Source organism: Onychostoma macrolepis, chromosome 24 (genome assembly GCF_012432095.1).
Source record: "Onychostoma macrolepis isolate SWU-2019 chromosome 24, ASM1243209v1, whole genome shotgun sequence".
In the NCBI taxonomy this organism is placed as follows: domain Eukaryota; kingdom Metazoa; phylum Chordata; class Actinopteri; order Cypriniformes; family Cyprinidae; genus Onychostoma; species Onychostoma macrolepis.
Genome location: NC_081178.1, coordinates 15,915,228 through 16,186,903, shown reverse-complemented (window position 1 = coordinate 16,186,903; position 271,676 = coordinate 15,915,228). Strand labels below are relative to the sequence as shown.

Here is a 271,676-nt window from a genome sequence, read left to right as displayed (position 1 = left end):
ACAAATTTTCATTTTGGTGTGAACTGTCCCTTTAAGATCTTTATCGCGCTAAGTTCTAAGTCATTATTCACTAAAGTATTTTTATCTTCCAGCTGATGATTTCTACTCTGCTGTGATGCCTCAGACAGTAACAGCTCTGACAGGCTCTTGTGTGCAGATTCCTTGCACATTCAGCATCTCTAATTTTGAGGACAAACGAAAAAGAACAAAATCTATTTATGGGATCTGGCTAAAAAACATATCACAGTATGCTAGCAAAGACAGTTTTATAGCTTTTAATAGCAGTGAATACATTATTAAAGGATTCAGTGACATACAGATGACTGGAAATCTCAATGAGAGGAACTGCACAACTGTCTTCTATAACATCATGAAGAATCATTCAGACCTCTATTACTTCAGACTGCAAATGGAGCCAAATGTGTTCAGAGCAACATTTAACCCCAGGTCAAATGTTTCAAGCAAGACTGTGAGGATCAATGTCACAGGTAAATGTCATCTAAACTGCCTTTTACATACAGGACAGGTTTCCATACTTTATGTCATTAAATGTAAGTAAATAAATAAATAAATACATTTAAATGTAAATATTATTTACATAATACTATATAACTAGCATTATTAAGTTTCTTTATGATGAACTATTTTTTTTTTTTAAATTTTATTATATTTTATTATTTCTTTCCTGTAGATTCAGCACAACCTCCTGAACTGAATCCCAGTGAGCTACAGTATGTGAAGGAGGGAACTACAGTCAATCTGAGCTGCTCTGCTGAAGCCCCCTGCCCCAAACAACCTCCTACAATATCCTGGTCTAACATCCCTGAATCTGCCCACATTACAACACAGTTACAGGAGAAACCTGATAAAACCCAGTCAGTGTTTTCATACGTGACCTTCAAAGCTTCATACAAAGATCACAGGAAGAACATCACCTGCACTGCTACATATCCAAGAAATACACCTGATGCCTCAACTGTGAAGAGCACCGTGATGCTACGAGTCCTGTGTAAGAGATGTGACTGCTTATTTCATTTAACAGAATCCTGTGCTTGTTTAAATGCACAAAGTGCTGCTTAAACATATATAATCTGATGTTTTGCTACCCAGAAATGTCTAATGCACAGGTGTTTGTGTTTCTGTCATAGTGCATCCAACAGAAACTCACATCAACATCAGTCCATCTACATCGGTCTCTTTTGGCACTAATGGGACTTCGACAGCACTGAATAAATCTAGCAGTCATTCAACAGCAGAGATCCAGCTCACAGCTGAAAGTGAGTTACACAGTTTTAAAAGTAAATAACAAGATCATTTACAGCAATGAAGATTATTTGAAATACATTCTGTTCCAGTTACAGGCATTTCACATGACACAGGACAAGATGGATACTCTATGTCTGTGATTGCTGGTTCTGTGGGAGGAATTGTGGCACTGATCACACTCTTTGCTATTGGATTTTGTGCAAGGTAAATTAAATTATATTTACAGTTACATCGCTGATGTAATTTTGAAACATGATTTTAAGAGACACAGCATTGTGCTTGTGTTAGTTTAAACATCAGGCACAGTTGGAAAAACACATGAATAACATATGAAATGGAGTTGCTAGTGTTTGACTTCATACAGTGATACTAGATTACCAGATTAGCTTTTACAAAGCACTTCAGTTATGCACAGTCAAGTTTTCAGTGGAGTTTTTTTTTTTTTTTTGCTTCCTCTCACAGGACAAGAATGAAGACCCGCAGAGGAGAAAAAGTTTCTGTAAATCAAGTATGTGCACTTTAATCTCATACATATTGTTTTAAACTCCCAGACAATTAGAAAAGCAAGACACTAGACTCAAAGACAACTAAACATTATCGCTTTTGCATCCTTATTGGCACGCAGACGGGTTCTATTACATTGGAAATCTATAAACCCACCTAAAGCATCGCATTGGCTTCAGGATCTGATGTTATACTTACACTTGGAAAAGATTAAATATTCAATCAGAGGTTCTCATAAATTTTCTTATGTCTGGCAACCATTACTATCATATTTCTCGGCCATAAATGTACTCCCTGGGGAGTAATGGGTTTTACATTGACACTGTAACCTTTCCTTTTTCACAAACCTCTTTACATGGTGGTCCCTTGGTGTCTGATGCTTGGTACTTTTACAAATGTAAATATGTAAGGTTTATGCCACTTATTATCATACCATTGTTACACTTTTGAATATGGTGTCCATTTTTTTATTTTATTTATTAGGGCCCGAGCACCGTTGGTGTGAGGACCCTCTTGGAATTGCTTTGTTTATTATTATTTATTTATTTTATTTTATTTTATTTTATTTTATTTTATTTTATTTTATTTTATTTATTTTTTTTATATGGGTGTATATACCTATACATATATTGACATTGTCTTAACTATTGCATTTTTATTACTATCTACTATTATCTATATTATCTATTATTTATTTTCATTATTGTTTATATTTTAACTTTAATTATCATCATCTAAGGCATCTAAGGTTTTTTCTGGGGTGGATGGAGAGGGGTTGAAAATGTTAAAAAAAAATAATCTCTGTACAAATAATAGCATTTATCTTTGGAAAAAATAAATAAATAAATAAAAAAGAAAATGACAATATAAACTCTTAAAAAGAGAAGACTTGCAAAAAAAAGAAAAAAAAGAAAAGCAAGACACTGGATACTTTTAAAAACTGAAATGTGTTCTCAAGTCAGCAAAAAACAAACCAATTTTCATTTCTGCTTTACATGCTATATAAAGTGGAGCATGTTTCCTCAAACATCAGTCATTTCACACCACTGACTGAACAACCAGAAAGTGTTTTTAAGTACACCACTATCAGGGTTGGGCAAAGATACATCAAAATGTATTTTATAATAAAATACCAAATACCTTCATTTTAAGTGTATCAAAATAAAGTACAAAATAGAGCAACCACACCATGTATCAAAATAAACTACTGTATTTTTGTATTTTAAAAACACTACAAAATACTTTTACAAGTTAACATGAAATTTCAGAAAGTAGCAACGGAACTTGTTAAAGGGATAGTTCACCCAAAAATGAAAATTAGCCAAAGATTTACTCACCCTCAGGGCATCCTAGGAGTGTCTGACATTCCTCTTTCAGACGAACACATTCGGAGTTATATTCGACATTGTCCTGTCTGTTCCAATCTGTATAACTGCAGTGAATGGTGCCCCTGTTTCTGAATCCGAAAAAAAGTATCCATCCATCATGAAACTATGAGGTGTTAATAAAGGCCTTCTGAAGCAAAGCGATGCGTTAGTTTAAGAAAAATATAGATTCTTACAACTTTATAAACTGAAATCCAGTCTTCCAGTCGCTCAAGCAGGCATGTTCACAACAAGGCGGTCGAGCGTATGACGTTGGAGTAACGAAAGGCGCAACGTAAGATCTGGAAAGCAGACTGTAGTCTCGCGAGAGTAAACTCCGGGGAGAAGCGTGTAATCTCGCGAGAACCAAGTTCTGTGTACAGCACATGGAAACCATGTGAACAAGTCAACTGTATCTGTTTTGATTAAAATGGTGCATTCGTGTCAATAATAAAAAATAAGTTTGTGACAGGTGTTTTTGCTTTTTTTGCAGGTTTTGCTTTCTCCTCTGTCCATCCGCATTCGTCATGCACGCTCTCCCCAGATCTTACGTTCGCCTTTCGTTACACCTACATCATACGCTGAACGTGCCTGCTTGAGAGACCGGAAGCTGGATATTTCAGTTTATAAAGTTTTAAGAATCAACATTTTTGTTAAACTAACGCATCGTTTCGCTTCAGAAGGCCTTTATTAACACCCCAGAGCCATGTGAAGTAGTTTTATGATGGATGGATACTTTTTCTTTGGATTCAGAAACAGGGGCACCATTCACTGCAATTATACAGATTGGAACAGACAGGACAATGTCGAATATAACTCCGAATGTGTTCGTCTGGAAGAGGAATGTCAGACACGCCTAGGATGCCCTGAGGGTGAGTTTATTTGGACTAATTTTTTTTTTTTGAGTGAACTATCCCTTTAAGGAATATTAACCCAACTCCAACCATATCTGAGTTATATCTGAAGTTTCATCTGTGTGTGATGATATTGCAGGGTGTTCCTAATGAGCATATTTCATCAAGTTAAGTGAACTTTTACAGATCATCTAAATCCCTTTATGAAGGGCCCTTACACAAGTCTGTTAGAGAAGGGTACATACAATGGTCACTTCTAGGAGGTAATTTTATAATTTATGGTCATCTGACCCAGGGTGGACTGGTCACTGTCCTAAACTGACTCACATGTGCAAAAGAACAATAAGATGGTAGACCACACACTGTCATATGAAAATAAACATGGAAATCACAGAAATTAGCATTTACAGATTGATTTGTAAGCTGATGTACCATGGAAGCCAGCAAATTTGAACACAGGATAAGGAAAGGGAGCAAAGTTTTTCATATTGTTTCCTAAAGTTTTGCATTTAATACATTAGCACATTTACATATGACAGTGTCAATTAAAAGCAAATGGCAAAGCATTTCTTTTTAAAAAAGCAATAATTACAGTGGATGGCCAGTGTGCATTATCTTAAACAGTCATCATGATTTTTCAAGAATTTTATACCAGGATATATATGTGGTGTAGTTATGAAACTTTAGATGTTGCAGGCTAATAGGTCCTTAACATGCAGTCTGCTAGCAATCACGTCATAATACATGGCACAAGCTGACAGGCCTCTGCAGATTCTTCAGTCAGTGATCTTGCCTGCTCAACTTTTAAACAGTCATTTTCAATGTTCGCAGTTCCTCTGAAACCCTCCACCTCCCCCAGCTCCACCAGTCTAGATCTGCTACAGGATTTATGTGTGCCTATTCATGCAGCAGCAGCACATCTTACACACTGACATCAGCATGTCTGTGTATCTATGGACTTGTGTGCATAGCAGATCTAGAACATCAAGGGTAGATTATTTTGGAAAGGCTAGCAATAGCAAGCTAGCTTTAAAAGCATAAGATTCCATCCTCTCTGCAAATCCCTCTACAAAGCCACACCTCCTCCAACAAACTTGAATGCGCATAGGCAGACAGGCTAACCAATGACATGATGAGAGATGGCATTGGTGGAGGGTTGAATGCAATGCTGTCAGATTGCCTCATGTCTCATTCACCAGTACAAAGTGCAAAATGTTATAATAATAACACCTTCCATTCTCGCTCGCTGTGACCACCTAATTTAGTGATTGCTATATTGATGTGAAGAGACTTTCAACCAGCATAACAAAAAGTGCTTTTTGAACTAAATGACCTGCCCTGCCTTTAAAGGTGTCATATGATGCTATTTCTATTTTTCCTTTGTAGCTGTTTGTGCATGTACTGTATAAGATCTGCAGAGTTACTCAAAGTCTCCCACAAAAGGATTTATTCTATCTAAAAGAGAAGGCTGATCCAGACTGGGCTAAAATGCCTAATTAAAACACACCCCCACATGTCTACATCACGATGTGGAAATATTTGCGTAATGCAAAATTTGGTTTCAGTAACCGCAGTAGTGTTGATGCAGCCATGTCAGGGAGACGCTGTGTGTTTCTATGTGAAAGCAAAAGCACTTTATTTGCCCTTCCGAAAGTAGATGCAATTAGGAATCATGGTTAAGATTATTTACAACAGAACAGCACAGCCCAAATGTTCGAATTTGTGCAACACATTTTATGGACGATAGTTTCGTGAACCTAGGAAGGCTGATCAGCTACAAAGGCTATTTCTTAAAAGAAAAAAGAAAAAGGGTCAATTCTGACTTGACAATCTAGCGCTTCTGAATCAGCGACTGTAAGTATGATTTAAGTATTTGGGTCAATGACGTGACACTAATTTTTTTGTGTCCATATTGTTTAATTAAATTGAAAAGGGTTACAATTTCAAAATAAATATGCAAATTAACTGCATACATTCTCTTTTTTGTGGACCAAGTATAAAATTTCTGGTTTTAATTAATTTTGAGAGAATATTTAGGGGATTATTGCAAAATAATCAAGAGCTGAGAAAATGTAAGAACTGTAACTTGAATGCAATGTAAGTCGCTTTGGATAAAAGCGTCTGCTAAATGCATAAATGTAAATGTAAATGTAAAAATGTCAATGTGGTGTAACCATAAAAACATTGTTCCAAAAATTAGTTTACAAAGGTTAGTAACTCTCTTTAAAATGTGAGATAATTTGACATTTTTAGGGTATGGTCAGGTATTCTTAGGTATACATGTCAAATGGTATGACCTCAGAAATACATTGATAATTCATCATTATTATGAAAATGAGTATTAACTTTAAAAATGACATCTGAAATATTCCCACCAAGGCCATGCACTTACACCGGTGTCCATGATAATGCACGTCAAATTTGATGTTAAACTGAAATGTCAAGTGGTGTAACCAGTTAAAAGCCTTTCTGTTAGGGGCCAATTTAGTCAAATATCACTAGTTTATGATGCTGATTAAAGATGTAATATAAACTAACCTACTATTTGAAACTATTTTCAAGTGTTAAACGTTATGTTGGTTGTCTTTATCTACAACTTTATTATTAAAGCTCTGTAAGTCTAGGATAAAACAATTATGTTGCACAACATAATAGCTTTAATTAGGGCTGAACGATTTTGTAAAATAATCTAATTGCGATTTTATTTTATTTTTACCAATATTGCGATTGCGATTTAATATGCATTTATTTTTTAAAGCTCTTTATGTTCTGTATTATTCAAAGAAGACAAGCAATAAATCATTGTATAGTATGACCAACACAATATTAGATAGATTAATATCATATAGGCCGGGCCTATATGTTATGATGAAATTAGGTGATGCATGAATTGATATGAATGAACTTCAATCAGTAGTATATTGACTGATTTGTTGAACTTCCAGCCTTGTAAGCATGTAATAATTATGTCAACATAAAGCACTGACAAATAAGCCTGGTATAAACATTAATATGAAAGTCAGTAACAAATCACACAAACTGAAGTGGATTGCAGAAATATAAAAACAAATCTGTTGCTTTACCACACTCAGTATTTAGGTAATTCAAAGTCACTGTAATAAACATATGTAAACATGTGGATTGCACTTTTTAAACACTGTCTATTAACTTTAGACAGACTTGAAATAAATAAATAAATAAATAAGAATATATATATATATATATAATAATAATTATTATTATTATATAGCCAAATTAATTATTAATTATTTATAATTTTGGCTATATTATTATATAGCCAAAATTATCTTAAGGTCGTAGTCTTCAGTAATGAAATGCACCGTAAAACTGTTACTGCTTGAGTAATTTTGCCGTTTTGAAGTACGTTCATATATGCTTTCTAACAATTCCGCGTGTAACGTTTCACAGCAAAACCCGCCCAATTGCTAATCAAAACTAGCCCAATCACGTTTCAAGGGGGGATCCACTGGTAAAAATCACATTCCAGGGGGTAAAATAGGCCTACACATTTTTTGGAGGGATACCCATGGTAAGATTCGCATTTCAGGGGCTAAATATCAAGTTTTTGGAGGCAAACAGTGAACTTGGCAACACTGTAGCGTGTCAACTTGATGCTTCCTCTGAAGACTGCTTAGATGTGTTCGACTTGAAGCAGTGCTGCTTAGACCTATCGGTGTTTGTCATCGAAGTACTGCGAGAGCAATAGAGAGTTGACGTCTCCTTATGCTTTCTCTAGCCGTACTTTGATGTCATACACCGATCGGTCTTCAAGTCGAACACACCTCTTTACTCTCGCGTGTCACGGAACAGAGTGTAATCGCAGCCTCTGCCATTGAAAAATCTCATTTCTTCATATTGCGATATTATCGCAAATGTAATTAATGGTTCAGCCCTAGCTTCAATGCATATTTCTATTCCATTCACTTAACATTTTAAAGGGATACTTCACCCAAGAATGAAAATTACCACCTGATTTACTCACCTTCAAGCCATCCAAGGTGCATATGACTTTCTTCTTTCAGACGAATACAATCAGCATTATATTAAAAAAAATGTCCTGGCTCTTCCAAGCATTATAATGGCAGTGAATGGGTGATATTTAATAGTCCAATAGAAGTCCAATAAACTGCATTTATCCATCATAATAAAAGTGCTCCAGATGGCTCCGGGGGTTAATAAAGGCCTCATGAAGTGAATCAGTGTGTTTTGTAAGCAAAATATCCATATTTAAAACTTTATAAACCGCAATTTCTAGCTTCCGGTAATTGTCATACACGTGTTCACGAGAGTGGCGTTCCAGGAGTTGACGTAGGATGTAGGCGTAGTGTAAGCTCTGGTGAGAAGTGACGAACATGGAATCGTAGAGGAGAGAGCAAAACAAAGCATTGGTCATGAATTAGAAGTACAAAATGAGGATTTGTAAAGAAGGATTGCAATGTATACCAAGAGGAGATTGGTTTTCCTTTGCTGTAAACAAAACTTGGTTCTCGCAAGACTAGCATATTCTTACTAGTGCTTACGCTACATCTACGTCCTACATCCTCCGCTGGAACGCCACTCTCTCGTGAACACAAGTACGACAGATAGCAGAAGCTATTACGGTTTATAAAGTTTTAAATATGGATATTTTTATTACAAAAGTACATTGATTCGCTTCAGGAGGCCTTTATTAACCCCCTGGAGCTGTCTGAAGCACTTTTTTATGATGGATGGATGGATCTTTAAAACAGCATCATATGACTTCTTTAACATGCTAAAACTGTTCAGGGAGTTGAAATGCTTGTATACACTAAATATTTTTGTTTTAATTTTTTAGGCACATGATGAAACCATTGACAGGAATTCCACATATGCTACTGTTCTCACCGTAACCAACCAGGAGAAGATCTCTGAAGATCAATATGTGCCTGACTGTAATACTGAGTTCAGTTCTCAGATCAAAGGTTCAATAGAAGAAGACAACAATGAAAAATGTTCAGATGTAGTATATGCGCAGGTGCATGTGTTAATCAAAAAACCAAAAGCCATCAGTGTTCTGCCTGGGGACATTTATGCTCAGGTGAAAAAGTAAAAACAATTATTTTTTACATCTCACAAAAAAAAAAAAAAAAGATTCTAAAAATAAAACGATACAATTGTCTTATTTTGCTTGCTGTCACTTTAAATAATTTTTCTTCCTTAAAACATTTCAAAATGCAGATGCAGACATTCCAGTCATGTATTTTGTCATTGAGGATTTTCTAAAAATACTGTGTAAAAATATCATCTCATTCTCATTTTGAAATCTTGTGTTGTAGACACATAGACTTGTAGACACATGTAGACACAATTTCCTTTCTGTAGATCTGACTATTGCATTAAGATTGCAAGCAGTATTGATAATGTCAAAATGTGACGTGCAGTCAAATGTCCCAGTGTGTTTTCTCTTTAAACAAATGTTCTAACTAATACACTTATTGTGCTTTGTGGAGTTTTGATATGCTTTATAGACTTAAATGTAGTGATAAAGAAACAATATCTAGAAACAAAATCAAGCTAATCAGTCAAAAGCTGTATGGCTTTTTTTTTTTGCTTTTTTTTTTTTATTGATTGATTTATATATGTAGATATTTTTGTAGTGATTTTAAAGTAATAAATGGAAAGCAAAGTTATGTTTGTATTGCTAAATTGTATTTCTCCATGGATCACCGATCTGATTTAGTGGTTCATGACAATTCATTAAATATCAATGGCTATAATGTAACTAGTACTCTGCGTAGTTTTTGAGAAGAGTGTACTTAATTACTTTTTTAACACCTGTACTTTTACTTGAAATTGAGTATTATTTCAGCAATGTAACAATGCTTGTAAATGAGTACAAATTTTCAGTACTCTTTCCACCACTGATTGTTTGGCAGTTCTCTTTGATTTCTTTAATGTTATTCTTTATTCATTAGCATTAATATTGTTCATTCATTATCCCAGTGATTCATCGCTGACAGCAGGCAAATACGCTGTATTAGAGACACTGGCCCCTTAAGAAATGGATCAGAAAACAGTGGATGTCCAAGCTAAGTAGTTTTAATAAGACCATCTCTGAATTTGATTCTGTATGATAGAAAGAACAGCTAGAAAACTTAGAGAAGAGACACATCATTCTTAGTGTATTGCATTTTATTAACATCATAAAGGCAACACAAACCTCTTTTTTATCAAATGGACATACATTATCAAAGGGACATACATAAATTCACAAACTGTAAAGCAATTTTGAGCAGGCCTATTTCACAGAGAGAAGGACTATTATTTTGACATGCTCTACATTCTCAGATGCAGATTAATATTTATTATTTTCATTTTAAAGAATTCTATGATGGTATGTCCTAAAGAGGTCGATAATGAACAATAGGCACACTTTGTATTCAAACAAATCAACATGTTGAAACACAACACAACATCACATTCACAAATCTTTTATGCAAATACCCCCAAAAAAGAAAGAAAGAAGGAAAGAAGAAAAAAACAACCAACTATGGATGGCCACAGGTTACCTAAAGAGTGAAGACAGAAGTGGCCTAGAAAAACAGAAGTGCTCTCACTGCAGTCATGCTCACAGCAATGACAAAAATGTGACTAAACCACCACATGATCCCAGCCGCCTCACCACCGCCATTCACACAGTGAGTGAGAGCAACTCTGTGGCCACCACTATTTTAAAAACAAAACCTACAAAAAAAAAAGAAAGAAAGAAAAGAAACAGCTTAATTAACGGTGGGTAATGCGAATTAAACAAACAACATATCAGCACCATGAAACAGTCACTATTAGCCCAGTTTCTTTGGGGCCTAAAGGTCATACTTTGGTTTTTATGTATACACGTACAGTGTGTGTGATGCAAATTTCGGCACCAGAATACTACGCACAGCGTGCGGATCCATCTGCAGAGCTTTTATTAACAGGCGTGGTCACAGTCATGCATGGGTCAGACAATGGCAAACAGGGATCAAAGTCAAAGTCAAAGTTTATTTATAAAGCACTTTTTTAGAAACAACAAGTGTTTACCAAAGTGCTGTACAGGCATGAAAAAGACAATATCACAAATAGAATAACAAAGTTAAAAAATATTGTAGAATAACATAAAACAAAATAGCAGCTCTCACACAGTGTTAAACACCAGACTATAAAGGTAGGTTTTTAAAGGGGTGGTTTACTGCGATTTCACTTTTTTCATTTTAAATAGTGTGTAATGTTGCTGTTGGCGCATGAACAGTATCTGCAAAGTTGCTGCACTGAAAGTTCAACGTAAGCGGAGATATCGTCTTTTAAAAATCAGGAAGTTTAATGCCTACAAAAACGACTCATATGGGACTACAACGAGATACTTCCCGGGTTGCATACGTAAAAAACCCATAAATTTGCATCAACCCCTCCCTCTGGAACATGCCAAAGAGGGGGCAAGGCCATGTTCTGCGGCTTTGTCGAAGAGGAAGAGTTATAGTGGAGAGTTGTAGCCATGCCGTCGAAACGGTGTTATTTTCACCCAGCTGTCAGGTCTTCTGTGTTCGGGCTTCCTACAGATGCTGTAGTTCGTCAACAATGGTTAAAATTTATGTTTGATTATGTTCCTGACAATTACAATCCTAATTTAGCTCTCTGTGCTGCGCATTTTACAGAAGACAGCTTCCAGAATCTACACGAGTTCAATGCCGGATTCACACAGAAACTATTACTAAAACATGGAGCAGTTACAACTTTAAAACCAGAGGCAGCAGTTGTTGGGCCACAACCTGTAAGTAAGATTTCATAATTTTAAATGTATTTGCATGTATAATTTCAGACGTAATGTTTTAGTTTTATCAAGGACGTAAACAAATGCCAACGCTGGCTTTAGTAGCCAGTTAGTTAAATGCTATTTCGTGTGTCTATGACAAATGCGTACAAACATTTTGGACCCGAATTTGTAATTATGTACTAATTTTGTAAATGTATTTTCCATGTATACTTTATGACGTAATTTTTCGATTTGATCAAGAACGTAAACACAAGCCAACGCTGTTTGGTTTTAGTAGCCAGTTAGTTCGATGCTATTTTGTGTGTATAAGACAAACGTGTACAAACTTTATTAAAAATTAAAACGTTAAAAATTATATGTAATCACAACAGCAAACTTCCATTCAGAAACGTTTTGTAAGAGCCGTGCTTGCGGAAGTTCTGCTTGACTCTCTTCATTACCGCTTTCTGGGTCTGATTCTGGCTCAAACTGATACGGCAATATTGACACCATTATTTACATTTGACCGGAGCACATGCGACTGTCGCCCGTGAAGGTAATGGGCGTGAAGTTTCCGGACAATGTGCAGTGGGAGAGTATAATTACTGTGTATAATTATACACAGTATACACAGTGCAGTTTAGCCAATTACAACACACCGGCCCAACTAACCAATCTGAGCCCATTGCCTGTTTCTGAGGGAGTGGTTTCATAGAATCAGGAAGTCAACCGGTCGTTCAAATGACAGAGGAGAAAGCGGCTTACAATAAAGGTGAAATATATGAAAAATTAGGCGTTTTTTAACAAACGAAACACGAAGACATGTTATATTGCACCCCATAAACGCAATCAAGCAAAGAAAAAAAGCAGTAAACCACCCCTTTAAGCTAGACATAAAAACAGAAAGTGTTTGGGCCTTTCTAACATGTAAAGGCAAATTATTCCAAAGTCTAGGGCCCGCCACTGCAAACGCACGGTCACCCCTGCTCTTCAGATTGACACGAGGGACAACTAACTGTGAATGATCAGCAGACCTAAGTCCCCTCAATGGAGCATATGGCTGTATTAAGTCTGAATGAACGAGGCATTTATATAGCGCTTTAATGTGCATTGCAATACACCCAAAGCGCTTTACAATCATGTGGGGGGTCTCTCCTCAACCACCACCAGTGTGCAGCATCCACTTGGATGATGCGACAGCAGCCACAGGACAACGGCACCAGTGCGCTCACCACACACCAGCTACAGGTGGAGACGAGAGAGTGTCATAGAGCCAATCAAGTGGATGGGGATTATTGGGAAGGCATGATAGACAAGGGCCAGTGGAGGGAATTTGGCCAGGACACCGGGGTTACACCCCTACTCTTTACGATGAGTGTCATGGGATTTTTAATGACCACAGAGAGTCAGGACCTCGGTTTAACATCTCATCCGAAAGACGGTGCTTTTTTTACAGTATAGTGTCCCCGTCACTATACTGGGGCATTAGGACCCACACAGACTGCAGGGTGAGCACCCCCTGCTGGCCTCACTAACACCTCTTCCAACAGCAACCTAGTTTTCCCAGGAGGTCTCCCATCCAGGTACTGACCAGGCTCAGCCCTGCTTAGCTTCCATGGGCAACCGGTCTTGGGCTGCAGGGTGATATGGCTGTGGCAGTAAGCATAAGTCTGAGAGATATGTCGGTTCCAGACCATTTAATAATTTAAAAACTAAGATTAAAATCTTAAAATCAATTCTAAAACAAACAGGAAGCCAATGAAGAGCAGCCAAAATGGGAGTAATGTGTTCCCGCTTTTGTGTTCCCGTTAACAAACGAGCTGCAGCATTCTGAACCATCTGCAGTCTGGTGAGGGAGGCCTGACTAATGCCTACATAAAGTCCATTACAGTACTCAAGACAGGATGATACAAAAATGTGTATAATTCTTTCAAGGACAGAAAAGATTTATCCTTAGAAAGTTGCCTCAGATGGAAAAAACTAGATTTAATTACCAAATTAATCTGTTTATCCAGTTTAAAATCACTATCCATTAAAACACCCAAGTTTTTTACAGATGGCTTCACAAATGGCTTTGAAACACCTAAATCCAGGTCAGGAGACCCACAGGCACCCCCTGGAGTAATCAATATAACTTCCGTCTTATCCTCATTAAATTTTAAAAAATGTACTGCCATCCAGGCTTTAATTTCCTCAAGGCAACACAAAAGTGGTGCTATAGAATTTGGATGTTTTTGTTTCAATGGCAGATATAATTGTGTATCATCTGCATAACAATGAAACAAAACATTATACTTCCTGAAAATGGATCCTAGAGGAAGTATATTTAGAGAAAATACAATAGGCCCCACAATGGAGCCCTGGGGGACCCCACACGAGAAACACGCAACAGAAAAGCTCCTACCAGACAAATATGATCGAAACCACTCCAACACAGTACCCTTAATGCCGACACAATGCTCCATACGAGAGATCAAGACGTTATGGTCAACATTGTCAAATGCAGCCGTGAGATCTAGGAGCATAAGGAAAGCATAGTCGCCCGAGTCTGTGGCAAGGAGCAGATCATTAAAAACCTTCTATAGGGCTGTCTCTGTGCTGTGTAGGGATTTAAAACCAGACTGAAATACCTCCATGGAGGCCATGTAAATTTAAAAAGGAGTACAGTTGTGTGAATACAACTTTCTCCAGCATCTTAGAGAGAAACGGGAGTTTTGAAATGGGCCTAAAATTTGCAAGGACCAATGAATCCAAATTATGTTTTTTAATCACTGGTTCCACAATTGCATGTTTAAACAACTCCCGTAGCAAGACTGCTATTTAAAATAGACTGAATTTTGGGTCCAATAGTTTCAAAAGCCTTTGAAGGATGTAGAAGACAAGACACAACAACAAGTAAACAAGCGAGGATCAATCGATGGCAAACGTAATCCAACAGGGCAAAACTAAGAGAGATAATCCAGGGACACGGTAATAGTTCAGGTGAGGTGCAAACACAATCCGAAACAGCAAGGCAAAGGGTTAATCCAAGATACTGTACATAGGCTAGAATCAAAACACGGGAAAAACAAGCAAGGCAAGACTATGACTGACTATGAAAACTAAGACAGGCTCCGTAAAGTAGCTATCACAGTGATGAAGGCTGAACAATACTTGGCAGTTTCAGAAGGATCTGAGTGGGCGTAATATAGTGAGTGTGTGATTGCCTACAGCTATGTTCAATCAGTGAAATGGATGATGGGAAATGCAGTCCAAGGTAACGTGAAACAGTCTGTGTGGTGTGAGAGTCAATATAATGAAAGGGCGACCTCTGATGGCAATCGGACAGAAGTCCACAGACCGGATTTGTGACAACCACCATCCACCACCATTTTTTGTTGCATGTGCGCATTGTTTTGCTTTTGCACTAAACAGTTCTCCCACAAGTTGGTAATCTGGCCTATAGGCCGTTGCTTGCGTATACCCTAAAAAACTAAGTATACTTGGGCCTTAAGCTCTCAGCCCTACAGTAGGGCATTGCTTTGATGCTTACATCCGAAAAAGATTTTTCTTTTGACTCAAGAGTCAAATGTCACCCTTAATGCTGGGGCTGATGTGGCTTGTAGCACCCCAATCGTGTGTCCCATTACATATAAATACTCAATAATTAAATCCAAACAGCCAAGTGTTTATAATAATGTACATCAAAATCAAGAAATATCATATTAAACAAATGTCTTATGTTTTCATGCTAATCAATTATCACAATAAGCTAACATACACAGCCAGTTACTTACAATCAATTTAATTCAGTATCTTAATATGTTGTGTTACCATATGAACTCTGATTGGACTGATTGGATTACACTTCTAAATTTGAATCTTTAGCATACCGCCACTTTTTCTTGCTTACCAGCACTCCAAGTAAAAGCGTCAGTATCTCTGCCTGAGCTAACTGCAAATGCTAACTAGCATAGCAAACGAGCAATCTGAAAAATCTTCAAGTATTTTTATATTTATTACTTTATATACTTTACCAAGATGTATTTATTATCTCCAGCTGGTAAACGTGTTTTGAATGTGTCTCCTCTGACCACTTGTGTTCGGATTTTGTCACATGCTAAGTGTGGTGCACAAATGCTAATGAATGAACCAACCCAGGTAACAGAGTTATGACCGAGCAACTGATTATGACTGCTTTTTTACTTGTCTTATGTTTGTTATGTTGGGAATCAATATAATAAAGAAGCAGAAAAACAAGCAGTATTGAACCACACTTTGTTTACTTAACTTCCCCTTTCCTTCTTCCTCTTTCACCCTCGAACAAGTACCTCAACAGTGCCATCTAGGGGAGGCCTTCAAAGTAGCACAATTATTCAGACACAACATCTTCCCCTTTTCAGAAAGAATGTAGCAGGCTTTAAACAACAGAAACATGTATAAGCCTATAATAAACAGGTACTGGGAATCACAATTAAATGAAGAAAATATTTTTAACTTTCTATCTTCTTGACTCAATTATTTTAACAGTTCAATCACTCTTCATTTCCTTACTCATGTAAAACATAGTCCTTAGTCCAGATAGGTTTCTGCCTTATTCTAGTACACCTGAATGGCACACTCGGAGGGTTAACCATTTGTGATGCAGATTGTTGCTTTTTGTAAGTGTCGGCACCACTCGTTTCTGGCACTCCAGCAAGACGTGAAGCATTCCATATTTTACCATCATCCAAGAGATAGGAATCCTCACCTCTCTTCTGCACAACAGATCTTGGTTGTGTGAACTTTTGGTCACCTTTCTTTACTTTCCAGGGTTTCTTAATCCGCACCAGGTCTCCAGGTTGGAGTCTAGAGGACTTTGCATTTCTCCTGGCATCAGTGTACTGTTTGACTTTGTCTTGTTTCCTTTTCACACGTTGTCGTAGTATGTTTTTGTCTGTGTATTTTACCGGATAGTCCATGATTTGTAGTTTTGTTCGCATGTATCGACCATGGAGCAACTCTGAGGGTGTAACACCCGTGGTAGCATGTGGGGTACTCCTGTAGTTCATAAGGAATGTTTGAGTGAATGATTTCCAAGGCTCTCCCTGAATTGAAGCAGTTTGCAAACAATCTTTTAGGACCCTGTTAAACCTCTCAACCTCTCCATTCGCCCGTGGATGATACACAGCAGATCTGAAATGGCGTATATCTCTCTCCCTGAGAAACTCAGAAAACTCAGAAGAAATAAACTGAGGTCCATTGTCAGAGACGAGTTCTTTTGGATTTCCTTCGCGGGCAAAGACTGAAGTCAGGAACTGTATGACAGCAGCTGTGTCAACTCTGGTTGAGAAAGCAACCTCCGGCCATTTACTGAAATAATCAACCAGCGTTATGGCATATCTGCAGTTTGCTGGTGCAGTCTCAAATGGTCCTACAATATCGATAGAAACTTTCTCCCATGCAAATGATGGCAACGCAACAGGTTTGAGCGGTGCAGCATGTGTAACAGCTGATTTATCATTCTGTTTGCATGTGGAACAGTCCCGTATCAGAGCTTCAGCCTGGCTATCCATTTTCGGCCACCAGTACAGTTGCCTAAGCCGCTGCTTGGTACGAACCATGCCTTGATGTGATTCATGCGCAAGGTCTATGAGTTTTTTCTGTAGTGACTCAGGGACCAAAAGACGATGTGTACCTCTGACCACGCATCCCTCCACTACAGCAAGCTCATGCCGGATTGGAAAGTAGGGTTGTACATGCAGGTCGACATCCTTCTTGTATTTTGGCCAGCCAGTCTGCTGATACGTAGAGAGTTTAGTCAACACTGGGCAGTTGTTGCATGCAGTCTGGAAATCACCCTTGGAGATTGCACTAGAAGCAAATGAGATCAAAGCAACGGATTCAATTGTTTCAGCATAGTTATGCTCAGTGTTAGGGAGTGGCATTCTTGACAAACAATCAGCAACACTGTTCATATGGCCAGGTCTGTACTCGACGTCATAATTAAACTCCAGTAAACGTGCAGACCATCTGGCAACACGCAAACCCGCACGGCTATTACCTTTACTGCTGAGTAGAGTAGTAAGAGCTTGATGGTCGGTGCGTAACATGAATTTCCTTCCCCACAGCCATGTACGCCATTTCTCTGCAGACCAGACACAAGCAAGAGCCTCCTTTTCTACGATGGAATATTTTCGTTCTGCATCAGATAAGGAGCGCGAAGCAAAAGCAATGGTTCTCTCTATTCCCTGGTCATCAAGCTGAGTCAAGACAGCACCAACACCATAATCTGAAGCATCACAGGAAAGTATTGTGCCGAGATTGGGGTTGAAGAGGGAAAGTGCAGGACTGTTCACTATATCCTTTTTTACCTGATCAAAGCTTTCCTGTGCTGCAACAGTCCACTGAAATTCACAGTCTTTGCGAAGTAAAGCTCTCATAGGTTCGACCAGAGTGGCATAGGCAGGTACAAACTTGCTGTACCAGGCGGTGAGGCCCAAAAACGACCGTAGTGTAGCTGCATCTGTAGGGCACGGTGCATTTGTAATTGCAGTGGTGTGGGTGTCATCAGGGTGCAGGCCAGCAGCTGAGAGTCTGTATCCGAGAAAGCTTAGTGAAGTTAGATTCAACTTGCATTTGTCCGGATTTAATTTCAAGCCAGCTTCACTGATCCTATGCAGAACAGCTTTGAGGTTTGCATTGTGAATGGCTTCAGACGCACCATGGACAATTACATCGTCCAAGTAACACTGTACACCTTCAAGGCCTTTTAGGATCATTGACATCATACGCTGAAAAGCAGATGGTGCTGAACACAGGCCATAGGGAACTCTACAGAACTGGTATAGGCCCTCGTGAGTGATGAAGGCAGTGAGTCCTCTGCTCTCCTCATGTAGTTTTAACTGGTAATATGCATTCTTGAGATCAAGCGAGGAGAACATTACTGATCCATGTAGTGCAGACAGTATATCTTCGATCAATGGTATGGGATGACTATCTGGTACTACAGCCTTATTGGGCTCCCGTAAGTCAACACACATGCGAATTGTGTCATTCTTTCTTTTTGTGACAACAATGGGTGACACCCACTCGGATGTGTCTACTTTCTCTATGATTCCGTTCTCCTCTAGTGTTTTCAGTTCCTCTGAGACTGCTGCTCGTACTGATAGTGGTAAGTGACGTACTTTTTGTTGTACAGGCTTAACTTCTGAGCGGACCTTCACTTTGTGTATGAAGTCTTTAGCACATCCAAACCCCTTAGAGGTTAATGCAGAAGTAGGAGTATCAGTACATGTAGGCAGACTGCAAGGCAGCTGAAGCATTGCACAGTGAGTGATAGGTTCAATCAAGCGACCACCTTTAATTTCAATGTCCAATGTTTTACATATGTCACGTCCAATTAGAGGTGTTCCTGATTTTACTATGTTAAACTCACCAACAACTGTTTTTCCACAGTATGTCACATTCAATGTCAAGGAGCCACAAACAGGTATTCTGTCCCTTGAATAGTTCAGAAGCTGCACTTTGGGTGGAGACAAGGCACATGAACTGAAGTGTTCTTTGTAAATGTTCTGAGGCAGAATTGATGCACCGAGCCTGTATCCACCATCATCTTAATGGTACAAGACTGTGCAGGGAGTATGGATGTAGCTACAGTAAAAGTTCCCATTGGGGCTCCATCATCTGTATTACAGTCATTTACACTGAGGACCGTCACTTCAGGTAAGCTTACTTCATTAACTGACTTTGATGACTTGCACACTTTTGAGAAATGTCCGATTTTTCCGCACATTCTACATTTGCAGTCTTTAGCCGGGCAAGACTTGTCATTTGCAAGGTGATACGTAGAACCACAGCGGTAACACTGCTGTTGACCCTTTATGCGTCTATCCTCTCTTGGCTTACTCTTTTGTTTACTTTTCTGCAGCCGCGTGTTAGTTTGTTTTTGGATGGCTGATACGTGTTTCGATTCCCCTTCAGCAATGACTTTGGCATCTGCAACCGCTGCTTCAATTTGTCGTGCAATAGTAAGTGTCTTTTCAAGGGTTAAATCTGGCTCTAATAACAGTCTTTCGCGAATTCTGGGCATGCACGTTTTCTCCACAATCTGATCGCGGACCATTTCATGCTCCATATCGCCGAAAGCACACGTTTTTACCAGTCCACGAAGCGCTGCAACGTAATGGTCTGTCGACTCACCCACGGCTTGAGCGCGTTGCCTGAAGCGATACCTCTCAGAAACAACATTCAGTTTTGGGGAGAAGAACTGTTTCAGAGCTTGTAAAGATCCATTATATGTATCAGCGGTAAGAGGCAGTGTATTGTAAATTCGCTGTCCTTCTGTTCCCAAACAGTGTATTAGTAGTGCTCTCTTCCTCTCGGCGGAAAACTCCTCACCACCGATAGCAAGCAGGTAGTTCTGAAATAACTTTTCCCATGTATCAAAGGGAATTTTCGGTTCACCTGGGCAGTCCAGAAACGCTACTGGGGGTTGCAGAGAGAGCAGAGACATCCTGGCATCCTCGTCGCCAATTGTTATGTTGGGAATCAATATAATAAAGAAGCAGAAAAACAAGCAGTATTGAACCACACTTTGTTTACTTAACTTCCCCTTTCCTTCTTCCTCTTTCACCCTCGAACAAGTACCTCAACAGTGCCATCTAGGGGAGGCCTTCAAAGTAGCACAATTATTCAGACACAACAATGTTATGACTAAAAATCTTAAATGTGTTACTAGCAGCAGTAGAATAGTTACTAGTCTCTATTGAAATCAAGTTCAAGTTCAAGTTCAAGTTGAGCTTTATTGTCATTCTGCTACATGTGTGGACATATAGTGGAACGAAATGTCGTGTCTCGCAGGACCACGGTGCTACATACTAGTTAGACATGAGATACACATACAGCAATGCAAATATGGGGGAAAAAAACAAAAAACACAATAGGGCTATACAACAGTTTAACCATCTGACTATACATATACTATAAATACTACTATACCTAGTTGACTACACATACACAAACTGAGACTGTACAAGAACTTTACATAAATACTGTACATGAAATAGTGCTAAAGAGATATGTGTACATGAAATTGTGCAGGAAATATATATTTTTTTACATTAAATTGTTCAGAAGAGAGATTTTGTGGGAAGCAGCGCATAGTGCAAAAGACTTAGTAGTGCAATGCTCCAGTAAACATTATTTTATAGTGCAATATTCAAGTAAACATATATTATCTTATTGAGTCTTTGTTGCAGGAGTGTTTATAGAAAGTGTCTAGTGTGCATATAGTGGGACGAGTGCGTTACTACAGGTGGTTTGTATAGCCCACTCACCTGTGTGTAGCACACCCAGAATTGCACTTAGGAGAAATTTGTCAATAGTTATTTATAGTTGGGGGGCTGAGGTGTTCATGGTTTCAGAGCGGGGACAGGGAGATTGGAGTTAAGAGCTCTCACAGCCTGGGGAAAGAAGCTGTTGAGCAATCTGACAGAACGAGCTTTGATACTCCGGTACCTTTTTCCTGATGGCAGGAGCTGGAAGAGGTTGTGGGAGGGTGGGTGGGGTCCTTCACGATGCTGGAGGCCTTGCTGGAGCATCGTGCAAGGAAAATGTCCAGGATGGAGGGAAGAGGGGCACCGATGATCTTTGCGGCAGTGTTCACTGTCCGTTGTAGGGTCTTGCGGTCAGCAGCATTGCAGTTCCCATACCAGACAGTGATGCAGCTGGTCAGCACACTCTCAATGGTGCCCCTGTAAAAGGTGGTGAGGATGGGTGGAGGAGACTTGCCCTTTTCAGCCGACGGAGAAAGTAGAGGCGCTGTTGTCCCTTCTTGTTGAGTGACGTGGCGTTGGTGGTCCAGGTGAGATCCTTTGTGATGTGCACCCCCAGGAATTTAGTGCTACCGACTCTCTCCACGGTTGAGCCGTCGATGGTCAGTGGGGGGTGGTCAACAGAGTTTCTCCTGAAGTCCATCACAACCTCTTTTGTCTTACTCACATTGAGGGACAGGTTGTTAGCACCACACCATTCAGCCAGCTGTGCCACTTCCTCTCTGTAGTGCGTTTCATCGTTGTTGCTGATGAGGCCTACCACAGTTGTGTCATCAGCAAACTTGATGATGTGGTTGGAGCTGGACTTGGCAGTGCAGTCGTGGGTCAGCAGCGTGAAGAGCAGCGGGCTGAGCACACAGCCTTGTGGGGCCCCTGTGCTCAGTGTGGTAGTGCTCGAGGTGTTGCGGCCGATACGGACTGACTGAGGTCTTGCAGTTAAAAAGTCCAGGATCCAGTTACAGAGGGAGGTGTTAATGCCCAGCAGGTTTAGTTTGTGGATGAGCTGTTGTGGGATTATTGTATTGAATGCTGAGCTGAAGTCGATGAACAGCATTCTTACATAGGAGTCTTTCTGTTCCAGGTGAGTAAGAGCTAGGTGGAGAGTGGTGGATATTGCATCGTCCGTGGAACAGTTTGGACGATATGCAAACTGGAATGGGTCCAGCGTGCTTGGGAGACTGGACTTGATGTGATGCATGACTAACCTCTCAAAGCACTTCATCATGATTGGGGTCAGTGCTATGGGACGATAGTCATTCAGACAGGACACATGTGACTTCTTTGGTACTGGGATTATGGAGGTGGATTTGAGACACGTGGGGACGACTGCCTGGCTCAGCGAGATGTTGAAGATGTCTGTTAAGACATTCGTCAGCTGTGCAGCACAGTCTCTCAGTACACGTCCAGGTATGTTGTCAGGGCCCGCAGCCTTCGTGGGTTAATCCTGGATAGGGTCTTCCTTACATCGGCTGGGGAGAGACAGAGTACCTGGTCGTTTGGAGATGTGGGTAGTTTCTGTGCAGGTGTGTCGTTCTGTATCTCAAATCGTGAGTAGAAGTGGTTGAGTGCCTCTGGTAGGGATGTGTCATCGTCACTGGCCTGTGGCGGGGCCTTGTAGTCAGTGATGGTCTGCATGGCTTGCCACAGGGTCCGAGTGTCTTTACTGTCGCTGAAGTTGTTGTTGATTTTTTTAGCATACTGATGTTTTGCCTTCTTGATGCCATGAGACAGATTGGCTCTTGCTGTTTTGAGGGCTGCTTTATCTCCTGATCTGAATGCTTCATCTCTGGTCTTTAGCAGCCCACGAACCTCTGCTGTCATCCATGGCTTCTGGTTGGCTCGTGTGGTGATGGTCTTGGTGACTGTCACATCATCTATGCACTTTTTGATGTAAGCAGTCACAGTTTCAGTGTACTCCTGTAGGTCTGTGTGGTTGTTGTAGGTGGCCGCCTCTTTAAACATGTTCCAGTCTGTGTCCTGGAAGCAGTCCTGCAGTGCTGAGGTGGCATTTTCTGGCCATACCGTGATTTGCTTTTGAACCGGTTTGGTGAGTTTCAGAAGTGGTCTGTATGCTGGGATTAGCATAACAGAGATGTGATCCAGTACCGAGGTGGGGGCGGGGTTCAGCTTTGTATGCATTTTTCTCTGTTGTATAAACAAAGTCCAGTGTGTTATTTCCCCTTGTTGCAAAGTTCACATGTTGGTAGAACTTTGGCAAAACTGTCTTTAAGTTTGCGTGGTTGAAGTCACCGGCTATGATGAAAAAGCCGTCGGGGTTATTTGTTTGTTGTTCGCTGATGGCGCTGTACAGCTCATGACGCGTCCTTTGCATTTGCACACGGGGGATGTAAACCGCGACAATAACAATGGCCGTGAACTCCCGCGGCAGATAGACTTCACAAACATAAACTCCACCAGCGATGAACAGTGTTTTGATACTAACGCAGCATTGTTACACCAATCTTTGTTGATATACACACACAAGCCACCGCCGCGAGTCTTACCAGACAGTGATGAATCTCTGTCCGCTCGGTAGCAGTTTAGCCCGTGCAGCTGAATGGCGGAGTCCGGGATGTTGTCCTTTAGCCATGTTTCAGTGAAAACAAACACACAACAATCCCTTGCCTCATGCTGTGTAGACAGACTGAGTTGAATTAAGTCCAGTTTGTTTTCCAGAGAGCGAACGTTTGAGAGCATGAGTGTTGGAAGAGCCGGTCTTGAGGGGTTAGCCCTTAGCCTGGCTCAGATACCTCCGCTTACCGCGCTTCCGTCTCTCTCACACCGCTATGGCGATGCCGCCTTGTGCGGGTAGCGTCAGTAGGCGAGGCCGCGGTCTCGAGGTCCGCTCCAGCAGTAAACAAAGGCCTCGTAGCTTCTCAGTAGCCGCGGCGAGTTTGTGTTTGTATGTGTTGTTGATATCCAAAAGGCTTTGGCGATCATAGATATATCCCGGAGTGATCTCGCGATGAATTAGCGGTAAATTGACATTGTTTGGAGACGAACAGACAACATTAAAAGACATAAAAGCACCGTCTTTGGGACCCGGAGAAGCCGCTGCGTCTGAGCGCGCCACCATCTTGGATTACATATATCTATGTAATAAGTACTACTATCTGAGTAGGCCTAAGTACTAGTATCTAATAACAAGTACCTAATGAATCTAAGGAATCTAGTATCTAATAAATGAATACCAGTATCTGTTAAATAAGAACTAGTATCTAATTAATAATTACTAAAATCTTTTAAAAATGTACTACCTAAAGAATAAGAACTAATACCTAAAGAATAAGCACTAGTAACTATGAATATGCACTTACTGTATATCTAATGGAATAGATACTAGTATATTAAAAACTAAGCACTAATAGCACAAAAATAGATACTAGTACATTTTCATTTTAAGCATTAACTGTTCAAACAGGCTTGCCATAATGCCTGTTGGTGTACATCATTGAGTGGGCGTAGGACATCATATAAACAGAAAATACTGGCTCTTACTTGTATCATCATAGATCATAGATTCATAAATTTGTGAAACTGAACGAGATTTAAAAACTAGGAAGACTTACACCCAGCACAGTCACTGCTCACAGTAATGAATTAAACTGACATACTGGTTCACAAGGTCTAATGGAAACATATCACAAGGTCAGGTTTGTGTAGATAATGACTGTAATTTCATTTTTGGGGTTGAATAGGGAACTATACAGTCCCATATGTCTGTTGTGTGTGTTCTGTTGTTGCATTTATTTAAGTAAATGGCAATACGTAGTGTGTCGCTAGGCCTATTTTAGCAGGGCTTTGTTTCTTTAACTGTTTAAATATATTAGTTAAATCAGTAAGTGAATCATAGTTAAATCACAATCAGTTGTTAAAGAAGACAAAATTGTAGCTAATCTTAGCTAAAAATGTTTAGTAAAAAGTTTAACTGCTTCTGTGGCTTGAGACTGTTAGCTAATAGTAAACAGACAAGAAACGCTCTGACAGGATAGATTCATGCAGACAAGCTTTGTGAATCTGTGGTTACAGAGAGAGTGAGTGTTCACTACTTTAGACTCTGGTCATAATCAAAGATTTGTAAATTAATAAATTTTTATGCGAGTCTGTAACAGATGTTGCAAGTTAGCAGTGTCTTATAAATTGAACACAAGTTATGGGATGATGGTATCTAATTAACAGATAGCGTAATGCAATGCACATATCTTTTTCTTTGTAAAACATGATTTAAAACACAAAAGAAATAGAAGAAGGAAGAATCTCTAGTGACGTCTATGGTTCCTACACATATCTTCCTGTGATTACATTACATTGGGGGTGTAGTGCAATGTCACAACATGAAGCATGTTAAAAAAAAAAGTCAGTTGCAACAAAGAGGACAATTTTAGGAACATCTACTTCTTTAGAAGTTAAACTACTTTTCTGAGGTAAGAAATGTAATTATTGCACTTTTCTTTATATATATATATATATATATAGGCTATAATGTGGGAGCTGTGAGTTGTTTATGGGTGAGAGTTTGCAGTATTTTCTCAGTTTACTGTGAGTTTCTGTGAGTTTTTCTGTGAATCAATTCTCAGTTCCATAAAACATTTATCTCCATAAATGTTTTAGCAATAAAGGTATTTAGTTTTTGCCACAATGCGAAAATAATTTGGTACAACCTGTATTCATGTAGGTTTTTTATGAATAGAAGAATATTTAGTGAATGAAAATAATTGATGTCGCTCAGATGAATCACTTTTACTGATGTAACTGTAAATGTGCTCAGCCTGATGAGTCAAGTCATACATTTTTACAGTGTATCTGCATGAGTGTAACAGTGGAAATGTGGCTCATCCTTATAGATCATTCTATTGCACTATAACAAATATAGTAATGAGCATGGTTGTTAAATGTCCGTGACAGATATGTATTTTGTGTTGTTTAGTGATAAAGTGTACTGTGATGGTGTTTTGGACTCTTTCGTTGCTATTGTAAAGTCAAATGTCATCCTCTCTACGAACCCTGATGGCAGGAAACCAGATTGCTTCCTATATTTTTATCAGCTCTGTGTTGGTATATACTCACTCGGGTTGGTCAATCTTTATTGTCATTATGAATTAGTATGAATATGATTATAATGTGTACTAATAGGAATTAAAAACCAAATGCTCATTTCTTCATGACTAATGTGTTTTTATTTTTCAGCTGATAATGATATCCACTCTGCTGTGATGCCTCAGACAGTAACAGCTCTGACAGGCTCTTGTGTGCAGATTCCTTGCACATTCAGCGTCTCTGGTTTTGAGGACAAACATAAGAGGGCAAAATCTATTTATGGTATCTGGCTAAAAAACATACCACAGTATGCTAACAAAGACAGTTTTATAGCATTTAATAGCAGTGAAAACATCATTAGAGGATTCAGTGACATACAGATGACTGGAGATCTCAATAAGAGGAACTGCACAACTGTCTTCTATAACATCATGAAGAATCATTCAGACACCTATTACTTCAGACTGCAAATGGAGCCAGATGTGTTCAGAGCAACATTTAACCCAAATACAGATGATTCAAGCAAGACTGTGAGGATCAATGTCAGAGGTAAATGTTATCTGTACAGACCATCTACGCACCAAAGTACAAAGACGAATTTGTCAGTCTTTAGAAAGAAATGAAAATATTAGTTAATTACATAATATATTGATAATAAGTCGGTTTTACACTATATATGTCAACAAACTGCATATTTGAAAAACAACATTATAAAACCATATCTTCTGTGTTGAGAGGTTGCATTTATTAGCTGAGACATAGTAATAATACAGATAAAAGATACAAGAATATATTGATTCAATAATATTTAAAATATTGGCAGCAGTGATTTTAACTTGTGAAACAAACAAGTGTAAGTGCAAATGTGCTAAACCTCACCACAAGTGTGACAACCTGACCTTCTAACATGACTGCAGTGTATGTTTTCTGTAACTCTTTCTGTCATCTTTTACCCTGCAGATTCACCACAACCTCCTGAACTGAATCCCAGTGAGCTACAGTATGTGATGGAGGGAACTACAGTCAATCTGAGCTGCTCTGCTGAAGCCCCCTGCCCCAAACAACCTCCTACAATATCCTGGTCTAACATCCCTGAATCTGCCCACATTACAGCACAGTTACAGGAGAAACCTGATAAAACCCAGTCAGTGTTTTCATACGTGACCTTCAAAGCTTCATACAAAGATCACAAAAAGAACATCACCTGCACTGCTACATATCCAAGAAATACACCTGATGCCTCAACTGTGAAGAGCACCGTGATGCTACGAGTCCAGTGTAAGAGATCTTTAGTTTCTCATGATCCTTGATGTGATGAAATGAAAAGGTATCAATTGTTTTTTTTTTTTTTTATGTTTTATTTATATATTTCAAAATACATTACAAAAACATAAAAAAAATTTTTTTTAAAAACAAGGACAAAGGACAACAACAACAAAAACACACTTAACTATGTAGCTGTAAACAAATACACTGAAAGGTAAAATAAATAGATAAATAATAAATATTAAAGAAAATAATAATAATAATAATAATAATAATAATTAACAACACTAGTGCAACCCCACATCCAGTAAATACAGTTCTAAAGTGCTGACCAAGCTATAAATAGATCCAAAATGGCTGGAAATTGGGGGTGGGGCCTCAATCACAAAGAGCAGGGTCAAGCTGGAGAGTTTGAACATGTTCACGAAGGGGTTCCCAAAAGCTTAATGAAAATAGTGCTAGGTCGGTGAAGAGAGTACCTAATTTTCTCTAATTTCATAAAATAAAGAACATCTCTAACCCAACGGGTGTGAGATGGAGGCTGAGGGCTCTTCCTGTTCAGAAGAATCAAACACCTAGCCAATAGGGTCAAAAAAGCTACAAAGTCTGAAAAATTAGAAGGTAAAGAGTGGCCAGGTGGGAGAACACCAAAAAAACCAGTAATTGGACAAGGAGGAATGTCAACAGTAGTAATAGCTGACAATGAGACAAAAATTAGCCTCCAAAAAGAAGACAGGGCAGGATCAGCATGACTGCTGATCTGACAGTTGTCCAGAAGACAATCATTGACACCCTTCACAAGGAGGGTAAGCCACAAACATTCATTGCCAAAGAAGCTGCCTGTTCACAGAGTGCTGTATCCAAGCATGTTAACTGAAAGTTGAGTGGAAGGAAAAAGTGTTGAAGAAAAAGATGCACAACCAACCAAGAGAAGCGCAGCCTTATGAGGATTGTCAAGCAAAATCGATTCAAGAATTTGGGTGAACTTCACAAGGAATCGACTGAGGCTGGGGTCAAGGCATCAAGAGCCACCACACACAGACGTGTCAAGGAATTTGGCTACAGTTGTCGTATTCCTCTGGTTAAGCCACTCCTGAACCACAAACAACGTCAGAGGCGTCTTACCTGGGCTAAGGAGAAGAAGAACTGGACTGTTGTCCAGTGGTCCAAAGTCCTCTTTTCAGATGAGAGCAAGTTTTGTATTTCATTTGGAAACCAAGGTCCTAGAGTCTGGAGGAAGGCTGGAGAAGCTCATAGTCCAAGTTGCTTGAAGTCCAGTGTTAAGTTTCCACAGTCTGTGATGATTTGGGGTGTAATGTCATCTGCTGGTGTTGGTCCATTGTGTTTTTTGAAAACCAAAGTCACTGCACCAGTTTACCAAGAAATTTTGGAGCACTTCATGCTTCCTTCTGCTGACCAGCTTTTTAAAGATGCTAATTTCATTTTCCAGCAGGATTTGGCACCTGCCCACACTGCCAAAAGCACCAAAAGTTGGTTAAATGACCATGGTGTTGGTGTGCTTGACTGGCCAGCAAACTTACCAGACCTGAACCCCATAGAGAATCTATTGGGTATTGTCAAGAGGAAAATGAGAAACAAGAGACCAACAAATGCAGATGAGCTGAAGGCCACTGTCAAAGAAACCTGGGCTTCCATACCACCTCAGCAGAGCCACAAACTGATCACCTCCATGCCACGCCGAACTGAAGCAGTAATTAAAGCAAAAGGAGCCCCTACCAAGTATTGAGTACATATACAGTAAATGAACATACTTTCCAGAAGGCCAACAATTCACTAAAAATGTTTTTTTTTATTGGTCTTATGAAGTATTCTAATTTGTTGAGATCGTGAATTGGTGGGTTTTTGTTAAATGTGAGCCAAAATCATCACAATTAAAAGAACCAAAGACTTAAACTACTTCAGTCTGTGTGCACTGAATTGATTTAATACACGAGTTTCACAATTTGAGTTGAATTACTGAAATAAATTAACTTTTCCATGACATTCTAATTTATTGAGATGCACCTGTATGTGCTTGTGTTTTTCTTAAAGTTCCTCCAAAAGAAACTCACGTCATCATTACTTCTGTTGGTACTAATGTGACTTTGACCTGCAAAAGCAAAGCCAGTCCATCAAGTAACTTGAACTACACCTGGTACAAACGTGGAGAGGAGACGCCTATAGCTTGGGGAAAGAAGATTCATTTAACCAAAATTCAGAATCAAACAGGATCATACTTTTGCATTGCACAAAATAAACATGGAAAACAGTCATCAGAAGAGGTCCAGCTCACAGATGAAGGTAAATAAAGCACTGTTTTTGAATTTTTATGTTCAGATGCATCATGGATTCATGAATTTTAACTTTTGCTTTTGTAATTTAGGACAGAGTGGATTCTCTCATCTGGTGATATATGGCTGTACAGGAGGACTTTTCCCTTTTGTTCTGTTGTCTGCAGTATTTTTCTACTGTATGAGGTAAATATATAATAACAGGAATGTAGCTCATGTCTGTAATGTTCTATTTATTAATTGCATGTATATATAATTTATTAAATGATTTTTCTTTTTAATTTACTTTTTTAATTGTATTATTTTTTTCTTTTCTTTTTTTGCAACAGAACAAAGGCTTCAAGACAGGCCCATGTCATAGGAAGTGATCAGGTACAAAGTTCAATAAACAAATGTTAACATTGAATAACTTAGTTAAATATTGCCAGTTGTTTTGTCCAGAACAACAAAAATTGTTTCAAATAAAGTCAAAGCAGAACTGACCATTGCACGTCTGTGTCTCAAACCATTCAAACCAATCAGTGTTTTTGAATAATTCAGTGGCATAACCATTAAAATAAAATTAAAAATTGTATCTGAATGGATCTGTGTAAATGAACAAATCGACTGAGAAAAGACAGCAACGGTCATACAGAACATTGTTGTAAAAAGTAAATTGTTTTCTGCTAATCTTCTAAAGACTAATTCACTTCACTCACTGTATGATCTCCTCAAACAACGCTTCTCTTACAGCAGAAAGAAAGTGATTTAAAAACAGTAATTTTAAAAATGTCTCTCTCTCAGGCTGAGGATAAAAACAGAGACATGGTGGCTACCTATGCTAACAACGCTATTGTGATCAGCAAGAATTGCGAGAAGAAAGAAACTGGTGATCTCCACTATGGTGAAATCGACTTCTCCAAACTCCAGACGGGCCACAAGACAAGGGAACACTCGAACAATGACCCAGAGACAGAGTATGCTGAGCTTCAAGTGACAGAGAGAAAGAGACAAATCAACGGTGCTCAGCAAATGGACAAACTTTATGCTCAGGTGCAGAATAAGTGATTTTCCCTCATGTTAAATCTTGCCCTTGTGCCGGAGGCCTGTGCCTCTTGTCAGCCATGGACAGTCACCAGTTTTCACAAATCCCAAAATAACATCTCTTTTGATTGGTGTAATATTGTCTAAATAATGAAATAATACTCTATACTCCAGCAGCTACAAGGAATATAACTAGAATAATATTAAATGCTCTTATAGTGCTCTTAAATATATTGATAATCTACATGCTGGTTACAGTTTTTTCTACAATGGAAGTCAATGTGCTCATCAACTGTTCGAATACCAACATTTTTCTAAATATCCTTCCAAAATATACAGATTTGGAACAAGTGGTGGGTGAGTAAATGATGAAAGAATATTCATTCTGGAAGTGAACCACCTCATTTAAATCATAGCTATTTTTACACACAATAACAGAAAATCGTTCTTGACACATAAATTAATACTGTAGTCAGTGCTTTAATTTTTAACTAAATAGAGATTCAAAACTCAAGCAAGTCAGTAAGCAGTATTTTTTATTTTCTTTTAGCATTATTACCCTTGATTGTTTTTTAATGTCTTCATAGACTGATCTACTAGGCTGCTCTCATTCTAATGCACAGATCTATTTTGAGTGTTTTGTGCCAACAGGCAATTCTGGTGTTTACTGTCAAAGTCTGTTTTTCTAGTTTTGCCTTTAATATTTGTATTGTGTGGTAACCTTTTTTTAAATTTTTTATAAATGTATCTTGTATGTGGCCTATAACTCTTCACAGATTCAGACCTATGTTAAATCTGTGCTGCAGCTCTCTTCATCGACTGATTATGTGAAATACCACAAAACTCACATTTAAATTCAAATTCACTCTGTATTATTCGATTGTATTTCAGGACAGGGTAGACCCATGAGTGTTGGCTCTGTGAGAGGAGTTGCTAACTTTCTTCAATTACATATTTAAGCATATTTCTTCAATTGCATCATAGCTTACATCTGGGGTTTTGCAGCACAAAATAAGCACAAGAGACTCTTTGTGTTGAGCACTATAAATTTTGCCATAGTAGCCTAAAGATCTATAGATGTGGTCAGTGCTATAATGTAGATTTGAATTGTTTCAGAATACACTCAGGAATATCTAAAATTACATTAAATGCCATTATATAAGTTATGTTTTCCATCATCTTTTCTATGCTCGCAGCTCTTATTTTCATTGTATTATTGACTAATGTTTAGATTCAAGACTCCAATGCATTCTGACTATATATATACTGTATATATATATATATATATATATATATATATATGTGTTATATCACCTGATTTAAATCAGAGGTTCGTGCCACGTCTCGCCAGAAGATGGCACCTGGAGCTGAATCATCCATCCACCCATCTATTCTCCAAACCGTTGGTCTAATATGTGTACAGCCAGTATAATATCATACAGGTATAAATTTATTTTTAATTTATTATTAATGGAAGTTTATACATGCTAGTTTCCATGAAAGAATTCAAGATTTTCATTACTACTGGAGCTGGCAGTTTGCTAAGTTTTCTGATGATTAAACAGAAAGCACAAACTATGCAAAGCGGGATAGTAATGTACCAGATAGCACACTTATGTCTGCAAGATGTCTGTTAAAGATCACTTGATCTGGAAAGCATCTGTTGTGTACAAACATCTGACAGACGTCTGTAAGATGTCAGTTTTACATACATTCTTCTAAATCACAAACATCCTAAAGACATCAAATATACGTCTTTTTGGCATCTGATTGGAAACGTCCTAGACATATTGCAGATGAGCAAACACACACACAAAATAATACATCTTCCAGATGTAAATACAGACGTCAAATAGACGCCTCCGTGATATACGTGTGCTATCAGGGTAGTGAATTAGGGTATCCTTTACCAAAAAGTAGTATACTTCAAGTTTATTTGATTAAGTATACTTAAGTAAAGTTCAAGTATGTTTTTAAGTATACTTTATGTAAGTATACAAATATCAGTGTACTCCTTTCTAGTATATAAAATATACTTTTAAGTATGCTTTAAGTATAACAGTAGTAAACTTTGAGTACACAACTAGTTTACATCAAAGTTTTTGGCTTGTACTGCAACTATACTAAAAGTGAACTTATAGGTATACTGATAGTTTACTAATTAAATACTTGTAGTAGCATTTTTAGTACACTGAAGTATAGTCTCAGAAACCACTAGTTTAGTAGTTTTATACTGCAAGCATACTCATAAGTTTTAAATCATACTTTAAGTATACTACTATGTCCCCATTTATTAATTTGTATTTTTGTTATATGAATACAAAACATCAAAAGAAAGAACAGGGTATCTGCTTGTAAACAAAAACTAAAAAAAAAAAATATATATATATTCTAGCTTCATGCTTTCTTTTTTTAACCCCTTAACTGTCACTCACAGTTTTGAACACAGACATTAAACATTTGAATGTGGTTAAGTTTCATAAATAAAAAATAAAGAAATAAACAGCATTTTGAACAAAAAGCTTAAAAAAGACTGAATTGGATTCAGAATGATAATCAAAACGTAGATGGAGTCGATCAACACCCCAAAGCTTGACAGTCATTATTACCTCTTCATTGGTCGACATTTTATTCCATAATGTTACACAGTTTTGATGCTGTTTTGTGTCTGATGATTGTGTTAGATTACACGTGGAAGCATCTGCTGTTTCTATTTCTTTTTCACTTATGTTTTTTTTTTTTTTTTTTGGAAATTCTATACAGAAGATGTGTACTAGCGCCTCTACCATATAACAATGAAAACATGGATTCTAGGAGCACTAATAGCTCAAATATATTTAGAATTTTTCTAAGTGTAAGTCAAGTATACGTAAATGCCATTTTAAGTATATTTCGGAGAAGTACATAAAGCCCATTTCTGAGAAGTAGACTAAAAGTATACTTTCCTATTTTTAAGTTTAAAAGAAGTATACTAAGAACACACATAAGTTCATAAGGGATACGTGGCGTTTTCGGACACAGCATTTGAGCGTTAGTATTTACATCAGGGACATTTAAACCAGCCCAAAATTTTCTCATACACATCATTTTCTTTCATTCACGAAATTAAGTGTTTGATCTAATATACAATAGCCTATGTATTGTATAACATCATATTGTTTTATAACATTATTTATCTGTTGTGTGTGCCTAAACGTTTCTCAAAAAACATTTTCTTTTAGCCTAGGCTACTCGTGATGCCAAACAGACACGGAGGCTTTTAATGAAACAACGGTAGTTAACTCAAAAATGAAAATCGAGGCCTACTCACAGTACTCACATACTGTTGTTCCAAACCTTCTGTTGAACATAAAGATTATATTTTGTAGAATGTTGGTGGTAACCAGAAAGTTTTGGTTACCACTTAGGCCTACAACGTCATATTGTTAAATCAGACAATTGTAAACTGCCAAAATCGAAAATGGCAATATCAGTCATTGGTTGTGACCAAATATCATAATTTCATTAAGCATGAATGGTGAGTTTTGATTATGTTGATTTGAGTCGCTCGAATTGGATTTGAGTGCTGGTTTCATTTAATTAATTTGAAAAGAACCATTTTCAAAATACTCAAACTCTACTGAGTGAGTGAAATTGTTAATCACTCAAAGTGATTTTGACACTTTATCATTTTTACTCATCATTTTTTTAATCTTTTTTAAGCATTGTGTTTTGTGTTCAGCAAAAGTGAGTAGTATGGGTTTTGGAATTAAATTTTTGAGTGAACTATTCCTTTAATATTGTTACAGATGGTTCATGCTGGCTTAACAGAAAAATCAAAAGGAGATGATGTGCTTGAAGAGTATTGTCATGTGCGATGAGAAGAGCTCTTGTTAACAACAGAGAGACATGGGTAAGCCACAATTCCATGTTTAAGATTATTGATTGTCATACTTAATGTTTTTGATTTTAAATTAAATGTCTGACCTCTTTCTAAATAAAATGTGTAATTTGTCAAATGTTTATGCTTGAACTGTTTATGTGCTGTCCCATACATTTAGAGATCATGCACTTGGATTTATTTCTGTCATTAAAAGACTATTTTCCAGTAAGATGTTTTTTTGTTTTACAAAATATATATTTACAGTGAATTAAATGTTTTCCTTAAACAAATTGTTCACCTGAATTATCCTTTACTTATACTCATGATGTTCCACAGACACCATGTATGAAGGCTCTTTTTTGGATTATTCAAAATATAATTTTTTTGTGTTCCTCAGAAGACAGAAGGTCATACTGAAACAACATGAGGGTAAATAAATGATGACTGTATTTTCAGCTTTGGATTAACTATCCTTGTATCCAAATTGGTACTTGACTCTGACATTTCACGTGTTAATAGTTTTGATATATGGATGTGAAAATATCCTGTTTTTAAAATTTTACAAATTTTTAATTTGTTTTTAGGAGTTATCAAATGAACATGGTTAGTTATTTAAATTTAAGATAGTGTTAATTTACTCTGAAGAGTTAGATTAACATTCATAAAAGATGTCAGATTAACTCCATGAGGGTTAAACGTTCAACTCTGAGGCTTTTATTAACACTTTCAAAAGTGTTCATTTTTAACTAAATAGAGGTTCAAAATATGCAGGCAAATATTCTGTAATAAAGAAGAAAACATTTCAAGCAGTAAACAAGGAGTGTCTTAAATATCGAGAACAATAGTGATTTTTCTCTTAGCATTATTATTACTCTTTGATTATTTTTAATGTCATCATAAACAGCACCAGATCTAAAAGGCTGTGTTCAATCTAATGCACAGATCTGTTTTGAGTGTTTTTACCATCTGTTTATATTCAGACAGAACTTACTGTGTATTGTTGTATTTTCTGCATGATTTTTTTGTGAGTATTTTGGACAATAAATGAATACATTGCACAAATAGTTTTTGCATATTACATATTTTATTGCACTATAGAGATTTTTTAAAGGATTATATTTTGCACCTGGAACATTAGATTTTTTCCAGTGGCGTGTTAGATCTGCATTCCTTGTCCTTTGCTAGGCCCATAATAATTATGTGTAGGGCCAAAAAAGAGCTCCCTATTATTATTATTATTTATTTATTTTGCACCACAGATAAATTACATTTAGATTTTTAGCAGGAAAATAGCTTAAATGGTTATTACTGTATTGCAGTGAGCTCTGTGCACGGCTAGGGCAAAAAGGCTGATACCAAGCCAGGTTCCTGGGTCGCTCAACGATGTTGTGAAAAAACTTTTAACAGCATTAGCAAGCCATCTTCCCCGTGACTTCCCCGTTTCATCAGCATAATTTAAAAAAAAAAAAAATTTATTATTATTATTATTATTATTATTAGAACTACAACAAAGAAAAATATACAATTATATCAAGACATCCAAATAAAAAAATTAAATAAAATAAAAAATAAATATTTGTATACAAAGTACAAAGTATCGGATAAGATACAAATAATAAGACATATAATTCTCGTGTTTTATTTACGATAAAGTTCGGCTATAATGACCGAGCAAATATGTGTATCACTGTGCAACACCATTAGCAACCATCCGTAGCAACATAAACATGTTTTTTTTTTTATTATTATTATTATTATTATTGATATATTGTTATTATTGTTAAATGCGCATGCATATCAAAAAATATTCCACATAATATATATTTCAGCAAAATTACCGGTGTATTAATCATTTAATTGGGTATGAGTGACCCCTGCTGGCAAAGAACGTCTGTAGTCACCGTTGCCGAAGTGCTGAATTTTTATTATTTAACGTTAAATGTTTTTGTGATTCAGGTATGATACTGTATGTTCATATACTTGTAATGTTTAATTTTAGGCTGACTCGCGAAAACCGGTCTAGTTTAAACTGAAAGGAAGGAAGCGACCATTTTCTCAGAGATAAGCAGATGAAATATCATGTGTTTAAAAATAACACGGAGCGTAAAGAAAGTTCCTAGTCTGTTTTATTTTAGGTTCATCAGGATATCTATCATATTTGTTCTCCTTTTAAGATTGCTATTTTATACTTTATACCAGGGGTCACCAAGTTCGGTCCTGGAGGGCCGGTGTCCTGCAGGTTTAGCTTCAACCCTAATCAAACACACCTGAAGCAGCTAATCAAGGTCTTAGGTATACTAGAAACTTCCAGGCAGGTGTGTTGAGGTAAATTGGAGCTAAACTCTGCAGGACACCGGCCCTCCAGGATCAAGTTTGGTAACCCCTGCTTTATGCAATATGGTATATAATATAAATAAATAAATGTTAATGTTATGTTGAAGTTCATATTAAGCATATTATAGACTCAGTATGGTCAATATTTGCTCTATTTCGCCAACCATTGCGTTCACGTTGGTGTTTCCTTCCTGACCTGAATGATTAATCACTTTTGTAAAAAAAAAAAAAAATGGAGTGATGATTTAATAAGCCATTCATAAAGATGCTAGCTAAATTTAAAGTTGTGTACTAGTATTAGCTTTATCTTTTGAATGACTGAAATGGTAAGAGTGCTATGCTTGTAGACTGTTCCGAAATCAAAAAAATCACTCACTTCATTATAGAATTTATATGAATTATGACATATTCTTTACTATGGTTAGAAAATTTGACCTTAAGTAAAAAAGGGCTCCTGGAAATCTTTATTGGAAAAGTTATTTTCTGTCACTGTCAAGGACTATTTTTTTCTAATTAGCATTAAATGGTTTTTTTATTACAAAAAAAGTAAAATATGAATACATACTTTTGCTTTTGATATTTGTATTTTGTGTTAACCATTCTATGTATGTTGTGATGGTATCATGCATAGGCTATGTAACTCAGGAAGTCTCTTCATTGATTCAGACCTAAAGTATTTGTGCGTGTTGCTAACAATCAGTTACTGATCTAATGATGTGAAATGCCACAAAACTCACATTTAAATTCAAATTCACTCTTTTATTATTTAGAATTTTTCGGACAGGGTGGACCCATGATTGCTGGCTGTGTGGGAGGACATTGTTTTAGTATGAGGTAAATTTAGCTTTCTTTTGCATCATAGTGTACATGGGGGGTTTTGTAGCACACTAGATACAGAAAATTAAGCACAAAGTGTTTCTTTGTGGTGAGTGATGTAGAAGACCTATAGATGCAGTCACTGTTATAATGCAGATTTGAATATTTTAAGAATACACTCAGGAATAGTAAAAATTACATTAAATGCCATTGTATGAGAGATGTTTTCCATCATCATTTCTATGCTCAACTCACTGTATAACTGATTAAAGTTCAGATTCAAAACATTATGCAAAGTTTATATTCACACTGAATCTTATTTGATAATGTCTTGTTCAAAACAGAATGGATGCTGTAAACATGAGATTTATGGCATATCGTGTGAAGTAAAGCGATAACTGCAGTATCAGTTCAATCTTTATGAATGATAGTTTATTACATCTGATGTTATGTTAGAAAACTGAGTGACGCACATAACAACGTTTGGTTTAGAGTTGTATTTATTCAGTCAGCTCATGTAAAAACATGTACACATTCAATGGCTGAGACTTGTCTGTGTTCTTTGGTCCGGATCGTTCAACCCTAGCTCAACCTGATTCATGTCAATCATATTCCACTGATTAAAGGCAAAATCCTTGGAAATAAAAATTCAGCTTTCATTAGGTAACCAGTAAAATGACGATAAAAAAAATGATGGTATTGGTGCTCTCCTTAAAGACATGTCTAATATATTTGCTCAAAATAAACAGATATTAGGTAGTGTACTCATAAACTATATATATTGAAGATGCTGTGGTTTCAATTCATAATGTGGTCTTGTTTAAACGGTAAAATAATCTAAAAGGCATTTTGAGACATAGTTTGTAAACATTAAATAGAGTTTTTAGCTTCTATTGTAAGATAAAATAAGGCACCTGGGTATTGATACCACTGATGGCATCTAGTGAACTTTTTGGTTTTGTGTTTCTCAGGTGCAGCATCTACTGCAGTGCAACAGTCACATTAAAACAGTTACCACCACCTCAACCCATCCTACTCTTCACATCTGCTCAACATCAATGTAATGTAGCGTCTGTTCAATCCCTCACTCTCTCCTCCAGCGCCCTCAGCTCTCCTTCCACTTGTGCAGGTAGATCAGCTCCAACCTGCTGGGTGAAGTAGGTCCGAAGCTCCTGTGTTTCCTTCTGCCAGAAGGGTTTGGGCAGGTTAAAGAGGGCACCCATATCGATATTCCCACCCAGGCCTTCTGTGTTTATGGCACCGTTTTGTGGAATCCATCCCACAATACTTTTGGTGGCAGCCTCGTCTTCACTGGTACGGCCACATCGTTTGAAGATCCACTCGAGGACGCGGGCGTTCTCTCCAAACCCTGGCCACAAGAAAGAGCCGGTCTTCTGATCTTTCCGGAACCAGTTGACGTGGAAGATCTTGGGGAGTTGGGTCTGGCCCTTGCGCGTCTCCATACTCAACCAGTGGGCCAGGTAGTCACCGAAGTTGTAACCGAAGAAAGGACGCATGGCGAAGGGGTCATGCATGATTACTTTACCTAAAGAAAATGAGCCATATATATTATAATTTTTTGTTCAGTTTGTCAGTAAGTGCTTAAATGTACTTTTTATCATATGGAGAAATTAAAATTTGTACCTTTATGTTCAGCAGCAGCTGTGGATTCAGATCTCATGGCTGCACCCACAAACACACCGTGACGCCAGTTAAATGACTCGTACACCAAAGGCACACCTGGGAAAAAAGACAGGTACATTTTAAGATATAATGTTGTAAAGGATGGGTTGTTTTGTGCGCTCAACGGATAAACAGCGTGGGAATGGAATTTAAGGGGGATACTTTCAAGGTCGCAATTAATGCAAATCAGCATCACTATCTCTTGGGAAAGTATAAGGGAGTCTATTGCATTTAAAGTGATTTTTGTGCAAGGCAGAGAAGGTCTCAAGGGTGTTTTGAAGGTATACTGATGCAATGTTTCGTAAGAAAGTGAAGTAGCCCGAGCCTGATGTGCTTTCCGAGTGGGATGACACTTTGTATGAGTCAGTTGCAAGAGAACTCAGAAAGGGCGGAGGGTTACCTCAGTGCTGGTCTGGTGCACTGAGGGACGCAGACCCGCATCAAGTAGAATCATGCTTGAAAAAGGTTGCAGTCTCGGAAAAGGATCCATTGAAGGGCTTACAGGGTCACTTGTGGATCGTGTTAACTGCTTACAGAAAGCAGATCAGAAAGGTAGAGAAAATGATGAAAGAAATGACGGAAGCCTTAGGGTGCGACTCATTAGCGCAAGGTCAAGCAGAAATTTTGCGCCAGTGCCTTAATCAGATGACTGGCATGGCAGAAAAAGCTGCTCTTCAGGTAGTCAAAGTTAATGCTAAAAAGAAGCGAAAACCAAATGTACGTAAAGTACGGGCGTTTGTAGCTACTGCAAATGCAGATGGGTGGGACCCGTCCGCTTGGGATGGGAATATTTGGGATTCTGATGATTATGATACTGCATCGGACGAAGGTGTCGGTCCAGATGAGGGATCTGAAATAGATCCCCCATCTGTTCAGGTAAAACCAATTCAGAGGAGGAGATTAGTGCAGGGAGCATTGGGTAATAACAGGCAAGATGTAATGGAAGATTATACTCATCATGAAATTTCAGACATCAGAGAGCGAATGAAACAAAAATCGGGAGAGCCTCTTGATCGTTGGTTAGTGCGTCTTTATGATCAGGGAGCAAGTCAGATCAGAGTGGATGCTGTTGATAGTATGCACTTCTTAGATCTGTGTAATGATCCGGTTGTCCGAGCTGGAATGAAAACTGAGGCAGAAGCTTTTGATGGAAATGACAGTAGCTTGTTAACCCTTATTGCTACTGCAGTGTATCGACGCTTCCCAAATGAGGGAAGTTGTTCCTTTAAGGAGGGACAATGGCACACTTTGAATGAGGCTGTCTCACGTTTAAGAGAATTAGCTATGAGGGCAGCTGCCACAGGGCATACAGGAGAGTTGGATGACACCCCACTGACTTTATCCATGAGAAATGCCATTATAAAGAATGCCCCTTCCCAGTACAAAGGACCAGTAATGGCTGTCCTTTTGGGGGCAGAGGATTGGACGATAGGAGGTACAGTTACCAAATTACGGGAGTTAGGTGACTTGGAGGAATGGGACAAGATCGAGAAACCACGATTTACTCCCAATAATGGTAATACATCAGGAAATACTGGGGGAGGCATTCAGGAGGGGGTTTCCAGAAAACAGTTATGGGCTCTGTTGCGGCAGGCAGGGGTTAATAGAGAAGACATGGATGGAAAACCCACTAGTGAGTTAATCAAATTGACTCACAAGAAAGGAGTGGTTAAGGGAGATCCGCCGCAACCGGTGAAACAGATAAGCATGGTGCAGTGTTGTGAGCGTATGTCCTTCAATGAACCAACTTGCAAATGTAATCACTCTATGTACAAGTCAAAGAATAAAAAGAAAGATGTCGTCTTCTTCCTCGGAGTCATCCCCCTCGGAGGATGACTCAGAGGAAGAACCAGAAGAAAAGGCAAAGGCCTTTGAAAACAGATCGGGGACGAAGGGGAAGAAGAAATTTAAGAAGGGGAAGAATAAGAAAAAGAGTCTTTACCCGTGTAAAGAATTGGATGAAATGGCCCAACAACATCACTACTAGGAATCAGGTCGAGCCCCCGCAATTCGTGCAACTTCTTCGTCGCATGAGGATATTAGGATATTAGACCCTATGGTACAGCTGTACGCTGGAAATTTATTGGAAAACCAAAAACGTTCAAAATGTCAGGGCCTTAATCGATACGGGGGCAGAGGGCACCCTTATATACGGCAATCCAGTAAAATTTAAGGGAAGTAAAATGGCTCAAATTCTAATTAAGCCAGTACATATGGGAAATGTAGAAGACATACCTAAACCCTCAGTGAGAACAGCAAGGGGGAGGGTGGATTTGGGTCAACTGACAAAAGTGATTTGTGGGAATGGAATTTAAGGGGGATACTTTCAAGGTCGCAATTAATGCAAATCAACATCACTATCTCTTGGGAAAGTATAAGGGAGTCTATTGCATTGACCTTCAAGATAAGGTTGGAAACTGTTGTCGTTTGAACAATATTAGGTGCAGGATCCTGGCACCATGTTGATTACGAAACCTCAGAGATATTGCCAATTAAGAACTCATCTTTTTCTGTAATTAAAACGAAGTGCACCCAATTGGGAGGGGGAGCGAGCCTGGCCAGTTTGCTTTCTCTCTCACCTGGAGGGTTGTTCTTAAACCACACTTAATTTTAAAGTATAAAAAAGGGGTTTCTTTCAGAAACCGTGGAAAGCTCAGTCGTGGGATAAGCGCGCGTTGCCCGGCATTCTCAGACTGGTCTTCTACTGTGACTGAAACGGGCTCCCCAGTCTTTTGAATAATGAAGATGATGGCACGGTTTTGAGGTTGTATATTTGTTCTAATACTTGGCTCTGGGGTTTAGTTTTAGTGTATGCTCACTCATTATTATTATTATTATTATTATCTTTTATCCATTTACTCATGATCATTCTTATATTATGCACTGGTTTGTGATTATTCTGCTTTAAACTGTTTATTTTTTATTATCATTATTATTTTATGCATTTATCTATTATCATTATCACACAATCATTATTGTGTATCAACAATAAACAGTTGTATTGCTTCATTAGTATGGTGTACGGACCTTTTATTGGCACCTCCTCTTGCTGATTAGCACCACACTTGTCTCACATCAGTTTTGAAAACAAAAACCATACTGAAAAAAATGTATAGCAAATGTCTATGTATGTATACAGCACCGTTAGAAAGTGTGACGCTTTTTTTAAATGTTTTCGAAGTCTCTTATGTTCACCAAGGCTGCATTTATTTGATTAAAAATGCTGTAATAATGGCATTATTGTAAAATATTATTACAATTTAAAAATTACTGCTTTGTTTTAATATATTAAAAATGTAATTCATTCCTGTGAAGGCAAAGCACAGCATTTATTTGAATTTTTTGTTAATTTATATCAAATTAATGCATCCTTACTGTTTACACCAGGCATGATAACAATAACTAGCAATACATAACGATAAATAGCATCCACACCAATATATACAGAATTAATGCTCTGCAGTTTGTCATCTGCCACTTTAAATGATTGAGCTCTTTAAAGCAGGATGGATTCTGATAGGCTGTCAATGCTATCATTCATCAGCTGGAAAACTATATCTTTTTATCATTATTGTTATAGTTATTGTCCTTATTTTAGTAGCAAGATACTATTTTAGTTTTTATAAATATTTTGAATTTTTTTAATATATATTTTGTATTTCCCACTTGTTGTGCATTTATTTTATTTCAGGTAACAAATTCACTTTTTTTTTTTTCATGGTTTTAGTTAATTGTGACACGGCCTTAAAAGTATTGATTTCTTACATAATATGTGCATTTTATATATGCAGTTTTGATTCAGTGATACCACCCACCTTCTGGTCTTCTTCCACCAAATACAATGGCATCAATGGGGACGCCCTCATCACTTTCCCAGAGTGGGTCTATGATGGGGCACTGACCAGCTGGGGCACAAAACCTGGAGTTCGGGTGAGCACACAGTGTAGAATCACCTGAGAAACACACAAAGAGATAAACCAACACCATTATAACACCATGCCACAGATGCTGAAGTTTTTGTCCATTATAAATGCTTCTAAGAATTGAAATATTCTGTAACAATGAGTTTCCTAAACAATGATCTTACCATACTTCCAGGATTTTCCATGCCAGTCTGTGAGTTTGATCCCAGGTGCAGGTGGTTCTAGACCCTCCCACCAAACTCCCCCATCGCTGGTCTCGCCCACATTAGTGAACACTGTGTTCCTGGAGATGGTTGTCATGGCATGAGGGTTTGTCTTCAGGGACGTCCCGGGGGCAACTCCAAAGAAACCATTCTCTGGATTAATGGCTCTGAGTTTACCTGGTGAAGAAAGTCAAAATACACCACCATCTCTGTTGAAAACCTCTATTTATAACCATAAACAACAGTATTTCAATCAACACTATACAGCAAAACTGTTTCTCAGCAACTGGGTGTTTTGTTTACTGTGAGCCATGTACTTATTTCTATTTTAATTAGTTCTCTTTCTGCTGCCCAATAAAAATGCTAAAATAAAAGTTACGGTGTCATTTCCTGGCTGTCCATAAACCCACACTTGTCATGCTGTGTCAACAGATGCATATGTTGTCTAGGACAAGTCATATTTCTCACCCTGACTGTCAAATTTCATCCAGGCAATGTCATCGCCCACACACTCGACCTTCCAGCCTGGCAGCGATGGTTTCATCATGGCCAGGTTAGTTTTCCCACAAGCACTCGGGAACGCTGCTGCAATGTACCGTTTTACACCCTGAGGATTTGTGATTCCCAGAATCTGGTGGAGAAAGAAACACATGTTTTACAAATGATGACTCCAGCTAAAAGAGTAGTACATAAGTACAATGCACTGTTACTTGATCGATATGGCTAATATATAAACTTTCATTAAACTCAAAGGTCTTATAGGGGATAAGCAAGACGAATCTTGGATCCCATACCAGCATGTGTTCAGCCAACCAGCCTTCGTCTTTCGCAATACGTGAGGCAATACGAAGAGCAAAACATTTCTTTCCAAGGAGCGAGTTTCCACCATAACCGCTGCCGAAGGACAGGATCTGTCTGGTGTCAGGAAGATGTGAGATCAACACCTTGTCCGGGTTACAAGGCCAGCTGTTTACTAGAGGAGCTGTGCGGGAATAACAGGGAAAGATAAGATATTGACAAGAAAATAAAAATATATACAGTACAGTTTAAAAGTTTGGGGGCAGGTTTTTTTCTTTTTATAAATTAATACTTTTCAGCAAGGACACAATAAATTGATCAGACGTAAAGTCATTTATAATGTTACAAAAGATTTCTAGTTCAAATAAATACTGTTCTTTTAAACTCGAAAGAATCCTGACGAAATGCATTACGGTTTCCACAAAAAATATTGAGCAGCACAACGATTTTTAACATTGGTAATAATAAGAAATGTTCCTTGAGCAGCAAATCAGCATATTTAGAATGATTTCTGAAGGATCATGTGACACTGAAGACTGAAAATTAAGTTTTTTTTCATCACAGGAATAAATTACTTTTCAAAAAAAATTACTTTTTTAAAATTATAGTAATATTTCACAATAGAGCTGTGTTTATTGTATTTTTAATCAAATAAATGCAGCCTTGGAGACTTCTTTCGAATACATAAAAGCTTACTGACCCCAAACTTTTGAAAGGTAATGTAATTAGCCAAATAATATTGTAAATAATAAATAATATGTGGCAAATAAAGTGACACAATCGATCATTTGAAGGAACTGGTGAAATTTAGAGTTTCATTTGATCGAATGAGTCACATTTACATTTAATCTGACATTAAAATAAAGCAGTAAGGTACCTTTGAGTGGTAAAGGTCGGCCCAAAGAGTGCTGGCAGCGCACAAACTCAGCACCCTCGGCTAGTTTCTCCAGCACAGGTGTCCCCATGCGTGTCATGATGCCCATGCTGGCCACCACATATGGAGAATCTGTCACCTGAACACCAAACTTAGCAAGAGAAGAGTTCACAGGGCCCATACTGAAGGGGATCACATACATAGTGCGTCCTATAGAGGGACAGAAAGACACAAATATTGAAGAGATTCATTCCGAAGGTTTCCTTTCAGTGTCCCAGACTATCCTACATGAGTGTGTGGACTAATGAACAATTTTATGGATATTCAGATTTTAAAGGAATATGTCAGGTTAAATACAACTTAAGCTCTAATGACAGGATTCTGTGGAAAGTAATTATTTTCAGCGCACACATGACTCTTTTCTATGCAAGTCAGAACTGTATATAATATTTCTATTTGCTTGACACAGTTAACATTGCACTATTGCTGTCCATGGAAGGCAGGTGCCACAGCAAACTGAATTTGATTTAAGAGAGCTCTGGTTTGTGTACATTTACTATTGATCATGGCAGCAGTTATTTATCAAATGATGATCAAATAATGAAGAAAAGCATTATAACCGGGCATATATCCAGCAGCACAATATAGATGAGTGCTCTTTCAGCATTTTAAAGAGCTGATTCAGATCCCTGGATTTGTCATTATTATTGAACATATTCATTGATATACTGTTATATTTTATATGTTTAAAAATTCAATAATGTTTTATATAATTCTAAATAACATTTAGTAGTATATAAAATAATATTTAATATATTTATATAACAAATAATATTTATGATATTATTTAATATTATTATTTTAATATTTATTTTTATTTAAGACATATTTTCCACAACATTTTTTTGGTGGTTAAAGGAACTATTTGACAGGTTTCAGTTATTGTTCAGTGGTTTAAGTAACACACACCTGCCATGCAGCCAGGAAAGCGGTCCTGTCTGGCTTTCTGAAAGTCTTGCTCACTCATCCAGCTGCCCAGCTGGGACTTGGCCCCTCCGGTGGGAATGGGAATAGTGTCTCTTTGGTCCTTAGTGACAATCACAGTTTTACTCTCGACGCGAGCCACATCTTTAGGGTCAGTACGTGCCAACCAGCTGCGATGCAAAATCATTCACATTATCATCAGTATTGGTTTAAAAACTAATGATGAGACTAGAAAAAAAGTACTTACCAGTTTTCATATTTGGCGAGTTTCTTCACCATGCCCTCTTTCTCCAGGTTGGCCAGGATGTCTGCCGTCTCCTCTGGAGTGCCTGTGACCACGTGCACTTTAGCAGGTTTACATTCAGCCACTGCGCCCGACACAAACTCCGCCACTGACGGGGGCAGAGAGGGGATGGAGGCGAGGGACCGCACACCCACTGAAGCTGTACTGATGGCATTTCGCCTGCATGGACAGACACAAACATTAGTACAACATCATACAGATATGGTCTGTAAATATCATGCATCTAGTGCTGTCAAACGATTAATCACAATTAATCGCATCCAAAATAAAAGTTTTTGTTTACATAATATATGTATGTGTACTGTGTATATTTATTATGTATATATAAATACACACACAGTATTTATTTTGAAAATGTTTACATGTATATGATTTATATTACAGATAAATATATTTAATATATAAACATAACATATTTTTCTTAAATATATGCATGTATGTGTGTATTTATATAGACATAATAAATATACACAGTACACACACACAGTGGGGAAAAAATTGTTTGATCCCCTGCTGATTTTGTACGTTTGCCCAATGACAAAGAAATGATCAGTCTATAATTTTAATGGTAGGTTTATTTGAAAAGTGAGAGACAGAATAACAACAAAAAAATCCAGAAAAACGCATTTCAAAAAGTTATAAATTGATTTTCATTTTAATGAATGAAATAAGTATTTGACCCCTTCGCAAAACATGACTTAATACTTGGTGGCAAAACCCTTGTTGGCAATCACAGAGGTCAGACGTTTCTTATAGTTGGCCACCAGGTTTGCACACACCTCAGGAGGGATTTTGTCCCACTCCTCTTTGCAGATCCTCTCCAAGTCATTAAGGTTTCGAGGCTGATGTTTGGCAACTCGAACCCTCAGCTGCCTCCACAGATTTTCTATGGGATTAAGGTCTGGAGACTGGCTAGACCACTCCAGGACCTTAATGTGCTTCTTCTTGAGCCTCTCCTTTGTTGCCTTGGCCGTGTGTTTTGGGTCATTCTCATGCTGGAATAACCATCCACGACCATTTTCAATGCCCTGGCTGGCTTCAATGCCCTGGCCCTGATGGTACATGGCCCCGTCCATCGTCCCTTTGATGCGGTGCAGTTGTCCTTTCCCCTAAGCAAAAAAACACCCCCAAAGGATAATGTTTCCACCTCCATTTTTGACGGTGGGGATGGTGTTCTTGGGGTCATAGGCAGCATTCCTGCTCCTCCAAACACGGCGAGTTGAGTTGATGCCAAAAGCTCGATTTTGGTCTCATCTGACCACAACACCTTCACCCAGTTCTCCTCTGAATCATTGGCGAACTTGGTCTCAGACGGGCCTGTACATGTGCTTTCTTGAGCAGGGGGACCTTGCGGGCGCAGCAGGATTTCAGTCCTTCACAGCGTAGTGTGTTACCAATTATTTTCTTGGTGACTATGGTCCCAGCTGCCTTGAGATCATTGACAAGTTCCTCCCGTGTAGTTCTGGGCTGATTCCTCACCGTTTTCATGATCATTGAAACTCCACGAGGTCAGATCTTGCATGGAGCCCCAGACCGAGGGAGATTGACAGTTATTTTGTGTTTCTTCCATTTGCAAATAATCGCATCAACTGTTGTCACCTTCTCACCAAGCTGCTTGGCGATAGTCTTGTAGCCCATTCCAGCCTTGTGTCGGTCTACAATCTTGTCCCTGACATCCTTGGACAGCTCTTTGGTCTTGGCCATGGTGGACAGTTTGGAATCTGATTGATTGATTGCTTCTGTGGACATGTTGACTTTTATACCAGCACTCCCTTTTAGAGAGTGCTCCTAATCTCAGCTCCTTACCTGTATAAAAGACACCTGGGAGCCAGAAATCTTGCTGATTTATAGGGGATCAAATACTTATTTAACTCATTAAAATGCAAATCAATTTATAACTTTTTTTAAATGTGTTTTTCTGGATTTTTTTGTTGTTATTCTGTCTCTCACAGTTCAAATAAACCTACCATTAAAATTATATCTGATCATTTCTTTGTCAGTGTGCAAACGTACAAAATCAGCAGGGGATCAAACTATTTTTTCCCCCACTGTATTATGTAAACAAAAACTTTTATTTTGGATGTAATTAATCGCGATACATTTGAGGTTTTAGTTATTTTTTTTACAAAAATTCACAGACCATACAAAGTTTATCTTATTAATAGTTAGTGTGTTGATATACAGTCCAACAACACAGTGACTTCTCGCCGTTTGTATCATTCTGTGTAGGCTATTAGTGGTGGGGAATTATTCATCGATCTCTGCAAGTAACATCAATACACCAGCAGGAGGTGACAAGTCACTGTCTTTATGACTCATTTGAATCATTCACTCAGAAGATTGGTTCCAAATATTGATTCACACTGGAACGAAACGACTGAATTCGTTCAAAAACACCCATTCACACAGGAACGAAACACTGCTACCATGCATTGCTCGTAGATGCGCAACTGTTATTCTCCTGTAACGTTCTTTGGACCTATTTCCATTAACTGACCATACAGCGTCTGAAATGTACGTTACTCAATATTACCTACCAATTTATTGAACTAAGCTTCAATTATAAACAATAATTGTCTAACATTTATTAAAGAGAGTGTGTGTCCTCACAACGGCCTAATCTAATTTGGAATCCACCTTGTATTTCAACAAGAAAGTAAGCTATTTGCAGTGAATGTGTTAGCCTTCCAAGCTGCTCTAAGGATAAAGGTCAAACGGCAAATTTATTTGCACTACAAACCAGTGTGCTTATGATTACTATAATTAATATAATATGATAGCAATTAACAGTTTGCAATATCAAGCAAAACAATGGATTGTTTTTGTACAGCTAAAATAACTAGAAGCTGATGACACCGGATGTCTTGCACATTCTAGCAAAAATGTGAGCTCTCTTATGGTAAGAAATAAGGTGGATAATATAAAGCCAACTCAGTTTAAAGTCTAAGCTAAAGACTGTAGATAATGTATCTATGTAATCCATCACATTACATTAATGAATGAACATATATTTGAGCTGGCAGCATGTCATTATGAATGTTGCGCCATAACCACTAAATGTACTTTAACACAGATCTTTGACCGGAACTAAAAGATAAATGATTAAGAATCTGCAAGACTAATTTGTGTCCTTTGGAATGAAATGCACTACATGTACTGTATACACTGAAGAACTAGTATAGAACAAATATTCAATCAGAAATTGCTAGTTAATTTCACAAACAATTACAAGAAAACACATTAAATAAAAACTGATATTTTTAAATAGAAAAACCTATACAGTTTTCTTGTACAACATGCTCCAATAACTTCAAAAAATGTTTTAACAGTTAAAGGTTTGCAGCCCAGTTCAGACTTTAAGTCGCCTTTTTTCCCCCGCAAAATATTGTTTTATAAGTGACTGAAAAAAAATAAAAAATAAAAAATAAAAATAAAATAATAATATATATATATATTTTTACATTTACAGCAAGTAATTTTTTTGTGTTTTTAATTTACAATATTAAGCTAAAGGTATGGCTTTGATTCCCAGGGAATGCACAAACTGATAGAATGCATACCCCCTCAATAAACTGAATAAAATGCATGATAAAGACAAAAAAAGGAAGAATGAGGAGGAGAAGAGGATACTCTCTATCAGTATTTCTCACATGAAAGCAGAAAAATGAGGGAGAGAAACAGAGAAAGCTAAAGAAAGGAAAAACCACAAGTTCGGTGAGCAAACAAAAAAGCAAAAACAGAACAAAGGTTTCATGCTAGACGAGAGACCTTTTTATTCTTGCCATTCAATCCTCTGCTTTCTGAGCTAAAATATAGGTCAAAAATCATCTGAGACCAGATTGTCATTCTATAACAGTGTTTGTGAGCTGAGCATGGTCAGCATAATCAATTAACAAGACAGCTTGTGACTGCAAGGCCTGTTGGCTATAATGAAGAGAATATTTGAAGGATAGCAAGAGAAGTTCCTTGCCTTTACCCTTAGATTCAGTTCAGCATAAACACCCACCCCAATTGCCACACTCCCCTCTATTGTTTTCCAAAGCCATCAAACGTATACGAACTTAACTAGAACAAAGTCTTTGAGTCTATCACGATTTTGACCCCCGTGATCCCTGACTTTCATCAATAACCACTGAGCTTTAAGCCATCAATTGTCGTAGGCAGTTAAACACCCCCCCCACATGAACCAACCAATCAGATGGCCTCCTTGGCATTCACTCCCCTCCCCTCCCCTCAGAGTCTGGTTAAACAGGGTATGGCCACTTCAGGCACACAACACTGAGACATTAACAATTTGAGAAATGTGTGAAATAATAAAACTCAGCCAAAAGGGTGCTTTTCTTTTTAAACCTCATGCATGCTTTAGAGCTATACCTCAAGGGCGTTTAAGTACAAAAAATAACCTGTTAAACAAGTTAGTAGACCCTTTCACTCAAAACACACACATATACGTCAGATTAACAATCAGTTCCTGGTATCATGCATCTTGTTGGGTAAAGTTTAGTAGAGACTTTCACACTGTGCATATTTACTTGAAGTCCTGTGCTGATGTAATCACTCATTCTGGCGAGAGATTGACAGAGCAGATATAGATACAATAAAATGGGTTTTAGCTGGGATCTGCATGGATATCTTTTGTTCAACACCATTATTCTCACTTTGCTGTTGATCTCTAAATATATTCCACATTCCGGTTTAACAAATGACTCAGACATGCTTGCTGTGACTTTGCTTTTGTGGTCAAAGGTGATGGTAATTTGTTCATTCATAACCTGTTTTTCAGACTCTGTATACATAGTGAGTCTCTAAACATTTCTCTGTGTGACTTACGTTGCTGCATTCCTGTACGTGACTGGTTTCACTCTAATAGTGACATGTAATATGTGGCAAATGTCATTAGTTGCCAATACCAGACTGAAGGACTCTGGACTGGAGTATTATAATTTACTCTGTATTTTTTTTTTTTTTTAATATATATATATATATATATATAACTCTATCAAAGATCATTCTTCATTATTACAGACTATTGTACTTTAGTACCCCCACTAAAACAAGGGAGGTGATACTGTAATTGTACAGGGTGTTGACAAATGTTTTTATAGAACAGTTTAAGTCTGTTTAAATATCTGATCTCACAAGAAACTATATAACAAGGATGTTTACCCAAGAAAGATAGGGGTGTGATACTGTATATTGGATAGACTGCAGGAAGATAATAAACCTAGACCTTTAATTCTCTGTTTTTAGCTACAACCAGAAAATAAATGTAATGATCTGAATAATATATGAGAATAATAGCAACTTGCATTAAATATTATATGTGTAAATATATATATAATTACATAACATATATAACATTTAATTTAAATATGTCTAAAAGACACTCACCTCCTAAGTACTCCAAGCAACAGGCAGGACATCTTTGGTGCAATTGAAAATGGTGGAGTAAACAACCGAAATTATGACTAAAAATAAAAATAAAGCAATATGAGAGGGGTGGCTTGTTCCTCTTCAGTCCTGTGCACCTCTCATATCAGACTGATGAGTATGATAGTCCAGCTCTTGAGGTAGACTAGAGTAAAGTAAGACCCTTGCACTGTAACACGTGTAACTTATCATCAGCTGATCCCACCCTCAGCTCAGATCCTGCACTAATAACGACGCTCTTCTCCCTGCGAACCAGCCTGAGGTGTTTCGATAATAAATAAAGCTTTATACTGATAAACTTCCTAGTCGATGAACAACATATTTTAAAAGTTCAATATTTTCCTATTATATGCGTGCGCTTCCAATAAAACACGACAAAGTGGGAAAACTAGCTGTTGCATTTCAGTCAAAAGGCTCTAGATTGACGCTCCTGAGTCATTGAAGTCAATCAAACACAGAGAATCACGAGGATTCAGATCAGTTCGCGGTCCGCCGGCTGACTCAAGCGCTTCGGGTCCTGTATCCGAGAGGACTCGCTGTGCTCCGTCCCGCTTTCCTGCTCGACGCCGGCTGCAGAGCACAGTTGTGTAGAAGTGAATCTTATTTTTAAAGCTTCTTTAGCGAGCTCTGAGGTCACGTGAGCGTCGTTGCCTTTCAGCAGATGTTGATAAAGTTGAGTGTGGACTCAATGGTGTGGACGCTGTAAGGCGGAAGCTTACTGGGTCTCTGTGACGTCGCTCCATTCATCATCACAGCTGCCGAGAGTGTAGGGCTCGAGAGACATTTACAGTAACTGGCATTCATAAATGTAAATATGAGGGAAGTAAGCCTTTGTTTTCTGAGTGTAGAAATTCAACAGCACCCGCCCTTACGAAAACAAACCATGGTTTTACTACAGATTGAACCAAAAACCATGGTTACTATAGTTAAACCATGGTAACCACAAATTAACCATGGTTTTGCAACACTAACCATAGTTTAAAAAAACCATGTGGTTATACAAATGTAATCAATATGCCAAAAAACTATGGTTACTACAATTTTACTACAATAAGACCATGGTTAATTTTCGTAAGGGCTGTTCAGCAGTAGGCTACCTAAAACTATTAATTTTGAAAGAAATAAGAAAGCTGTGTTGTCTGTAAACATTTAGTTTTTATTTCATTTATTTTATTCTTTAAATCAAAAGACACATTAAAATGGTCATGGAGATTAATGAACTGGCAATTATTTGAAATAATATAGATATAATAATGTGTCTGATTATTTTGCATTTGCATTATTAAAATTAAAAGATTTAAACATTTTCTTTTTGCTATTTGAAGGTCACTTTAAAAGTTACAAAGTTAAATAGTTAAAAGTTACAAAGAGTGTATTAATCAGTTATCATCAGTTATTTCTATATTCAGTAGTTTATTTCGGTAGCCTATTTCAGTAGTATAAGCCAAACTTTGCGGTCTGTAAGAATTTTAAAAATGTTTTTTAAAGAAGTCTTTTATGCTCATTAAAAAATAAAAAAAAATACAGTATAAAAATACTGTATAAAAAATACAGTAAAAACAGTAATATTGTGAAACATTATTACAGTTTAATAATAACTGTACAAATACATTTTAAAATGTAATTTATTTCCTGTGATTGCAAAGCTGAATTTAAATGTCAAATGTCACATGATCCTTCAGAAATCATTCTAATATGCTGATTTGGTGCTCATGAAACATTTTACCAAATTGCAGATGATTACTGAAAATTAAGCTTTGCCGTCACAAGAATAAAATACACTTTAAAGTATATTAAAATAGAAAACAGTTATTTTAAATTGTTTAAAATATTTGTCTTTGTGACAATAGAGAACCACAGAATGCTAGTAGACACAATAAGAAAACTAAGAAGAATGTAAAAAAAAATAATAATAATCTGACACATCCACTAAAATGACCTTGAACAGCTATAGCAAAAATGGCTGAAGTTAGTTTAGAGAAAAGCTTTAGCATTGCTTGTTTTACGGACTGTCTCTTGGTTAGATATGTAAGGAATAATTGACGACTGGCCATTGGATTATTAGAAAAATAATGCACACCTGAGGTGTAACGGCCACTCCGCATCACCACCTCGGGTGTGCATTATTTTTCTAATAATTCAAAGGACCAGAAGTCAATTATTCCGTTTATACTACGGTTGCCACACCTCAAAACATCGATCAGATTATATATTTCAAGGCATTCGTCCAAAATCGCTATTGTGAGTAGGATTATTTCTCATTTATTTCGCATTTTATCCAAGGCCTCTGTTGCTAATTCCAAAACGTCATTTTAAACCTAGTAACAGAGGCTTGAGCCGTTGATAACAGACTACAGTTAATACAGTTAATAACTAAGTTATGAGAGAGAGAGAGAGATTACCTCTGTGCATCTCTCAATAGTGTTCGGCAGCAATGTCTCTAGTTATAGTGAAACTTAGTTCCTTTTGTTCACGAACAGCGCCCTTGTTGTTACTTCGCTTGTGAGAAATCATGTAGTTTTTAAGTTGTTTACTGATAAAATCATCAGAGTAGCGCTAACAACATTAGCGCGATGTATGTACAGTTAGTGTGTGCAAACTGTAACTTTTATGTATGTGCAGTCTGTGAGGGAGAGAGAGCGGGAGAGATAGAGTATGTGCTTTCCGTACATAATATATGGACATGATCTGTCGTTTTTATCATTTTATTTACAATATTTATTTGTTTGGCCAGTGTCGTTGTGGGTCTTGGTTATTTTGCTGTTGTAAAACCTTTGAAATAACAGAAATCATTTGGCGAAGTGATATGGTCATGTAATGCGGTCAAGAGCTGCCTGGAACTATGTTCGCCGTGCGTTTCCCTGAAAATAATTGCACACCTTAGAACCTTCCTCAGCCAATCAGATTCAAGCATTCAATGGCCCCGTAGTATAATTTGTTATATATACAACAATAACATTTAGACATTTTTAAAGTGGCCTAAGTGTCTAAAGGCTTTTTGGACCCACTGTAATGTTGATTTGTCTGTGCACACACAAACCAGAGCTACTGTATTTGCTTCATGGTAAACAGCATGCAAAGTCTCAGTGCACTGACTGTGACCACTGAGAACGTGAGCGAGGACAGGAACACTGAACAGGCTAAAGATCACAGTGTTTGTGTGAGAGAGAGGTAGATTAGAGGAGAGTGGATAAAGATAAGACGAAAAGTCATTGTAGACTTTAATCTGTGTGAAGTAACAGATCAACAAAAGCCCAATGCCCCACTATACTCGTTATCCCATTGTAAACACATCTAGAGTTAAGATAATAATAATAAAAACATATTTCTTGTGAAAGCTCATCCAGGGTTCTTGTATAGTTAATGGGGGTTCAAATCTTATATACAGGTGCATCTCAATAAATTAGAATGTCATGGAAAAGTTCATTTATTTCAGTAATTCAACTCAAATTGTGAAACTCGTGTATTAAATAAATTCAATGCACACAGACTGAAGTAGATTAAGTCTTTGGTTCTTTTAATTTTGATGATTTTGGCTCACATTTAACAAAAAATGCAAAAACCCAGGTTTCTTTGACAGTGGCCTTCCATCTGCATTTGTTGGTCTCTTGTTCCTCATTTTCCTCTTGACAATACTCTTTTGATTCTCTATGGGGTTCAGGTCTGGTGAGTTTGATGGCCAGTCAAGCACACCAACACCATGGTCATTTAACCAACTTTTGGTGCTTTTGGCAGTGTGGGCAGGTGCCAAATCCTGCTGGAAAATGAAATCAGCATCTTTAAAAAGCTGGTCAGCAGAAGGAAGCATGAAGTGCTCCAAAATTTCTTGTTAAACGGGTGCAGTGACTTTTTCAAAAAACACAATGGACCAACACCAGCAGATGACATTGCACCCCAAATCATCACAGACTGTGGAAACTTAACACTGGACTTCAAGCAACTTGGGCTATGAGCTTCTCTACCCTTCCTCCAGACTCTAGGACCTTGGTTTCCAAATGAAATACAAAACTTGCTCTCATCTGAAAAGAGGACTTTGGACCACTGGGCAACAGTCCAGTTCTTCTTCTCCTTAGCCCAGGTAAGACGCCTCTGACGTTGTCTGTGGTTCAGGAGTGGCTTAACAAGAGGAATATGACAACTGTAGCCAAATTCCTTGACACGTCTGTGTGTGGTGGCTCTTGATGCCTTGACCCCAGCCTCAGTCCATTCCTTGTGAAGTTCACCCAAATTCTTGAATCGATTTTGCTTGACAATCCTCATAAGGCTGCGGTTCTCTCGGTTGGTTGTGCATCTTTTTCTTCAACACTTTTTCCTTCGAGTCAACTTTCTGTTAACATGCTTGGATACAGCACTCTGTGAACAGCCAGCTTCTTTGGCAATGAATGTTTGTGGCTTACCCTCCTTGTGAAGGGATTGTCAATGATTGTCTTCTGGACAACTGTCAGATCAGCAGTCTTCCCCATGATTGTGTAGCCTAGTGAACCAAACTGAGAGACCATTTTGAAGGCTCAGGAAACCTTTGCAGGTGTTTTGAGTTGATTAGCTGATTGGCATGTCACATATTCTAATTTGTTGAGATAGTGAATTGGTGGGTTTTTGTTAAATGTGAGCCAAAATCATCACAATTAAAAGAACCAAAGACTTAAACTACTGTCTGTGTGCACTGAATTGATTTAATACATGAGTTTCACAACTTTTCCACGGCATTCTAATTTATTGAGATGCACCTGTATATTGAGGGTGGTGAACTGTTGAAACGTATTCTTATTAGTTACATTTTTACACTTTAAAATGATTTTTTGAAGTTGTAAATAAAACAAACATTATTGGAGTGTGTTTTACCCAATTTTTTATTTATTTATTTTTTTAAATTTACTAAATTTACTAGAATGTCTGAGTTTGGTAATGAAAATTAAATGCTAATGAATAATGAATTTGTTAAATGACTGTACTTTTGATAGCAAGGATCATTCTTACGTTCATTCAATAACACACACACTCTCTGTTTGATGAGAAAAAAGAACTTTGCCCTTTGGACTGTGCAAAAACATGCATCGCATGGGTCATTCCTGGGAAGGTTCACCACTGTTCCAAGTTTTCTCCATTTGTGGATAATTGCTCTAACCGTGGTTCGCTGGAGTCCCAAAGCCTTAGAAATGGCTTTATAACCCTTTCCAGACTGATACATGTCAACTCTTTTGTTTCCAATCTGTTCTTGAATTTCTTTAGATCACGGCATGATGTGTTGCTCTTTAAGCATGCTTTACTTTGACAGACAGGTTCTATTTAAGTGATTTCTTGATTCAACAGGTCTGGCAGTAATCAGGCCTGGGCGTGGCTAGTGAAATTTAACTCAACTTTCTAAAATAATGTGGTTAATCACGTTTCCACGTAGGGCCAGGTAGGTTTGACCAGCTTTTTTCCTTAATAAATGAAATCATCATTTAAAACTGCATTTTGTATTTACTTGCATTATATTTGTGTAATATAAAAATTTGTTTGATGATCTGAATCTTTTAAGTGTGACAAATATGCAGAAAATTTAAAAAACAGGCAGGGGGCAAAAATCTTTTCACGGTACTGTATATAGAAGTATTGTATATATACTTGAACAGTATTTTACTGTATTATGTACAGTAAGATACTGTAAAATGTATATACAGTATTTTACTGTAAACTGCAAAGGATTATGGGGAAAATATATGGCCACTACAGTAAACTACTGTAAATTTACAGTAGTGAACTTGCCTGAGAAAAATTGACCAATGGCAAGGAGATTTATATTTATTTTGATATATTTTAAACAGTATTTTCAAGTACTTCTTTTGTTTGTTCTTTTCAAGTTTCTAGTCTAGATTTCACGACAACGCCGGAGGTGTATTTTGGAGCCTCTACTTGTGAATGCCAGTGTTTCACTGCAGTCACGCCATCTACGTCGAAAATTTTGTTGCGTCTACAGGGCGTTGCGTGGTAGTGATAGCAGTTAAGCTTCCAAACATTTGCAAATCATTTTTTTTTTTTTTTTCTAAAGAGTATCAAACTGAAGCCCAGTCTGGATAATAATAAGCTGATTAAAAACACATTATACAGGCACTTCTTATTTAATGGTATTTTATTTTTATTGTTTAATTGTATTCATAATGTATTAAATGTTCAATAAAACATTGCAAATGGGTTTGTAAAATGTTTTTGTTTTGAGAAAATTCATAAAGAAAAAATAAAATAAAATAGTTTTCTGCAAATTCTTGTTATGCATCTTCCAAGTACCACAGTGGTAATTTTTTAATCATTTTTTAAAAATTGCATACCAAAGTCATGGCAAATGCTATTTACACTGCTATATAGACCTATTGTAAAAATCATAAAAAGATCAAATCAAATTGTTTTCTGCAAACTCCACCAGATTCTTGTTCTACATCTCCCCAAGTACCACTGTTGTGATTTTCATGTTGCTTCATTTTTTAATAATTGCATAGGCCTACTAAACTCATGACCAATGCTATTTACTACCTCACTGTAATATATTTTAAAAAGGAATAAAAGGATAAAATCAAATTGTTTTCCACCAATATGCAATTATTAAAAAAATGATACTGTAAAGCAACATGTGATACAGTGATACTTGGGGAGATGCAGAACAATAATCTGGTGGAGTTTATAGAAAACAATTTGATCTTATCTTTTATGAATTTTAAAATGTCTATATAGCAATGTAAATAGCATTTGTTTTGAGTTGATTAGCTGATTGGCATGTCACATATTCTAATTTGTTGAGATAGTGAATTGGTGGGTTTTTGTTAAATGTGAGCCAAAATCATCACAATTAAAAGAACCAAAGACTTAAACTACTGTCTGTGTGCACTGAATTGATTTAATACATGAGTTTCACAACTTTTCCACGGCATTCTAATTTATTGAGATGCACCTGTATATTGAGGGTGGTGAACTGTTGAAACGTATTCTTATTAGTTACATTTTTACACTTTAAAATGATTTTTTGAAGTTGTAAATAAAACAAACATTATTGGAGTGTGTTTTACCCAATTTTTTATTTATTTATTTTTTAAATTTACTAAATTTACTAGAATGTCTGAGTTTGGTAATGAAAATTAAATGCTAATGAATAATGAATTTGTTAAATGACTGTACTTTTGATAGCAAGGATCATTCTTACGTTCATTCAATAACACACACACTCTCTGTTTGATGAGAAAAAAGAACTTTGCCCTTTGGACTGTGCAAAAACATGCATCGCATGGGTCATTTCAACCAATAATTACTAAAACCATGAACTTAAAAAGAGTTTTGACCCAATCAAAAATAACATATGCACATTGAATATGTTCTTTAAAAAATGGTTCATCCAAAAATGAAAATTTGATGAAAACCTACTTATAAACAGCTGATAAAAACATCACAATAATCCACAAGTGAACACAGTCCAAAACAGTTCTAAACAAATATGTCAGTGTATTTTGATGTGAGAAGACAGCAGGGGATGGTCTTTTTCACTGGAGGAAGCATTGTTATGGATTATAGACTCATATTTTGACCAGAAGCAATAAGTTAAAATGCCTTAATGGTGGATTTGTTTCTCACAGACATGCAGATTTTCACTTCACAAGATGTTGTTCGATGGACTAGAGTCTTGTGGATTATTGTGATGTTTTTATCTGCTGTTTGGAAGCTCAATCTGACGGCATTCACTGCAGAGGATCAATTTATGAGCAAGTGATGTAATGCTAAACTTCTCCAAATCTGTTCTGATGAAGAAACAAACTCATCTATATCTTAGATGGCCTTTCAGCAAATTTGGTGAACTATTCCTTTAATTCGGTTTGACAAGATCAAGGAGACATGTTCAGTCCTTTGATATGCAAACAACCCATGTAAACAGTGTTATTCTGATTCATCAGTGGATATCTATGATGGAATGAGCGGAAAGTCAATGGATAAACAGTGTTTCAGTGATTAGATCTAGTGGTCTGCACATAATTGCAGTGTACTTTGGTATTTGTATTATGGGAAACAGCATGCAGTGTTATTTTTCTCTTTCCTTAGGTGTTGACTCTGTCTTTTGTTTTTACCATTGAAAGCAACCTTTAGGAATAAATTAGGCAGTCTCTTGCATAACAAAGTACTGAACAGACTACTGTTTTTCTCTGTCGGTTATAAATGCAATGGTGCTCATGTCTTCTAGGCCTTTGAATGACAGATGTGACTGATCAGAACGTGATACATGTGGTAAGCCTTTGCTTTGGCAGCATATGAATGTGTTCATGAGAACATTTTGAGAGCAAGAACAATAAAGATATTTAGGGGTGGACTAATAATTGGTTAACAATATGGCAAAATTATTTTTTGACAGGGAGTTCAAATAAATGTTCCAAATTTTGTTTAAACTTTCATTTTCAAAAATGTATTACAAAATTTTATTTAGTTGCAAACAAATAAGCAACACTAAGGCCACAGGTTCAATTCCCAAGTAACACACAAACTTGAATCTAATTTGAAGTTGGTTGTGTATAAATGAAATGTGTAATATATATAAATGTGAAAATTGCAAAGAAAATGATATAAATTGCAAAGCTGAATTTAAATGTCACATGATCCTTCAGAAATCGGTCTAATATGTTGATTTGGTGCTCATGAAACATTTTACCAAATAGCATTTAGATGATTTCTGAAAATTAAGCTTTGCCATCATGGGAATAAATACACTTTAAAATATATTAAAATAGAAAACAGTTGTTTTAAATATATATATATATATATATATATACAGTGCCGTAAAAAGGTTTTTGCCCCCTTCCTGTTATATATTATATATATTTTTTTTGCATTTGTCACACTTAAAAGATTCAAACAAATTTTAATATTACACAAAGATAACCCGAGTAAATACAAAATGCAGTTTTGAAATAATGATTTCATTTATTAAGGGAAAAAATCTGTCCAAACCTGCCTGGCCCTATATGAAAAAGTAATTGCCCCCCAAATCTAATAACTGGTTGTGCCAAACTTTGCAGCAACAACTGCAATCAAGCGTTTGCGATATCTAGCAAGGCGTCGCTGTGGAGGAATTTTGGCCCACTCTTCTTTGCAGAATTGTTTTAATTCAGCCACATTGGAGGCTTTTCAAGCATGAATGGACTGTTTAAGGTCATGCCACAGCATCTCAATTGGATTTAAGTCCAGACTTTGATTTGGCCACTCCAAAACCTTCATTTTGTTTTTCTTGAGACATTCAGAGGTGGACTTGCTGCTGTGTTTGGAATCATTGTCCTGCTACATAACCCAAGTGCACTTGAGCTTGAGGTCACAAACTGACGGCTGGACATTCGCCTTCAGGATTTTCTGATAGAGTGCAGAATTCATGGTTCCTTCAATTATGGCAAGTCATCCAGGTTCTGAAGCTGCAAAGCAGCCCCAGACCATCACACTACCACCACCATGTTTGACTGTTGGTATGATGCTCTTTTATGAAATGCTGTGTTGGTTTTACGCCAAATGTAACGGGACACGCACCTTCCAAAAAGTTCAACCTTTGTCTCATCAGTCCACAGAATATTTGCCCAAAAGTCTTGGGGATAATCAAGATATTCTTTGGCAAATGTGAGACGAGCCTTTGTGTTTTTTTGGTCAGCAGTGGCTTTTGCCTTGGAACTCTCCCATGGATGCTGTTTTTGCCCAGCCTCTTTCTTATTGTTGAATCATGAACACTGACCTTAATTGAGGCAAGTGAGGCCTGCAGTTCTTTAAATGTTGTTCTGGGCTCTTTTATGACCTCCTGGATGAGTCATCATTGCGCTCTTGGAGTAATTTTGGTAGGCCGGCCACTCCTGGGAAGGTTCACCACTGTTCCAAGTTTTCTCCATTTGTGGATAATTGCTCTAACCGTGGTTCGCTGGAGTCCCAAAGCCTTAGAAATGGCTTTATAACCCTTTCCAGACTGATACATGTCAACTCTTTTGTTTCCAATCTGTTCTTGAATTTCTTTAGATCACGGCATGATGTGTTGCTCTTTAAGCATGCTTTACTTTGTCAGACAGGTTCTATTTAAGTGATTTCTTGATTCAACAGGTCTGGCAGTAATCAGGCCTGGGCGTGGCTAGTGAAATTTAACTCAACTTTCTAAAATAATGTGGTTAATCACGTTTCCACGTAGGGCGAGGTAGGTTTGACCAGCTTTTTTTCCTTAATAAATGAAATCATCATTTAAAAACTGCATTTTGTATTTACTTGCATTATATTTGTGTAATATAAAAATTTGTTTGATGATCTGAATCTTTTAAGTGTGACAAATATGCAGAAAATTAAAAAAACAGGCAGGGGGCAAAAATCTTTTCACGGTACTGTATATAGAAGTATTGTATATATACTTGAACAGTATTTTACTGTATTATGTACAGTAAGATACTGTAAAATGTATATACAGTATTTTACTGTAAACTGCAAAGGATTATGGGGAAAATATATGGCCACTACAGTAAACTACTGTAAATTTACAGTAGTGAACTTGCCTGAGAAAAATTGACCAATGGCAAGGGAGATTTATATTTATTTTGATATATTTTAAACAGTATTTTCAAGTACTTCTTTTGTTTGTTCTTTTCAAGTTTCTAGTCTAGATTTCGTCGACAACGTCGGAGGTGTATTTTGGAGCCTCTACTTGTGAATGTCAGTGTTTCACTGCAGTCACGCCATCTACGTCGAAAATTTTGTTGCGCGTCTACAGGGCGTTGCGTGGTAGTGATAGCAGTTAAGCTTCCAAACATTTGCAAATCATTTTTTTTTTTTTTTCTAAAGAGTATCAAACTGAAGCCCAGTCTGGATAATAATAAGCTGATTAAAAACACATTATACAGGCACTTCTTATTTAATGGTATTTTATTTTTATTGTTTAATTGTATTCATAATGTATTAAATGTTCAATAAAACATTGCAAATGGGTTTGTAAAATGTTTTTGTTTTGAGAAAATTCATAAAGAAAAAATAAAATAAAATAGTTTTCTGCAAATTCTTGTTATGCATCTTCCAAGTACCACAGTGGTAATTTTTTAATCATTTTTTAAAAGTTGCATACCAAAGTCATGGCAAATGCTATTTACACTGCTATATAGACCTATTGTAAAAATCATAAAAAGATCAAATCAAATTGTTTTCTGCAAACTCCACCAGATTCTTGTTCTACATCTCCCCAAGTACCACTGTTGTGATTTTCATGTTGCTTCATTTTTTAATAATTGCATAGGCCTACTAAACTCATGACCAATGCTATTTACTACCTCACTGTAATATATTTTAAAAAGGAATAAAAGGATAAAATCAAATTGTTTTCCACCAATATGCAATTATTAAAAAATGATACTGTAAAGCAACATGTGATACAGTGATACTTGGGAGATGCAGAACAATAATCTGGTGGAGTTTATAGAAAACAATTTGATCTTATCTTTTTATGAATTTTTAAAATGTCTATATAGCAATGTAAATAGCATTTGTCATGACTTTGGTATGGAATTATTAAAAAATTATACAGTAAAACAACATGAAAATCACCACAGTGGTACTTGGAAGATGCATAACAAGAATTTGCAGAAAACTATTTTATTTAATTTTTTCTTTATGAATTTTTTCAAAACAAAAACATTTTACAAACCCATTTGAAATGTTTTATTGAACATTTAATACATTATGAATACAATTAAACAATAAAATACCATTAAATAAGAAGTGCCTGTATAATGTGTTGTTAATCAGCTTATTATTATCCAGACTGGGCTTCAGTTTGATACCTGATCCTACCCACTCTTTAAAAAAAAAAAAAAAAAAAAAAAGATTTGCTATCATTACCACGCAACGCCATGTAGACGCGCAACAAAAGTTTCGGCGCAGAAGGCGTGACTGCAGTAGTGAGAGACGTAAAATAAAACCGCGAGCTAACATGAAATACTGAGGAAAGCTGAGTTAAGAAATACTACTGTAAAGTACATATTTTGTATTTTATTTTCAAGTTTGTGGTCTTGTGGTCGTGTCGTCTGCATCGGAGGAGTAGGGGGAGAGCGGGGACGGTTGCAACAGGGGACAGTTGCAACATGACTTATTCCTCCGATCAGGAATGAGGTAGAGTGATGATACTCATACTGCACATGCTTAGTTAGCCCCTCCCCCGATCTGAAAGAAGTCAGCCATTTGTGACCATTCCTTCAGGGAAAAGCTAATTTTGAGGTAAAAAAGTATTTTTTTTAATGTTCAGAATATTTCTCATACTGCCTAAACTGTTTTTGTGAAGCATTATTCATTCATATAATTTAAATCAGTGTTTTTTTTAGCTTCTAATAGGCATAGCTATCAAGTGTTAAAACTATTGTATCTAGCTAGTATAGTAAGTTTCATCATGGCTGACAGAGTGGGGACAGTTGCAACAGCATGCTGTTGCAACTGTCCCTTATCACAACATTGATGTAAAAGCTTGTCATATTAACATAATACAATTATAATTTCATGGATTAATAAATAACCCGTTCAATACCCAGGTATCCCTCCTTTTTTAAGTACATACTCTCAAACTAGGCCACAGTGTAGTCTGTAATTTTTCTTTGTTTACAGTATGCCACGAGCCACGAGAGAGGAAACACACAACAGATAGGGGTGTCCCTCTACCTGTTCTGAAGTCAGCAGCAAATATAGTGAAGGATGAACTCATTTATTTCTCTCTAAACCTCTCTCTGTTACACATGCATACACTATCTTACACACAGACACACACACACACACACACACACACACAGACAGACAGACAGTTCATTTCAGGAGTTCACAGAAGTAGTTCAGTAAATTTTCAGTCTAGATTTTCATTAAAAATATTTTGTTGGTCAATTTTTTTTTAGGCCTAATAATTAACCAAAACATGATTGTTACTTGTTCTTTTACTAGTCTTTGTATTTTTATGGCCAATTTAACAAATTCAACAATTTAACCAATATACATTTTGTATGTTCACAAATAAAATAAAGAAATTGCAATATAATGTTATATAATGTTTCTTTATTATTACATTTTAATAAGTGTTGCAACTGTCCCTGTGGACTGTTGCAACCGTCCCCTGCTAGGGGTCAGTTGCAACGTTTCACTTTGTCTGTTCAAGTTTAAATTGTACATATATTATCATATGTATGCATGTAACAGCACTGTGGTTGGGTATCTGACAGATGTGGGTTTAATATATAAAGATTTTGGCTTTCCACAAAAAACTGTCTCTGAGAAACTGAAGGAAATACAAAAAGTGTTGCAACCGTCCCCACTCTCCCCTACTGGAGTCTTTTCCTGTGATTGCCGTCGTAACAACAGGTGAGCTTTCATCAACTTAACTAATGTTACTAAAGTAGTCAAATTAGCCACGGACTGCTGTTCTCCACTAACTTAAGGAACGGGCTAGCAATATATTAATATAGTAAGTTTTGCTTATAAATATAAAAAAATGTGGTAACACTTTGCAATAAGGTTCATTAGTTAACATTAACGTCAGTTAAAAACATTAATGAACAATACTAATACAGCATTTATTAAGCTTAGTTAATGTTAATTTCAGCATTTACCAATGCATTATAAAAATCACAAGTTGTGTTTGTTAACATTAGTTAATGCACTGTGAATTTACATGGAATAAACAACAACTGTATTGTCATTAACTAACATTAACAAAGATTAATAAATAGTGTAATAAATGCATTGTTCATTGTTTATTCATGTTAGTTAATACATTAACCAATGTTAACAAATGACAGCTTATTGTAAAGTGTTGCCAAAAATGTTTATTTTATTCAAAATGTTTGTATTACTGTATGGTAGTTTTTTTCTGATCATAAACTATAGTAAAACTAAAAGTGTGTTGTGACTCTGTCTGTTACAGGAGATTTCTCCAAGCAAAAACAGGATCCTGAATATGAGGGCAGAATCGTCATACAGCCAGCTGTCCGTTTTACAGAAATGCAGAATTAGGTAACCCAAAATACATTTTGTTTTACATTGCATTTACATTCATGCATTTGCCAGATGCTTTTAGCCAAAGCAAGTTATATTGTATTTAATGTAGGGGAGCACGAGACACAACCTAATACTGACTTTCTTAGCATGTGTAAATCCACGTGGGGTTCAGAGTATAATTTCTTTATACACTTTAATTTCACACTTGTCTAGTACAAATATGTTGCGTTGTTTCATAATTACAGTGTATATGCTTTTCGTTATTTTTCGTGACAGCATGCCCCGTAGGTGGGGTACATTGTAACATGTGAGGGGCACGTTGTAACATAACCATATGACAGCTTAAAATATTATCTGATCTAATGAAAAAATATACAAGACAAACTAAAATATTTTGTCAATAAAATAAAATCATTAACTTTTTCAAATGCTTTACATTTCTTGAAATAACAATTTCTGAACATTAAACATCGATTCTCAGTCTTTATTCACCTGCTTCTTGTGGCTTCTCATTGAAACTCATAAAAGTAAATGGTGTAAATTGCATCGCTAATGTCATAGAATAGCATAGTTTAATAATAGCGGGGCACATTGTAACACAGTGTTATAACGTTCCCCATCTGTGCAACTGGAATTTAAAACTGGTTAGTGTCTTCTGCTAGTTAGCAAAGCATTATAAAACTATCTAAACTGATACCAGATTGGAGATTAAAATAATAGCAGATTTTAAATGAATACTAAAAACTGAGATGACAATTTACTTCAGCCAGAAATGTACTTCTGCTTTGGTAGAATTAATATTCAGCGACATCTTCAAAAGATTTTTGAATTTTGGTGCACTTTATTCTCTATATAGTGTTGATATGGCAGTAGTAAATACTGTAAATTTGGTTATGCTAGCATGTGTGGAAATATTTAAACCATGTGTGTTACAACTTACCCCGTGTTAGTTTGTGCCCTGCGCTCCCCTACACATTTTATGAAGTTATTCAGTCCCTGGGAATCAAACAGAGGCGGCGCTAGGGGTGTGTGCGCATCAAGATTGAGTTTTCATGCGCATTCAAATTATTTCTATTGAACTTAAACAGCAAAATGCAGCTGCTTCAGGTATCTTTAACTTACTGTAGCCTATAAATTCATAATACCGATATCCTCATCTGACAAAATTAGATTACTGTTACTGTATAGCAACAAATATAGATTTTTAATCATGGTATTATAAGCACAGATTTTCTAGGACACACACACACATTTAGAAATGACTAGATTATTTGAACAGATTGGTTAGCATTTAGCATGGTCTGTGGCAGACTTTACTAAGTGTCAGGGCAACAAAATTCAATAAACAAGAAGTTAATATTAAGTGATTTAAATCGAAAAGAAAATATTGTCTTTTTTCGCAAAAACGGTTCTAAACAAAGCCATGTTGTGCGTCTCTGCATACAACAGTGTTTCATTACTGAAAGAATTTACCTTTTTAGAATGCCTTGAATCAGTGATTCACTCATCCATTCATAAAAACAGTTTCTTTGTTCCTGAAAGAATCAGCAGTTTTTAATGAATAGATTGAATAAATGACTCAGTGGCTCAGTCATTAAGACAGTGGCTTGCTGCCACCTACTGGTAATTTTAGTCTCATTTTTAAAAGTATCATTATATATTTTTTTCTATCATTTTATATTTATATGTTTATATTTAAAACATTAATTTCATAATATTATTTATGCAATTTGTAAGTGCAAATTATAATTAATTACACTTGTCACTTTAAAAAAAAAAATTAAGCCACTTAGCCAATGTAACTTTTCAGCATAGCCTGTTTTATTTGACTTGTATCCCGTGTATTCTGATACATAAATGAATGTCTCTGGGCTAAGCCCCGGATATCCACTCACCCTGGAACCGCCCCTGGAATCAAACCCATTAATTCAGCATTCTAGCACTTTGCTCTACTGACTGAGAATGCATTGTAATGGATGCTTTAATAATTTGAATGTGATGAATTATCAACTAATTATGTACCTTCCTTTGTGGGTGCATTCAGATGTAGTATATAAGGTTTTATTAACATCAAAGTACATACAGCACCAAGTTTGACAGTTGAGGCAAATTCTGTAAACGCTACTTTGAAAAATAATGATTTTTTTTTTTTCTTGTGCTTGCAGGTTCATTCAGATCTTTGTGGCACCAAATGCATTGAAAGTCACAGGTCAGCTGGAATTCTGGAAAGAGGGTGCAAAGAAAAAGGATCTGCCTGAATCCCATCCTGCTCTTTCTCATCGGAGAGCTTGTCAACTTTGTCAAAATTACTGAAATTTAACACAACACAAACTCATTTTTACTGTATTACTTGATTTTATTAACACTACCAGTCAAAAGTTTTTGAACAGTAAGATTTTTATTGTTTTTAAAGAAGCCTCTTCTGCTCACCAAGCCTGCATTTATTTGATCCAAAGTACAGCAAAAACAGTACAATTTTGAAATATTTTTACTATTTAAAATAAATGTTTTCTATTTGAATATATTTTAAAATGTAAAATGTATTCCTGTCATCAAAGCTGAATTTTTAACATTATTACTCCAGTCTTCAGTGTCACATGATCCTTCAGAAATCATTCTAATATTCTGATTTGCTGCTCAAAAAAACTATTATTATTATTATTGTGTTGAAAACAGCTGAGTCAAATTTTTTCAGGTTTCCTTGATGAATAGAAAGTTCAGAACAGCATTTATCTTAAATAGAAAAATTTTATAACATTATAAATGTCTTTATCTTGAATTGAAACCATCCTTGTTAAATAAAAGTAGTAATTTCTATAATCCCCCAATGTTACAAAATCTTTTTATTTCAGATAAATGTTGATCTTTGGATCTTTCTATTCATCAAAGAATCCTGAAAAAATTTACTCAACTGTTATGATGATGATGATGATGATGATAATAATAAATGTTTATCAGTATACTAGAATGATTTCTGAAGGATCATGTGACACTGAAGACTGGAATAATGATGCTGAAAATTTAGCTTTGATCACAGGAATAAATTACATTTTAAAATATATTCAAATGAAAGCTGTTATTTTAAATAGTAATAATATTTCACAGTATTACTGATTTTGCAGTAAATAAATGTAGGCTTGGTGAGCAGAAGAGAATTCTTTAAAAATATCAAAAATCTTACCGTTCAAAAACTTTTGACTGTTAGTGTACTTACTTGGTTTTGCTTTTCAGTATGTGTATGTTTTGCCATGATACAAAGTGCCCAGGGGGCTGTTGTGATGCCCTTTTTTCAGCTAGTTCATCCTAGAGATCAAGACTTGTAATTTGTACATTACTAAAAAGAAAATGTTCAACAATTAAAAAGAATATTATCAGAGCTAATGCTCATTGTTATTGTGATTTCTATGGGGTTGGGGTGGTAAAAATCATGGATTACAGTGCTGTATTGTAAACAATTTGATTGTTTTTTACAGGTAAAAAATGTTTAAACTACATGAAAATAAACACTACAGCACTGATACTATAAATGAAAATACTGTAAATGAAAATACAGTAATACTGTAAATGAAAATACAGTAAAGCCATTATTATACTGTAAATGCAATTACAGTAACCATTTTTATAGTAAATTACTGGCATCCAGCTGCCAGTAAATTACTGTAAAATTTACAGCAACCTTTTTACAGTGTAGAAGATACAAGATACGCAAAGAAGATACAAGAAACACTGTATAGGACAAGGCGCCATCAGTCCCGTTCAGTGATTTTAGTTTTGGGTAAAACCAAAAATCGCAGGGTGCCAAATCTGGGCTGTGGAGGGCTGAGTCACCTGGGGGATTTGATTGATGTTTCACCAAAAGACGCATCTCAGACATATTGCATCTCAGAATCAGAAAGAGCTTTACTGCTAAGTATGTTTACACATACAAGGAATTTGTCTTGGTGACAGAAGCTTTCACAGTACAGACATAATGACAGTGACAAGACAGATATTAAAAAAATTAAATTAAAATGGAATAAGTAAATAAAACACAATATACAAAGTAGACAATATACTGTATGTATGTATGTACATATATGCAAATGCAGGGTTATGTAAATAAGAGGTATGGTGTGCTAAATAAATAAGTATAAATAGTGCCATTTAATGAAGTCCACTATCATCTCCACTGTTTTGAACATGTTCAGCTTTAGGTTGTTGTGACCGCACAACAGGAAACTGGTGATCCGCTGACGGATGGAGACGGGCACAGAGAGCTGGGTTCATTTGTAGAGGAGGAGGTTAGGGATGATAGTGAAACAGGATCCTCACATAAGTATCTGCTTTGTCCAGATGTTGCAGGATGTTGCATCATCCACAGACCTGTTTGCTCGGACTTAAACTGAAACGCTGACTGTTTTCTATTGTCCTCTTGCATTATCAACACACCTTTTTCCTGTTTAACAATGTAAATCTGCTTTGACACAATCTGTATTGTATAAAGCACTATATAAATAAAATAAATCAATACATTTAGATATTTTAATAGCCTATATATAGCAAGTAACTTAAATGTATCTCAGATACATTTAATTTGTTAACTATTTTTTTAACTAAATTTTTTTTTAAATTAATTAGCAATATTCTGGACATTTTTGTGTATTTTAAAATACATGAATAATCGTATATATTTAGATAAAGTCACCTTAAAATGAATTATATTAATTTTCTATAATTTGTTAATTCCTCATTCACACAATTGCTCAATCCAGTTTTTACCAAAAGTGTACCAATGTGATCTAACCACTGGTACCATCGCCCCCCCAAGTAAGGAAAAAAAAAAAAGAAGTAGGACTTTTATTCTAGTTGGCAAAACAAGTCCCGTTTCCGTAACTCGCTGAATGTTTTTTGTTGTCGCCCCCCTCCGGTCACATCAAGAATGATTTATTTGACGCTTAATTCACTTTCATTTTCATTCTTTGTGCTGACTAACTGTGACTTCTCGTCGTTTCGTCGATAACAACTGAATCCCATCTTCTCTTTTCAACTAAAATCCCACGGTATCCAGTGGGATAAGATATTAAACGCGTGTTTTTCCTGCAAACAGCTTTAATAAAGTTTTGCAAGACAAATCGAAACGATAATTCTGCAACGATGACTTCCTTAGACATGAGCCCTGCGTCTAAGAAACAGGTAGGGCGCCTATTTTAGGCCCGAAACTTGATTTAAACTTATTTACGACTGTATATTGGGCAGAAATTATGCATTTTGAGTCTAACCTGCTTATAAATATAAGCCTATATATTGAACCTGTGTTTGTGTGGCAAGTTTGACAAACACTTCCTGTGTAACTTTGCAGGTGGATGGATTCTCCAAAAAAATCACCAAGGAGGTAATTATACATTTATTCAGTCACGCTCTTTCATTACTTTTAAAAATGTACCACAGTAATTGTAGTTTATGCCAAAAATACCACAGTTAGTCACTGCAATAAAACTGAGCATTATGCTCTATTATAAATATAAAAGGAAATACATGACCGATAGATTCAGCTGTAATGAAAGTTTGTTAAATTGTCAAATGCTTGATTGTTTTAATCAGGCCGAACAGTTGATCTCAAACTTCTTCCCTGAGAAGATTGCAGAGATGGACAACATCTTACAGGTATGAAGTCCTTTATCATATGAATATAGAAGGTGCGTTCATCAGCATTCACATTTGTTGAGTATAGTTTGTGCTGTGGTTAAGAAATGTTGAATTTTTATTATTGTGTTATTTAGGGTTCCTGTAGTCTGAAGGATCTGTCAGTCCTCAAGGCTCCTCTGGATATCCCAATCCCAGACCCTGCCAAAGAGGAGCTCAAGAGGAAGAAGAAAGAGGAGGTAATCATAACACATCATTTATTATTAACAAGCATAATTGTTCACATTTATTTCTTTTTAAATTAATAGATTTTCTGATTGCAAGCCAGTCTGTGGTTTGGTTTAAGTAATTGATTAGGCTGGTCATTTTATTCACACAGAAAGAGGCCAAAGAGGGAAAGAAGGATGGAGATAAAGAAGAGGATGAAGGTAAATGTTTAGAAGCTATTTGGAAAATGGAACTGAAAATGTTACTTGTTCGGTTTGCTTTTCCCTAGACCTGAATTCCCCCACATCTGTTTAATTCTCAGCATGAACACAGGGTGGCACTGAGTCACTGTTAATATCATAGAAATTATACAGAGAAAGTATTGCATGTCTTCATCCATCTCTGTGCTTACAAGCTAGTGATTGGTTCCAAAGTGGTGATTTGAAGAGCACAAAATTAAACTAATGATGTTAATTGTGATCTGAAAGGTCCTCCCTGTGGTCCCATCGCCTGCAATGAGACAGTAGAGAAACTCCTCAAACAGATCAAGCCTGAGATTCAGACTCTGAAGGAGTGTCTTAACACGGTGAGGAAGTGTTGTCATATATTATATATCATATATAATTATGCAGGTCTCAAAAGTTAAAATGACGTATGTTGAAAAGTCAAAACCATCAAAAAAATGTGTTGTTTTTTGATGGGTTTGACTTTTTAAAAAGTTTTTTTGATATTGTAATTAATCAACTGTTTTATGATCTATAATAAAAGTTTAATTCGTAGTTCATTATATACTCCTTGTAGACATTTCATACTGTATGCTGGCTCTGATAAATTGAATACATTGTGTAATATTTGTGTTGTGCACCTGTGCAGGTGTCAATGTGGATACAGCTACAGATTCCCAGGATTGAAGATGGGAACAACTTTGGAGTTGCTGTACAGGTCAGTTAACCTATCTTTTGTCACGCTTACTTGAGACAGAATGAAATAACATTTGTCAAGTGATTAATTCTTATGTTTAGCTTAGATTTAAAAAAGAAAAAAAAGAAAGAAACCTTCAGAAATAGTTAATAGGTTAACTTAACCAATAATTAATATGTAGTTTATCTCAATTACTCAAAATGTGTAATTCATGCGAGTTTTATAAATTTGTGTGGATGACATTTTTAGCAAAATATATATGATTTTATATATATATATTTTAATATATATATATATATATATATATATATTCACCTATGCACGTGCATTGCTTTTACTTTAATAATATAAATTACAGTGTTAAATTACATGATTATTGAAAAGTTTGGGGTCAGTAATTTTTTTTTTTTCCAACAAGGACACACACTACATTGATCAAAAGAGGCAGTAAATATCTATCAAATATCTTGCAAAAGTATTCATGCCCATTCATTTTTTTTTTCACGCTTTATGTTTCTGCCTAAACTGCTTTAAATTACTTTTTTTCCACATCAATCTACACTCCATACACCATAATGGTAAATCAATGTATTTAAAGCAGTTTAACATAAGGCAGCAACATAAAAAATTAAGGGTATGAATACTATAGGCACTGAATATATATATATATATATATATATATATATATATATATATATATATATATATTTCAATTGCAGTTTTCTCAAAAATATTAAGCAGCACATCTAATTTCAACATTAGCAGTAAGAAATGTTTTTGGAGCTCCAAATCAGCATATTAGAAAGATTTCTGTAGGATCATGGAGTAATGAGCTTTGCATCACAGGAATAAATTACATTTTAAAATATACTGTAATAATATGACTGGGTGAGTATAAGGGACTTCTTTCAAAAACCCAAAAAAATCTCACTGACCCCAAATTTTTGAACGGTGGTATATTTCTGTATAATTCAGTTTGTGTGAATTTTATTTGAATAAAAGCAAAAATGTTCCTACAGGAAAAGTTTTTGAACTGCTTACCAACACCCGCACCAAGATCGAGGGATTCCAGACACAAATTTCCAAGTAAGTGACCAGACTGCATTACAAACACAAACACCTTTATTATAAATACTTTTGTAGTCATTTTTTTAGACATGAATTTGCAGTTGTGACTTGATTCTGTTTCCTCAGGTACTACAGTGAGAGAGGAGATGCTGTAGCCAAGGCTTCCAAACAGCCACATGTGGTCAGTTTATTTAATGTTAGATTTAGCTAAATTAAACATGATTTCAAAAGTCTTTGAGCTTCTGATAATGTGATTTTGTTGCTTGGCAACAGGGAGATTTCAGACAGCTTGTCCATGAACTGGATCAGCACCAGTATTGCGAGTTGCGCATCATAGTCCTGGAGATTCGCAACACTTATGTAAGTTCAGTCTCAACTTACCCTAAACAAAACATCATGTGATTATGTGTCTGGTAAGACGGCTGTGACTGATTTCATCCATTCCTTCAACTCTAGGCTGTGCTGTATGATGTCATCACCAAGAACTGTGACAAGATTAAGAAGCCCAGAGGAGACTTATCTTCAAAAGCACTTATCTACTGAGTACCGCAGCCGATCTGCACTGACAAGACACACAAACACACATTTCCCGTGTCATATTGAGTTTCACATCCACAGTCACACTGCATTGACTTAAGCTTCAGTTACATCAACAGAACCTACTGTAGTACAGTTTCTACTCAATAAAGACTATCTAAATGTGCTATCTCTCATGTTTTTATTCAAAATGTCATAAAACTGTTTTATTACGCTTCTAATTATTAACGTAGAATTTTGCTATTTATTTTTTCATATATGCCACCGTTTAACATGATCAGTACAATTTTACATCAGAAATGAATACTTTTATTCAAAACATTTTTATTTATAATGTTACAAAAGATTTCTGTTTTAAATAAATGGTTTCCAAAAAATATGAAATTATGAATATAATATGAAATTATGAATATAAAGTGTTAAAAATGAGAGTCTAAATAAGAGTTTTATACACGTGTAGCAGAATATACACCCATGAATATTTATTTATTTTACTTTAATAATGTTAATTATAATGTTAAATTACATTGTTTTTTAAAAGAAATTAATACTTTTATTTGACAAAGACACAAAAAATTGTCGTAATGGGGTAATGAAAATTCAGCTTTGACATCACGGCAATAAATTATATTTTAAAACAGATTAAAATAGAAAACCGTTATTTTAAATTGTAATAATAATCCACAATATTACTGTTTTGCAGTATTTTTTATCAAATAATTGTAGCCTTGGTGAGCATACGAGACCTCTTTCAAAAATGTAGAGAAAAAAAAAATCCTGTTGACCCCGTACTTATAGATCTAAAGAAAGGTATGTATATTTTTTGACTTTGACACCCCTTTATAAAAGTTGTACATTTTTATATATTCTGTTTGTCATTTTCTTAACATTCATGTTGTCCCATTTGATGCAGTATTACATGTGTTATCTGAAAGCAAAGCTTTTGGTCTTCCAACACAGCACCAGGCAGGCTTTAAAACATACCGGCCCTTATAATAAAGGCCCTTCCATCCCAGATACCCAAGAGCTCCTCCAACCAGCTGGGAGGGGAACAGCGGAAAGTGTGCTAGCAAGCAAACGATCAGGAAGATCCAGAGACTCATCAACAACACACACAACAAGAAAAGTATCCTCAGCGGCGTCCCTACAGGCTTTCCTAGAGCCATGCAGGGCCTAAAAACCCCTATTTCTTCAGCGAGAATCAAACAACATAAACTCAGAATGAGGATGTCATCAGACACCTCACATCCCTGCCACTGTAGGCCGGCCGCGTTACCCTTTTCCTCTCTCAGTAGTAAAAAGGGGCCTGTAGACTCCAGGAGCTCTCTGGGGTTCCTGTGGATTTCTGTGGGGCTTTGAAGTGCCTCAAAACAGCTTCCAGAGGCGTCCACTAGGAAGGAGAGGAGATGGCGGAACAGTGTCCACAGCGTCCCGGCCACAGCGAGTCGAGAGAGGTGACGGACTGAGTGAATGAACGAGTTACTGATGCAGTATGAGAGAAGAAAGATGAAAGAGCCACATAATACACAGGTCCAGCCCCAGCATGAATGCAGGAACAGCCTGTGAGATCACAACCACAATAGCTTATAAAACAAACAAGACAAAGGAAATACAAAATGGTAAATGAACTAGAAATGCATTTATTATAATAAATAAACAACCTAAAATACAGTACATCAATAATAGCAGTACACATTTAAATACGCACTAAAACGAATGAAGTTCTTTAATTCTAAGTTCATTCTCTTCATTATGTAAATGATTTTTGAAATGTATGGAAAGAGACTGATGTACAGTAATAATCTTTCAAAAACACTCCCAATATATATATATATATATATATACACATACATACACACACACATATTTTTATTTATATTAAAATATTAAGATTTACAAAAAAATCTCAAAATTCAGTGACGTTTATACTTATAAAAGGGAACGTCTGGAAATAAAACAAACGATTTTCAGCACTGCAATTGAAATATATGACCATATAAAAATTCTTCATAATATTTAATATTATACATATATATATATATATATATATATAATGTAATACTTTAGTATAGGGACCAGTTCGCATTATTAACTAGTTGTTTATTAGCATGCCTATTATTAACATGTTGGCTGTTTATTAGTACTTATAAAGCACATATTCTGCATGACCATATTTTGCATCCCTAATCCCACCCAATACATAAACTTAGCGACTACCTTACTAACTATTAATAAGCAGAAAATTAGGAGTTTATTGAGGCAAAAGTCGCAGTGTAATGGGTTATTAATGGCGAGAATTGAACCTTAAAATAAAGTCTGTTCAAATAAGTTCAATTTGTTAACACTGAACTACTGTGACCATTTTTCCAGCAATTCAGTTGTTTTTTCTTTATATATTGATAAGAGTTAAACAATATATTTATAAAATGAACATTACCTAAAATAATTTTATTTATTATTTTAAAATTATTTAATATTATAAACACACACACATATAAATATACAGGTGCATCTCAAAAAATTAGAATATCGTGAAAACTTATTTCATATAATGTAGATTCATTACATGTAAAGTAAAACTATATATATGTGACCCTGGACCACAAAATCGGTCTTAAGTCACGGGTATATTTGTAGCAATAGCCATAAATACACTGTATGGGTCAAAATTATAGATTTTTCTTTTATGCCAAAAATCATTAGTATATTAAGTAAAGATCATATTCCATGAAGAGTTTTTGTAAATTTACTACTGTAAATATATCAAAACATCGTATTTGATTAGTAATAGGCATTGCTAAGAATTCATTTGGACAACTTTAAAGTCGATTTTCTCAATATTTAGATTTTTTTTCCATCCTCAGATTCCAGATTTTCAAATAGTTGTATCTCGGCCAAATATTGCCCGATCCTAACAAACCATACATCAATGGAAAGCTTATTTATTCAGCTTTCAGATGATTTATACATCTCAATTTAAAAAAATTGACACTTAAGACTGGTTTTGTGGTCCAGGGTCACATATGTAAAATAAGATCAGCTTCACAATCAAAAACTGTTAAGGTAATTCTAGTAATTCTAGAGTTAACCAGAATAAGATCTTGCCTGTACAGGTAGTGATTCTTGTTGCCAAATATGCTGTATTTGGAGACCCAGAGACTCAGAACAGGTCCAAACATCACCAGCACAGAGAGGAGGAAGTGAAAATGTCTCCTGAATAAGAAATGAGCCAGTAGTCCAGCTGTGAGATCAGTGAAGTGCACCAGAGCCCAGTGCAGAAGCTTGTTGACAGAGTTATGGATCTTATAAAGTATCTCCTTTAGTCCACAAAAATCCATCTTGGTTTGCTGAGGGCAGAACTTCCACTGCATGTTCAACAGATGGACTAACTGAGGGAAGGAGAGAAATGAGATTGTTCTACCATCTGTCAGCAGGGCTATTAACTACCCTTTTGTTTTCTCAGCTGAGTTCAACCTGCTGGTTTATGTCACACTTCCATCATTTACCCTTTCACTCACAGTCCTGACAACATTTTACTCCCTAACAGCTCCAAACATTCCCATCTTATCAGCTTGCTCTGTGTGTGTGTGTGTGTGTGTGTGTGTGTGTGTGTGATATAAAGCAGTACAGCAACATTCCCTGTGTGGTTTCAACCGTATTTAGCATCTGTATCTGTGATATGGATTAAAATAAACTTTGGCTTTGGAAAAAAAATAATAAATCATACTAAACACACACACAAAACAAACACACATAAAAAAACAAACAAATATAAAACATACCATCTAATCTAGTGCATGTATTGTGTTTCTTCTAAACCTTTTTGGTCACTTTATTTTAAGGCTCAATTCTCACTATTAACAAACCATTAACTATGACTTTTGCCTCCATAAACTCCTAATTTTGTGCTTATTAATGGTTAGTAAGGAAGTTGTTAAGTTTGGGTATTGGGTAAGATCGGGGATGTAGAATACGGTCATGCAGAATATGTGCTTTATAAGTGCCAATAAACAGTCAATATGTTAATAATAGGCATGCTAATAAGCAACTAGTTAATAGTGAGAATGGCTCCCTATACTAAAATGTAACCACCTTTTTGTTATTGTAAGATCAACATTTGCTATAAACAAATATAAACAGATGACTGGTGGATGGACTATTTGATTATTGTAATAAATGTGCTCATTCAAGGTGTTTTCCCACCATTTATTTTTATTTACACTACTGTTCAAAAGTTTGGCAGCAAGGTTTAAAAAAAAAAAAAAAGTCTCTTATGCTCATCAAGGCTGCATTTCAGTAACATTATTAAATACATATATATATATATATATATATATATATATATATTAATTAAATAGGCTGTTTTCTATTTTAATATATTTTAAATGTAATTTATTCCTGTGATGGAAAAGCTGAATTTTTAGCAATTTTTAACATGGTCCCTCAGAAATCATTCTAATATACTGATTTGGAGAAACATTTCGTACCATCATAAGAAGAAAAAAAACAACAACTTTAAATCTTTATAACATGATAAATATCTTCACTGTCACTTCTGATCAATGCAATGCATCCTTGCTGAACAGAGGTATTCATTTCTTTAAAAAAATTAAAAATAAAACTCTTACTGAGCCCACATTTTCAGGCTAGAAAAGACCATGTTCTCCTCTTTAGCTTCACCTTCTGTTATTACAATATAGCAAATATACAACACTAAATATACAGACACTGTCACTGTCAATGCGAGTACCTAAATTCTGACCTTGTTTGAAAATAATTTTATAAATGCATGTAGCACATGAAAAATTGGCTTGCAATGCAAACTAACTGTATTGCTTGCAGCTGGCTGAAATATCTGAGATGTGATTTATAGTCCAAACAAAGAAAGTTGTGTGCATAAGTTTAATTATTCTTGTAAAACAATTTTGTGAGTGTTCCAATAAATTCTAAATGCACTTAAATCAGACACAAATCAAACCTCTGCGTCAACAGAAACATATCTGCACACACACACACACACACACACACACACACACACACACACACACACACACACATACGCATAAAGAAACTCACTCCCGTACCCGTAAACTCACAGCTATGTCTCCACACACGCACTTTTAACACACATTCAGAGTTTTGACAAAGAAAATATTTTTTTTACATTGAACTACAAAATCAAATCCTGAACATTAATAGCAATAAAATATCTTACAATATTTAGAATTATTCCCAGAATTCGAAAACATGTCCATTAGGTGTAAAATATTTTGCTATATTTCATTATGCAAGTATTGCTTTTTTTGGGGTAAAAGCAATACAGTCACCATACAGTAATTTGTCAAGCGAAGCAGTTGTGTTTGTGCCTGTCTGAAATCATGCGTTCTTTATATTGGTGAAATTCACTCAAAGTCTTTCACTTAAGCGGTCATCTCCGAGCTGAAAGAAAGGCGTAAAAAAGAAATTACAGCACGCCCCATGTCCATTAACTAAATGATCCTTTTACTTTAAACATATTTGTATCATCTTTTTGTGCCGGTAATGTGAAATAAAAAAAAACACCTGAAGAGCCTGCCTAACACTACATCAATATATGATTTCACAAAATTCTCTGTACCAAATTTGTTCTCTTTTCTGATTTGTTTTTTCTTTATTCCTCCTTCATTCCATTCCTGCAATGATGGCACCATCTACCTCTGACGTCATCAATAGCGTTTGGTTTTCATGTCCACCATATCCACGTTCATCCTCTCTCGATCTTTGTCCAGAGGGTGGTTCTGCGTGTGTTCCCACAGACGGATGGCACCATCCCACTGAGCAAACGTGATGAGAAGGAAAAAGGACAGCCAATGAGTTAAAAAAAAGTCTCATGGTCTTACAAAGGTATACTGTATTACATAGTATATATATTTTTTTTTTCTTAGTCTTAGTCCTGTGTCAAATGTCCTTTTTAGTTTTTATGAAGTATAAGTTTTAGTTGACTAAACGGGTGGGAATTTTAAATCGTGTGAACTTAAACTTCTGTTCATATTTCAGTCATGCCACATAACAGAGCTGGGTAGCAACTGATTACATGACAAATGGATTATGTAATCAGATTCCAAAGATTAAGTACTTAGATTAAATTACATTTTAAAATACTCGTAATCAGATTGCAGTTACTTTTTATGGATTACATATTATTTACACAATAGGAATAATTAAATTTTCCTTTCTAAAATAGCCTGCCGGATATAGACATTCAGAAATTCATTACATTGATTATAATTTTTATTTGAATGATCACTCAGTTGGTTATTTTACCATGCATTCATTTGGAAGGCATTTGTCTTTCACACAGTTCACAAATTCACCAACTTTTTTGTCATCTGAGCTTCTCTCACCAAATATATTTTTTATTTGAAGTACCCCTGAGATTTTAAAATGAATATTTTAATAATGAAGTATTACATTTGCATGTTCACAGTTCTCTGACATTGGTTATGGTCACATTACATAAAGGTAAACAAATAAAATATTTCATTTTTTCCGTAAGTGTTTTATTTTGATTCATTTTAAAATTATTTCTTTTAATTTAACATTTTTATGATTTAATTAATTATTAGTTTTTCATTAAACTCACAAACCCAGTTTGGGAAACATTGATGTAATATAATGTTTAATGCACTTCATGTTGTTGATAACAACAAATGGAATATATTTTCTTATTCTGTGTGTTTTTATATCAATATGGTCCAAGATTATCCTATTTAAATCAATGTGAAAAACGAGAAATCTAAAAGCAGTCTGATTATATTACCTAAAATGTGTAATGTAATGGATTACGTTACTAACTACAATTTTTGTCTTGTAATTTGGAATCAGTAACAGATTACAATTTGTAAGTAATCTACCCAGCTTGGCTGCATAATGGTTGAACCAATAATCACAAAATTATAATCGTGATTGCTATGACTGTTCTCATTTGAGAAATTTCATCAGAATTATAGCACTTTCAGCACAAATCAAGGAAATGTCATATCATATACAGGGTTTATTTTACCTATCCTATTACTATTAACCATCTTGTTTCCTGATTTATTATATTAGCCCATCATTAGCCCTACATTATGAAAACTGGTAAACTCAAAAGTTTCTCTCAAAAGCTAAAACTAAGCTGAATTTCCTATTATTCATTTCAATAATTCCAAATTATATTCATGTTTTTCTATTGAAACGACAAAAAGACTTTGTATTACGGCAAAGAGTTTGCGTAAGTGCATTTCTTAAGCAACTACAATTGCAAACATTATTGTTGAGTTACATGTGGATTTATAAATTCACCACTGAAGTGGTTTCATTGCAGATTTAGTTGGAGCAAACCGCACAAACGTCCATGTGAAGGAACACAAACTGGCCGTATTGTTTTCAGATTATCAGTGCGGTTTTCTTAGACCGGAAAGTACACGGTTGCCGGGTTTAAGTACAAGATTAAGTAAAACATAGGGGAAAATGTATCCTTCCAGGAGAAAAGCTCTGATTGGTGGCTCTTGATATCTGGCAACTGCAAGAACAAAAACTTCTGGAGGTCTACATTTTTCCTCTTCTTTTTTTGTTTAAAAATATAGAGATTTTGAATGTATAGTTTTTATTATAATTTTTTATATTACTGTAGTCTCATCTTTTGTTGTCAATGATGTTGACCATAGATATAGTCACAGTGTTTAATGATGTTGTGTCGCCTTGCCTAGTCTTAGTCGTGAAAAAAAAGGTTGTCAACAAATACTTTTCATCGTTGTTTTCATTAACAAACTAAACACTAGTATTAAACAATGGTTTTACTTACAGAGCTGCTGACCATGTTGTTGTGATACGGGTGCCAGCTGACGTCCCTCACACATGCGTCATGATTAGACAATTTGGACACAATGGCTCCTGTCAACACATCGTAGACTACAAAAAAGATGGGAGGAGGTAAAATATTGCAGATTTGGATAACAATAAAAAGTCAGTTTTGAAAAACTATTTCACACTTGCTATTATTCTCCACTTACTGACGATTTTGCCTGTTGAACAGCCTGTGTAAATAAACTTCTGTCCAGTGCTGAATTCAGGGGAAAAGCGGCAACGAATTAGCGTGTGCAGAACCCCATGACCCCTGTAGGTCATCACAGAGGTGTCGCCAGTCAGCTTATGCCTCTTTAGTGCTGCAGGCCAACAAAATGAGTCAAAACAGGTGCTTTGTGTTCATGTATAAAATGAATGTTGACAATAAACAAGCAGGTCTTTTAAAGTTACTCAAACATAGTAACGCACCTCTCTGTGGAACCTGCTGCCAGCGGTAGTCCCAGTTCTGTTGTGTGACAGCGAGCCGTGAAGCTGCGAGCCCCTCTTTGGGTGAAAACTTCCTCACGTCCCACAGCTTAATAGTCTGATCTTTGGAGTTGCTGATCAAGTACCGAGCGTCGCCCTTTAGGACAACATACATGCATATATTTGAACAGTCCAAATCTTTAACTGTTTGACTACCTTCATCTTGTTCGCTGTGACATACAATACATGGCCAAAAGTATGTGGACACCCACAGTTTGCTTTTATGCACCTGGATGCAGCTGGAATAGACAAACCCATTAATTAAAAGGGACTGGCATGTAGTTTAAATAAATACTTAATATAAGTATTTACACAAAAGGCTGCTCTGCATTCGAGTGTATATTTTTATGGAGGAATAAGAATATCACTTAAAAATAAAATAAAGAAATCAATAATGTATTCCTTAAAAAAATAAAATTTAAATAATGTTATATTATTAATAATAGCAATAATAAATCATTTATTTGAGTTTAAATGAATGCATTATTTTTTTTCATTCTTTTAAAAATGAATTAAATCTATATACATTTGTAAATTTTTAAGCATCAATAGTTTTAAGTATCTTCTAGTATTTATTTGCCAGTTTGTTTTGATTCTTTTACATAAATTGATAAATGATTCCTCTATGTACACTCCTGTTTAAAGTTTGGAGTCAGTAAGATTTTTAAAAAAGAAATTAATACTTATATTCAGCAAGCATGCATTAAATTGATCTAAGGTGACTTTCACATTGTTACAAAAGATTTCTATTACAACTAAATGCTGATCTTTTGAACTTTCTATTCATCAAAGAATTCTGAAAAATGTATCATGGTTTCCACAAAAATATTAAGCAACTGTTTTCAGCATTGATATTAACAAGTAATGTTTCTTAAGCACCAAATCAGAATATTAGGTTGATTTCTGAAGGATCGTGTGACACTGAAGGCTAGAGTAATGGCTGCTAAAAATTCAGCTTTGCATCACAGGAATAAATTACATTTTAAAATAGAAAACAGTCATTTTAAATAGTAATGTTTACTGTATTTTTGATCAAATAAACGCAGCCTTACTGACCCCAAACTTTTGAACTGAAGTGTTTATTGTACCATGCTCACAATCATCTGGTTTATGATCACATATTATTATGTAAAAGGTTTGTGCAGTGTGTTGTAACTGCAGTATAAAACACAGTATCTTGACAATAAGACCATCAAAAATGACTGTGTGAATTGTGCTTTTATACCTTGCTGTGTATGAAGGTGATTCCATCTCTGTGTCCAGCCAGATGACCCACAGGCTGTGGTCTGTCTTCTCTGAGGGTGCGTCTGTCCCATACCTTACACAGAGCATCATCACTGCCTGAGAACAGCAGCTGTGATGAACTGTCGGCAAACGCTACGGCATTCACATCATCCTCGTGAGCGTCGATCTGAAAGATGGTGAGATAAACAACCGAGTTCACATGAGTCATGCTACAGAGGGCAATGTCTGGATAATGTTCTCAGTAAATCTAACTTGCATATCAATGACCACATTCAATTCAGAACGTTAGACCTTTGATGCACTGAGACCGAGGAGCTGTAAAGATTACGCAAGGCTTAAAGTCACAGAACAGCTGAGAAATTTGAGAGGCTGACAGTAGAGTTAACTGATATTGATCCAATAAAAGGTAAAAACCATGCACCATTAATTCAACATTTTCTACTAACATTTTTCAGAAAGACATTAACTGTATTTAGAAGTGTAGCAGATGAAAACTGACCAAACATTTTTGGGTTACAGATAATGGGGTATTTGTGACTTTCTCTTCCACTAGCCTCTGAATAAATATTTTTCTTTGAATTTTGTCCCTGGATTAAGAATGTAATCGTATGCCCTTCTATTCCTTTACTAATGTGTGAATCATACCTTTAGAGTTCTCTTGTTTTGTTCACGATCAAACACATACAGGCAGCCATCATTTGCACTATTTGATAGAGACAAAAAGCATCTCAGTAAAAATAAAGGAACACTTTAGATTTCTGTGTATGGTAGGTGGTTATTCTGCAATGCAATGCAATGCAATAAAATAGTGGAAATCAGAAAAGCAAAACAAATTTTAACATGTTTAAAAAAATATATATCCAGATTTAAAAACTAATAATGAGTTATTAAAGGATTGCTTTCTGGGGTTAGTTTTCTTAGACCATAGTATGTTACTAACCCGCCTAAAATTTCTTTTCCATCTGTGGATGCTGCCAGTGAGAAAACACAGAACCTCCTTTCATCAGGACTGAAAGAAGAAAAGACACCTGTCAGCATCAGCAACACTAACAAATACAGTCATTTCTATGGTGATTACATTCAATATACCACACAGGCTATACTAAAACATAAATAAATATAAATCTTTAAACATCTAAACTAATTTCCATTCACACAGCTCTACCTTCCTTGGAGATGAACAGAGCAAGACCAAACCTCTAAAAGCATAATATTAGTTTATTATCACAGGATGGTCACTAAATATTATGTAATGCAGAGAAGACGTCAACATGATCATGTGAATTTAATGGAAGAGGCAGAAAGACACGCTGGCACAGTCGACTATTGGCATTGTTAGCATATCTGAAGGTGTTATGGCACTTTAATTATAATTTCAATATGAGGGGTTACTGTTCTTACATACCGTATTATGAGAATAAACACATGATTATATATAAAAATAATAAAACAATGAACCAATTAGTAAATAATTAAGAATTGTCCTTAAAATATACAAAAGCAACCACATTGGGACATTACTTTGAAAACAAACTTCCTTCAGATTACACTTTGCCAGCGTGTTCAGTTTTGGTTAGCTCACAGTCACATGATGGCTGTAGTGATAAATGATTATGGAAATCTGTTCTACTGTCTGTCATCCACATGAAGAGGAAGCGTACAGGTGATTACCTGAGTTTTAATGCTAAAATGTACTATGAGGAAACACTAACTTGAGGTCCAGAGCGGTGTGCGTTTCATTGTCCCCATCTACACTGCACACATGGACTAAAGTGAGGGAGCACAGACAGATATGCATTACTGGAATAAATGACAGTAGTGCCAACAAAGCAATTTAAGTGACCTGGCCCTGTCTTACTGTAGTCAGACCAACTGGAGTACAGCACACAACTTGCATCAGGGGTGAAACACACATCCAGAATGCTCCAGCCCACGTCTCTGGCCTTCACTGTTTTCTTTAGTGTAAAACGGCCCCTGCTAGTATCATATAACCTGATATTCTGATCTATAAAAACAAAGACAGAAAAAGGAGAGTGTAAGATACTGTTTGCGCTACACAGTTTAATGATTTTCGCATGTTTGCTTTTGAAATAAATCGTTTATGCTCATGGAGTCTGTTTTTATTTGATCAAAATACAGTAATATTGTGAAATATTATTACTATTTAAAATGCCAATTTTCTATTTTTCAATACTTAAATGTAATTTATTTTTGTGATGGCAAAGCTGATTGTTCAGCAGCGATTACGCCAGACTTCAGTGTCACATGATCCTTCAGAAATCATACTAATATGCTAATTTAGAGCTCAAGAAACGTTTCTTATTATTATCAATGTTGAAAACAGCCGTTGCATCATATTTTTGTAACAACAACAAGCATTTTTTTCATTTGAACTAGAAATCTTTGTAACATTATAAATGTCTTTAGTGTCACTTTATCAGTCTGATGCATTTTTGCATTTCTTAGAAAAAAATAAACCTTACTGACCTCAAACTTTCGAACAGTAGTTTATGTACTTAAATTAAAGCCAAAAAAGATTGAAACAATTACAATATTGGACTTTTGTAGAACTTTGTTATGCATTTGAACATATCTGAGACATGACTGACATTTGGAAAGTCTTGAATTACAATTTCACCTTGACATGCAGACAGGAACATGTTTCCCTCATCGCTGTAGACTCCACAAAAGACTTTCTGCTGGTAGGTGTCCTTGTATACCACATGATTAGGCAGGAAACTATGAGGAAATGTATATGATTTACTATACGTATGCAAAGACTGATCAGTTTTAGAAAAAAAAAAAATCTGTATTTCAAATGTAATATGTGACTCTGTTTCAGCATGAAATATACATTATTATTGTTGTTGCATAACATTTATGTTGCTCTTACTGTGAACGGATTCGGCTGCACTCTCCATGAGAGAAACTTGACCCGCGACACCGTCCCTGTTCCCGCTTCAGAACGAAATACACAGATTATAGAAAGTTGCAGATTTGTGAACACTACTCTATTTGGCTGTATAGAGATTTCCTGATTTCTTAATTACAAATCAGAAGAGCTGCAAAGTAAAACAGCTGAGCTGCTCATTCAGACTCATTGTATTGTTACTATACATGCCCAGCACATTAAGATATACATCCATAGACCCATCTTACCTCTGCTATCATATGTGTGAAACTGTGTCTGCCCTTTATGCCTGAGGAAGCAGTGGCAAGCAGGATCTGAGTGTGGATCTCACTGCGGTCAACTTCCTGTGTGTCTGGTTGGGCATCCACTGAGTGAGAAATAACAAGGCATAGTAAATGACCACAGAATTGTGTTTAATTCAATGGCATTTCTGGCACCACTACTCACTTTTATAGACTGAAAATGATGCCATATAGTCCATAATTCTCACCTGGAGGGTCATATCGATGTCCAAGCCGCCCATCCCAGGCCCCATCGCTGTCCTCATCCGAGTCTGAATATGACTGCACGAGCTGTAGGCCCGTCGCTCCACTTCCATGGACCAGGCGGACCTGGCCCCTATAATAGAGAAAAGGGAAGAACACTTTTCAATACCCATAAGACAAAAGAGGAAGCAGCAGAGTTCCAAAACATGTTTAAAGTGCAGCCCCAGACAAAGGGATCGCCAAATAAATGTTTTGTAGGTTATGCATATACTGTAATTACCTTCGCAGTAGGTACGCCAGAACTTGTGCTAAATCAACGTCCTCTTCAGATCCTGACTGCCTCTCAGCCTGTGTGTGACCCGTCTGGTTGGAATTCTGGTTGGATTCTGGTTCTGACTGGTCTGGGTTGTTGCCAGAGCCCCGACCGGACATCCCAGAACTGGACTGAGAGCCCATAGACTGATTGTCTGCCAAATAATTTATTCAGAAATTAGCAATGCAAGCAATTACATTCAAGTCATTATAAAAAAGCAAGATATATTATAAATAATGCTAACATTTCTTACAGTTTTTTTTCAGCTGCTTACACACATTTTCAAAACTTTGCCTTTTTTTCCAGAACTTTACACACAAATCCAAGAATTGCACACACAACATGCAAAATGCCTCACATCTCTTGCAAAATGAAACACTGCATTCAAAATATCACAAACACATCTCAAAAGCAAACACCTTTGCCATAACATTAATTCCTGTTACATTTGTGTGTGTGAATTGTGTGTTGTGTTTTGCAAAAAGTGTTTTATGAGTCAAAGGCCAAGAATTAGTGTATGGTTTTGCAGATTTGTAGTAAAGACAAGTAAAGATTTTGAGTGTAAGCAGTTGAAAAAAAAAAAAAAAACAAACTGTAAAAGACACTGAACACCATCTTTTAGTAATTAGGTCAAAAATATCACATAGACCCAAGTAATATACCTGTGATGGCAAAACTGAATATTCAGCAGCCATTACTCCAATTTTCAGTGTCCTGTGATCTTTCAGAAATATGCTGATTTTGTTTTGACATTTCTTCTTATTATTATCAATACTGAAAACCGTTGTGATGCCTAAAATTTTGTAGAAACAAACATTTTTTTCAGGATATTTTGGTGACTAGAAAGTTTGAAAGAGCATAATTTATTAGAAATAGAAATCTTCTGTAACACTATAAATGTCTTTATTGAAACTTTTGATCAATTTAATGCATTGCTGAATAAAAACATGAACTTAAAAAAAAAAAAAAGAAGACAAGATTTACACATTTTCACTACAGGACTTTATTAAGGCTTTTTATGCATTTTAACATGTTTGAGAAATACTAAGGAGAGAAAATTATTATTATTACTTTAAAAAGCAAGACAAACAATTCTAGGTTAATATTAAAGACATTTGACAATAGTTTTAGTAAAACTATAAATAATAGGACATACACCCAAATAATAAGAAATACTCTTGTCTGATCATAAATTTGTGATGGACATGTCAGAATGCATAAATGTGGATTACGCCAAAATTAACGCTGATGTAGAGCATTAATTGTGTGGTATGTCAGTGTTATTAACATCCGAATGTTTGCTTGTCTTGAGAAATTATGATATTAGACAGGTGATTTAAATTAATGTTGACATACAGCTGACAAAAGGCTGTGATGTAACTGACAAGCTAGAATTGAAAAGAGCAAATGTCATGGGACGAACACTTCATATAATGGTTTCATATTTACAAACTAAGAGTTTGAAAAAGCAAAATACATAAAAACCCAATTATTACGTTAAATATACAGCCAAAACAACCGTTTGTTTATAAGTTAGCGCTCACGCTAGCAGACTGTAAGCGACCTACAAAAGAGAGACACCTACCAGTTAAATGGTAACAGCGCTTTGACAGCTCTTTTGCTCCGTTGGTTTCTTCCTGCAGACTTCGGTAGATAACCACAAAACAGTGTTATCAAAAATTAAGCTTGTAAACGTGAGAGTTCAGTATGCTAAACGCTTCTATCTCCCTGAGTAGGTTTTAAGACTCTCCAGGTTCGTGACGCGCCATGTTGTTTACGGTCTCGAGACTCGCCTTCCTCTGGTCACGTGACACACAGAAGCTCTCCCACAGAGCAAACATTTATCAAATAGAAACAGTGTATTTACATAATTGAATATAGGACAACGAAGCCGTCTATATTGAAAATATTTATTTTTTGGCCACCAACTTTTAACACTATACTGCTGTGAAGTCATTGCAGTGTTTTGTACAAAGTTGTTTTATTATTATAGGCCTAATTATTAGTATTAATTTATTGCAAAAAACAAACAAACAAGTAAGTAAGTAAATTAAAGTCTTGTAACCTGGGTTGGCATCGTCTTTTGGCCCTAGCATTGATAACACGACCAGAAACACAGGGAAAATAGACATTCCCATACGGTCTAGTCTAGAGACCTGCGGTCCCGCAGAAACATATCTTATCTTGTCCAGCTCGCGCCCGCATAAAAGTAATCTATATAGATTTTTTTTGCAGTACATCTTAGAAATTTACATGAAATGGTTCTGTAACATCTCCTCAGCTCCACAACATCCCAGCATAAACACCCCCGATAAATGATTTGTTATTTAGGCTAAGCATCAACATTCACAAACCGCTGTTAATTTTTAACAGAAAAGCAAGCACTGCACGGGCTGCTGCGTGCATGGTTTGGCATGGCAGAAAACGACCAGCGCTTCCTTTTTTATCACTAAAAGCTTACATCTCAGTTCATTGCGATCTCATAAAGCTCTGTTATATATATATATATATATATATATAACATATGCACAATGAATCTTTCACAATGTCTACACTTCGTGTGTTAAAATGAGAGGATTCGTGAGGCGAGCACGCAAATTTCAGCGCTGCTGTGAGTGGATTCTAACTTCTTCACCTCTGATTGGCCACTGCGTTCCAGAAATCAACAGCTGAGTCTGTGATTGGCTACATTGCGCAACCCTTTAAACACGTGTTATAAATAGAAACTCTGCCTAGCTTGCGCATGTTAATCATTTTAATGTTAATATTAGTTGTTCTTTTTGCTTTTGTGCAACAGATAAATAACAATTTATATGTTTATGTTTAGATCATTTCTATTTTGCTGGAGTCTATTTTGCGCCGCACCCTGTTGCATTGGGTCCCGCGGGAGTGCAGGTCTCTAGTCCATGCGGGGAAAACTTAAATTCACCGTGGCAGTGCAAATCTGAGGATCTACGTATGAAAAATCTTACTTACCCCCATACTCAGTGCAAATATAAACAAATAAATACATTTTGCGTGCAACTATTTGTACTTCTATTTCATTATATTTCATTATAACCAACAAAGTGTAAACATGATGCAAATGACAGCTTCATTTAGCAGTGTAGTCAGCAAATAAAGATGTAAGAGTTTGAAAGATTGGTCTAAATTCTGTAATCAAGTAATAACATGACAGGAGAAACCGTTTCTAAATTGTTTATAGTTAAAATTATATTTATAGAAATCATTTAAGTTTCTCATTCTGTTTCTAACAGGGACAATTTGCACCATCTGCCGGACAGTTTTGCTAAAGGCTACTAGATGTACGTATAATTAACAACATCCTATAATGTAAATATCTGTTTTATTTGGATATTATTGTTGTTTTTATATATATGTTTATGTATATTTAATACTTTGTGTTTTTAATTGTCTTCGAGTTATAGAGTTCCTCAAGATACGTACATACATATACACACACACACACACACACACACACACACTAATTAAATCACCAATCAGTGTGTTTGGACTTTTCTGAGCTTCTTCAACCTTGGTGTGTAATGTAAAAATGAAATTATTTATTTAGCTAAGTGCTGGTTGGATGTTAGAGCCACAGATACATATCTATGGTTAGAGCGGGGACTTTTAATTACGAGCCACATTTTTGAACCGGAAGTACTCAGTTGTATCACTGTCTGCGTTCCTCAAGAAACTTGTTTTGTTATTTTAATTCGCGGTAAGTGTGACAGTTGAACATTTATTATCCACAATATATATTTGGTTATATGATTAATAGATGTACTTAGAGAAGATAAGATAATGCGATTTATCGATTTCAAAATTGTGTGTAAAATCTGTCATTTACTGTTGTGATCGTGACAATGTGCTTTTATGAGACGGTTTATATAAAAATGAGAACATGTAAATACCAAGTACAGCAAAATATAATAAACACAAAAACGAGTCTGAAAGGGTTTTGTTAACTGTTTGCCTCTCGAGTCAGTCTGTCATTATTATTTCACAGTTTTGTGTTTTTTTTCTAAGTTTTCTTACTGTTTCTCTCTCACAGTAATTTGTCTTTTTTTTCTCTCTGTGCAATACACTACCATAAGCCTGATATTTTGTTCTGTTGTTTGCAGGAGTAATACAGCGCCTATAAAACAATGGGTTTGTATTTGCTATTCATCCTTATTCCTAGTAAATTTTACTCTTATGCATGTGTCTGTTTAGCTTCCATTGCATGTTTCTTTTTTTCCCTTTAAGTGTTCAAATAACATTTTCCAGCAGATGTTGAAGACAGGACTTATGGTGGTTGTGAAGGCCCTGATGCCATGTATGTAAAGCTGATCTCTTCAGATGGCCATGAGTTTATTGTGAAGAGAGAGCATGCTTTAACCTCTGGCACTATCAAGGCTATGCTGAGTGGACCTGGTGAGTATGAAACATGGTCAAAGTTTAGCGGTTATGAAACAGCATTTTTTTATTGTGGAATTCTTCCATCAATTATTTAGTTTTAAAAAACATTTTAGCAATATCTTACCAGTAAGCGGAAGCGCTAACTAACATTTACATATTTTGTTCTAGGTCAGTTTGCTGAAAATGAAACCAATGAGGTGAACTTCCGGGAGATCCCGTCTCATGTTCTCTCCAAAGTTTGCATGTATTTTACCTATAAAGTGCGCTACACTAACAGCTCGACAGAAATCCCAGAGTTCCCCATTGCTCCTGAGATTGCCCTGGAATTGCTTATGGCTGCGAACTTTCTAGACTGTTAGATAGGAATGGAGAATGTGTTATACAGTGACCGACTTACTGGCCATTTGTTTGCCATCATATATGTTCCTATGATTTATGAGTGTGTATTTATGAATGTTTTGCATTTTTTGATCCATTGAGGTTTTTTTTTTTTTTGGTATGTTGTCATTTGAAATGGCTAGATAATGTGTTTTGTATGCAGTGTTTTAAATGTCTTACAATCATTTTGTATTTGCAAGTCTTTTGCAATTGTCCTAGTGCCATTTGCACTAGGGGAAAAAAATGGATGAACCAAATATGTAATTGTCACACTTCTATGTTTTTTTTTTGTTTGTTTTTTTGACTGGTTTAATATTTACAGCACAGAGAATAAACAAAATGGCTTGCATTTCTTGTAAGACACAAGTGAACACAAAGTGAAGGAAAGCTCTACGTATTTTCAAAACACTGAAGAAAAGAGAATTGAGGGTAGTGCATGTTAAATTACAGTAAGTTACGTATTATTGTACAATAAAAAGGATAGTGATAAAAAGATGTCACCCAAAAAAAATCTGTATGTTGTACCAACCTAGGTGACTGACTTTCAGAATTGAAAGATAGAATTAATTACAAAGATTAGATTGTTAAATTATTAAGTAACTATTAATAATGATAATACATAATTAAAAATGTAAAAGAATTCCTGACCCAAAAATAAAACATCTGTCTTTATAGTCATTCCAAACCCATTTCACTTACTTTCTTCTGAAAAAAAAAAAAAATATATATATATAAAGAAGTATCGATATTTATTGATTATTATAACTATTAGTAATAATAATAATAAGGAAGATTGTTCACCTGAAAATAAAACAAAATCTTGAATTTGTTATAAACCCATCTGACGTTAATCATCTGTAATAGAATAATACAATAATAGGCATTTATTAAAAAGAAAAGATATGTATTAATTATAACTACTATTATTAATAATTATTGCTTAATAATTATAAAGGATTGTTCACAAAAAGTTTCAAACCTTTTCTTTCCTCTGTGACAGAACAGTTAATTAATAGACATTTATATTTATACAAAAATACATATGTGTCAGTCATTAAAATGATTAACAATAATAATAATTTAAAGTTAATCATTTAAAAGGATACTTCACTCGAAAAATAAATAAATACATTTTGAAAGTCATTCCAAATGTGGTATAATAATAAATTGAAATACATTTATATATATTACAAATATGTATGAATGATTATAATGTAAACACACAAACAAACAGCTAAAGAAATAAATAAACAAACCTGAAAAAAAAAAATCTTGAAAGTCGTTCCAACAAAATAATGAAATAACACTTATATTTATTAAAAGGAACCGATATTTATTAGTTATTATAACTTTAATTAATTAACAGTTAACTAGTATTAATTAATTAAAAAAAGTGAGTACCGGACCTTTCAGAGCACGTTATCAGAACACAGAGGTGTGTCACGTGACGGTGACGTCAGCCGCGCTGCGTTACTGTGCGCCACTGATGCAGGGGGATCCATCATGGCGTCGATGCAGGTAAGATCATAGCTGACATCTAGCTCTGTTTAATCTATCAATCACTCCTTGATCAGGTGTCGAGTGTGTCGTTTCTGATACTGTAAATGGTGTTTTTATTTGGATACGCCTAATTAAGGGATCGAATATTGCTGTGTTATTTCTGAAATCATAACTTGTCCTCCTCGCTGCTCCTGAGCTGTCAGGGTGAGAATTATCGGTGCTTTAAAAGCAACAGCTGGCGAGCAGGACTCACATAAACTACTGATTTACCGCAAACACAGGCAACGGAATGAGTAGAATTAACGTGTTGTTACTAGAAGTATCACGAGTTTGCTGTGTGGATAGCTTGAAATCACGATACCAGCGTGCTTACTTGTTTTTATCCAGCTTTGCAAGGTTATTCGTGACATTTGATAGGAAATGTGAAGTTAATCGACTTAAGTTAAATCTCTGTTTTGTGTTGAATAAGAATATTAGAAATGACAAAATATAGGCTATACTTTTTTGCCACACAGCTCTTAGTGGTATAAATATTCAAATGAATAATAGTCAGAGAATGTGTATAGATTTAAATATGTAAGTAATAACAGTATTTTGAATACTGTACTGAATTTCAGTTCTCGGATGTATCTCATACGACTTAATTTGAATAATTAAACATTTGAAGTACTAATTCTGATTTATATAATCCTGCTATATTCTTTACATTAAGTGGTTTTCTGTTTTTTTTTAATGCCAAGTACCCCACATCCTTTTATCCTCTGCATATTACTATATTAAGATATTAATATAAGAGGAGACTATGTATGTACGTATGTGTGTGTGTGTGTGTGTGTGTGTATATATGTATATGTATGTGTATATATATAATATATTTATATTTGTCCAAAACTAAATGCTTACTTGGACGTTATTTATTATTTAATTAAGTATTGTTTATTTATTATTATTGGAAAAATAATAATTTAACAGTGTATCTTTTTCTTCTTCCTAATATTAGAACATTAAGTTGCTGTTTAATATCTATCTATCTATCTATCTATCTATCTATCTATCTATCTATCTATGTGTTTGTGTATGTACACACACACACACTCTAAATATAAGATCTTATCGAATCTTTTCTTTTCTTTGTTTAATACTTTGTCTATTTCTCAACAGAAAAGGTTACAGAAGGAACTGCTAGCCTTGCAGAATGATCCGCCTCCTGGAATGACCCTAAATGAGAAGAGCGTACAGAACACCATCACACAGTAAGACTGTCATTTCCCGACTCTTCGTTTAATCTTATACCCGTGTGTGTAATCACGGTGTACTTATTAACAGGCTAGCTTTCTCAGGCCATCCTGTATCGGGACTGTCACAGGGGAAACATTTAAAAGCACACTGACTCATTGTTTTTTTTTTTTTTTTACTTATTACGTGTTATTCATTGTTGTCATGTCAAACCTGGAACACTCTCGCCATAGTGGGCACTATTTATTTATTTTTTTTAAATGTTATCAATTTTAAAAATGTTCTCATTTGGTGTCATTTGTAAGGCTTCTCTGCCCGACGTATAGAATGTCTGCTCAGACTAATCAAAAATTAAAGTTGCCAGCTCGAGAGGGTAGTATTGCCGTAACAAACCTCACTGACCTCTTTTTGGCCCATGCATGTGTTTGTATCCATTTCTGGAAATATCTAGCAGTCTTTTATGGGAAAAAGCTGTCACAAGACAAAAAAGTATTGCCTAACTGAATCTGAGTATAACCAATCTTGTGCTCAGTGGTGTGTGGAGTTACATCAGAAATTGGAAAAGAGCTGTCTTTACACGTGTTTATGTCTTTCTGTGTAGCATTAATGAAAATAAATGATTGATATAATTACTCATTTTCAGAGAGCTAAACTTTGACAGCCACGGTTTATAAAAATAACATTTATTTTATGTAACTCTGGTTGGTATTGTGGGAACATCATGTAAGTTAGTTTACTATTTTTATTCAGGAGTAGCTTTGTAGCTTTGTCTTGGTACATATACCTGACATTTCTTTGACGAAATGTGTTACCAGTTTAGCAGCTTGCCAAACGTGTTTGTCCTGAACTAATTGGTCTTTGTGTTCGTTGTAGTCCATCAAGTTTTTTTGAAGGAGATTTGTCAGGTATGTTAGATAGGAGGGCCTAAATATGAACTATTATTCTAGACTTTCTCTTAGTGTCTTCTCTCACGTGAAGTAATATACTACAGATCATAAGTTTGGAATAATTAAGATTTTTATTATTTATTTTTTTTATGATGTTCACAATAGCTGCTTTTTTATTATTTATGTATGTATTTATTTATTTATTTAATTTTTAAATTAAGATACAATAAAACAGTAATATTGTGAAATATTATTTCAGTTTAAAAGAACTGTTTTCTATTTTAATATATTTTAATTTATTTTAATTTATTCCTGTCTCGACAAAGCTGAATTTTCAGCAGCCATTACTCCAAGCTTCAGTGTCACAGAAATCATTCTAATACGCAGTTTTTGGTGGAAATCATGACACATGTATTTTCTTTGCCGAATAGAACATTTAAAACAGGATTAATTTGAAATTCTATCAAAAAAAATTAAAAACTTACTTACCCCAAACTTTTGAATGGTAGTGTATCACAATAGTAGTTTCCATAATGTTTACATACATTTTTTTTATTCATCAAACAATCCTGAAAAAGAAAATGAATCACGGTTTCCACAAAAATATTAAGTAGCACAACTGCTTTCAACATTTATAGTAAGAAATGTTTCTTGCGCACCAAATCATCATATTAGAATGATTTCTGATTCTGAAGACTGGAGTAATGCACATAAATTCTTTTACATTTTAATAATATTTGACAATGCAATATTTGATAATTACTTCTAACACTGACTGGTAGAGTAATAGAAACTAAAGGGCAGAAATATGAGCTCCTTTGACGACGCAGCACTGATGGTCCAGCAATATTTCCGCTCCATCTCTGGAACGTTCTCTCTCTTCTGAAAACAAACGGCTGCTGTAGACATGATAATACTTTGGCAAGAAAATGACATTGTTGATGGCATTTTATCTGACTCTGGTATATTGCAAGAATTTTCTGTTAGCAGATGGTCTGACATTGATATTCCAAATGAAAATGTGTGTTTGTACTAGGGATGCCAAAATTAACACATTAACGTGATGAATTAATTAAATATGGTTGCAGCTGTTAATATATTTTATGCATTTATCTGATTTGACATGATATCTTTTTCAGTGTACTCATTTTGATTTGTTTTGATGTCATTTAAAATTATTGTCGGACATTATGTATAGTAATAACTTTAAAGATAAAGCATTTTAAATAGTTGAGCTAGAATATAAGCAAATTCAGTTTTATTTTAGGCTACATTGTCGACATGAGAAATTACCATTTTATATGAAAGAATGCATTTCTGTTCCCAAAAATTGAAGTTCATTAATCTAACTGAATTTATATCACCCTCTATGCCAGATGTTTCCTCCAGTGATATCAGGCATTGTATTTTAGGAATCTCAGTGCAGAAGGTTTTGAGTTAGTGAAGGACACACATGAGCACATAGTGACACATCCCAGTGAGTCTGAGTGTTTGTGTTGAGTCAGGAAAATCACTTCACCCTTTAGTTCACTGTTCGTTCACACTCACCTGAATAGCTTTCTTGTCAAGTTGCTCTCTATCAGTTTGCTGTAGTCAAAATCACAAAAAATTGGGCGGATTATTCCGTAGCGCTTGGGTCAGGGATTTTCTTGCCGGAAAGAGCTGTCATCTGTTTGACCCCTGACATAGCTTTACTGTTTAGTTCTGTATACTTCATGGCTATCGCCTTGTTTTTTATTGCTCATAATCTTGCTACTTTCTGTATCTCTCCTCGTGTTTAATTCTTGGCTGAAGTGAAACACGCTGCTGGCTGGCAGTAGAGTAGTTCTATTTTTTTTTTTTTCCTCAGTGGTTTATGCTGTTGCTAGTATTCAACTTTTGCATAGTTTAAGAGATCAAAATGCTTCATTATTGATGTCTGTCTGTTTCTTTTTACAGATGGATTGTGGATATGGAAGGAGCCTCTGGTACTCTTTATGAGGGGGAGAAATTTCAGCTTCTTTTTAAATTCAGTAGTCGTTATCCCTTTGACTCACCTCAGGTAGGCCTAAATATTACATGTGAACTCTATATTTCATGATAAATCGAAAAATTTATTTATTTTATATTGTTTTTTGAATATATATTTATTGGCAATATTAGAGTGAATATATATATTTTTTTACTTACTCTGAATTAAACATTTGTGCCCAGTATAATTTTAGTATTGTTTATACACTATTACAATTTTTATATATATTCTTTTGTATTAATATTTTGGTATTTATTGTTATATTTTCATTAATTTTGTATTAATGTATTAATTTTAATTTGTTTAATATTTTATAATTTTATTATGTGCTTTTGTCATTTGTATTTATTAGTTTTTGTTTTAAAAATATTTCTGACCAGTGTTATTTTAGTATTATACACTATTATAGTTTTTATTAATATTTATTATTTTTGTATTAATATTGTGGCTATTATTTTTATATTTTTAGTTTTATTAATTGTTTTGTAATTTTATTATGTGCTTTTGTCATTTGTATTAGTTTTTGTTTTGAAAATGTTTCTAAATAATTTTCATGTATTTTTATTTTAGTTTTATTTATTTTAGTTAATATAATAATTTGTATGTCACTTTGGATAAAAGCATCTGCTAAATTATTAAATGTAAATATTTCAACTTTATATTTTATTGTATTGCTGCTTTTATTTCAATTAACTTTTTTTTTTTTAGTTTTAGATTACAATAACACTATTTCTGACATGGTTTTCCATGTATCATTTTATTAAATCTCTGAACGTAGGCAGAGACAAATCATATAAACAAGTGTGATTGTTCACGATAACGTTAAATTCTCCATCTTACTTATACTCAGCTACAGTATCTCACATGTGGCAGATCACATTCACCCCTGTCTGTGCTACTCTCGGTAGTTGTCACACCGCATTGCTTCCCGTTTGCATAAAATGAAACTTAGAGAATTGCTGGACATCCTTTATTGTACATTTGTAGCAGCCAGATGAATATTTAAGGCTCAACTAAACTCTGTTTTGCACCTAAACAGTAAAATAATAGGATCAATCCGGACAAGGGCATTTTCAGCTTGTAGACTGCAGATTTAATGGCCACATATTTAGGGGATTAACTCTGATCTTATTTTACATATCAGTCCCATTATAAATAGCAGAGCGGTATAGACCAAATTAGCTAAACAAGCTCACACACCCACTAAGGCTTTTAGGGATAAGAACAGCATGAGTATATGCATACTGTTATAGTTGAAAACCATGTCATAGCAAGTGACAGAAATGCTGTTGATGGTTTAGAGCTGATACAAAGTGTAAATGGAGCAAAAGTAAGTCTTAGTCAGAAGAGCTTTAAAAGCGAGGGGCAGCACTTGAGATTAAAAGTGACTGATAAATAACCTTTTTTGTTTGTGAAGTGGCCCTGGAAGAGTTTGTGCGCATTAAGTGCATTTAATTTGGAGTGAAGCAGTGGCTATTTTTTTTTTTCTGTCTGACCGTGAGTGCTCTATGCTTTTTCTTATGTAAGTCCAGATCTGGCGCCGGCTTCTCATTCAGCCGGCTGTCTCTGTCTTTACCTCCTAATCTAGCGGCCTCATGCCAATTGTGAGGACTAAGCACCGGCTTATGATTTAAAGGGATAGTTCACCCCAAAATTTCTGTCATCATTTACTCACCCTCATGTTGTTCCAAATCCATGTGACTTTCTTTGTTCTGTGGAACACAAAAGGAGATTCTGAAGAAATTCTGCTCTTTTCCATACAATGAAAGTGGGTGGGGACTGGAGCTCAAAATAGGTCAAAGAGCACTATAAAAGATCATTAAAATAAGTCAGCTCATTAAATATATATGTCAAGTCCTTTGAATTTTATGATAGCTTTGTTTAGAACAGGCCAAAAATTGAGTTGTTTTTCATGGAAAATTTAGCTTGACCATTTATTTCCACCACGAAATGGGAAACTTTTATAACACAATTCCTGACTTTTTCTCAGAATTGTGAAAAATTGCAAAGAATTGAGAAAAAAAACAAACAAACTTGCAATTCAGAGAAACTCTGAATTGTGAGAAATTTTGAATTTTCATTTCTCAATTCTCATAATTTTGTCTAAATTCTCATAAACGTTTTTCTTGCAATTGTGAGTTTACGTGTCGCAATTCTAAATTCTGAGAAGTCCAAAGAAAATGTTTCCTTTTGTTACCTTTGGTGAAAACAAGCTTGTCACAGTTCTCTCTTTTTTTTTTTCTTGCAATTGCGAGATTTCTTGCAATCCTGAGTTTATATCTCGCAATTCTGAGAAAAAAAGTCTGAATTGTAAGATAAAATTGCAATTTCCATTTTTGTTTTGTTTTGTTCTGTTCTGCTTTGTGGAATTAAGCTTCCAGAATGTTCCCTTTCACTGAATGGAAAAGAACAGCTTGAAGCAAGCATACATGGTCATCTATTGTACTATATTTGTCAGAAACAGCTGAAAATAAATGTCTTTATGTTGTGTTTTGACAGGTAATGTTCACAGGAGACAATATACCTGTCCATCCCCACGTTTATAGCAATGGCCACATCTGCCTGTCCATCTTAACGGAGGACTGGTCACCAGCTCTTTCGGTGCAGTCTGTTTGTCTTAGCATTATTAGCATGCTGTCTAGCTGCAAAGAGAAGGTAAGTGTCTCATGCAACAATGCAATGGTTTGCTTGATATGTTCTGTTTTGTAACTTAGTTATTGTATCTCTTTGGATTTTAAAGTTATAGTGCGGATCAATATGTAAAGATAGCACATTTAGGTTCTAATATGGGACACATTAGACAGATATGTTTGTTCATTAGTTACAATAGTAAGACATTAACCGCCATATCTGCTGTCTCTCAAGTCTAGATCAATGGCTTACTAATTCTAGTCCTTGCTTAAAGATGTCTTAACGCTGATGTTTTATAATTGACAGTTTATACGACCTTCGGGACAGGAACAGAAAACAGAGTTGTCAATCAAACCCTAAGCATTTATTTTCAGTTAATACACACTCACCAGCCTCTTTATTAGGTAGACCTGTACAAGTGCTCATTAATGCAAATATCTAATCAGCCAAGCACATGGCGGCAACTCAATGCATTTAGGCATGTAGACATGGTCAATAAGATCTGCTGAAGTTCAGATCGAGCATCAGAATGGGGAAGGAACATGGCATAGATGTTGATCACAGATGGGCTGGTCTGAGAATTTCAGAAACTGCTGATGTACTGGGATTTTCACGCACATTCATCTCTAGGGTTTACAGAGAATGTTCTGAAAAAGATATGAGAAGCAGATCTGTGGGTGAAAATGCCTTGTTCATGTCAGTGGAGAATGGCCAGACTGATTTGAGCTGATAGAAAGGAAACCATAACTCGAATAACCACTCGTTCCAACTGAGGTATGCAGAAGAGAACTTCTGAACGCACAACGTGTCAAAACAAAAGGCTACAGCAGCAGAAGACCATAGAAGATTGGAAAAAGCTTGCCTGGGCTGATGAATCTTGATTTCTGCTGTGACATTTGGATGGCAGAATTTGACGTCAACAACATGAAGCCATGGATCCATCCTGCTTTGTAATAGTGGTTCAGGCTTGTGGTGGTGTAATGGTGTGGGGGATATTTTCTTGTTGCGCTTAGGGACCCTTAGTACCAACTGGACATCGTTTAAACTCCACAGCCTGCCTGACTGTTCTAACTGACCATGCCCATTCCTTTGTTCAATGTTCACTTTATTTATAAAGCACATATTAATACAACAAATGTTGACCACAGTGCTGTACATGAAAGAATAACAGTAAAATCACTTTCAAATTCTATATTATAACAGCACACACATACAAATAAAACCTCAGATTCAGTGAGGCAATTTGTAAAAACCAATTTCACCACTAACACCGCACTCATGTATGCTCAAACGCCACAGTAAAAAATAAAAATAAAAAGTTTTTAGATGTCATTTAAACTCTCTAAGAGTGGAGCAATGCCAGATATAATGAGGTAGACCATTCCACAGTCAAGGAGCAGCGGCCGCAAAGGAGTGGTCTCCTCTAAGAGACTCAGTGACTCAGAATGTAAAATTCTCTTTGATTTCTTAGCCTGGATCAGATCAGCTATTTATGATGGAGCTGTACCATGTAAGGCTTTAAAAACAAATAATAGTATCTTAAAATCAGTCCTATAAGAAACCGGCAGCCAGTGTAGCTCCCTTAAAACAGGACTGATATGCTCATTTTTCCGAGTACCTGTCAAAAGTCTTGTAGCTGCATTTTGGACCAGCTGTAGTCTGTCCAAATTTTTGTTTTGAACACCATAGTACAGTGAGTTACAATAATCTAATTTTGAGAAAATAAAAGCATGGATAACCTTTTCCAAGTCCTTTTGAGATAAAAAAGGCTTAATTTTAGATATTAGTCTCAATTGAAAAAATTTTTTGACAACTTCATTTATTTGTTTATCAAATTTCAGCATACTATCACACACTATACCTACGTTTTTTACTTAATGTGTCCGAAAAGGGGATAGTATACCCAACTCAATTTTGGTTGTGTCAACAGACTCAGAGGGGCCAAATAAAATCAATTCGGTTTTTTTATTCATTTAAACATAGCAAATTAGCAGACATCCACACCTTAATCTCCCCAAAACATTCCACCAATCTTTCCATAGAAATGGAGGCAGTAGGCTTCACAGGTAGATAGAACTGGGTGTCATCTGCATAACAGTGAAATGACACACCATATTTACTCAAGATCTCACCTAACGAGAGCATATACAATGAAAAAAAGACTGGTGCTAAAACAGACCCTTGTGGAATACCACAAGATAAAGGCGCTGAGGTCGACATGCATACTCCCATCTGAACTGAGAAACTTCTGTTTTGAAGATAAGACTTAATCCAATTCAAGGCATTACCTCGAATACCTACACAAGTTTCTAAACGTGAGATCAAAATCTGATGGTTGATCGTATCAAACACCGCTGTAAGATCTAAAAGCAAAAGTCTCTGAGGTATGTTTCCAGCACCTTGTCACAAAGAATTAAAGCAGTTCTAAAGGCAAAAGAATGTCCAAGCCAGTAGCCAACAGTGTGTTCCTAATAAATTGGCCAGTGGATGTAAAAATATGCAGTGCTGGCTAGATTACTTACAAGTTGTAGTCCATTACTGATTACTGATTACATGATGAAAACTGTAATTAGTAACATAGATTAGGTTACTCTTTTTAGGTAATGTATTCTGACTACTTTTTAGATTACTATTAGATTACTTTTTTTAATCTAAATTCTTTTAAACTTACCATTAAACATAACATATTGATACCAAAAAAAAAAAAAACAAAGAGAGAGAAAATATATTAATTTGTTTTTATTAACAGTATAAAATGCATTAAACATTACATTACACTAGGGTTTCCCAAACTATGCTTAATGTAAGAACTGCAGTGGGTTTGTGAGTTGATGAAAATCTAATAATGAATTAAATCATAAAAAATGTAAAAATAAAAATAATCGAAACACTTGAACACTAAAAATAGAAATATTTCATTTGTTTACCTGAACGTCAATGTGACTATTAACTGATATCAGAGAACTGTAAACATGTGAATGTGTTATTAAATAATTAAAATATTATCTAAACTGTTTTATTTTAAGGAGTTTGCCTGGTAAAAACATTTGGGAATCACAGCATCAAAAAATTATGAAGAATTTATGGCCATTGTGTGAATATGTAATCATGGGTTACACTTTATTTTAAGGTGTTGTTTGTTACAGTGTAATTATACATTTAGGTACTGAGTAATATTAACTAACTACATGTACTTATATGGTGAGGGTTAAGAATAGGGTTTGGTTTAGGGTTACTTGCATGTAAATTATTGTTATTGTAATAGTAAGTACATGTAACGTGTAACAAGGACACCTTAAAATAAAGTGTTATCTAATCATGTAATCCATAAAAAAGTAACTTTAATCTGATTATGAGCATTTTAAAATGTAATATACTCTAATTACAAGTACTTAATATTTGGAATCTGATTACGTAATCTAGACTACATGTAATCAGTTAGTGCTCAGCCCTGAAAATATGTATATTTTTATTTCTATTTATGAATTTATTTCTTTTATATATTTTACAGAGGCGGCCTCCTGATAACTCCTTTTATGTACGGACGTGTAATAAAAATCCAAAGAAGACAAAATGGTGGTATCATGGTAAGAACTGATGTTTTAGTCAATAATATCATTTTTAGTGGAAATGCATTTGAAATGTATTTAAAATCTGCATTTTTTTCACAGATGATACCTGTTAATATGAACTCACAGAGGGAAGAAGTCCTACTGACCTATAAAAGCACTTTTTGAAATCATATGGTCTCTGAACTTTAACCTTGGACTCAAACTTAAGCATGGACTCAGACCACAAACATGGGTGTCAGATGATGTCAACTGTGTTACCGGTGGCCAGTTGGATGCATGTTTGGGAAAACTATAAAACACAGTCGAAGAATGGAAATACATTTTTAAAGTGGATGGGAACGGACCTGTCAAGGGTTGGTGTGGAAAAATTTAGATAAATCCAGGAAAAAGGATTTTTTTTTTTTTTTTTTGGTAGTGAGATTATTTCTATCTTGGACCATACATATTCCTGTTCATTTTTTGTCATTGGTATGTTTTAAGGTCCATGTGTCTTGTGCAATAACAAGGATAGGTGCATTGCAGGGCCAATAATGAGAAATCCAAATCATATTATAGAAATCCATCTGGAAACGATTGTAGTGTCCTTCACTTTTTCTCTTTCCTTATATTCCTACTGAAATGATATGCACTGTGATGAAAGACCAGTTCATTCTGACAAAGATATGATGCACCTCTTCAGAGAGTTTCTGATGTTCCACTGTAAATAGTTTAATTTAAGAAAGGTACTGTTTTCTCAATCATCTCAATTTCTGCTATCACTGCAAATGTTGGTGTCACTTAGGACTATAATTGGTCCATTTGTGCATCAAACCAACCTTGACCATCCATGAACTCATATTTACCTCTAACAAGTCATATGGGATGGAACCACTGTTGTGTGTAGGTTTGCCATTAAAGCAGAGCTATAGGTAACCCAGTATATTGAATGTTAGCAAGAAAGTTCTGTCTTGTGTTCTATCTTATTTGTATAATTTTTTTTTGTTGTTGTTGTTATGAGACGTAAGCTCAAATCTATTTTAAACTATTCCATTTTAAAAATGTGCTTCACCTTTGTTTTTGGTGCAAGTAATGAAAAAGTTGAAGAATGGCAGTATGTTCAAGAGTGTACGTCTTATTTAATATTGGGTACTTGATTTATTCTCTGTAACCTCAGATGGTTTGGAAGTTATTGTGGTTTATATATTCTCAAGATGTTGATTATCCTGGGCATACTTGCCTGGCTCAGGTAATTTTTTCAAGGACGAAAAAATCACAAATATTCCTAAATATTTTCCATTTGATTATATTTTCTCCTAAAGGACTGTTACGTAAAAACAAAAGAAACAAAAATGATCCATATAACTCCTAAAAGTGAAATGAATTAACCTGGCAGCATGGTCTACATGTAGATAGACAAATGATGTTATTGCAGAGCACATATTTGATAATGTTTAGATCCTGCACTTTTTCATAAAATGATTTTAATTATCCAAAAATGAGTGTTATTATGATCAAAGATTATCAGGTAGTTTGGCTTTTGTGTTTTCTGGGATTTAAAAAAAATACACTTTCTGTCCCTGACAATTGTATACGTTTGATGTACAGTATCTGATCAGTAATGTGAGATCTCACACTGTTTATTAACTTCATACACTCCAAAGATGTATTTTTAGCCATCCGTTCAGAAATACTTGAATATATATATTCCAAACCTGGTTGGCTTGTCTTCTTTTCCATTGTCTGTGGTACAGTGTACTTCGACTTCCAAGTGAATGTGTTGGTGTAGAAAAAATGGAGATGGCCATGACTCTTCCCTCTGCACACAATATCAGGATACTTTATTTTGTGTTACAAATGTAATTGTCCTTACTACTGAAAGAAATGTATGGATTGACAACAGGGCTAAACTTGAATGTGTGTTTGCTGGCTGAGAAAAATATTGACATCTGTCAGCATTTGAAAGGAAGTCAATAAGTACGCACTTATGTTTAAGTAGACTTGGGTATCTAAAAAGTTTTCTTTTTTGCTAAAGAAGGGTTCTATTTAAATCTGTTTGCCAGTTGTAGGAGGTGATCGGAGTTATTGTTTTTCTAACTCTTTCTTTGAGATATTTTTTTTTTTTGGTATGTACAAATTATGTAAGTTGTGCCTGTTAATTTAAAGAATAAAAATACAGGTTTTGAGTGAGTCTTCTCATTAACACGTTGCATAACCACAGTTATCCACTTTATTAAGTAAAGCAATAAAGACAGGTTAAGTAATAATCATATTTCTAGTTTACAAAGTAATATTTTAGAATTCTTAATATGCTGTACTATTATTATAACTGATAACTAATAATAATTATACTAATAAAAATGCAGATTATACATGTATTTAAGATGTATTTAATATTCATTGTAGGTAATGTTTATTATACTTGTCATTAATGCATAAATTATAACGGATGTACATTAAGTAATAATTACATTAGTAGTTATTTACAAAGTGATATTTTAGAATGCTTAATATTCATTAATAATCGTGTAGTTGTTTATAAAGTAACATTTTGAAATGCTTAACATTATCTATTATTAATTATTGTAGTAATTCATATAGTAATAGTTTATAATGCTTATTATCTATTAATAATATTTGTAGTTGTTTATAAAGTATTATTTTGAAAAGCTTAATATTATGTATTATTATTAATAATAATAATAGAAATGCATATTATACATTGGATGTAAATAATAATAATAATTATTACCTAGAGTAATTATTTACATCCAATGTATAATATGCATTCTATTATTATTATTAATAATAATAATACATAATATTAATGTATTATTAATAATAATATAAATGCATATTATACATTGGATGTAAATAATAATTACTCTAGGTACACACATTAAGTAATAATTGTATTTACAGTTATTTATAAAGCTATATTTTAGAATGCTTAATATTATCTATTATTAATAATAAAATGCACATATATTATACATTAAATATATTTAATATTCATTGAATAGTCAAAGCTATATAAACTGTTAATGCATGTATGTATATATATATATATATATATATATATATATATATATATATATATATATATATATATATATATATATATAATCATATTGTATATTACATGTATTATACATATATTTATTACCAGAGTGTATACTCTGTAAATAAATAATAAAAATAGGTGTTAAATACGTTTTAAAAAGTCGTGTAGTAGCCAATGGGATTTGTATCAGGAAGCCGAACTGTACCATCTGTGCGACAGAGGAGGGGTGCACGCTTTTAGCCATCCTTTAAAAACTAAGTACAAAATTGACAAAAACTGTAGTAAATGTAAATTTAAAACACAAAAAACATGTAGCAGCGCTGTGCCGTCGTCGAAGTAGGCTAATTTTAGAAAAGCACATGTTGTTCTTATGTTGGTTTGGTCCTGGTACCATCAGTTCTCTTTAGTGTTTGCCAATGTTGGAGGTGTAACTGGGGTCTGGCCCTGGACGAAGGTAAACTATTATTATTAAATGCGTTGTGGTTTGACGTAGCGATGAATTCAGGACCGCACTAGAGACTGCGCTCTGTCGCTTGGTTGTTTGGTGGGAGCACAGGCAGCGTGCATCGATGAGATGTGAGGGGTATTTAGTCGTTCAGCCATGATGTCTGCACATTCCCAGCTGAGTTCAGACCGGTGGCCTGTGTGCTGGAGAGGAAGGTTGTGTTCCTAAACCCCGATTAGGGTTCGAGTTGATTTGAATGTTTAAAGGACTACAATAAATCCCAGCATCGCGTCTTGATAATCTAAGAAAATGACAACATCAATGAGTGCATAGACATAGAAACAACTGGGAAGAGAGTGTCCTCACTTTTGAGAGTCAGGTTCACAAAGAAAGCTGTCTTTTCATCCACTGCACTAATAAACTCCATGATGGATCCTAGTGGTCAAATGTCACTCCATTGGCTTGATGCTGACTTGCTTCCCAGTCCATCATTTGTCACACTGGGTTTAATTATTGATGTCATGCATTGCATTTTATGAAGATTTATGGTACAGGAATTATGGGAATATGTTTATGATTTTAAAAGGGTGAGTGTCCATGGATGTGATTAAAATCTTTACGATTATTGTAAAAGTCAAGGAAGTTTGTTTAATAAATTTATGGTTTTCCTTTAGGTGACTATAGGAAAACAAAAATACTAATAATGTATGTTTTTCTTTAGTCACTTGTAGAGTGTTTCATTGGCTGTTTCTTTTCATTCATTTGGTTTTTAACAACCGTATACTGGGACTATAAAAACCCTGAAAAAGTTATTGATTTCTCTGGTCAGAATTTAAGAAATTATGTTCTCAGTTGGCAAACACTGACACGGACATATAAAATCAAACATGAACATATCAAAACCTTTTATTAAACAATTTCTGAATTGTCACCAGATTAAGAGCTGGTAGAATATTCATCACATTTCTCACAAATACAGAAGTATTATTTGTATAATATTATAGGATTAATTAATATTTCTTTGAATTAGCTTGTATTTTCAGTTTGTATATTAATTTTAGTTCTATTATTTTTATTGTTTTTATTTTCATTTTTTTATATTTATTTTTATATTTTCATATTTTATTTTTATTTCAGTTTTATTTTTGTAACTTTTTTTTAGTTTTAAGAATTATTTCAACTTTAAAACTTGTTTTGTTTTGGTTGCCAAGTTTTTATGTTAAAGTTTTAGGTTTGTATGGTTATTTCAGCTTTATTTGAATAATGAAAACTATTAGTTGTTTTAGTTTTGGGTTTAGTTAACAAAACAGTCATATTTTACTATGATTGTATCCATTTAAGTGGTTGTTGAGTTTGAATACACCTACCTTATTGTTATGAAAGTAATGCTTTCTTTTGTTTTGCAGTTTGTCACAGCAGTGTTTTTGTTTGACTTCTGTTTAGACAAAATACTGATATGACATCCTGCCAACAATAGCCTATATGTTATTATTGTCTGACAAATTGTTGAGTCAAACTTTGAGTTACAAAAAAACGATACAGCCTTGTCTGTTTTAAAAATAATGTGCAGCTTGGCTTATCCAGGCCATGACCATGTCTGTCCTGTAATGCACTGGAAAAGACATTTTGCATGTAGTCTGCAATCCTACAGCTTAAATAGTTGATGTTGAGAAAGATTGTTTCATGTTAAATCATGTTGTTTTAACAGCGATAGAGCATGGCTCAAGTGAAAGTGCAGACATCAGCCCCCTTGTCTGGACCTGGCCTGACCGCCGTTGCGCCCGCTGTGGCCATGCCCAGCCCAGGAGCTCTGGGTCTGCAGCCCACCATCAATGGCACAGTGCCAGCCACAACGCCCACCTGCCCCAGCCCTGCCTCTGGCTTTGTGGACTCCACTGTACCAGCCAGCCCATCAGGTACACTGTGTGGACATGCAAGTCTGATGCATTTTGCCAGTGTAGTTTATAACGTTTATAGTGGTATTGCTCGTTTTTTAACCGCTAACACAAGCTGCCGTGGATGTCCTGTGCCCATTAAAGCCAGCTGCGAAACCGTTTTGGTTACTAAGCAAATTTTGTTTGGGAAAAACAAAGAAAAACAGTGTACGTTGTATTATGTCAGAGGGATTCTGTTTTTCACTTAATCTAAACAAACTAAATTAAATAATCCAGTGTAATGTAAACATCTGATCATAATATACATCGGTCATAACGGTTAACATTTATTAGTCAGTTCGGTGGAATGCCATTGTTTTAGGTTGATTTTTAATATGATTAAATGACAGAATGAATAATTACAGTGGGACCAAAGCATTTGTACCATTAAAAATGTTTTAATGTGAGTTGTTAGACAGCAAAATATGAAACCAGGTGCCATTGTTTTAAAGATAAACAGCACAAACACACTTTTCAAGCAAGGTATTTGACAAAAAGATGTTGTTTTGTTTTAAATGGAAACATACACTTGCATCAAAGGTTTGTGGTTCTTTTTATAAGAAGTCTCTTAAGCTTACCTAGGCTTTTTTATTTGATCAAAATGCTGTAGAAAAACAGTAATAAATAGAAAAATATTATTACTTTTGTTTAAAATATCTGTTTTGTTCATATATTTTAAAATGCAATTTATTTCTGTGAATTTTCAACATCGTTACTACAGTCTTCAGTGTCACATGATCCTTCAGAAATCATTCTGATATGCTGATTTGCTGCTCGAGAATTTTTTATTTTATTATTATTTTATTTTTTATCAATGTTGAAAAGGATTGTTTAATATCTTTTGTGGAAACTGTGAAACATTTTTTTCAGGATTCTTTGATGAATCGAAAGTTCAAAAGAACACTTTTTGTTTAAATTAATTTTTTTGTAACATTATAAAGGTCTTGGTAACACTTTAGAATAGGTAACACTTATTCACTAGTAACTACGACTTTTCCCTCAATAAATTCCTAATTTGCTATTTATTAAGGTAGTTGTTAAGTTTAGGTATTGGGTAGGATTAGGGATGTAGAATAAGGCATTAATATGTGCTTAATTAGTGCTAATAAATGGCTAATATTCTAGTAATATGCATGCTAATAAGCAACTAGTTAAGAGACCCTAAAATAAAGTGTTACCAAGGTCTTTACTGTCAAGGAATAGTTCACCCGAATATAAAGATTGTCATCATTTACTCACCCTCCACTTGTTCCAAACCTACACTCTCAGAAATAAAGGTACAAAAGCTGTCACTGGGGCGGTACCTTTTCAAAAGGTACATTTTTGTACTTATTAAGTTCAAATATGTACACTTTAAGTACTAATATGCATCTTTAAGGTACCAAAATGGACCTTTTAGGTACAAACATGTACCTTTTGAAAAGGTACCGCCCCAGTGACAGCTTTGTACCTTTATTTCTGAGAGTGTATATGAGTTTATTTCTACTGTTCAACACAAAAAGAAAATATTTTGAAGAATGTTGGTAACCAAGCTTTCCTCTTTTTTTTTTTCTCCATGTTATGGAAGTCAGTGGCTTCCATTAACTGATTAACAACATTCTTCAGAATATCTTAATTTATGCTCAACAGAAGAAAGAAACAGGTTATACAGGTTTGGAACAACTTGAGTAAATGCTGACAGAATTGAATGCATCTTTGTGGAATGAAAGTTTTAACTTCTTGAAAAATCCGTAAATCTTACTAACTCCAAACTTTTGTGCATTTGAGTCAGCTGTTTTGGATTCATATCTATAATACAGTGAAAAACCTGACATGCATTTGTTCATTCTTGCGTGTGTTTAAAAGCTGTGTTTCTTTCTGACAGGCCCTCCTCAAGAAAACATGGCAAACCCTAAAGAGAAAACTCCCATGTGTTTGGTGAATGAGTTAGCCCGTTTCAACAGGATTCAACCTCAATACAAGTTGCTGAATGAGAAAGGGCCAGCACATGCTAAGGTATTGTTAATGAAGAACTGTGATAAAGGCTATTGTAGTTTTTTGATTAAAAATGTATTGACTTGAGCTAATGGAAAAATACATCCTATTTATAACTTCATGAAACATTAAACATTCTGAAAGAAATACCAGTGCTTACAAGACAACAAAGTATAACATTTTTTGTGAGCTTAGGCTTGCTAACTGACATGCTTTGCTCTTGTCATGAAACTGAGCACACGATAATTAACATATGGGGTAAATGTGGTTATAATTGGTTAAATAAATGAGAGAAAGATAAAGTATGTTCAATCACATTTCAGTATGCAAATTATGCCATCATCACTGTCACTACATTTTGAATGCTAAACGTTGCCTAGAGGGTACTGGAAATTTAATAATAATGTTCTTAAAGATGATAACTTTAATGCTTGTGTTAAAAATATTGCCAAAGATATTTTTGGAGGATTAAATGAAGGATTTAAAAATAAATGGGAATTTTTCAGATATAATGTCAGAAAGATTGCAGTTAAACGCAGTAAAGAATAAAAAAAAAAAAAAAAAAAATAAAATCAGTAAACAAAAGGAAATAGAATTACTTGATAATTTATGTATATTAGAACAGAAGGAAATTCTTACTAAAGAAGATGAAATTCAATCTAAACTAGATTTGATCTACCTTGATCTAGCTACAGGTGCTTTTATACGTTCAAGGGCAAAATGGCTAGAAGAGGGTGAAAAAAAAAATACTAAAATAAAGCTATTTTTTCACCCTAGAGAAAATAAATCTTAAAAGAAATACTTTATCAGCTTTAGATATTAATGGAAGCCCTTGTACAGACCCTAAAAAAAATTCTGATTCAGTTTTTTCCTTTTATAGTAATTTATATAACTCTAAATTTGATTCGAGATTAAATTTCATTAAAATAATTAATCAGAACATTCCTACTATTGCTAAAGAATTTCATGATTTATGGGATTCACACATAACCCGTCTTGAGGTTAAAGATGCTCTTCTTTAGGAAAGCACCTATAGATGGGCTGACAGTAGAATTTTATTTACATTTTTGAGAACAAATTGAAAATCCTCTTTATAATATGTTCATTGAATGTATAGATAGTGGTGAAATGTCTACTACCATGAAACAGGGAGTCATTTCGTTAATTGCTAAACCTGATAAAGACCCACATCTTTTAGAAAATTGGATCTCGATCTCCCTTCTAACAATTGATTATAAACTAATTACTTTGGTATTTGCCAACAGATTACGGAAAGGGTTAAATAACATAATCAGTGAATATCAAACAGACTTTCTAAGAGGTCGTCACATAACTAATAATATTAGGCTATGCTTTTGGACTATGCTGAGAATGTAGAAGATGGTGCGATGATTCTTTTTTGGGGGATTTTTTAAGGCGTTTGACACAGTTGAACATGAATTCTTGTTTAAAACTATAGCACTTTTTGGTTTTGGGAATCATTTTTTTAATATTGTTAAGATGTTTTACACTGATATTAGTAGCTCTGTGATTCTTAATACCTCCACCGCTAAAAGATTCAATATTAATCGCGGAGTGCATCAAGGTTGCCCAATTTCCCCTTTTTTGTTGAATTATTATCAGTCGGTATTGTCAATAATGATGAAATCCAAGGTCTTAAAATTTTTGATAATGTACTTAAATATCCCAATTCTAACCCGTGGATCTTTTATTCCCAATGCTATTTCCTTCATCAATAATTTTTCAAGGGCTTCTGGCTTAACTTTAAATTTCTCTAAACGTGAATTTCTCCCTTTACACACTTTACACACTTTACATGATAAATATATAATGAACATTCCAGTAAAATCCTCTGTCAAATACTTAGGAATTTTTGTTAAAAAAAAAACATTTTTCCTCTAGATTAAAGAAGACAAAAGCAGTGTTAAATTGCTGGTTACAACGTGATCTTTCCATTTATGGTTGTGCCTTATTATGCTCGGTTTGTTTATCCTGCTTTATCACTGCATGTTAAAGATTCTAGCTGCAAGGATATTAATAATTTGTTCTTCTCTTTTATTTGGAAAAATAAATTCCAAAGACTTTTAAAACAAAAAAGGGTTCTCACTAATAAGAAGGCTGAAGGACGTCTGGAGATGCTTTATTTTGAGGACGTAAATAAGACCTTTAAGATTAACTGGCTTAAGTGATAATTCTCTTTGGAACCATATTCCTCATAGTCTCTTTAATCAAATCGGTGGCTTGAAATTTCTGTTAACGTGTGATTATAATATTTCTAAAATCCCCCTCAAATTATCCAAATTTCATCAGCAAGCACTTCTCGCTTGGAAAATTTATCACTGTCACAATTTCTCTTCCCACACCTCTTTCATTTGGAATAATGGAAATATAACTGCTTCAAATAAATCTTTATTTTTAAGAAATTGGTTCAACAGAGACATTAATCATCTTATAAAAATGTTTGACAATTCTGGGAATCTTTTAACTTACGAACAATTCATGTCAACTTACAGCTTTCCAGAACAGTTTAGAGAATTTAATTAAAACTATTCCTGTAACACTTCGTCAACTTGTCTCAAGTCATATTTGTTATAATTCTTTATCTGTGACAAACCCAAAATTAATTTTAGAAGGCGTTGAGCTAACTGAGAAAAAATGCAATAACAAACATATTTGTTATTTCCCAGAGGGAAATGTTTTTGGAACTCTAAAATTGAGAATATTGACTAGAGAAGAGCTTGGTTAATTCCTTTTAAATATTGTATTAATAATAAAATAAAAGAAATGCACTTCAAAATTCTACATACTATTTACCCTTCTAAATCTTTAATATCAAGATTCTCCGATATTGATGAGATATGCTGTTTTTGTAATAATGAGAAAGAGATACTGACTGTTATGTCGTAAACAAGTTTTGGATTGATTTGGCAGATTTTATATTTAGTTTAATGAATATTAATTATTGCTTTACTTTAAAGGATGTTATCTTGTATTATGAAAATAAAAGCAATAAGGATCTAGAATTTATTGTTAACCTTTTTATTTTATCAGCAAAATTTCACATACATAAACAGAAATTTCTTAATTCATCTCCTATGTTAAATTAGTTTTTTTCTGACTGACTTTTATATTTCTTCAATAAGACTTTTAAAAAACAAAAAGTCTGTGAAATGTTTAAAATACAATGATACACTCTTCAATCCCTCTGGTACTTCGTAATATCCTTATTCGTTAAAATTGAATGTGAGCTATGCTTTTTATTTATTTATTTTTCTTTTGTCTTATTTGTTTATATTTTGTATTGTTATTATTTGAATGTTACCCTTTTCTGCAATAAAAAAGAAAAAAAAAAGCTAAACGTTGCCAGTCAGTAGGATTTTAACCTTAAACTGCAGATTAAACTCTGCAGTTTAAATTTAAGCAAAAATGTAACTGCAGAGATTACATTTAATGTAATTTATTACATTATTAATATAAATATTTAAAAAGGAATATTTATCATATTTGTTTTGAAAGCACTCAAATCTTGTCTATCAGTTGACCCTTTTAGATCTTCTTGGAAAAGTAGGTCTATTGCTGCCAAAAGCCTAAATCTGTTAAAAAAGCTTAGTAAGTAAGGGGTAATGTACAGTAATTATTGCAAAGTAAACCCTGACAGTGCGATCAGGATCTTGTATCATCATGCTGACTATACATTATTACACTTATTGCATGGGTACTTAGCAAATAAATAAATACATGGACATGAAATATTGATTTGAGTTGAAGGTATTTGCTGAAAACTTTCACTGTTATAGTCTAGAAAGCAATCAGCTTAGCTGTCCTGCTGGATTGTGTGTGCAGATCTTCACGGTGCAGCTGTGCTTGGGTAACCAGTTATGGGAGTCAGAAGGCAGCAGCATCAAAAAGGCTCAGCACTCTGCAGCTACCAAGGCCCTGACAGAGAGCGTTCTCCCCCGGCCTCCTCCCCGCTCACCTAAAGATGACAGCAACAGCAACCCAGGTACCGACGTTGCACAGGGACACACTACGACCAGGAGTATGCTGTAAAGTACAGCAGCTTCTTTCAACGGGGGTCCAGGGTGGTATTATAGGTCCACCACCTGAAACCACTATGGCTTGGTTTCACAGACAGGGCTTAAACTAAACCAGGATTAGGCCATAGTTCAATTAGGACATTTAAGTAATGTAATTTTTATAAAAAAAAAAACATTACTGGTGCAATGAGACAAAACAAAGACACTGACATGTTTTAGGATTAATCAGTGCAAGCTTCTATCAGTTGAAACAGCTCAGACTTACATTTTAGTCTTGGACTAGGCTTAAGCCTTGTCTGTGAAACCGGGGGTATAAATATTTAACCAAATTCTAAATAGAATAAAATAAATAAAATGAAATATTAAATGAAATGAATTAAAATTAGCTGAATCAGTAGCCAGTACAGGACCAAAAAGTACAAACTTTATAGCCTAATTATAATTATAAACAGAATTCCTCAAATAAAAGTTAGTTAAAGTGCCCCTATTATGGATTTTTGAAAATGACCTTTCATGCAGTGTGTAACACAGCTCTAAATGAATGAAAACATCCTACAAAGTTTTAAATCTGAAAGTGCGCCGTGTATAATGTTTTTGTCTCTCTCGACTCTGAATCATTGAAACGAGTCGTCTTTAAAACGAATCCCAAGCCGTTTTATGTTGGTGTCAACATGAAACAGTAGCATATTGCCCGCCCACTTGCTGGTCTTTTCGTGTTGGTCTGAATGAAAAGGCAAATTGACCATATGCACAATTACTTCCTGGTTTTAGATAAGCCAGTTCAGTCATTTCCGGTCAACTGTACTGTGCTGTAAGGGGAACGCCCTTTGCTCGGTTTCTCTACATAATCAATTCACAATTTGGAGAAAAATTTTGTTTGTCTAAGAGGACCAAACTTCCACGTATACCGTTTCAGGAATGACAAACACGAATGTTAAATTCACACGAGGGAATGTGGTAAATCATGCCACAAGTCATTGTTGTGATTGACAGTGGCAACGGAATGAATCATCTGACGAGCCGATGTCAAAATAGAGCTGTGCATTAAGTGATTCAGACTAACAAAACTACAGCAGCAGCAAGTCTGTGTTGGATAAAACTTAAATGATGTAGTTATTAAAATTAAATCTAAACATTTCAAAATATTGAATGCATTATTTAATTGTTGTACCAACTTATCTGGGAAGTCGTGGCCTAATGCTTAGAGAGTCGGACTCGTAATCCAAAGGTTGCGGGTTCGAGTCTCAGGTCTGGCAGGAATTGTAGGTGGGGGGAGTGAATGTCCAGCGCTCTCTCCACCTTCAATACCACGACTGATACCTTGAGCAAGGCACCGAACCCACAACTGCTCCTCGGGTGCCGCAGCATAAATGGCTTCCCACTGCTCCGGGTGTGTGTTCACGGTGTGTGTGTGTGTTCACTGCTGTGTGTGTGCACTTTGGATGGGTTAAATGCAGAGCACAAATTCCAAGTATGGGTCACCATACTTGGCCACATGTCACTTCACTTTCAATTTAATTTGTATTTGACTATAGGTATAATTCAGCATTAGGCTATAGGCTGTTGTCTGGCCTTATTTATTTCTTTAAATGACAAGTGACTTTGTGACTTCCTTGGGCACTTTCGGGCACTTGCTTATATACTAAATTTGTTATATTTATTATAAAGCCAAAGTGATGGCAGCTGCAGCCAATGAGTGATCGTCTACTCCCATCTCCTGGTTATAACGGTAATTTCTGTAATTTCTTTTTTTTTTTTTTAATATAACGTCGCTCTGTGTGGTCTGTTTTATTGTTTTTATTTGTATGTTTTATCAGCACTAATCACTCTCTTTGGACTTATGATTGCAAAACCTTACTTCACATTTGTGCAGTGATGGTTGAAAATGTTGTTTTTATCTGCGATTCATGCCATGTATGCCCGTGGAACCTTGGACGGGTTTAGATTGTGGGTACCGGCGGACTCGGAGAAATCGCTGGCGGAAGCGTGGCAGATGAGCGGGAACCGCTGTGAAAGCGAGAGCGTCATGGACCTCGGATAGACTTGACTTCGGGAGATATGTGGCTCGAAAGACTCCTGTTTGCGTCCGATATTGCCGGCCTCCTGGATGCCATCTTCGCGGATTGTTGTTCAGCGTCAACGACAAGTTTCGAGAGGAGTAAACTGGAACAATCTGCGTTGTTGCAAGACGGCAGCGGTTTGGATGGAGCGTTACCACTCCCATTGGAGTCTGCTACAGTAAAAATGGCATAGGTTAATGCAATATCGTTTTTAAATAAAACATTTATTTTAAATGACTTTTTTATAAAACTCGATTTGGATATTCTGCTTATTTCTGAAACCTGGCTTAATGTTGGCGAGATGAGTCCCCTGATTGAACTTTCTCCACATGTTTGTTCCTTTTTTAGCACCCCTAGAGCTACTGGTCGGGGTGGTGGACTTGCTTGCGTTTTTAGAAATAAATTTAAATGCCGTCTTCTGTCAACAGTGAATTATCAGAATTTTGAGGCGCAAGTAATGACGTATGATGGTTGGAAAACTGTTTTGTGTGTTCTGATATATAGACCACCAAGATACAATAAGGATTTTATACAGCAGTTTTCAGAGCTTTTATCACATATTGTGCCAATTTGTGACAATATTTTAATCCTTGTTGACTTAAATGTCCATGTGTGTTGCCCGAATAAGCCTATGGTTTTTACAATTAGTGGACTCTTTTAATTTGATACAGTTTGTTACTAGTCCAACCCATGAGCAAGGCCATATTTTGGACTTGGTCTTGTCTTTGGGACTTCCTATTAGCAACATTGATGTATACAATTATGGTTTGTCTGATCATATGCCTGTTATTTATAATTCTTCCTCATTTGTGAATTTGATTGTTTCTTTCTCCTGCTGTTGGCCCAGATGACCTGTTGATATTGTTTAATTCTGTTCAGATATTTTGAATGAGGTTGCTCCATATAAAGTTCAGAAATCTAAGTTTAATTCAGCACCATGGCTTAATAATCATACTCGTGCGATTAGGCAGGAATGCAGGAAGGCCGAAAGGAAATGGAATAAGGATAAGTTACAGGTTTCTCTTCAAATTTTGAGGCAACGGTTTTCAGAATATCAGGCTGCTGTGAGAACTGCGAGGCAAAATTATTTTTCCAATGTCATTGCACAGTAATGCCCCTACAGCCCTCTTCTCAACTATTAATAGACTTCTTAATCCCATCCAATGTTTTGGTTTGATTCCTTCGTTAGAAACAAGTGAAATGTTTTGGACAATTTTTGTAGAAAAAATTGAGATGATTAGATCTAGTTTTCCTACACCGTTTGTTGAGCCTGTGGTGACGTCGACTTGTGTCAGGAGTTTCGACCTATTTGAGCAGGTATCATTGGCACAAGTGAAGGACATCATTATTCGCTTAAAGCCAACTTCTGGTGGTTGTGATGTGGTTCCTTTACGTCTTCACAAGGAGATGGCGTATGTCGTTGGGCCAAGTATTACTTCCATTATTAATTGTAGCCTTTATAATGGGGTTGTTCCAATGGGCCTTAAGCAAGCGGTTGTTCAGCCGCTTCTTAAAAAGCCTAACTTACAGGTGCATCTCAATAAATTAGAATGTCATGGAAAAGTTCATTTATTTCAGTAATTCAACTCAAATTGTGAAACTCGTGTATTAAATAAATTCAATGCACACAGACTGAAGTAGTTTAAGTCTTTGGTTCTTTTAATTGTGATGATTTTGGCTAACATTTAACAAAAACCCACCAATTCACTATCTCAACAAATTAGAATACTTCATAAGACCAATAAAAAAAACATTTTTAGTGAATTGTTGGCCTTCTGGAAAGTATGTTCATTTACTGTATATGTACTCAATACTTGGTAGGGGCTCCTTTTGCTTTAATTACTGCTTCAGTTCGGCGTGGCATGGAGGTGATCAGTTTGTGGCACTGCTGAGGTGGTATGGAAGCCCAGGTTTCTTTGACAGTGGCCTTCAACTCATCTGCACTTTTTGGTCTCTTGTTTCTCATTTTCCTCTTGACAATACCTCATAGATTCTCTATGGGGTTCAGGTCTGGTGAGTTTACTGGCCAGTCAAGCACACCAACACCATGGTCATTTAACCAACTTTTGGTGCTTTTGGCATTGTGGGCAGGTGCCAAATCTTGCTGGAAAATGAAATCAACATCTTTAAAAAGCTGGTCGGCAGAAGGAAGCATGAAGTGCTCCAAAATTACTTGGTAAACGTGTTCAGTGACTTTGGTTTTCAAAAAACACAATGGACCAACACCAGCAGATGACATTGCACCCCAAATCATCACAGACTGTGGAAACTTAACACCGGACTTCAAGCAACTTGGGCTATGAGCTTCTCCACCCTTCCTCCAGACTCTAGGACCTTGGTTTCCAAATGAAATTCAAAACTTGCTCTCATCTGAAAAGAGGACTTTGGACCACTGGGCAACAGTCCAGTTCTTCTTCTCCTTAGCCCAGGTAAGACGCCTCTGACGTTGTCTGTGGTTCAGGAGAGGACAACTGTAGCCAAATTCCTTGACACATCTGTGTGTGGTGGCTCTTGACCCCAGCCTCAGTCCATTCCTTGTGAAGTTCACCCAAATTCTTGAATCGATTTTGCTTGACAATCCTCATAAGGCTGCGGTTCTCTCGGTTGGTTGTGCATCTTTTTCTTCCACACTTTTTCTTTCCACTCAACTTTCTGTTAACATGCTTGGATACAGTACACTGTGAACAGCCAGCTTCTTTGGCAATGAATGTTTGTGGCTTACCCTCCTTGTGAAGGGTGTCAATGATTGTCTTCTGGACAACTGTCAGATCAGCAGTCTTCCCCATGATTGTGTAGCCTAGTGAACCAAACTGAGAGACCATTTTGAAGGCTCAGGAAACCTTTGCAGGTGTTTTGAGTTGATTAGCTGATTGGCATGTCACCATATTCTAATTTGTTGAGATAGTGAATTGGTGGGTTTTTGTTAAATGTGAGCCAAAATCATCACAATTAAAAGAACCAAAGACTTACACTACTTCAGTCTGTGTGCATTGAATTGATTTAATACACAAGTTTCACAATTTGAGTTGAATTACTGAAATAAATGAACTTTTCCACGACATTCTAATTTATTGAGATGCACCTGTAGATCCACTATATTTGAAGAATTATCGGCCTATCTCAAAATTACCATGCATCTCAAAGATTTTAGAAAAAATAGTTTGTTCACAGTAAATGTCTTTTTTAGAGAAGAATGAGGTCTTAGACAAGTTTCAGTCAGGTTTTAGGATGGGTCACAGCACAGAGTCTGCACTTTTAAGAGTTGTAAATGATCTTCGTATAATCAGAGATTCAGGTAATTCTGCAGCTCTGATTTTATTGGACTTGAGTGCAGCCTTTGGTACAATAGATCATGGGATTCTCCTAAAGCGTTTATCACATTTAGTTGGGATCCGTGGGACTGTTTTAAAGTGGTTCAAGTCTTATCTTGCGAATAGAGTATTCTCTGTGAAGTATGGTGACTTTGTTTCATCTACAGCTTCTATTACCTGTGGGGTTCCTCAGGGTTCTGTTATTGGCCCTGTATTGTTTTCCCTGTATATTTTGCCTCTAGGCTCGATTTTTAGGAAATACGATTGGTCTTACCATTTGTATGCCGATGATACACAACTTTATCTACCTTTGAAACATAGAGAGAATTGTGGTTCAAATTTACTTTTGGCATGTCTGGAAGAGGTGAAGAGCTGGGTGACTCACAATTTGTTTCAGTTAAACCAAAGTAAAACAGATATTATGATTTTTGGCCCCACCAGAGGATGCTCAGACATGGCCACTTATTTAGGTCCTTGGTCAGCCTACTGTCATGCCCAAATAAGGAATTTAGGAGTTGTGTTCGATCCAGATTTGAAATTCGACAAGCAGGTTAATGCTGTGGTTAAGAGGTGTTTCTTCCACAATAGGTCTCTTGCTCGATTAAAACCTATTTTGTCGATGAAAGATTTAGAAAAGGTTATTAATGCCTTTATATTGTCTCGTCTGGACTATTGTAATGTTTTGTATGTTGGGTCCTGTCAGACCTCTATTTCACGCTTACAACTAGTTCAGAACGCAGCAGCTAGGCTGCTTGTGAGTGCTAAGAAAGGTCAACACATCTCTCCTATCTTGGCCACACTCAGATGGCTACCAGTGGGTTTTATGATAAAATATAAGGTTCTGTTTTATGTGTTCAAGGCAGTGCATGGAATGGTTCCTGCTTATGTGTTTGAGCTGATTACTTTCCGACAGTCATCTAGGTCTTTAAGATCAACAAACAAGTTGTTTCTTACTGTACCACGGACTCATTTAAAGCTGAAAGGGGATCAGGCCTTTGCTGCTGCAGGTCCAAGGCTTTGGAATAGCCTACCATCTGAGATTAGAGAGATTACATCCATAAATGTTTTCAAAGCTGGGGTTAAAATATATTTCTTGTCATTAGCTTTCAAGGAGTAGGGCTAGTATCTGTGTTTTTATTGGATTTTTGTATTCTGTGTATTGTATGTACTTGTATGTTGATTGTACAGCACTTTGGTCTGCAGGTGCAGTTATAAAGTGCTTTATAAATAAAAGGAATGAAAGTAATGAATTTAATTTTCATCTTAAAAAGTCTTTATTTTGCTACATTTCTTCATGTCATCTTCATGAATGAAAAGTGAACCTTTAATAATGTGGATTTTACTGCACAGAGTTGAGAAATAATAAAGGCTTTAAAATTGTATAAGATTTTAAAAATGTGTTCATGGCTATGAAGGTAAGATATTGATTATCGAGATTACCATTACGATGTCGTTTAAGAGATTAGCCTAACTGCCTAAACAGTTACGATAGTGTTTATTTGTCAGCATTTAAATGTACAGTTAGCCTTGGTGTCTGGGTACTTTCCTGGGATTACCAGACTCGGCATATAAAATTATGTTCTTTAATAACATGAAACTGTATGTTAATTCCACTATCATTATTTACGGTAATTATTGGAATTATTTTGTTTCTCAGTTCCTGATAAGAATGAGGCAGGAGAGGTTTCTGTGAGAGTCTCTACTTGTATATAGAGCACATAAAATGAGCTTCACCGGAAGAGTATGAGCTGGCTTATCTTTAACCGGAAGTTATAAATAGCTCTCCATGCATATGGTCAATTCATTCTTTGCCACTAGGTGCCGCTTTTTTGGAGCGGTAAAATAGCGGTTTCCCCGGTAAGGCTGTACACAAAGCAGCACTGCGCTCACAAACGCTGCTTTATCAGGCAATTACAGGCATGATGAAATGGAAATGAGACCGATCGGACCAATCACCGCAGATTAGCGTCATGCAAAGGAGGGGCTTGGAAAAAATGAATCGTTGAGCGAATCGTTTGGGAGTCCTTGAGCAAGTAAGGTAAAAATAAACGCATATTATAAGACAATGAAAGTGTTTTTTGACCTTGCATGCATGTCAGCCTGTTTTTGGGTACTTCCAAAACCAAAATATGAACCTTTCATTACCCATAATAGGGGCACTTTAACATAAATCGGCACGATAATCTGCTCAATTAGGCTGATCCAGGTTTAAAGGCACTTTAAAGTTTTGAAGTTTTTGTTGTGCGATATATTGCCCCAGAAATAATTTTGATAAGCGATTTTATTGTAATTTTAAGACCATTTTATGCCACTTAATATATAATCATAATATAACAGCATAATAATGCAAGAAGGCCTACACACTTTCAAATTACAACAAACTTTTAATTCTTAAGAATATTTATATCATGGAAATTAAGGATCAAAATATTAGATACTTTAAAAAACTTGAATAAATAGTAAAAAAAAAACATTTTCTATAGTGCTGTCAAACGATTAATCACATCCAAAATAAAAGTTTTTATTTACATAATATATATGTGTATAGTGTATACTGTGTATATTTATGTATATATAAATACAAACACATGCATGCATATATTTAAGAAAAATTTGTTTATATATTAAATATATTTATATATAATATAAGATACAATTATATAAATGTATATACGTGAATATTTTCTATATATATATATATATACTGTATGTGTGTGTATTTATATATACATAATAAATATACACAGTGCACATACATACAGGTGCATCTCAATAAATTAGAATGTCGTGGAAAAGTTCATTTATTTCAGTAATTCAACTCAAATTGTGAAACTCGTGTATTAAATCAATTCAATGCACACAGACTGAAGTAGTTTAAGTCTTTGGTTCTTTTAATTGTGATGATTTTGGCTCACATTTAACAAAAACCCACCAATTCACTATCTCAACAAATTAGAATACTTCATATGACCAATAAAAAAACATTTTTAGTGAATTGTTGGCCTTCTGGAAAGTATGTTCATTTACTGTATATGTACTCAATACTTGGTAGGGGCTCCTTTTGCTTTAATTACTGCTTCAGTTCGGCGTGGCATGGAGGTGATCAGTTTGTGGCACTGCTGAGGTGATATGAAAGCCCAGGTTTCTTTGACAGTGGCCTTCAGCTCATCTGCATTTGTTGGTCTCTTGTTTCTCATTTTCCTCTTGACAATACCCCATAGATTCTCTATGAGGTTCAGGTCTGGTGAGTTTGCTGGCCAGTCAAGCACACCAACACCATGGTCATTTAACCAACTTTTGGTGCTTTTGGCAGTGTGGGCAGGTGCCAAATCTTGCTGGAAAATGAAATCAGCATCTTTAAAAAGCTGGTCAGCAGAAGGAAGCATAAAGTGCTCCAAAATTTCTTGGTAAACGGGTGCAGTGACTTTGGTTTTCAAAAAACACAATGGACCAACACCAGCAGATGACATTGCACCCCAAATCATCACAGACTGTGGAAACTTAACACTGGACTTCAAGCAACTTGGGCTATGAGCTTCTCCACCCTTCCTCCAGACTCTAGGACCTTGGTTTCCAAATGAAATACAAAACTTACTCTCATCTGAAAAGAGGACTTTGGACCACTGGGCAACAGTCCAGTTCTACCTTGACCCCAGCCTCAGTCCATTCCTTGTGAAGTTCACCCAAATTCTTGAATCGATTTTGCTTGACAATCCTCATAAGGCTGCGCTTCTCTCGGTTGGTTGTGCATCTTTTTCTTCCACACCTTTTCCTTCCACTCAACTTTCTGTTAACATGCTTGGATACAGCACTCTGTGAACAGTCAGCTTCTTTGGCAATGAATGTTTGTGGCTTACCCTCCTTGTGAAGGGTGTCAATGATTGTCTTCTGGACAACTGTCAGATCAGCAGTCTTCCCCATGATTGTGTAGCCTAGTGAACCAAACTGAGAGACCATTTTGAAGGCTCAGGAAACCTTTGCAGGTGTTTTGAGTTGATTAGCTGATTGGCATGTCACCATATTCTAATTTGTTGAGATAGTGAATTGGTGGGTTTTTGTTAAATGTGAGCCAAAATCATCACAATCAAAAGAACCAAAGACTTAAACTACTTCAGTCTGTGTGCATTGAATTGATTTAATACACGTGTTTCACAATTTGAGTTGAATTATTGAAATAAATGAACATTTCCACGACATTCTAATTTATTGAGATGCACCTGTATATTATGTAAACAAAAACTTTTATTTTGTATGCGATTAATCATGATTAATCGTTTGACAGAACTAATTTTCTAACAAAAAGTGCAAAGTAGCAAGTAGAAAAAATAAGATGGAGATTTTTGCATTTACGTTTATGCATTTGACAGACACTTTTATCCAAAGTGACTTACAAAGGAGGAACCAAGCAATTTGTGAGAGATCACTCAATGTATGCGTAGAAATGGGTAAAAAACTGAAAAAAGGTTTTTAATGCTAAAAGGAAATTAATGCTAAAAATGATGGAAACTGAAAAGAATATACAATAGATTTTTACATTTCTGACGAAAATCTGAAAACTTGACACGTACCGGGAAGCTTTACTTAAAGGTATTTTGTTTGTTAGGATATTGATATAGGGTCTGTTTTTGTCAAGTAAGTTAAATTCATAATATTTTCCCTTTAATCCGGTATAAAAAAATGTTATACTGTATTGTCCCTCATAACCGGTAATATAACAAGCTTATAAGCAAGCTTAATTGTTATAAGCTAGTTTGACATGATATGCAAAATCAATACATTTTCTTCAAAGTCAAAATACTCCCTCACCTTGCTCATCTTCTGTGTGGACATATCTCTGAACCTGTTACCTAGTTGACTAGTCTTGCACATCGTTAATTTTATTATGTAGGCCTATGCTTTAATCAGAAAATCATACATTCAGCGGGGGTCCAGGGTGGAATTGTAAGCCAGCCAATTATAGTTTGATCATTTGTTTGCAAAAAAAAAAAAGAAAGTTTAGGCACTATAAATATTATAGTCAAATGGAGGATGATCAAATATTTTACATTTTATACAAGATGATCCATCTATTTCCTTTTTCCAGGCAGCATCACTCCTACAGTGGAGTTGAATGGCTTGGCCATGAAGCGAGGGGAGCCAGCTATCTACAGACCCCTGGACCCCAAACCCATTCCCAACTACAGAGCCAATTACAACTTTAGAGGAATGTTCAACCAGAGGTACGTCCTTCAGCCTGTGCATATGTGATTTTTCTTAGGACTTCAGTGTCTCTGAAGCGTTTCGGTGCTGAAAGTTGATATAATGTTTCTTTAAAATTCCTACCTGGAACTGTTATTGTTGTGAATGAATGTTATAATTCTAGTATGGTTCTGGTAGATGCATTATTATTGGAGTGCATTTAAGTGAACTATTGGCTTTCTGATTTTAGAGATTGACTACTGTATTCAATATTTTAATAATGCCTGATATGTGATTTTGTACTAAGCTTTGATTGTTGGCCAAGAGGACAATTTATGGGAACATAAAAATAAGTTCTGCTCATTACCATTAGGTGGCACTATTGCCTTATTTTTTCTCAGCCCTTATGACTTCAGACTTTTGCTTCACTTACCCACCATAGTTTACACTGGATGGACATCGAAAGGCAATCCAGCACACTAACAGAAACCTAAAAGTAAACACAACTGCTCTTAATATGAAATATTGAAAAGGATTAATATTGCCATGTGTTTGGATGATGCTATGATGTGCTCAGATCCCACAGCTTTCTTTTGGAAAAACTGACTCGTCTTCATAGTTTGAGTGTTTCGTTTCTAAATACAGTATATTTAGAATTTTGAAGGTTTCGTGTTCTTGACAGCCAATAATTCACAGCACACATTGTGGTCACTATGGATTGCAAGTGAACTCGTGTTTAATATAGCCTGGGTTGTATTTTGTTGTACCTTGCAAAGTTTTGCTCATGGTTTTTGAAGCTGAACGCAAGTCACATGACCTGTCCACGTTAGCATCCGTCCCATTGGAATATCAAATTAAATACTTATTTTTCAATCTTTCATACGTCTAGCATTTGAGGGCACATTTAGCTCAGAATCTACAATTTTGCAAACTTGGATTTGCTATTTGTCAGTCAGGTTTTTTCCAGATAAACCGGCGAGGATGAAAAGAAACACGCCAACACTGACGTGTTCATCAGCTAAAAGGAATGATCGGCGAGAAGCAACGTTGACGTTAATCGGAAAACTACACTACATTACAAAAAGCACATTACACCTTAATCCTGCTGTCATTTGAAGCTTATATTTAGACATTTGCTTTCGACTGAAGCTCAATGGACACTGAGAACAAAGACGAGGTGAGAAACCTGAGTCTTGTAATGCTAAGATCTCAACCTGATATCAAAAAGCGTTAAAGGGCCTGCGTGTAGTGATTTTATGGAAGAAAATGTATATATGTTTCTCCGCTGCGCATCTAGAATTTCTATGATGTAGTCTTTGAAATAGTAATACAACAAGGAGCCAAAGTAAATCGGATCCTCTGTGCGATTACATCATTTTGGTGCAGAGCCTGGCCGGAGACCACCGTGGGGGACTGTTGTAGATATTAAGGGTGTTGCATATGAATTATAGCCTGCTCTTAAGTCTTTTGCACTCTCCACTTTCAACACAGATCCTCTCAGAGGTGTTACAGGCCTCACATAATTTAAACATGGAGTCGCTTAATTACAGCTCTCTAATTTATGGTTTTATTAAAATATCGATGTTGTGTCTGTACTGTTCATTATGGAGAAGACTAATGGCATGGCTGCAGTGAATTGAGGGATTATGAGATTGAGAGCATTGACAGAATATGTGTGCTTTAATCAGAAATGGTATTGATTAGCAAAAATGTATTTTGATTTATGCAGTGGTACTTAAAGGGATCATATCATGAGGAATCTTTTAAGATACAGTATATACTGAGTTCTGAAATCAGAGTAAGCTTGATGTGTGCTTCTGTAGACAGATTAATATATTGGAATACACCATGACTTGACAGGCCGAGTTAATAAAGTAACATTTTGTGCTGTTCTTAGCTTGGTGTAGCACCTACGGCTCTGCATATCCCTCTGAGGGATTTGTCTGGTCATGAAAACTAAGCGAAAGCTTTTTTTGTTTGTATTATTTAAGTAAATAAATAAACAAAACAAAAAACTTTACTAACTTTATATAAGCGGACCACAGAGAAATATTAATCAAATATATTCAAATATGTTAAAAACTGCTTTTCCCCCTTCAGTAAGTGCATTAAATATCATGTAAATGCTCCATTCCAACTCAATTTGTGCTGGTATTTTTTGCATATTCGGACTAACAGGCTTAGATAACGTTATACATTATATATGTACATTTATGCCATGGTCTGTCTGAATACTCGATTCTGATTGGCTGGCAGGTGTTGATTAAATTAATTGAACTGCATAGGTAGTTCCAGGTCAGTTTAATCATGTTCTATATTAATGCGCTTCCTATAAACATTGGTAACCATAGTAACATACAGTTACAGTTGAATAGTAATACAGACGAAAATAACCGTCATTTTTATCGTTTCGGTCAAATATTGCAGCGCAAATATTATTAACAAATTGAATATGTAAATGCTGGAAAATGACCATGGCATAAACGGGATAATCAACATTGATTATCCCTTGTGTCGTATGCTCTACAATATAAAAGTTTGTGGTTGGTTTTCATGATGCTCACCGTGCCTGCATTTATTTGATCAAAAATACAGTAAAACAGTAATATTGTAAAATATAAGTACAATACCTGTTTTCTGTTTTAATATATTTTAAATCATTCTGATATGCTGATTTGGTGCTCAAGAAACATTTTTATTATTAATGTTGAAAACAGTTGTGCTGCTTAATATTTTTGTGAAAATCATACATTTTCCCCCCTAGGATTCTTTGATGAATAAAAAGTTGAAAAGAACACAATTTATTTGGAATATAAATATTTTGTAATATTATAAATGTCTTTAACATCACTTGCAATCAATTTAATGCATCCATGCTGGATAAAATAATTAATTTCTGTAAAGAAAAATGTACTGACCCCAAATTTTTGAAAGGTTGTGTATACTTGGACTTGGTTGTGATGTAAACAAATGCACATACTCTCATTACAGTCCTGGCTAACTGACTTTAATCTGTATCAGCTCACTGTTAGTGTCCTCTCTCAGTCCATCGAGACTGCAGTGATGCAGATTAACAAAAGCATCCTTTCTGAGAACCAAATCATGTACCCAAGAGTTGTAACTCCTCATTATCACAGCTTAGTTACACTAAAGACCAAATCTGGACTCCCATCCTTTCTCAGCTTATCCAATCACGTGTGGCTCTGAGTGGGAACTGAGCTGCAGTCAGGTAGCATCGCACAATTACTTCATTTATCCAGGCCTTTGCTCTTTGTGACTAACATCAGGCTTTGTGCTCCTAACAACATCTTCTTTGGGGAGCTCCTGCATTCTTTCAGAGTCGAAATTTGGATGGGTCTTTTCCGGGACGACCTCACCTTCTCTCATTTGGGCATGACAGTAACATTGCGTCGGTGTTTAACTGTAACAATAATGAGGATAATTGCTGTCGATCCTCTCCAGTGATATTTCCTGGTCTGATATTGAGCTGTGGCTGAAAAGACTGGAAGCTCAGAGGAAGAGAGTTTGCTAGGTGAGCCGGCGTAGTGGAGGTGGAAATGCGTCACTGTCTAGGCCAAATCAGCACCTTGGTTTGTTTTGATTGCAATAAAGATAACGTGCCTCTGGGGCACGGTTGGATCAATACCAGATTTTGCCGTCATTATGATATCTCCGTATCCATAGTAAATACATACCTCCATACAAACAGACGATAGGTAGTCCATTAAATATGCATGCTAGATTTGCATATCAAATAAACAACTGGAATATTTACTAAACTATAAGTCAGGCCAACTCTATCTCATGACCAATTTGTTTGTATTTTACGAGTTGGATAGTTCGTATGAATTTATGTGAGGGGTAGGTTTAGGGGTAGTCATTTGTAGGAATTCCTACGAATTTTCCACCTCGTAAATACATATGATTTTTCACAAAATGTATGAATTGAGCCAGGTCATACGAATTTGTATGAATTAGCCATCTTGTAAAATATGTACAAATTGCTGTGAGATGGGGTTTTTTTTTCAGGCAGGGTCATGGGATGAACAATTATCCCTTAATAGCGTATAATATTTATTAAAAATATTTTTTCAAACATTTTGAGCATATTTTCAAATTGCATTTATCATAACTGAGCAAGAAAATATCAACCATTAACTTGCTTTACTGAAATGGAAACACTTGAATATGAATGACACAAATTTACCTTTCTTAATTTCATCTGTGACCTTTTTTCCTTATTTTTACATACTCTGAGATGGTCTTTGTATGGGTATTATTATTATTATTATTATAGTAGGGCTGTCAAATGATTAATTGCAATTAATCGCATTCAAAATATGTTAATATGTGTTAATATTAATCGCATCCAAAATAAAAGTTTATTTTTACACACACACACTTACATATACATGCATACATACACACAATAAATATACACGTATGCATGTATATGTAAGTGTGTGTGTGTAAAAATAAACTTTTATTTTGGATGCGATTAATCGTTTGACGGCCCTATAAGTTTTATTACAGCCACCTTTTAAATGTTTATATTTTTAACCTTGTTTTAAAACTAGCTTATGTGTAATTTAATATATACAACTCAGTTTTGAGTGTTGATTATTAAATAAATTTGATCAATTGGTTATTAAATATTTTGCATTTTCGGTTTGGGTTTACAGCTAAATAAAAACTGTAATTTCAGTTTCAGTGTTTCTGAATAGAATTAATTTCGGTGCATTTTTAATCGTTATAAAAATATATGATTAATTGTCAGAATCAACACAGTTTTCATTGTCAAATCATGCAATGCATTTTCACACCCTTTAATTGATAGGGTTTGAATATTGTTAAACTTTAACATTTACTTTTTTCAACTATGCACCACACAACCCTACATCTAAGAGCAGAGATAGAGAGAAAGAAATGTCATTTTGAAACCTGTTATGGTATGACCTTCAGAGTTTCATTTTTAGTCAAGAGGCTTTTCTCAGCTCAGTTTTGGCACTTTCGTCTCCTTTTTTTAGATTATCTGAGGGTACTGGGAAATCAAGTGATGATTTATGTTTGTGGCATGGCTGTTGGCAAGATAAGATGGTAAAAGTATGGTGCTTTTCTCAACACCCACTCCCTCAACCAACCACACTTTTGCTACAAAAAATACATTTAGTCAGTACACTATCTTTCCGTTTTCAGTATTTCATGGTTTCTCATCAAACTGAATTGTGGTCAAAGGGGAAATCTTTGTTCACTGGAATTGATTTATCTTTCCATTTGAGTCAAAGATAAAGCCGGTGACCATGACTGACATTAAGATAGACATAAATGGACTCTTATGGCCAAAATAGAGCTCTGCATAATGAAATTTGTAGAAGAAATCTTCAGGCCTCACAGGAATTCATAAAACACTGAGAAAACAGTTAGGTATCATTTTAAACACCCTTCACCAAAGAGTGTTTTGTGAATTACTGTTTGCATCTGTCTATTTAACACTTACTTAGGTTGACTGCTCCTCAAGTTGCCAAGCCAGGCACATGCTGTTAAGCCTCAATGCAAAGGTTCTGAAAATGTTTCCCTTTTCTGCACTTTCTCACTATTTAAAAAAAAAAAAAAATGGCAACACATTTTTGGAATTAAAAAATTGTTTTTTTTTTTTTTTTTTAATTAACCAATAATGTGGTAATTATAACCCACTCTTTCTTTTTGTTTCCAATAAGTTCAGAATTTCTGAACCTTTTTATATCAAGATTTTGGTTAAATAGTTTAAAAACAGTAAATAGTTGGTTTAATGTCAACTTTGTCTAACATTGTTCTACGGTAAATTGATTAAAAGAAAAAAACTTGATTGGCATCAAATATTATATTTGAATTATTTAAGTTAAGTTAAGTTAAGTTAAGTCGTCACGTATGGTGACCCATACTCGAAATGGTGCTCTGCATTTAACCCATCCAAGCGCACACACACAGCAGTGAGTAGTGAACACACACCCGGAGCAGTGGGCAGCCTTACTCCAGTGCCCGGGGAGCAACAAGGGCACCTTAGTCATGGTATCGAAGGTGGAGAGAGTGCTGTTCATTCACAATCCCCACCTTCAATTCCTGCCGGCGCGAGAATCGAACCAGCAACCTTCAGGTTACAAGCCCGACTCTCTAACCATTAGGCCACGGAAGTGTCTCATGAGATTAATTAATGAAATGATTAAATATTAATGAAAAAGATTCACTTAATCATAGTTTGAGTTCATATCAGTTCATAAAAGAAACATGATTTTAATTATAGTGCTAATTGATTGATAACTTTTAAGAAATTCAAAGATGTATAGAATGCATACTACTGTACAAACGTTTGGGGTATGATTGTTTTAAAGACAATCATAGAAATGTATAGTTTCATTCAATTGCATTGATTGAAAGTGACAGTAAAAACATTTAGAATGTTACAAAAGATTTATATTTCAAATAAATGCTGTTTTTCTGAACTTTCTATACATCAAAGAATCCTGAAAAAATGAAACATGGTTTCCACAAATATATTAAGCAGCTTCTTATCAATATTTCAACATTGATAATAATAATAAGAAATATTTCCTGAGCACCAAATCAGCATATTAGAATGAATTCTGAAGGATCATGTAATGACGGCCATCACGGGAATATATTACAATATATTCAAACATTTTAAATATATTCAAAGATATTCAAATTGTAATATTTCATGTTTTTATTGTGTTTGTTCAAAAACATAAAAAAAAAAAAAAAAATCATACTTGCCCAAACTTTAAATGGTAATGTATTTAATTCAGATATTTATATTTACATATTTAATGAAATATTTAATGTCTAATTAAACAACTAAGCTTGCTAAAAAGAAGCCTGGAGTGCAAGAATCCAGACATTACCCAGCCACTGCATTTACAAGAGACTCATGGCTGAAAACCAGGCCAGAAAGAACAGTGAACCTCCAATTACTTTCTGTATGATGTCACATTAATAATCAAGTCATTTCACACGCAAGTAATCATTAACTAGTGGCCAGTACTGTACTCTTATAAAGGCCTACCAAACAGCTCTTTGGAGAATCCATTAAGCATTCCAGCAATATGATGTCTATGTCCAGACGCACATCCACAAGGCTGCCAGAATCCACAGTTAATAAACGATTTAATAAAAGTGCTGTTATTAGGGTGCTGGACTTCCTCTCATAAGCAGCTGCCAGAATAATCACTTATTTACCCAATATCAGTATCAAATGCAGAAGTGACCCCGGCCCTGCTTCTGTTCGAGGCCTTCAGGCAGAAAATTGTGTCAACAGAACAAATTGGCGGTAACTCATAAAGCAGAGGTTTATGTGCAGCTCTTAGGTTACCGCGGAACGCTTCACGATTCTGTAACTTTCATTTTAATGTAATTATGCTTTTTTGTTTTTCAAAGATTTTTGCTTTTAATGAAGAGCAAAAGTCGCCGCTGAAACGCTTAGGTGTTGCCAAGATGTTTCTATGTGATTCTCATGGTCATCTGAGTGTAATTTTTGCATTGCTATGTGGTTTCTAGGGTTTCTGGGTGGTTGCTAGGGTATTATAAGTGCTTATTAGTCAAATGAGTTATATTTTAGTCTCTAGATATAATATTCAGTATCATTTTGAAATGTATTTATTTGTTATTACATAATTATATAAATATATGATGATGATGGTAATAAATAACAATAATAAAACATAATATAATAATAAATATAAAATATAAAAATATTTTTTACTATATTTATAATGTACAGTATGGACAATTTATGTTTATTTTGAGGTTTATTAAAGGTTTCAGAGTGTTATTCAATTATTAGTGTTTTTAAATAAGCATAACCGATGCGTTACCAGTGTCATTTTCATATTATACACTATAATAGTTTTTATTAATATTTTGAGTTGGATTTTATTTTTGTTATCAGTTTTAATTTTCATTTGTTTAATTATTAGTAATTTTGTTATTTGTTTTATAGGGCTGCAAAACAATTAATCGCGATCAATCAATTCAAAATCAGTTTGTTTACATACTATATGTGTGTGTACTTTGTATATTTATTATGTGTATATATAAATACACACACATACATGTTGACCTATATATTAAGGAAAAATATTTATATTTATATATAATATAGATGATATACACATACAGTGGTGTGAAAAAGTGTTGGCCCCCTTCCTAATTTTTAAATGTTTTGCATATTTGTCACACGTAAAAGAATCAGATCATCAAAAAATTTTAATATTACACAAAGATAATGCAAGTAAATACAAAATGCAGTTTTTAAATGATGATTTCATTTATTAAGGGAAAAAAGCTGTCCAAACCTACCTGGCCCTGTGTGAAAAAGTGCTTGCCCCCTTCTAATAAATCATGAAAGAACTGTGATTAACCACATTATTTTAGAAAGCTGAGTTAAATTTCACTAGCCAAACCCAGGCCTGATTACTGCCAGACCTGTTGAATCAAGAAATCACTTAAATAGAACCTGTCTGACAAAGTGAAGCATGTTTAAAGAGCAACACATCGATTTCGCGATCTTAAGAAATTCATAAACAGATGAGAAACAAAATAGTTGACATGTATCAGTCTGGAAAGGGTTATGAAGCCATTTCCAAGGCTTTGGGACTCCAGCAAACCACGGTCAGTAGCCATTATCCACAAATGGAGAAAACTTGGAACAGTGGTGAACCTTCCCAGGAGTGGCCGGCCTACCAAAATTACTCCAAGAGCGCAATGACGACTCATCCAGGAGGTCATAAAAGAGCCCAGAACAACATTTAAAGAACTGCAGGCCTCACTTGCCTCAATTAAGGTCAGTGTTCATGATTCAACAATAAGAAAGAGGCTGGGCAAAAACAGCATCCATGGGAGAGTTCCAAGGCAAAAGCCACTGCTGACCAAAAAAACACAAAGGCTCGTCTCACATTTGCCAAAGAATATCTTGATTATCCCCAAGACTTTTGGGCAAATATTCTGTGGACTGATACGACAAAAGTTGAACTTTTTGAAATGTGTGTGTCCCGTTACATCTGGCGTGAAACCAACACAGCATTTGATAAAAAGTACATCATACCAACAGTCAAACATTGTGGTGGTAGTGTGATGGTCTGGGGCTGCTTTGCAGCTTCAGAACCTGGATGACTTGCCATAATTGAAGGAACCATGAATTCTGCACTCTATCAGAAAATCCTGAAGGAGAATGTCCGGCCATCAGTTTGTGACCTCAAGCTCAAGCACACTTGGGTTATGTAGCAGGACAATGATTCCAAACACAGCAGCAAGTCCACCTCTGAATGTCTCAAGAAAAAAAAAATGAAGGTTTTGGAGTGGCCAAATCAAAGTCTGGACTTAAATCCAATTGAAATGCTGTGGCATGACCTTAAACAGTCCATTCATGCTCGAAAACCCTCCAATGTGGCTGAATTAAAACAATTCTGCAAAGAAGAGTGGGCCAGAATTCCTCCACAGCGATGTGAAAGACTCATTGCCAGTTATCGCGAACGCTTGATTGCAAAGGGTGGCACAACCAGTTATTAGGTTTAGGGGCCAAGCACTTTTTCACACAGGGCCATGTGGGTTTGGATTTTGTTTTCCCTTCATAATAAAAAACTTTGTTATCTTTGATTAATATTTAAATTTGTTTGATGATCTGAAACATTAAAGTGTGACAAACATGCAAAAAAATAAAAAATCAGGAAGGGGGCCAACACTTTTTCACACCAATGTACATACAAATACATATAATACATACACATATTTTTTTTTAAATATATACATATATGTGTGTGTATTTATATATACACAGTAAATATACACAGTGCACACACATATAGTATGTAAACATAAACTTTGATTTCGAATCGATTAATCGCGATTAATCGTTTTGCAGCCCAAGTGTTTTATGTTATTATTTTTTATATTAATATTACTATTATATTTTTATTTTTGTTAAATATTACTGTTCAGGTTTATTATTTATTATTTAATAATTAGTTTTTTTAATTCATTCAAGTTATTTTAAGTTTTAGTTTTTATTTGTTTCCAGTGCTTCAACTTCAACATATTTCAGTTATTACATATGTAATTTTTGTGAACTAATATGTTTTATTTAATTTAACTTGAGCTTTATTTCCATTTGAATGATAGCATCTTCTCAGCATGTTTGCAGTCATCTACAACCCAGCTGCAGAGCTGCTCCACGTAATGGATCTCCCAGGTCAAATGAGGTCTTTCTGTGTGAGTTGGAGTGGTGTCAGGCTAGCTCATTGTTCTGGAGGTCTCATGGTCAGCCCAGCTGTTGTGGTCCAGCCTCATACTTGCGGTTTGTTAGCATGAATCACTCCAAAACTCACATTCATATCAAACGGCTGGACCAGCAACTCCTTCGTAGATTCAGCGGTTCCTTTTCCGCTGTTATCTCGTTCCGTTCCGAGGGGCGTCAGAGAGAATGACTTCCTCTAAATGACGAGGTGTGGGGTGTTTGTTGGAAATGTGTGTTTTGGAGTACTCGGCCGCGGCCCTCCCTGTTGTTGCTCAAGCCATGTGCCTTCCTTCACACAGAGGAGGAGCTGCTATGAAAATGCTTTTTTTTTTTTTTTTGGATGGTGGCATTGTTTTGTTTGGGCGAGTCATTAATGCTTTTGTGGCTTGCAGTCAGAGGACAGCTGCTTGTCTTTGAGTCATAAAGCTTGTTTCTCTTCTGTGTTTGGCTCCAGGTGTTCGCTGCTTACAGAGCCACACAGGTGTGTCTCACATGGCGTCTTTTTCAGTGACTGTCCTTCTGTATGGTTTGATCTCTCATGGCAAACATCCAACCTGTACAGTAAAGCAAATATTGTGAAACTACTTCTAAGTAACTTTCATAAAATAAACATTGAACTATCATAAACTAAAAAACCAGTGAGCCATTGGCTCTTGAAATGGAACATGTTTTAATTATATTTGGATTTAACTTTTTATATAGTTTTTGTCATTTTTATTCATTTGTTTTATTTTATAATTTTTGTTTTATTTAAAATTTTTATTTGTTTTAAGTTTCATTTTGGGTTTTTTCTCCCAGTAATTTTCAATTTGTAAACTTGCATTTATGTCGGCACCGATAGCCTTGTGGCTGTTATGCTTTGGGCATCCCGAGTTCGAGTCCTGGCTTGTGGACCTATCCCATGCCTCTCTTCCTGTCAACCTATACTGTCCTATCTAAATAAAGGCATAAAATGCCAAAAGTAAATCTTTAAAAAAAACCTTTTTGCACTGCACTTAACCCTGGGTTATTGTTTTAATACGTTCAAATATGGTAACACCACTTAAATAATTTTCAAAAAATAATGATTATATTGCTATAAACTAAACACCAGAGAGCCAAAAACTTTTAAAATGAAAAAATAGGAATTTCTTTGTGAATTTTTATTTTTTGGGAATACCATATATCAAATCAAAACTTTATTTTGATTAAGGCATAACAAAAAATTGACTGACATTTGACTGAGGGAGTCAGTAACTCCTCTGAACTTAACTTCTAAACTGAGTGAGTTTGATTCAAACCACTAAATTATTTGTGAATATCGGTATTTTGCAAATCAGTATTTTGTAAATATTTTTGGCTGATCCATTAAAAACAAGTTTTTTTTTTTTTTTTTTTCCGAGTAAAGTTTTTTTTTGCGAATTAGGTTTTTATGAATATTTTTAACTGACTCTTTAAAGCAAAACTGTTCATAAGTGTCATTTCTTTGTGAATCAGGATTTTGTGAATCTTTTTGACTGACTCTCCAACATTAGAATCATCTATTTGCAGTATAATAATATGTTTGTTTATTTTATGTAAATTATATTATGTTTTAGGTTAGTTTAACAAATAGCATGTTAAAAAATTGCTCTTTTTTTTTCTTTTACTACACAGTTTTGCCTGTTGGACAATGACATTGTGAGGGGGGAAAAAAATCCCTAGACTTCCTAGAGATCCCTATGGCCTAGAAACTATCAAAGAACAACCTAGCAACCACTTAGCAAGATTCTGAAACCACTCAAAACACCTTAACATGTCCTAGCAACCACCACTGTTATTTAATTTTATACAAGTCGGATGTTCTTGGCATTACAATTGCAGGTAACATCTTCCAGTAAACTCCTTTTGAAAGTTGTAAATGTTGTGATCACAGCAGTTGCTACCGTCTTAATTAAAACAATCATCTACTAGCGTTTAAACTAATGCCGTTAATGAGGACAGAAGCAGCTGTGCCGGGCATAAGTCCAGCTTAAAACCGTAGTGCCAAAGTTGCTTCATTAGCAGTAAATGGACTGACACTAAGTGCTCCTAGTCCTATCTAAAGAGTTACATCAACCACCGCCTCTTTCCGCAAATGAGAAGGACCTGAAGTCCAATTAAATCTCAAGATGTGCAAATACAGTCTTATTAAGCCAGTGTGTCATTTTAAATCAGTCGTAAAGAATCGGGGAGGGTTGGAATTTGACTCGCCGCTGCATTTTTGAAGTGATAAAACAGGGGAAACCCACTGATTAACCAGCAGAGAGATTTGTAATCTCATGTTTGCAAGAGGAACCATAACACACACTCCAGAGGAATTTGGCTTTAGCTGACCTTTAATTAAAGTTATAAACGCTGAAGTTCTGTACTGTGTCATCCGAAAGGCAGATTTGGCTTTTAAGGGGCTTTTAAAGGGGTATCTGGCTTATTTTGCTGTTTTGGCTGCGTGCTGTATTGTTATGGACCATCAACCTCTGCTATAGCCCAATTAAAGCCGGACCACGAATATGTAGCCGTGATTTTATGCAGTTTTCTGATCCAATGTGGATTAGAGTCAGCACCACCTGCCGATTTAATACAATGCTTTTGTTATGAAAAGTCGTCTTTTGTATTACTTCAATACCAGCCCACTATTTGTTTCCTGTATTATGTTGTTCATACAGAAATTCTGATGAAAAAGCCCCATGGTGCCGCTGCCTGTGCTGTTGTATGTCAGTGGAAGGTGTTTTTAAAGACGTCACACATCTTCCTTTCTTCACAGGGGGTTTGGTTTGTTCCATGCCTGTTGCCTTTCCATATCCCCTCCTGGGACAAGTCTCATGTAGGAGGTCTTCACCCCCTGATGACAAACCTTTTGTGGTCCAGTGGGACACTACGTGGTATCATTTTGTCATTTTTTTTTTCTTTACTCACATCTGTGGAAAAAAAACTCTAGCAATGTGAATCGACGCATGGAGGGGTGAATGGGAGGAAGTATCCATGTTTTCGCTTGTCTCTTGGGGGGACGAGGTGTTGGAAGTAAATCTCTGCCACCAGGAGATGACCATGTTCCAGGGACTGTTAGATAAAATGCAACTGTCCTGTTGACCCATTTGATTGTGTTTTTATCCCCAGTAGGGGATGAAGAAGTTTTGAAGGAGGGTTGAGATTCACAAAGATGGTTGTTTGGCTGCCTGGACATTGACTAGTGTGACTGTATGTCAGTACCATATTGGTTAATGGCCCATTATTAGAGTTTTTCAAATTTATTGGTATTTTGATATAGGATATTTAATTGTTTGTGTTAATTTAAATTACTAACCTTCACTTAAAGTTAATCTTTAAAAACATCAATAATTTAATAACACTGTTGAACGTAATCTTTAGCAAATCTTAAAATAAATGCTTTTCATACTGTACATTGTAATACTGTGCAGTGTTATTGTTAACTAAAACTAATACTAAAACTATAAAAAATAAAAAAATAAAAAATTGATATTTCAAACATCTACAGTGTTTTATACAGGCAAGCACCACTTGCTTTTTCTTTGGAAAATGTCAAAATCAAGTCATTTTTATTTCAGTTTTAGCAGTTTACTGTTGGTCAATGCAGGGAAATTGGGCTAATATTAAAATGTAATTAATTACAAAATAAAGCAGTAAAAACAAAAATGAGTCATTTTAAAAGCTACAAGTGAATTTAGCAATCACAGCATCAAATAAATGCAAAGTTTTTGCCCGCACACACACAGATTCCTACTGAAATACTGGATTTCATCTGTGTGATTTCACAGACCAAAGGTAAATGTGACCTCTTTCCTAGAGGAGCACAATTTACTGTCCAGTAGTTTAATTCATGCATCTGACTGGAGAGAACCATTTGTGGGTTAGTCAGACAGTTTTATCATTCTGGAGAAGCTGTAACACCTGTTAGCATGTTTATATGCTTTTTCTTTAATCCTCACAGGATTTTCTGTCCTCTACGCTGAAAATTCACAAGTGATGTGTATCTATGTCAATGTAAAGGAGAACAAAACTGCAGTCGGGGCCTCCTGTTAGCAGTTAAAATGGCAAGAGATAGATTGAAGTCATCAGAGGCCCAGCATGTGTGGCTAGCTCTTACTTAAGGTTAGCAACACACTGATGATCAATCAATGATGAGAAAGAGAGATAGTCTGGCACATTGCCTGACTGTTAAAAAGCCTGTCCAGGTGACTGATCAGTAGTCAAGAGTCAAGACCCAGTCTATCCATTTCTTCTGTGTTTACACAAAGTCAGTGTATAGCAAGCCAGTTCACTTGGCGGCCATCTTGGAAACACCCTCAGGCAGTTATTTCCACTTAAAGGGTTAGTTCACCCAAAAATGAAAATTATTGCATGTTTTACTCACCCCCAAAGCATCCTTTCTTCTTTCAGACGAATCCAATCGGAGTTCTATTAAAAATTTCCCTTGCTTTGTGTCAACTCCGGTGCAGGGGAAGACAAGAATGTCTCTGATTAAGCGAGAGTCCTAAATATCAAACATATTTAATATTTACGATTTGAATTCGGCGACGCTCCGTCTCGATCGGGAGCAGATAAATAATCGTAATGACACCACACAATAGAGGATTTTTGGACAAAAAATCGTTTGCAACAAGCCGCGAATCAGGCCACACCCCCTGATCGTTCGGGGGTGCAAATCGTCCTTAAAATCAAATCGGGCTTAAAATCATGTCAACTTGTGGAAAATGGGCATCCGATGACCCCTTTAAATAATTTAACAACACATTCACATGTTTACAGTTCTCTAATATCGGTTAATAGTCACATTGACATGCAGGTAAACAAATTAATTATTTCTATTTTTAATGTTCAAGTGTTTCAATTTATTTATTTATTTTTAAATTGTTTTGATTTAGTTGATTATTAGATTTTTATCAAATCTAAAACCTAAATTGTTACTAGTACAGTTTTCATCATGTAATCGGTAATCAATAACGGACTACAATTTTCTGCATAGAGCGATATATACTATATAGCATCTCAATGGTTTGATTGCTTGTATAATTGCAAAACTATATTCTATATTATTATATCGTTATTATGTTACTATACTATATCTGTTAAATGCAACTATAAAAAATTAATATATAAGATATCGTAAACATTAACATCATGATTTTCTGTAAAGCTGCTTTGAAACAATATTTATTGTAAAAAGTGCTATACAAATAAATTTGACTTGATTGTGAAACACCCTTTACATCACATGCACTGTACGGATATCCTATTTATAGGGTATATACGTAAAAACCAAAGTATACTTGGCTTTCATTCACCCCATTCAGAAAGTTGATTAGCTCTTTTAACTAAAAGGCAGGAGTATTTTTCCATCCCTTTCCCCTGCTGTCAGATTTACTTCTTATCTCTTCTTATCTAAATCGCACACATGAAGACTGACAACTCACTGCCGTTGTTTTAGTTGCTATCATGCCTTGCCGCATAGTTTCTGGATACAATACATTGATGATATGCAGGTCCCAAATGCTTCATTCATCAAAACCATACCAGCTGACATTTTTCACAACTTCTAAAACTGTAGAGAAGATCGCCAATAAATCCTGGCCAATGGTGAAACATAATCCGACATCTGGGCCAAGGAGCTCCGCTCGAGATTTGGGCGTGAGCCTCCTCCCGAGGGAGTTGAGGTGGATTTGTGCTTGAATAACTACAGAAAAGGAGTCTTGTCTTGTTTTTGAAAGGATACATGAGCTTTTGTTACAAAATGTGTGTTTGGGATGATCCATGACTCGTCGTTGTGCGATGAAACTTGAGGGAGTAGTGTTGCGCGTCAATCAGCATCATTAGTCACGAATCAAATCCTCATTTGTTGACTATGTTCCAGATTAGAAAGAGTTTTTACATAATAACATCTATTGTTTCATGATGTGTAATTGCTTTCTTCCTTAAAAATGTGACAGGTGCGACTAGACCATATGAATCTTATATCACAACATGAGTACTTTTATTTCATGGCAATGATATATATCACAATATAGTTATTTTTGCTTTAAAGTCTTTGATATCAAAATTTTTGATATCGTAGAAATTTCATAATTCTTGTCACCAGTGTAAATATCACCAAAAAAACTAATACTAGCCTAAACTCAAATAAAAAAAAAAACTCAGGCTCACTGAAGACAAGTAAACTGTGATTAAATATGAATAAGAAATTAATTAAAACAATAAGACAAAAAAAACTACTGTAGAACAAATAAATAAGAAATGCTACATACAAATGTTTAAAAACACTGCATATTCTTCACTGTGTAAATTAAATATATATTTCTTCTTATTAAATTTACAAATGTTAGGTCAAGAGCAATGAGAGATTTTTCTCTCTTCTGTTGTTTGATTATGAATGACAGACAGCAGGAATATTAGACTGCTGTCACTTTAAGAACTGCCTGGATCCAATATACTGTTACACATGTGTTTTCTTTCTCAGCTGTTTGTTTTCACTTAAGACCTAAATTACTTTGTTTACGAGGAGACGGGCATTTTGACACATTCAAGTGTGTGTATTTAACTGTTCAAGGCCTATAAAGTGGTAAAAATAACTCCCGCGGTCTATGAGCGCCGTCTTCATGTGCGTGTGCTCAGAAACAGTCTCTCAGACAGCGCACACATATAGTGAAATGAGTTCTCTTTTGATGCTGATTGCATTTCAACGGCTTAAAATCATTTGTTTTTAAACCACAGTGCTTAAAACCGCGTTAGAAACAATAGTCCAAAATCTCAACCGGTTGACAAATTTCTACCGGTTAATCGTGCCCGTGATGTGGATTGGTTTTGATGTTCTCACATGAATGTGTGTCTCTTTCCTTTGAATTGACAATGTACAGAGCAGTTCTTTGGAATGGAAATCTAAATGATGGCATCTAATGTATTCTGTGACATAAAGGATTAATTAAGATGGCTTGCTGGGAAGTCACAAATCAGTCTATTAAAAACTTGGAAATGTCATCTAAATGCTGAGTTAGTATCGGGTTGCTGTGTCCTGATATATATATATATATAAGTCAAGTTCTTTGGAAAGTAATACTTTGATGACTCATTAAGTCTTAAAGTGATAGTTCATGCAAAAAAAAAAAAAAGTCATCATTTACTCACCGCCCTCATGGCATTTCAAACCTGTGGAACACAAAAGAGCTATCTTGAGAAACTTTTTCTTTTTAAATTAATATTATTGTTTTATATTTTTTTATTGTTATATATTATATATTTTATTGTCCAAACAATGAAAGTCAATGAGTCAAAAGTTTTGGACCCCACTGACAAAAACAGTTAATTCTTGTTTGTCTAATAAAACTGGGATTTTTTTTTTTTTTTTTGTGCGCTTGTATGACAATTTGGACAGTTTGTGTGTAATTATACATCATTATAGTACATTACATCAATTTGGATGAATAGTAAAATATTAAACAAAATAAAATATATTATTTCTATAACATTTTACTGTAAAATACCGGTCAAGAAAAAATGTTCATGGCTGTCTTGATTTTTTTGTGTTACACCAAAAAAAGACAGTCATACAATTTTGGAATGTCATTAGGGTGAGTAAATGATGACGGAATTGACATTTTTGTGTGAACAATCCCTTTTAAATGTCACAACAGTGTCTTTCTGATTGTGGCTCAATAGGCTTCAGTCAGTGCCTGCTGATCCATTTCACAAATTAGCTTTTCTGTTGAAACCACATCTTCAAAGTCTTTTTGGTAGACATTCGCTGTGAGTTATCAATTTATTGAGTCATTCCCCGTCTCTTTTCATCATCCCTTCACACGCATTCACACACATAAATAAAAGACAACGCTAATGTTTGCCTTCCAGTGGGCTTCTCTCCCTGTCCTCTCACTAGGTGTTCCCGCTTTGGCTTGTGTTCCTTTCTAATGCAGACCAGACAGGCCTGGCTGGTGTGTGTGCTGATAGATTATTGGGTCTAATGTGGCTCAGAGTGTGTCAGCAACGACTTTCCCACGTTGCACAAAGGGGCCTCCTACGAGCCGGGGCCGCAGCCACTCTCCCTGCACCTGTAACCAGAAAACCGACCGCCCCAACATCCTGGCCGGGTCCCATGTTGCACTTGGCATTTCCTCCAAGTGTCTGGGACCACGCTTGACATGCAAGGGCAGGCTCCGCCTCCCTCAGAGGGGCTGTGGTCAGCCGAGCGCAGAACCCCTTGGAATTCTGGGAGAGAAATGCTGAATCACTGTTGGAGCAGACAGGACACACGCAGGATGCTGGCGCAGAGATGTGGCTCTGAACACACATGTGCTGGAATGATTTTACAACCATTAAAAAACCATAGACAAAACCTCCCACTCAGTTAGAGCAATCAAGGAAGGAATTACCATAAAAAGCCGGGAGACACATTTATGATGCAGAGCTGAAACAACAACAACAACACAAGCACATGCTAAATTATCATAACTTAACACTCGTTTAAATACTGCTTTATTAATTTATTTTAATGTTATTTCTTAAAATGTAACTATTAGATGAAAAACAAAAATGTATCTAATTTAAATGAATTGCTTTTGGTATTGTCCTTAAATAAAATTTAGTATTTTGAGTTATTTAAAACAAAGAAAAGTTAGCTGATGAAGCAATATTTCTAATAAATATTGTTTAAGAATAAGATTTAAAAGTAAATTTTCTAATGACGGTTTGTTATTTTATTTTATTAAAATATAAATATTAGATGAAAAATGAAAATTTGAAATGTTGCCTTGCCAAATAACTGGAATTAAATAAATTGAAGTACTAAAATGACTAAAAATGAAATAAAAAATAAATTAAAGCTAAATAGAAATATAAAAAAAACAGAAACTAATAAAACTGACAAAAGCACGTAACAAAATTACTAAAATTGAAATAAAAAAGTGAACATATGCATAAATATAAAATCCAATTCAATATACTGTATTAATAAATACTATAATAAAGAAGTCACGCTGCCCCATGGTTTAATGCTTTTAATTGTCGTAATAATTATTATAAAGCACCCAGTAGACGCATTTATGGAACAGATCTGAAACATATTTAAAATTTAAAAGTAATATAAGTTTAATTATCATTTAACATCATTTGGACATAAATATTTTATTTTATTTTATTTTATTTTCCCTTGTTTAACATATGCTTTTATTTATTGGATTTTCAGAAGAGATCTGAAATATAAGGGTTGTGCTGAACTAATTATTGCAAGAATTAAATACAGATATATTTACTGTTTTAGAGGCCCACATTCTTGATTTATGTGGTTGTACTAGTTACTCAGTCATTGTGGAATTATTATGATATAATTTTATTGGGCAGGAATATAGTTCTGCATTTCATTATCAGGCATGTAACGCTATCTTTTCTTCTTTCCTGGTGGCTTTGGCATGGGCTTTGATTTCAACATCTCCCAGATGGCTTCAATTGGTATCAAATCTAATATCACGAGCCCTACAATGAAATGGAAGTTCTCTATTAGCTGAAACTAAATAACTGGAACATTTATGGAAAAGTATATATATATAGGTTAAATGACCCTTAGTTTAGTATAATTCAGTACATGGCACATGTCTGTTTCAGTTTTAAACAATCATGAAAGCTTTGAGCATGTGACTCTATCAGTTGCCAATGAAGCCGTATTCTGCCTGGAGGATTTCACCTCAAATTAGCCATGTATAACTTTTGACCTCCTTCAACATTTGTTTATTTATTTATTTATTTATTATTTTTTGTGGTACATTTTATGTTAAAGTCAGATGTTAACCGATTTTACATTTTTAATGGGATGTATGCAAAGTTTGGCTTTTTAAAAAAAAAATATATATTAAAGAATTTTATTCAGCAAGGATGTATTAAATTGATCAAAAGTTACAGTAATGGCATTCAGAATGCTACAAAACATTTCTAGTTTAAATAAATGCTGTTCTTGTGAAATTTCTGTTCATCAAAAAAATACAGAAAAAATTGATCATAGTGTCCAGAATTTTTTTTATTATAATAAGCATTTATAATAAGAAATATTATCAAATAACAAATATTTCTTAAGCACAAAATCAGCATATTATAATGATTTCTGAAGGATCATGTGACACTGAAGACGAGTAATGACTGCTGAATATACAGCTTTGTCATCACAGGAATAAATTACATTTTATAACATATTGAAATAGAAAAAAAAAAAAATCATGTTACTGATTACATAAATGCAACCTTGGTTGACATAACAGATTTCTTTCAGTGTACCTAGTGTATTTTTTCGAGTGATTTCTGATTGATAAAATCAAGTCATGCCCTACATTTTTCTCTTGAATATCCTGCTTCACTCGGAAATGCATCAAATTACGGAAGTAAAAGAATTTGCAAACAGTTGGCTTTAACAAAATGTATCATTTAGTTCCAGGATCTAATTCTAAGCATTTCTAAGAGTCCAACACATTTTGACCTTGTTCATGACTGCTGTTGATGTATTTTTAATTCCCCGATTGCTGATAAGAGCTAAAACCGTGAGAGCGTGATGATTTTGGAAAGCAGCAGCTACTTTTTAGCACAGTTCGGTCCCCAGACGCTGCAGAGGAGTGTGAATGGGTTCTCCTCGACGAGGGAAGGGGGAGAGCTGATGCTGGGTCAGTCGGTACCGTTCCTCATAAAGGCCTTAAAGTGCAAACAGACCCTTAAATCTGCCCACTGAACAGCGGCCTGACAGCCCTGCATGGGTGAGCCAAAGTTAAGATAAAGAAAGCGGGATATATGTGAAGCTGCTTTTGTTCCGAGCTCCTTCGCTTGGAGCCAATGGGAGTCATTATTTCACCAACTCATTGTTATGTCATTGACCCCATGGAAGAAGGGCCCTTTAATTTCACCATTTATTACTCTACCAATATTGTTCGGGTTCCGCCTCAGAAATAAATCTGTCTTTTCTCTAGTTGTTTTAAAGCTTTGTACACCACTCCCATCAGCCTTTGTGTCTTTAGACACTTACTTCATTGGAGCTCAGTGACAGCGGAGTGAAGGGGGTACATAATAATGTACGATATAGCTGCGTGCGCAGTAAGGTCTCGATACTTAACTAGCTGTCCAACAACAAACAACTAATCCATTAGTGAGGTTGACTCACTTAGCTATAGTTTACATTTGTTTAGTAGCGGCACTTTACTTGGAATGCTAACAGTTTAGATTAACGTTTTTTTAAAGCATTGTAGCTACAGTCTTTGACATTCAGATGACTGTTGCATCGCATCTTCTTCTTTTTTTTTTTTTTTTTTGAGTATTAAATATGTATTGGCTAGTATTGTGAATGCTCACTTTATTTTTTACATTTAGGTTGTCTTTGCTGTCATCAAATGCTCACCTTAAAGTTAAATCTTTAAAACACTAATTTAATAATACTGGTAAATATAATATTTAGCAAATCTCAGAATAATTATCTATTTTCCACACTTAATATTCATTTTTACACACTATACAAAGTTTAAAATGATCAGTTATCTCATTTAACTAATTACTTTTTTGGTATATTTATCCATATTCAGAATTTGAGACCACATTGAATGTAATTTTTTAAACCTGGAAATATACAGCTAGGATATATACTGTATATATTTTTTGTATTTTGAGTTATTTAAAAATAAGAAAAGTTAGCTGTTGAAGAAATAGTTCTATTAAAAATAGTTAAAATTTAAAATTACACTTTATAATGTAAATTTCTAATTTGTAACAGATTTTTATTTAAAGCATTTTTTAGTTAAACTTGAAATAAAACATACAAGCTAGAAGCATTTTCAGTAGTGGTTTAGTATTGTGGTGCCTAAATTCACTTTTTTATTTATAATAATTAATATTATAAATTTATGAAAAATGTAAAGATTATTTATAATATTTAAAAATAATTTAACTGTTTAGTGTTTTTTATTTATTTATTTTTTTTATTTAGACAAAATGTGTGGAATTTAATATTCATATAATTTTAATAACATTTTATATGTGCCATTTATTGGTTTTCAGCAATTACATGAATTATAATTATGATAATTATTATCTCATCTTATTATCTGGAATTGTAATGCTGTATTCCCGATAGTTAACTTGATAGTATGGATGGAAAAACCCAATCCTTATTTTGTTGCTTCCTTTCCATCACAAGTCATGTTTTTCCCATCATTCCTTTCAATTAGCAGTCGGCATGTTCAATTCAACTACTGGTTGCTTTTCTAGTGTCTATCATTTCCATTCCAGAGTTTGTGTTGTAATAAAACTGCCAGGTTTCGATAAGATAATCCTCTTATAAATCAAAGGGCTTTTTTCCCTTTTACCTGCCCTTTTCTCTTTCACTCAACCTTTCCTTCTCTGTCTCTTGGCCCTCTCCCAAACCTAGGTACCATTACCCAGTGCCTAAGGTATTTTATGTGCAGCTGACTGTGGGGAACAAGGAGTTTATCGGAGAGGGGCGGACTCGCCAAGCTGCCCGACACAATGCGGCCATGAAAGCCCTTCAGGCCCTGACGAACGAACCCATTCCAGAGAGACCACCTCAGGTAACCTTCACAACTGTCCCACCTAACAGAACACACTGTCATGCAATCAAATTATTTTCATCATTTCATAATACTTTTATTCAGCAAGGATGCATAAAAATGATCAAAAGTGACAGTAAAGACATTTATAATGTTACAAGAATTTCTGTTTCAAATAAATGCTGTTATTTTGAACCTGAAAAATCCTGAAAAAGTTTTCCACAAAAACATTAAGCAGCACAACTGTTTTCGACATTCATAATAATTAATAAAAAATATTTCTTAAACATTGCATATTAGAGTAGTTTATTAAGATTTGCCATTACAGGAATAAATAACAGTTTATCTAATAATTATTTTAAATTGTAATAATATTTCACAATATAGAGCATAAGAGACTTTCAAAAACATTAAAAACATTAAAAAATCTTAATGATCCCAAACTTTTGAATAGCACTGTACATATAATATATTTAAAAAATAAAATCTGCAAGATCCTTCATATTGTTTTTTTTGTTTGTTTTTGGTATATTTTTCCATATACATAGTCTGACACCATATTGAAAGTCCTTGTATTAATACCTTGAAATAAACTATTCAAAATCTTAAAACTTTATTTTTTAAAAAAGGCAGCTGAAGAAGAAATATTTATAAAAAAAAAAAAAAATGCAATTTAAGTATATTTACATAATCTGTCTAATACACAAATTCTAATTTGTAATGGATTTTATTATTAAAATTATATAAAAATAATGCATTTTCACTAATGGTCTCTGACATTTTATGTGTCAGTTTCCTGTTTTTCATTTTATGAACTTGAAAGTCTATCATATTCTGCATATTCATAACCTGTTGTCAGGTAAAAGTGATATTCAGGCAAACGATCCAAGTCACGATATTTAAGAAGACACAACTGTCCTGTTTCCTCATCATCTGTCAATGTTCACAACATCTCCTCACATCTTTAGTTTCTGTCAGAGCTGTGTTTGCACGTAGCCTCAGGCCATCCTTCAAAATACTAATTTCTCCCACCGGAAATCATATTACATTGTGCCCCAAATGCCTGGCATCGACCAAGGTTATTTAAGCCACAGTGGCGCCTCTCCTGTTTAGTCTTGTCCCCCTTCTGTCTCCATAATGAGGGCTTTGTCAGACGCTTCTTCCGTGTATTGCTTTACAAATTGATACACACCATACCTGTGCACACCTCAGGGCAAAAGTGTTCGTCTGCATGTCTCCCCACTCCTGTACCATATCTCAAACCTCGAGGATGAGTATCATGCTCACACAAACAAACACACACACACACAATGGGTTTCATTCACACGTATTTGTGTGGACATCTTTACTAGCTTTATTTTTCAAACCACTAACTACGTGTACTTGATCCTTCATTTAGAAGTATATAAATTTAATGACATCAGAATGAGAATACGAGCAAATTTATGTGCGTTGTACTGTCGACTGATAGTAGAATCATATGTTTGGGGGCAAGGGAAAAATACCTTACCAAGAGTCAAGTAGTCAGACATTCAACAGTCATAAATACTGACGTTAAAGGGATAGGTCACCAAAAATTTTAATTCTGTCATTAATTACTCACCCTCATGTTGTTCCAAACCCGTAAGACCTTTGGAACACAAATTAAGGCAATTTTGATGGAATCCTAGAGCTCTCTGTCTCTCCCATAGACAGCAAGGATCCTTATACGATCAAGGTCCAGAAACGTAGCAAGGACATCAGTAAAATAATCTATGTGACATCAGGGGTTCAACCGTAATTTTACGAAACTACGAGAACTTTTGGGTGAACTAACCCTTTAGCACACAGGGAAAATGTGTAGCGGACGCCTCACGGATACAAACGGGATAAATAATGTTTTATTTTTTGATTAAAGTATAGTTAACATTAGCCGGCTGCATATCATGTTGTTTATTACTTATCAGAGCAGATGAAACCGGAAGATTTGCACTAAATAATATCAAATATCCACACAAGATGAAATCAACAGATGCAAGGGCTATTCGAAGAAGCCTGTGTGCATTAATGTTTAATCTAACTGTATAGAAATTTTCACGGAGGATATCCTGCTAATTTTTCTGACTTTGAAGCCTAGCCTACTGCCACATAAAACTACATGCAATCGCATAAATATGAGCTGCCGTGAAAACTGCTCAAACACAGCTAGTTTTATCCAGGCCCGGTTCCAGAATTAAATACTGAGGGTACTTTAGAAAGTGTGCTCTAGCCTCAATTCACATATATTTTTACGTATATTTTTGTCCCGTCCATTGCTCTTTCGAGTGTGAATCCCGCATAAATGCATGTACACACCTGTTGCGACCTGGATATAAATAAGGTCACTTGAGTCGTTATTATTGAATGCGAGCGAGTGTTTGTGGCTCAGCTGATTTTTATTGTCATGTGCACCATGTTTTCCTTCCACTCAACACGCTCATAAACTCACAAAGCCAATTGTTTACCATGTGCTAACAGGCAAACGAGCGCATGCCAGAGTTGTCGAGGGAATAAACAAGATCGCGGTATGTACAGTAAGCACAGCTCTGAATGGTTAGTAAACAGACCTCGGGAAGCTCCTCTGTTATCGTTCAAGACTGTATAACAGGTTCCGTTCACTGGATGTAATGGGAACGGTGCTCAGTGACCGCACACTGTAAGCAGGAAATCTCTCAGATGAAGACGTGCTGACAGAAAGGCGGATTTGAGGGGTTTTCAAAGAGTAGCGGATGATTAATCCATCAGAATGTTGATTTTTAATTTACTCTATTTAGCAGATGAGCCCAAAGGATGTTTGTCAGACATTTGTTTTATATCAGACACAAATGGCTTCTTATTTTAGATTCTAAAAAACCTGAGGCTCAGCTTGATAGATTCAGATGTTGATACATAAAACACGTGTGTATTCAAAATAAACAAATCTCTGTGTTAAATCAAAATAATTGTAGTTTTTTGGGAGCGTTTTCCCGTTTTGTCTGTTTTGCAAGTTTAGCAAAGACAACTTTTTGTAGTAACAGTTTTAGTGAATGACTTTTATGAGGACCATTTAGCTGTCGGAGGTTCTCCATAAGTAATATTTTTAATATTTCTACATCTGTGGTCCAGATTTATTATATGTTATTTATTATACATTATAAGCTGATAACAACAATATCAACAACAATAATATAATAATATAAAAGTGCTATTAGTTGTTATTTATTTATATATATATATATATATATATATATATATATATTTAATTTTTTATTTTTCATGTTAGCCTAAAACTATACAACTCTTTGCAGTTATATAGCTTCATTTTTTATTATTAATTAATTTATATTATTTTTAAACTTTTGACAACTGAAACTAATATTGTAATATATTTTCACTATTATATATACGATCCCAATACATATCCCAATAATACAAATTAAATATAATCATATGATTTTGAAAAAAAAATATTAGTTGTGTTTTTTTTTATTTACTTATTTGTTCATACATACATGCATACATTTGTATTGTGCTATTATCCTGACACTATGTATAAATCATGGGACAACAGCTGTTTTCCAGGTTCAAACAATACCAGAAAATGTTGAAAGGAAAAGAAAGAAAAATCATGGCAAAAATAAAAGTCATGGAAATTTCTGTAGCCAATATACACTTTTGTACTTCCGGTTAGAAAAGTATTACTTCATTTGGTTACACTTTATTTCAGTAGTCCACTTTAGACATTCTACTGACTATAAGTAACTTTGTAACTACATGTCAACTACATGTCAACTAATTCTCATTAATTTGCAACTACATGTCTACTAACTCTCAGTAGGGTAGGTTTAGGGTTAGTAGAATAAGTTGACATATACTTGCAAAGTTTCTCATGGTCAGTATGTTGTATGTTATGGACCCATCAAAATAAAGTGTTAGTATATATTAAGCAGACAGTCTACTAATACTCTAATGACTGCTAGTTGACATGTAGTTGCAAAGTTACTTACTGTTAGTAGAATGTCTAAAGTGGACTTGAGGTACTTGAGGTATTTGAGGTACGTCTGGATGTATTTTCAGTCTGAGGAAGAGCAGAAAGCTTGAAATGCTCCTCAAAATCTGGTTAATTTGAACTTTTTCTTCTTTTGTGCCTTTTAAACTCCAAAACTGAGTTAGTTTGCTGATATTTTAGCCAAATCTCTGTGCTTTTTGATCATTACAACACATGACAATATCAAATTTAGCTTGTGACCTGTCAGTTCAGTTTAAGAAGGGCACACAAACAAGCCTTCACAGTCTGTCACACAAAGTCTCACACTCTCCAGATCACCTGACGGCTCTCCATCCCAGACATTATTAACAGGCGTTTGAAGGAAATGCACAATGACATCATGCCGTGTGATCGCTATAAGGACGATACTGAGAACGCAGTATTGAATGTCTGCAAAAAAACACAACTTGATCGAGCGCTCTTAGATCACACACTCCTGTTCATGTGTTGCATGAGAACACACTCTTCATTCTGAAAAGAAATGTCAGTAGTGTAATGGAGGTGACCAAGATAATATGCTGCAGGGATCATATTAAAAGTCACCCTTTGGAACTTGTGTGAGAGTTCTATTGCAGCTCCTTTTATAGTTGATAAGATATGAATCGGAACTAAGGGAACTGCTCTTGGATCAGTTTGAAAGCTTTTTCTTCTTACAAAACCAAGCCACTTTCTTCAGAATCTCAACTGTTCAACAAAACCAGAAGCATCTCTTTTCAGTGGAGGTACATGAGAAACTGCAGTCATGCATTGAAGCAGACCCACCATCAGCTTTGAGATCATACAGCTCTTAAAGGGATAGTTCATCCAAAAATGACAATTCTGTCATTAATTACTGACCCTTGTGTCGTTCCAAACCCGTAAGACCTTCGTTCATCTTCAGAACACACATTAAGATATTTCTGATGAAATCCGAGAGCTTTCTGACCCTGCATAGACCCTGCATTATGCATTGAGATACCAATATGCTGGATAAAATGTAACAGCTTTTTTGTAATAGGCCTGTTTTGTGTTTAACTCTTTCAGTGTTCAGAGGAGAAGAAAGAAACGGAGGAGAACAGCGATGCCAGCAAATCTGAGATCAGCCTGGTCTACGAGATCGCCCTTAAAAGGAACCTGCCTGTTAACTTTGAGGTAAACCAGTGTTAATTTTGTCAACGAAGATGACGACGAAAATATTCGTTAACGAACCTTTTTCCTGTGACTAAGATGAGACGTTGATGAGCTAAAACTAATATCTGATGATAAAAACTATGACGAAATTTATGCCGCGTCTTCGTTAACAAGACGAGAAGGGACTAGAATGTTATTTGAGGACTACCGGACATTCAAAATACATCCTATACACTGGGGAAAAAAAAAGTTGAGCCAACTTAAAATTTTAAGCCAACCAGCTTTAGCAGATTTTTGAGTTTGCTCAACTTATTTTTGTGAGAGATTCTCAAATTTTTTTTGTATGAATTTAAAACGACAAGTTGAGCAAACTCAAAAATCTGCTGAAGCTGGTTGCCTTAAAATTTTAAGTTGGCTCAACTTTACAGTGTAGGCTAAGTTAACTGTCTTGTCTTTCAAAATGTACGTTCCTGTTATTGGATTGCAATCAGATGAGGGGCGTTCGTATATCTAGTCTCAGTATGGCAGCCGCAGTGGACGGATAGGCTACCAAAACGCGAACTAGCGATCTGAAACAATGGCCTCAGCACCTGAAGGGTTAGGGATAGGGTGACCAGACGTCCCGTTTTTCCAGGGAGTCACAATTTGTTGTCGATTAAGAATTGCGCTGATAGAACTGCTCTCTCACGTGCACGCTCCACTTTTTCAGTTCTCATACAGCGTGCAATCAGTTCTCAGTGCTCAAATACACACACACTGTAAAAAAAAAAAAAAAAAGTTGAGCCAACTTAAAGGCAATCAGCGTCAGCAGATTTTTGAGTTTTCACAACTTGTCGTTTTAAGTTTATACAACAAAAATTTGAGAATCTCCCACTAAAATAAGTTGAACAAACTCAAAAATCTGCTGAAGTTGGTTGCCTTCAAATTTTAAGTTGGCTCAACTTTTTTTTTTTTTTTTACAGTGCACAGCAGTCCAAATGTCTATCATGTGTAGAGTATCTCACGTAAATACAGTCGGTTATGGCTTAAGTGAACGTATACAGGTGGGTGAAAACTGAATGTGTGTTTACATCCATCCGTCTTAAATGGACAGCATTCCTAATTAAATACCTATCTGTGTCATTAATGTTAACCAACAAAAGATGTTAAATAAATGAATACTTAAGTAAACCTACTGTATCTGAAAAATGAGTTTAATTTGCATCTCTACCAAAAAATGAAAATTTATTCCAGTTTTTCCTAAATTCAATCCTTGATTCAAATTTCTCATACGCTTAATTGATTTGGTATAAAGAGAGAAGAATTAATGACTATTTTTGTTTGAAGACTACATATAAAATAGCTACCAAAATAAATGTTGATAACTGCGGTTTGACTAAAAGTAATGACTAAAAGTTGACAAAAATGCTATGACTTTTCGTCGACTAAAACTATGAAAGACTCAAATGACTAAAATGTGACTAAGTCTATTAAGCATTTTTGTCTCAAGATAAAGGCTAAGACTAAATAAAAAATGCCTGCCAAAATTAACACTGAGGTAAACTAAGCTACTTCAATTGAGAATATAAAGGAATGTAACACTAATAATGTTAGTTCAACAATAATTTTATTCCCAGTTCTAGTGACCCCATCCAGCTTATGAAACGTTTTCTTTGTACTCCAATACAGTTATATGCTTTTGACACTTTCACCTTTTTTCTCAGCTCGACAGCACAATATAACCCTAAAGTGTCATATGTTATTGTTAGTTCAAAACCAATTAGGCTGAATGTAACCGTTCCAAATCGTAACTGACATCTAAGAAAGCTTTCTTATTGCATAATATATGCAGGAACTTCAAACGTATAGCATTCCTGATTTTAAGCACACAGTAGTTTAGGTTTGCAATGAATTCTAGTAGATCTTGATGTTAGCATGTTGCTAAGCAAAATGCTATACTATAAGCATTAAAATACAATGCACACACAAATAATAGTCATTTTTTATACAGCAATTTGCATCTATACTGTTTGATAATAAATAAAATATTTATCTGGGCTCGTTCTCCATCTTGAATTAATTTTTTTTTGGACTGAAACTTATCACAGTGCATTCTGGGATTACCTTTTCAGTGTATTATGTATGTGTTGCTGCCGTAGACATCCAAAATAAAGCTTTTGGAGCAGACATTGTGTTGGGAGCATGCCTGTGATGCCTTAAAATACTGTCTAGATAGTTGTTTCAATGGGTTTTGGAACAGAGCAAGAGTCTCTATTTAAGTGTAATGTTTTTCCCCCTAACGTTCAAGTGTTCATTCTAATTTAATCAACATCCAGTAGAATATATTTAGATATCCGTTCATTCGATAAATTGAAAATTACTAGCTTCAAATAAAGAGGATAAAGTGGGAAAGTGATTATATTAAACGCCTGTTCTTGGTCAAGCTCTGTCAGCATCTGTTAAATCTGGTAATTGTAATTGCTTTAAAGCGTTTATTGTGCGGAGGAGGGTGATTTGGACACCTTTCAAAATCAGCACTTCATTAAAGAGCTGCATCAGCGACGCTTCAAATCAACACAAACCTCAACGTTCTACATAAACACCAGAGGAAGTCTGAGGGTCTCTGTAGCCTGACTACTACTGCATCCGTGTTTATCTTAAATGATTTTCCACGGCTGTCTCCAACTTCACAATCTGCAATCATCTACTTGGCTTTGGTCAACCAGAATCTTCCTGACGTGTGTTCTCCACTTGCATGCAATCTGTTACGTCTGGGGACCCCAATCTAACTGCATTTGGACACACTGTAGCTCTTTCTTTCTTTAAAGTTTTGACTGTAAGTCATCTGTGAGAGCCTGGACTCGTTTCAACCTTGTTAGATCTTTTCAGGAATTTTCTCCCCAGCTATTTGTAGGGATGGAAACATTTGTTCCTGATTCAATTAGCACACAAACATGGAATATTACGGAAATAGTTACACTCTGAGAAAGAAACCATGAAACCATTTCTTGCTCAAAGATGTGGGACTTAAATGAAATCTTTTAAATAACTGAAAAAATGAACATTTTGTCATTATTTACTCACCCTAATGTCATTTCAAACTTGTTCGACTTTCTTTCTGTGGAATAACAATAAAAATTTTTTTTTAAATTATCAGTATCCTTTTGTCCATACAGTAAAAGTCCATGAGGACCAGTGTTGTTTTAGACCCTACTGGCTTTCTTTATGTAGAAACAAGATTTTTCCTATGCTTGTAAAGGGGTTGCATGATGTGGCCCAAAATTGTGTGATTGTACGCAAGTGTCTTGTATGTAAGTATCAATATCAATATGACTATAATACGGGTGTAACAGTTCAAACCACACCGTTCTCCACCCAAGGTTCGGAACGCACTTGCACCGCGGTTCAGCTTAAATCTAACAAGGCATCTGTAATATGGTTTGTTAAAAATAACACGTAAAACAGACAGAGTTTGTTTCGGTTTATGGATACGCATTCTGGCTTCCCAATACATAACAAAAACAGCAATGGAAAAAAAAAGTGGACAAACTTTGTGAACTTTGTTCAGCACGAGTGCCGTATGCTCAAATATGACCAGTCATTTATGCCTTCATCCTACGGGTGTTGATATTGCGCATGCGCAGGTGAGACCTGAACAGCACGTTGCTATCTGTGTTTAAACTAAACTTATTTAAGCCTTGCGAGTTTAAACATTCAAGAGCCAGAAGACGGGAATGAGAAATTGCACGCAGTGAGAAGATTTGTGTTTGCGCTTATAGTAAACCCGCGTCTCAGAACTTAAGCAAATATTGAGTTCTCTTTCAAGTCTTGTGCTTGAATAGACAAAAATTATGTGAACATGCCCGTCTTGGTGAGTATCCTAGCAGAACCTACAGGTGCTGGTCATATAATTAGAATATCATCAAAAAGTTGATTTATTTCACTAATTCCATACAAAAAGTGAAACTTGTATATTATATTCATTCATTACACACAGACTGATATATTTCAAATGTTTATTTCTTTTAATTTTGATGATTAGAGCTTACAGCTCATGAAAGTCAAAAATCAGTATCTCAAAATATTAGAATATTACTTAAGACCAATACAAAGAAAGGATTTTTAGAAATCTTGGCCAACTGAAAATTATGAAAATGAAAAGTATGAGCATGTACAGCACTCAATACTTAGTTGGGGCTCCTTTTGCCTGAATTACTGCAGCAATGCGGCGTGGCATGGAGTCGATCAGTCTGTGGCACTGCTCAGGTGTTATGAGAGCCCAGGTTGCTCTGATAGTGGCCTTCAGCTCATCTGCATTGTTGGGTCTGGTGTCTCTCATCTTCCTCTTGACAATACCCCATAGATTCTCTATGGGGTTCAGGTCAAGCGAGTTTGCTGGCCAATCAAGCACAGTAACACTATGGTCATTGAACCAGCTTTTGGTACCTTTGGCAGTGTGGGCAGGTGCCAAGTCCTGCTGGAAAATGAAATCAGCATCTCCATAAAGCTTGTCAACAGAAGGAAGCATGAAGTGCTCTAAAATTTCCTGGTATATGGCTGCGTTGACTGTGGACATCAGAAAACACAGTGGACCAACACCAGCAGATGACATGGCAGCCCAAATCATCACTGACTGTGGAAACTTCACACTGGACTTCAAGCAACATGGATTCTGTGCCTCTCCACTCTTCCTTCAGACTCTGGGACCTTGATTTCCAAATGAAATGTAAAATTTACTTTCATCTGAAAAGAGGACTTTGGACCACTGAGCAACAGTCCAGTTCTTTTCTCCACAGCCCAGGTAAGATGCTTCTGACGCTGTCTCTGGTTCAGAAGTGGCTTGGTAGCCCTTTTCCTGAAGACGTCTGAGCGTGGTGACTCTTGATGCACTGACTCCAGCTTCAGTTCTCTCTCTTGTGAAGGGATGGTCATTTATTCAAACTCAAATGTAAATATTCTAATATTTTGAGATACTGATTTTTGACTTTCATGAGCTGTAAGCTCTAATCATCAAAATTAAAAGAAATAAACATTTGAAATATATCAGTCTGTGTGTAATGAATGAATATAATATACAAGTTTCACTTTTGAATGGAATTAGTGAAATAAATCAACTTTTGATGATATTCTAATTATATGACCAGCACCTGTATAAGTGTACTGGATCCGTGCATTGTCTTAAAGTGACAGCACCTTTTAATGTTAATCAAAAACAAAAGACAAGGAAATCACTATCTCAAAATATTAGAATATTACTTAAGACCAATACAAAGAAAGGATTTTTAGAAATCTTGGCCAACTGAAAATTATGAAAATGAAAAGTATGAGCATGTACAGCACTCAATACTTAGTTGGGGCTCCTTTGCCTGAATTACTGCAGCAATGCGGCGTGGCATGGAGTCGATCAGTCTGTGGCACTGCTCAGGTGTTATGAGAGCCCAGGTTGCTCTGATAGTGGCCTTCAGCTCATCTGCATTGTTGGGTCTGGTGTCTCTCATCTTCCTCTTGACAATACCCCATAGATTCTCTATGGGGTTCAGGTCAAGCGAGTTTGCTGGCCAATCAAGCACAGTAACACTATGGTCATTGAACCAGCTTTTGGTACCTTTGGCAGTGTGGGCAGGTGCCAAGTCCTGCTGGAAAATGAAATCAGCATCTCCATAAAGCTTGTCAACAGAAGGAAGCATGAAGTGCTCTAAAATTTCCTGGTATATGGCTGCGTTGACTGTGGACATCAGAAAACACAGTGGACCAACACCAGCAGATGACATGGCAGCCCAAATCATCACTGACTGTGGAAACTTCACACTGGACTTCAAGCAACATGGATTCTGTGCCTCTCCACTCTTCCTTCAGACTCTGGGACCTTGATTTCCAAATGAAATGTAAAATTTACTTTCATCTGAAAAGAGGACTTTGGACCACTGAGCAACAGTCCAGTTCTTTTTCTCCACAGCCCAGGTAAGATGCTTCTGACGCTGTCTCTGGTTCAGAAGTGGCTTGGTAGCCCTTTTCCTGAAGACGTCTGAGCGTGGTGACTCTTGATGCACTGACTCCAGCTTCAGTTCTCTCTCTTGTGAAGGGATGGTCATTTATTCAAACTCAAATGTAAATATTCTAATATTTTGAGATACTGATTTTTGACTTTCATGAGCTGTAAGCTCTAATCATCAAAATTAAAAGAAATAAACATTTGAAATATATCAGTCTGTGTGTAATGAATGAATATAATATACAAGTTTCACTTTTTGAATGGAATTAGTGAAATAAATCAACTTTTTGATGATATTCTAATTATATGACCAGCACCTGTATAAGTGTACTGGATCCGTGCATTGTCTTAAAGTGACAGCACCTTTTTAATGTTAATCAAAAAACAAAAGACAAGGAAATCACTAACTTCTCTTGATTAAATAGTTTTTGTGACCTTAATAAGGAGTCATCTTTAATTTATACAGTCAAATATGCAATGTTATTTTACATTTGATTACTTTATTCAATTTCTGTACCTAAAAACTAATGTTAGACCTACCTAAAAAACCTGAAAAGCATTATTTGTTTTATTTGTATCTTTGCTCTTTTGTATTTATTTGTGCTGTTGCTTGTAATTAGATTATTTGTTCTTATTTTCTTTATTTTTATGTGACAGCATGGTCCTTTTTCCCTAAACAGAGTACATACCGAGCTGTTCCGAAACGTGACTCTAAAACCATGATACAAACCGAACCGTGAGTAATTTTAACCGTTACACCCCTAGACTATAATAATAATAATCATTATCGTCATCATCATCATTATTTATCATAATGATTATTATTACTGAATAAAAATTAAATAAAAAATATTACTGTTTCATTTTAATGTGTAAAAAAAAGTTTGTGTGAAGCAGCATTTACTGTAAACTGAGCTGAGACACTGAAAACACTAGATCATAAGCAGCTTGCGTGTAAATAAACACAGTGCCGTGCTTTGCTCTGAAACATGCAGTGCCTATGTTTATTAATTAATAATTAAATTGCTGTCTTTGTGGTTCTGTAATCACAGTAGGATATATCACAATTTCAGTTTTATTTTGATTAATTGTGCTGCTCTAAAAGGAACATTTGAAACTTTCTTGAAAATATCTTCTTTTGTGTTCCACTGAAGAAACAATATCAGGTTTGGAATGACATTAGGGTGAGTAAATGATGACAGAAGCTTTATTTTTGGGTGAACTATGCCTTTAGGTCAACCAGAACAGTGTCTCACCTGTCCCCTTATGAAATCAAGGACCACTCTCACCTTCTTGTTGGTGTCAAACGATATCAAACAGATGCCAACTTCAAAGAACACATACATTAATCACAGTTTCTTGTCGTGGATGACGCCTTACAGAGGTACAAGAGTGGAAACTCGTGCCAAGAACCACCCATCTTGTACATAAGTACCTTCCCTCAGGGAATACACATCAACAATCCATACAAAAGAGCTTTTCTTCATTATATCAGTCCTTGCCATTGTCCCACCCTGGCCTGGTATCCAGCCTTTTCACCAAGCTGAGGACACGGCGGTCTCACTAATACTATATCTCCCCTCTCATCCATGGAGGGGATGAAGAATGATCAACCTCATGTTACAGCGATTCCTTCCTACAACTTGATCTCCGTTGCCAGCCATGCGAGACAGAGAGCAGACAGAGGAACTGGCCACCGTCAGACACAAGAATCAAACACTTGCTGAAACCCCATCACTGCCTGAGGATGCCATATCATCTGTTGCAGACAACACAACCTCGTCTGCCGCCACGAAGAGAGTCGGGCCCCGGTGCCAAGACCTCCTCACAGTCCTCGTTCACCCGATGAGGCTCATTCACCGGCTGGAACTGCCGCCCACCTACCTCAGTGTTTTACAGCTGCCATGGAAACTGTGTCAGGTGGCCAGCTCGAGAGTTACCAGGCCCGTTTTGACTTGTTGGTGGTGTAGTTGATGAAGTTACCACAGCTCATCTTCACCGGCAACTCATATTCGTTAAAACTAGCGCAAAATAAGATATAAAGGGATAGTTCACCCAAAATGTAAATTCTGTACTCTTTACTCACCCTTGTGTTATTTGAAACCTGTTTGACTTCCTTTCTTCTGTACAAAGAAGATACTTTGAAGAATGTTTCAACAATTTTTGTCCATATAATGAAGTCAATGGGGTCCAAAATGTTTGACCCCATTGACTTTCATTTTCAAAATATCTTTTGTGTGTGTGTGTGTGTGTGTGTGTGTGTGTCTCTCACTGAACACAATAAGTCATACAGGTTTGGAATGATATGAGGGTGAGTAAATGATGACAGAAGCTTTATTTTTGGGTGAACTATGCCTTTAGGTCAACCAGAACAGTGTCTCACCTGTCCCCTTATGAAATCAAGGACCACTCTCACCTTCTTGTTGGTGTCAAACGATATCAAACAGATGCCAACTTCAAAGAACACATACATTAATCACAGTTTCTTGTCGTGGATGACGCCTTACAGAGGTACAAGAGTGGAAACTCGTGCCAAGAACCACCCATCTTGTACATAAGTACCTTCCCTCAGGGAATACACATCAACAATCCATACAAAAGAGCTTTTCTTCATTATATCAGTCCTTGCCATTGTCCCACCCTGGCCTGGTATCCAGCCTTTTCACCAAGCTGAGGACACGGCGGTCTCACTAATACTATATCTCCTCTCATCCATGGAGGGATGAAGAATGATCAACCTCATGTTACAGCGATTCCTTCCTACAACTTGATCTCCGTTGCCAGCCATGCGAGACAGAGAGCAGACAGAGGAACTGGCCACCGTCAGACACAAGAATCAAACACTTGCTGAAACCCCATCACTGCCTGAGGATGCCATATCATCTGTTGCAGACAACACAACCTCGTCTGCCGCCACGAAGAGAGTCGGGCCCCGGTGCCAAGACCTCCTCACAGTCCTCGTTCACCCGATGAGGCTCATTCACCGGCTGGAACTGCCGCCCACCTACCTCAGTGTTTTACAGCTGCCATGGAAACTGTGTCAGGTGGCCAGCTCGAGAGTTACCAGGCCCGTTTTGACTTGTTGGTGGTGTAGTTGATGAAGTTACCACAGCTCATCTTCACCGGCAACTCATATTCGTTAAAACTAGCGCAAAATAAGATATAAAGGGATAGTTCACCCAAAAATGTAAATTCTGTACTCTTTTACTCACCCTTGTGTTATTTGAAACCTGTTTGACTTCCTTTCTTCTGTACAAAGAAGATACTTTGAAGAATGTTTCAACAATTTTTGTCCATATAATGAAGTCAATGGGGTCCAAAATGTTTGACCCCATTGACTTTCATTTTTCAAAATATCTTTTTTTGTGTGTGTGTGTGTGTGTGTGTGTGTCTCTCACTGAACACAATAAGTCATACAGGTTTGGAATGATATGAGGGTGAGTAAATGATGACAGAATTTTAATATTTGGGTGAACTGTCCTTTTAAGTTCTCCTGGAGACTGTGCCCAAGTCAATTCACTATTTAAAGTAACTGTGTAATTTTCAACAATGAAGTGTTGCCAAGTCTTCCATTGTTTGACAAAATAGATAGATTAGCTTTATGCCTCATTTTGGGACTCAGGACTTAGTAATGTACATTAAAAAGTTCGCTTTTCAAGTTATTTGAGTCTCTGTTTCTGAGATATTTCTCATCAAGGAGAATCGCAGAGGTTGACATCTCATTGGAGTCTTGGTCTCTTTTTCTCTGGGAATTTCTTGTCCGACTTTATAGCTGAATTGAGTTAGTTGTATAATCAGTGACTGTGAGTAACCAGGCTAAATCTCCACTCTCGGCCCATGGAATAGACCGTGTGGGAGTTCCCTGAATGACAGACTCACAGCTTTAAGCCCTTTCCTTCCTCCCCACACCTCATCCTCGCAAGAGAGCTGAAAAGACTTGCTGATATTTCCAAGAGGGAAGTACAGCAGAATTTCGTCACTTCATTATGGAGTGATGCTCACCCGGAGGAATTCTCTCAATTCTTATGTAACATCTAAGTGTGATGATCAAATGCATTCCACATCAAGGCCTAGTAAATATTGGGTTATGCTGCTCTGTCAAGTGTGCGGGAAATGCACAGAGCTCTCTTGTGTTCCTCAGTTCCTCGCCATCTTCAGATGAAAGCCCAGATTGTTGAGGATCTGGAGTTTACAGATGAAGATTAATGATGTTTGTCTATGCTTCCAATCATTCAAATCAACTGTCTTGAGCTTTAAAGAGAGAGTTCTCTCAGAAATGGCATTTCTGTCATTATTTACTCACCCTCATGTCGTTTGAAACCCGGATGATTTTCTTTCCTCTGAGAAACAGTAAGGGTGACAGCGAATAGGAACTGGGACGGTCAAGATCAAAAAGCACCAGAAAAGTACCGTAACACAGCCCATATTTATAGTTTTTGAAAGCAATTTTCAAACTACATTTCCGTGTCACTGTTTTGTGCTGACTGTTCACCTCTGTTCTGTTGTTGATTTTCAGTTACAGTGGCATGTGAAAGTTTGGGAACCCCTTGCAGAATCTGTGAAAATGTGAATAATTTTAACAAAATAAGAGAGATCATACAAAATGCTTGTTATTTTTTATTTAGTACTGTCCCGAGTAAGATATTTTACATAAAAGATGTTTAAATGTTAAAAGTTTTTCATATTTTTTAAATATCATTTTTTTCTATTTGGTACTGCCCTTCGGAAGCAACAGAAGATACTTGTGTGTTTCCCGGAAGACAAATTAAGTACAATTTAACTTGATCTTCAAATTCAAAAAGTTAACTTTTTCTCTGTTTGGTCACACTTATTATTGGGTGGCCTTAAATACTATGTACTATGTACATCAAAAGATAAGTACAATGTACTTGTTGTGTTCATATTGCATTACAAAACGCTTTTGCTGCTATTGATATGGGATACAGGTAAGGTTAGGGAAAGGTTTGGTGGTATGGGTAGGTTTGAGGGTGGGTTAAGGTGTAAGGGATGGGTCAACAGTGTAATTATAAATTACAGTAATTTCAGATGTAATTACATGAAGGTATTTTTAAAATATAAGTAAAAAAAACATGTATGTGCATTGTATCAAATGATTAATTTAAATGTAATTACATAGTAGTTAAGGCCACCTAATATAAAGTGGGACCTATTTTTCACCTATTTTCAAGCACTTCATCCATTTTGTTGTGTAGAAAAGCTGTAGAAACATTCAGAAAAGTTATCTTTTTGTGTTGCATGGCTTACAAGTTTGGAACAACAACCAGTGGTGGATATTTGTATGATCTATCTTCATAAAGTATTGCATGTTTGAAATGACATGGGCATCCAGGCTTCATTTATGCAAGCCTTTATTGAAGTTTGACCCTGTATTTGAATCGGACGTGATAATCTTCATTAGTTTTGTATGGGGATATGGTTCCTCTCAGCTGAGCCTGTTTCACTGGAGTGTCACATGCTTGTATGAATGCCAGAATGGTCATGTGTGTGAAGAGAGGATGTGAGAAGGGAAGTCTCTGGAGACGGATAACTTTCAGCTCTGACTGAGCACACAGAGGCCCACCCTCAGCTGTGTATGTGCGTCTGTGTGAAACTCAATCCCCCCAGTGTTGCTCTTAAAGAGCTCAGAGCAGCTCACCTGTTCTGTTGACCATCTTGGTGATGTCACAGGAAGTAAATACGATTACATGTGCATTACATTAAATTTCGGTTTCTCACGACAGTGAGAAATGGATAGTAGTAGGAGAATATGAACAGTCGGTTTAAATGTGTGAATAAATCACCTCTGATTGGTCAGCCATAAAAAAAAAAAAAAAACTAAAATAATAAATGTTTTAAATTTATATATTACTATAGTATTTATTAATATTTTGAATGAGTTAAGTTTTTATGTTTTCAGTTAATTCTAATTTTAGTAATTTTGTTTTATTATTCTGTCATTTGTTTTAATCTTTGTTTGTTTAATATTTTTATTTATATTTAGTTTATTTTTATTTCAGTTTTAGTCATTTTAGTCCTTTATTTTAGTTTTTGGTAATTTTGTAATTTAGTAATGTTATATGGTTTTGTCATTTTTTTATATTTCTATTTAACTTGAATTGGTCCCTAAATTAAGATCAATAACATAATTTTAATATAAAATAATATATAATAAAATGTTTTTGTCTTGCACAAAGAAAAGCAGCTATTCTTATGAACAAGCTTAAAACACTGCATTAATATGTGTGATGTGAACTGTGCTTCTGATTTATGCATATGCAAATTAATGTATATTTGTATTCATATATTCATACTGAGTGTGTGTGGTGTGTTTAATAACCAGGTGCAGTTTCCCAAGTTCCAGTGGTCTCTCTCCCCATATGACTTATTGATCCGTTTGTTAAACCGGACAGTTTGAGTGTAGTGAGTCTAATTAGCAGTATTCCCATTTCCATCGTAGAGAAAGAAGAAGGTAAAGGGCAGAAGGAAGAGAGCGTGCAGCAGACATGCCCTAAGGGGCAGAGAGAAAGGGAGCGTGACTGGAATGACTGCTGTTCCCACTTCTGCATGCATGTGTGTTCTCTTGTGTAACGTGTTCATTACATGCCCCTCAGGTGCTAAAGGAAAGTGGACCCCCGCACATGAAGAGTTTCCTCACACGTGTGATGGTGGGGGAGTTCTCTGCCGAGGGTGAGGGGAATAGTAAGAAACTCTCTAAAAAGAGAGCAGCCCTCTCCATCCTGCAGGAACTGAAGAAACTGCCAGTGCTTCCTGTTGTGGAGAAACCCAAAGTGCATTACAAGAAGCGGCCTAAGACCATATTAAAGGTGGGTTGTTTTAGGAGCAGATCCAAAAGGAGTGCTGCTTCCTTAAGATTCCAGAGTGGTGGCTGTTACTGGAATCTTATATCGATATCGAATTCTATGCATTATTATGGGATGTATTTTGGACAGTCTAAATGTAAACTCTGTAATTTCTGTGTTACTAACAACATCAAAAGAAATTGTCAAAATAAAGGCTATGTTTTCGTCCTTTATGTAAATTCCAAAAGCTACTATACCAACAACTAGTGAATGTATATCTCTAAATTTCTGTTGTCAATAATATATTTTTCTTTAGTTCAAAAATAAAGTAATATTGTGATATATTATTACAATTTAAAATAAGTTTTCTTTTTAAATATATTTTAAATGGAATTTATTCTTGTAATGACAAAGCTGAATTATCAGCAGCCATTACACTTGTCACATGATCCTTCAGAAATTATTCTGATATGCTTAAGAAACATTTCTTATTATATATATATATATATATATATATTAGGGCTGTCAGTTTAACACGTTAACTTAATTAATTAGTTATGAAAAAATAACGCGATTAAAATCTTTTAACGCAGTTAACGTGCTGGCCCCGCCCCCAGACCTGTATGTCATCGTACATCATTTCATACAGTTGACTGTTGACAAATATGATGCAGGGCAACAACCATAAATGCTGTTAGGCCCTAAAATTCAAGGTATTGGTGCAAAAAATGCCCCTGTATCAGTTTTTGTCTCATATTTATATAATCCAATATCACATGAGCAGTGAGAGCAATATCACGAGTGCAGATTTTGTCACGAATATCACAAGTTTAAATGTGATTTTATACAACAGTTCAGTAAATAAGAAGTTATATATGTTTTTGTTCAATTTTGCAGAGAACATATTAGCTTGAAAGCCACAGCAGAACTGTTGTGCGTCTCCGAGCAGCACAGCGATGTTTAGTTTCTAAATGAATCCGCGTTTTAAACTAATCGTGTGAACCAATGAATCAAAAACCCATTCATAGACAGAGCCGTTTACTTCATTCCTGAATGTAGCCGTTTGAACGAATTGAATGAAGACATTTACCACCACCTGCTGGCAGAATTAGTTTCTTATTTAGAGTATCATTTTATAAAAAAAATAAAATAATACAAATAAAAAAAAAAAAACATAGTTCCTCCAGAAAATTAAAATTCTGTTGTCATTTGCTCACCCTCATGTCATTTCAAACCTTTCTTTTGTGGAACATAAAAGAAGTTATTTTGAAGACTGTCAGTAACAAAGCTGTTATAGTTATCAATGACTTTCATTGTATGAACAAAAAATGCTGAGATGTTTCTCAGATTATCTTATTTTATGTTCCACAGTTTATAATAGGCCGTTGTAGCCTAAATGTTTGTAATAAATTTTGTTGAATCAAATTAAATATTTCTTTCTAAAGCTACAATTTGTAATGTCTTCTTGATACTTTCTCATTTAACAAAAAAATTGCTTTAAATAATCTTTTGTGGGTATTTTCATAGTCAAATGTATTTTGCGATTAATTACATTAATTAATCAACACATCATGTAATTAATTAATTAAAAATTTTAATCGACTGACAGCCCTATATATATATATATACAGGTGCTGGTCATATAATTAGAATATCATCAAAAAGTTGATTTATTTCACTAATTCCATTCAAAAAGTGAAACTTGTATATTATATTCATTCATTACACACAGACTGATATATTTCAAATGTTTATTTCTTTTAATTACAGCTCATGAAAGTCAAAAATCAGTATCTCAAAATATTAGAATATTACTTAAGACCAATACAAAGAAAGGATTTTTAGAAATCTTGGCCAACTGAAAAGTATGAAAATGAAAAGTATGAGCATGTACAGCACTCAATACTTAGTTGGGGCTCCTTTGCCTGAATTACTGCAGCAATGCGGCGTGGCATGGAGTCGATCAGTCTGTGGCGCTGCTCAGGTGTTATGAGAGCCCAGGTTGCTCTGATAGTGGCCTTCAGCTCATCTGCATTGTTGGGTCTGGTGTCTCTCATCTTCCTCTTGACAATACCCCATAGATTCTCTATGGGGTTCAGGTCAAGCGAGTTTGCTGGCCAATCAAGCACAGTAACACTATGGTCATTGAACCAGCTTTTGGTACCTTTGGCAGTGTGGGCAGGTGCCAAGTCCTGCTGGAAAATGAAATCAGCATCTCCATAAAGCTTGTCAACAGAAGGAAGCATGAAGTGCTCTAAAATTTCCTGGTAGATGGCTGCGTTGACTGTGGACATCAGAAAACACAGTGGACCAACACCAGCAGATGACATGGCAGCCCAAATCATCACTGACTGTGGAAACTTCACACTGGACTTCAAGCAACATGGATTCTGTGCCTCTCCACTCTTCCTTCAGACTCTGGGACCTTGATTTCCAAATGAAATGTAAAATTTACTTTCATCTGAAAAGAGGACTTTGGACCACTGAGCAACAGTCCAGTTCTTTTCTCCACAGCCCAGTTAAGATGCTTCTGGCGTTGTCTCTGGTTCAGAAGTGGCTTGGTAGCCCTTTTCCTGAAGATGTCTGAGCGGTGACTCTTGATGCACTGATTCCAGCTTCAGTTCTCTCCTTGTGAAGCTCTCCCAAGTGTTTGAATCGGCTTTGCTTGACTGTATTCTCAAGCTTGCGGTCATCCCTGTTGCTTGTGCACCTTTTCCTACCCAAATTCTTCCTTCCAGTCAACTTTGCATTTAATATGCTTTGATACAGCACTCTGTAAACAGCCACACCTTTCAGTAATGACCTTCTGTGACTTACCCTCTTTGTGGAGGGTGTCAATGTTCGTCTTCTGGATCATTGCCAAGTCAGCAGTCTTCCCCATTATTGTGGTTTCAAAGAACAAGAGATACCCAGAATTTATACTGTAGGGATGGTCATTTATTCAAACTCAAATGTAAATATTCTAATATTTTGAGATACTGATTTTTGACTTTCATGAGCTGTAAGCTCTAATCATCAAAATTAAAAGAAATAAACATTTGAAATATATCAGTCTGTGTGTAATGAATGAATATAATTGACAAGTTTCACTTTTTGAATGGAATTAGTGAAATAAATCAACTTTTTGATGATATTCTAATTATATGACCAGCACCTGTATATTCCAAATCCAAAGCCATGCAATATATATATTTTTTTACAGATTGAAATTAATGTCATATTCATTGAAGATCTTTGTCATTTTGGAGTTTGACAGACCCAATCCAAATTTCTTCACTCACTCAGTCACTCATTCACACACGCTCATTCACTCTTTTGTCATTCTCCTGACAGGGTTACTGACGTGAACATTAACCAGCCGTCCATCTGTCCCTCTGCTGCTTTATCTGTGTCTCTCATCCTCGTTCTCATTTGCTTTTTCGTTCTCAATTTCTCTCTCAGACAGGACCAGAGTATGGACAGGGCATGAACCCTATTAGCAGACTGGCTCAGATTCAACAGGCCAAAAAGGAGAAGGAGCCCGAATATATGCTGCTTTCAGAGAGAGGGATGCCTCGCCGGAGAGAATTCATCATGCAGGTAAATTTAATGAGAGAGGGAATGAAGAGGTGTAAAGTAAAAGAAAAATTTGAAGGCCGAGAGGGGGTGTGAAGGACAGATGAGTCCTGCACAAACACTGATAACCTCCCACTGTGCAATCTGTCTTAATCAGAAAGACTGTCACCTCCTCCGGCTCTGATTACCACTGACCTTCAGCTCTGTCAAAGTCAGACAGAGACTCTTTTGACACACACATACACATTTGCTCATCCACTCTTGGAAATTTCATCTCATTGCAGAAGTTGATGGATAATTAGTCTTAATTTAGATCATTTAGGTGACAACAGTCATTTTCCCATGTAGGTCCAAGCAAAATTCAAAGCTTAAACACAAAACTTTGTGCAAAATCCTCTGCCTAGCTCAACATGCATGTACATTTATGCCCTTGACCTCTTGCATGAAGGATGCAAATACAAGGTTTGCATGAAAATTGATTATTGACTTGTATTTAAATGTAAAAGAAAATCAACCCATTGTTTTCTGATTGTTCACTGCATCACGTATGCACTTAGCACACATCACATCGTTGGCTGGTGTTCACTGGTTTATTACAGGTCATTAAAACAACAATAACTGTACTGCTGGCTGCCCAGTAAAAAATTAACTTTACCTCATACAGTAAAAATGAAGCCCCCTGTAGCCATAAGAGCGGTGCTTAGTCCCTGTGAACAAAGACGCAAAAATACCAGCAGGATTGGCTCTAAATCACCTCTACATGTGTTTAGAAATCTACTTTTGTTCTCTTGTTTTGGATCAAAGAACAGAAAGAATCATAAATCAGAACTCATGCAACTTATTTGACTTGCGCTTGCTATTGGAGCATTGTGTAGTATTAGTGAATCAGAGCAAAGTATAGAGTGCCATAGATTAGAGTTAAATAGATCAGTATAGATTGGAGTTGAGTACAGTAATATGGAGTAGTGTTAAAAGGGTAGATTTGTATAGAATTGTATGGAGTAGAGTCGATAAGATAGGGTAGTATATAGCAGATGTAGACTATTATAGAACAGTGTCGAAATGGTAAAGTAAATAGGATAGAATAGATTTGTGTAGAGTAGCACATACATAGTTAAATGGACTTGTGTAGACTAGATAGGATGTATTAAGTAGAGTAAACAGGATAGAGTTGAGTTGTATGGAGTAGACTAGTGTAGAGCTATACAGAGTAGAGTATAGCTGTATAGAGTAAAGGCTTATAGAGTAGTATTGAATAGAGTTAACAGGATAGAGTAAATCTGTATAGTGTAGAGTAGGGTAGAAGTGTATAGAGTAAGGTTGAAAGTAATAGAGTAGGGTAGAATATATAGGATGGATTGAGTAGAGTAAGTAGAGGACAGTGTTTTTTGTTAATTTGTACAATTGTTAATTTAAGTAAATTTGTATAGTTTAGAGTTGTATTGAATGATGTAGAGATGTATAGAGTAGGGTAAAGGTGTATAGAGTAAGGTTGAAGTAATAGAGTACGGTAGAATAGATAGAATGGATTGAGTAGAGTAAATAGAGTACAGTGTTTTTTGTTAATTTGTACAAATTTAAGTAAATTTGTATAGTTAAGAGTTGCATAGAGTGGTGTAGAGAATGTATAGAGTAGGGTTGAGGTGAATAGAGCAAGGATAAAGTAATAGAGTAGGATACAATAGATAGGATGGATTGAGTAGAGTAAATAAAGTGAATTTATTTAGTAAATTTGTACAAATTTGTATAGTTGAGAGATGTATAGAGTAGGGTAGAGGTGTATAGAGTAAGGTTGAAGTAATAGGAAATGTGCACACTGCAGGCAAATGTGGCCCAAATCAGATTTTTTTGCTCACATGTGACTCAGATCTGTTTTTATAATGACGGTGCGGACAGCACAAACAATTTTCAATTCCAATTTGAGCCACTTCCACATGTAGTACTAAATCCGATACGGATCAGGTGTTTTGCAATGAGACCGCAGTCTGAACAGTCATATTGGAATTCATGCGACTTTTACGTCACTCTATATCAACATTCGCCACGATTCTGTGCTTATGGGAGTCACAGATTTTGCATACCCAAAGTTATCAAGTTCTGAAAGGTAGTCAGTGGAAGTACAGTGATGTGTCAGAACTCATAAGTATTACAGTCACAAGTCTATATACAAGCGAAACATACTCGTATCACAAAAGTTTCAAAACTCTGCTATCTTCTGTCACATCTTTGACTTTACTTTTCATATTGCCTGCACATAATTTTGCTGGGTTCTTCAGCAGATCACACTATAAATAAACACATAATCCCTTACTTTATGTTCTCCATGTTTACTTCCGTATGACATGTTGCCAAGTCCATGGTTTTCCCTTGGAATTGGGCTTAGTTTTTGCTCTTCCTGTGGGGTTTTTTTCAACTATGTGGGTTGAAACACGTAGTAGCAACCTTACTATTTACCCCCCGGAATGCGATTGGGATAGTTTTGGACTAGTTTTGAGAAGCCATTGGGCGGATTTTGTTGTGAAAACCTGGCAACGCTGTTCGTATTGTTCTTTTGCGCATGGAGTTCAGATTAGAACCATGTTCTGTTCACACTGGAAATCTGATATTGGCCACATTTAAAACAAAAATGTGAACTGCTATACAAAAAAAAATCAGATCTGAGCAAAAATCGTAACTGAGCACTAAGGCTCGCAGTGTGAACGTATAGCCATAGAGTAGGGTAGAATAGTTAAGATGGATCGAGTAGAGTAAATAGAGTAAATTTATTTAGGAAATTTATATAGTTTAGAGTTGTATAGGGTGGTGTAGAGATGTATAGAATAGAGTAGAGGTGTATAGAGTATGGTAGAATAGATGTGAGCAGATCAGGAAAGTATGGTGTGGAGTAGTACATAGTTGAATGGAGTTTTGTAGACTAGATAGGATGAATAGAGTGTAGAGTTGTATGACGTAGAGTGACTTAGAGCTCTATAGAAGAGATAGATAGAATAGATGAGAGCAGATCCGAGTTAAATAGTAGGATTGCATAAAGTAGTACTTAGTTGAATGGAGTTATGTAGACTGGATAGGTTGAGTATGGTAGATTGGATACTATAGAGTAGATTTGTATAGAATAGTGTAGAGTTGTTTGGAGTGGTGTAATTAGGGTGGAGTAGAATATTCTCAGAGTTAATGGAGTTGTGTAAACTAGATAGGATAGGATGTATTGGGGTAGAGACAAAACAATATTTTAGAGCCAAGTAAATTAGCATAAAGTGGAGTAAGTAGTGTCGAATAGAAGGATGGATCAGAATGGAGTGCACAGAAGAGAGCTGACTACTGAAAAAAAAGTTATTTTTCTGCAGGGAGGGATGCCGCAGTATTTCAGCAGCATAAATAGTTCAGTGAACACTGCAGTAAATAAATAAAAAAATCATGTTGAGTCTCATTCTGAATGATCTGTTAGAGGCTCATCCAGCTCTACCACACACATAAACAAGTATCAAGCAGCATCCAAGTTGGAGAAGTTTCTCTTCCCTGTCTCCCGTCCGATAATCCCTTGCTTTAAAGTGCTCTGTGCATCTCTGAGCGCGCGGTAACACAGCCTCTAACTGATTCTCCATGCTCCTTTCACTGTCGCATTAGACTCTGCTTGTGTGTGTTTCTTTTGTGTTGCCCAGTCGCTTCTAAAATTTCCACATTGTTCGCTCTCTGGTCTGTGGGCATCAATACGTGTCTGTTTTCAGGTTTTCAGGCCCACACCATCCTTCCCCACCTGCTGCTTTGCTCCTAATAAATATGAAAAGATGGTTGTCTGAGTTTAGAGACAGTTTTTTGACAACAAAATGTTTTTACCTTTTTTGTTTTTATAATAGCTATTTGAGAGTATAGTGCTACCGATTGGGTGTTGGTTGTGCTTTCTGCCAGATTCAGACTTTTCTTTCATTATTACAGGCAATTTATTTATTTATTATTTTACAGGCAATATAGGCCATTTTTACATTTTAGATACATTATTGTTTCTTATGTTATTAACAATCCCGGTTTTTGTACACTATGTGTGTTTGTTGACAGGTGAAAGTAGGTACCGAGGTGACTACAGGAACTGGACCCAATAAAAAAGTGGCCAAGCGTAATGCTGCTGAGGCCATGCTGCTTCAACTGGGCTACAAGGCGTCTACACCATTACAGAACACTCCAGAAAAGGTCAGTTTCAAACAAAGCTGCTTTGTAATTATTATGCCACAACGAACATGTAATTTAAATGAGACAAAGTAGTTGGCTACACTACAAGCTACTAAGCAATTAAAGCTATTTAAAAAAACAAACAAATTATATTAGGTTGCATTTCACATACTTTCAATATCAAAGATTTATCACAAAATCATGATACTAATTATGTATCTTAGTGTTCATAATTTGGGGATGCATTTTACAATAAAAAATAATAAATAAAGTAAAAATATCTATGAAGTGTATATATAATTATACAAGTACACACACACTAATTAAACCCTAATTAAACACACCTGAACCAGCTAATCAAGGTCTTACTAGGTATACTAGAAACTTCCAGGCAGGTGTGTTGAGGCGAGTTGGAGCTAAACTCTGCAGGACACCGGCAAGTTTGGTGACCCCTGTTTTAGACCCCCATTTTTTCCCCGCCAAGGGAAAAAATGCTAAAATGTTTGAGACTTTTTTTTTTTATACTAATGCCAAAAATGTTAACATTTTTATGAGGTTACTTTGTAGCACATTGACATTTAATTCTGTGTTTTTACAATCTAACAATTCTGTTATGCCAAGTTCACACTGCACGATTTTAGCACGATTTTTCACTCGCCGACAGGTTTTGATAAATCACAGACAAATGCCCAAAATCGGAGGCAAATTGGTGCTCATTCACGCGAGTGACAGTCACGCAGTGTGAATTATCAAAGATGCGATCTGAGAGAATCGCCGACACCCGTGAAATATTTGGCATGCTAAATATCTGGACCTGTCGGTGATTCACAATCCTGCTGCGTGAAATGAGTTCTGACTGAAACATACATCGGCCAATGAGAGAGCAAGGTACAGGGCAGCGGGAAGTTCAGCGTGGACTTTTTTTTCTTTCTTCAATACAAACAACGTGGCAATATCAGTACATTTTTGCATTAGAATATACAGAACAAGTACAATAAGATATATATAGTCTAAATATAGCCTATATATATATATATATATATATATATATATATATATAAAAGGGGTTAGGGTTTTTCCTGTAAATAATATTCTTCTATAAAGGACAAAAGATTTATTGCATTTTTCTTTTTTATCACTTTAAGGGCTTTTGTAGGCTATAAGAAATAAACTCATTATAAAATGCTCAAAACATTTGTTTCACTTTCAAGTAGCCTGTTAGATTTGTGTAGGCTATATATATATATATATATATATATATATAAGTCTTTTTTGTTAATTATTGTATGTTCATGGGGGACTTTTTACAGACCATAATATCAGCGTGATCTTGCGTATTCTCGTGTGCATTTGGCTGTAGTTTGTGGATCAGACAGAGTTGTCGTCGGCGATTCTTCTTCTTGTAAAGTCATGCAGTGTGTAACCTCTTGTCGCCGATCCATCATGCAATGTGAACACAGCAGCAACTGACTGCTACCCCACATAGTCGTGCAGTGTGAAAACAACGGTGATCCGACAACTTTGAAAATCATGCAGTGTGAACTCGGCATCAGTTGTCTTTCTTTTAACGAGTTAATTATCCCATTTTGCCTCCACATTCAGTATGAACAGCGTAGCAGGGATATTAATGAGAGAGTATGTGAATGTATACGTTTGTATCATCACGCTGCTTCCTGTTTCGGGGCGCACAACCTTAATCTTTAAATCTCCCATCTACTTAGTCTTTGCAAGTTAGTGACGCTTATGTCGTGATGTCTCAATTTGGTAGTGATTCTCCCTTTCTAATGGAAACAAGGGAAAGCGACTTGTCTGACACGCATGAAAAGGGGTTTGCTAAACCGGCCCTCTTTTTCTCTCTCTCCATTTCTTCCCGCTCCTCTATTATCTTAACATTGGCCACAGATGGACAACAAAGGCTGGAATGGACAAAGGGCTGCTTTTCCTGAAACAACGACCAACAGTAAGTGTTTTTCTCTTCGTCTGTGTTCCCCGGTGTAGGTGATGCCGGGCCGTTTAATCTATCTGACTGATTAATAAGAAACCGAGTCGGCTCAATCACGAACTCGCTTCTATGGAGAGCCTGTGAATTCCTCCTATTCACGCAGACTTATGTGCTTTCCCAGGGGGTCTGTGAGACCACAGTATTACACACTCACACACACATTAACCACCCAAACACTATTCCAGGGTACAACCGTAGTCTTCCAGACGGGTTTGCAGACACACAAACATATCCATTTTCATGCCATGCTCGACTAGGAGTTCTGCGGATCTCTTTTAGGACCGAAGTTCTGAGAAATAAGGTCTCCATTAGGTCTTCAAATGATCCCACTGTGTCAAAGAACTTTTAATGGATGCTCTGTTTAGCAGCTGTTTACATTTCCTACAAAATCACATAATGATGCAAGTCATTGAACTATGTTATAATGACCATTAATGTCTGTTTTAGTTAGGTTATGTACTACATAACATATAGATACCCAATTAGCCTAATAGCTTATATACTATGCATGCACTTACCTTAAATGTAATAACCATTTTTAATGTAATTACATAAATGTTAAAAGTCCAAACAGTTCGGTTAATAAATATGTTAACTGTTAATAATAAATATGTTTAACCACTATTGGGACATCAGAGCCAGTGGTAAATTCCAGAAGATCTGGCCGAGGTGAGGAGCTCTCGGCGGGTTCATGAGCGCTGAACGGCTGCTGAGGGCCTGGAGCTCACATCTTCAAAAACGTCAACGCAAATTTTCAAATAAACATTATCTTTATTAACAAACTGCATATTTGAGGTCTAAACAAGTACATTCTCCCCTAAAAACTCTTAAAGCTACATTCCGTGACACAAAAACAGTATTATTTGTAAACATTATAGTTTGCCATGACCCTCCCTATGAGAAATACTGCAGGCGGAGTGATACAAATGGCGAAATGGTTGGAGTTCCGATATCTCTTAAATATCGCACTCCTCTCAGCCAATCAGATTCGAGGACCAGAAAGAACTGTTGTATAATTAGCATTACATCACTAGCTCAAAAAGTGGATCCTCTGCAGCGAATGTGTGCTGTCAGAATGAGAGTAATCACAATAATCCTCAAATAAAAAGCTATGTGTTTGTAAGAAACAACTGACTTATTTGTTTAGAATTCATTTAAACTGTTTATGTTTGCTGTGCATATTTCTCACCTGATTCAGACGAGACGACTTATTTTTTACTGGAGAAAGCACTGTTGTGGATAGAGGACTCTTGCCAGAAACAGTTTGAAGTTAAACCCATCTTAATGATAAATTGTGTGAATTATTGTGATATTTTAATCGCTCTCTTTCTGACGGCACCCATTCACTGCAGAGGATCCATTGGCGAGTAAGTCATGTAATGCTGAATTTCTCCAAATCTGTTCAGATGGAGAAACAAAGTCCTCTACATACTGGATGGCTTACTGATAACTGTTCTTTTCGTCTATTATTATTTGTTTTATTATTTACTATATAGTAAGCAGTTCTATACATATTTGAAACTGACATTGTTAGTGTGTACTTCCTGATTTCAAGGAAGGACCCAATTTCTCACAACATCGGCCCATGATTCCCAGGTCTGACTTTGAGAGATGAGAAATGATGTAACTGGCAACGTTCCTGCATAGCCTGCCTGCAAACAAACATAGCACATCTCTGTCTTTGTTTATGAGCTTTGCCAATGTATTTTAACATCCTAAGTAATTCAAATCACTGTCTTATGCAATCACAAGCTGCTTTGATGTGGTTAGAAGTTGTGTAATGAATAAAAATCATAGCTATCAATTCACACATATGATATTTGTAAATAAAATCATTTTAGACAGATGGAGAAAACAAACAGAATTAAGACATACACAGAGTGTCTGTCAATTGAGCATCTCTGTAAACAGCCTTGTGATTATAATGGCAGCGATCTAGTTTTGGTTTGCGTCAGTCTTGCCAGACTGAGTTGTAGTTGTTGTTGTGAACTTGTGGACATTATTACACCCCTGGCCTCTGGCATTATTGGGTCCTGATTCAATTTTTCCAGACCAGTTTTTTTTTTTTTTTCTGCTATGGAAATATGCAGATCTGGCACTACTTGGCACTTGAGTTTAGGATTATATGAAATTGCATGATAGAAAACAATTTAAACCATTGTCAAATGCTAAAACAGCCCTAACAGTAATGAAGGTAGCAGAAATGGTAAAGCAGAGTGATATGACCAGCATCCTCGTGTAAACAACTTCAGTGAGTTTTCAATGACCGCATTGTGTAATTAAGCCATTTTGTTGCTTGATTTGAAGCAGTGTTTGACAACTGTTTTGGATGAATCTATGAAAACAACAGCTTCTCTAAATCATCTCTAAATCAGGTCACTCGTGGTCTAATGTTGGAGCATATTTGACCCAACTATGTTGTGACATTCCTGGAACTTGCACACATGCTGACGAAAGCTCTTGGCTGCTGGAAAAACCTTTATTATAGTGCTTGCGGCAAGCAGTTCATTTTCTTTCTTACAATTCTATAGTTAATTCAGCTTGAACCACTTAACATACTGTAACAAACTACATTCAAACGTTTTCTAAATAATTTCTGCTGTCTGTTGTCTGTCCTTAAAATACTTTTTTTTTTTTTTTTTAAAGAAATGGAAGTTTAAAATTAGGAGAGAAAAGCTTAATTTAGAATATGTTGTTTAGAATTTCTCCTTGACTTACATCATTGTAGTATTTGCAAACTAAATTTTGGGTTCAGTTCAAGTTGGACTCAATCAGTAGCAAAATCCTTTGTCCCTCTTTTTATTAAAAACAGTAAAAATATGAGTTCTAGCGAGGCACTTAGTATGAACGTAGATGGGGTCATTTTGTAAGCGTTAAAACACTTAGCCATGTAAAATCTTGATTTTTGCTTTTTGTAAAGATTGTTTGCGCTAATCAGCATTATGCCACAAATGTTGATTGGGCTTAGATTTAATCACGTACATTGGTCCCACATTAATCAATTAAGTTCAACAAACATAATTATATTGCAGAATTTCAACATCATGGAATGAAGTCATTTTTAAGTGACCCAATTAGGTAGGCTCAAAATGATTTCATATGGTTCCCTGGCAGGATTAATTAATCCAATTTCATATATTGAATGAATTAAAAGATGTGTAATTGAAATGCTTCTAATTATTCCAACATAATTGAACATAATGTCAACATAACATTAAACAACATCAAGTCTCCCCCTTTTCTCATATTGCTCAAAAACACGCACTTAATTTCATCAATTGTTACTCTCATCGTTAAGTTCCAAGTAAAGCATCCTGGGAACGACAGTTTCAGCAAAAATAATTTTCAAGTACTTGATTACTTGGTTAACATTCACCCTAAATAACTGAATCTAGTAGAATGGATATTTTTATTGAAATACATTAATCGAAAGCAAAGAAATCAAGATGAAAAGAGAAACAGTTTTTGATTGAAGAAATGGAAAACATATGCAATGGCAACAAAAACTGTATGGTTTCCCACATTCTTTAAAATATCTTCTATTGTGTTCAACGGAAGAAAGAAATTCATACAGGTTTGGAACAACTTCTGGGTGAGTAAGTGATGACTGAAATTTAATATTTGGATGAACTATCCATTTAACTTGTTAATTCTAAAATATTCCTTTAAAGGGATAGTTCACCCAAAAATGAAAATTCTGTCATTAATTACTCACCCTCATGTCGTTCCACATCTGTAAGACCTTTCTTCGTCTTTAGAACACAAATTAAGATATTTTTGATGAAATCTAAGAGCTTTCTGACCCTCCATAGACAGCAAGGGTCCTACCACGGTCAAGGCACAGAAAGGTACCAAGAACATTGACAAAACAGTCCATGTGACATCAGTGGTTCAACCGTAATTTTATGAAGCAAATACCACAAAGCATGAGTGTGCTTTGATCTGCACATAAACAACGCAAGCGCGTGGTGCTGCTGATGTAGAACATGCATGCATCGTAATATTTTCCAAAATGGAGCTAGGGTGACACGGAGGAGAAGAATTGTCGTTTTTTTTTTTTGCACAACAAAAAGTATTCCTGTAGTGTCATAAAATTACGGTTGAACCACTGATGTTACATGGACTATTTTGTCGATGTTTTTGGTACCTTTCTGGACCTTGAACGTGGTAGGAGCCTTGCTGTCTATGCAGGGTCAGTAAGCTCTCGGATTCATAAAAAATATCTTAATAAGTGTTCCAAAGACAAACGAAGGTCTTACGGGTTTGGAACGACATGAGGGGGAGTAATCAATGACAGAATTTGCATTTTTGAGTGAACTATCCCTTTAAGCTTCTGTTTTTTGTTGACATCTGTTTCAGTGCTGAATCGGTCTTTGTACATAATATGCTGCATCTGAAGATGCATTTTTGAATGCTGCACCAATGCAGCATAAATTTTTCAAGTTAAAACACAATTATCCATCTCTCTCCTCATCTGTCTGTTTTTCTTTTGGCCTTTGCTCTGTTTTGGAGAGGATCCATTCTCCAGCTCAGCTTTATCGCGCTGGTGTTGTTAGACTCCATCTATCTCCTAATTGACTTCACAGACTTTCTCAACCGTAGAGTCTTTAATGTCAGAATAATGCTGGTTAATTTACGGTTCCTGAGATCTGCCAGGGAGAGAATCAGTGTCTCTAAGGGGTGTAAACTCAATTCAGAGCAGATGTACATGTCAGTGACCTGCGAACCAAGTTTTTCCTTTCCACCCTTGTGAACACAGAACCAGGTTCTCTAAAGCAGATTTATGGTACCTTGTCCATCGCTGCTAAGTGTGCAGATTTATATCAGCTACATTTTGATTATGCAAGAGCTATGATTTAAATCCTTAGCTCTGCATTCTTGGGTGTTTCTTGAACTGTGCACATTTTTAGCCATGTGGACTCTCTAAAAACACAGTTTCACACTAGTTGTCCAAAAGTGTGCACATGCATCAAAGGAGAATTTTGTCAATGTTATATTTTTTGATCATTTTCACCACATCTCAAATTGTGTGTTTAATTGTGTTCTAAAGTGGAAATTGTATTTTAAACTTTTTTTGGAATAAGATGGCTAGATAATTTCTTAGCTAAGATTTCATGAATCCCAAATACAATTAAATAATATTTACACATTTTGCATCATCAAAGTTTCAGTTTGGAAATGATCCACAATAATAATATTCTGCTTACTAGTGATATTTACCTTGATTTTTTTATTTGTTTCTTGTATTTCATCACTTATACCGTTTTCTCTTTGTTAAACAAGTACACAAAATTAATTAGGGCAAACTTGTCAACTTATTGATTTTTGTGCCACATAACTTGTTTTGTGAAATGCCCCCCCCCCACATTTGTCTCATTGCATAATGAAAAATGCAAGTTGTCGCATGACGATTTAAAAAAATGGTACATTGCCTCTTTTCCTTGTTGATATCAAATGTGCAGATTTATATCAGATATATATTCCCAGTGGGAACTTCAAACTGCTGGTTTTCATTGACATTCTCACTCAGCTTTGTAAATATGGATATAAATGGTTTGTTACCATTTTTTGGTACTGGATATTTTTATGATGGATTTTCATGTTTTTAATTTGCTAAATTTTGGCACAAGGATAAAAGTTTCCAAGAAAGTTTTAATTTGTCACTTTTACTTTGCAAAAAAGTGGAAATGTGTTCGTTTTAATAAAAATCAACCTTAAAGGTTTAAAAGTGCCTGTAGCACCCTCATACCTTATTGCTGACATATAGAGCTAAATGCCCAGGGTTGGATCCCTCTCAAGAGTGTAATGGTACAAAATGAGCAAGACTTTGAAACAAAAATAAAATGTAGTCAAAATTGCACATTGAGTCACGTCCGGCACAACCGTATGGTCTCAGGGCTCATGTAACATGCTGTATTTAAAGTAACAAGACAATGTGTCAGGCATTATTAATCAATTTCCTGCACTGGTATCCTACAAGTTTGAGCTTTAATCCCATGATGCATTCTTCTGAATGTACAATCCCATGGAGATACATGGCATATGTGTTATAATTTGTGTGTGGAGTAATAAACGGATGAAGGAAATGAGGCAGGAGGGATGGATTAAGGGACGTATGGGAGGTCTCAGCGTTGCGTTATGTCCCAGAAAAGCAACACATCTTCTTAATTGAGGTTTTTTATTCCCACACGATCTTAGAAGTCCAAAAAAACACAAGATCGCCATTCTAGATAAGCATTTCAGCAGCTTTTCGTCAGCAAAGTGGCCATAATTTATTTCTTGATGTTTTTTCGTGAGTGTGCGTGTGAGAAAGAGTCTGTTTGTGTGTTAAAAAGGGAAGAAGTAGAGCAGGATTCCACGAAAACTGAATGTGAGTGTGAGTGAGACGGCGCTTTGCTCGTGTGTGTACGAATATGTCAGTGTGTTAGTGTTTAGTGTCTTGGAGCATTGCTTCATCGTGTTGATTTACAGTTGGGCCTTGTGTGTTATCTGTTTTAAATCACAGCTTGGGCCATGAGCTGGCCAATCTCCAGCCCACCATTCTCAAATTCAGCCCATTATACTGGGTGGAACCTGTTGGAACGGGGAAAGAGAGAGAGAAGGGGGAAAAAGAACGAGAACTGAGGGTGCCGATGGGGTGGTGGTATTGTTTATGTGCTTTTTGTCGTAATTCCCAAATTGATGTCATTCTGGCTCACACCTCTCGTTTTATACCATGTTAAGTATGCATTTTTCTCTGGATGCTGATTTGTGTAATGCAAAATGCAAGTTGTCGTGTAAGATTTTAAAAATTCAATGTCTGTTGCCTTCTTTGCCAGTCAGCCTTGTTGAAATGGCCGATGGGAACTCCAAACTGCTGGTTTTCATTTACATTCTCTCTCCGTGAATTAAAGGGTTGCGTCAACGGCACACTGCAGCGCTTAGAGGAACTGCCTATTTACATTTCTCACAATTTTCTGGGATAATATTTACCAGTTTTATGGCCCGAACACTAAGTTAAATCAGTTGTTGCTTGTTCTGGGTTGTCAGAAATTGTGGAGAACAGCCGGCTGCTTTTGGAAACTTCATTTAGGACAGCAAACGCAAACAGGAAGCAGAATCTGTGCACAGATGAGGACGTTCACTGCAGCTGCTCTGTTCCTCTCCTCTCTTGTTGTCACTGTGTACTGGCTTCTGTGAAGAAGAATTTGGCGTTTTGTCAGTGTCTGTCAACTTGAAAGTCGTTTATAATGCTGTAATCTACATATAAAAATGACAAAACTTACTTTTAACAGATGTTTAAAATACACACACTTTCTCTTTTGGGGAAAATACCCCACTATTTTATCATCGATCAGGTGAAAATCATAAGTCAGATCACTCAGAAAAGCATAGTTCATCTGTATTATTTTATTTATTCTTTTGTTTTTATTATTAATATGTGACCACAAAACCAGTTTCAAAGTTTAGATTCATACAACGTCTGAAACATCTGACTTATACAGCATCAAAGCTGAATAAATAAGCTTTCCATTGATATATAGTTTGCTAGGATTGGACAATATTTGGCCGAGATGCAACTAATTGAATATCTGGAATCTGAGGGTGCAAAAAAAAATCAAAATATTGAGAAAATCACCTTTAAAGTTGTCCAAATGAAGTTCTTGGCACTGCATATTACTAATCAAAAATGAAGTTTTGATATATTTACGGTAGGAAATTTACAAAATATCTTCAGTGGAACATGATCTTTACTTAACGTCCTAATGATTTTTGGCATAAAAGAAAAATTAATAATTTTGACCCATACCATGTATTTTTGGCTATTGCTACAAATATACCCCAGCGACTTAAGACTGGTTTTGTGGTCCACGGTCACATATAGTTTGAACCATTCAAAAGCTTGGGGTCAGTACGTTTTTTTTTAATGTTTTTGAAAGATATCTCTTATGTCTGCATTCATTTGGTTAAAAATACAGTAAAAACAGCAATATTGTAAAATATTATTAAAATTTTAAGCAGCCATTACTCCTGTCTTCAGTATTACATGATCCTATGGAAATCATTATAATATGCTGATTTGGTGCATAAGAAACATTTCTTATTATAACTCTTAAAAAATGGTTGTGTTGCTTAATATTTTTGTGGAAACCGACTTTTCAGGATTTTTTGATGATTAGAAAGTTTAAAAGAACAGTGTTTATTAAAAATATTAGTCTTTAAAACAAAACAAAACAAAACAAAAAAACGCCATGGAGCTCACATCACCCAAAACGTTGAAGCAAATTTTCAAATAGACGTTATATTTATTAACAAATACACTATTATTTATAAAATTACAGTGGATTTGGGCATCCACCATGGCACTCACAATACTGCAGGCGGAGTGAAACGGTTGGAGTTCTGATATAACTTGAATATCGCACTCCTCTGAGCCAATCAGATTCGAGGACCAGAAAGAATTTTTGTGTTGTGTATATATATTAGTTTTTATTAATACTTTTTTCAGCAAGGACAGAATAAATTGTATTAATGAATAAATATTTAACGTAAATGTAATAATTTATTCATTTATCCATTTTAGTAATTTTTTTAAAATTTGTATTTATTTTATCATTTATTTTATGACTTTTTCAATATTAAGAATAGAAACGTGCCCACAGCTGAGCAATTTCCGTGTGTCTTTTTATATCCATATATAGCACAAAAAGGAATTCTTCACCTCTCCCCGGATGTGTATCAAGAAATGGAAGCGAGCCGGAATAAGGGAGTCCCCGGTGCCCCTGGAAACTACCTGACACCCAAAGACATTGGCCAAGGGTCCACAGCACCATTCTACACCCCGTCGGTGGGCAACACCGCTACCATCGCAAGAGAGCTGCTGCTGAGCGGAACTTCGCCCACCGCTGAGGCCCTGATCTTGAAGGGAAAAGCACCTGCTTTGGCCTGTGGCTCCATCCAGCCTTCCCAGCAGCTGGAGTACTTAGCCCACATTCAAGGCTTCCAGGTATGGAATAAATGAAGTGATTTTACAGATCTGTTTATCTCTCGCGCTCGCTCTCCTCTGCTAGCTCTACCCAGAGAAGCAGACCTCAAATTTCATAACATCTCTTGCGGAGCCTAAAATTGATCTGCTTGGCTTGCACTGTTCGTCCATCTGGATGAGACTGCGGAAATGTGGAAGTGCCTGCTTCTGTCATTGATGTTCCTACAGGCCAGGGTAGTCATTTCTCACAGTTACATTTCCCTTTTCCTGTCTGTATACCATTGCAGACAAAGGATAACAACCTGTCTTTGGCTGATTTGTCTTCCACGACTCCGTTTGTCCTAGGGCTGCATTATAATTGTTATATTATAATAAATATTATAATTAAAGGGGTGGTTGATTGTTTTTTTTTTTAGGCTTGATTGTGTCTATGGGGTGCAGTCTAACATGTGTTAATGCTTCGTTTTTAAAAAAACACATTATTTTTCACATAATTGGCTAAACTGCCTCTAGTGCGCGTCTAAACGTCCCGCCCCTCACTTCAGCGGCATGTGCTCCGGTTGTATTGTAAACAATGGCGTCGTCTATATTTCTTATCAATTTGAGCCCGATTTAGACGCAGAGGATATTAGTGAAGAGGATTTTGAATCCATTAGAATCGTTAGAAGACAGAATCGCAATTCATATATGAATAGATTTTTACGTGCACCCCTAGTTTTTTTCTTCTTCTTCTCTAGAGCAGTGCAGCATGGCCTCGCCCCCTTCCTTACATGTTCCCGAGGGCCGGGTTTATCTGGGTCCGTGACGTATCAGACTTTGCAGATATTGTTGTGCTCAAACAGCAACATTACACACTAACTAACTTTAAAAAAGTAAAATTGCAATCAACCACCCCTTTAACTGCAAATTATAATTGCTGAATTTTTTTGTTTTTGTTTGTTTGCTTTATTTTTATTTGTGGAGCAGCTGCATTTTATGTTCTATATGCAGGCTACCAAGCAATAAGAATGGCCTGCCGTCCCATTGTGAGAATGTTTAGCACCAGTTGACTGGATCAGGGCTATATTCTTTTTTTGATCATGTAAATGCACTTTTTTATGCCTTGCAAAAAATGTAAATAACTTTATTTGTTATACACACTTCAAAAATTTAAGTTTGGTAAGATTTTTCCATGCTTTTGAAGTCTCTTAGTTCACCAAGGCTGCATTTATAATATTGTGAAATATTATTTTTACATTTAGAATAACGTTTTTGTTGTTGTTGTTGTTGTTTTGTATTTCAAAGCTTTTTGTTTCACATGATTCTTCAGACATCATTCTAATATGCTGATTTGGTGCTCAAGAAACATTTCTTATAATTAATGTTGAAAACAGTTTAGAAAACTGCTTAATATTATTGTGGAAAATGTGATAAATTTTTTCAGGATTCTTTGAAATAGAAACCTTTTGAAACATTATAAAAGTACTTACTTTCACTTTTGATCAATTTTTGCTTCCTTGGTAAATAAAAGTTTTAATTTCTCCCAAAAAAATGAAAAATCTGACTGACCCCAAACTTTTGAACAGTAGTGTATTTATGTGTTATGCAAAATTTAAAATACAAAATAGAACTATAAACGTGTGTGTGTGTGTGTGTGTATATGGTATTTAGTATGTGGCAGTAATGGAATTTATACAGTTTAATGTGACTTTTTATTAAATTGCTGTTAAAACGTTGTAAATAGAAGCAGGAGTCAAACAAAATGGAATGCTGTAATTGGCAATTTATTCTTCATAATCTCAGATATCATTAATAATTTCCGATTAATTGTACCTTTCCTGATCCCCAATGTGTGTGTCCTCAATCTCTTCTACACTTTAAAGAAAACCAAGCCAGTGACTGAAAAGCACCCTCCAGTACCTCACCCTGAGCCGGCCCACTTAATTTAGCAGCAGGTGCTTTTCATATTGGACAGTAAAAACATTTTATCTTAACCTGCTGAGGTTGCCTTTGAAAAAGCCTTTGTTTTTGCTCAGAGCTTTCCTGTAGTCTGAAACCTGATGAAGAAGAGTGAGGCAGCCAAACGTAAACACGGGGGGGAAACAGCAGGTTTCACTTAAAGGGCCAGCTGTGAGGGATGAGCCGACCTGCCTGTGTGAATCACTCCACATTCAAACCCCTTTCCCCCTCGAATACCCTGATAAGAATCCCGCCTGGCTTGATCCCCCCCATTCCTTGGTGTCTTCTATCAGTGCATAATGGAGGAAGGCAGGAAATACGCGTTTCATTGAGACAATACGCCGAACGATGTGGGTTGGTAATGAAAACCTGAATGTACCAAAAGCAAAACAAAACCGCTGAGCTGCATCTTTAGCGCTGAAACGCAGATTCCAGACTTTCATATGTTTGTTGGCAGATGCTCTTGTGCAAAATAGTGTGCGCTTATTGGCAAACACCTTTCTAATCAGAGCAGCAGACATGCTATCCTCAGTGCCAAAGGACATGTTTAAATCAGACCATGTTTGTGATTCAGTTTGGACCTGACGGAGCTGTTATGAAAGCCCCTATGAGGCCTTTTTCGTTGGCATTGGAGCAACAGAAACACCTGAAACTGTTTGGGAAAGCCACAACAAGAACCGATGTTCAATCAGTTTCCTAAAGCAGTTGTTCTACACTGCAGATGTGGTATTCATTGTCGTGTGGTTATTCATGCGTCTGTTTCCTCTAAATGCTGATTCTGATCTCGAAACTCTTAATGGAGAAGTTAATAGATGCCTTGTAAAAATAAAGACCTAGCACGGGCTGTATTTGGCATTGACTTTCAGTTGAGATTGGTTCATTCAGGTCTTTTGCTCTTGTTGGGCCCCAACTAGACACACGGGGCCTCTGAGAGTAAAGAGATTTGATTGATGGAATTTGGCCAGAGGTTGAAAATTAGATAGGGCATCAGTATATTGGCATTTTGGAAGCAGTGCTGATGCAGAGAGGGTTGGAGAAAATAGTTTGTTTGCTGTTAATTTCCCTGTTGTCTCAGGCCACATGTGATGGAAGTAGGGCAGAAATAATGGAGTCGTTTGAGTAATGCATAACATATGCTCTCTCTTTCTCATTCTCTTTAGTGAAATGCTGTTATTTTCTGTAGTTGAGCTTCACATTTTGGCTGAGTTTGTGCCCACACTTGCCTTTTAAGTGGGCTCTTAGGTAGTCCGTTGTCTTCAGTCATGCAGAGATGTTCATGATCATTAGAAAAATAGTCCTAAATACCATCAGATTATGTTTCTTTGGCCTGTAACAATAGCTGAATCCCATTTTGTGCTACATATAAATTAGTCTCACATTGCCAGACTTTGATTTTTAGCATAAAGTGTCTTCCTGCTTATTCTGTACCAATTGTTTATTGGGATAATTTGTGGTCCAGCTTATTCCAGCCAAGAATCACTCATTTAGACAGGAAAAGGCCATTTAACTAACATTTAAAGCACTCATTATGCTTAACCCAGTAAAAATCTGTGTACTCTGACTCCCAGATGTTGCATAAAACTTGCTAAGCATGGCTTGTTTGAGGAACAGACCTAAATTTAAGTCGTTATTCGCTCATAATCTTCCCCTTCAGTTAGCTGTTAGTGGTTGTGGCCACATTGAGTAACTTACTTACACTCTAAATCAAGATGAATATAATGTGAGAACAAATCATTCCACATTGTTGAACTGGATTAGTTTATTCATTGAAGAGATCCAACTCAAAAGAACAATTCATTCATTTGAGGGATATAAACATTTTTAATTAACTACAAACTAACGTTTGATCCCAAACTATCTAGCCACTACTGAGTGAGAACTTAATTTAGGCAACAGTTAAAACCCTGTTACCCGTTTTGGCATAGAGTATTTATTTATTTATTCGTTCATTTTTGTCTTTTAAAAAAATACTTTTAGAACATAATTTTGTTACTTTCTAAAAGTATTTTTTTTTTTTGCTTTTATTTTATTTTATTTGAAAATAAATCACAAAAATCTGAATTTCAACATTTATTTTGACATGTCCCAGTAACAAAAGAAAGTTAAGCACCTCTTTAGACTTGTTGAAATCAAATTAAACGAATGAAAAGATCCAATGAGTCGCATGGAAAAGAGCAGCTAGCACATTCTTCAGAATTTCTTCTTTTATGTTCCACATAAGAAAGAAAGCCATATGGGTTTAATGATGACAGGTGACAGAATCGATGCTTTTTCTAAAGTGTATTAAAACACAGAACAAAGGTTTTCCTGTCAACTTATCTGACATCTGACAGATTATTTAGTAACCTTCAGTGATCTGGTTAAACTCTTGAGCCTCTCTTGGTCAGCTGGGTGACTTGTTTGGCGCAAGTAGCATCAGCTTTAGACGAACCCAGAGATGGATCTTTCCCCAAATCCCCCTTTGGTCGAGCAACCGGAGCCCTGCCAGCTAGCGTTCACTCCCCAGGCTGGGGACACAGAGATTCGGAGAGGACGAAAGGGAGAGAAGAGGTGGAGCAGTGAAGCCAATCTCTGTGGGAACGTTGCTCTTCGCCGCATGTCAGGTGCACATCATAAAGGGCCTTTTGTGCTGAGCCTGTGAGCTGCAAAGCAGTCTGGGAGAGCGGAGAGCAGTAGGTAGAGCTCATGTTAGGGATGAGTCCTGAGCATTTTATGAACCCCATTCATCCTATCACTTCATATGAGACTGAGTGAAACATACTGTACCATAGTCTTTCACCCTGCTTGTATACTTCAGAGCTTATGACCTACTCAATGTAAATAATATAAATTGCGTTTTCAACTTTTACTATTGCTGTGTTGACTTCATTATCAAAGTTATTGTAGGAAGAAAACGTACAAAATATATATATTTTTTAAAAATACGATTATATTTTATATAATCTTGGAAGTTTTTCAGTGACTACGAACCAACATTTGTTTCCAAACTAACCGACTGAATATTTTATTTTATTTTATTTACTGCCTGTATGCTTTTTTTTGCCTATTAATTTAAAGTACGAATTTAAAAATAGGAAGCAACTAAACATTTTTTAAATGTATTTTAAGAATTATTTTTTTAGGAAATAAAATGCATAAATAAGGATATCAGTGTTTACTTTGATGTTTCACTTTTTAGTATAAAATGAGAAAATGAAAAAGACATTGTTTTTGTAATTTAAAGGGGTGGTTTACTGTTTTTTTTCTAGGCTTGATTGTGTTTATGGGGTGCAGTCTAACATGTGTTCATGCTTCATTTTTTAAAAAACGCATTATTTTTCATATCATTTACCTTTATTCCATACCGCTCTGTCCCTTCTCTGACAAACACCTCGATTACTTCCTGTTTTTATGAAGCCCCTCCCTCAGAAATACGTGATGGGCTCTGATTGGTTAGCTGGCTCAGTGTGTTGTGATTCACTAAACTGCCGAGCGTGCGTCTAAATGTCCCGCCCCTCAGCTCAGCGGCATGTGCTCCAGTTGTATTGTAAACAATGATTTATAACAATATAGAAACGTCTATATTGCTTATCAATTTGAGCCCGATTGAGACGCAGAGGATATTAGTGAAGAGGATCGCGCAAAACCTGTGCAAGCACGGCTCTTAATGGTATGTTTGTTTGTTTGTTGTCTCATACGTTTAGATACGCTGTTATTATGCTACTACTTATGTTAGCTTTTAATATACAGTTTTATTCTGATTAAAGCTTTAATACAGTACGCCAACCGCACACGCGTCCATGTATAACGCTTCTCATTGCTATGTGAAAATGGAGCAGATCTGACGATCTGAATGAGAGAGAGAGAGAGAGAGAGAGAGAGATGCAGAGCAGGGCGACGCGAGGAACAGGATTGAGAACCGCTGTTTTAGAACATTAATTTTGAAACTTGTGAATCCATTAGAATCGTTAGAAGACAGAATCGCGATTCATATATGAATAGATTTTTACGTGCACCCCTAGTTTTCTCTTCCTCTTCTCTAAAGCAGCACAGCATGGCCTCGCCCCTTCCTTACATGTTCCCGGCGGGTTTATCTGGGTCCGTGACGTATCAGACCCGGAAGTAGTTCGTTGTAGTCCCTTACCAGCCGTTTTTGTAGGCATTAAACTTCCAGAATTTTAAAAGACGATATCTCTGTTTGCATTGAACTTTCAGCGCTGCAACTTTGCAGATGTTGTTTATGCTCAAACAGCAACATTACACACTAACTAATGTTAAAAAAGTGAAATTGCAATAAACCACCCCTTTAAATAATTAAACATTTTTAGAAAGAAATTACACAAATCAGCATTTCAGTGTTTATTTTGACATTTCCCACTTCTGGTAATAAGATTGCTTTAATTTTTTTTTGTTATTTTTTTTACATTTTTATGAGGTATGTAAAAATGAATAGAACACAACACTTATTGTATAATTTTTAGCTGGCAATCAAGATTTTCTGAATGTTTTGTTTTTGAGTTTTAGACCATATACTCGGAGACCATCACCTTTATCCCTCTTTTTCATGCCCGTTTCAGTTTTCCCTCTGCCTTTATTTAATCATACTCTTTCTGTTTCCTCCCACCCTCTGAGCCCCTCTGCTCACTGCCCGTCTGTTTCTCTTTCTGTTTGTCTGTCTCTCACATGGTTTCTAACCTTGGCTAGAAATACCAGCATACCTAGATTCAGATCACAGGCTCTCAGTTATTTCTTCAAATAACGGCCATTGATGTTTTCTGACCTTCGTTTTGAGATGAATGGAGACGAGCTGATAAAAGAACTCGTGCTTGGATTTCTCATCCTGCCAGCGCTGGGCACACATGCATCTCTCTGTGAGGTGCTGCTTTGATCACGGGCGGCAGGGTTCAGCATCTATATGCCAACTGCTCAGCAGTCATGCCATAAATCACTTCATAAATCGCTTCATATGCAGGTGACGTAAGTGTCCGTGATGCATCCATTTCATCTTTTATATCAGTGGGATCTACTTCAATAATAACCTTGCTTTCAACTAGAAGTTTGCGTGGTTATTATGTTGAAGCTCTAGAGACTTGACCAGAAGTCAGATTACTGGTCAGAAGTGCTACCACCACCACACTGAGTTCAACAAGATTTACAAGATTGGTGTGGGCTAATGATGGAATATTAATATCTGTAGATTCAGTATACACAGTGCCTTGCGAAAGTATTCATACCCCTTGTTTTTTTTAAATTATGTTGCTGCCTTATGTTAAACTGCTTTAAATTACTTTTTTCACAACAATCTGCACTCCATGCACCATAATTACACACCAAAAAACAGGTTTGTGACAACTTTGCAAATTTATTAAAAAGGAAAAACTGAAATAAATACTTTGTATAAATAGTCATAACCTTAACTTAGTTGAAGCACCTTTACAGCCTCAAGTCTTTTTTGGTATGATGTGGCAAGCTTTGTACTTCTGCATAAAAATCAAGCACATTTCATCTCTGCTAGATATTTCACAGTCTACTATTTGAAAGGTGGAAGCATTTAGGACCAGTAGTCATGGAGTGAGATCACAGAGTGCTGAAGCTAAAAGTCTCCAATGCTCAGCTGAAGAGTTATAAACTTCCACTGCCATTAATCTCAGCATAAAATCATGTGGCGGGAGCTTCATGGAATGGGTTTCCACGGCTGAGCAGCTGCTTGCAAACTTCATATCAACAAGTAAAATTCCAAGCTTTGGATGTAGGGCTGTAAAGCATACTGCCACTAGACTCTGGAGCAGTGGAAACCTGTTCTGTGGACTAACAAATCACGCTTCTCTGTTTGGCAGTCTGATGGGTGAGAGTAGGTTTGGTGGATGCCAGAAGAACATTACCTGCCTGACTGCATTGTGCCAGCTGCTCAATTTGGTGGAGGAGGGATAATGGTATAGGGGCTGTTTTTCATGGGTTGGGTTAAGTCCCTTACTTCCCGTGAAGGGAAATCTTAATGCTTCAGCATACCAAGAAATTATGAACAATGCTCTGCTACCAAGTTTTTTGGGAACAGTTTGGGGAAGGCCCTTTTCTATTCCAATATGACTGTCCCAGTGCTCAAAGCATGGTGCATGAAAACATTGGTTGGATGAGTTTGGTATGGAAGAACTTGACTGGCCCGTATACTGGACGGGCAAAAACTCCAAAACTCAGTTCCTGTTGATGTAATGCTCCCAGTACTTTTGTTCATTATATAAATATGTTTATCTGCCATAACATGGTAATGTTAATGATCAGAATTTTAATATCTCTAATACTTTCTCAATAAAGCTAAGCCCATACCTGAAGTTATACATGAAAAACTGGCATTGAAGCCAGTATTGTGACTGACCATTCATACGTTTTAATCACACTTTAATTTCCGTGCTGCCCACCTGCAGCATTTCTATAACCTGTAACCCACCATCTTGCCCTTAATGGCAAAGCACTGACTGATGATATGAAAGTGATTTAATTTGATGCGAGAACATCTGGAGTTGTATAACTCAGCAGTAGCATCAGGTTCATAATTTCAATTACAGAAGTGGATTGATGTGGGCTTTTGAAGGTGACTCGATCCTTTTATGGTGAACGATATGATTCAGAAGACGTTTTTGGCACTGGTATGCCTTAGACTTGCAATCCGACCCAAAAATCGGTGAAGAATTTTTTTGGATGACTTATGAGGCGATTAAAGATATATTTATGTTATAACTGTAAAATCCGGCATGTATCAAATTTGTTGATGTGCAGTGTCTGCTTTAGTGGTAAAGGGAGCCATATTTGGTGAGGAAAAGTGAAGCTTTATCTAACTGGCTTCAGACGCTATAGATAGGCTGTGAATATATTTGCTAAATTATTTGCCTACATTCTTAAAAATAAAGATTCTTTATTGGCATCTGTGGTTCCTTTTAACATCCATGAAACATTTCAAAAGCACAAAAGTTTCTTTAAAGAACCAGCCTAAAGAACATTCGTAAAGTATAAAGAGCTGTTCACTGCCAGGTGGCCCAGTAGTGCACAACACAATGAAATCTCCACAACACAATGAAATTAGCTACAACACAATGGAAACAAGCAGCAACACAATGGAAACAAGTCACAACACAAAGGAATCAAGCAGCAACACAACAAAATTAGCAGAAAACATTGGAAGCAAGTCGCAACACAAATAAATTAGCACAACACAACAGAAACAAGCCACAACACAACCAAATTATCACAACACGACGGAAACAAGCAGCAACACAATGGAAACAAGTCACAACACAGTGGAAACAAGTCACAACACAACGGAAACAAGCCGCAACACAATGGAAACAAGCCGCAACATGACAAAATATGCGCAATTAACACAATGAAAACACAATAAAATTACCACAACACAACAAAAACAAGCCACAACACAGTGAAATTAGCACAACACAACTAAATTAGTCCTATGCCTTGTGTTGTGGCGATTTCGTTGTTGTGGAGATTTCATTGTGTTGTGCACTACTGGGCCACCGTAGGTTCTTCATGGCATTGCTGCAAAAATTATTTTTAAAACCTTTGTTTTTAGGAGTGTAGTTATTTATTTTTAGACATTTCCCTCCTTTTCCGTGTAGAAATGTTCAACCCAGTTGTCCAGGAGAGCATTAAATACACATGCTGAAGCTAGACGTATCATAAACAGAGACATGTTATGACTCGAACTGCTGGTTTAGTGCATATGTAACTGCAATATGATGTTATCAGACGTATTCATGTGTTAAATCCGCCAGCAATATCATCCTGATAAGAATCACTGGTCCGTTTACTTAAGTCAAAGGCAAGATGTTACTCCATTTTGTTTTAATTTTCTTCCTTGCCATGTAGCAAATCCCACTTTAATGAAAATGAAAACTATCAGATGATGTATTTTTTGAACATCTGTGCCAAAAGATCCGCCTTGTGATGCAGTTTATTCTTTTTTGTTTTTCTTACCCCCCATACTCTGCTGTGTTGTCTGTGTAAAAAGCACTTCAAATAGCACTGGCAGAGTCCTACGCTTGATTTGGCTCCTTTTCCACTGCACATCTCTGTCTTATACACAGTCGACATCAAACGCATCTCCTGTCCAAGCATCAAAGAACGGGATGGTTTGTTTCTGTCTCTCTTGCCCTTTCCCTGTTCCTGGAGCTGGTGTTTATGCTGGGATTTTCATTAGCAAACACATGCTAGACGTGCTAATCCCTTATGGTCTGATTTTTGCCTCGTTCTGATGGGGCCCAGCTGTATCGCTGTGGCGTATTTGTGCGAGGAGCGAACTTTGAAAACAAAGTTTGTCAGAGTGATGAATCTTGAGGCTGACAGGAAGCTGGCACTGATCTGGGTGTCTTAAGCTTGATGGTGGCCCACAGTTATTTGCTCAAAGTGACGATACTCCACCACAATTAAATGCATTAGGAAAAGTTTTAAATCAAACCCAGCATTGCGAACGGATACACAGTCAGTGGTATGTTTGCGATACAGCAGTATATATATATATATCCCTACAGTAGGGAAAATATTTTTTGATCCCCTGCTGATTTTGCATGTTTGCCCACTGACAAAGAAATGATCAGTCTATAATTTTAATGGTAGGTTTATTTGAACAGTTGTAGGTTTTATTTATAACAAAAAAATCCAGAAAAAAACGCATTTAAAAAAAGTTATAAATTGATTTGCATTTTAATGAGTCAAATAAGTATTTGACCCCTTCGCAAAACATGACTTAGTACTTGGTGGCAAAACCCTTGTTGGGCAATCACAGAGGTCAGACATTTCTTGTAGTTGGCCACCAGGTTTGCACACACCTCAGGAGGGATTTTGTCCCACTCCTCTTTGCAGATCCTCTCCAAGTCATTAAGGTTTCGAGGCTGATGTTTGGCAACTCGAACCTTCAGCTGCCTCCACAGATTTTCTATGGGATTAAGGTCTGGAGACTGGCTAGACCACTCCAGGACCTTAATGTGCTTCTTCCTGAGCCACTCCTTTGTTGCCATGGGTCATTGTCATGCTGGAATACCCATCCACGACCCATTTTCAATGCCCTGGCTGGCTCCGTCCATCGCCCCTTTGATGCGGTGCAGTTGTCCTGTCTCCTTAGCAGAAAAACACCCCCAGAGCATAATGTTTCCACCTCCATGTTCGATGGTGGGGATGGTGTTCTTGGGGTCATAGGCAGCATTCCTCCTCCTCCAAACACGGTGAATTGAGTTGATGCTCGATTTTGGTCTCATCTGACCACAACACTTTCACCCAGTTCTCCTCTGAATCATTGGCAAACTTGGTCTCAGACGGGCCTGTACATGTGCTTTCTTGAGCAGGGGGACCTTGCGGGCGCTGCAGGATTTCAGTCCTTCACAGCGTAGTGTGTTACCAATTGTTTTCTTGTTGACTATGGTCCCAGCTGCCTTGAGATCATTGACAAGATCCTCCCGTGTAGTTCTGGGCTGATTCCTCACCGTTCTCATGATCATTGAAACTCCAAGAGGTGAGATCTTGCATGGAGCCCCAGTAGAGGTCTGCAAGCCCGTCGGGTCCCGACGGGGCCCGACACGCCGAGTCCATTCGGGCCGGGCTCAGGCCATTTTTTTTTTTTTACAGATCGGGCTCGGGTCGGGCTCGGGCTCATTTAGCTTCTCTCCTTTTATTGTGCCCATATACGCGCAGAGCACACATGGCTAATTAAATACTGATTATTTTATAAATATTATACATCGCCTAAGCAATACGCAACGCATACGCACACATTAGCATACAAGTGACCATGCAGAGCATCAGGAAGAAGTTGGAGCGTGGAATTACAAAAAGTTCCCAATGCTTCGGGAAAAGCTGCATTTTTGATCAGCCATGCATTTGATGATGATCCACGCCATCTCCTCACTGGATGCGCCTTTAGAGAGAAATGCATCTTTAGGGATTTTATAATGAAAGAGTTTTTGTTTTCGATTCGAATTATTTCGCTTTTAAAGTAGTAATTCAAAGCTTTCTATAGATACTATATTTATCAAGTCAGTGAGGCAAGTAGGCTATATGCTGTGTTTCGGTTTTTCAGAACGCCCGCTTGCTCAAAACCGAAACTTTTTATTTTTTATTTTTATGAAAGCACGCTTTGTTGATATTGTGAGTGCACGCAAATAAAAGTAGACCCTTTACGGTTCGAACAACGTAGCCTTTACTCTTACCTTTATGAGCAAAAATGACAGCGTATTTTGAAATGTTTCCAATGCAAGTGATCATTCTTGCGCGTCCTCTAAAGCGCGCTTCAGCTTCCACTCTCCGCACAAACTACTGGATATGCATCAGTGCACATTTATCTAGCTCAAGCGTTTAAACTAACATTGTGGAGCTGTTTTATAATTATAGATTTAATTTTAGAGAAGTCGTGATGATTTGAGAAAGCTAAATTTATCAAACGTAGGCAATGATCAACTCGCTGTCTGCCGCTGGCCGCTTGATCGTAACTTTAAAAAACAAAAACTTACATTTAACGAATAAAAAAAAAAAATGCTCCAAACGTTTTTCTAAATTAACTTAATAAAATAACTAAACGAATTACAATCACTTTGCCATTTCATACAAAACTGAACTATTTTAATAGCTGAAACGGTAGTAGATAAGCTGTTTTGGGAGAAGGGGGAAAAAAGACGGGCTCGGGTCGGACTCGGGCCGAGAATTCTGATAAGCTGTCGGACACGGGCCGGGCTAGGGCCTGAGCGTCTCGGGCCAGGGCCGGGCTAGGGCCTAAATTTTAGGCCCGTGCAGGGCTCTAAGCCCCAGACCGAGGGAGATTGACAGTTATTTTGTGTTTCTTCCATTTGCGAATAATCGTACCAACTGTTGTCACCTTCTCACCAAGCTGCTTGGCGATGGTCTTGTAGCCCATTCCAGCCTTGTGCCGGTCTACAATCTTGTCCCTGAAATCCTTGGACAGCTCTTTGGTCTTGGCCATGGTGGACAGTTTGGAATCTGATTGATTGATTGCTTCTGTGGACAGGTTGACTTTTATACAGGTAACAAGCTGAGATTAGGAGCACTCTCTTAAAGGGAGTGCTCCTAATCTCAGCTTGTTACCTGTATAAAAGTCAACCTGTTTGGAATCTGATTGATTGATTGCTTCTGTGGACAGGTTGACTTTTATACAGGTAACAAGCTGAGATTAGGAGCACTCCCTTTAAGAGAGTGCTCCTAAACTCAGCTCCTTACATGTATAAAAGACACCTGGGAGCCAGAAATTTTGCTGATTGATAGGGGATCAAATACTTATTCGACTCATTAAAGGTGCCATAGAATGCATTGATACAATATTTGAAATTGTTCTCTGATATCTACATAAAAGGTATGTGGCTTAGATAAGGGCAAAAATTCTCCAGAAACAGTTTTACATGTCCATTTACAACCCTAGGATTTCTCCCTAGAATGAAACGGTCTGTTATTGGCTTATTTGGAAGGGTCATGAATAATAATGTTGATGTCACGAATCCGGTCTATGAACTTCCGTTCACTCACCACCAGAGGTCACTCACCACATTGACTCTCACACCATACATCACACTGGACTGCATTTCCCATCATCCATTGCACTGATGACACATACACAGCTGATTACACTGATTGCACACACAGCTGATTGCACTGATCACACACCCTACATAAGCCATGGACTTTCTCTCCCTCACGGCCGAGTATTGTATGCATTTATCACTGTTCTAGCTTTAGCTACTCTACAGAGCCTGTTGTAGTTTCCCTAGTCTTGCCTTGCCTGTTTCGGATTGTGTTTTCCCCTGCCTGGACTTCTGCTTACGTTTCTCGGATTACCTCTCTTGTCAAGCCCCTTTGGATACTGATCGCTGTCGACTGACCCATTGCCTGTTTTAGATGACTCTTTGCCTTGCCTGTGATATACCTGTCTGCCATTGTTTGACCCTTGCTTGTTTCCTGACCACGCCTTTGCAAATAAAAGCTCGCACATGGATCCGCATGTCTCTCATCTCGTTGGCTCCGTAACAGTTGAGCTCTGCTCTGATTGGCTGTTTCACAGTGCGGCTCATTTCAGTAGCTTACATGAAGGAAACACAGGGAAAATATATATTTCAATACTTTCTCGCGCAGTTATATCGTTGGGTAATTATACTGTAAATAAAATGTGGGCATCAGGGAGCTGCTATTAATATGCTGGGCATTGAAACCGCTTTCAAATTGCATGATCACTTTTTAGTTTCACTTTCACTTTGGAGATTCGCGATCGCACATACTCTGTTTATACTATGGAGCGCCAGTACTTACCACGCATTTTACAAGATCAGATGCTTGTCAGTGGTGCTCAGGATCTGTAAATCATTCGCCGTCATCCTCAGTCATCTCTCCTTACTCTGTTTATGTGGTAAGTGAAATATTATGTACTGCAATGTAACAGGCTACTGCTAGCAAGGAGCTAATCATGTCCCTTTAGTGGCTCACATTATTTTATTAGAACACGTTATTTGCTTTCCGTACCTTTCTGAATACACACAAACCTATCCCTGCACTTCACATTCCCTGCACAGCCTGGAACATAACATTTATTTCCATGATCTGCCATTTTCGTTGTTGTCCTCGCTTGTTTCTTCACAAATTGAATGAATGAATGAATGAATGAGGCATTTATATAGCGCTTTAATGTGTATTGCAATACACCCAAAGCGCTTTACAATCATGTGGGGGGTCTCTCCTCAACCACCACCAGGAAATTATACCTGCAGAACTTCTGATGGTTCGTCTGGCATAGAACATGGGCGGGTATATGCAAATGTTGGGGGCGTAACTATTAGTGTTCCCGACTGTTATGTCACAGTCGGTGTTATGTTCTGATTCGCCTATTTTTCAGTGGTCTTTTTATATTCATGAGATTTACATAAGAAGGAGGAAACAATGGTGTTTGAGCCTCACGGTATGTCATTTCCATGTACAGACCTGCTATTATTCAACTATGCCAAGGTAAACACAGTTTTCCATTCTATGGCACCTTTAAAATGCAAATCAATTTATTTAATTTTCTGGATTTTTGTTGTTGTTATTCTGTCTCTCACTGTTCAAATAAACCTACCATTAAAATTATAGACTGATAATTTCTTTGTCATTGGGCAAATGTACAAAATCAGCAGGGGATCAAATAATTTTTCCCCCCACTGTAATATATAATATATATAAATGTAAAAAGTAATTATGTACATACATGGTTGAGTAGTTAATATAGTGTAATATAATATAGATAATTTAACAGTATTTTATATAATTGTTGACTAGTTAATATAATGTGATATAATATAATAGTTTTACAGTATTTGAAACTGAGAAAACTAGTATTTAAATTATAATTATAATCAATAGAATTGGATTTATTTATATTATTTATTTTATATTTATATAAAATATTTGTAGATATTTTATTATTAATATTTTTATATTTACATAATTTTTTAATATGCCATACAAATATACATTATATATTTTATTATATATAAGTAATAATATATACCTATTTTAGATTTTGTTTTCCAAGCTTATGAAGACATTTTTCAAGTATGTTTTATATTATACATTTTATATTGCATGTTTTATGTTTAATTTAGTTATTATATTTCATTATGTTAAGAGGGTTATTATAATTATAAAATAGGGCTATTAATTGGTTAAAAACTGTAATCAAATCAGTTACTCAATATTTCAATATTTGCTGAGAAAAATGAATCAATTGAAATTTAAATATTTTTTGTACATTTAATATGATACTTTTTTTATCACGCTATTTTTACTTGACAAATTAAAGTTTTAAAATGGCATTCCTTATAATAACATGAAGAACATGATCTGTTCGTACAGAATATAATAGAACTATTAACCAAGTCAGCAGAGGCATTTATTTCTTCTCTTCACCAGACACAAGATGTTTGTATATGTCAGAGTTCCTGTTTCCTGGAGCTGTAAACGCCAATCACACATTGTGCTTCTTGCAAACCGTGTTGTTAACATTGTCTTTAAAACACACTTCACAGCGGAATGCCCCGTGGATCTGGCCCATCAGACCACTTGAAGACTGAACATAAACACACGTTCATGGAGTGAGATTCCTTCAGTCTGCTGTTGCACTCGTTCATCTGTTTCTCTTCTCTTCAGGATTCTCAGTTTTATGCAGTAACAATTATTTATTTTAAATATGTGTTCAGCATTTAGTCCAAGACATTTCTTGTGCTAAGAAGTTCTCTGGAAGCAGACTTTCACACATTGTAACCAGCTGTCCAGACATTTTTTTCCATGGAACAACTTGCACTTTTCCCAAGTCTTTATGATCAGAAATATAGATCTGTATCCACTGAATTTTCTCAGTGTTTTTAGAAACAGTTCATCCTAAAATGAAATTTCAGTCATTATTTATGAAACCAAAAACACTAGCAAAAATGAATTTCTGAAAAAAAAAAAAAATCTAAAAGTAATAATTTGAAAAAGCAGTTTCTGTATGTTCTGCAAGTAAAAAAGTCTTTAAAATGGCCTGGATATGTATATAGGTCAGGCATAACATGATCAAAGCGGCCCAGCATAGTGTCCAAAATCCTTGCACACACACACATACACACACACACACACACAAAATCCTTTGGGTGTTGCTGAGTGCAGTTTGACGTGCAGAGGTGTTCTCAGAAACCCCAAACGGGGCCAGAGCTAGCCTCTAAATCACTCTATCACTCACCATCCGAGCGCTTGAGAAAGCATAGATTGTGAACCATTCATGAGGATGAAGATCAAAATCTAAAACCACTGCTGTTATCGAGTAAAAGTGAGCACAAACTAGAAGCCAAGTTTGAGGATCCAGTTTGTACTTTTCCCACAAAATGTTTTCCAAGGTCAGAACCGCAGTGCAGTACATGCTGTAAATTGCATCACATAATATTTAATACTCCCTTCCCTCCGTCTCTCGTCTCATGCAGGTGCAGTACTCAGATCGGCAAACTGACAAAGAGTTCATGACCTACCTGACCCTCTCACCTGTGCAGATGACCTTCCACGGCATTGGGAGCTCCATTCCAGCTAGCCACGACCAGGTTATCTATCTATCTATCTATCTATCTATCTATCTATCTATCTATCTATCTATCTATCTATCTATCTATCTATCTGTCTGTCTGTCTGTCTGTCTGTCTGTCTGTCTGTCTGTCTGTCTGTCTGTCTGTCTGTCTGTCTGTCTGTCTGTCTGTCTCAATGTCTCAATGTCTCAATGTCTCTCTGTCTGTCTCAATGTCTCTCTGTCTGTCTGTCGTTCTATCTATCTCTCTATCTGTCTGTCTGTGTCTGTCTCTGTCTGTCTATCTATCTATCTATCTATCTATCTATCTATCTATCTATCTATCTATCTATCTATCTATCTATCTATCTATCATTCTATCTATCTATCATTCTTTTGATCTATCTGTCTGTCTGTCTGTCTCTCCGTTTATCTATCTGTCCATCTATCGTTTTTCTATCTTTACACTTAAAGTCCCCCTGTAGTCAGAAATTGTATCCCTTAAAACTCATATTTGATAATCAGAATTACATATTTAAATGTTTTTTCTTGTGAAAATAATTTTCTCATGCCTTAAAATAGCTTGAATGTAACTCTACACCCTTGCCTCCTTTACTATGCGTGGATCTATGAATATGCAAATTAGCCCCGCCTCCATTCAGTAACACCAGCCAGGGCCTTCTGATCAATTCAATTCAATTCAATTCAAACCACGGATAATGACTGATAAAACTATGTTTTTACTGAAACTGTTTTTTTATTGAAATACTTTGCATGCCATCTCTATGCTATGATCTCTATGCACGCCGCGTTTGTATAAATGGAGAGAGGGATATGCTAAGAATCTATCCCTTGATGTGATTGGTTGTCGAATTTTGTGACGTAGCAAACCAAGGGCTGTTTCAAACCGCGTTTCTGGAACAGCCTTTGGGAAACTACAGTTTTAAGGAGAAAATACTCAGCAATGGTGTTGATTTATGGATTGGCACATGGTTTGTCTAAAAGCAAATTAAAAACACTACATAGACAAATAAACATAAAAAAACTTGATTTTCACTACAGGAGGACTTTAATGTATGCAGTTTTTACTTGAACAAAATGTAAAATGAAATTACATTTATTTCACTCAGACAAAACGTTTCAAATTATAAAAAAGTGTTCATTTAAAATTACTGTAACACCAGTTGGCTGATGTCACTTGGTTTGATATTTTGCATCTAAAACAGTGATATTCAGACATTGTCAGTGTGATTTAAGTGCCCGAAGGTTTTGGGTTTCTTCGCATTTGTTATGTTAAATGAGTTCCAGATACAGATGATTTTAAAGAAATGATTTGTTCAGCAGGCTGGTATTTCATCACCTTTTTCCCACGGTTTTTCAAGCCAGTTACCGCATTCCATGCCGATTCGTTGATTGCTTTGGAATACAAAACTGATATTGGGAAGATGTCAAACCGACTGACACATTTGTGCTGACAGATCTGAAAGCATCACGCAGTGTGCTGTCAATAAGAGGTGTTCATTATGAAGATTCATTGGGGAGAACATGTTGTGCACAGATATTTTATTGCATTGTTTGTTTGCAGAGTTTCCTTGGATATATCTGACTATCCACAGCCAGTTACTTACTAGCACAGTTTCAGCATTCAGGCAATCGGAACACGCACAGCCATTATCCCCATTGTTAGTGATAAGCGTGGTTTAGTGACAGACCAGACCACGTTTGATTAGGTTTTCTTTTTTCATTTTTCTTGCAGTAATTATGAAACAAAAAGAGCCCTAGGATCTGGGCTGGCTAGTATTCATGAGGTGGCTTATTGTGTAGTGTCATCCATGCAGAAAAGCGGTTGCTTACATTATCTAATCTAAACATAGGACGCTCTTTTGTTCTGCCCTTCAAAGCTCCACTCTCTAATAAAGCCCGTTCTATAACCAGTAATAGGGATTTCTGTTGTGGGGACACAGCCGCCAGAGCAAAATGAAGGCAATATAGGCCATGGACTTGTTGTTGCCAAAAGCACTGGTGCATGACCGACTGTTAGGGAGCCTTTCTTTTCCAGATTCCTTAGTACAGTGGCATCCAGCCACAAAAGGAGTCAGAACAATGAACCCAGGGTGGTTCTGGATTGTGACACTTTTTGGCCCAAGTTGCTCCTCTGCCCCACAGTTTGCAGTCAATGCTTCTAACTATAATCCCCTTCAGCAAGAATGAGAGCAGGGCTCTTTCTCTATCACTTTTAGTGTGTGTAGTTTGTGGTAGCCGGGGACTGGTTGTCACACGTTTTACTCCCTTGAATATTTCTCGGGTGGGCTTATTTTTGAATGATTTCTGTATAGGAAACGCATGGTGACCTTTTGTGACAACATGCCCCAGTATCAGAATATGTTGTCATTTTTGATGCTGTGTTTTGTAATGTGCAAAAATAAGAAACCGTTCTGACCTACGAAGGCAAAACACAAAACAGGACTTGTGACCAAAATCATCTCTGGCACAATGGTCTTTCCTATAACAGATGAGTTTGTCCTAACTTCTCAGATTTAGAAAATCTAAATGTGACCCTGGACCACAAAACCAGTCTTAAGTCGCTGGGGTATATTTGTAGCAATAGGCAAAAATACAATGTATGTGTCAAAATTATTGATTTTTGTTTTATGCCAAAAATCATTAGGATATTAAGTAAAAATCATGTTCCGTGAAGATATTTTGTAAATTTCCTACCTTAAATATATTAACTTAATTTTTGATTAGTAATATGCATTGCTAAGAACTTTATTTGGACAAATCTAAAGGCAATTTTCTCAATATTTAGATTGTTTGTTTTTTTTTTTTGCACCCTCAGATTCCAGATTTTCAAATAGTTGTATCTCGGCCAAATATTGTCTGATCCTAACAAACCATACATCAATGCAAAGCTTATTTATTCAGCTTTCATATGAGACTTTTGAAAAATTGACCCTTATGACTGGTTTTGTGGTCCAGGGTCACATATAAAATCAATCAAAAATAAGTCTATTGTCAGTGTTGCTATTTTGCATTCATAAGGCAGCACTATTTTGACCTACAAATAAATATAAGGGAAAAATAGAATATTTATTTTATATATTATAGTTATAAATTAAATTAAATTATTATTTATGATTTTTTTTTTTTTGAAGGGCAAATCACGTAGAGTAAACTAGATATTTGAATCCAACATGCTAAACCACTGCTAGAGAAAACACATTTGTGTACAATAATTGGACGGTAATCGTTACTATGTAATATGTTTCAAGCAAAGCACAGCGCTGTCAAGATTAACAACTAGATGGTAGGTGGACACGCGTGATCTAGGTTGAGGAATCAACCTCACATGTATACGGATGGGGTTTGCGATGCATGTGGGCTGAGGCACGTGTGCCTGGGATGTTCAGATGGACTGTCTTATCTCACTGACTGTGTAGCCAGTGGGAATGTGATGGGGTCCGTTGATAACTCTTTCCTGGAGATTACCAGTATACTGTCATTCAAGCTGAATGAAGACTATCAGTCCACAAGAGAAGAGTCCTATCAGTGTGTAACATGTTTTTAATCCATCAAAATTGATCTGTCGTCTTGATTTACATTCCTAAACCTGCCACAGTACATTTTGTATCATATATATATCTCACAGGATTTTGATTGGACGTGAGCCGTGTGATGTTTCCCCATAGCCTGTTTCCCCAGGTCACTTTTTGACACATACTCATTGGTAGAATTGACAGAGTCCTGCAGAGAACTGCATAGAGTTGCTCCTGCACTTTCCTGGCTCCTGCAGAGCCTGTCAGTTCACAGGGTCCAGGGCCCTGCTCTTTCTCATTGCCGACGAAGGCCTCAAGCCCCCATAGCCTGACGCCCCTCCTGCCCTGATCCTTGGCCCTCCATGTGCATTCCTGGAGGGCCTGGGCGTCTTAGATATACAGCTGAGCGCCCCCGCCGACCCCGTGCCAGCTACGCAATGCCATCTGCCCAACATATGTTTGCATTCACTCATCTGCCTTGAGCGAAAGAACTGACTGGAGGCTAAAATACATACTCAGCTGCATGTCTTTTTTATGAATGCAGTTGATTCTGTTAATCGATTTTTTGTGTCATTGTTAGTGCGGTTGTGAAAATAGTACTTCAAAAGTTGCTTGAACTGGTCCAGCATGTTGATCCCAGAGTGTTTGATTCCAGGAACGGCGTGTCCATTTTTGGCTTGTTAGGGCCTTTAAATTGTCCATGTTCTACAGAGCTGAAGTAACATAAGTGTCAGCCCACAGCGGCAACAAACATGTCAAAGCGGGGAGCTCACAGAGCCCTGCACGAGGTGTTGCTTATACAACATGGAGGCCCTGAAATCGAATGTGACAGGGCGAATTTGGCTGCTGCTGCGTGTTCACGCTGTGCTCAGCTGGCTGCTCTTTTCCCAAGAGCCTTTGCATCCAGCCTTCAAGCTGAGGCCTGGGAATAGTGCAACCTCATACATCAGGGGAGATCTGAAGTTGGCAGTTTCTGAAGTTCTCAAATGAAGACTAAGAGCTGATCGGCAGAGGCCAGAAGTTCTCGAAACTCAACTACGGGTTGGCTGCTTTCTGTTTTTAGTCCTATAGAAAAAATATAATAGCCGTTTGGCAGACCGTTTCAAGAGTTGGCCTAGTCAGAAGGGATGTTTCACCCAAAATGAAATTTCTGCCCTTAATTTGCTCAAATCAGAAGATGTTTTTAAGCTGTTTCAGCTGGTTTATGTTCATACAGTTTTGTCCATAAAATGGACAAATAACATTTTTCATAAAATATTTTTTTTTCAAAATGAACTTACCAATGCAACATCAGTTTATCTTCAATTCAACGGGATAGTTCACCCAAAAATGAAAATTTTGTCATCATTTACTCACTCCAAACCTGTATGAGTTTCTTTCTTATGTCGAACATAAAAGATGATATTTTGAAGAATGCTGGTAGTCAGACAGTTGATGGTCTCCATTGACATATTTCTTTCCTTACTATGGGAGTCAATGGGAACCAACATCTGTTTGGTTCTTCAAAATATCTTCTTTTGTATTCAACTCATACAGGTTATACACAGGTGAGTAAATGATGACAAAATTTTCATTTTTGGGGTGAACTATTCCTTTAAGGAGGCAATAACATGTGAAGTTCTACCAAAGTTTCAAACATCATCCAGAATAGTACAAGCTACAACAGAAAGTACATTCCTTTGTGTCCCATGGAATAAAGTTTCCTTTTTTGGGTGAACTGTTTCTCTAAAGTTTCAGCCAGATTGTTTCAGTTCAGTCTGCGGGAAGCATAAAAAGCATGAAAATTTCTCAAAGTCTTTTTACATGACTGTAAAGACCATTTCTCCTGGAGTCCCACAACATCTTCGCTTTGACTTCCTAAAAGAACTGAGACATTGTTCTCGAGCAATTAATTGTAGCCCTTGGATCTTGTATGTTTCATTATGTGCTTGTTTGTTTGCAACAGGAAGCCCGTTCATGGTGAGAATGCGTTCCACTTGTTGGGAAATGGCTCTTTCATTATGACAAGCGAGGAGAAAGTGATTGTGCGACAATTCGGACACCTGTTGAGAGGATGGGCAGCTATTGACAGGCCTGATTCATGGCCGAGAGGCTGCTGTGTCCGTCTTCAGAAGATCTCCCACCGGGTGCTGGGCCGTTTGAAGTCTCCTCCGGCCCAGGGCTGGAGACGTTAGTACAGCAGGCCGCCTCTGTCAGGGGTCTCGGCATGTTACTCAACTCGGCAGCTGTTCTCGTCTTCTCTCTTTGACACGGACTAAGCCTTGCATAATGTCCCTGTCGCCTACGACGGCACCTGTAGGAAATCTGTTTACGTAAAAGCACAACCAAAAGGGTCTTACCTAATCTACATTGTTTGGTGGAGGATTATTTTTCGAAGAGGATTATTTTTCCAAGGCTGATTGTGTTTTTAAAGTCCACTAAGCAAAGACCTGTTAATTGAATTGCATGATGAGGGAAAAGTTCACATTAGATTAAAAAAATGCTTCAAAAAATTATCCAAAGTATTATGATGTTTAAAGCTCTTATGTTCAGCTCAAACAATATTAACAAGGTTTAGGGCAAATTAAGCTAAATTCAATGCTAAATTATAACAGACATGGATTGGGTTCACATTCTAATATGGAAGTGATTTTTGACTCAGGAGGTGCGTTATACTACTGCAAAATAATAATATTTATTCATATAAATTGAATTTAAAATGGCTTTAGCACTAATACACTAAAGCTAGGTCTTCTAAAAAATATACATTACTGTTTAAAAGTTTTTTATGACTTTTTTGGAAATAAGTCACTTATATTCACCAAGGCTGCATTTATTTTATCAAAATACAGTAAAACAATAATATTGTGAAATATTATTACAATTTAAAATAAAATGTGATGGCAAAGCTGAATTTACAGCAGCATTACTCCAATCTTCAGTGTAACATGATTGTTCAGAATCGTTCATGTTATTTGGTGCTCAAGAAAAATGTCTTATTGTTATCAATGTTGAAAACAGTTGTGCTGCGTAATATTTTTGTGGAAACCATGATGAATTATGTTTTTAGGATTCTTTGATGAATAGAAAGTTCAAAAGAACTGCATTTATTTGAAATATAGATCTTTTGTAACATTATAAATATCTTTACGGTCACGTTTGATCAATTTAATTCATCCTTGCTGAATTAAAATGTATTACTTTTTTTTTTTTTTTTTGAATTGTAGTTTAAATACCAAAAAAATAAAACACGATTAAAAATGCAAAGTATGGTAATGGTAAAAAATAACAAGAAATTGAATACTTAAGATATTGAATAATAACAGCTGTTTTATGCTTATTCCATGAGTGTTGCTATATGTGCAAATGCCTACAGTTTGGAATGAAGTGGGCATCTACAAACCCGATTCCAAAAAAGTTGGGACACTGTACAAATTGTGAATAAAAACAGAATGCAATGATGTGGAAGTTTCAAATTTCAATATTTTATTCAGAATACAACATAGATGACATATCAAATGTTTAAACTGAGAAAATGTATCATTTTAAGGGAAAAATAAGTTGATTTTAAATTTCATGGCATCAACACATCTCAAAAAATTTGGGACAAGGCCATGTTTACCACTGTGTGGCATCCCCTCTTCTTTTTATAACAGTCTGCAAACGTCTGGGCACTGAGGAGACAAGTTGCTCAAGTTTAGGAATAGGAATGTTGTCCCATTCTTGTCTAATACAGGCTTCTAGTTGCTCAACTATCTTAGGTCTTCTTTGTCGCATCTTCCTCTTTATGATGCGCCAAATGTTTTCTATGGGTGAAAGATCTGGACTGCAGGCTGGCCATTTCAGTACCCGGATCCTTCTTCTACGCAGCCATGATGTTGTAATTGATGCAGTATGTGGTCTGGCATTGTCATGTTGGAAAATGCAAGGTCTTCCCTGAAAGAGACGACGTCTGGATGGGAGCATATGTTGTTCTAGAACTTGGATATACCTTTCAGCATTGATGGTGCCTTTCCAGATGTGTAAGCTGCCCATGCCACACGCACTCATGCAACCTCATACCATCAGAGATGCAGGCTTCTGAACTGAGCGCTGATAACAACTTGTTGGTAAGGGTTGTCCTTGTCCTCTTTAGTCCGGATGACATGGCGTCCCAGTTTTCCAAAAAGAACTTCAAATTTTGATTCGTCTGACCACAGAACAGTTTTCCACTTTGCCACAGTCCATTTTAAATGAGCCTTGGCCCAGAGAAAACGCCTGCGCTTCTGGATCATGTTTAGATATGGCTTCTTTTTTGACCTATAGAGTTTTAGCCGGCAACGGCGAATGGCACGGTGGATTGTGTTCACCGACAATGTTTTCTGGAAGTATTCCTGAGCCCATGTTGTGATTTCCATTACAGTAGCATTCCTGTATGTGATGCAGTGCCGTCTAAGGGCCCGAAGATCACGGGCATCCAGTATGGTTTTCCGGCCTTGACCCTTACGCACAGAGATTGTTCCAGATTCTCTGAATCTTTGGATGATATTATGCACTGTAGATGATGATAACTTCAAACTTTTTGCAATTTTTCTCTGATAAACTCCTTTCTGATATTGCTCCACTATTTTTCGCCGCAGCATTGGGGGAATTGGTGATCCTCTTCCCATCTTGACTTCTGAGACACACTGCCACTCTGAGAGGCTCTTTTTATACCCAATCATGTTGCCAATTGACCTAATAAGTTGCAAATTGGTCCTCCAGCTGTTCCTTATATGTACATTTAACTTTTCCGGCCTCTTATTGCTACCTGTCCCAACTTTTTTGGAATGTGTAGCTCTCATGAAATCCAAAATGAGCCAATATTTGGCATGACATTTCAAAATGTCTCACTTTCAACATTTGATATGTTATCTATATTCTATTGTGAATAAAAATATAAGTTTATGAGATTTGTAAATTATTGCATTCCTTTTTTATTCACAATTTGTACAGTGTCCCAACTTTTTTGGAATCGGGTTTGTACATATATACACACAAAATCTGCAAGGCTTAAAAAAAACAGACTAGTAGTTCTTGGGGTTGGTAATGTGATGGAGCCTTTGTCATGTGGTTTCCCCCAGAACGTTTCCTGCAGTTTCTTGCCTAATAGAAGCAGCTGGATTTTCACTGACCTTACACTGGTCACACTGAAAGACTCGTGTGTGGAATCACATGAGCTTGTTATTTTGGGATGGGTGCGTTTTTTAAATAAATGACAATAGCATTAAATTAAATAGGACTTAAATAGTTTTCTCCACTTTTATTCTAGTGAAGACTCAGTCTCCCTTTGACTCGTTTAAGATGTTTAGTGTCATTTAACATCTCTTCTGCTTCTGGACATTCATCATCAGCCGCTCGGGTCGAATGTCAGCTCTTATCACTGCTCGCGTCGTGTCAGGTAGAAAACGAATAATGATAACACAAGGTCGCGGTTTAGTGATACCAGTCCCTTACCTCCCTCCATCCCCCAAAGCTCACCATTTTAAGAGGCGACTTTTCCCCATGTTTGGAGCCCCTGCTTTCAGCAGGAGGTAGCGGGTTGATCAGCACCCATTTGTCAAGCGGTCCCACACTGCGCCGAGACCCCATTAGCCCGTCTTTGAACGTCGCTGTCTCAAACCGTCCCATCGAGACCCCCCTGATGGCCTGTCGCACCAGCAGCCGTGGGCTTTGGTGAGAAAACAAAGCCCTTCCATTGCACCATCACTCACCCTCGCATGTCTGTCATCTGTTTTTCTTAGGAAACGACTTTCAAAGTTGGCCGCATTAGAATGCGGGGGACCTCAAACGAAGCGTCAAGAGATGATAGGGCGAAGGGGAGGGAAATGTCTTTTCTTCTTCCCTCATTGACCCCCCTCCAATGCCCATCCCTCAACAAGCTTTGAATCGGCCTGCCAGAGGATACGATTGTCGGGCCACTAATCTAAACATGAACTTGCACATTAAGGGCAACTTGTTGATACCTAAAGAGGCCTCTCCAAACACAAAGGGTTTGATAATAGGACATTAGCACCTTGACGGACTCTTAAGTGCCAGACTCATTGGAGTTAACTACCCACGGTGCCACATTCGTGCTTCCCACTCGATTTTTCAAAGCCGCAAGATTTTAATCTCAGTTTCACTTTGAGTTTAGTTTCACACACATGTTTGCTCTGGTGTTGAGTTGTGCAATGAGGATAATTTAGTTGGTTTGGCTGTGATTCACCAAGAAGAAATGAGCAGATTTGTGTCAGGTTTTACAGGCATTACCATTTAAATAATGCTCATTTTAAACATTTATGCAGCCTAGAATCCAAGCGAGCTCACGCACTAAATGCAAAAAGGCTCCTTTTTTTAGATTTTTATTGAATTAACCCATATTTGTCTATTTTTTTTTTCTTGAGTTCCAAAATAAGTTTGTCATGCCTTTAGTCCAAAGTTGCGAGGAAAGTTTGTTGGTTTTTGTCAGCTCACGTCAAAACTGGTTTTCATTTTCGGCTTGTTAATCTTTGTTAAAAAGCTTTTGTTTATTCTTCAAGGAGCGAAACAAAACAAAGGCTTAGTAGCAGAGTGAGAACATATGTTTGCCTTATCTACAAGTTCATTGCATATGTGGGTGTTAGTGGTAAAATGATTATTTCAGACCACACCACCTCCATCGAGTTCTTCTGACACGAAGCTGCTGTTTTTTCGCACCCTTGCCCTCATGTGCTAAGTGCTACGTTCATTAGCACCTTGGTGCCAACGGAGCACAGTGTTTTGCCAATGGCCATTGATTAGTGTTATTTGGGGAGGTGTGTGAATTTACTGTTTGCCCAAACTAAAGAGTGAGCAGTGATTATCAGTTAATCAATTCAAGTCTATATCAAGTTCTGTGTGGTTCCTTTGAAATTGATAGACGAGTGAGTCATGCCCAGGTGATATTTTACTCCAAAAATTATATTTGATTTCTTTCATGAAAGAAATGAAAGAAAGAGATTATATTTTGACAAAGAAAATGAAGCCATCTTAAACCATTCTTAAATATATTTCTATATTTTTATTATTACATATATACACATTTTTTGTATAAATTTTCTTGATAAAAAATTCAAAAAAAAAAAAAAAAATCTTATTATTATTAATGTTAAAACCATCTTGTTTTTGTTTTTACTGTCACTTTTGAACAATTTAAAGCACCCATGCTGAATAAAATATTAATCTCTATATTATATGTGTAAATTTAATGGTAGTATTTGTTGTTCAGCCTTTAACAAATTGTTATTTGAGTAACAAAAAAGTTTTAGAGTAAAAATACTGTGCTACAGTAAAAATATTCACTGTTGTGAATCATTCCTTTTGGTTGAAAAATGCTTTATTGTCATTAAAATAATGCCACAGCACCAAAAAAAAAAAAAAAATCTTAATGGCTCCATAAATAGCCCTTCTTTTCTAAATACAAAATATAATCTCTTAATTATTTCTTTGAATTTTGAAAGGAGCTATGACCAGAATTGTGTCTTGACAGCATGCATAAGTTATTCTTTTGTAAGTATTTTTCCTATATGAATCCCTTTCTCATGGTTCCTTATATAACTGCAGAAGTCAGCACTCTTCTGTATTCTGAAGGTGAGAGGAAGGAGAGCTTTATTAAACTACATTTACAAGCCCTTGGGGATGACTGGGTTTCACATACAGCCCAGTCTATAGGCCTGAAGTAGTCTCTTGATTCCAGTTTTCTCACAGTGGCACCGAAAGACTCATTCAGGAGCAAACTAACACTGACATTTGGAGATTCCTTCCCTGAAACAAACGCTATCCTTTGTCTGCTTTCTTAGTTACGCTTTAGTGCAAAAACCAGGGATTAAGATCCTCTCTTAACTTGATATGTGACACGCGTCTTGCGGTTAAGAGCTGCTCTACATTAATCATCGCCGAATGCTTCTCCTGAGAGCAAACTTTCAGTGGGTAATTGTAAGCATATACAAGACAATGATACTCATTGTTGTGTAATTAACCACAAGTAGTAGGAAACACTATCCCAAGATGTGTTGATTTATTCATTTAAAAATAATTTTTTGACAACCTGTAATTAAGGGATGTCCTTCCCCAAATTATAGACTACTTATGCTCAGTGTCTTCGGTGACAGCTTCAGTCACGACTTGTTCAGAGTCTCTGCACGAGAGGATACGTTTGCTTTTAGCGTAAAAATTCAATAAAAACTGTGATATATTTTTCTGTTTAAATATACTTTAAAATATAATTTAGTCCTCTGGTGGTTAGCCTGAATTTTAATCGGCCATAACTACAGTCCTCAGTGTCACATGATCCCAAAATAGAAATTTGTAACACTTTTATCAATTTTCCATATCCTTGCTAAATAAAAGTATATAAAAAATGTTCTGACCCCAAACATTTGAATGGTAGTGTATATTGTTACAAAAGATTTCTGTTTTGAATAAATACTGTGCTTTTTAACTTTTTATTACTCAAAGAATCCTGAAAAAGTGTCACAAGTTTCCAACATTAATCAGCATATTAGAATAATTTATGAAGGTTCATGTGACACTGAAGACTGGCTGATAAAAACTAAGACTTGCCACCACAGGAATAAATTATATTTTTACAAGAATTAATTTAAATATTAAATATTAAAACTAAATTTGACTAAATATTAAAACAGAAAACCGTTATTTTAAATTGTAATAATATTTCACAATATTATCATTTTATTGTATTTTTTATCAAATAAATGCAGCCTTGATAAGCAGAAGACACTTCTTTAAAAACATGAAAAATCTTACTGTTTTTAAAAAAATTTGTTTGTTTTTGAAAGAAATCTCTCATCAGGGCTTCATTTATTTGATTAAAAATACAGTAAAAACAAAAATAAAATAGTATTACAGTTTCAAATAACTGTTTTCTATTTAAATATATTTTAAAATTTATTCCTGTGATGGTAAAGCTGAATTTTTAGCATCATCTTTTAGCGCCAGTTTTCAGTGTCTCATGAGCTTTCAGAAATCATTCTAATATGCTGATTTGCTGTTTGAGAAACATTTATTATTATTATTAATATTGAAGACAGTTGTGCTGCTTATTTTTTATTGTCACTTGAGCGGTCACATGTATTTGTGGGAGAACATCTACATTTGTCCAGTAGACCTGAGGATGAGGATTGTGGATTTCTAAGCAGGGGTTCATTAGTCACCCAATCAATTATAAGCACCCTAATCAGACTTATCTTATGGAAATGAGAGGAGCAATTTGAGATTGTTTTTCTGTCTGTCTGGGACCCCCTCTCATCTTTCAGACATCATGAAACACCCGTGAACAACGAGTGCACCAGGGGTTAACGCGGATTACGACCGAGGTGTCACACACTCCTGCTGCTAAAGCAAACAACAGGCTTTTTGTGTGTATGTGTGTGTGTGTCTGGTATGTCTTAGGACAAGGATCTTGATGAGTTGCCCTAATGTTGTCAGGATCCATATATGTGTGTGAGAGAATAAAGATTACGCTTTTCTTTTTTTCAGAGAGATTATTATTAGAGATGTGGGCAGCCTTTTGTCGCTGGTATTTGGGAAATGTGCGTGCCGCAGGATGTGTTCAGAGATGCATGACAGGTTTCATATGTCAGATTAATATACCCTTTGCATTTTCTGATTGGAGAAGGAAACTCTCTCTGCGTGGTCCTATCACATCTTCCTCTACTCTCATGTGCATAGATTAGACAGGAGGAGAGCGCAGCCAAATCATACAGCAAAATTGATGATGGTATTGTCAGTGTCATGATGACATTTGTTTTTCAGTTTTAGAAACTGAAAGCGAAGGTTGATATATGCAGATGTACGATAAAGTTGATCTGCCAGAATATAAAAAATTGTAATACGCTACGTAGTTTTTTTTTTTTTTTGTCATTTCTTCTGATCAAAAATTGATGATTCAACAATGATAAGAAGAAGAAATGTCAAATCAGCATATTAGAATGATGTCTGAAGGATCATGTGACACTGAAGACTGAAGTAATGATGCTGAAAATTCAGCTTCGCCATCACAGGAATAAATCTATTTTAAAATAAAAAAACTGACATTTTTAAATTGTACTAATATTTCACAACATTAATGATTTACTGTATTTTTGATCAAACAAATACAGCTTTTTGAGCATTAAAGACTTTTTAAAAATTGTACCGACCCCAAACCTGTATGGCCTCCCAAGAATAGAAAATCTTAAATTTTTTCCCCATATATTGAAAGTTTATCAGCCAAAACTCCAATAAATAAATAAAAACAAAAAAAATTGTGTACATGACTTTTGCAGTAAAATTATTATTTTAATTTTAAACATTTTATATTTTAAACATTGATTTATTTTTCATAAAAGTGGTGTGTATGACTTTTGCAGATGACTTTTGGCCTATATTATAAAAGCTATAGTGGAAATGATTACATTTGTGACCCTGGACCACAAAAACAGTCATATGGGTCAATATGTGGCAGAGATACAACTATTTGAAAATCTGGAATCTGAGTGTGCAAAAAAAATCAAAATACTGAGAAAATCGCCTTTAAAGTTGTCCAAATGAAGTTCTTAGCTATGCATATTACTAATCAAAAATTAAGTTTTAATATATTTACGGTAGGAAATTGACAAAATATCTTCATGGAACATGATCTTTACTTAATATCCTAATGATTTTTGGCATAAAAGAAAAATAGATCATTTTGACCCATACCATGTATTTTTGGCTATTGCTACAAATATACCCCAGCGACTTAAGACTGGTTTTGTGGTTCAGGGTCACACATTTCAATTGCTATAGTGGAGTGGCAGATTACATTTTACATTTACATTTAAGTTTTATGTACTGTATATTACATTTTATTGAAATTTGTTTACTTTATACAAAGTTACCAAATGGCTTCAGAGGCCTTGGGATATTATGCATGAGTCATATAGACCACTTTTATGAAACTTTTGTATTGTTTTTTTACGTTTTGACACCCGACAGCCCTAGTCCTCATTCCTTGTGAAAAGAGCAGCAAGGAACATTCTTCAACATTTCTTCTTTTGTATTCCACAGCAGAGCGTAGCAAATCTGAAATGACTTGACACACGATACAAGTAAATGCTGACAGCATTTTCATTTTGGGTTGAACAGAATAAACTTGGTGTTATCTGATTATTTAGATAAACATAAATCATGTGTGATTGCAATTTTGTAGCTGCATCTCATAATACTGCAGCATTATACAGACAATCTCCATACAGACAAGTACTTGATTTCTGGAACAGGATGTAGCCTTGAATAAAATAGCTCTGCTTAACATCAAGGCTTCCTATCAAAAGTAGGCATGTCGTAAATGTATTCCTCTCAGACATCTTGAGATTCCCTCTTTTTTTTTCATGCAGTCCCTGTAACTTTGGAGTCCAGACGTGTAGCTTTGCGAGTATAACGGGATGAGACTTTGAAATGAGATTTGCAGGATGAAAAGACATTGATTTATAATAAGCCAGTGGGCAAGAAAATGTTTTCCGAGGCTGCAGAAGGCCACAAGGTCCGCCATTAATCCCCTGACCTCTGATAGGAGCATAGAAGAAAGGAAGACAGGCGAAAGCGGATAGGGAGAGAAGACCTTGTCTGCTCTGTTGGTTTGATGGGTTCAGCTGCAGGAATAGCTGGCTCTTTTGTTTGAGGCGCTTCGTTCGTCTTTTACGACTCCCCTCTTAGTTTTACTATCTGCGATCTAATTAGCTCCGTCCTAATCATGTGTTAAATTGCATTACCTGGTGTTTACTGTCTGTTTGGCATGTTGTAAAAACGTGTGAGGGTGCCTGTAAACTCAGATCGCAATGAATTTGATGACTTTCCCCTCCTTTTAAAAAGCTTCTGGTACGAGATTCGCAGGACTTCAGGAAGAAATGTAACCTGTAGAGTTGGCATTTAAAGAACTATATGCTGCACAAAGCATTCTGGGAATGCATTATCCGTTGTGAATGTTTTTGACTCAGTGCCAGCTAAAGTCAGTACATATTATTTCTTATAATCATACAATAATGTATTTTTTTACATAATCAACCAAAACACAATTTACATTTCACCAAAAACAAAAAGGTAATTTAACTTAATTTGTGTCCCACAGTTTGTATCCCATCCTGTTACCACAGGATTTTTCTCATGTTAAAAAAATAACATTCCTCAATATGTTGCAATATTTTTTAAAGTACATATTTACTTTAAAAAAGTAAGATTATTATTTTATTAATCTTATTCCTTTTTTTTATTTTATAAATTTTCACACAAGGTAAGATCACCCATGTTACTCTATATGGAATATATATATTTATTTATTTTATATATAATATTTTTTTTTTTTAATGGAAGATCTGTTTATCCACATATGCAAACCAGTTTTTAGTCCAAAACTAGACTTGTTTTTTCCCCCAGAAATTTTGTCTATTTTTGTGTTTTTAACTACAATATCTAAGTTTACTGTTTAAAAAAAAATGTATTTGTAAACTGTATTTAGACATTATTAGCTATGCAACCTAGTTACAAAAGTTAGTTAACATGATTGAAAAAGCTGTGAACTTCCTATAAAGTGAATGGAACATAAAAAAAGTCTAATGTTAAAAGGTTTGTGGTCGGTGAGATGTTTTAAATGTTTTTGATAGATGTTTCTTATATTCATCAAGGCTGCATTTATTTGATCAAAAATGCAGAAAAGCAGTAATATTGTGAAATACTTTTTTCCATTTTAATATTTTTTAAATGTAATTTATTCCTGTTATGGCAAAGCTGAATTTTCAGCAGTCATTAATCCAGTCTTCAGTGTCACATAATATGCTGATTTGATGCTCAAGATTATTATGAATGATGAAAACAGTTTTTTTTGCAGAAATCTTTTTTTTTTTTTTCAAGATTCTTTGATGAATGAAAAATGCAAAAGGATGGCATAGAAAATCATTTGTAACATTCTAAATGTCTTTACTGTCATGTTTGATTAAATTGATGCATCCCTCCTGAAAAAAAGTATTAATTTCCTTCCAAAAAAATTGTACTAAATCCAAACTTTTGAACAGTAATGTAATTATTTACTATGACCTTATGAGACTGATTAAAGGTTGATTTAAAAAAATGAACTTCAAAATGAGACATACTCTCTCATGTCTCCCAAGGAAATACACTGACATTTCTGTAATTCACTCAGCATGCCGCAGTTAACATTATTGGATTTCCTATGAAATGCCATTATTTGCACACCTCCTCTTATGCAATCAGAGCCTCTGACATCAACGATGAGGATCACATTACGAAAATACCACTATATTTCCTCGAACACCATGCGAATGCTCTGAAATACATATGCGCCGCTTAAACTAATAGTCCAATCAGGCACATGTTACACATTCATCAAGTCCAAGGCACACGGGTCCAAATGTGCCAGGATTGGAAGTACGTCAGATCCCTGGAGTGGCCAGGCCCTTTGATACAAGCAATCCAGAATGTATTGTTTTTTGTAAACACATCTCAATGATGAAACGTCCACTGATTGTGCCGCACGCTCTCCTGGCAACAAGGTCAAGTTTTTCCCCAACAAATTGGCCAACGTTTTGGGGGTGGAGGGCGATGCAGTCGTTTTTGTAATCACCGTCAAGCACCGTGTTTGCTGGGAACGCAGATGGAGAGGGGGCGTCCGGACCCTACATGCTTGAGTAATAGGGAATCTTGCACGCCATCAGGGATGGGCCCTACTCATTACACCATGCATTAGAGCGTTTTATTGGTGCGTCCCGTTTGGATATGGAGTGGTTAAAGCTTCCTCTGAGGCCGCTATGGGGGGTGTGGAATTGCGTATCGGGACGGAGGAGTGTAAAACGCTGTCTGACTGCAGACACTCTCTGGTTACAGGGTTCAGTTACATGCATACACACACATATGCACACCTTTCATCCAGTCCAGACAGTCAGTCACTGTGAGAAAAAGATAGGTGATGAGTTATGGCTTTTACAAGATCACATACAAATATACTCAATATTTAAAGGTCCTATATTGTCAAAACTGAATTTCCTGGCTTTTTTCATGATAACTGAGGTCTAGGGGCTATGTAACTACCGTATAAGTTTCAAAACAGTCAGTCCACAGTAAAATGCACACAGCCTGCATAAAGTTAGCTGTGCTTTTTCACGAGTCCTTGTGACTTCTGTAAAAATGTGATGTCCGAACTACAATTAATCATGACAATGTATATACAATTATAAATTATTATAAATCGTCAGTTTGTTGTTTTACACACATGCACACAGACATTATTTCATACACAACATAGTCATGATCGAGATGCAAGAAATCTTCAGACGCACCCATAACAACAAAAGACCACACTTTATTGAACCTTTTCTGATAAGAAGTGTGCGCTGCAAACGCGAGCATTTTTGATGATCGTTTCTGTCCAGTCCGCTCGTTTTATTGCATTTAACCACAGCTGTCGTTGGTTTTTTGTCTGGCAGTGGCAGCAGGTATGCGATCAAATTTCTAATTTGAGGCTGTATTACATCGATTCTGGCACCCAACAAGATGATATTTTAAGCTTCTTATGTAGCCGAATCTGCGCTGGTTTGAATGGGCCGCCTCCAGTTTTCTCTTTGTTTTGCTTCCAGCTTAGCGCAGTGACGTCGGCCCTAACTAGTTACCTGTGGTTGGCCTGGCCATGCGTCACTCAGAAAAAAACAGGCCAATCAGAGGATAGGCTCATGAATATTAATTAGACAGGCCAAAATCGACCTGTTCTTAGCAGAGCTCCTGAAAGAGGAGCTGTAAAAATATATTGAGATGGTTTTTGGTACTTATACCGCAAATATATATTCTTAAGGACATCAAAACCTAAAATAAAACTCCAGAAAGGTGTACAATATGGGACCTTTAAAGTCTGCACTAAATGGAAATTCACTGTTCACTGTGTTATAGATGTTATTTTGAACAATTCATGCATGCATGTTTCATTTTTAAAAAAGGTTTGACTTAGTAATGTTTACTTGCCCGCATCTCCACATCCAATCAACAACCGATGCCTAGAACTGAGTCCCCGCCCTACATGTTCGATAGTCTGCTTCACTCAAATGTACAACACAATCCAGAAGAAAAAAATTCAGGCTACTTCTGTTACATTGTGACTTCGAGCAATTTTATGTCTGATACACTGTTTAACTGTCTCTTATCACACTTTTAAAAAAATTTAAATTTTGTCATAATTTACTCACCCTCATGTCATTCCAAACCTGTATGAGTTTCTTTATTATGCTGGACATGAAAGAAGATATTTTGAAGAATGCTGGTAATCAAACAGATGGTCCACTTTGACTTCCATAGTATTTATTTCCCTACTATGGTAATCAATGGGGACCAACAAATGTTTGGTTCTTTAAAATTCTTCAGAATATCTTCTTTTGTGTTCAACATAAGAAATAAACTTACACAGGTTTGGAAGGAAATGAGAGTGAGTAAATTATTACAAAATTTTCATTTTTGGGTGAATTATTCTTTTAAGGGACTCTGGGAAAATAGTTTAATTGAAAAAAAAAAAAGATTATTTTTTTAAAATACCTTTGCTATGCATTTTTAATGCTTACAGAATTACAGAAGTAAAATTCTATAACTAAAATGATTTTGAATGATAACTTAAACCTTTAACAACTTTTGTTTCAAATCAAAGGTTGTAATGATATGATTCCTTGCTGGTTGGTTTGGTTCATGGGTAAAAAATTATGCTAACCTTACTTCTAAATTACATGTGTGAAATGTACCTTGGGTTAAGTGCAGTGTGAAAAGCCCTAAAGTTATAAGTTAACTTTTTTAAATCCCTGTGGGAAAAATGAATGGGAAAAATACTAAGAAGGCCGCTCAAAAAGTGGGCGGACACTAATGCACTTTAGGGCTTTTCACACTGCACTTAACCCTGGGTTATCATCGTTTGAAACACCACTTTTAACCCTGGGTAAAGGTACATTTCACACATGTAATTTAGAAGTAAGGTTAGCACCATTTTTTACCCAAGGTTATGAAACCCGGCTTTTGAGGTTCACTGCAGTGCCAAACGATTTGGACAGTCACAGAAAAATAGCGGGTTATAAAAACGTAAATTTCAAACGTAAAACACATAGACTGACATTAAGAAGAGACTGTTTTATTTTTACCTTTATGGTCCAATGAAAAGTCAGAGGAAACTTGATAGTACAGTGTAGAATAATACAAAGATGCGCAATGCTAAAGCCATTATGTCCCTACGAAAAATAACCATGGTTTTACTACAAATAAAACCAAAAAACCACGGTTACTATAGATAAATCATGGTAACCACAAATTAACCATGGTTTTGCTACTCTAACCTTAGTTTAACTGTGGTATTTGTAGTAAAACTGTGGCTATACAAAGGGTAATAAATACGCCAAAAAACCATGGTTACTACACTTTTATTGTAATAAAACCATGGTTAATTTTTGTAAGGGGTAAACAGGTTGTGCTGTGTTTGTCCAATAAATGATAATAACACCTCAAACATGCAAATAAAAACATTAACCCAGGGTTTAGTAATGTACAATCTGGAACATCAGCTAATGAATACCCAGGATTAACTGTTAACCCCGGGGTAATGTATAAACAGTGTGAAACGTGAAACAAGGTAACCCATGATTCTGTTTACCCAGGGTTTTGAATGACCCAGGGTTAACTATTTCATGTGTAAAAGCCCTTTGAGTATCACATTATTATATTAGTAACATGCTAACAAAGACAACTCCAAAGAGTTCTTCTGCTGACAGCAACAGTTTTAAGTTATTAGCTTAGCAAAATGCTAATATCAAACTGTAATGGAAGCCTATTCTTTTGTATTCTTTCACATGAGAAGCGCATAAGATGTTGCTGTCTATGTAAAGCGCTTCAAATTAGTCTTATTAAAGCAGCACACTTGGTTTTGGAGCTAATATGTTGCATTTTTAAGACTTCAAGAAAACAATGAATGGCCTACAGTGAAGATGGGGGCTGCAATCTCAGTGGTCAGTTTATTATTTATGCAAATGACAGGAAGTGATTACACGCCCCCACCAAACCACGGTTTCCTCACTGTTAAGCTTATGATATAAAGGTCTTTTTCACTAGGTATGCAGTGACATGACAGCTGCCTGCTGATAAGCAAACCTCCATTTGCATTTGCTATGCTTTTTTTCCGGTCTGGGTATTTGTTATGATGAAATCTATAGATGGGAAGGAAAAGAAAGGACTGTGGAGGGAAACCCACCATATGCAGTTGCCCGATAGGCTGGGTCCTTGTGTCCGCCCACAGTTTTCCATTTTGCTTTAGGCAACCCGTGCGGACTAGATTATAATATGAGGGAGAGAGGAGATAAAAGATGCTCTGGGCAGAGAGGAAGGGAATCCTTTTTCTATGGTGGCATCCCTCTATCATAGAAAGAACTGTGTGATGTCAGTGGAAGACTAGTTTCATGATCCCACGTTAAACTGCAGTATTTCCACTGTGAATCATCATTTAGACATCAGAGTTTCTCAAGACTATACTTATCCTGACAAATTGTGACAGAAAAAAGTAGTGAAGTGAGATGTGGTCACAACTTTATTGTATTGAAATTCAAATTTTATGTTTTACATTTAAAATATTTTTGGAAGGCGTCCTTATTCTCACCAAGGCTGCATTTTTATAAAATCATACATACAGAAAAAGACTAATATTTGAAATGCTAATGTGGAAAAAAAAAAAACAGGTTTTTTGTTTAAATACATTTTAGAATGCAATTTATTCCTGTTTCTCTTTTAATTTAACACTAAATTTTCAGCAGCCATTACTTCAGTCTTCAGTGTCACATGGTCCTTCAGAAATCATTATAATAGGCTGATTAGCTACTCAAAAACATTTCTTATTATCAGTGCTGGAAACAGTTGTGCTGCTTGATATTTTTGTGGAAACTTTATTTAGTTATTTTTCCAGGGTTCTTTGATGAATAGAGAATTCAAAAGAACAGCATTTATTTCAAATATAATTTATTTTATAACATTATAAATATTGATTGATAAATAATAAATGTAATGTGTCCTTATCTATTATATACAAGCCATTGTACTTGCACTATATTGTTTAGTTTTATTTCTGATATATTTTATTTCATTTCATTTTATTTATTTTATTACTTTAAAGTTTAAATTTGAAGTTACTTTGGTACCTCGCTTATCTTATCTTATTCCTTGTTTTTTATTTTTTTATTTTGTTGATTTAAATTTTTTAAGCACCCAAAAAAATAAATCCTGATGTCTTAAATTGAAGCTATTCATTGAAGAGCCATTCCACATATAAAAACCAATCAGAATGCATTTAGCTAAGTATGATTTCCTTTCTGCCAAATAGCATTGGTTCTCATGTGTATCTTAGTCGTTTGCAGCACATTTAAAAATGCAAAAAGTGCAAATGAGATTTAAAAACCGAGGCAGAGAGCAAGTTTTTCCCCAGTAACGAAAATAATAGTTTTACACTGAAACTTTTTAGTGAGTGACTAAGCCTGACTGATATGATGTCAGTGACATACACTAGATAAATGCGTTTTTTTAATTTCACACTTTGTTAATCTCTTAACTACGGTGGAGCGGGATAGTGCAAGCGTTCTTTTTGATTAATAGTATGAATGTATGTATTTTATACAGGGAGTGACTGTTTTAAACTGTCTCGTCAGATGTTGAGGTATGCAGTACCCTTGCACCTCTCCCATGTGGTTTGTGTTTTGACATGGGAGGTGCCATCCACGGTGTCTGAATGACGAACAGATAAAGCAGCCCTCTCCGGCCCTAATGACGCATGACATGCTGCTGCGTTTTGGGTCCTAATTTATGGCTTCCTATGTCAGCAGAGTCCTTCTCTCCAGGGAGGTTCAGGCAATTATTGACCTTGCATTCTGGACACGTTCCATGAGAAGGCAGAATCTGGAATTTTGATTACGGTACTCCGGGCCTGTGTGAATGCAGATGTCTCAGCCTTGTTTTAAACACAGTTTGCTACGTCCAATGACAGGCAGGTGTGTTTAAAAGCATATTTTAGTATTTCCCAAAAGGAAATACATTATAATCTCCAATCTGGAAACTGTTCAGTTTAACATTGTGAAATTTGTAGCATAGGGCTGTATGTTGAGAAACATCGTTTAGATAGATTGTATCAGTAAAAACTCACATTTAGAGATGTCTACACATGCTACAAAATAATTGATGCACTTTTAACTTTGAGTAGCTTGGACCGCTTCCATGTTGGCCCGTTTTAGTGTTCTAAATAAATTTCACTTCAAGTATTATTATACATAAGATCTTTTCCAAATGATCAGCCCAGAAGATTATTTATTTTATTGATGATTATTTTAATTAAAGTACCAATGTACAGTACCACATTCAGTTGTATGTGGAAGTGGATATTAAACAGTGCAGAAGTGGATATTGTGATATGAATAGTTATTGAAATAAAATAAAATACATTTATTTATTTATTATTTATTCCGTTTATTATTTTTAACATTTTTATTATTGCATTTTAACAGCATACATTTACACATGTTTGCATATAGCAGAAAGAACAGGAACATTATTTTATTTTATTTTTATAAATATATTTATGTATATTTTTGTTCATCATGTAATATCCACTTTTGCATTGTATAATATCAACTTGCACACACACACACACACAAACAATGTGGTGTTGTAAATTGGTACTTTAATTCTTAAAAATAAATTAGTTAATAAAACTTAATTCTCAAAAAAGTTAGGTACCTGTTTAATTTTAAACTTAATTCTTTGATATTTTCAGTTCTGTTTGTTTGAGTTTTACATTTTAGTTTATTTTTTATTTTGAATTATTTTTTATATTTCTCAGCACAATCTAGTTTTACTAAAAACTAATATTTTAGTCTATTTGAGTTATTTTTGGAGTTTTAAAACTGTATTTTAATTAAATTTTCCAGATATTTTTTGTTTTGTTTTTAATCTGCATTTCATTTAAAAAAAAAAATATATATATATATATATATATTTAGTTTGCGTTAATAATAGCACTGGTTTCTAATGGTTCTTCACACCAGCCCTCTTGTTCTGTTCTCACCTGTCTGATTAGATAATCCTAAATCAACAATTGGTGTTGAGAGCATGTGTTCACGTGAAAGACAGTGTGAAACGCTAAGGGGGCACGGGGGCTTTTTATTTGAACCTTGCTCGCATAACAGGGAGAAGGTTTTATCTCTCCAAGCACTGAAAAAATTTAACGCTTCCACCCTGTGCAGAGCACGGCTGACATTTTTACAATTAGCTAGGAGCCCAGCAGACGCGAGTTTAGAATGTGTTGATGAGCGGCAATAAATTACGTGCGAATGTGCGGAGCGTTTATCACTCGCCATTTTCACCATTATTGCTTCAACGACAGTGAGAGAGAGGGTCTCTTTGTTCTTGTCTGTGTACTCATCTTTCTGATGCTCCTACAGAAGTGTCAGGAACAGTCTGGAAGCTGGATTTGATAAGCGGCTGAAATTCCACATCTCCCTCCTATTGGTTTCTTCTTTATGTGTGATTTCACAGCCCATTGAGCCGAGGGCTCTGGTATGTCCTGCTTCCAGAGTGGCTCATTTGGAATGGCGCTCATCTGCTCCTCGTCTGATATCCGGCCTGTTCCAGACTTTATGGATGTGAAATATAGGTGGTGTAGGACAGGGAGCCGCTTTGGGCGCAGGACGGCAAGTTTCCAAACGAGAGCCAGGAATGTTACTGTGAGTTGTCTCTAGAGCTTTGATGTCTGAAGAACGGTGGGCTTTCTGTGGGATTCTCTTTCCATCGGCCTCTCACGTTACCGTTGCGCTCCGGAGGGCCGCTGAATGGATTTATATGCCCCTTTTAAAAACGGGAACAACTTTTTTCCAACTGTACAATAACCTACATGTACAGCAGATCTCTCATAAAGTGACTGTGGACATTTTAAAAGGATTGTTCACCTGAAAATGATAATTCTGTCATCATTTACTCACCCTCGTGTCATTTCAAACTAGGACAGAAAAATGCATTTGTAAATTCAATTTCACTTTATTGTTGGAATTTCTTCCAAAAATTGTCTCTTTTTCCTCAGAAACTTGCTGCCTACTTAGAACCCCTATTCTGATTCATTAATTTTACTGACTGATGAACAAAAGATTTACGTAAACTGTTCAATCTGGCATATGGTACTCTCAGTCTTCTATTCGATGGCAAAAGTTGATATTCCTCATACTGAATATGGGAAGAATCAGACATAATTTTACCTGTCAGGGACAACATTTTCTTCTTGTACAACTCATGAAAACTTGGCTCAAGCATTTGACCCATAATCTTAGAACAGTTAGATATCAATCTTGCCAGTCGAGCTTTGAGTTGAACAGAGAGACAGCTATACCAAGCACATATTCCATATTGTACAACACTCTATGTTACAAATTGAAAAAACATGAGCAAAATCAGTTTGTTTGCTCCAAAAGACCTTAGTCTCCTGAGGAAATAAATACACTGTTGTGCTTTACAACAAACATACTCTATATGTGCGCTCCATGATAAAGCAGCGTCCACATAGATACCCATGTATGCAGAAACTATTTCAATCAGTGTATTATGTATAGTCACTCGTGTTTGATACATGTTCTCTGGAAGTCCAAAGATAATTTCCTTTGTCTTCTTTTCATTTATAACAAGTGAATTCCTCTCACACCACACCACTCCACTAATCTATCTGTACAATACTGATGCATACTGAGATCATCTTCACTCCCCAATAAAGACAATAACACTGTGTCACCCGAGAACTTCAATATGTATGTGTTTACACTGTCAGATTTACAATCATCTGTATACAAAGTAAAAAGAAAAGGTGAACTCACACACCCCTGAGGCACTCCTGAATAAGTAACTATTGAATTCGAATATGTCTGATTAACTCTAACTATCTGTGTTCTACCTATCAAAAGTGAATAATACCAATGGATCAAATAAGGATTTACTTTCATTTGAATCATTTTTGTTAGTAGAAGCTCTGGCTGTATTGTATTGAATGCAGACGTGAAGTCCAAAAAGAGGGCCTGAGCTATAGTTTTAGGATTATCCAGATGTTTCAGGATCAAATGTAACAATGTTACTACTGCATCTTCAGTACTACGATTTTGCTTATACACTGAAAAAAAAAAAAAAAAAAAGTTGAGCCAACTTAAAATTTTAAGGCAACCAGCTTCAGCAGATTTTTTAGTTTTCTCAACTTGTCGTTTTAAGTTTATACAACAAAAATTTGAGAATCTCCCACAAAAATAAGTTGAGCAAACAATCAAAAAATCTGCTGAAGCTTGTTGCCTTGAAATTTTAAGTTGGCTCAACTTTTTTACAGTGTATGCAAACAAGTGTCTAGCCTAAAAAGGAACACAAAGTGGCCCATAAGATGATCCAAATGCCTTAGACTACTTGCAAGTAACAAGTCATTCAGACTTGTTTAGTGAACTGGATCAAACAACTCATTTGACTCTGAAGAATGATTATGAATTCGATAACGCTGTTTCTCACACAGCTTAAAGGGATAGTTCACCCAAAAATGAAAATTCTGCTTGCAAACAAGGCATGTCACATTCATTTTCTATGTCAGAATGCCGGCTTCTGCGTCAGCAGCACCACACACGTGTCGTGAAAGAGAATACATTTTTGAGTAAAGTCATTATTTTAGTTTTCTTTGCACACAAAAAGTATTGAACGTGTCAGTTGCGTTGCTGTCTGTGGAGGGTCAGAAAGCTCTCTGAGTTCATCAAAAATAAATTAATTTGTGTTCTCAAGATGAACAAAGGTCTTACGAGTTTGGAACAACATGAGGGTGAGTAATTAATGACAGATTTTCATTTTTGGGTGAACTATCCCTTTAATAATGGCTTTAAATTGAATCATTAAAAAGTCATTTAGTCTACTTTTATGGAGTTTTGGGGTTCTTTTTGAAGCTTAGAAAGCTTCAATCTCTGTTCATTGTAATATGGAAAAAATCGACCAGCACATTCTTAAATTTATACATTGTTTTCCACAAAAGAAAATTCATATAGATTTAAGACACTTTATTTATTCAAATTTAAAAAGACATAGAGATTTGAGTGACATAAGTGTTTTGTGATTAAAGGCCCATTCCACCAAGAATGATAACTATAACAATAATGACATTATATTGTTGAAATCAATTTCAGAACTTTTATTTTGCTAATGAATGATAAAAACATTGACAGCCAACCAAATCCATACGACTTTAAAGAGCTTGAGCATAACTACAGTGTGTACTAAGAGTAAACAGAGCGTTATCCTACATTGATGTGGATGCAAACAGTTATCTTTATTGTAATCATTCTTATTGTAAACAGGCCTTAAGTGATGACAGAGTTTTCATATTTCAATGAACTATCCCTTTAAACCGCAATAAAGAGTTTCCCTCCGTCTCCCCTCCTTAGCGGCTGTAATAATTGTTTAGTCTAGGATGAGAAATGTCACAACCTCACCGCCGTGAGTCATCCATAAATTTTAATTCTTCCATTTAGCTCTGATCCTATGGCATCAGCATTTTGACGAGAAAGCAGCTCTGACTCTTTTGATGTCAACAGCCTGTAAAGTTGTGTAATAAATAAAACAAAGAGCAGGATTTGTGTTTCCATTCACTCACACGAGCTTTGAGTGGCTCAGAAACCCATCTGTTGGACAGTCGGGAAAAGCCCACCGGTATTGGAGGCTGAACCAGAGCGAAAGAGATTGTGTCTGTGTGTACACCTGCAGAGTGTTTGATTGCGTTTCAGATTGTGGGCCTGTTTATAGTGCTGCCAAAGACGCAGTGAGCGGTTCCTCGTCGTCAGTGGTTAATGGAGGACTAAATGGGCTGTGTCTTCAGCAGCATGTCTCATAGAGATGAGGTGGCAGAGAAAACAAATGATGAAATGCCGATCAAAGGCCAGCAGGGGGCCAGGACTGATGCTCTTGGAGTGGACCGTGGTTGAGCTTCGGTGGGAAGCTGTGCCGGACCATGGGAAAAACCCACCGGCCGACCAGATGAGAGCTTAAGCCTGGGCTTCATCTCTCCCCAGTAAAAACATGAGATGATCAGGTCTAATAACGTAAAAGACTACGCCCATCTCACAAATGTTCCCTCTTGAACTGAATGTTCTCACATTCAAGAACACTTATGCTCGCTGGAACTGTGGCTTAGTGAGAGATTGAGCCATGGTGCTCATGTGGGAAGTGCAAGTTTGAATCCTGTACTATCAATAAAAAAGCTTCATTCACTAATTCACCAGTGAGTTGTACCACTATCATGCAATATTTCTTGATTGCAAACCACCTGCAGTCCAAGCCTGGCTTCAGAATCAAATCACTGAGGGTGCTTCTTAAATTAGTGAGGGTGCTTTAACCTTAATATGTTGGTAGGGTGACCATACGGGCCATTTTTACGGGACGCACCCTTGCCAAGATTTCTATATTGCCTAAAATATCCAGGTTTTGGCTGTTTGCACTGTGCAGATCGATCGTTGTATGACATTATTTCATGAGAGCTATAGAGAGCAGAGCAGACGGTTCCTTATGCTTCAAATCGTTCTCGCGGTACTTTGGTGTCATACAATGATCGGTGCGCAGCTTCAAGTCGAACGAACGAATGAACAAACACATGCGTGTATTTGCATCGCTTTGATCGTTCACCTTCTCACGCGCCACAGATTATTACAATACCTTCATGTTATTGGTCAAATTACTTTGGATGTTTTAGGCAATATAAAAATCCTGGCCAGGACGTGTCCCGTATAAATGGCACATATGGCCACTCTATATATAGGCTATATAAAGGTTTTAGTGCCGTCCATTGCTATTGCGCTAAAAAACTCTCTTTCATCTTAGTTCATCGCGATCTCACAGTTACGTTCTAATCAATGAAGTTCTCTACGCTGCACAATGAATCTCTTATTTACATTGCATCTACTACACTTCGTTATAATGAGATTATTTGTGCTGAACACAACACCTGCAAAAACTGATTTGAGCGGTGAGTGGATTATTAAATGCCTCTGATTGACTGTTGCATACAATAAATCAACAGATATGTCTGTGATTTGGTTATTGCTCAACGCTGCAAAACACATTGAAATAGAAACCGATCTCCAGAGCGCAAACCATAACACACTGGATAGTTTGCCATTATTACAGCTTTAAGTGAGGGTGCTATTGATTTCGTTTGAGGGTGCTTAGCACTCTCTAGCACTACCGTAGAACCGAGCCTGCTGCAGTCCAACTTTTAACCAGATGTTCATTCATAGTCCTGCATCTCAAGTTTTTTGGCCAAACACTGTTTCTTTCTATGCAAATGAAACTTAACCCATTATCACACTTAACCCTATAAAGCCATACTTTATTAAATATCATACGCAAATTTATAAGGTCTCTAGATTATCTATATGATTAAAACTTTGCTGAAAAACCTGTAAGCAATCTACTACATTCCGTCTACCCTCTGATTGGTTTAGACTTAAGTAAAAGGCCTTTTTGAATAATTTTAAAAATATCCTCCTTTCAAAATGTCTTTCTGCTGTGAAATTTTTAATGATTTTTAATAAGAAAACATAAGAACTTTTATATTGTTAGTAATATTCCAAGATCAACACTCACTAGACTGATACATATATATATATATATATATATATATATATATTATAATAATGTTAAAATGTATAAAATATGATGCATCAGACTTTTGAGGAATTTTTACATTTCTCAATCATCATGATATTGGATTGCATTATATGGTTTGCCCCTAAATAAAAACTACAGAGCTTTGATCATAAAACTAAGCATTTAAGAGTGACATATAGAGTGACAACTGATGTTTATATGCATTTTAAGTAGCCTGCTAAACTGATCAAAGATCTCATTAATTTATATTACAAGCTATCAGAATTTTACCTTACTTTTTAACCATAAAAATGTCAGAAACTGCCCCAAATGGAGTCTCTAAATGAAACTTTTTTCTTTCTCGAGTTTGAGCTCCATATTCTCCTATATGTTATATGAGCTATTAAAACCTGATATATAAAATAATGATACAATTTTATTATTATTATTTTTTAATTGTATCTAGAAGTAAAATAAACTTATATTTCAGTTATAATGCCATGCGCAAATGAGGAACAATATTGCCAACAATACTGAATCCTATAGTCTACCATATTATATCCTATAGTGAATTAAGAATCATTTAGCGAATTGGGTGTTAAAACAACATTGCGCATGCAAATAAACAACTGCATAAGTTGACGCAATTCAATCTTAGTGAATCCCCCCCCTCAGCATCTTTACTACAGGGACCAACTGAATGTAGTTAATGCTTGCTTTCTGCGCTCCATGTCCATGAATGATAGGCTGTCAGATTCTCTCTACTTCAGCTTGAAGCCTTCCATGTTATCCTTGTTGGATGCCCCCCCTGTGAGAGCCAGGTCGATAGAGGTGCTTGGCCCTGTCGATCCATCACCCCCCTCTCTGTCCGCAAATTGGCCTCAGAGGCATGGAGCTCATCTCTTGGGGAAAGCGCCACTGTTTAGCCAAGGCAGTGAAGGAAATGAAAATGCAATCAGTGAAACCATTAAAGCAGCTTAGAAAAATGACTCCTCACTGTCCTTTGACAAAGTCCTCCGTTTGTCTTCCTCTGCTGCCTTTTAGTCCGCTCTGATATATTTAGCTTTGACACATTCCACATTCTGCCTTTTTTCCGTTTGTTTGAATCCAACGGTGAGCTGATGAATGCGCCCCGTAAAGTAGCGCATGTCGAGATTTATCGATTGAGCTTCGCTGAGTGGTGGCGTGTTATCTAAAGCAGGGGGAGTGATGTGGGGGTGTCACCTGGGGTCCCAGGACAAGCGCTACTTCTGATCTGAGGTTCTCAACGACAGAGATTGACCACTTCCAGGTTGGGGGCTAGACTAAACATATTTCAGCCCATCAGTGATTCGGCCTATCTCATTAGAAAAATAATGATGTAATTGACTGTTGTTACAATAGATAGGCAGATATTTATCTTTGAGCCCTCTGTTTGGTGATGGGCGGCCAGGCCTTTATCACATGCCTGTCTCCCCCCGGGCTTGATTCATGGTCTTTGTCTGGCAGCGCAAAAGCAGATGCTGCTTATTTACTCAGAGACTGTAATGGCACACACACAACACCGGTAATTACCCTTTTGATTGCAATTTATTGGCCACAGGAGAGGATGAGTTATACGCTTTGTACCGTAGAGGCATCTGCATCCGAATCCATCAAAAGTCCAAGCTTACGTTTACATCTCAAGCCTCATTTTTACCCGGAATGCGTTAGATGGCTTAGAATGCGAGGCTTTTTAAATGTACCGTAAATGCCAGAGTGAATTTAGTCGCGTAGAATGTTTTTGATTCAATTTAGAGACATGTTTTGGTTTTGATTTAGTAGGCACTTTGAATTTACGTCTTGGGATGGTGTCGTTTTCATTCCCCCTCCATTCGTTTCCATACCGTGCATATGTTCCCTGAAGTGAATTAACGCATATTGAGTATTAAGTTGGCCTACGGATGATTTATTTGGCATTCAGGAAGTCCTTTTGGTGCTTGCTCTTTCATTGCAGTCCTGAGAGCCGTGCGTTTACCATGAAAACTCAGAATGCCTTTAAATTATCATCTGGAATATTGGAACAATTTCCTGGCTGAATAATGTCCTCCTTATTGAGCCTTATACACGCTTGTCATCAATCACCAAAACAAATTTAATTTAACCCTGATTTATTACCGGTCCAAACGCCTCTGGGAATTTACATGTAACAGACTACAGCCGTACAGTATGTTCCATTTATAGATAAGAGTTGGTTTTCCAAAGATTTCCCGACCTGACAAGACATTCCACACGTAAAATCCTCAAAAAGGGTTTCGTAAATGGATGAATATATGTGGTGTACAGCACTGGCCGTGATAAAATTACTTCATTTTTCACCGTTCACAGTGATTTGACTGTCATCCCTGCAGATGTGATGGCATAAACTCACTAACGTGGCTCGTTGTCATGTTCTGCACTCATTTCCTGTGCTTTGGCCAGCTCAACTCCATTTTCACATTAGCACATGATGGACCATTCTTTAAGATGTTAAGTCAGAGTCTGGGTTTTTGTCAAGGTTCTGTAAGGTGATTGGATTTGTTTCAGGCCTGTCCTATTTATTGACTCAGGTTTTCCGACTGTTAGCAATGAGCATGAAAAACAGCTAATTAAGACACACTGAGAAGTGTATGGACATAACTGCAGAAAAGCAGACTTTTCAAGCAAAAATTTTTACAAAAAAGATAAAATAAAATAAGATGTATATAACACTACTGTTCAAAGGTTTGTTTGTTTTTTAAAGAATGCAATACTTTTTCACATCAACAATGGATTTATCAAAAGGGACAGTAAAGACTTTTACACATTACAACAGATTTCTATTTTAAATAAATAGAAATAAACTATATGTGACCCTGGACCACAAAAGCAGTCTTAAGTCGCTGGGGTATATTTGTAGCAATAGCCAAAAATACATGGTATGGGTCAAAATGATCAATTTTTCTTTTATGCCAAAAATCATTAGGATATTAAGTAAAGATCATGTTCCATGAAGATATTTTGTAAATTTCTTACAGTAAATATATCAAAACTTCATTTTTGATTAGTAATATGCATTGGAAAGAACTTCCTTTGGACAACTTTAAAGGTGATTTTCTCAAAATTTTGATTTTTTTTTGCACCCTGATTCCAGATTTTCAAATAGTTGTAGCTCAGCCAAATATTATCCAATCCTAACACACCATACATCAATTGAAAGCTTATTTATTCAGCTTTCAGATGATATATACATCTGACACTTAAGACTGCTTTTTTGTTCCAGGGTCACATATTAATCACTGAATCCTGAAAAAAATTGACATTGTTTCCACAAAAATATTAAGCAGCACAGCTGTTTTCAGCATTGATAGTAATTGATAAGAAATGTTTCTTGAGTAGCAAATCAGCGTGTAAGAATGATTTCTGTTGGATCATGTGACTCTGAAAACTGCAGTAATGATGCTGAAAATTCAGCTTTGCACCACAGAAATAAATTACATTTTAAAATATTTAAAAAGAAAAAGATTTGTAGAGAGTTAAGGCCCATTCACACCAAGGACAATAACTATAAAGATAACGATATTAGCGTCCACACCAGCGGACGATATCATCTGTTTATTCTAATCGCACGTGCGTCTGCCGCTTTAAATTTTCGAGCTCGTTATAGCAGGATGGATTCTGATTGGCTGTCAATATTTGTATCGTTCATCAGCTGGAAAAAATTGTTCTGAAAGCAATTCCAACAATATAGTTTCTCTGTGCCTTTATCGTTATAGTTGTGGTGTGGACTCTGCTATTCTTTAATATTTAGAATGATTTTTAGAACTATATCTTTATCGTTATCTTTATCGTTATCGTCTTGGTGTGAACGGGCCTTTAATCCCCGTTCACACCAAGAATGATAACTATAAAGATAACGATATTAGCGGCCACACCAGCGAACGAAATCGTCTGTTTATTTTGCACGTGCGTCGTGCGTCTGCCGCTTTCAATTCTTGAGCTCGTTATAGCAGGATGGAATCTGATTGGCTGTCAATGTTTGTAGCTGGAAAAAAAAAATAGTTCTGGGAGTGATTCCAGTGATATCATTTCTCTGTGCCTTTATCGTTATAGTTGTGGTGTGGACTCTTGCTATTCTTTAATAGTGAGAACGATTTTTAGAGCTATATCTTTATCGTTATCTTTATAGTTATCGTCCTTGGTGTGAATGGGGCTTTAGTCATTTATAGTTATTTAAAGCCCGGTACACATCAAGCCGACGGTCGGCCGTCGGGCAGTTTTTGTTCGTCGGCCAACTAAGTTTTCTCAGTGTGTTCCGCGCTGTCGGCTGAAGTTGGTCCTCCTCTGCTTTTTTTAGGCCGATTCGATATGTTGAATCGGCGTCGGAGTTCGTCGGTCAGTCGGGCCATCTGATCATTCTGATTGGCTGTTCAGCTGGCGAACCAGTGCACAATCAGGCGCAGAACGGACGTGCTACTTGGCCGTCGGGTATCGAGCGTCGGCTTGATGTGTCAGGGCAACTTTGGACCAAAACGCTGCCGACGTGAGCCGACCCCCGCAGTCTGCTTTCGTCGCCACTAGTTCGTCAGCTTCGGCTTGGTGTGTACCGGGCTTTAAGCTGTAAAAATATTTCACAATATTTCTGTTTTACTGTATTTTTATCACATAAATGCAGCCTTGATGTGCATAAGAGATTTCTGTCAAAATGTTAAAATTTAAAAAAACTATTGAGCAGTAGTGAATATATATGTATGTGTATGTATCGTGTTTTAAATGAAGAAAAATATTTTGACACCTCTTGGACACATGAAACATGTGAAGTGAATAGTTTGCAGATGCTACTTGGTTTGATATTTTGCATTTAATTTAAAAGCATTTTAGACTATTTTAAGTGTAAATTTAACAAAATTATTTTTGGGAGCACTATGTACATCCTTCATAGTATAAGTTAAGATCACATGATTATTTGATGCATAACACTTATCAAAGTCTGTTCTCTCTGAGATGGACACACACATAAAGATCCAACAGGGTGCCTGAGACAATTAGCTGGCGTTATTTGATCCAGCCAAATACTGATTAATCAGGGAGAGGAATGCACACACATCTGTGTGTGTGTGCTGTCCACGCCTCTCAAGAGTGGGCTGGGGTGCTGGGGGGTTTGGGTTCAGAGGGAATAGGCTGTCAGCTGTGAGAAATATGTCATGGTTGTTGCGTCCCATGCAGCACATCTGGTGCTCATTGGCAGGATGCTGGAGAGAGCATCATCCCCTACAGCCAGGTGGATCTGCCAATTCTCAACCCGCTTCTGTCACTGCGAGGGTCTCCTGCACCCCTCCTCACAACACTCTCACTATTCGTGTTTTCTTTCACTCTGCGTCCCTCTAGAGAGTCATGACTCTCAGTCGTAGTCATTTTATTTGGTCCTGTTGAAAGAGCTTCAGGGATTGTGACAGACATGTTCTATAAGACTTCCTAACGTCCGGTCGAGGAGAGCAGCATCTGCCTGTAACATCTGACTGCCAACTTACATACTGTACAGTCCTGCAGGATACACTTCCTTTTTAGAAATGATACATTTAAGGCCTGTGTGCACTTAAGAGGGTCGGGCAAAACTCTGTTTACTGCATGCAAAAAAAAAATTTAAGGCTTCATTTATCATTCATGTTGGAATTTGGATTTACTTGGCCATTCCATACAGGATGTTGAATGGAAATGACAGGAAGAAAAATTTACTAAACTATAATTCAAATGCTGTCTCACAAGAGAGGAATTTTCGTCAAGTCTAACAGAACAAATCATTGGGACAAACCATTAAAAATTACATTAATAATATTGACTAATTATTCTGATTTATATTCACTGTACTCTTTTACCTTATTAGAAATTTCCAGTGTTATTATTAATCAAACCTAAAACAATTAAACATATTCGTTATTTGAAATAAAATAAAAATATAAATATTAGAGGAATAAAATGTAAAAAAAAATAATAATTAGAGAAAAATGAAAATTAGAAATGTTGCCTAGGCAACTAACTAAAATAATTTAAGTTTAAGATAAAGCACTAAAATTTCTAAAACTAAAATAAATATAAATAAAAGCTAAATGGAAGTATTTAAAAAAAAAAAAGATAAATAAATAAAAATTACAAAAGAACAAGACATTTTCTAAAACAAACTAAAATTACAATGAAACAGAAAAATAAAAATATAAGCTAATTAAAAATATACATATTCTAATAGTATATAAATCATACTAAAATAATACTGGACATTTATCTTAGATAAATTTAGCAAGTTCAGTTGTGTCAAAGCCAACAGTAGAGCCATTAAAATGAAAGCAGATTTTAATTGTGCCATATAGCAGCACAAATTATTTTTTTTTTCGTATAACATTATAAAAAATAAATATTGACATCAGATTTGAGTCTTATTTCATAAAATCTGTCTATCTATCTATCTACCTATCTATCTATCTATCTATCTATCTATCTATCTACCTATCTATCTACCTACCTATCTGTGTGTGTGTGTGTTTGTGTGTATGAAATACAAATGCGTATAAGTGGCATTTAAAAAAATAATGATGCTTAAGGATGATTTCTGTGAAAAATGAAATGTATTATTAAAAATTAAACTAATTACAGTTACATTTCAGTTATTATTATACTTCCCATAAGTTCAAATTTGAATTGCAATTCTTTTGATGTTAGTTTACGAGTTTGTAAACTTTGTGGTTTAGTCGAAGTCTCTCCTTGGCTGTTCTGCCTGTGGACTCGATGACTTTCCAGAGCAAAACAGGATATCAGTTTCACCTGAGTTATCAAACGTTATTATTTCAGCACACTGTGTCCGCACACTTGATTTATTGCTAATTTTTTGCATATCAGCCCGTAACGTGGCCGATTGGCAGCGTAAACCTACTCATTGGCCGGAGGAAATGCAAGCCTGAAAACATTGACCTAATAACATTAGATAAACGTTAGATAAACACAGAGCTGGAAGAAGCCAAACAAAACAGAGGGAGCAGAAAGCGTCCTGTCAGTCTCGGGTTTCTGATAGTAAGTGTTATTTAAAAAGCAGCTGATGTGGGTTATGTTGTCTCACTCAAAGCCATCTGTTTCCTTGCCTCACACAGGCTGCTCTTAGTGCCTTGAAACAGCTGTCAGAACAAGGACTGGACCCGGTGGATGGACCAATCAAGGTAGAGAATGGATCATGTGACATGTATGTACAAACAGAGTCGTAAGTATGCCACAACACCTCCATTTTAGAAAAGATCACATATGTAAATAACTCCCGACCAGAAGAAATCTGTTATGTTTCGATGACGTTATATCTAAATGACAAAAGCGCTCTGAGGCAATCTGGGTAGCCATTGCCTTTTATATAAACTGTTAGGAGATTCTCAAGATGATTTAACGAAATGGACATGATTTATACTTTTTTCCATTTAAATATTTACAGATCATCATGTTAGCGGCCTTGAAATGCTTCCCATGTGTTGTTCCAAGTAGATTTAGCTTAATTTAAGCCAATATATTGGCCCAATTATTGCATAAACCAGAATTAATTCAATGTTTTGAATGCTGTCCTAAAATTTATGATGTAATATCAGTTCATTACATCAGTAAATAACAGTTTATTTAAAAACAACTGCCACAGTACGAGTATACAGCACTGGTTTAATGATCGATTGATTGAGATCATTGTTACAGGTTATGTAATCAGGTGGGGAACACAAAAAATCTACTTTTCTCATGAATATTAATTTTTCTATTTGACAGTCATAATTGATTTGCATAAGGGAATACCTTGTGCGTCTGTTCACATCACCAGTTTTACAGTCGTCATTTGATGCAACCGGCTACAGTGTTTTTTTCTCTGCACTGCAGCTCAACAAAACAAAACTCTTAAAAGGTGGAGGGGAACTTATAAAGACACGTATGATGGTTGCTTTTTAGCTGAATATGCAAAATAATAAAAGCCTTTAAAGGGATAGTTCACCCAAAAATGAAAACACCCTCATGTCATTCCAAACCCGAAAATAAGACCTTCGTTCATCTTCTGAACACAAATTAAGACATTTTTGATGAAATCTGAGAGCTTTCTGACCCTCCATAGACAGCAATGTAACTCAAATGTTCCCAGACCCAGAAACATAGTAAAAACATTGTTAAAATAGTCCATGTGACATCAGTGGTTCAACAGTTATTTTACAAAGCTACGAGAATACTTTTTGTGCGCAAAGAAAACAAGAATAACGACTTTATTCAACAACTCTTCTCCTCCAAGTTATCGTCTTCCGCCATTATCGAGAATACCACAACGCACAAAAAGGATTCTCGTAGCTTTATAAAATTACGGTTGAACCACTGATGTCACATGGACTATTTTAACGATGTCCTTGCTACCTTTCTAGGCCTTTAAATTGGTAGTTGTGTTGCTGTCTATGGAGGGTCAGAAAAATATCTTAATTTGTGTTCCGAAGATGAACGAAGGTCTTATGGATTTGTAATAACATGAGGGTGAGTAATTAATGACATAATTTTCATTTTGGGGTAAACTAACCCTTTAAAAGTATTTTATAGTATAGTATTTTAGTCCCAGTAGAAAAAAACCAAAAAAAAAAAATCAGCATTAGTGAAAGAAACAGTGTATATGAAACAGTGTTACTCACCAGTTGGCCAGTGACTTTTTTTAAATTAATTCTAACAATGCCTCATAACACAATATGGTTTAGTGCAATTATCAAATTGCAAATACTCCTAGTAAATTATATAAAGATGTAATCTGATGTGTAGTGTTGTGATCTTTTCTCATGAGCTGCTCATGATAACAGTGTTTTCAGTGTCTCGAAGTGGTTCACAGTAAATGTCACTCTACACGAACTCAATCTCTGCAAGCAATGTGAGTTTGAGTCACTTCTAATGTGCATTTGAAACTGACGCACACCAAACATCTTCCCAAGTTTGTAATGAGAATGCTATATAAATCTGTTGTAAATAAACATTTCAAAAGAGAAGTTTCCCTGCGGTTTTCCACTAAAATAAAAGCTTAACGTTTGAAAGCAAAGAAAGATTTATGGTTGTTTTTAGTTTGAAAGCAAAGAAAAGTACAACCATAAATATTAGTATTGTAATTGTACTGTTGTTAAATAATAATATAGTTAAAATATTATTATGAAATACTTTAGTTAAATAGTATTAAAGTTATATTTATTTATTTATTTTTTATCATTTGATTTAATAATGATAATAATAATAATAAATACATTTTAATAGTAATAATATTCATTAAAATTAGACATGTTTCGCCAATCTCTTCTGCCTGTTTTTTTTAATGAAATAATGTACACAGTTCCATGGCCAGTAAAAATATTTTCTCAAGCCAGGAATGGCAAAATGTTATTTTTAGACCCTGGGTGTATCAATATTTTTGGCCAATCAGATGCTCTCTAGAATGAAAATGTTCCTCCACCTAATCTGATTATTAAAAAAAGTAGCAAGTCACAGTTAACTACAACCTGTTGGAAAATATAAGCCATTCAAGATTTCTCCAAACTTCCTGTTTCAGTTGAAAACATGTCAACGCAGAAAAGAGAATGTCTCGGTTACGTACGTAACCCTCGTTCGCTGATGGAGGGAACGGAGACGTTATGTCGTGACGACATAGGGGATTTACTTGGGAGCCCCAATCATCTCTGACTTAAGAGAAAACGCCAATGAATATTGGCTAGTGGATTTTGCATACCTGCGCCACTCCCCGTGCACACGGGTATAAATATCATTAGGTTTTACGCTGAGGAGCCGAGAACGAGTCCCGGGCAACCAGCGATGGTTCGAGATTGTGGCATGGGGACATAATGTCTCCGTTCCCTCCATCAGGGAACGAGGGTTACGTACGTAACCGAGATGTTCCCTATCTGTCGGTCACTATGAGTTATGTCGTGACGACATAGGGGTCCTATGGAAAGCGCCACAACCTGAACCCCGTCACAACCTTGTGGCATACAGATGCTGACAAGTGAGTGCGTGACATGCGAAAGGTCGCAACCTTCCCATCGCCCCAGCGCAAATTCGCTAACCTTAGTGCCTGCAGGGACCACTGAGTACATCGCTGCTGGAGATAGCCAAGCCGCTGTTCCTTTTCCCACAGAAGTCGGAAGGGATTTCGACCTTCAATGAAAGATAGCTTCAAGTCTTTCCTATTTGTTGTTACAGCTTGGCAGTAATGACGGGAAAGCGAGCCTTCCAGAGAAGGGCGCTACGGAGGCCACATCCTGCCCGAAGGGAGGTAACATGTGGAGACACTGATATGGACTGACCCAGGCCTGGGGCAGTACTACATACGACTGGACCCTGGGGCAGATCCTACCTAGGGGTAGGGAGGAGAGCTGCCCGCAGGGCCTGACAGAGGGCTCTGTCAAAGGGAAGACACGGGTTTACCGTGAGGGAAACCTTACCGTGGTAGAATACACATATGGGATTACCCGAAGGGAATCAAGCCATACGGACACCTAGCCCAGTACAGGGGCTGACCGGAGACCCGGGCGAGCTAACACAAGTACTGGGCCTGGCGTCAGACTGCTCCGCCCAGTCTGACTGCCGGGGGTGCTGGAGGAACTCCACCAGGGTTCGCCGTCCGGGAACTGAACTGGAGGAAGAAAACGGCGCTCGTATCCCCGGGTGAGGGGGAATGGCGCAGCAAGCGGGTGCCAGCTCTTCCCGCCACTTACCTGTTACCCAACACACGGGAAGAAACTGACTCGACGCGGAGATTGTAAAATCTCGCGAAGGTGTTCAGTCTCGCACAGCCCGCAGCTCTACAGATGTCTGCCAGAGAGGCGCCATGCGCCAACGCATAGGAGGAGGCAACACTCCGTGTGGAGTGAGCCCTCACCCCCAGGGGGCACGGCTCGCCTTGGGATTGGTACGCCAAGGCGATGGCATCCACTATCCAGTGGGCCAACCTCTGCTTGGAGACAGCCTTCCCTTTCTGCCGACCTCCGTGGCAGACAAAGAGCTGCTCAGAGCTTCTAAAGCTCCGGGTGTGGTCCACGTATATGCGCAATGCTCTTACGGGACACAGCAACGCCAAGGCCGGATCTGCCTCCTCCGAGGGCAGTGCTTGCAGGTTCACCACCTGATCGCGGAAGGGCGTGGTGGGAACCTTAGGCACGTATCCAGGCCGGGGTCTCAGGACAACGTGAGAGTAGACCGGCCCGAACACAAGGCACTCTTCGCTCACCGAAAATGCTTGGAGGTCCCCGACCCTCTTGATGGAAGTGAGCGCGGTCAGGAGTGCTGTCTTAGCACACAGGAACTTAAGCTCAACTGAGTCCAGCAGCTCAAAGGGACCCCTCTGAAGCCCAGCCAGGACAATAGAGAGATCCCAGAGGGGCATCAGGGGTGGCCTAGGAGGATTCAACCTCCTGGCACCCCTCAGGAACCTCACGACGAGATCGTGGTTTCCCAGGGACCGGCCGTCCACTGCATCGTGATGGGCCGCAATAGCAGCCACATACACCTTCAAGGTGGAGGGTGACAGCCTACGCTCCAACCTCTCTTGCAGGAAAGAAAGCACTACTCCAATCGTGCATCTTTGGGGGTCTTCTCGGCGAGAAGAACACCAGTTCGCGAACAGACTCCACTTCAGTGCATCGGCTTGCCTTGTTGAAGGAGCTCTAGCCTGAGTGATGGTCTCTACCACAGTCCGTGGGAGACTGCTCAAGTCTGCCGTGTCCCGTCCAGGAGCCACACGTGGAGGTTCCACAGATCTGGACGCGGGTGCCATATGGTGCCAAGCCCCTGAGAAAGGAGGTCCTTCCTCAGAGGAATGTGCCAGGGAAGAGCTGTCGCAAGGAGTATGAGTTTGGGAAACCAGGTCCGCGCGGGCCAGTACGGCGCAACCAGCAGGACCTGCTCCTCGTCTTCCCTGACCTTGCACAGTGTCTGTCAAAGCAGTCGAGGCCCTGTCCATCTGGGCGATTAGGGGCCGACTGGGACACGGGGGGCCCCGCACTCCTGCGAGAGGCTCGACGCACTGGCATATGGGACGATTCAGCACGGGGCGGAGCAGCTCTGAAGGACGCGGGACAAGCAGACTGGGGCTTGCCCTGCGGCGGAGCGGTGCATCACGCCGGGGCAAGCTACTTACCTGTTACCCAATTGGCCTCGGTCTGCTTCTGTACTGCCGAGAACTGCTGGGCACAGTCCTCGACAGTGTCGCCGAACAGTCCAGCCTGGGAGACGAGAGCGGCGAACAGCGCACTGTCGACATCGCTCTTCTCAAGGCTGAGCCATAGATGGCCCTCTTGGATCCCAAGTGTGGACATCGCCTTCCCGAGGGACTCCTCAGAGGACGATTGCCCATCCCCCGATGCTGCGATCGACATCTGATCCTCTATCGGCGCACCGAATGAAACGCTGGTCACGCCGTGAGACGGCACAGCAGAATCACCGGGGAGCCACACAGAACAGCTGCTGCGGGAGGAGTGAGAGGTCCGTGGGGACTGGACCGGCGGAAAGGCTCTCACTGTAACCCTCAGATCGCCCAGAGCACTAGCCGATGGTTCTCTGCTCGTGGCAGAGAAGCCAGCGCGGGTAGTGACAGAGGGAGCCCCTCCCATCCCCGTTAGGAGAGAGAGGCGCGATCGCAGCGCTGCCATGGTTACACGCTCAGAGCGAACGCATAAACCATCCATGAACGCAGCTTCAGCGCGCTGGATGCCCAGACACTGAAGACAACGATCGTGGCTGTGGACGGAGGATAGGAAACAACCGCAACCAAGAGGACACGTTAAAAAGACGTGAACCGACCGTGATTTGCTCTTTTAGGAAATCTGCTCTTTTTAATTGAAGTGCCCAGGGGAATCGCTGCAGACAGGGATACCGCTGTTCGCACCATAACGCCAACCAGAACAGCTTCCAGACAGATGATGAATGGCTCTTTATGGAGATCAACACGTTCATCCACTCGGCTCCGAAGCAAAAATCTAATGAGTGGATGCACCTGCCGTCTATTTATACCCATGTGCACGGGGAGTGGCGCAGGTATGCAAAATCCACTAGCCAATATTCATTGGCGTTTTCTCCTAAGTCAGAGATGATTGGGGCTCCCAAGTAAATCCCCTATGTCGTCACGACATAACTTGTAGTGACCGACAGATATAGGGAACTACTCGTCATAAAAATAACTACTCATTCTATGCTTTCACTGCTTTGTATTTCTACTACTTGTGTTATTGCCTCCTAAAGATGAATCACTTGTTATGTTTATTTTTGGATAAATTTAACATCTGCCAAATGAATAAATGTAATCAAGCCATTTTATGTTGTCTTTAGTTAGTACACACTGCTCACTCTCTCTCTCACACTCTCACACACACACACACACACACACAGTATAGTAAATATCAGTGACAGGTGGAGCTCCTTTTTGATTTTGTGCTGCAGAGACAGACAAGATTTGTCCTTTAAATGTCAACGTCTGAAACCTGTCAGCTCACTCCACTTAATGACTAAAAGGATTACACACACACACACACAGGCTGAGCTTATCACTTTCACAGAAACACATGCACACAATATGGATTTTCCTGCAGTGGAAACCCTCTCACCACTCCACTCCGTGTCTTTGCATGATCTTTATCCTCCTGTAATCAGAGGGGTTGCTGTGGGAAAAATGAATCTCTGTCATATCCGTGATGAACAGAGCACTGGAGAATGAAATATGAGAATGGAAATGATAGACACACCAGAACGGAAATCTCACCAACCCGTTCAAGAATATTTTCATAGTAGGTGTGCCGTAGGAAAAGGTTAAAGAAATGTTTATTTACAGTGGCTTCAGCTTCTCAGTGCAGTCATGAGCTAGAACAGAACAAAGAGGAGAAACTGCCCTGTTCGACAGCCCATATAGGTCACAATGTACAGGGCTGATGGGAAACAAATACTTCAGTAAAAATCATTATCTGTACATCACTGCATTACTTTATATAATTTATATATACATCACTGTTTAAAAGTTTATTTGATTAAAAAAAACAGTAATATTGTGAAATATTATTACAATTCAAAATAAATGTTTTCTATTTAAATATATTTTGAAATTTAATCTATTTCTGTGATGCAAAGCTGAATTTTCAGCATCAATACTCCAGTCTTCATTGAATCACATGATTCTTCAGAAATCATTCTAATATGCAGATTTGGTGCTCAAGAAACATTTTATTTTTATTATAAGTAGCAATGTTCAAATCAATTGTGTAAAAATAATAATTTCAGGATTCTTTGATAAATAGAAAGTTCTTTACTATCACTTTTAATCAATTTAATGCATGCTTGCTAAAAAAGAAAAAGAAAATTCTTAAAAAAAACTGACCCCCAAATTTTGAACAGTAGAGGTTATTATTAAATATTAATTTTTAATATAATTTAATAGGTATTGATAGAGCCACACAACCTATTTTTAATTCATTATTTTAATGTTATTTTATCATTCTTATTTTTATTATTTGTATTTTTATAATTGATTTTATGTGTAATTCTGTATTTTTATATTTTAAATTTATATTATTTTATATTTACTTTTTATGTTTGTATTATATTATTATATGTATTATTATTTATATATAATGTTTATGTAATTTTATATATATATATATATATATATATATAGTTTGTATAATATTATTATATATATGTTATTATATTATTATTACTTTATTTTTTTTTTTTAATGCAGTGGTGGATCATAATTAATCTTCATTTGTTTGTCTTGTAGACAAGCGAAACGTCTGGCCGAGCGGACGGACAGCAAACCGACTAACTCAGGCACCACTGCTCAGGACTGCAAGGATTCAAAGGCCGTCGTCTAGGAGCTGAACCCACCCTTCCGCCCCGTCCCCCGAAAGCCCCCACGACCGCCGCTGCATCCTTCTACACGTGTCAACATGCAATATGGTGGATGTGTCCCATGATATGAAATGACAAAAAATGCATTCTTTGAGTCTATGTGAAGACAACACTATCTTAACACAACATTTATTTACACTAGAGTTAACTAAAAAGAGCAAGCAAGTGAACTTAAAAAAAAATATAATGCATGGTAATGTTTGAAAATTAAGGGAAATTTCCCCATTTGATAGATGTTTGAATATTATTTTCACCTTGCCTCCAAGTGATATGGATTTAAACAGGCTTATGTCATGCCATTAGTATACAAAAAAAAAAAAAAAAAACATTATTGGGGAAAACAAAGTTGTGTATCTTATTTGGGGGGTTATTATGATTTTCCTTTTCTCTTTAATCTATGAATAATAATGCTTGAGTATTTAAAGATTAACCAATGCCAGTGCTGTGAAGTCGTAGTTGTTGTCTTCATATATAGTCACCCAGCTTACCGTGTATGCTGACATAAAGCATTCATCTATCTATATGGATGTATATGACTTGTAGAATATCAAACGCAGAGGAAAAGAAAAACATATACTACGAGTGCAAACCAATGGATAAAACTGATGCTAGAGGTCAACAGCACAGGATCACCTGCGATACAGCTGATCCATAGTATCCAGTTGAACAAACAACCCTCTTGCCTTCTGTAACGTTCCTTGAAATTAGAATTTCTTCTTGACAGAAACACAAGAGGCCCTGAATAGCGATCTACAGGTACGCCTCCTTAGTCCTGTTTGATGATTGTTTTCTTCTCCCTTCAGTTTTGTCCAGCACATCTACACCTATGTTGTGTGTTGTATTGACTCGATACATCAACTGAGTGCTTTTAAGGACTGCATTCTGGAGAAAAGAGAGGCTGTGATCAATAGAGACATGCTATCTTTTCGAAACGGTCAAGTCGTAGAACAATTATCTGAAGCTGGTAACTCACTGGAAGAGCGTTCTTCTCTCCCTGAAGATATACAGTGTAATAACAGACATGTCAGTTACTTAAAATGCAGTAAAATCACATCAGTTCATGTTGAAACTATTGGTGTCTGTTGTCTTCTTTACCATTTGTTTTTCCATGTTTTTAATTTAGCAAAATCCTAGTTTCTAAAATCCTAATTTTCTAAATATTTCCAGGTTTAAACCTGTACGAGTTTGTTTCTTGTGTTGAACACAAAAGAAGATATTTCGAAGATTGTTGGTAACCAAACAGTTGATGGTAGCCATTGACTCCCATAGTATTTTTTTTCCACACTATGGAAGTCAATGGCTAGTGCCAACTGTTTAGTTACCATCTATTCAATTATCTATACCAATTATTCAAATATATTTTGTGCTTAAAGGGATAGTTCACCCAAAAATGAAAATTCTGTCATTACTCACTCTCATGTTGTTCCAAACCTATAAGACCTTCGTTCATCTTCGGAACACAAATTAAGATGTTTTAGATGCATTTCGGAATTCAACAATCCTGTCTCCTCCGCGTCACTCTATCACATACGTAAACAATGTATGTACACACGGATACATTGTTCACATTCAGATCAAAGTGTAAACGGCGTAACACAGAACAGCATACGTTGTTTACGTATGTGATACTCTCAAAAATGGCGCTATAGTGTGACGGGGAGGAGACAGAATTGTTGAATAAAGTCATTATTTTAGTTTTCTTTGCGCACAAAAAGTATTTTCATAGCTTCGTAAAATTACAGTTAAACCACTGATGTCACATGGATTATTTTAACGCTCACCTTGCTACGTTTCTGAGCCTTGATCGTGTTAGGATCCTTGCTGTCTATGGAGGTTCGGAGAGCTCCCGTAATACATCAAAAATATCTTAATTTGTGTTCCGAAGATGAACGAAGGTCCTATTTTCAGGTTTGGAATGACATGAGGGTGAGTAATTAATGACAGAATTTTTGGGTGAACTATCCCTTTAACAGAAGAAACAAAATCATACATGTTAGGAACATGAGTAAATGATGACAGAATTTTCATTTTTGAGTGAACTCTCTCTTTAAGATTACATTCTTTGTAGCTACACAACCATATTTTCATATTTTCTTGCCAACACATGGGTGTGAATTAAAAACCACAGGCAATTTGCTCAAGCATATGGCGTAGTGCTGTGTCATACCTAAAGGGACTTTAAGGCTCAGTAACACATGAACGATCATCCGTGATTCTTTCAGCCATTGCAACACAACAGTCTAAAAATAGCTCCATACTATGAGTCCATTCAGTATCACCAAGGAAACAGTCATTCATTCATAGTTAGAGGAATGAATGATTACTAACATACAAGACCAAGCTCACCAATTGGAAAAACAAGTCTGTTACTATATGTGTGTTCATATTTAGCAAAATTTCATTGAAATCTGAAAGGGTAAATCTTTCACCCACGTAATTCAGCAAATGTAGAGCACTGCCACTCAGAACCTTAGCAAATGTATTTGCAATGCCCTAAAACCTCCCAGAACACCATAGCAAACGAACAGCAACATGCTAAAAACACTACAACAGTGATGCATTAAAAACACTCAGTAGCCTACATCTTAGCAAAACAATATAATGTGCTAAAAACTCTTAGAACACCTTAGCAAATATATAGCAAAGGGCTTAAAATGTTCAGAACACCTTAACAAATGTTGTTTAGCAGTATCAGGTTGGTATAGTATACTTATCAAATGTACAACAACATATAAAAAGCACTCTGATGACCTTAGCAAATGTTTAGTAACTCCTTAACACCTTAGCAATATGCTAAATTCACAGTGTGCTAAATAAGAATTGCAACGTGCTAAAAACACTCAGGACATCTTAAAAGAATATAAATTTGCTAAAAACACTCAAAACACCATAGCAAGTATACAGCCACCCACTAAACAGCACTTTTTATCAAATGTGTAGCAACATGCTAAAAACATTAAGCATTAGCAAATGTTTAGCCTAAAAACCACACAGAACACCTCATGCAATATGCTAAACTCGCAACACCATAGCAAAAGAATAGCAAAGTGCTAAAAACAAATACTATAGCAATAGCTTATCATTACGTGCTAAAAATCCTTAAGAAAATTAACCATGGTCTTATTATAGTAATAGTGTAGTAACGGTTTTTGGTGTATTGATTACCATTTGTATGACCACAGTTTTACTACAAATACCATGGTAAATTGGGTGATATGTGGTTACCATGGTATAACTAACTATGGTTTTTGGTTTTATTAATAGTAAAACCATGGTTAATTTTCGTTTGAACACCTTTGTAAATGTATAGTAAGGTGCTAAATCACTCAGACCACCTTAACAACAACAATGTGCTAAAAACCAGTCAGAACACAGTAGCAAGTGTGAAGCAACACCTTGGTAACCACTCACAACATCCTAGCATTATAGTAATGAGTTTTGCACAAGCAAGCTGCGATTTCTTTTTGAGTTGCTTTAGATCTAGTTTCTTTTTGATTGCTGGTTCCTGTGCAGGATTGACTAAAAGAGTGTCCTGTGGCAGGTAATGAAGAAACCGATCAATCTCACTGTCTCATACATCAGTATGAGGGCCTTTGTAATTATTACTGTCAATTATAGGTAGCTGCAATTAGTGTGGAATTCAGATTGGGAAGAAGGAACTCAATATGAAGGCAGATGGATTGACTTGTTGGCTGGCTTTGTAAATGACCTCTTTCTCCCATTTGTTAAATATATTCACATACTTATAAGCATTTAGCACGTTAATGTTAGTTTTATGTGCCAGCATCCCGATATGCCTCGCAACAAGATCATTTTGAATAACTGTGATAATAACTGATTAAATATGTCATCCTTCAAGTGTGGAAAGCTACTAAAATCTTCGCCAATGACAATTCCTCTGCCCCATTTGACTCATATAATGCTGTTAACTGTGGCCTTTTTTGCTATAGGGCAACTAAGTTCATTGATTTTTCCACCAGAATTAAGTGTTATCGACCTTTTAAAGCTAAATTAGTGCTTATGTTACTCTGCTGAGTGAAAGGAAAAATAAATCCTGTATGGGCAAGGGAAGCATTTAATCTTGTCTTTTCAAAGCTATGAATTTCTGGCACTGTGAAGCTTAATTATTTTCTTAGTGGGGAGTTGCTTCAGTTGACTGATCCTATCTTAACAATTACCATAGCTGCGGGAGTTTTGATGTGCCAATATTTCTCTGTCTCTGTATTACACTAATCTCTTAGTATGGACCATCAGTCAGGCCAATTATCCTGACTCAAACACCTCCACTGCTGGCTACTGACGTCAGATGCTTTGAGATCAGTGCTTTTCAACACTTGAAAACCATTGGCTGCCCAAAGAGCTGTATGTCTGCAGTGCCTGTTGCTATGGGTTTGTGAATGACTGACCTATGATGAAGCGACAAGATTTCTAAAATGGAAACATTTCCTAGTTCAGTGGTCAAGATATAATTGAAATCTCAGTTGTGTTATCTATCAATTACAAAATGGGGACCAGACATTTATGTATGTTTTTTTGGTGTTTAATTGTGGGTATATACTATTATACTTAATAATTATTATGTTTGCCGGTCCCAAACTCGTTTTACTACAATTCATCAAAATAATATTAGATCAAAGTGATAACTTCACAAAATCTCTTCTGCTCACCAAGGCTGCATATAATACAATAATATTGTGAAATATTTAAAATAACTGTTTTCTATTTTAATGTAATTCCTGTGATAGCAAAGCTAAATTTTCAGCAGCCAATTACTCCAGATCCTTCAGAAATTCAATAATTTTAAGATAAATAAATAAATAATTTTATTAAGCAAAGACGTGTTAAACTGATCGAAAACAGCGTAGTTAAATCCAAAAATACATTCTGCTTAAATGGACCCAATGAAAACCACTAAAACAATTAGTAAACTATGTTATCTCATTTATAAAACATGCATACGCACAGATTTAATCTTTTAGAGTATGCATGCATAAACTAAAATCCATGCCAATGTTCAATTCTTGCGGCTGGCCATTCTCAAGTAAAGGATTTAGATGTTGACTGGTGCTCTATTATGTTAATGGAATTAATTAAGTGGCACTCACAAAACGGAGATCTGAAACCATTCAGCTGCGCACAATTTCAAGATAATTTGTGATTTATAAATTTCACTTCTGAAAGAGAGGTGTGTAGTTCATTCTCTGAATCACATTGTGAAATGATCGTAAGATCAAATGTAGGACAGTTTCTATGTAACATTTCATAAATGAGGCCCCATCGTGTTCAGAATGGCACGCCCTCTTATTCACTCAACATTTTGGGTTTTTGAAAAAATACTAGCCTACACCCACTCAACATGTAATAGGTCTGTCATATTTGGAAAATAACTCAATTAGAAAATGACATTGCTAACCTTTCAAAATTGCATTTCAGTTCAGTGTATCACTCGGAGCAGATTCATCTCTTATGAAACACACTCAAGCTGTAAGTATGATGAGGCATGGTCATTCACAAGTTTAGCAATTCCTGTGATGCATTTCTCCTTTAAGTAAACCAACTTCTCAATCACTTTCACAACTAAAGATAACAAGCATTTTGACTTGAATGGAACATGAGTCAAACTAATCTAGTGCTTACTCCCCCAAAATCCCTCCCATATGCTGTGTGATGGACAATAACGCTTCTGTATGTAAGTACAGTAGGTGTAGTTCCCCTCTGTGAGCTTTCATTTCCCGTATGTCATGTCACTTGCTCCTGTGGAAGTTATTATAGGGATGCACTCAGGAATTTATTTACTAGAAAAGCTGGCAAATACTAAAACCTAAGCTTTCTGCACCAAGATCTGTGCTTAGGAATTTCTGGCATTTACTGTTGCTGAGAGTCACGCTTATGAAAAGATGTTGAGGTTATGACTAATACACAAAAACCAACAAATAATCTAAATCATTTTATTAATTTAAGTTAGGTAGAGACACTAAACATTGGAACCATGTTGTGTGCTCTTCTATAGAGCACTCTTTAGGAAAGTTACAAAAAGAGTATTTATGTCATACTGTTAACAAATGGCAAAAATGAAGAGGTAGAGATTTTAGGCTCATCACAGTCGGTGAAGGACGCCTATTGGAATGTAGTTTAAACTCATGTGTTCTGTCCTTTTTTTTTTTGCCTAAACATACATCTGTGAAAACATTTCAATGGTCCAGGTTGGAATACACAAAAAGGAAAAACATTAAATGAACAAATGTGTGTGCGCAACAAAAATGCATCATATTCATATTGTTATTGACTGAAACTGGTAATTGACATGAATTTGAAATGTGAATGACTCTTTTAAAAAAAAAAAAAAAAAAAAAAAAGCATGATGAATCCATTATAAAAAAGAAAAAAAGAAAAGAGAGGTCTGTAACCAAAACAAACTATTATTTTTCAGTTAATTCACAAATTCAAAGTAGGCCGAATTAAACTAAGTATAATCTTCAGTGACAGGAAAACCAGGCCATCCCTTCCAACTGACGAACTCTCATACATTTCCATATACAAAATACCATAAGTCTGTAGATTATAGAGTAAAAACACACTCCCTTCCCACAGCAGCTGGAAACAGACCAGCGTTTTACCCACTTGTACTTCTCATGACGTCAACAACGAGAAATGTGGGGGGAACAATGCAAGATATTTCTTATAAAACATGGTTCATAACCGGACACTTGATCTCCTGCTGTTGCCTTTAAATGGATCGGATTGGGGAACGGAGTGGCATGATGCCATGCTCAACTGTGTAGATAATGTTGGCAGTGTAGAGGAAAGTAAATACAGTGCATGTCTACACACAAACAAAACAAAAAGTGACAAGAATTTACTGTTCATACAGTAACATACTGTATAGTTTCACAAAGACGCTAGATAATGCTGGTGACTACATTACGTAAATAGTTAATTACTGAATAGCTCATGTATGATTTCAAAACTATTGACACAGTATATAGATGGATGGTTTCATTAAACAAACCTTAAAAAAGACACAAAACATAAATCAACAAATAAATCCTTAGTGTAGTACACAGCTTTCTTTGTTCCAGAGGAACAATATGGTAAACCTTTGCATCTGCCAAATGCAAGTGCACCAGTCTAAATGCAGTCTTTTCACTTCCTTCTGCCCTCTCAGTGGTCTTCTCCTCATGCGGGTTAGAAATGTACCCTTGTGGGTTAGAAACGGCGCCCTCTAGATCCCGTTCTTGGCCTCGTTGTTGTTCATCGCCTCTTTCCTCTGAGCCAGGAAGGGGTACATGCACTTATCCGCACCCAGGAACCGGTACATGCACACGATTGCTTCGAAGGGCAAAATGCTGTAAAACAAACGGGAGAACGTTACTTCCAATTGCTCCGACCACCTTGAGGCATTTCAAAGCTCTGTTTTAGGACCATTCAAACTCACCTTTTCATAAAGTTGACCATGTATACGATGCGAGGCGTGCAGATCATAGGCTGGTCTGTCAGGATGGCCCTCATGGACTGTTTCACACAGAACTCTGGTCTCAATGGAGGGAGAAATGGCTCGATCTCTTTCCTGACCCGCCCAGGAAGGGAGAGAAGGAGAAAACATGATGATTAAGAGTCGTCTTTGTTTAATAAAGTCAGCCCAAAGTGCTTCGCCAGTCAGAGCAAGTCATTATTGAGTGGAAACAGATCCAGCATGCACCTTCTATTCAAGTGGAAGCCCCTATTGTGCGCATGAAAACCCAAGCTGACAGTGACATGAGAGGCCACAAGCAAAGCTACCCTGACTGTTGTTAAGCAATGTCTACTCGAACTAGATACGCATTGTGTCGTTCGCTCTTTTAGTGGCCATCTGAAACCTAATCGTGACATTTGGACGGCTCTTTTCTTACCTTATTCTGCATCCTCTGAACATGCCCGTGTCCACCAGGTAAGGACACACCAGCGTCATCTTGATACCGTCCTTCTCCGAAGCCTTGATTTCGTGGCTCAGGGACTCGTGGAAGCCGATGGCACCGAACTTGCTAGCGCAGTAATCCTGAAACCGAGAGGAAACAGAGTTTAGTCAAGCTTCCCGAGGCGGTTTTCCTCTAATAGCGCGGGAGCGCTGGGATCTACGGTTTCATTAGCATTCTTCTGTCGTGTATGGAGTATAGGTAGAGCCGAGCGGGAGGGTTTTGATGTGGTTCGCAGTGGATAGGATCTTCAGAATGGAGTGGGCAAACACAGATGCGTGTAGATAAACACTCTAGAATAAAGGGGCTCACTGCGGCTTGAGTCACTCCAATAATGCAAACCATAAAAAGTCACATTCAAGGAAACATAATAGGCCAGACAGTGTGACAGGGCTTTTGGGACCCTTTGAAGTGAGGGTAAAGATGAGGGCTTGTAAAACAGAAGTGCACGTACAGCTAACAAAACAAAAAAAGGTAACGTTTCCCCAAAAGACTGCTGGGAAAATGACACCAGTTTGGATAGCAGTGAAAGAAGAGGATTGTACATGTACTAGAGATCCCTCAAATGCACAGGCTGGTTTAATGGATTAAAAGTTACTCTTTAGGTGCAGGAATCTGTTAAACCAGTCTGTTTTTTTCTTTAAAAGGTCAATACATCAATCGACAATTAGTTAAAAAACGCAAATTTCAAAAAGCACGTACTATACGTATTGGGGTTTATAAAAGTGTATAATATTCACAGTATATTAAATAGTGCTGTCAAACGATTAATGGCATCAAAATAAAAGTTTTTTACATATATGTGTACTGTGTATATTTATTATGTATATATAAAGACACAGACATACAGCAGATCTTTTGAAAATACTTACATGTATATATATTCATAAATTAGATCATATATAAATATATTTAATATATAAACGTAACATTTTTCTAAAATATATACATGCATGTGTGCATTTATATATGTACAAAAATATATACAGTACACACATAGTTATGTATACAAAAACTTTTATTTTGGATGCCATTAATCGCGATTAATCATTTGACAGCACTAATATTAACCCCAGTGAATCATGGGGAATTTGTCTCTGCAGCAGGTAGGCCCAGGGAAACCATTGAGCGTCTTTTGGCATTAACGTGCTCCTTAATTGCGTGCTGAGTGCCGCACTGAATTTCCATGCCATGGCGAGTCAACGTGCTGAGACTCTCCAAACGCTCTCTTTATCAGTCTGCCAATAGATTTATGTGATGGATGCAATGTACTAACCTCCACACCAGCTGTGCTGAAAAGGCCCAGTGAACTGGCAACTGTCACAATGTGGCCATGGTTCATCTCTAGCATCTTGGGAAGAAATGCCTTGGTGGTCTGGAAGAGGAAGAGAGAGAGAGAGAGAGAGAAGGGGGGGGGGGGAGAAACAAAGACAGTTATTTTGCTGATGCTGTTCGTCTCTGCCAAAGCCCTTTGATCCGTTTTTTTTCCCTCCTCCCTGACTAATAATTCACTGAGACTAAACACTCATCTCCCTCATCCTGCTGGGGGAGTTTAGAAACACAATTCCATTACAGTCTTAAAGGCCATTTACAGGGAGCTTGCTTTCCACTTAGGAGATTAATTTATGTACAGCTCAATTTGTTTTGGTAGATCGAAAAGTTTTTATTTCTGACATGGAGGTTTCACTTGGATGAAAAGCAAACTACTTGAATGGATGAAGTATCGCTCCAGACCTTCAGGTGGTTTGGTCTGAAAATGGCTTATTAAAGTGGTGAAAAGACCACTTGCAAGTTCACAACAAGTGGTTTGTCTGTGGTTTCCTCTTTTCCCACAACGAGTTGGTCCCAAGAGTGGCATCTCAGTATCAAGCGCACAAAGCCCGAGCGGCGTACTCACTCACCACTGTCACCACAATACGGCTCAAGACAACAACAACACCGCTGTAGGTCAACAAAGATGGGAAACAAACACCACCTTTTTAGCCTGGATCAAGTATTAGCATTGGAACAAATAAAGGAATAGTTCATCTGAAAAATCATCATTTAGGAGTCAATGAGTTGAACTTGTAAACCAGATCAGAATGAATCTTTTTGGTAAACCATACTGAAAACAACAATTAGTTGAAGTTTGAAATGACACGAGTTAAAGGAAGTGACCTTTTTGGGGGGTGGGGGGGGGGGGGACTACACCTTTAAGCTAGGTTTAAAAAAAATGTAGAAGATGAACAAAGCAACTTGACTTGTAGTTAGCTGGTACTAACTAAACACTGCTGGGCTAGATTTGTTAACTTTTTTCAGCTGCTCTGACATCCTGTCTGGCTGTTATTGACTGATTCATTGCGTGAAAGAAATAACAGTGTCATCGTCCACTTTCGCCTGATCCTGGCTGGACAAAAGACAGTGAATAAAAAAAAAATAATAATAATAAACACACCACACATGCCTCATCTTCCATTCTCTTCAGACCCAGGGGAAGTGAGGGGGTGGACACAATAATGATGAAAAACATGACCGGCACCATCCATTTACGGCTTTTTTAGAGAAGACTTGCTGTACAAGCCCCACAGAACCGCCTGTGGCTTTATAGTCAATCCTCAATGGAACACGAAACATGCTATGAAAAGAAAAAATAAAACTTGAGAGAGCCAAAAACAACAGAGCCCCTTCCAGAGGCCTTCAATGATATCACCATTTATAAACAAGCCCAGCAGAAATGGACCTTGGCCACGCTTGAGAATGGTACCATCTTGCACAGTTTTGTGCGCGGTTCGCACCTCTGCCAGCCGTCTCAACACGTCAGTTTGACATGTTGTTGAAATATGGTACTGGAATCTCTCAAATTACTTCCATGAGTCAGGCCAATCGTGCGAGTGCTGCGGTCCACATGCTACGCATTTAATTCCTGACGTGAACAGTAAACTGTGTATTTTTCTAGCGCATTAAGTGTAAAATTGCTCTTAATATTCATCCCATTGTGTTGGGGGTATGGGGTTCCTTCAAGGGAGCAGACTTGGACCAGTTTGAAGCTGTACTCGTGCCTTGCATGCCAAACTGATGGTAAGTATGCGTGCAAATGAAGCATTAGGATAGATTGGGCCTGTGGTGCACATATGCTAACATCCTCCATACACTGCAATCTACAGTATTAAAATTTGATTTGGAAAGTTTGGACTATGTGCTGCTTCCAATGAGACAGGCTAGCATGATAAAAGACAGAAAGTCACGATTCACGCAATCGAAAGTCTGCTTTTGCATCAAGTGGTGAAATACTTCTGCTGCAGAACTTGAAGCCTTTCAAATAGCTCAATGTAATCAAAGCCATCAATGAATGTGTGATGTCCCATGTTAACAAATGTCTCTCTTTCTGTACAAGGACACTTTTTAAGTCATACCATACATTCAATCTACATTTACCTTGAATTAGCAAACACTCGCTGTAATGTTGGGTTGGATTTTGGTCAAGTAACTGGGCTGGTAATCAATCCAGTGTTACCAGTTAAACCAACAATACCCATCCAGCTTCAGTACTTGACCAAAATCAAACCCAACATTACCAGTCTAGCTACTTGACTAGTGTTGTGTTTAACTGGTAAGCTAAGCTGGTAATGTTGGGTTTGATTTTGGTCAAGTAGCTGGGCTTTACCAACATTACCAACACAGGCCCTTGAACATTAGTCTATCAACCCGTAACCTCTGAACTTGCACAAATGAGCAGAAATGGCTAAGAGTCTTTATAAATACCCAATCTGCTATGGAATGAGGGGGCCGCCACTGATGTGGGCATGGCCTTGCTGACCTCTCAGACACAAAATGTGTGAAACCGAACAGAAGTTCATGTCTTAATTCATAGCTTCCGTAATTGCTTCTCAGCGCCTGAGTTTACGCTAAATTAACTTCCAACAGCAGAGAGCTTCCTTGGCCCTTGCAGTGGTTCTATGCCTGTTGTGCTCTCTAATTGATACAAGCTCAAGTGCATCGCTCCTCACAAAGCTCTTCACAGCTGCTGTGTCAGCCTGGATTAGTGCTAATGTTTGACCAATAGGAATATGCACAAATATTGTCACACAGAAAAGCCCAGATGGCCGTTAATTAAAAGAAAGTGGACCGACCCGAGAAATGTAGCAAAGCATTGGCCAGATTGATGTACAGCCCTCAGACTGAATGCCCAGAGAAAATGAAGTGGGGGCTAATTGATATGCTGTTACTGTATTGCCAATGTCTCATTAAAATGGGGGACGGGATCTATGGAATCAAAATGAACTCTGAAGCGGTTTAACCTTACTCGGATAATACAAATTAAGCCAACGGTGAATCTTGTTGGCCAGGAGCTCTGCAAATATAAGCCGCCCCAAGTCAAATAACGGGTACAGGTGCATTGGCCTTGAGCAAGACCATCTAAAACTACTCAAGTAAGACCCTTCTGCCTGGCTGCTCCCTTTCTCCTGGTCTAGCAGGAATGCGGGCTGGAGAAATTGGCTCCTGTCGTTTGGCATCTTGTCAAGCTGATCCCTAGACAAGAAAGCAATTGTCACATAAGTGGGTCAGGCAGCAGCTCCCCATTACCAGCAGGCTTGTGTACAAGACTCTCTTTCCCTTGATGCTTTTCTCTAGGGACAGCCCTGAGTCTTTTGCTTCAGCCACGCTCACTTAGCAACTAGGAGGCTTTCACGGACACCACTGCGCCCAGGTGTGGAATGCACTGCTCACATATCGCCTATTATGGGGTCACCATCAGAGAGGAAGGAGGAAGCTTACTCGGTTCAGCTCTCCAAAATCTGACTAGGCACTAAATCTGATCATTTGCATCACGTAAACTTTTACTTCGCCAAGTACCAGTCAGTCCGCCACAGTACTACTTCGACGGGCTATTCGATCTGAAAGGGCTTAGCGGAGAACTCACTGGTCCTGGGACTCAAATGCAGCTGTAAGTATGGAAAGAGTGGAGGGCCTCAGGCTGGAAGAGCACTGCTCTGAGATAATGGCCTCACTTCCTGTTGGCTCCTGTAGTTTTGTTGCATTCCCACCATGCTATCCAACAAAATAAAGATGATGTCCATCTGGAGTTTACCCTTCCTGCCTTAAGAGTTTCGAAACACAGCAGACCGTTGAAATCAAGGCGTTGAACCGGCTGCCAGGTCATGTTTGAGACTCTTTAAGAGGATGATATGGACCTGTTGTGAAGACAAGCTTAAGAGACTTCACAATGGCCAGAGGAAAGAAAAATGTGATGAAATTAAGGATTTGGAAGGCAGTAGCTTTAACTTGGAAAAATACCAAACAGTTAATGGGACAAATAAATATCTGAAATGCATTAAAGCAAAAACACAAATCACGCAACAGCTTTTGCAATTTATACTCCAACTAGCATGGAAAAGAAATGGACCTGAATGCCATATTAGCACATTATGGAGAGATTAAAGACCATGAAATGGCTTAAGTTTTCTTGCCTATAATGTCACATATGCAATTAAAATAGTTTGGCCAGGACACAAGCATGTTGTACACAATTATTAAAATATCAAGTAAAGTACACATTTAAAATTTTTAAAAAGGCCACAAAACTTAGATTTTTTTAATTTTACTTTTGAAAATTGCAATAATTAAAAATAAATACATAAAACATGTAAATTTTTAAAGTGTGCCCATTAAGATTAAAAATAATAAAAAAAAATTAATAAAAAAAATTTAATAAATAAATGACCACCATCATCTGAGAGGGACTAGAGTCCCGAGTCCTATAATAGCCCACTTATTGGCTCAGAGCGAGGGAAGACCCCTACCCATAAAAATTTAAAAATGTTTGTCCCAGGCCCTTTAATTTAAGTGGCAATGCTAAACGCTGGCAATGTATATTTAAATGATCATTTCTGTACAAAACACGCCAACACAGTTAATTGTAAATGGGAAGACAAAAGAAGAAGGAAAAGGAAGTCTTGCAGTGTTACGAACCACATGCAAGCAGCAACCAATTAAGAGAACATGTTTGTGTAAGAAAGAAAGAGGAAAAGCAGTGTTGGTGCATTTCTATTCAGCTGGCTTGTGGCTTTAATGACCACATCCTCCACTCGGTATTCCTTGCCTGTCCTTAATGATTAAGCTCTGCTTTCATCTTAAACCCCCACAAGGAACCATGCGCTGCATAAAGCTTAAGCAAACACAACCAAAACCTTAATGAGAATCCCAACTCTAACAAGTGCATCTGCTACAGCACCACTGTGGCTTACGCTGAACAACTTCCAAGTTAAAAAAAGAAAAAGAAAAGGAAAATATAGATAGCAAAGAACATGGTGTACACTTAAGCTCCATTTGTGGCCAAGCATTTTCATGCTTCATTAGAAAGACTTCAAACATTCATTCACATATCTGCCAATGTAAAAAAAAAAAAAAAAGTAGTAATGCAATGTGATATCATAACACCCTAAGAACATCAAAAAAAAGTCCAAGTAAAAAGCCATCAATATACTTATTTTCCAGGCAGTCTGGGATGATGTCAACCCTCACCTCTCCAAAAAACATTAACCATTCGGTCTTACAAATCATTAAAATATAAAAATCCCCAACTGACACGTGCAGGGAAAAAAAAACCATCCACAATCCACCTCAACGTGACTTTAGAGGCATGATTTAAAACAAACTGTCCCATTACAGCTCATCCCATAAGGTGGTCTCAGTAAGACAATGCAAACTACAGACAGGCCGTTTACGCATTTACTGGCAAGAGGTTAATTAGTGAGGCCAAGTGAGAATGAACTCGTCCAAATGGTACTTCCCCAGGCAGGATGTGCTCTTCAATGGGCTTTAAATTAACAAACCAAGGCAGAGCAGATTGTTCCTGGTGATCTTACTAAAACCCCCTGCTGGAGTTCTCTTGCTCAGAGCTTGTTTATATCCGCAGATCGTGGAGCTTTGGAGAGGACTACGTTGAAACGGCAGGGGGCATGTTAATAAAACCTCTCAGAGTGGAAGTATGGTTTTAAGATCAGTTCTGATGTTATAACTCACAGGGACTGACTTGATGAAGTCAGGGAGGGTAATCTGACCCTAGATCAGCTCCTGTACTGATATGCTTACTGAACACACAGCAGATCCTCATAATCTCACAGCCTGTGGATGTCTACTTCGGCAGAACATCCAGACTGAGCCATAAATATTAATTCTGGTTGCCACAAACAAAAGGAATGAATGAAAACAAATAGATAACAGACTAAGAAAGAAAGGGCAAGACAGATGAGACTGGAGTGATTACATGAGGAATATGCAACACTTATTGGTGTGTTTTAAGGGGGGGGGGGCATCTCTGCTGACAGACACGTTTGTTTTCGCTCTACGACACCAGACGGATTTAACGATGGAGCTTCTAAGTGCTTGATGTAATTGATTTTGAAAGAATGAACTGAGTAAATAAGTCAAAATTTCAAACTTCACTCTGGCTTATTATGAACATGCATGGAGCAAAAGAAGTTTGCGTTCCAACTTGGCTCAAGTGCAAATACCAGAGAAGAGAAAGGAGTATGTGCTGAACAGATGGGTGCATGGACAGTGGCATCATGTGATATAGCACAATCACTAAAAGAGGGCATTTCACTGTGTTCTCTAACTTAAAAAGAGCTCTATTCTTCCTTTATGATGCATATTGACTGGTTACACTGTTACATCAGATATTGCTGTGTACAGTTGAGTAGTTACAGAGTTAAATGAGACTCACCCAGAAGTGTGCATGGCAGTTCACCACCATGGTCCTCTCGATCAGCTCATCAGGGCACTCCAGCAGGTGGTGGCCGGACACAACACCAGCATTGTTGATCAACAAGTCCACTTCACCGACCTCCCTGCGCACTTTCTCTGCTGTGGAGTACACACTCTCCCTCTTGCCCACATCAACCACGTATGTATACACCTGTGGCTGGAATGGAGGGACCTCTTCCACACCACCAACAGCTCCTTTGGAAAAACACATTAGATCATTACTGAGATGTAGAGAACCACAAAACTCAAGCTTCATTTGATTCAGTTTCATTGTTTCAGAGTTTAAAAATAAATGAATAACCACAACTTTCTGAGAAATAGAAGCAGTTGTGAGGAAATAGAGAAGCAAATAATCTATAAAGAAAAAAAAAAAAAAAAGAAGATTAATCCCTCACACTGACATAGCTTGCAAATTTTAATAGGTTTTGGCCATGTGACTGTCATCAGGTAAACAGTACATAAAAGAATGCATGACCAAAACATACTAAATTTTGCAAGCTATAGCAGTGAGAGGGATTCCCTTTTTTTTTTTTTTTTTTTTGGTTAAATTAACTGATTCATAGTTTGAATCTAGTCATTTGGTGAAAAATGTCTGCCATGGAGCCAACTAAAATAATAAAGCAAGACTATGGCCTAATTTATATAGATAGACCGATAATCGGTCGGTCAATATCTACCAACTGGTGGGTCTATCACCATAAAACACCTAGTGTTTTACATAAAACATAACAAAACAATGGTGTTCACAGGTAAACAAACTTATTTGATTATAACAGTGTTTGCATAATTACACAACTAACATTCATTCTCAAGTGAGAAACATGTAGCATTTTAAAATAACAATAAAAAATAAATAAATAGTTAAAATAAATTTGACAGCCTGGAGTGCAGCAACGTAATGGCAATAATACCTATATATATATATATATATATATATATATATATATATATATATATACCTATATATATATATATATATATATATATATATATATATATATATATATATATATATACACACACACACACTTTTCTTATATAATAAATAATTTCATTTTTTTTTAATTCCGTGTAGAAAATGTTCTCAAATGTGTTATTTGATGTTGTGGTCATGTGTTATTATTTAGTTATTATTGCCAATAAGGGAAAAATAAAAATCAATTTTGCATACTAGTTATTGGACTTTTAAACAAAAAGAAGTTGTACGAGTCATCTCTTCTTTATATATCAAACATTCAAGAACTATAACTTACACGAGACAAGATTATTTCATACCTACAAAGACTTAAAGCTACCTAGTCTAAACACAATAAACCAGTTCATTTGAAATATGATACACATCTAAATTAAGGTAAATATGAAATCATCCCATTTACCCTCTTTTGTTATCGAGTTGTCTTGCTCTCTGTAGATCTGTCGCACCATCTCCGCAGTTTCCTCATTGCTGTGGCTGTTGATGTCCCACAGCACCAATGTAGCCCGGCGCCGGGCGAACTCCTTGGCGAAGAGCCGGCCGAGTCCGCCGCCCGCCCCGGTGATCACGCACACCTGTCCCGCCACGCTCTTCTCCTTCGGCCGTATGAGCCACTTGAGTCCGGCCATCACGATGGCCCAGAGAACTTTGAGCATGACCACGAAAAACTCCACGACAATGTTCATCATCATGTTTAATGCCGCGCTGTGACTTTGTTTTAAATAAAGATGAACGTCTCACAATGTCCAGTTACACCTAAATGACTAATCAACCTGAGTTTTGCTGTTGTGCTGCTACCATTAGCATATAATTTATTCTTTAACTATGCGCCTATTTAAGGTTATTATGGGGTGAACATCCAATTAACCCCAACTGTCATACAATAACTACTAATATACATATATAAAAGCCTATACACAAATCAACAATACAGCGCATCAAACTTCCAGAATACGAGCACCACAAATAAAAGCACTAATTTAACGCTACGAGTCTCCCCGCCAGCGACCTATCGTATCCCGGCACGGATGCGCGCAATAGCTGCCAGTGCGCCGCTGCTCTGTGAGCGAGATAGAGACAGACTCCTGACTGATCGGCTGCTCGCTCTCTATTTAAACCAGCCCCTCTCCACAGGACCCCACAGAGTGATTGGCCCAGATGCCTGATTGAAATTTACATCTACTTAGCTCAGCTGTGGACGTTTGGGAAAACAGATTGGATGTGTTATAACACTGTCTGACTAATAAATAGTTGTGGTTGTATTTTTAATGCTAAGGCGGATGTTTCAATTAATATGTTATATCAGTGCATATAATTGGATGTTATGTGCTTTGCTTGGAGAAAGTAGTTCAATGCGTTATTTTAGGAGCTCACAGAATGTTAGAATTTTTTTCTGTGGTAAATACTGAAAACGAGAAATACAATACAAAGCTGTTTCTACAAAAAGGGAAAATACAGCATTGTGAAAATGTAGAGGTTTACATAACATACAAGGAATATGTTATGTAAAAATAGCAATAAGTACAAGAAAAGTGCATCTGAAAATGAAACGTTGAACCTCTTAATTATTTTATTCTGAAAAATGCACTATAAAGCCTTTGCACATTTACACATTTTGTAATAGGGATATCAAGATTTATATGGAAAACAACTGAAGTATAAACAAACTGAATCCTAAAACAGTAAAAGCTGTTAAGGCTTTGCATGTTTGTCCCCAAGCAATACAAATGAAGTCTGAGAAAGAAAACAATTATTTGCCAGATCACTGTTACCAGATGGCAAAGGAGAAAAGAGTCAGATCTCTTTAAGAATGGATCTGAGCTTTCTAAGACATCCTTCTCAGGAGATGCTCCATAGGTTATGGCTAGTTATGATCTGCAGTGTCTTCATCGCCCTCTGCAGTTCTTTGTGTTCAGATACAGAGCAGTTTATGAAGCTTCTGCAGCCAGTAGCTAGACCACAGTGAATAGTGGTGATATAGTGTAATGCTGCTAAACCTCTCAATATAAGATCAATTGATGTGACTGTTTGATCACTGTGGTGCCTTAATGTTCGGGGAGAAGTTATTGTCCTGGCACTAAACCGCTAGAACTTCAACCTCCCTAGAAAAACTTTCAAAACTCATTCCACATTTTTCCAAAACTGCCCAAACGAGATCAAATGTAAGTGTTGCTGGGGGGAGACACTCATTCATCTGTCAGAGAGGAATGGACAGTAGGCTATTACCATAATGTGAAGGCTTCTAGTGACATTTTACATGAACTAATCATTGAATCTGTGACATGAATGAATTATGCATGCAAGCATTCCACCAGCTCACATTATAAACAAGTTAACCCATGAGAAAACGGTGGATGAATCAAAGAGCATTTGTACTTCAGTGTCTCAGAATTTGCCTTATATGATGATTGCATGTTATTGGAAGCCTCAATACTTTAAATGTGTTAATAGATGTGTTATCCATAGTTAAACTCCATTATGTTTCCAGATTCAGCTACATATTATACTTATATAATTTATATTTTCATACACAAGTTCTTATAAATTGGATTCAGTCATCTTTAATTTTTGTAGGTTTAGTATGCCATTAGCTAATGTTTTTAATATCTGTTCAGCCACATGTTATATGAATAAGTTCATGAATGAACCGAGTCAGATCTGTGTTCCTACCATAATTTAAAGGGACAGATGCATGTATACAAAAATGACTTTACAAGGTCGCCACCTCTTGGATTGACACTGTAATTACACATTCATTTTTGATATAGTGCACTGGTTTACGATAACTTGTTTAATTCGTAACATTTATAACATTATTTTATGAAGTACAGTAAACAAATAAGTAAACAAAATAACAGTGGTTGTGGTGGTGGTGTAAAATGCATTATTTATCTGTGATGTTCAATAGCAATTCAGTACGCAATAGGGAATTCATATACAATTAAACTAATTAAAAACAACAAACTGCGTAAGGTTATTTTACATAAAGACGCTTACTTTTTACGTTTATTTTATTTTTTTTATAGCTAAAATCAAATAACATTTTGCGTTTATCCTGTCTGCTGTGTCACGTGGTTTTGGTAGTAGTAACTATGGAAACGTAAACGCAATGGACTATCAGCTTCCGTTTTTTACTTTTTTTCACCGCCGGATTGAAATAATGGCCGTAACGTGTAGTGTTAAGCTTCGTAAACGGCCTAAAATGACATTATAGTATATCTTACATCTGAAAGTGGAGATGAAGCCTTATACCGGCGTCGTTAGACCTAAACTGATGCCACTGCCAACTGAAGCTCCTCTGATAATACAGGACATTACAGACGCGCGACCCAGTTATCCTTCAAACTACATCTCCAGCCCTCCTCCAGTGTCTGGATGCTCCACAGCTGCTCAATCCAGGCCGAATGTCTTCTCAGCAAGACAGAAATACCCATGCAGTCCGAGCGGTGAGGATACTGAGTGCTTTACATTACGTTATTCACTTTTCAGTGGCTCCAGCAAGATACAATACGATTTCAATATCTGTACGTTCAGTGCTGAAGAGTTTCCAAACAATGAACGGTGTCAGATGTTTTATTAACATGTACATTTAATGTTTAATATGAAGTTGTAGATTCAAGGGATCTAAAGCCTCACAGTGTCAGCTCTATTACTGAAGGGTGAGTAACTATACTAACAAAATAATAACAACGTAATGTTTTTTAAGACAGGCTGACATTGTGTGTGTGTGTGTGTGTGGTTTTTCATAAAAACTTCCACAGAAATATCTAAGCAAACACTGAGATAATAAGTCACTAATATAAGTCACAAACACTGAGATAATAAGTCACAGCATGAATTAAACCACTATATATGAGACATTATTCTACATTGTTTGTGTATTTCCAACTTCACAGGCCTCTGCTTCCATTGTTAGCCAAAAATCGCTCAGCTGTCACCAAACGTACCTCACAAAACCATGTGTCTGACAGTGATATTTCTGACCGTCATTTCTTATTTGATAAACGATGGAGAAATGGAACTTATATCACTAATGGTATTGAAGGTACATTATTTATCCCTCTTTCCATTCATAAGATAGTAAATATGCCATTTATTGTATCATTATTAGTAGCCTATACAAATGAGAAAAAAGGCAAAGAAAGTATCTTAATACCATGTGCATTCAGATTATGATACTGTCACATCATTATTTGATGAGATGGAACAAATGTGTAATTGTTCATTTCAGTGGGGTAGCCAATAGATGGCGCTCACAACTTTCACATGAATATTTTTGCAGCACATAATTTCAGCATCATCATCTCTTCAGATCTAAGTAAAGTTAGTCAGGGATTGCTTTTGCAGTTATTTTAGATTAAAGTGTTTAGATGATTCTATTATTTATAGGTGTTTCTTTTGCTTTCTCTGGAAACCTTAGAACATAAATATGTTTATTTTCCCAAACAGATGATGTTCTGATGAACCATAACCCTACAAATCCAGTCTCTCAGGAGTTCCATGTTTATCGCTCTCATAATTTAACCAGATTTGCCCACCGCAAAGAACTCTGCCCACGCGACCCAAGACCGCTTATTTGCGGGTGAGTTCTTCAAGACTGTTAAAATACTGCAATATTAACTAATATTCGCTACATCGTATATTCTCTACATCAATTTCAGGTCTGATTATCTGACCTCATTTCCATCAGTTCTGTTACCAGCCACTACCCCATCTATCAGTGGACAACTCTGTTTATCACAAAACTATAGAAACAGGTAACGATGATTTGTTTTTTTGTATTTGACTATACGTGTTTATTGTATACTTATTTTACTCTCTCCTGTCTTATTCTCTGCATTTCAGATTAAGGATGAAAAACAGAGCGCATAATCTCTTCTCTGATGGTGCTAACAACAAAAGTGAGCTTTTAAGCTTAAATCTAACATTTAAATGCAGCGATTTCAGATAGAACTGATTTATTGTCATTTACCTTGTAATAACCCATACATTTAGCACATGTGTTAGTTAGGCGTTTGCTTAATGTTTAACAGGTGAGATCTCTCACTTCACTCCTTTTACAGATTCAGAACGCAGACATTGATGAGTTTCACATATGCTTGTGTTTTTCATGAGCTCGCAAACATAAAACACACACATTTAACTCACTTAACGCTTAAGTACACACACACCTCATGTCCCCCCGCCAGACTGTAGGCCATTATTGAAATTCCCAGTCTTTTGTATGAGGTGAGAAGAGCGTTACCTGTGTAAACCTGAATAAGCAAACTGTGCTCTTGTCTAACCAGCCTGTGGGCCGGTAATTGTTTTTCAGCCCAGTCATACCCTGATCCACACCTGGGTGCCACGGCCTCATTTGTTCAGAGGCTCACAGAGATTTCCTCTCTGGAAGCAGAGACAGTCCGGCAGGAGAGAATGAAGAGACTCAAAAAGATCAACAGGCAGGATTCTTAATCAGAGTTCTTTAGCCAAAGAGGAAACACTTGACTCCTGAAATCACAACCGTGCCAAGATGGAGTAAATAATGTCAAGGAGAAAAACCTGAGAGGTACAGAGTCTTGAAGCGCAGCCACTAGATGATAACGGAAAAAAAAGAAACCAAAGACTGTAGCAAGCATTTACATTTCTGATGTAAAACTATCAGGGATTGTTGAATTTAAAATCAAATTCACATTAAAGTGTATCGTGTATTCGCCAAGAATAACTGCCTTAACATTGCCTTAAACTACAGTGATGATGAAATTATAGCACTTATATATGATTTCTATGTCATGTTGCATATATAAGAAACTTTATGCTTTGTTTACTGCCTTTAACTTTAAGTAAATATGATCATATCCAAAAAACATATTTTTGTCAAAGAAACAGTTTGCTTCAACGTTATCTAAAAGTTAAGAACTGCATTATTAAATAGTATGAAACTCTAAGTGTGTTATATTTTTTATTGATAGTTTTGATAATTTCATATATCAGCCAGTAGCTATCACAAACATATGGCTGTTGTATGTTTTAGCTGATTGTAGAGTATACTGTGCATTACAGATACAGCAGTATTTTAATGCAGGTGGGAGGCTGCATCTTTGTGCAGGTTGTTCTGGAGAGCGTGGGAGAGCTCCGTTCTACACCAAAGTATCTTTTGTCGAAAGGAAAAGGGCCAGGTTGATTCGGTTCAAGACTAAGTTGGCACATTCTGGGCAGAGAGAAGAGAGATAATGTCTTCTTGGCTTCAAAAGTTCATTTCAGGAACCACCTGCAATGAGAAACAGATTATATAATGATAATAATAATAATAATAAATGATACATAATGATATATTATATATAATAATATATGTATATTTGTAAAAAATATATATATATATATATATATATATATATATATATTAGTAATCAATAAATGACTTAAATAGTTAGTTAAATTTATGTTAAATTTAAATAAAATGACATTAAATTTTGTCAATTTAAATTTACAAAAATAATAATAATTATTATTTTTTAAAGGATAATGTTTGGATTTGTTATCATCATTATGAATCAATAAATTATTAATTATTTGTTTAAAATGGTAATGTTTTCTAGAGGGTGATTTTATATATTTATTTATTAATTATTAATACTAATAATACTACTAATATTAATCAATACTAATTATATTCATATAATATTTATCAATGATAAATCAATAATAAATAACTTATAATATAATAATAATAATAACATACAATATTATAAAATAATCATGAATACTACTACTATTAATCAATAATACATAATATAAATTGATTAAATGATTTATTAGAGGTTTTTTATTAATAAATATAAATAATATTTAACTTATTTAGCTAATTTTTTCTTCTCTTCAAAGTTGCATTTTACTTTTTATTTTAATCAACAAGACTGTAATGGTTTCATTGTGTTCTGTCTAAAGAGGTGCAGATATATGAAAATGTGAAAAGTGTATTTGAAATATTTGCTATGAGCCAAAGTGAGCAAGCTGCACTCTTCATGGCTTGTTTTTTTTTCTTTTCAGTGAGTACAGCGGCTTTCAACTTTAGTCAATCAAAATGACCTGGAACAAACAGTAAACAAAGAGTCCTTTAATAAAACGCTGCCGTAGACCTGCCCACGAGAGGTTTATCATTTCAGCTCAGTTCGTTTTAACTCACTCCAAATCAGCCTGACTTCCAAACCCTACAGGTTAGAGCCCTTATAAATGTTACTTGTCGTCAAGTGGTTATGTGCTATGGTTAAATGCTAAATGGATGAACTTTATGACATTTGGATGAGGAGTGAAATAATGAAGAGTATTGATGTGCCACTATCATACAATATATCTGGCCTTTGCGGTCCATAAAATGACCAACAGTGACATGAGGTTTGTGTGCACTTGAAAGGAATGCGACCTAGTCAGGTTAATGGTAATGATATACTTCAGTAAGTTCACTGAGTAGACAGTGTCCTCCACTATCTTCAAGAATCTGAGAATGGAGACGGTATCCAAGCCAAACCTAAACACAGCCAAATCCACAAATCAAAAGGCCCAGATTTGGCAAGAGTTTTGAAGGTTAGCTCAATAGAACGGTTAGAGCGAACAACAGAAGTCCAGTTCAAAGAATGACTTTGATATCAGGTGACATTAATATGTCCAGTTTAAAACATAAGAGATCTTTTACAGTGACTTTACTGTGTTTCTCAGATAGCTCAGTGAGACATAAAATGTCAAACTAAAGCTGCTTTTTTAAAGTCAACAAATCAAAACAGACCTTTACTTTTTACTTTCTTAAGACTTGGTTTTGGTCTTATTGTGAAGGATTCACTGGTGCATGTTTTCCAAAGAAAAAAGTTTGTCTTCTTTCATCAAAATGTAATAACTTCTAAATTTTCGATTTTTAATAAATGAATTAGTATCTCATAACTTTTACATCATTTTTTTTATGTCAGAATTATAAATTCTAACCAAAAGCATGAGTCTTGCACTAATCAAGGATATGCATGAGATTTAACAAATCACACTTTTACTCCTGCTGCTCCACAGTGAAAATATAATTCTTTTTTGGATGAAATAACAGTTGACATTTGGTCAGGCTCAGAGAACATCCTGTACAGCTTTACAACCTTCCCTCATGTGCTAATGATGAGTAACACCTCACCTCACTGGAACACTAGATTCTGAAGAAACAGGTTTCACAGTCGACTGACGCGAGACAGCAGGGGTCACTGGTCCACTGATATGTCTTTAAAAATGGCTGAACCATTGTTGTTCTGATTTTATTCTGTCATAGAGTACAGTTTTCCTCTCTCTCTGGTTCAGTATGACAAACGGACTCTCTGTTCTGTCCATTGTCAACAATGAGAG

At 36.4% G+C, this 271,676-nt stretch overlaps 11 protein-coding genes and 2 long non-coding RNA genes across 23 annotated transcripts; 9 read left to right on the top strand and 4 right to left on the bottom strand.

The window, feature by feature from the left end:
* The first annotated feature begins 95 nt into the window (after positions 1 to 95).
* Positions 96 to 9,080, top strand: LOC131532851 (sialic acid-binding Ig-like lectin 14). The gene is made up of 6 exons (XM_058764630.1): positions 96 to 488; positions 692 to 1,009; positions 1,149 to 1,277; positions 1,356 to 1,470; positions 1,729 to 1,774; positions 8,826 to 9,080. Exons 1-6 carry the CDS (start codon positions 116 to 118, stop codon positions 9,078 to 9,080), a joined length of 1,236 nt encoding a protein of 411 aa, XP_058620613.1. The 5' UTR covers positions 96 to 115.
* A 16,332-nt stretch (positions 9,081 to 25,412) lies between these two features.
* Positions 25,413 to 34,529, top strand: LOC131532849 (myelin-associated glycoprotein-like). The gene is made up of 9 exons (XM_058764629.1): positions 25,413 to 25,476; positions 25,980 to 26,123; positions 26,240 to 26,638; positions 27,050 to 27,367; positions 29,408 to 29,656; positions 29,739 to 29,832; positions 29,976 to 30,018; positions 30,430 to 30,678; positions 34,458 to 34,529. Exons 2-9 carry the CDS (start codon positions 26,036 to 26,038, stop codon positions 34,527 to 34,529), a joined length of 1,512 nt encoding a protein of 503 aa, XP_058620612.1. The 5' UTR covers positions 25,413 to 25,476; positions 25,980 to 26,035.
* A 2,256-nt stretch (positions 34,530 to 36,785) lies between these two features.
* On the top strand, positions 36,786 to 38,950 carry LOC131533421 (uncharacterized). Its single transcript, XR_009269103.1, has 4 exons — positions 36,786 to 36,931; positions 37,636 to 37,699; positions 38,653 to 38,741; positions 38,811 to 38,950. It is a non-coding gene; the product is annotated as an uncharacterized LOC131533421 (long non-coding RNA).
* Positions 38,164 to 52,540, bottom strand: pck2 (phosphoenolpyruvate carboxykinase 2 (mitochondrial)). The gene is made up of 10 exons (XM_058765749.1): positions 51,842 to 52,540; positions 46,394 to 46,609; positions 46,132 to 46,316; positions 45,166 to 45,372; positions 44,285 to 44,472; positions 43,959 to 44,121; positions 43,452 to 43,667; positions 43,180 to 43,317; positions 39,326 to 39,421; positions 38,164 to 39,227 (listed from the first exon to the last, which is right to left on the bottom strand). Exons 1-10 carry the CDS (start codon positions 51,871 to 51,873, stop codon positions 38,758 to 38,760), a joined length of 1,911 nt encoding a protein of 636 aa, XP_058621732.1. The 5' UTR covers positions 51,874 to 52,540; the 3' UTR covers positions 38,164 to 38,757.
* An 11,249-nt stretch (positions 52,541 to 63,789) lies between these two features.
* Positions 63,790 to 68,302, top strand: LOC131533417 (uncharacterized). The gene is made up of 4 exons (XR_009269101.1): positions 63,790 to 64,111; positions 64,493 to 65,233; positions 65,796 to 65,884; positions 68,035 to 68,302. It is a non-coding gene; the product is annotated as an uncharacterized LOC131533417 (long non-coding RNA).
* A 2,480-nt stretch (positions 68,303 to 70,782) lies between these two features.
* On the top strand, positions 70,783 to 74,390 carry psme1 (proteasome activator subunit 1). Its single transcript, XM_058765234.1, has 11 exons — positions 70,783 to 71,041; positions 71,208 to 71,240; positions 71,450 to 71,512; positions 71,629 to 71,730; positions 71,871 to 71,919; positions 72,187 to 72,284; positions 72,572 to 72,644; positions 73,639 to 73,705; positions 73,814 to 73,868; positions 73,961 to 74,047; positions 74,144 to 74,390. Exons 1-11 carry the CDS (start codon positions 71,003 to 71,005, stop codon positions 74,228 to 74,230), a joined length of 753 nt encoding a protein of 250 aa, XP_058621217.1. The 5' UTR covers positions 70,783 to 71,002; the 3' UTR covers positions 74,231 to 74,390.
* A 234-nt stretch (positions 74,391 to 74,624) lies between these two features.
* LOC131533130 (fat storage-inducing transmembrane protein 1) lies at positions 74,625 to 78,378 on the bottom strand. Of its 2 annotated transcripts, none has more exons than XM_058765228.1 (2): positions 77,330 to 78,378; positions 74,625 to 75,784 (listed from the first exon to the last, which is right to left on the bottom strand). In XM_058765228.1, exons 1-2 carry the CDS (start codon positions 77,593 to 77,595, stop codon positions 75,115 to 75,117), a joined length of 936 nt encoding a protein of 311 aa, XP_058621211.1. In that variant the 5' UTR covers positions 77,596 to 78,378; the 3' UTR covers positions 74,625 to 75,114. The 2 variants fall into 2 exon arrangements, with proteins under 2 accessions (XP_058621211.1, XP_058621212.1); XM_058765229.1 differs by having other exon boundaries at positions 77,336 to 78,378.
* Positions 78,379 to 79,184: 806 nt separating this feature from the next.
* Positions 79,185 to 89,341, bottom strand: dcaf11 (ddb1 and cul4 associated factor 11). Of its 3 annotated transcripts, none has more exons than XM_058765227.1 (16): positions 89,116 to 89,341; positions 87,498 to 87,684; positions 87,223 to 87,350; positions 86,981 to 87,099; positions 86,715 to 86,779; positions 86,460 to 86,560; positions 85,680 to 85,826; positions 85,534 to 85,588; positions 84,762 to 84,830; positions 84,467 to 84,524; positions 83,802 to 83,987; positions 82,520 to 82,673; positions 82,258 to 82,410; positions 82,050 to 82,156; positions 79,919 to 80,037; positions 79,185 to 79,663 (listed from the first exon to the last, which is right to left on the bottom strand). In XM_058765227.1, the coding sequence occupies exons 2-15, from the start codon at positions 87,671 to 87,673 to the stop codon at positions 79,930 to 79,932; spliced, it is 1,626 nt and encodes a 541-aa protein (XP_058621210.1). In that variant the 5' UTR covers positions 87,674 to 87,684; positions 89,116 to 89,341; the 3' UTR covers positions 79,185 to 79,663; positions 79,919 to 79,929. The 3 variants fall into 3 exon arrangements, with proteins under 3 accessions (XP_058621210.1, XP_058621209.1, XP_058621208.1); XM_058765226.1 differs by adding an exon at positions 88,193 to 88,323 and having other exon boundaries at positions 79,222 to 80,037; XM_058765225.1 differs by having other exon boundaries at positions 79,226 to 80,037.
* Positions 89,342 to 90,435: 1,094 nt separating this feature from the next.
* On the top strand, positions 90,436 to 92,658 carry eloca (elongin C paralog a). Of its 4 annotated transcripts, XM_058765232.1 has the most exons (5): positions 90,436 to 90,486; positions 90,788 to 90,835; positions 91,655 to 91,682; positions 91,803 to 91,946; positions 92,100 to 92,658. In XM_058765232.1, exons 3-5 carry the CDS (start codon positions 91,679 to 91,681, stop codon positions 92,288 to 92,290), a joined length of 339 nt encoding a protein of 112 aa, XP_058621215.1. In that variant the 5' UTR covers positions 90,436 to 90,486; positions 90,788 to 90,835; positions 91,655 to 91,678; the 3' UTR covers positions 92,291 to 92,658. The 4 variants fall into 4 exon arrangements, with proteins under 4 accessions (XP_058621215.1, XP_058621214.1, XP_058621213.1 ...); XM_058765231.1 differs by lacking the exons at positions 90,436 to 90,486; positions 90,788 to 90,835 and adding an exon at positions 91,121 to 91,251; XM_058765230.1 differs by lacking the exons at positions 90,436 to 90,486; positions 90,788 to 90,835 and adding an exon at positions 91,128 to 91,251 and having other exon boundaries at positions 91,800 to 91,946.
* Positions 92,659 to 93,732: 1,074 nt separating this feature from the next.
* Positions 93,733 to 106,308, top strand: ube2wb (ubiquitin conjugating enzyme E2 Wb). Of its 2 annotated transcripts, none has more exons than XM_058765845.1 (6): positions 93,733 to 93,827; positions 94,971 to 95,062; positions 97,871 to 97,973; positions 100,443 to 100,598; positions 104,086 to 104,161; positions 104,246 to 106,308. In XM_058765845.1, exons 1-6 carry the CDS (start codon positions 93,813 to 93,815, stop codon positions 104,257 to 104,259), a joined length of 456 nt encoding a protein of 151 aa, XP_058621828.1. In that variant the 5' UTR covers positions 93,733 to 93,812; the 3' UTR covers positions 104,260 to 106,308. The 2 variants fall into 2 exon arrangements, with proteins under 2 accessions (XP_058621828.1, XP_058621829.1); XM_058765846.1 differs by lacking the exon at positions 93,733 to 93,827 and adding an exon at positions 93,881 to 94,013.
* Positions 106,309 to 107,481: 1,173 nt separating this feature from the next.
* Positions 107,482 to 247,722, top strand: stau2 (staufen double-stranded RNA binding protein 2). Of its 2 annotated transcripts, none has more exons than XM_058765174.1 (15): positions 107,482 to 107,640; positions 109,340 to 109,547; positions 111,430 to 111,560; positions 115,383 to 115,542; positions 126,031 to 126,166; positions 148,805 to 148,964; positions 154,012 to 154,119; positions 166,681 to 166,893; positions 170,311 to 170,448; positions 174,478 to 174,609; positions 176,491 to 176,548; positions 185,272 to 185,576; positions 202,463 to 202,576; positions 238,871 to 238,977; positions 246,520 to 247,722. In XM_058765174.1, exons 2-15 carry the CDS (start codon positions 109,349 to 109,351, stop codon positions 246,611 to 246,613), a joined length of 2,055 nt encoding a protein of 684 aa, XP_058621157.1. In that variant the 5' UTR covers positions 107,482 to 107,640; positions 109,340 to 109,348; the 3' UTR covers positions 246,614 to 247,722. The 2 variants fall into 2 exon arrangements, with proteins under 2 accessions (XP_058621157.1, XP_058621158.1); XM_058765175.1 differs by having other exon boundaries at positions 107,483 to 107,640; positions 238,871 to 238,959.
* Positions 247,723 to 252,584: 4,862 nt separating this feature from the next.
* Positions 252,585 to 264,414, bottom strand: rdh10a (retinol dehydrogenase 10a). The gene is made up of 6 exons (XM_058765937.1): positions 263,725 to 264,414; positions 262,308 to 262,543; positions 255,879 to 255,977; positions 254,540 to 254,685; positions 254,086 to 254,217; positions 252,585 to 253,996 (listed from the first exon to the last, which is right to left on the bottom strand). The coding sequence occupies exons 1-6, from the start codon at positions 264,011 to 264,013 to the stop codon at positions 253,873 to 253,875; spliced, it is 1,026 nt and encodes a 341-aa protein (XP_058621920.1). The 5' UTR covers positions 264,014 to 264,414; the 3' UTR covers positions 252,585 to 253,872.
* A 2,013-nt stretch (positions 264,415 to 266,427) lies between these two features.
* Positions 266,428 to 269,237, top strand: si:ch211-171b20.3 (uncharacterized). Of its 3 annotated transcripts, none has more exons than XM_058765746.1 (7): positions 266,428 to 266,767; positions 266,935 to 266,980; positions 267,218 to 267,366; positions 267,771 to 267,903; positions 267,983 to 268,078; positions 268,167 to 268,222; positions 268,636 to 269,237. In XM_058765746.1, exons 1-7 carry the CDS (start codon positions 266,560 to 266,562, stop codon positions 268,773 to 268,775), a joined length of 828 nt encoding a protein of 275 aa, XP_058621729.1. In that variant the 5' UTR covers positions 266,428 to 266,559; the 3' UTR covers positions 268,776 to 269,237. The 3 variants fall into 3 exon arrangements, with proteins under 3 accessions (XP_058621729.1, XP_058621728.1, XP_058621730.1); XM_058765745.1 differs by having other exon boundaries at positions 266,929 to 266,980; XM_058765747.1 differs by having other exon boundaries at positions 266,929 to 266,980; positions 268,610 to 269,237.
* Positions 269,238 to 271,676: the final 2,439 nt, after the last annotated feature.

What these genes read in the sequence shown, in the direction of transcription:
- LOC131532851 (XM_058764630.1), top strand. Translation starts at nt 116, where the DNA reads ATGCCTCAGACAGTAACAGCTCTGACAGGCTCTTGTGTGCAGATTCCT. An exon ending in GATCCAGCTCACAGCTGAAA is followed by an intron (nt 1,278 to 1,355) that starts GTGAGTTACACA and finishes ATTCTGTTCCAG; the next exon opens with TTACAGGCATTTCACATGAC. An exon ending in AAAAAGTTTCTGTAAATCAA is followed by an intron (nt 1,775 to 8,825) that starts GTATGTGCACTT and finishes TTAATTTTTTAG; the next exon opens with GCACATGATGAAACCATTGA.
- psme1 (XM_058765234.1), top strand. Translation starts at nt 71,003, where the DNA reads ATGACTTCCTTAGACATGAGCCCTGCGTCTAAGAAACAG. An exon ending in GCCCTGCGTCTAAGAAACAG is followed by an intron (nt 71,042 to 71,207) that starts GTAGGGCGCCTA and finishes GTAACTTTGCAG; the next exon opens with GTGGATGGATTCTCCAAAAA. An exon ending in AGATGGACAACATCTTACAG is followed by an intron (nt 71,513 to 71,628) that starts GTATGAAGTCCT and finishes TGTGTTATTTAG; the next exon opens with GGTTCCTGTAGTCTGAAGGA.
- pck2 (XM_058765749.1), bottom strand. Translation starts at nt 51,873, where the DNA reads ATGTCCTGCCTGTTGCTTGGAGTACTTAGGAG. An exon ending in CTCGCCAAATATGAAAACTG is followed by an intron (nt 46,317 to 46,393) that starts GTAAGTACTTTT and finishes TTTGCATCGCAG; the next exon opens with CTGGTTGGCACGTACTGACC. An exon ending in GGTTGGCTGAACACATGCTG is followed by an intron (nt 44,122 to 44,284) that starts GTATGGGATCCA and finishes TTTCTCCACCAG; the next exon opens with ATTCTGGGAATCACAAATCC.
- dcaf11 (XM_058765227.1), bottom strand. Translation starts at nt 87,673, where the DNA reads ATGGGCTCTCAGTCCAGTTCTGGGATGTCCGGTCGGGGCTCTGGCAAC. An exon ending in CTGGCGTACCTACTGCGAAG is followed by an intron (nt 87,351 to 87,497) that starts GTAATTACAGTA and finishes TCTCTATTATAG; the next exon opens with GGGCCAGGTCCGCCTGGTCC. An exon ending in TCACCTTCATACACAGCAAG is followed by an intron (nt 82,674 to 83,801) that starts GTATAAAAGCAC and finishes GTTGTCCTAAAG; the next exon opens with GGCGACGCTCGGTACTTGAT.
- si:ch211-171b20.3 (XM_058765745.1), top strand. Translation starts at nt 266,560, where the DNA reads ATGAAGCCTTATACCGGCGTCGTTAGACCTAAACTGATGCCACTGCCA. An exon ending in TATCACTAATGGTATTGAAG is followed by an intron (nt 267,367 to 267,770) that starts GTACATTATTTA and finishes TTTCCCAAACAG; the next exon opens with ATGATGTTCTGATGAACCAT. An exon ending in TGATGGTGCTAACAACAAAA is followed by an intron (nt 268,223 to 268,635) that starts GTGAGCTTTTAA and finishes ATTGTTTTTCAG; the next exon opens with CCCAGTCATACCCTGATCCA.
- LOC131533130 (XM_058765228.1), bottom strand. Translation starts at nt 77,595, where the DNA reads ATGCAGTGGAAGTTCTGCCCTCAGCAAACCAAGATGGATTTTTGTGGA. An exon ending in AAGAATCACTACCTGTACAG is followed by an intron (nt 75,785 to 77,329) that starts GCAAGATCTTAT and finishes GTGATCTCACAG; the next exon opens with GCTGTTCCTGCATTCATGCT.
- ube2wb (XM_058765845.1), top strand. An exon ending in GTACAGAACACCATCACACA is followed by an intron (nt 95,063 to 97,870) that starts GTAAGACTGTCA and finishes TTCTTTTTACAG; the next exon opens with ATGGATTGTGGATATGGAAG. An exon ending in TGTCTAGCTGCAAAGAGAAG is followed by an intron (nt 100,599 to 104,085) that starts GTAAGTGTCTCA and finishes TATATTTTACAG; the next exon opens with AGGCGGCCTCCTGATAACTC.
- stau2 (XM_058765174.1), top strand. Translation starts at nt 109,349, where the DNA reads ATGGCTCAAGTGAAAGTGCAGACATCAGCCCCCTTGTCTGGACCTGGC. An exon ending in GGCCTAAGACCATATTAAAG is followed by an intron (nt 166,894 to 170,310) that starts GTGGGTTGTTTT and finishes TTTCTCTCTCAG; the next exon opens with ACAGGACCAGAGTATGGACA. An exon ending in ATGTATGTACAAACAGAGTC is followed by an intron (nt 238,978 to 246,519) that starts GTAAGTATGCCA and finishes TTTGTCTTGTAG; the next exon opens with ACAAGCGAAACGTCTGGCCG.
- rdh10a (XM_058765937.1), bottom strand. Translation starts at nt 264,013, where the DNA reads ATGATGATGAACATTGTCGTGGAGTTTTTCGTGGTCATGCTCAAAGTT. An exon ending in ACTGCCATGCACACTTCTGG is followed by an intron (nt 255,978 to 262,307) that starts GTGAGTCTCATT and finishes TTCCTCTTCCAG; the next exon opens with ACCACCAAGGCATTTCTTCC. An exon ending in TCAGCACAGCTGGTGTGGAG is followed by an intron (nt 254,686 to 255,878) that starts GTTAGTACATTG and finishes TCTCGGTTTCAG; the next exon opens with GATTACTGCGCTAGCAAGTT.
- LOC131532849 (XM_058764629.1), top strand. Translation starts at nt 26,036, where the DNA reads ATGTCATCCTCTCTACGAACCCTGATGGCAGGAAACCAGATTGCTTCC. An exon ending in GTTGGTATATACTCACTCGG is followed by an intron (nt 26,124 to 26,239) that starts GTTGGTCAATCT and finishes TTTATTTTTCAG; the next exon opens with CTGATAATGATATCCACTCT. An exon ending in TGGACAAACTTTATGCTCAG is followed by an intron (nt 30,679 to 34,457) that starts GTGCAGAATAAG and finishes ATATTGTTACAG; the next exon opens with ATGGTTCATGCTGGCTTAAC.
- eloca (XM_058765230.1), top strand. An exon ending in GGCTATGCTGAGTGGACCTG is followed by an intron (nt 91,947 to 92,099) that starts GTGAGTATGAAA and finishes ATTTTGTTCTAG; the next exon opens with GTCAGTTTGCTGAAAATGAA.